Source organism: Daphnia magna, linkage group LG6 (assembly GCF_020631705.1).
Source record: "Daphnia magna isolate NIES linkage group LG6, ASM2063170v1.1, whole genome shotgun sequence".
Classification (NCBI taxonomy): Eukaryota; Metazoa; Arthropoda; class Branchiopoda; order Diplostraca; family Daphniidae; genus Daphnia; species Daphnia magna.
In genome coordinates, this window is record NC_059187.1 from 6,252,562 (window position 1) to 6,531,532 (window position 278,971).

At 39.6% G+C, this 278,971-nt stretch overlaps 18 protein-coding genes, 6 long non-coding RNA genes, 1 other non-coding gene and 5 pseudogenes across 47 annotated transcripts; 16 read left to right on the forward strand and 14 right to left on the reverse strand.

The window, feature by feature from the left end:
• Positions 1-823: 823 nt before the first annotated feature.
• Positions 824-4,180, forward strand: LOC116933737. The gene is made up of 8 exons (XR_006648052.1): positions 824-1,434; positions 1,498-1,631; positions 1,691-1,916; positions 1,975-2,086; positions 2,729-2,736; positions 3,387-3,425; positions 3,489-3,681; positions 3,744-4,180. It is a non-coding gene; the product is annotated as an uncharacterized LOC116933737 (transcript).
• Positions 4,181-11,420: 7,240 nt separating this feature from the next.
• On the reverse strand, positions 11,421-12,104 carry LOC116924557. The gene is made up of 3 exons (XM_045175566.1): positions 11,952-12,104; positions 11,638-11,887; positions 11,421-11,560 (listed from the first exon to the last, which is right to left on the reverse strand). The coding sequence occupies exons 1-3, from the start codon at positions 12,102-12,104 to the stop codon at positions 11,421-11,423; spliced, it is 543 nt and encodes a 180-aa protein (XP_045031501.1).
• Positions 12,105-44,774: 32,670 nt separating this feature from the next.
• LOC116924555 lies at positions 44,775-51,581 on the reverse strand (annotated as a pseudogene).
• LOC123473701 lies at positions 48,435-49,359 on the forward strand (annotated as a pseudogene).
• Positions 51,582-53,463: 1,882 nt separating the features above from the next.
• LOC123473928 lies at positions 53,464-54,893 on the forward strand (annotated as a pseudogene).
• A 4,003-nt stretch (positions 54,894-58,896) lies between these two features.
• On the forward strand, positions 58,897-60,645 carry LOC116924538. The gene is made up of 6 exons (XM_032931065.2): positions 58,897-59,233; positions 59,307-59,354; positions 59,426-59,501; positions 59,574-59,642; positions 59,709-59,981; positions 60,198-60,645. The coding sequence occupies exons 2-6, from the start codon at positions 59,350-59,352 to the stop codon at positions 60,378-60,380; spliced, it is 606 nt and encodes a 201-aa protein (XP_032786956.2). The 5' UTR covers positions 58,897-59,233; positions 59,307-59,349; the 3' UTR covers positions 60,381-60,645.
• A 1,955-nt stretch (positions 60,646-62,600) lies between these two features.
• Positions 62,601-67,391, reverse strand: LOC116925324 (annotated as a pseudogene).
• Positions 67,392-69,038: 1,647 nt separating this feature from the next.
• On the reverse strand, positions 69,039-71,252 carry LOC123466298 (caldesmon-like). The gene is made up of 8 exons (XM_045175567.1): positions 71,068-71,252; positions 70,943-71,001; positions 70,400-70,877; positions 70,073-70,349; positions 69,868-70,018; positions 69,684-69,790; positions 69,370-69,620; positions 69,039-69,284 (listed from the first exon to the last, which is right to left on the reverse strand). Exons 1-8 carry the CDS (start codon positions 71,250-71,252, stop codon positions 69,158-69,160), a joined length of 1,635 nt encoding a protein of 544 aa, XP_045031502.1. The 3' UTR covers positions 69,039-69,157.
• Positions 71,253-80,026: 8,774 nt separating this feature from the next.
• On the forward strand, positions 80,027-81,146 carry LOC116924282. The gene is made up of 3 exons (XM_032930800.2): positions 80,027-80,360; positions 80,429-80,497; positions 80,600-81,146. The coding sequence occupies exons 1-3, from the start codon at positions 80,099-80,101 to the stop codon at positions 81,022-81,024; spliced, it is 756 nt and encodes a 251-aa protein (XP_032786691.2). The 5' UTR covers positions 80,027-80,098; the 3' UTR covers positions 81,025-81,146.
• A 2,681-nt stretch (positions 81,147-83,827) lies between these two features.
• Positions 83,828-87,425, reverse strand: LOC123473929. Its single transcript, XM_045175568.1, is given in 6 exon segments — positions 83,828-83,870; positions 84,839-85,456; positions 85,684-85,766; positions 86,382-86,446; positions 86,919-86,943; positions 86,945-87,425. Coding segments are annotated over 6 exon segments (1,245 nt in total). The 5' UTR covers positions 87,356-87,425.
• A 2,762-nt stretch (positions 87,426-90,187) lies between these two features.
• On the forward strand, positions 90,188-91,930 carry LOC116925097 (mRNA turnover protein 4 homolog). Its single transcript, XM_032931718.2, has 6 exons — positions 90,188-90,368; positions 90,430-90,592; positions 90,650-90,799; positions 90,856-91,007; positions 91,091-91,167; positions 91,566-91,930. Exons 1-6 carry the CDS (start codon positions 90,341-90,343, stop codon positions 91,716-91,718), a joined length of 723 nt encoding a protein of 240 aa, XP_032787609.1. The 5' UTR covers positions 90,188-90,340; the 3' UTR covers positions 91,719-91,930.
• Positions 91,931-92,011: 81 nt separating this feature from the next.
• On the reverse strand, positions 92,012-116,925 carry LOC116925096 (serine-rich adhesin for platelets). Of its 4 annotated transcripts, XM_045175469.1 has the most exons (13): positions 116,553-116,903; positions 108,756-109,130; positions 105,787-106,126; positions 104,164-104,794; positions 100,677-103,841; positions 99,722-100,455; positions 98,643-98,816; positions 97,057-98,594; positions 95,895-96,766; positions 94,831-95,481; positions 94,027-94,305; positions 93,844-93,923; positions 92,012-93,759 (listed from the first exon to the last, which is right to left on the reverse strand). In XM_045175469.1, exons 2-13 carry the CDS (start codon positions 108,788-108,790, stop codon positions 93,688-93,690), a joined length of 8,571 nt encoding a protein of 2,856 aa, XP_045031404.1. In that variant the 5' UTR covers positions 108,791-109,130; positions 116,553-116,903; the 3' UTR covers positions 92,012-93,687. The 4 variants fall into 4 exon arrangements, with proteins under 4 accessions (XP_045031404.1, XP_045031402.1, XP_045031403.1 ...); XM_045175467.1 differs by having other exon boundaries at positions 97,057-98,816; positions 116,553-116,925; XM_045175468.1 differs by lacking the exon at positions 116,553-116,903 and adding an exon at positions 110,505-112,301 and having other exon boundaries at positions 97,057-98,816.
• A 36-nt stretch (positions 116,926-116,961) lies between these two features.
• On the forward strand, positions 116,962-118,039 carry LOC116925098. Its single transcript, XR_004395329.2, has 2 exons — positions 116,962-117,088; positions 117,192-118,039. It is a non-coding gene; the product is annotated as an uncharacterized LOC116925098 (long non-coding RNA).
• A 6,324-nt stretch (positions 118,040-124,363) lies between these two features.
• LOC116925095 (surfeit locus protein 4 homolog) lies at positions 124,364-126,343 on the forward strand. The gene is made up of 6 exons (XM_032931716.2): positions 124,364-124,546; positions 124,680-124,943; positions 124,998-125,228; positions 125,294-125,473; positions 125,540-125,622; positions 126,313-126,343. The coding sequence occupies exons 1-6, from the start codon at positions 124,490-124,492 to the stop codon at positions 126,326-126,328; spliced, it is 831 nt and encodes a 276-aa protein (XP_032787607.1). The 5' UTR covers positions 124,364-124,489; the 3' UTR covers positions 126,329-126,343.
• A 267-nt stretch (positions 126,344-126,610) lies between these two features.
• Positions 126,611-130,042, reverse strand: LOC116925094. Of its 3 annotated transcripts, XM_045175472.1 has the most exons (8): positions 129,866-130,040; positions 129,677-129,748; positions 128,704-128,868; positions 128,128-128,162; positions 127,791-128,060; positions 127,386-127,667; positions 127,116-127,293; positions 126,611-127,042 (listed from the first exon to the last, which is right to left on the reverse strand). In XM_045175472.1, the coding sequence occupies exons 3-8, from the start codon at positions 128,852-128,854 to the stop codon at positions 126,828-126,830; spliced, it is 1,131 nt and encodes a 376-aa protein (XP_045031407.1). In that variant the 5' UTR covers positions 128,855-128,868; positions 129,677-129,748; positions 129,866-130,040; the 3' UTR covers positions 126,611-126,827. The 3 variants fall into 3 exon arrangements, with proteins under 3 accessions (XP_045031407.1, XP_045031406.1, XP_032787606.2); XM_045175471.1 differs by lacking the exon at positions 129,677-129,748 and having other exon boundaries at positions 126,611-127,030; positions 128,704-128,870; positions 129,867-130,042; XM_032931715.2 differs by lacking the exon at positions 129,677-129,748.
• A 2,501-nt stretch (positions 130,043-132,543) lies between these two features.
• Positions 132,544-132,871, reverse strand: LOC116925092. The gene is made up of 2 exons (XR_004395327.2): positions 132,810-132,871; positions 132,544-132,725 (listed from the first exon to the last, which is right to left on the reverse strand). It is a non-coding gene; the product is annotated as an uncharacterized LOC116925092 (long non-coding RNA).
• A 3,440-nt stretch (positions 132,872-136,311) lies between these two features.
• On the forward strand, positions 136,312-138,828 carry LOC116925091. 5 transcript variants are annotated; one of them, XR_006648265.1, is made up of 7 exons: positions 136,315-136,540; positions 136,714-136,832; positions 137,002-137,067; positions 137,225-137,343; positions 137,509-137,632; positions 137,791-137,864; positions 138,029-138,828. It is a non-coding gene; the product is annotated as an uncharacterized LOC116925091 (long non-coding RNA). The 5 variants fall into 5 exon arrangements; XR_006648264.1 differs by having other exon boundaries at positions 136,321-136,540; positions 137,467-137,632; positions 137,809-137,864; XR_004395326.2 differs by having other exon boundaries at positions 136,323-136,540; positions 137,809-137,864.
• A 4,077-nt stretch (positions 138,829-142,905) lies between these two features.
• On the reverse strand, positions 142,906-143,819 carry LOC116924550. Its single transcript, XR_004395013.2, has 4 exons — positions 143,770-143,819; positions 143,521-143,703; positions 143,268-143,450; positions 142,906-143,193 (listed from the first exon to the last, which is right to left on the reverse strand). It is a non-coding gene; the product is annotated as an uncharacterized LOC116924550 (long non-coding RNA).
• A 2,849-nt stretch (positions 143,820-146,668) lies between these two features.
• On the reverse strand, positions 146,669-148,117 carry LOC123473893. Of its 3 annotated transcripts, none has more exons than XR_006648268.1 (4): positions 147,946-148,117; positions 147,703-147,865; positions 147,468-147,645; positions 146,669-147,398 (listed from the first exon to the last, which is right to left on the reverse strand). It is a non-coding gene; the product is annotated as an uncharacterized LOC123473893 (long non-coding RNA). The 3 variants fall into 3 exon arrangements; XR_006648267.1 differs by having other exon boundaries at positions 147,456-147,645; XR_006648266.1 differs by having other exon boundaries at positions 146,669-147,645.
• A 288-nt stretch (positions 148,118-148,405) lies between these two features.
• On the reverse strand, positions 148,406-151,059 carry LOC123473892. The gene is made up of 2 exons (XM_045175473.1): positions 150,210-151,059; positions 148,406-150,137 (listed from the first exon to the last, which is right to left on the reverse strand). Exons 1-2 carry the CDS (start codon positions 150,630-150,632, stop codon positions 148,422-148,424), a joined length of 2,139 nt encoding a protein of 712 aa, XP_045031408.1. The 5' UTR covers positions 150,633-151,059; the 3' UTR covers positions 148,406-148,421.
• Positions 151,060-153,292: 2,233 nt separating this feature from the next.
• Positions 153,293-158,432, forward strand: LOC116935109 (flocculation protein FLO11-like). Of its 3 annotated transcripts, none has more exons than XM_045175476.1 (14): positions 153,293-153,351; positions 153,447-153,584; positions 153,646-153,841; positions 153,915-154,149; positions 154,208-154,485; positions 154,556-154,822; positions 154,879-155,127; positions 155,185-155,448; positions 155,506-155,832; positions 156,468-156,795; positions 156,875-157,009; positions 157,083-157,765; positions 157,826-158,000; positions 158,064-158,432. In XM_045175476.1, exons 4-10 carry the CDS (start codon positions 154,112-154,114, stop codon positions 156,473-156,475), a joined length of 1,431 nt encoding a protein of 476 aa, XP_045031411.1. In that variant the 5' UTR covers positions 153,293-153,351; positions 153,447-153,584; positions 153,646-153,841; positions 153,915-154,111; the 3' UTR covers positions 156,476-156,795; positions 156,875-157,009; positions 157,083-157,765; positions 157,826-158,000; positions 158,064-158,432. The 3 variants fall into 3 exon arrangements, with proteins under 3 accessions (XP_045031411.1, XP_045031410.1, XP_045031409.1); XM_045175475.1 differs by lacking the exon at positions 153,293-153,351 and having other exon boundaries at positions 153,422-153,584; positions 157,083-157,259; positions 157,332-157,765; XM_045175474.1 differs by lacking the exon at positions 153,293-153,351 and having other exon boundaries at positions 153,422-153,584.
• On the reverse strand, positions 158,419-161,791 carry LOC116924549. 9 transcript variants are annotated; one of them, XR_006648263.1, is made up of 9 exons: positions 161,731-161,791; positions 161,487-161,651; positions 160,705-160,736; positions 160,345-160,593; positions 160,013-160,088; positions 159,750-159,945; positions 159,168-159,690; positions 158,857-159,089; positions 158,419-158,795 (listed from the first exon to the last, which is right to left on the reverse strand). XR_006648263.1 is itself a non-coding variant. In XM_045175478.1 (8 exons), exons 6-8 carry the CDS (start codon positions 159,601-159,603, stop codon positions 158,739-158,741), a joined length of 726 nt encoding a protein of 241 aa, XP_045031413.1. In that variant the 5' UTR covers positions 159,604-159,690; positions 159,750-159,945; positions 160,013-160,088; positions 160,345-160,736; positions 161,487-161,651; positions 161,731-161,791; the 3' UTR covers positions 158,419-158,738. The 9 variants fall into 9 exon arrangements, 6 of the variants coding, with proteins under 6 accessions (XP_045031413.1, XP_045031412.1, XP_045031416.1 ...); XR_006648261.1 differs by having other exon boundaries at positions 160,705-160,739; XR_006648262.1 differs by having other exon boundaries at positions 160,345-160,583; positions 160,647-160,739.
• On the forward strand, positions 160,699-161,294 carry LOC116924551. Its single transcript, XR_004395014.2, has 2 exons — positions 160,699-160,833; positions 160,915-161,294. It is a non-coding gene; the product is annotated as an uncharacterized LOC116924551 (long non-coding RNA).
• Positions 161,792-165,857: 4,066 nt separating the features above from the next.
• On the reverse strand, positions 165,858-166,629 carry LOC123473896. The gene is made up of 2 exons (XM_045175503.1): positions 166,131-166,629; positions 165,858-166,012 (listed from the first exon to the last, which is right to left on the reverse strand). Exons 1-2 carry the CDS (start codon positions 166,494-166,496, stop codon positions 165,911-165,913), a joined length of 468 nt encoding a protein of 155 aa, XP_045031438.1. The 5' UTR covers positions 166,497-166,629; the 3' UTR covers positions 165,858-165,910.
• A 2,633-nt stretch (positions 166,630-169,262) lies between these two features.
• On the forward strand, positions 169,263-170,692 carry LOC116935438. Its single transcript, XM_045175569.1, has one exon. It carries the CDS (start codon positions 169,263-169,265, stop codon positions 170,661-170,663), a length of 1,401 nt encoding a protein of 466 aa, XP_045031504.1. The 3' UTR covers positions 170,664-170,692.
• A 10,792-nt stretch (positions 170,693-181,484) lies between these two features.
• Positions 181,485-183,981, forward strand: LOC116935794. Its single transcript, XM_045175041.1, has 5 exons — positions 181,485-181,730; positions 181,785-182,228; positions 182,294-182,347; positions 182,931-183,163; positions 183,577-183,981. Exons 1-5 carry the CDS (start codon positions 181,547-181,549, stop codon positions 183,862-183,864), a joined length of 1,203 nt encoding a protein of 400 aa, XP_045030976.1. The 5' UTR covers positions 181,485-181,546; the 3' UTR covers positions 183,865-183,981.
• A 4,254-nt stretch (positions 183,982-188,235) lies between these two features.
• LOC116924511 lies at positions 188,236-188,960 on the forward strand (annotated as a pseudogene).
• Positions 188,961-213,925: 24,965 nt separating this feature from the next.
• On the forward strand, positions 213,926-215,862 carry LOC116924587. The gene is made up of 2 exons (XM_045175026.1): positions 213,926-214,641; positions 214,703-215,862. Exons 1-2 carry the CDS (start codon positions 214,501-214,503, stop codon positions 215,282-215,284), a joined length of 723 nt encoding a protein of 240 aa, XP_045030961.1. The 5' UTR covers positions 213,926-214,500; the 3' UTR covers positions 215,285-215,862.
• Positions 215,863-271,708: 55,846 nt separating this feature from the next.
• On the forward strand, positions 271,709-274,470 carry LOC116924486 (MFS-type transporter clz9-like). Its single transcript, XM_032931004.2, has 7 exons — positions 271,709-271,744; positions 271,937-271,985; positions 272,053-272,664; positions 272,724-272,777; positions 272,850-273,351; positions 273,416-274,152; positions 274,226-274,470. The coding sequence occupies exons 3-6, from the start codon at positions 272,053-272,055 to the stop codon at positions 273,697-273,699; spliced, it is 1,452 nt and encodes a 483-aa protein (XP_032786895.2). The 5' UTR covers positions 271,709-271,744; positions 271,937-271,985; the 3' UTR covers positions 273,700-274,152; positions 274,226-274,470.
• LOC116924485 lies at positions 274,462-275,358 on the reverse strand. 2 transcript variants are annotated; one of them, XM_032931002.2, is made up of 3 exons: positions 275,176-275,358; positions 274,899-275,101; positions 274,462-274,817 (listed from the first exon to the last, which is right to left on the reverse strand). In XM_032931002.2, exons 1-3 carry the CDS (start codon positions 275,295-275,297, stop codon positions 274,777-274,779), a joined length of 366 nt encoding a protein of 121 aa, XP_032786893.1. In that variant the 5' UTR covers positions 275,298-275,358; the 3' UTR covers positions 274,462-274,776. The 2 variants fall into 2 exon arrangements, with proteins under 2 accessions (XP_032786893.1, XP_032786894.1); XM_032931003.2 differs by having other exon boundaries at positions 274,883-275,101.
• Positions 275,359-278,971: the final 3,613 nt, after the last annotated feature.

A 278,971-nucleotide genomic window follows, 5' to 3' on the forward strand; every position in this document is an offset into this window, starting at 1 on the left:
CATTGCATACTTCATGAAAAATAAATCAGAAGATCCAACCCAATTCCGATCTTTCCAGACTACTATCAAGACGCAGACCGAAAATACAATGAAGACGTCAAGATGAGATAATGGTGGCGAATATCTGAGAACCAAATTCACCAACTGGTTACGTGAACTGGGGCACTAGACACGATACCAGTGAACGGTTTTTATACGCCTACCCAAAATGGCGTCGTAGAGCGTAAAAATCGTTCGGTGGTGGAGGAAGCAAGAAGCATGATCGGTTGCCACCCGTTTCGGCACTTTTTTCGGCACTTTGAATTTTGTTGTTTTCGGCACCAATTTTTTCCGTTTCGGCACTGCGATTGTCTTTTTCGGCACCGCCACCAGAGGTGGTCCTAAGTATTAGATTACAATGTATGTTTTCTTAGCCACTTTTGTCCGTTTCGGCACTATTTTTGTCTGTTTCGGCACCGCCCCCAAAATTCGTAAACAATAAATTCCACTAGGTGTCGTGTTATAATATATTGTGAAATTTTGCTCACTTTGTTCTTAGACGCTTTATTAGCAAGTTTATTAAAGTTTATTTGAATTTTATTAAGTATATCATGGAAAGACCCACTAGATCGAGGAAACAGCCCAGCCGGTTGGCAGATTATGAGGTTAGTGGTGATTCTGAGTGGGTTGTGCGAGGCAGAGGTAGACGTGGTGGACGTGGGCTGGCTGTTCCTAATCAACCGATTCGGCCAAATGCATTGACAATCCAAGGTCAAACAGGTAATAGAATTTTGTTACATTGTTGATTCGTTTTGTTAAAATCAAAATTGGCTTAGGTCAATTAACTTTTAATGAACTGACACCAGAGGAAGCCGCTCAATACCTGGAAGCCGCTCAACGACATTCATCAAGGGGATCTATCCCTGTAATGGTTGAAGAACCTAATATCATACCTACACCGGATGATGAAAGTGAAGATGGAAGTGAAGAAGAGAATGAAAGAAATAGCGTGGAGAGTGAAAGAGAAATCGAAGAAGAGAGTGAGCAAAGTGATATAAGAGGAAGTGAAGAAGAGAATGAAGGAAATAGCGAGAAGAGTGAAAGAGAGAGTGAAGAAGAGAATGAAGGAAATAGCGAGAAGAGTGAAAGAGAGAGTGAAGAAGAGAGTGAGCCAAGTACCCCACCCACACGAAGTCGTCGGCGTTGTCGTCGCGCGATAGGAACGCCTTCTCGAGGACGTCGTTGGGAGGAACGTCGTCGAGCCCATAATCATTCAGCCGAGAGGCAATCTTTGTCAAGGAGTCAAAGCGACGAATCAAACGCAGATATTACCAAGAGTGATCTATCATTAGGCGAAGAAACACTCGCTCCTGTGACTGAGGGGTCTTCTCAGCAACGTAAACGTCAGCGGGCTACACACATGGGCTGGAAACTTGTATTTAAAGCATGAAAGAAGTAAGAAATACTATTCATTGTTCTTTTACGTTTTTTTTTCTAACGTGCTATTTTTAAATCTAGGTTAAGTAATATACTTGTTGACCGCAAACATGGATACAAGTTTGGTGTCTGGAAGGTGCTGAGTAATGGTATTCTTTATCGGTGTAATCATCGACCACAGCAGAATCCTTGCAAATGCACAGTTTTGCAATCAGGTACATACATCGTCTTTTTAAAGATTTCTTGTATTATTTAATGCTTATTCTGATTTCAGGCAATGCAATCATCCAGCGAGTAGTGTGCATTACTTCCTGCCCAAAACAAGAAAATATATATGAGTCGCTAGTCATTTACAGGGACGCTAAGCGTGAAGGATTGAAAAATAAGGGGAAATTTGCTAAGGCCATTACCGACCCCATCATCGCTAAGCACTTTGCATCAAATAGGAGAATGAAACTTGTGAATAGAACACAAGTCTGTAAATCAGTCAACATGGCTAGGTATTTTTACACATTTCTTGCCTAAGTATTTATTTAAAAAATTCCAAACATTGTTTAGAGCGAAGACTCGTCCAAAAAATCCAAAAACACTGGATTTTTCATTTGAGGACGATGGAATTCCGGATGGGCTAAACCTTCATGACGTAGTAACCGCTAAGCGCAGACACAAAGTGTGTTTCACTAACAAACAGGCGCGGCTACAGTGTTGCCACAAGTGGCTTTCTGGAGCCATTTTGGGTTTTTTTTGGTTAAAAATTGGACGATTGGCTTTTCTAGTTTTTTTCTGGCTTTTTGGTTATTTCTGGCTTTTTCCAAAATTTTCCCATGATTTGGCTTCAAAATGGGCTTATTTTAGTTTTAGCGAATAAAATATTTTTAAAAATAAATTTGGCAACGTTAACTGCAGTCGGTATTACGATATAAAGCATATGCGTATCAGCAAATTCAGCTTTCAGCATGACAGCATTGAATTCCGGGGCAGGGCTTCAGCTTTCAGTAAACAGCAGTCAGCAGACCTACTGTCCTACTGGCCTAGTACTAGTAGCTAAGTAGCAGTACTGTAGTAAGGCCAGTACCCGTACCCGGTAGTCCGGTACCGGACTAGCCAAGAAGGTGCAATCGAGCGCTACTATTTCTTGCCCTTAATGTCTTGATGACTAATGGGATTCGTATTTTTAAAATGTTAAATTTTCAATGTCTTGCTGCCTGATGCTCTATCCAGGTTTGATACTCTGTCTGATCTCTGACTTCTCAAATTGAATCCTAGTGGCAAACCTAACCAGGAAAACAAAGAATACACCAAAAATACTGAGCTTACTAGGTTTAATCGTTATTTTTATTTTTAAGAAAGTGGCTTTAAAAGTGGTTTTTTTTTTACAATTCAAATGGCTTCAAAAATGGCTTTTTAAAAATTTCAAGTGGCTTTATTTGCCCGATTTGGCAACTTTTTTGGCTTCAGAGAAAATTATTTCGTGGCAACACTGCTCGGCTATTAAAAAATGCTAAAAGATGGTACATGGATGGAACATTTAGCATCATCAAAAACCATTTATGCAGATGTGGACGATACACGCTTTCATTCGATATGGAAACGAAAAGAAAATGGTTCCATTATGTTTTGTCCTCATGTCTAGTAGGACTCAAAAGGACTACATACGTTTGCTGAAACACATAAAAACTGTCATTCTCGGTAACAGGTATAACTCTACATTTTTTATGACTATGAATGTAGTAATTACGAGACATTATTTATTTGTACAGTTACGCCATGAAAGAATGTGTCGTTGATTTTGAGAAGTCAGTGTGGCTGGCTATTGAAAAAGAGTTTGGTATTGGTGTTAAAATATTTGGATGTGGCTTCCATTGGACCCAGTGTATTTTTCGCCGCATAAAATCATTGGGTAAAATAAGACAGACAAATTAATTAGTAAAATTTTGAAATATATTAATGAATATTATAGGTTTAATAAGAGCATATCGTACAGACATGCTAATTCGTGGGATTTGCAAGTGAGTGTGAATATTTCTATATTTATTGTGGAACTTAACAGATGTATTTACTAACTATTGCAGGAAAATGATGTCTCTCCATCTCCTCCCACATGGAAAAATCCCTACTGCCTTTGCAAATTTAAGATCAGCTGTCTGGGAAATTGAAAACAGGGATAACCGAACTATGATGCGAAAACTGTACAACTACATGACAAATACCTGGATCGACAGCTTGCTTTGGCCTCCTAAAGTTTGGTCGGTCTTCATGCAAAAGGTATTAAAAGAAAATATAATTTAAAACATTCAAATGATTAAATTCACTCTAACATGCTTTAGGTGAGAACCACTAATGACGTTGAAGGCTGGCACACACATCTAGCAAATCACGCTGGACTTAGCATTAGCAGTAAAGGCCTCAACCTGTATATTCTCCTCGAAGTTCTCTACGAGGAGGCTATACAGGTTGATATATACACAAAGATGCTTGAACAGGGTCAACAACTGAGAAGACAGCGAAAAACTTTCAAAGAATTAAATTTAAAACTGTTTGGTTTGTGGAACGACTATTCCAAACAAAAGATAACGACCGCAGAACTTTTAGAACAATGTGCAGATATTTACAAAAGTTCAACGCAATTAAATATGCAAAAACGGAGAACGATGCTCGTCTCTTTCAGTTAGAGACAGAATAGAAATTAAGTGTATGAACAAAATTGTATTGGATGGCTTAAAAAAAAGAAATACAAAGAGAACACTGTGTTCACCAAAAAATATTCAAAAATTTCACCAAACCCAAATCGGTTCGGGTGTTTACCGAAAAAAATGACACATTCCATAGTGAACAGTTCACCGTGCCACCGGTTCGGGTGTTCACCAAAAAAAAATTCAACATTCCAGAGTTGTTCAAACAATAAATACAACAAGTACTCACAAATAAAATCAAGCTCAAAAATGAAATCCAGTTTGAAGAAATATCAGCAAACACCACGCGAATAAAAAAAGGAAAAAAAATCAAGAGCTCCGCTCTGTTACTACGCGACCACGCGACTGACAATTTCACGACAGACAGCATAAGCATAAGTCGAGTGGTGGTGGTGGCGCTGACTTCCAGAACCCATACAGCTAGCGCCACTAGTGGCCTGAACAAAGTGTAAAGTCGACAGGCCTGTAAAGTACCGAAAATTTTCAGGCCACTGGCCTGAATGTCTAGCATCCCTATATGACTTGCAACATAATTTTTTTTTGTGCCGAAACGGACACAGTTGGTGCCAAAAGAGACACAATTGGTGCCGAAACGGAGAATATTAGTGCCGAAACGGAAAGATTTCTTAATAAACGAGGAGATTTTAAATAACGGGGGGGACCAAGCATTTTATATGGGTGCCGAAACCGCCAAAATCGAAAGTGCCGAAAAAAGTGCCGAAACGGGTGGACACCAGCATGATCTGGTGGAGAAAGGTGCCTCTTTGGCTGTGGGCTGAGACAGTGGCATATGTCAAATATATTTTGTACACAGTACAATCAGCAAAATCTGTGATTTCACCATTTGAGATTTTGTTCAAACGAAAACCTAACCTATCTTGCATCAGATTTTGGGATCCAAGATGTACTTTCACATACCGGATGCCAGAAGAGCTAAGTTGTAGCCTAGCTAAATGCCTTGAAGGAATCAAAGTTGGCTGTTGTGAAACCAATAAAGCATAAAGAACCTACATACCGACACAACAAAAGATTGTGATTAGTAAAAATGTAATAATTGACGAATCATCTAGCTATAAAGAAGAGAGGGCCAATCAATTGGCAACAGAAACCTTTAGTTAATCATCATTAGACCCATTCTTGGAACACCAAACTGAACAGACTGTTACTGTCGATGGCGACCATTCTATACCTGAGAATCTAGATGGAACGTTGGTCACACCAGATGAACACGGTGGTTTTATCTGGAAAATGATGATGTCACGGATGATCAACAGCTGGACTGATGGATGTTGAAGATACCCCCACTAAGAAAATGGTAATAATCAATCCCCTCAAGACACAGAAAACAATAACACCGAACAAGCAATGACTGCAGTTCCTTCGGCTAACACAAGCCCACCTAACCAAATTCCGGCTGAGGTAATGTCACCCTCTTCTCCCCACTTTCATGGTTTCGACGTCTTTCGAAGATAAAAATGCATTGCTGCTTAATCCAAAGGAAGGAATCATAGAAAAGGAATAGTGGCCATGAATAATGTACTTTTGAAAAAAATATTTGATTCCATGATACTAGACCAAGAACCCTATAAACCTGCCAGTGCCTTGTTGATTGAGACGTACATCCTTATCAACTACAAGGATGCCATATCTTGCAGTTCATCAATGAAATGAAAAGAAGCAATAGAGGATGAGCTTCAATCTTTTATGAAGAACCAAACATGATCAGTCTCCCCAATTAAACCTGAAAGAAAAGCAAAAAAATGTCACCTTTCTTATTCAGGGTTTAGACTTTAATCCTGGCTACAAAGATGTTTCTCCTCGATACAAGGCCAGACTTGTAGCGTACGGATACACACAGATTTACGGAATTTACTACCTTTATACTTATTTGCTAGTGGTAAGACACTACTCTATCCGGTTGGTATTAGCCATCACAGCGTCCAGAGATCTGAATACGATTCAGCTGGACATAAAAACCACCTTTTTTTCCCGGGAATTGGGAGAATAAATTTTTTTACAGCAACCTGAAGGACACTTACTGCCAGGACAAAAAAAATGGGTATGCCACTTAGACAAATTTTATTAATTCCTAACTAAATTTGGCCTCACTCGGTGTCTTCACGATCCCTGTATATAAACTACCATTCTCAACCATGAGGAGAATACACCATCGTGATTATTTACGTGGATGATGGCCTGGTGTGTAGTAACAAAATGGTCGTGTTGGAACCGAAAAATTTTTTTGTCAACCAACCAGATTTTTTGGCTAAAATCCTAAAAAGGTACAGAATGGATACTGTAACCAAGTCAGTATCCCTGTCGATCTGAATTTCCACCCTAATCAACCAATGTTTCCGCACACTGAAGAGAAACGCCTCAAAATGAGTAAGGTGTCTTTAGAGAATGTATCGTTTCAATTATGTATTTAAAGGAAAAGACTCATGCAAACATTGCATTGAAAACCAACCAACCAAGCAGCAGCATTTTTACTGAATCCTGGTGAAATATATTGGGAAGGTGTAAACGAATACCTAGCCAAAACTTCTCACCATGCAATCTGCTTTGGTTACGAAACAGTTCATTTTCTACGAGGGTTAAGTGATGCCTACTTTGAAGCAGAACAACTCAGCACAAAAATCAACTACAGGCGTACTGTTTTCATTTGACGGTGGAACAATATCTTGACGTAGTCGGCGTCAGCACTCAATGACACTTTCAACCACTAACTTGTAAATTTATGCGGCTTCGGAAGGACCAAGGGAAACCGTATCGCTATAAAGCATCTTGATTGAGCTAGGAAAGTACGTGGGTTAGGTTTCAATACAATGCGACAGGAAATGTGCGACTGCCCTAACTTATAGTCCGAACAACCATCAACGAACAAAGCATATTAACGTAAAATATTTTTTACGTCAGAGAGGAGAAACAATTTTGGAAAATATCCATCTCATATATTTCAACATAAAAACAATCCGCAGATCTATTCACGATCTAAGTCCCTACCAAGAAAGCAATTTGAGAAACTACGGTGGTTTAATGGGATCAAACACGGAGTAGAACAGAGTACATCGGAATGGACTGGTTTATTGATTTCCTAAAAAGCACTAGAACAGACCAGGAGAATCTATCTCTTTCTTTCTTCCCCTCGAATGTTTTTTTCTATTTATCTTTTTCTTAAACTGTACTCGTTGAGACCAGGTGTCAGCAGATTTTTTCCCAGCCGCTTCCAGCAACAGTTGAAGTTGATTGCGCTAATTAACACGAGTGTTGACTATTTCACTTAGAATCTCGTTAAATGATTCATCTTTATTAGATTATTTTTTTCGTATGTTATCTTGAAGTACAGAGGACCTATAAAAACTACACTGACATTCATTTTCCAATTATAGTTGATGAGACCAGGTGTCAACGATGGGTTCCAGCAACAACTTGATTGGCAGTTTCCTAAACCCGTTTTGTCTACCACTTACTTGGATACTGTTTATACCTTTTACCTCTTATTTCTTTAACTCCCTAGCAGTATGGTAATGGTGAGCTAACGCTTAAAAATTATATATTCTATAAAATAACTATGTGTGTTTCTACTATTTAAATACTGTGTTAATAATCATTCCCTTAACAACGCGTTCCATTAGTCATTGGTGCTTGCTTTGCACTGCAAGCTTTTTTATTAGTTTCACATATCCGTCAGCTGTTTCATTGTCAATATTTTGAATTCCTAACATAGCCGATCTAAACACGGAATTTGTGCATGTAAAATGGTTCGTTAGAGCTTCAAATTTGAAACAAGACTTAGATGTACTAGCATCAGTCATCCACACAACGTCTGTTACATCCCGTTGTTAAAGAATCATAATAAGTTTATCTTTATTTTCCTTAGCCAGTTCTGGAAACAGGTACTGATCTAATTTAAATCTTGATAGAATTGTGGATTAAACCAATTAAATTAACCGAAATTATATACTTTCTTCAGTTTAAAATGGCAAGAGATCGTAGCATAGCCACATATAACGTATCGACGGTTCCGCTCAACATCCATTTTGTTCTTCATCACATTTTCCTCTTATTGAACAATCTTTTTTTCCTTTTGGGGACAGTTTAACAATAAGTATCAATCTTATTTGCTAACCACAACTGTTATGCAAAATAAATAACGAATTGGAACTTTACGTTATCGTCTAAACATACGAATTTCGATGAAAATATGTGATACGCCAATCATGTTACTAGTAGAATTTTCAGAGCGATTATTTAATGTTAACGACAGAAGTCGTTAGAGCTAATTTACATTTTGATTCTGTATGTGTATGTCGCCGGAGGGCAGCCAAGTCTGAACCTGTATGACCTTGACTGAACTAATATCCCCTTGTTTTTGCTAATATGTTACCATCTCTTACACTTCCGTCACCATCCTCACCCCTTTTACACCTCTAGGACTAATTTCGCAGTGGCACCCTTATTTTGTTTTATTCTTTTAATGAACGTCCACCCTTAGTCGAAGATGGTGCGAAAAGAAGCAACGAGGTTAGTCTGGATCGTTATCGTGGTGGCGGACAGCCACCACCTGTCGCTCCCTATTTTCGTACTGTAACCTCGTGTTCGGGTATTCAATACAACCAGCGTGGTTTTTGCCACTAAGTAAGTCAAATTTCAAATTCTTCATTTTCTGTGGCTAACATGACAGCAAATTATATACTTCGCTTTTGTTTAATTTTTATGACGTTTCTCGGAACATTTCCAAAGTCTAGCATACGAGAACCTGACCCCTTTAGACATACGAATTTCGACGAAAATACAATACTTCGGTTTTGTTTAATCTTTACGGCTTTTCTCGGAACATTTCCAAATGAGTCTAGCATACGAGAACTTGACCCCTTTATATTATCTGCAACATTTACATACAAAATATCTAACATAAAAAAGAAGAAGCTCTGTCTATGATGTGGGAGTCCAATGGTCAAAACTCATAATATTTATGTCTCTCCTCTGGTATGTTGGTCAAAGAGCGCAAAAAGTCGATTTATTAAATGCTATATTTTATTCAAAACTGATTTCCTAATGATGGAAGCAACAAATATTTCACTTTATAATTTGTCAGTCTAAACATGCCTATAATAGTAATGAATTTTGCATATATGGTTAAGTTTATGGAGGGGTTTCCGGAAGGGGAATAAACATGTATGAGGTAGTTGCATTTTAAAATATTACTAAAATTACATAAATAAAATAAACGGGAAAGAGTCTAAGAGCCTAAAGTTGGAATAATCGCTAGTGTCCCCTTTCTTAAAGATGGGGACTGTTCGCGATATTTTCCAACAGTTAGGAATTCCAATCTTCCAAACCATTCTACAAACTGTTTTCAGAAAATGCAGTCGGGGTCGAGGTCCCTTAGATGTCGATATTCTAGGCCATCGACCCCTGGTGATGTATATGTAGCCCGGCGAAGTGTAGCCTCAAGCTCTTTTTGGCTAGGCGCACGATTGACGAAGTCCATCTGGTCCCTTGATGGATGGGACCAGTCGCAGGTGTCGTAGAGTACCCTCGCACTCTGGCACTGTTGCGAAGGTAGACTCGAGCGGTGGTAAGTCCTCTCGAGGTATTCCTCCGCAGCTTCAACAGTGCCATCGTACGAGGGTGAACGATCTCCGAGCACCTCTCCAACTGCTCTTCTTCGGTAAATATTAAAGAGCCGTTGAATCTTCCTCGCTCTGTACGCCTTGATCTGTCACCGGCCCTTCTGCATCTGCCGGTTTTGGTTTCTTTTTCTACCATTAGGGTTTCCTCGGGGTTTTCCAGGGCTAGGGTCTTCTAAAATCTGTGCTTTGGGGATCCAGTCAGCAGTGCAACGTTCGAGGACGCCTTCGAGATCAAGAAGAGTCTCGCAGCTCAGAAAATCAGGTACCTAGAGACAAGCGAAATCGCCGCCTCTTTGGCTTTGCTCTTCTGAGCTGTCTTGGCTGCATTCTCGAACATTTTGCTGACTGGGGGAAAAGGGTTGGGTCTCGTGAAGGGGATCGGGTGGTGGCCCTTCCGGAGCTACAGGTGGTGGATAAGAAATTTCTTGTGGAGGGAGTTCGTAGAGCCAACTAAAATTTTGTGTATTAAAAGATGCGACGAACTCCCTCTAAAGAATTAAAATTGGGCTATGGGTAAAATTTGCTGGAGATTGGGCATTACCAGGCCCCTCCTCCTCGATCGCCGGCATTCCCATCACGGATAACTCTTGACGGTCATATTCTGTGACAGCGATCTCCTCTTGGAAGGTCGCTACCACAGAAGAATACTGAATAGAGGTATCCGCGTTGAAAAACCATGGTGAAAGGATGGAGGACGATTGATGTGATGCTGAGTGCAATCTCTGGTAATGCCCTTTTAGTGTAGGGCCATCTCCAGCAAATCCACACACTCCGCATTCCCAATATTTCAAAAGTCGGAGTGTGTGGGCTGTCTCTAGGTGTCGATGAATACTACCCATGCCTCTGGTGTTCTGTGCCAGGGTAGTCCATTCACACCTAGGACATTTAGTGGGTCCTCCAAGGTATCTTAAAATAATTTTGTCCCCCTCGATTCTACAAGGGGTAAAAGTTGGGAGAGGCGAGTGAGCGGGATTTGGGGACCCCTGCGAACCACCAATTTCAGAAGAAACGGTGAGTTCGAGGGATTGGTGGAGAATACTGGAAGAAAGGGACTCAGTGCAGGGCCTTGCATGCCTGCCGGCTGAAATAAAGGAATTAAACTCCTATTTGCAGCCAATGCAGACATACTGGGTCGTGAACTGAACCCCTCTCTTCGAGTGTCGAACTTTGATGTGTTTCTCCGCCAACTGTCTCTTGCGTTCCCCTGACCAGGGCCTTTTTACCCCGCTCACCCTGGCAAGCTCGTTCCCCACATCTTAATTTGTTTGGCAGAGCAACTGGGATTTTAATAGCATTCCCATGGATTCTTACTCTAGTAGCGTTTCTACTAGATGCTCCTTCCTCTGCCATTCTAACCCTGGGACCACTTTCGTAAAAGAATAAAGGGAATAAAGGAATACAAAGAAGATAAAAGAAAAGAGCAGAGAAATAATAAAAAAAGGAAAGAAAAGAATAAAAACGTTAAATATATTTGCTATTGTTTTAAAAAGGTTTCAAAAAGGTTTCGCGAAAAATAAGGATAAAATATCGTCTGCTCATGTAAACAAACGATGAAACCGGAAATTCATAAAAACAGGTCTGCTCCAGACGGATTAGGAAAACAGATACACAGAGACACCTTCGATTGAAACTGTTCCTACGTTTAAGGGAAGCTTGAGTGATTTGAGCGGTTGCTTCAGTATAGGCTTCTTTTTTGTAGGTTTTTGGTGCCATTTCCAAATGTGGGCAGGTGACGGCGGCCAAGTTTCGTCCACTTGGATTCGATGGTGAACCAATTGTCACGGAAGTAGGCGGCAAGACTTCCTTGCCCATCGCCTGTCAAAGATCACTCGGTAATTATTTTTCTTGCTTAAATGTAATAGGTTATGTGTACTACCTTGTGTAGTAGATACGTTTTTTCAATTTCAAATCTGCAGCAGTTTCTTCATAGGCGGCATTGCGAAAGCGCTCGCGAATGTCCTCCTTACAAGTCTGCGTTAATGCTTTGTCACCGACTTTTTGGTTTAATCGTGAATCCACCGCTTTGAAAACATGGAAGAGACAGAGGATGTGTTCTGTGCCAGGAAAATATTTTTCGAGAGCAGCAATTTCGTTGCAACCCTTGTCAGTAATTTTAACTTTAGTGACGCTCACATCGTTGTTCTATTTAATTAAAAAACATTTGTACTTTTGCTATTAGAATAACACAAACTTTTGAGATACGTACCTCGCTAAACAAACAGAGAAATTCTGAAATATCTTCCCTTGTTTCAGTCTTCGTAAAGTACTGAGTTGTTGGCTGACTTTCCCTTTTGTTTTCTTCGCATAGTAGATGAAAAAGCGAAAATCCAACAGTTGTTACTCCGTACGTTCCGTCCATCTTGACAATTTTCCCTTTCTTTTAAGCTGAATCTATGGGGTAAAATTGTTAAGCCATTTAAGGTAACACAAATTTTTTAATTAATCATGCCCCACTTAACAATTTAATGCAGTGACTCATCTTAAATCTGTATTACTAGGAAGTGCAGTACTGGGCCGCTAAAGGATGGTATAAGGACGCGCTTAAGCCACGTTCGTTTTTTAAATAAATCATATCTTTCAGAAGACGTCTTATTTTGATCTATTTCTTTAAAGCCAAGTTGCACAATTAGCAGTGTAGCGTTGGGGTTCAACTATGTAAGAATTACGTACACCACATTTTAAAAAATCTAGAATTTCTTTTTTCAATACGTAGTGATTGGTTAAGAAGAACCAGCTCTGTCTATGTATGTGGGAGTCCAATGATCGAAACTCATTAAAATTATGTTTCTCTACTGGTATTTTGGTCAACGAGCGAAAAGTGTCAATTTTTTTAATGCTAAATTTTTTCCAAAAATTCATTTCTTAATGATGGAAGCCAAAATTATTTCTCTGTATAATTTGCCAGTCTAAACATACCAATATCATGATAGAATGTTACGTTTATGGTAGCTCGTTTTTATGGAGGGGTTTCCGGAGGGAGAATAAACATGTATGGGGTGGGTGAATTAAAAAATATTACTAAAATGACAGAAATAAAATAAATAGAAGAGAGTCTACTTATCTATTGGGTAACAAACGAGGACAGTAGGAAGTTTCAACGAGGACAGGAGGAATTTCCTCAGCTTTTGGGTTTGTAGCACCATGATGGAAATGGGCACACATCATCAACATTGATCTTTGGATTACTGCTAATGGGGCCTTGAATCGAAAGGCACCCCAGGATCTTCCATTGATTCCAAGAATCGAGCGGATTTCGTCGTTCCTGGGATACTATGATCCAAAAGACCCAAAAACCAGGGAAAGAATCCTACCATGCAAAGAATATTTATCATACTTTCGCTGGTAGGCATTCTCCATACTCCCTGGTTGGTCATAGCAGACCACGACGTCGACCATCACCCGGAAACCGGATAGTTGAAATTCAACCCCAGGTCTTAAACTTTGCCCGGGAATGGCATTGTTGATCGTGACGTCATGTCCCGGCTTGACTAGCAGCGACTCCAAGAGATCTTAAATGGTGTTGTGCCTCTTGGTGGTGAGCTGGAGACCTTCTTCACAGTGGTTAAGCAGATGAAACCCGGGCTCGTTTTCCTTTTCGTATCGGCGGCAACTCGTATCTTGCTCCTGTGAGCAAAACCACGAGTGCCCCCGAAGAGAAAGAATGTCGAGCCGGGCCCTGTGAAAATATCATTCAATATCGAAGGAGAGGGGCGTACGGCAAGATACTAGACGAGCCATGTCTTTCGACTTGTCTTCCAGGGAGAGGCTAGTGGCAACTACTCCCTGGTGACTCTTGTCGGAAATTAGGTCCCTTGTATAGCGCTGCTGAGTGATTTTTCGAAGTTCACGAAGTTCACTGCCTTGACTGGGCTTACGGATATGTCATCGGCGACAATTCTTAGATTTTCGTCGCTGGATACATCAATCCGCACTCCTAGTCGTTTGTTAGCTTAGCGGGCAAGAGTCCAAAGATTGGACCCTGCCTCCACGTACCTCAGTCTGTAGAGCCCCCCATCCACGGGTCCCAAAATATTTTCTTCAACTGGCAACACTCCTGGATGCTCGTTTCTGAACCCTCGCCGGATTGTGTCATTGAGCTGCTCTCGGCATATGTTCCTCACTGTAGGGTCTCTACAAGTGAGGAGCTGATTAGCCCTGGCGATGGTCCAGATATCGACATCATAAATGAGGCAGCATGTTCCTCGGCCCCAAACCCGCTGGTCCGCGTAGAAAAACTGGGCCGTTGCGTGATTGGGAAGGTTACAAATAAGGCCTAGGAACTTCCTACACTCAGGGTACAGTTGGGTAAGGCCGACCAGAAGCGAGATGATTTCAAGTTTTTGCCATGGTGCGAGGTGGGAGGCGGCAATCTTGTCGACGTTAGGGATAAGGTCAGTTGGTGGTCGGAACCGCAATTTTCCGACGATCGGTGTTCCAAGATATCTTTCTTGGTCGTCTGGAACCAAGCACCGAATTAATTGATCACCGATGCGGCACTGGGCGTCAGACGGCTTGCCTTTGTCGAAGACCAGACAAGCACACTTTCCGGCAATAAATTGCAGCCCCAAGGTGTTTGCGGTGAGGGTAAAAACGTTTAAAATGTTTTAGAGCTTGGAGGGAGGATTTGTAATCACGGCAATGTCGTCTACATAGGCCGTGGTTTTCACAGGCTAACCAAATAATAAAAATCTGGGGTTAATATTGGACTTTCTGGCCCTGTCGAGGGGCTTGGAAGCCAGGTTCAAAATAGGGGAACTAAGAGCGTCACCCTGGCGAACACCTGCTGTCGAGAAAATGGGGATGGATTCTTTCCCAACGGCAAAACCCATCCGATTTACCGAATATATGTCCACCAGGATGAGCCGGAGGTTCTCTGGTATTGGAAGTGATGTGAACAGCTCATTCAGAACGGCGTGAAGCCATGTCCAGCTCTGCTATAGACATGTGCTTTCGTTTGGTTTTTGTCTCCTAGACAACCGTCTGTAAGAGCTGTGTATGTTCCTGAATACCATGAACCACCGGAAAGAAACCCTTTTGATCGGGAGATAACCAGCCAAGGTCTGAAGCGACTTCCGTTATTCTCTGGCTGATCACTTCCGAGAACAGTTTGTAAATGGTAGGAAGAAGGGATATTGGTCTTAAGTTAGAATAGTCGCTAGTGTCTTCTTTCTTGAAAATGGGGACATTTCGCGATGGCCTTCCAACAATTAGGAATCCTTAGCTTCCAAACCATTTTACAAACTGTTTCCAGCAGAATGCAGTTAGGGTCGACATAGCTCTAAGATGACGGCATTCTAGGCCACTAACCCCTGATGATGTTTTGGTAGCCCAGCGAAGCTTAGCTTCAAGCTCTTGTTGGGTTGGCGCACGATTAAGGAAGTTCATCTGGTCCTCAGAAGGTTGGGACCAGTCGCAGGTGTCGTAGAGTTCCCTCGCACAGTGGCACTGCTGCGGATATGGTCTCAATCGGTTGTAAGTCCTCTTGAGATATTCCTCCGCAGCTTGTACAGTATCATCGTAGGAGGGTGAACGGTCTTCAAGCACCTCTCGCACGGCTCTTCTTGGATAAATGTTGAAGAGCCGCTGAATCATCCTCGCCTCGTACGCCTTTTGCTTGATCTTTCGCTGGGCCTTCTGCATCTGCCGGTTTTGGTTTCTTTTTCTTTTGTCAGGGTTTCCTCGGGGTTGTTCAGGGCTAGGGTCTTGTAAAATTTGTGCTTTAGGAAGCCAGTCCGCTGTGCAAGTTCGAGGACGTCGTCTAGGTCATGTAAAGTCTCACAGCTCAAGAAGGCAGGAACCCAGAGACTGACAAAATCGTCGTCTCTTTATCTCTGCTCTTCTGAGCTGTTGTGACTACGTGCTCGATTGCTTTGCTGACTGGGGACAAAGGTTAAGGTCTCGGGGTTTGGTGAAGGGTATTGGTGGCAACCTAGTTTTGTTTTTACTACCTAGTTTTGACAAACAGAAATTGTCGCGGCGTTTCCCTGTGTGTAATCTCCCAGAAATTGCCACTTTTATTTTAAAAGTATAGTCCATTTTGGACAAAGTGTAACAAAAGCGGCTGTAATGGAAATAGTTAACTGAAAGATATCAGCCACAACGATTCGTATTTATCAAAACTAGGTACCTAGTAATACCACCGATAGGGAAGGATTTTAAATCTCTTGTGATCAAATTGTGGAGCTAGTATTCTCTTGTGGGGGGAGTTCATAAAGCCAACTGAAATTTTGTGTATTAAAAAAGGAGACAAACTACCTCCCAAGATCTAAAATCGGGCTGGCGGTAAAAAGTGCTGAAGAAATGGCATTACCAGAGTATTCCTCGATCGCTGGGATTTCCACCACGGATAGCTCACGCTCGTCTTCTGTTGCAGCAACCTCTTCTAGTCGCGGTTGGAGCCGTCCATACTGGATATCCAAGCAAATCGGATGGAGGGTGACGGGCTGTGATTGGAATGTAACCTTTGGTAATGTCCTTTTAGTGTAGGGCCATCTCCAGCAAATCCACACACTCCGCATTCCCAATATTTAACTAGTCGAAGTGTGTGGGCTGTCTCTAGGTGTCTGTGGATACTACTTATGGCTCTGGTGTTTGTTGCTAAGGTATTCCACTCACACCTAGGACACTTCGTGGGTTTCCCAGGGTATTTTAAAATGAGTTTGTCCCCTTCTTTTCTGGAAGGGGAAAACGTGGGGAAAGAATAGTGAGCGGAATTAGGAGACCCATGCGAACCATCCATTGCAGATGCAATGGTTAGTTCGAGGGATTGGTGGAGAATACTGGAGGAAAGGGACTCAGTACAAGTTTTTGCATGTCTGCCGGCTGAAATAAATGAATCAAATTCCTTTTTACAGCCAAGGCAGACATACTGGGTGGTGTACTAAACCCTTCTCCTAGAATGTCTTTCTTTTATGTGTGTCTCCGCCAATTGTCTCTTGCGATCCCCACACCAGGGACCGCTACCCCGCTCACCTTGACAGGTTTTCTCCCCACATTTTAAAATGTTTGGAAGAGGAACTGTGATTTTAATGTTTGTCCCATGGAGTCTTACTCTAGTAGCATTTCTACTAGATGCTCCTTCCTCTGCCATTGCTACTTGGGACCACTTACATATAAGAGTGTAAAATTGAAATTCTTAGGAACTAAACACACAAAAAAAAAGAAACAATATTCAGAAAAATATAGGGGAAAAAATTTGAAGACCAATTAATATGAAGAAAACATTAAAAAAAAGTATTGTTATGGGATTTTGATATAAAATGGGATTTAAAAGTAATGAATATAAAAATGTTTTTAAATCTTCTGGGAGCTAAAACATAACATCCATAAAAAACCGGAGCTCTTTGAAAACACGTCTGCTCTCGACAAATTCCAGCAAACGGTAGACTACTCGACTGCCATGCGGGAAACCCGTGTTCAAATTCGATGGCAGAAGAATGTTTATAGCGTTTTTTTTGCTAGAGCAAAATGCCGTCCTAGTGAACGCCTGAATGAGGTCTTTCTGACCATAAAAATCCGTGTATAAGAGCACTTTTTTCCGGTCATCAACACCTACTAAAATCGTCTTGAAGTCGTCATTGTAGGATTTCAGGACAGAATAAAGAAATCTTAGTAGTGCCGTTAGGATGAAAAAATATCCTTTAAAAGACGTCGGTGTACTGTGTGAGAAGACAGCACTGGAAGAAGATACGGACACATGTGCTCCGGAAGGGGCGTTAATCGCATTGCAGTATAAATGTTGCTGTAAAATTCAGTAAAGATAAGTTGCCTGGTTAAACTGGAACAGATCAGGTTAACAGCTTCAATGCTCTGAAAGAGGCACTTGCATCTGCTCCAATGTTAGCTCATCCTAACTAGGATTTGTGGATGAAAATTCTATCGGTCGCCTGTGGTTACGGCATCGATGAAGGCCTAGCCCAGCACATCGATGGAGTCGAAAAACCAGTAGCATACGGAAGCCGATTACTATCTAAATTAGAAGCAAATTATTCAATCATGGAGAAAGAGTGCCTTGCATTAGTGGAGTACGATAAAACTATCGTATATCGTAGTGGGAAAGCTTACGACAACGCCGACTGCCTCTAACGAAACCCACGAAACCCAGCAGATGGAAGAAATTGAAGATGACCGATGTTTCATCGTGGCAGAAATTGGACCAGATGCATCGGACATCTTTCCCCTGAAGACGAGGACTCAGTGGTCAGCAAGCAAAGAGCTAGTCGTGATTGGGATGAAAATATCTCGATTCAAAGATCTAGGATGGGAAGGAAAGAGTGAAAAACTTCGTGATGTACAACGGAAAACTCAACAAAAAAATTTGAAAAAATGGGAAAAATTACAGAAGACTATGTTTATCTGTGGATTTCCGTGAAATGGTTTTGCAGGCTAATCACGATGAAATTGTTTCCGGTCATTCAGGCATCAAGGGGACTCTCCAGAAAATTTTCAGTCGATTATTTAGGCGGAAATGAACCTTCGCATAACTCGCTACATGCAGAGCTGCCTGAGCTATCAAGGATGGAAAGGAGTCCCAGATAGACCTCCGGGATTCCTGCAGTGCATAAAAGTGAAAAAACCTTTTGAGAAAGAGTGTATTGACCTGATAGGTCGATTCCCTTTATCCCATCAGGGTCACAAAATGATAATCATTGCATTGGATTACCGTACTAAATGGGTTGAGCTGAAAGCTATGCCAACCGGCATAGCAGAAGATTTACGTACAACGTAAACAACGTACAACACAGCCAGGCAGGAATCCACGGGATATTCACCATTTTTCTTCTCTATGGAGGCGAGCCTAAATTACCGATCGATTTAGAGCTTGGTGCCTACCCAAAACCATTATTGACAGACGAAGGAAGGCGCAACACAGACTAAGCAGATCTCCTATTGGCCGAATTATCGGCAGCCAGAGAAATGGTGAAAATTAGAATAGAGGAAGTGAAAAACAATCAGAAAGAAAGGTACGACTCACGTCATTGGGAGTTATTCTTCCAACCAGGAGATTTACTGTTAGTGTACAAGCCATTCAGAAAAGTGGGAAAATCTGAAAAGCTCCTTCATCGTTGGTTAGGACCTTTTAAAGTGTGGAGAAAAACCACGCTCGTGAATTATGAAGTGATTTTGGCAACTGGACGAGGAAAACGGATATTGCGCAACCGTTGTCATCCAGATGAAGCCATTTTTTAAGCCTATGGCCAATGGCAGCTTCGAAAAGAAATAGCTCCAAACTAATCAGGGGAGGACACTGAGAAAGAACAAGAGGAAGGTCAGGAAATGGAATCACAAGATGTACCTCCAGCAACCAATTAACAAGCAGTAGCAGACGACGAAGGAATAGTTACCGAACATTTCCCAATTCGTTTAACAATAACGCGTCTAATAATAAATGTAAAAGTTACAAGAAAAAAAGTAATACTACAAAGAATAAATTACTCTGAAGTGAAGGGGGAGGAGTTGGTAAATTGGTTTTGCTTGGTCAAGCTGGATCTTTAGCAATGCCTGATTTAAAAAAATATTTTGCTAATAATAGTTCTGTATGGTTAAAATAAAAAAATATAGAAAACAACCTTTTCGTACACTTCTTAATAAATGTAGTGTTGACTCTTTAGACGCTAAACTTTTTTTCTTCTGAAGACATTGTGATTTAGAAGTTGTGCACACTTTCATCATTTTCATCAACCTCACTGTCTTGTTCCGTAGACTCCCCAGTCAATTTTTGGCTTTTGGACATGATGGACATGACGGTTAAGCTACTGTTTTCTCCTCTTCCAGAACGTTATCTCAGGCTGGGATAAACCCCCGATAGCTTGGAGGTAAGGTACAGATAATCTTGGTTATCATTTTGGCTTTTGACTCGGGTTGTCTCATATTGCTAGGCTTTTCAGCCAGGTTTAAATTCCCGATATTTGGCTCATGGCATCGTGGCCTGCTTGAAACCTGTAGTGATAGAATCTTTGCATTACCACATACTTGTTTTCAGCTGCGTTCTTCAGGTGCTGGGATGTACGCATAACCAAAATTTCATTTGCAGTCTTACAGTCAAGAAAGGTGTTTTGTAGGTTGGGATCAATAGTTGATAGGAATAACCGACGTTTCAATACATCTTTTTTCTTCCACTCGCTGATCTCAGGACCATTTGTTAAGACAAGTTGGCCAGGTTCAGATTCATCGGAATTCGGTACCAGTCGTAGTATCTTATTGAGAGAAAAAAAGGAACATAGGTAAGCTTAACCTGATAAAGATCATTTCTCTGACGAGATATCTTACACATCTTTTGATTTTGTGAATGGATGTTACCCCGTCTGGGATTCGGGTTGTTCCATGAACTATGGTAAGCATTTCTTGTTCTTCCAGGGATACAAAGAGACCAACTTTACAGAGTGGAAAATTAGTTCTATTAAATTTGATGATGTGACTCACATCTCTTGATCCTGAACAGTTCATTATATTTTTTGTTTAGCGTGGCAGGTTCGAAGGATCTGGGCCCATAACCTGTTGAATATAAAAATGACTGACAGAATGGAATACTGTTGTATTCAACAAGATAGTGTAAGGACTCGTAATTAAAGCTAAAATTTTTTAAATTACATTGTTCGTTTCAAATTTTGTATGCTTTCCCCTTCCCTCACTTGTCCTTCTTTCCCCCGCTAGCACTTTATTGCTATCTTCCGGTTGACCGAGGTGTCAATGACTCTGCTCTGTCACTTGACCTTATTTCTTTATCACACCAGCTCACATTCCCTTTTGAACTAGTTATTTGTGTTTTAATGTTTTTACAACCCACGCTAACTTTAGCGTCCCCAGGTTGAGATGTGGTATAAAACCCACCTCCCTTTTGCCCATCGAATAGTTCCCCCATAGCTAACGTGTGAAGTAGTTGAATGTAGCTTGTGATTTTTTTGTAAAAGTGTACAAATTGATGAGAGAAAATAAACAATGCAGCGCCCCGACACGCTGTTTCATCTTTTCCTCGACCGCCACCATGCAGCTCTTATCCCGATCTACTCCCCTTTCCAGCTACACCGCCGAGGCTACCGCGAAGCTCGAATCGACTTCAGGATGGATAATTGCAAACCAACCATAAGTAAACTCCGTATTATCTCTTCCTCTCTTTCAACAGTCGATCACTTCATATCCGGGCAGCCGACATGACTGGCTGACGGATGATAACAAACTTAACTTCTATTATACAACCAACAACAGGGAACCAGAATATTACTCAAAAATTTACTAAACCATATATGTGCTTCCTATTTTTTTCTTCTGTATAAGCAATTAAACCAGTCGCGTCAGACGTGACTGGCGAACTTACATCAATCACGTGTTTTTTTAAGTTTTGTTTCTTTGAGTTTAACAATTTTTTTTTTATCAGACAGAAAAAACTAAAGTCTTGTAGAGAGTCAAAGATAGAATATCGACGGTGACGTCAAAAACTTTGCGTTAGACACAAAACTAGAGTTCTGATACCCCAATGGGTTTTGGCAACCAAATTACGTTCCGGTTAGATGTATATAAATACCTGTGAATATATAGTAAGTTAAAGTATTGATTGTTTGTATATATTTCACAGTCATTTTCAGCTGCTTTTGTATTTATGGCTTGCCATAGATCTTGTGAAACAAAAGTTCAAAGAAGTCTTTGGTGGAGTACCAGCCCCTACCATCTTTGTTGCTTACTATGAGTTAGCATTATTAGGAGTGGTTGCTGATTGCTTTCCTGGCTGCAAATCAAGCGGTTGCTGGTTTCATTCTCCCCAAGTATTTTTTGTTTCTATTATTATCTCAATACCTGAGCATGCTTTTCATAACATTAAAAAAATGTGATTTTGAAGGTATCGCTTGTGCAACATCAGACTGGATAATTATTTTTAAATTTTGATTTCCTTACTAATATCAAAATATTGTTTCATGTGCTGTAACGTAAAGTGTGTATTTTAGTCTAAATGTAGCATACACATCACATACTTTACATCATCAGTGGAATCATCAGAATGGGAATGAACATGCCTCTTTTAAACCATACTCTCATTCCACAAGGGTGTAATGTGTATAAAGATGGTACAAATACACTTATTGGAATGAACTTGACTTTGTATTTATCTACGGAAATGCACATAGAAACCAGTCATATCTTACACTCCCGTGACAAGACGCTTGCGGGTCCCGTATTTTATAGGTGTTGCAGATGGTCGTGAAAGGCGCAAAAGCATAGCTCCCGGTGGTGTTTTGATCATGTGGTGGTGGCGTGATGCAGGTGGGTAAGTGCTATCGGCTTATCTGGATGAAGGCTTGATGGCTTGACACTTCAGGAATAAAAACCTTTAAAAGGCCTTAGCCTCATTACAAAGGGCTTGAGGTGAGCATTATCTTTTGTTTGGTAATTTTTCTTGGTATTGGGAAGGAATATAACAATGAACAAATTGATGAGGATATGTGTCTGCTGACATTATTCTTTACTACAAAATTATGTCTAGGCTATCGAAAACTATTTAAATAGCATCAGTGATGATATATCTGCTGCCAACCAGGTTTATCTCAACCAATCGTTTTCAAATAAATTATGAAATTTAGTTTTCTTAATACTAAATTTTCTTATGCAATTATTTGTTTTTTATAAGTGCAATGAACATTTTTACTAAAGAATATATATAAGCAAGAACAACTTATTTTGCAGCCATAATTACTTGGGGACATATATACAAATGCACAGCTGCCAAATACTTATGCGCAGTGTTGCCCAGATCTAGCTAAATTTTTGAGCGAAAATAAAATTTCACTGAAATGTTTTATCTGGGCTCAAATCTTTGAAAAATAATTTTTATCTGTTTCCGGATCAACAATTTTTGATCTCCGAACATCGAACGCAGAATTTCTGGAATCGAAAGTGACATCTATGAACGTTTCTGGAATGAGCATGACAGGGTAAAACACATAAAGTTGCCGACATTCTGTTTTTTTTGTCGCCATCGTCACATTTCTTGATTGCTGAATGGAAATTTAATAGGCCGAGAGTTACAATTCTTACCGTTAGCTGGCGAAATGATATTCTGTGATCTTTAAAAAGATTGAACGGAAATCAGATCTTTTTCCATATGAGATGAGCGCAGATCAACTCTTTTAACCTTGATCGAAAAAAACATTGATATGCGAAAAGATGATCGGGGGGGAACTGATTCTATCTAAATTTTATAATTAAAATTTAGTTTTTCTACCTAGGTCCTTATGACACAAAAACGCCAGATGTGAAAATCGGAATTACCAGATTGGGCAACTCAGCATCTGCTACAGGTCTATTCGTTTAGTCTATTAGTTTATTACTATTAGTTTGTTTGCGTATCTATATTTATCTTCATGATACAATGTAGAAACGTAAAGAGACAAGTCAAATAATTCCATTCTTACACCATGGCTAGTAAAAAACCAAGATTCTTCCTCGAGTAACAAACCTCGGGAATTACTTTCAAATAGGGTGTCACCCATAGCAGCCCCAAACAAAATATATTTTTTTATGCAACCAAAATGATCTGTAAACACCATTTTTACAGATACCCACCAAGACACGTAGAAATGAGGTAATGAAATAAAAACGACAAAAAATTAAGGCATCTTTCCACAAATTCAATTTTTATTTTAAAAAAATATTGTGCCTTTAGCCCATACCACAAACGAGTAAAGAAACGTTCGCGAAACCACGAAGTAAATTGCCTCTATACACAAACGAAGAATATTATAAAGATAACATATATTTTGTAACGCCGGTGAAAAATCCAAGGTAATCGGGGAAAAAACAGGGTAACTGGGTGGGAAAACGGGGCTTACCGGGATTGAAACCCGGTAATTGCAACCGATGTACCCACTACCTACCCGGGTTTCACGTGGATAACACAATTTCAAAACCGGTTCCACTACCTGCTTTTAAAACCTGGTTAGCCCCAATTTATTTACTGATTCCCCGGGTTGTTCCCCAAAATCTAGCCACGCGCTCTCAATTTCCGCCACAAGATGGATTCATCAGCCAGAAAACAAACTCTTCTGCCACGCTCCCAATTGTTTTAATTTGAGCCGATTTTGATGGATAAACAGGGTATATCCACCACCATCTTGAAAAATGACCGTTTGGATGGCGCCAGATTTTTTTTTCAAGGGGGGGGTAGCAAAAAAAATGTAATTCCTGATTCCTGAAGGCCATCTTGTGCCAGAAATTGAAAGCACAGGGCTAAATTCCGGTGAAAACCTCGGAAATCGGGTAAAAAAACAGGGTAATCCAGCATCAAAACGGGGCCAATCGGATTTGAAGACCGGGTAATCGAATTGGTTTTGTAATTGTGATACCGCGTAAAACCGCGTAAAACCACGTAAAACCCGGGTAGCTATTGGGCGTAAAGTCTCGTGAACCGTTACCTACCAGATCTTATTATTTTGCCAAGAAGACCTACCCATTAGCCCAAATACCTACCCATTGGACGTGGGGCAGAGCCCTATCGAGTTGCAATTTTTAGCTGTATAAAGAAGTGTGCGTTCTCAAAAATTTGTACCAATAGTTAACGCCCACCTTAGCCATTTTGCCTATAGTTAACTACTCTAGGGAATAGTTAACCTCCGTTAACGCAAATTAACGTATTCTTCCACGGTTAACGCGGAAATGCTCATTAACGAGTTAACCTTGGCTTGATTGTCATTAGTGCATATCATTCAAGTATGGATACGAATCATTTTCGTATACAAGAACGATTTCATTGTGCCTATATTTCTTTCAACACATAGAGACTGACTACGATATCTTGGTTGGGGAACTTACACTTGCTCGATAGCCGAGCAATAGGTAATATGGTTGCTCACCATCTCTTTTCCCTTTTGCTACTCTTAGTACACTCGTAACAATAATAATTTAGATATAAATCGAATATTCAAAAAATTTTAGTTTTTTTTTAATAACGTATAAATATTCGATTTTATGCGTTATTTTATTCGAAATTTTATTCAAAAGTTTTATTCGACAGAACACTGGCATAGAAGAAAAATTCCCCAAAATTTTAACATTTTCTGGACTCTGGTCATGAATCGACCTAGAGCCGCAGGGTAAAAGGGGAAAATTGGCGTGGGGTACGCAGGTATTACCCCGCCAAACGCGTGAGGAACCTACGGTTAAATAATATTTTAAAAGTGGATTTACTACCCCAAGGCATCATTTACATCTCCATAAACTACGTGTGGATAAATTCTTCTAATTAAGACGAATCTTTCTATGTTAATTATAAGTTTCTATCTATATGTTAGGAATATGAGGATACTGCCCGTTATTCGTCACTGGCCACTTAAATATGGTGATGAAAATTAACAGTTGCCCTGCGGCCAACAAGAACAAAATGTGACCCTAGTCAAGTGATTCTCGTTGGCTTATCAGAAGGCAAGGTCACTGTTAAGACCTGGCTGAAGCGGTGCTATCAGTTCAGCACCGGTTCTAGCACAAAAATCCAGGTTAAACCCGAATGCCCGGACGCCATTTGCAAAAATGGCGGAGTAAGGTGGAACATTTAAAAAGTAGCGTGATTGGTCTACCAATACCTGTGTAGTTGTCTTCTAAGTTGAAACCAGAGTAATGGAAACCTGGTTGGTTCACGACATGTGGAAAATCGTCTGTCGTTGTGTCTAATTTCGGAAGTAGCAGTCAGAGCTTCCAGCGGGTGTGTGATGAATGCACCAATCAGGAAACGTGTTTGAAAACTTCAACAGCCAATCACAACAGTGATAAGGGCAGTGTTCTGTCGAATAATGTCGAATCGGACCATATTATGACTTTTGAAGCTAAAATTAAGGAAGGATTCAACGGAGGCCTCAATTCTACGCTATATTCCTATACCTGTGCAACGCATACGACTCCGCTTGGCATGACGCAATACTTTTCAAGATGGCACAACTAGAAATTGAAGGGGAAACTCTGGAGTGGGTAAAAAGCCTTCTCTTGCGAAGGAAAATACAAGTCCGTATAGAGGGAAAGAAATCCGAACCATTCACCCAAAGTGTCGGAGTACCGCAAAGATCCGTACTTTTCCTAATACTAATGTCAGATTTTCCGCGATCATAAAAAAAATGCACCAACCTAGCATTTGCAGACGACATAGTTACCTTTTGCAGAACCAAGAAAAACCTAGCTGCCAAAATCATCATGCAGCCCCACTTGGATAGCATAGTTAAATGGGCGACCAAATGGCACTCTCGACCACTAAATCGGCAGTGTTAGTATTCTCAAGACAAAGACACAAACCACCAAACCCTAGCTTCAAGATGTACACACAGACACTGAAAAAAAATAATTGATTTTTTAATCATAAGAAGAAGGTATTTAATCTGTTTTGATTGTTGCCGTAATGGATAACAACAAATTCACGATCATTCTTTTAGTTGTTGTTATACATTACAGCAACAATCAAAACATTTAAAATTCATTCTTCTTATGATAATACGAATAATCTAGCAGTGTTTAAAGAAGAAAAAAATAGAGCACTTGAAATTGATCCCAGTGCCCCTGGTGGCGCAAGCACAAATCTTAATTTTCTCTGTAAAACATTTGAGTGTAACAACTTTCGGGTATGGGGAAGCATTTTTTAGTTAAAAAAATTCAAAAACATGCACTATATTCTAATAAAGTAAAGAAAAACACGTCGTTCGGCATAAAACAATTAATTTAAGGATGTTTTGAAGTATTTTATTTATATTTTTGGAAACGCCAGTATTAACATGGCGTTTATGGGGAGAAAAGTGGTGTACCTAATCATGTGAACAATACTTCAGCGCCCTGTGTGTAACTCCTACAATTTTTTCATGTTCAGATAACTTTTAGAGCACTTTCTCTTCTGATAGAGGAAAAAAGAAAAAAAAATTTAGTCCTTACCAGTAAAAAGATATTTAAGTTTTCCTGAAACCCGTAGCGACATAAGAATGCACTAAAAAAACGGGTGTGTACCTAATCGTTTGGTGGGTACTGTATAAGAAACAACATCAAGGAACAAACAATAACAGAAGTTACCAGTAGAAAGGATGGCAAGTCCAAACCGAGCCAAAATGCCCGGTGGAAACTAGGTCCATTACCTTCGCACCTCCAATCTTCAATAAATATCTTCAGGAAACTTCACAGAATGCGCAGTGGCCACAGAAGATAAGGGTATGTAATGAGCAAGATTGATGACTCAGTGGAATCTTAATGCCCTAGATGCCAAGTGGCATCTAGGGTCACGTGGCTATGCGCCATTCTTTGTGAGATTTCGTGCATTTGGAGACAAATGCATCCTAAATTTGCATGATTTTCAAGTAGATAAACAGCGTGCTACATGTATAACAATTTTTCTGGTGGGAAAAAATAAGAAAATGACACATAGCCAGCCACGGAAAAATTAATTACCAAAAAGGGATTTAAGTTTAAAACATAACAAGTGGCCGAAATGAGTAGATTACGTATTTTTCTACATAAAAAGCCTAGTTAGCCTTTGATCGTCTTATATTTGGTATATTTTAAAAAGTAATAAAGAAGAAACGTAGTGCCATAAGGAAGCACGGCGAAAAAACCCGCGTTCGGATAATTGTGCCGGCTAGCGGCTACAAGTCATTAAAAATTTTAAAATATTTGTTTAGATACCTTAGTTTATTATTAGGTCACACAATTATTTTCATGGACTTGGGTGGATTTTTACACCTTTTTTTCAATCGCGCTAAGCGCTCCGTCATTTTGAACCCATGCAAAAATGGTCCGAAAACGCGAAGTGGTCGAATACTTTTGGCACCTACTGTAGAACCACCAAGTGAAAAAAAGGACCAACACCACCTGACGGCGCATAAGGAGTCAACCAAGACTCCAACACCGGCTGCTCCACAACATGGTGCCTAAAAATTGAATTGAATTGAAAAAAGAAACACTGACAATGGCCGTTGAATAACTCAGTTTCTCTCGAAAGATGACTCTGATTTGAGTATCCACCACCGTGTCACCCCAAAAACGTCGAAATTTTAGACACAAAGACCAGCAAAACGTGGTATAGGGATTCCTCTCAGCGTGAACCAACCAGGGTTCCATGACTCTGGTTCAAACTTCGAAGTTAGGGCAGGTTTATGGTCGAGGCAATCGGGATGAACTCAGCGAATATCATCATAATATTCGATTTCGACTCGATCGATTATGTTTTAACGTAAATCGATTGAATGCAATAAGGGATCCATCCCCGCACCCCGATTTAACCCTGATTGTAGACTAAGAGACAGCTATCAAGTGATGTCAAACCTAAGGGCAAAAGGTTTGACGATTCTTATCGATAGATGGGGTTCTCACCAATAATTAAACCAATCTCTGTCGGCTGACATCGGCCGCGTTCACCCGTGACGCGTCGTCAAAGTCGGCGTGAATGACGGTTTTTGTCAAACCAAGCGGCAAGGATAAAACTTATACCATTAGATTGGGGAAATTACGCTGATTCTTAGGTTGTACGAACAGACGTTTTTTTGGCCATTTTAGGGACAAACGGACGTTTTGAAATTGGGCCAATTTGACTGTTTTTGTCAAACTTAGCGGCAAATAAACCAAAAACACCATAAAATAGCCCAGTTCCTCCTGATAATTATGGTATAAGAACAGACGTAATTATTGGCCGTTTTATAGGAAACAGCATCAGTCAAACTGCTAGATTTGTCCTGTCAGACGTATTTATTTAACAATGGCAACACCGCATCCCACCCGCCTAATTCAAAAATATATTTTTTTTTACTATTTTTTACAACTGCAACTCATATATCTTTTTACGATATAATTATCTTTTCACGCCATAATTTTTTTTTACTTATATATATTTGTAAAGTTTGGCAGCGTTCCTTGAGCTGTCTGCTATTCCGTTAATTAGTGTGTTACTCTGCGTAAACAATACTAAGAATGTAATATTTACACTGTGTTTACAAGTGTATTTCGTTTTTAAAATGACTCCCTCAAATAAAGAAAAGATATGTGTGATAATCGTTTAAATTACAACTGTTTGTAATTTCTCACCGTGTTTACTTAGGCGTCACGCAAAACTGCCTCGCTACCGTGAGTGGCAGAGGTCCAGGTGGCCCGGGAGGAGAGCCTCCAGTGTTTGATTGCTCCGGTAAAGTTGGGTATTATGCAGACCTTCGTCAAACCTTTTGCCCTTAGGTTTGATATCACTTGATAGCTTTCTCTTAGTCTATTGGGTTCGGGGCGCAAAAAATTTCACCCTATCCCCCTAGCTGTGGGTGGGAATCGCAATTTGGTCTCCGCGAGACGGTCTCGAAGGGTCGAGACCATCACCGCTACATCCCAGAGGGACTATTCTGGCCCCCTGATTGGCTCTCTCCACCCTTACACCCTTCCATGCTTTTCTGCTTTCCGCTCCCACATTTTCCTGATGTACACAGTGTGGTTTTCTGCGGGGCTGCCACTTTGATTTGTTTGTTTCTTTCGTGTATTTTTATTATATACATTTATCCCTGAGAGATTTTCCTTGGGAAAGATTGAAGGCTATCCCGTGGTTATGGGCCCCAAAATGTTTATTGTTTCCCCAGGGGTTCCAGCCGGGTTTTGATTGGTGGTCAATAGGGGGGAATTACCGCGTGTAAACTGGGGAACCTTTCGTTTTTATTTATTTTTTATTCAATTCGCCGTATTAAACTACGTGTCTGGGCAAATTTTCAAGTCTGTTGGGGTTTTTCTTCATTTTATAAATTTATTTTTCGGTCGAAATGCAAATGTTTGTGGTTCCCGCCGGTTTGTGATTGGCTGCAAAATTGGGGGGAATTATCGAGTGTAAACTGGGAAACTTTTCGTTTTCATTTATTTTTTATTCGATTTGCCGTATTAAACTACGTGTCTGGGCAAATTTTCAAGTCTGTTGGTGTTTTTCTTCATTTTATATATTTATTTATTCGGTTGAAGTTCAAATTTTTTTCGTTCCCACCGGTTTGTGATTGGCTGCAAAATTGGGGGGAATTATTGCGTGTAAACTGGGGAACTTTTCGTTTTCATTTATTTTTTATTCGATTCGCCGTATTAAACTACGTGTCTGAGCAGAATTTCAAATCTGTTGGTGTTTATGTTCATTTTATAACTTTTATTTTGTGTTTGACTGTTTGTTTACAAATATCGTAGGCGGCTGTCGTTTGCCATTTGTTCTGGATGCTGTTATGCAGAGAAATGTGACTTATGGATTTCGGATAAACTTTTCTACTAATTTACACTATGATTTTATTTTCCTAGGTAAAATTCTATCATGGACTTCCTTTTGCTGGTTGCCTTTAATTATGTGTTTTCCAATATGAAATTGAACTTTGTATGTCATGTAGGTTTATCTTGACCTAGATTTTTATGTTTATAGTTCTACCATCAACTTATTTCTTCAAATTCTAGATGCATCCTGTCAGTCATTGTAATTTATTGACTAGCGCTCAGTAACTTTCCATGCCCAAGATCCTCATGCTGTAAAAAGCCTAAAACACATGTATGAAGCCCATATTGGTGTACAAATGTGTCGAAACAAGGTATGTTTCCATTACTGTTATCACACCAGAACAGTGAAGCGTTCAAGACCATTACAATTCAGATTATCATATAACCCAATATAACATAGGCAACCTTATTAAAGCATTTCACATTTTTGGTGTTGTAACCTGAAAGCTGCAACAGTGTGTTTGTATTATGGCCATTTCTACTTCTGTTTAGTAGGAAACCCAGCTGAGGGATAGGTAGGGATTTATTTCTCATATGTAAATTTGTAATTAACGTAGAAAAATCATTTGTCCTATTGCTACCTACAGTAATAGTGTCCTGAAGAGTGTGATGTGAGTAATCTGCTTTGTGTATAATGGCCATTTCTACTTCTGTTTAGTAGGAAACCCAGCTGAGGGATAGGTAGGGTTTTATTTCTCATAGGTAAATTTGTAATTAACGTAAAAAAATCATTTGTCCTATTGCTACCCACAGTAATAGTGTCCTGAAGAGTGTGATGTGAGTAATCTGATTTGTGTATTTATATGTATCAGTTCTGCTTGATGAAAGTCAAATGCCTTACTAAATTTATCACCTGGCCGATAAAGTTAAAGGTAAACAATAATCACTAAAAAATCAATATCACTATGCTACTGTAATACTTCATGACACTTTCTTTGGCATCAGGAAATTCATCTCAACATGAGGAGTAATGCTGTTTGTTGGTTTGAATTCCAATTTTACGGTTTTCCATTATGGACATCAGTGTGCTTCTTGGAAAAGGTAAAGAATGTTGATATATTGTTTTTTAATTTTTATATTTTCATAAATTTTATACATTTTTTTGTTTGCAGAGCACGCAAGATCCTGGTTTATGAACTTTTTTTGACTCAAATAATTCACAGTCCCCTTTGCCGGATGTGATTGTTATCCTCCGTGAGGAAGAACCGTTAGATAAATTGTGGACAATGGAACGATACATTTTGGAAGAGTTGAATGTCCGTGCTTTATAGCTAACCACCCACAAGGATATTTTTTTTTTGAATTCGAATATTTCATTTTATTTGTTTACATAATGAATGACATGATAATGTCGCATTGAAGAACAAAGAAATAAAATGTTATTGGAGAAAGGTGAAAATTCAAATAAAAGAGATAAAACGAAGAACGAAATAGTAATTAAAATTCAATTATTGATTCTTTTACGGTTGATGAATGATGACGGTTGGGAGTAGCTGAAAATTCTGATACTACTTCATAGGGAATTTTTCTTCGTTTTTAATGGGATTGATAGTCAACTGCAGGGAATTCTATTACTATTTTCGGTGATAGTGAAGAAGACGCTGCTTGAATAAGTGGTTTTGTTGCAGAATCAAGTATTTTGGAGGATTTTTTTCTTTTGGGTGTTTCGTCCGGTATTCGTGGTTGACGTCTTTTCCGTTCTTTGTTGTCATTAGGTGCTTCATTTCTTTGACTGTTTGTTGTTGAATTGGAAGAAATTGCTGCATTGGATATGCGGTATTGACGATCTCTGGATTCAGAAAGAGAAAGTTTTTTCGTGTCATTTTTCTTAGTTGACTTTAAATTACTTTTCTCTTCAGGATTTTTGTCGTCGTATTCTTTATCCTATTAGGTTCCCACATACCATTTTTTGGATTGTATGCTGCTAGCCATCTGTTGAGTTCTTTAGGCGCTTTTAAAGTCAGCAAGTGATTTAAATTTTTGTCGCTGTGATGAAGGGGAAGTAATCTTAAATCTGACGAGTGACGGACACGTGAAATTGCAACGTAGAAAGTATCAAATGACACTTTAGGTTGGAAGGGTCTTTTGTTTAAATCTACAATTAGTTTATCACACGTTTGACCCTGTATTTTGTGGAATGTAATGGCGAAACCCAGCTCGTAACCATCCATCTAGGGACTTTCGGTGGTACGGAGAGTGTTTTATTTCGAACGTTAAATAAAACACTCTCCGTACACCCCCCGAGACCAGGCTGCTAGAGAAAGGAAAAACGGTGAGCAAAGTGAGGGGTCGCATTTTCATTTTGGCAACACACCAACGGTTCGGCCAACGCAGCCCCACATAAATCTCGAAGGCCGACACCCAGTGGCGTTTTGTTTGTTCTTTATTAAGTTTTACAAATACAATATTTTTACTTACATTAATTCTTTTTTTTTTTCATTTTATATAATTGATTGAATTAAGTACCGGTGTGTTTTCTTAAATTGGTGTAAATTGTCATCCCATGGGCCTTGGGTTAGCGGTGTCCAAAACCCGATCTTGTAATGATCGGGGAAACTAATAGTCCAAAACATAAAAAAGTTATAGGAATGGATATGTCTTGATAAGATCTGTTCATTTCTGCAAAAATATTGCTTAAAAAGTACTTATTGGAAGAATAACCCGATTTCCCATTTTTCTGGTAGGTCTGTGCGGTTTAGCTGGTATCCGGTAATCCCCATTCCCCAATAATACGTAATATTTAAATAATTTTTAGCGGGAAAACTATAAGACCAAAATTAATAAATTTTACAGAAATGTATAGCTCTTGATAAGGGCTATCCATTTCTGTAAAATAATTAAGACAATTTTCATTTTAAAAAATTTTGGACTAGAAGTTTTTTGTAGTTTTGGCGCTCTAGAGATATACTCGATCCTATAGACTTAAGTAACAACTAGTACTTTTGGGCCTGTCCAGGGCCAGGGGATAGATGGCGCTAGCGTATTTTTAACTCTATTTATTCTTTTTTATTTAAGTCTGCCAAACGGCCCACGCCAAATATTTGCCTGTCGACTCTTTGGGCTTTCTGCATTCCCTTTTTTTTGCCAGCCTACCCCCCAAAACATTTACTTTAGTTGCCCATCCCCCCTCTCATAGTCTCTGCACGTCAAACCATTTTTCCCGCCAAAACGCCCACTGTAGCTGCCCGTCGACCAAATCGTTTCCTCTCCCGTTTAAACCTTCACAGTCTCTGTTCGTCAAATCCCTCCCTGTATCTGCCCGTCTAATCCCTCACGGTCTCTATCCATCGGTCTAATCTTTGTCCACTAAAACGCCCGCTGGAATGGACCGTCTTTCCTGTTGTTGCCTCTGTGTGCCCTCCCCATCACAGTCTCTGCCCGTCGACCCACTCATTACCGGCCAAAACTCCCGCCGTAGCCCACTTTTTGCCTCTTTCTGTCTGCCTCCTCACAGTCTCTGCCCGTTAACACCCTTTCTGCCCGACGACCAATCTATGTCCACCAAAATGCCCGATGTTGTGGACAATCGACCCTATCGTTGCTTCTTCCCGCCCCTTTTATCACAGTTTCTGCCCGTCGACCCACTTAACGCCCACAAAAATGCCACTGAACTTGCCCGTTAACCCTATCTTTGCCCCTGCCTATTTTTCCTTTTCACAATCTCAGCCCGTCGACCCACTCCCTGGCCGCCAAATTCCACACTGATGTTGCCCTTTTTACCTCTGCCCGTCAACTCCCTCACTGCCCGCCAAAATGCCTAATTAAGTTTCTCGGGATATTTTTCGTTGGCTTTGCCCGTCCTCCCCTTCATAGTTTCTTCCCGTCGACCCGGTCTTTGCATCTGCCCACCTACCCACTCTTTGCCTTAGCCCGTCGGTCCACTTGCTGCCTTTGCTCGTCATATCACTCACCACCTCTGTCCGTTAACATCCTCTCTGCCCGTCAACTCACTCTCTGCCCGTAAAAACGCCCGCTGTAGTTGCTCGTAGTTGCCTTTGCCAGTCCTCCTCATAGCCTCCTCCCGTCAACTCAATCCCTGTATCTGCCCGTCGACTCACTCACTGACCGCAAAAATTTCCAATGTATTTGTCCGTCGACTCACTCACAGTCTCTGCCCGTCGACTTAAATGCTGCCTATGGCAATTTAATCCCTCACAGTATCCGCCCGTCAACCTCCTATCTGCCCGTCAACCCCCTATACACCTGCTGTCTGACTCACACGTGCGACACCCATCACGCCACTAAACAATAATCCGTGATTGGTCACACATGCGATGAATATCACGCCATTAAATAAACATCCGTTTGATTGGTCGCACGCGCGACGCCAATCAAGCCATTAAACAAACACTTTCTGATTGGCTGCACGCGCGACATAACGACGCGTCAACAGCATCACGACACTTTGACGAGATTCGAGGTTTCATGGTGAACCCAAAATCTAAGAAAGGGCAGACAACTATTGTTGTAGAGTTGTCCAGCATTTCCTGTCCTCGTTAGCCTTCTGCTGTTTTGTCGTATCGTTCCCTAACCCTTGACTTGTAGAATTGTCCAGCATTTCCTGTCTTTGTTAGCCTTCGGCTGTTTTGTCCCATCGTTCCCTAACCCTTGACTGTAGGCGACCCTCTCCCCCTTTGCCCTCTCGAGAGAAGAAGAACGAGAAAAGCAGAGAGTAACATGGGTGCTTGTGGAACGGACGTTGATTTTGGCTCGGGCCTAAATACAGAACCTTAATTCGGCTTTCGGTGTTTTATTTCGACTTTTCCGCAACATTTGGTGGCAGCGGCGAGATGCTAACTAAAGGTAACAATTCCAGTGCCGTACGATTCGTGTTTGGCCGGGGAAAAAAAGGAGAGCCAGTAGATCTCCACGTGTGGGGTTGCCAATCGAATCGCCTTGAATCTACGCCATCGTACATCGAACGTCGTTTATTTTCGCAGAAGTAATCGCGAAATCTATTAGTTCTTCTCGGGAAACTCGTCACGGAATCGTACCGTCTCTTTTGTTAATTCGTCACATACCGTATCATTGTTTCGCGAAATTCGTCGCAACTCCATTCCGTTATTTCGCAAAAATCGTCGCGAAATCGTATCGTCCGTCTCGCGAAAATCGTCACGAAAATTGTATCCCGTGTCTAACTAAAAGTTGTCGTAAGTTGGCTCCGTCCATTCCGTTTTGTTCTTACGTGGTCGGCTCGCGGGGATAGGGACTTTTGGGCTAGTTGCCCAAAGGACTCCAGGTTCCGACACTTTGACTTCTGGCACTCGACACTTGGACGACCGGTTCGCGACAGGAGGACATCTGTCTAGCGACGTTAGGACTACTGGTTCCCGACGTTTGGGCGCGACAATGAAATGTTGCTGAACCCAGCAAGTCCTTTACGAGATTACGACAAGTGAACCCCCGGGCCAGCGACGTTTGGACTCTTTTTCTTTCGGTAAGTATTTTAAATTCGATTGGTCTTCATATGTCATTGTAATTATTGTCTAGCTTATATTTCTCTTATATTTATAGCTTGGATTTATCGGCTAGATTATAGATTCTCTTATTACTGTAATGTAAAAAAATTGAATACAATTACGTGAGTTTAGAGCCATTTGCAATAATTGTGTCATTGTTTTATTTACTTTTTGGACATGTCCTTTAACGAAAACCAAAGTGTTGTTTACGAATTAGTCCAGAATTTTGTTAAATCGCAAGAATGTCTGGCCAGCGAAGGCCTGGAGTTCGTGGACGGCAAGCAGTTGTTTAAGGGGCTTCCTTGCCTGTGTTATTTTTTAAGCCTTGTGTTATTTTTTAAGTTTTTTTTTTTTTATTTTTCCTTATGTCCTGCCGAAGTGTAACCAAGCACTGTTTAAATTTACGTTTGATCGTGATTGCCATATGTGAATCTACCCAGAAAAATTGTCCAACCGTGAACGAAGAATTTTGTATTTATGTTGTTTAATACATTAAAATTTGAACTACAAACTGTTTGTGTATAGTGTGTCTGACTGCCTGTGCTGCTGTGGACCTGCAACTGTGGGTACAAGTGGATTTCGGTTGCAGAAAACTTCTTTCATTTTGGCTTTTTTAGGTCTGCGTAAATGAATTTTAGGATTATACTTAATCTTATTCATAAAAGATAACCTCTTCTCACCTGTGACATTCTGCTTTAGCTTTGCGGTGAACTGTAGCATTACGTGCATATCACCACTCACATTTATAGTACAATTCTGTGTAGAATACAAGGAGGGAAAGAAGTCTGACTGGAACAAACATGGTTACCCATGCTCGTTCCATTTCAGAGTACAATATTTACATAATTGTAATTAAACTTTTCTTCTATAATAAAAATAGATAAGTTATTCAGCCGATAAATGTAAGCACAAATATCTATACAATAATCATAGTCAATTAAAAATGCCTATGTTCTTAACGATCCTTCAGCTACAACAAATAAGCAAATCCATGCGTCACTGGATTGGGAGTCCTTTTGTCGCTGGATGAGGAGTTCCTATGTCGTAAAGAACACTCGAAAAAAAAGAAAACAAAAACAAAAAGATTTCAAACGTTTATTACCCGGGAGTTCGAACGCCGATTGCCTGGGAGTCCACTCGTCGTTTAACTGGAAGTCTTTTCGTCGCTGAGTACTGGTCGAGTATTCTGCTAATTGGGTTCAGCAACATTTTGTTGTTGTGTCCAAATGTCAGGAATCACTAGTCCTGAAGTCGATGGGCAGATGTCCTGGCGTCGTGTGCCAGATGTCCAAGTGTCGGAAACCTGCAACCAAAAGTCGTTTACCCTGGAGTCCTTTTGGTAACTCGCCCAAAAGAGTGCATGCCGGCTCACGTAGGAATTCGACACGCGGTTTTTCCCGCTAAGTTCCGCAGAATAGTCTTGAAAATTTCCACTCGCCACGTGTGGCGCCATCGGAACTAATCGTCTGAAATCAACGTCATCTTAATACGCCGATGGTTTAAAAAAAACCAAAAAAACGTAGTGTGTGATCCACAGAATTCACGGTGGACTTGTCTGATTCCTTCTGCTGTAGCCTTGAAACCTACGTCGTCTTTGCTCAAGATTTGTTAGGGGGCGCGAATGAATCATTTTCATTGTCGTTGCGGTGTGGGTTTGTGCGTTACGTGCGTTTGTGTGAGAGGACATCAGTAGTGTAACGAAAGCTGTTGGTGTTTCCCTGAGCGCTGTTCGAATAGAGAGTCTGACGAGTTCCTTGACGCTGAAGAACCAAGTGTTAAACTGGCAAATATGGACCCGAATGTTCTGAATGCTGCACTAGCGGCGCTAGCTGCACTAGCGGCGCTAGCTGCTAACCAACAACAGCAGCAACAACAGTTCCAGCTCCAACAGCAACAGCAACAACAGTTCCAGCTCCAACAGCAACAGATACAGCAACAACAGGATTTGTTGACGGACTTGGTCAACCGGCTCCTAGCCGCACCAGCAGCAATCCCAGTCGTAGCTCCAGTTCCGGCCCAAGCCGTTGCGATTCGAGCCACCCTCGACACGGACGTGAAGTACTCTGGATCAACGGACGAGTCGATACAGGATTGGCTACAGCTGGTAAACCGAAAGGCCTTGGCAGAAAATTGGGGGGACGTAGATAAACGAAGAGCTGTCATTAGCTCTCTGTTTGGGAAGGCACTTAACTGGCAGGAAGAGATTGGAGCCAATATTCCTCAGTGGGACGATTGGATTGATGGCCTACGTAGGGCCTTCGAAATACAACTGACCGAAGTCCAGTGGCAGATGATGGTGGAAGGAAGGAAACAGCTGCCGAACGAGCCTGGATCCACCTATGCGCTTGACAAAGTGAAGCTCTGTCGTCGGCGAGCCATCCCTCTTGCGGACGCTAAATTGATCCCCTACCTTATTCGAGGGTTGTACCGTCCTGAAATGCGGTCGGTCATGATGGGGAATCCACCCGTTTCGGTCAACGCCGGCATGAGTCTCTTTCGAATTTCGAGGTAATTCAATTGAGACAGCAGACACGGCAGTCTGCTTTCCATGAAAAAAGAAAAGACTTGGGGATTGGGCATACGAAGCGTCAAGGACGTTACCGTGCGTCAGGGTTGACACCCTAGCGGTGTTGTACCAAAGCGCAACAGCCGCTTCGGTCCCAATCCTACTCACCCGATAAAGGAGTGAAAAACATCTATAGGAATTCCTCTTAGCGTAAACTAACCAGGGTTTTATGACTCTGACTAGGGCTCGGCCCCGGTTCTCGAAAACCCGGGTTACCCGCGGATCGTCGCCAAAATTAATCGCCCATGGGCGATCCGGGTAGCCTATTTGCCAAAATGGGTATGCTGGTCGGATTTGACGGATAAACCGGGTATACCCACCGCCATCTTGGAAAATGGCGGCGGAGATATTTCAGCCTGTCGACGCCATAATTGGCTTTAAACAAGTTAATGGGGAACATTCCGGTACAAATTTGGGAGAGTAATTTTACGATATCGTTTCGTCATTTCAACTGAATGAGCAGGTAATAATATTTCATTACTAGTTTTGTCATTGTTTTATGAACACACATTTTATTAACCACTCTACGTATCCCCACCAGATGTTGGCACTAACAACTGATAACGCCAGCTCAAATGGGACGTTTATTGACCACATTATATATTTAAGTCGCAATACCTACCGTCCTTTCAAAAAAGAATGCTGGATTCGTTGCTTCGCACACGTAATTAATCTTTGTGTGAAATCCGCTCTTGATGTGATACGTGTACTTCTGCAAAAGGTGAAAAAAGTACTATGTTAAAAATTTTAAATATCTTAATTAATTTATTTTCTGAAATTTTGAACATCTCCGCGATCTCGTTGTGGGAATAAAATCTTCCCCACAATGGATTGAAAAATTTCAAAGAATCGCCAAATATTATGAAGTAGAAGATGAAGAATTGGACTACGAAGAAGACGAAAAATTCTTTTTAGACGGCGGACTAATACCAACCGATCTACTTCCAATCCTTGATTGCCCAACGAGTTATAGCTCAACGTATTTTTTTCTGAAACGAGCTTTGAAGATTAAAAATGCTCTTAATGAAATAGCAAAGGAACAAGAGCTCCGGATGTACGAACTTCAAGAAGATGAATGAATTGTTCTTAGCCAAGTGTTTGCATTTCTAGAGGACTTTGCGGTTCTGACTACCTATGTAGAGGTTAGTCAATACCCCACATTGTCTCTTGTAGTGCCAATGTATACTCGTCTTTTAGATCAACTTGAAGAAGCATCCCGTGATCACAGCAAGCATCCCTTTCTTGTACAGGGAGCTGCCGCTGGATTTGCAAAATTATCCTCATATTACAATAAGGCATTCCCCTTAGTAATGGCAGCCACCTTCGTCGATCCGAGATGCAAGATGAAGTATTTCATTGACAACGGATGGAGTACTGGCGGTGGGACCTACGATGCTTACATCGGGACGGATGAAAACCTTATTATCAGCAGAGTAAAGCCAGCGTAATCCAATTTTAAATTTAAATGTATTCATCATTTATAATGCATCCATTAACCCCATATCCACATTTGAATCACCCATGTTTACATATTTTCTTGACACTAGAAACGCAAAAAATACTAAACAGCATCCCTAGCCTTTTACTTGAATTAATTTTCATGGATAAACTAGGGATGATTAATTATTTATAAAGACTGGAGAAGACGCAGAATGTCTTAAAGTGTAGTATTCTTGAACATTTCCTGAATTGGAAAAGTATTACTACCTAGCCTTTTACTTGAATTAATTTTCATGGATAAACTAGGGATGATTAATTATTTATAAAGACTGGAGAAGACGCAGAATGTCTTAAAGCGTAGTATTCTAGAACATTTCCTGAATTGGAAAAGTATTACTAGGGTTAATAAATAAAAAACCTCCTTTTTTCCTATCTCCCCCTGCAATCGAAACTACCCTGGATTTTTTAAAATTTTACAACGCAGCATCCGAAACTGGTCTATACTCGTTTTTTTTTCAAATACGATACACTGGTTTAAGTTGTTACATTTTGTTATTGCCCTTGTTCAATTAATGCGTTTCGTGTTTTCACACGGTAATACAATTGTCATACAGAAAGAAATGAACATTACATTTTAATTTTCGGAGTGAACTGATATATTTATGGTTTCCCGTTTTGACTTATTACATGCTTTTAAGACAGGTTGATATAAGAAGAATAGTTACATTTTAGTAAAAAAGTATTCTGAATGAATATTTTTTATTACTAATTCAAGTTTAATTACGTAGTGATGGTGTATTCTTCTAATTTTTATTCGAAGTTATGCCACACATCCAAAATCGTTGTCTTACGTTTCCTAATCGGGGATCGTAATCGGGAATCGTAATCGGGGAATACTTCTTATTGATAATCGGGGAAGGCACCGAGAACCGATATGACTTCCCCGATTAAGATTATCCCCGCACCGGATCGAATAAAAAGGTCCCCGATTGGCGCGGGGCCGAGTGCTAATCCATAAACTGGGGCTCGGCCCCGGTTCTCGAAAACCCGGTTTACCCGCGGTTCGTCGCCAAAAAAAGTCGCCCATGAGCGATCCGGGTAGTCTATTTGCCAAAGTGGGTAGGCTGGGCGGATTTGATTGGCAAACTGGGTATACCCACTGCCATCTTGGAAAATGGTGGCTTGCTAAGCCCCAAGTTAAATTAAAAGGGAGGGTAGCAAAAAAAATTTTTTGTGGCGGGAAATTCAAAGGGCGTCACTTGATTTAAGGGAAAAACTCGGGTAATCGGGTAGAAAATCGGGGATCACCAGATTTTGAACCCAGGTAATGGAAACGGTTTTCGAAATTGTGTTACCCACATGGTACCCGGGTAGGTAGTGGGCACAAAGTCTTAGGAACTATTACCCATCGGATCCAATTTTTTTGCCGAGAAGACCTACCCATTCGCCCAAATACCTACCCATTGGACACGGGGCCGAGCCCTTCCCTATACTAGGGCTCGGCCCCGATTACCTGAACCCCAAAAAACCGCACTGAACTACCCGAAAAATGGCCGATCGGTTGCGACACAGGTAGGTACTTTTCAAGCGGTTCGGGTCGGTGCGATGAACCCGTAGTAATCGGGTACGAACCGCCACCATCTTGCAAAATGAGGCTAAAAGGGTTGGAAATTCTAAAGTTGGAGCCTGATTGGCTGATTCAAGTAGACGCGTTTAGACGCTGAGTGGAGTGAGTGCTGATCGTTGGCGTTAGGCAACAGCATCAAAAGTTTTCCTCTCTCTTTTCTTTTCAAGAAAGTCAAAAGGAAGTAAAGCCACTTGAAATATGACGACGAAAACATCTTTAACGAATTCAGTGGAGCAGAATAGACCGATTTCAGCCACATCGAGTATTTCAGATGAAAGTTTAGTGAGCATTATAATTGATTTGGATGACACTGGTTTGTAAAATAAAGAAATGTGGTTTGTTGCACTCATATTTTTATTGTCAGTTTATTATGAAAATGGATTGTAAATGAAAAAATTAAACATACTTAAAGAGGTTTAGACCCGGAAGCCAACCCAAATGCCCATGGGCAGCAAAAAAGGTACCCTGAAACCCGAAAGAACCGCCCCGAAATCCAAAACGACCCAACCGATCACCTAAAAACCTACCCGATTGACGCGGGGCCGAGCCCTACCCTAGACCAGAGTAATAGAATACTGGTGTAGCCACGGCCATGTTAACTCCTCCTCTCGGATTTTTTCCCAAAAGGTGTTGCCAATTTCGCGTATCGATTGTGAGAAAATGAGGCAAGATATCGATTTAAGTGTCCCATAACCGTAACTGACACCTATGAATTGAGTTTTAAGGGTTCTTATTTTTCTACCCGCATTTTTCTACTCACACCAGCTTTTTCACACTAATTAATTAAGCCACTTTTTGTTTACTTTCTGACAGAGTTGGGGGGAGCGCGCTCTTTTCGAGAGCGCGCTCTGAGCGGAACTCAGAGCGATGAGCGAAGTCGCTCAAACTGAAAAAACGTGAGCGGGAGCGCAAGCGAAGACCTCCTGAGCGGAAGCTCAATGACTGCAACGCCATCTAGCGGTCAATATTGAAAACTAATTGGATGACGGAATATTTCCAAATGCATACTCTCACTCAGACGACGCTTCAATACTGGGCTCAGCAATTCAGCATCAGCAGTCACTAATCATATTCATCATCTCGTTCTGTGCTTGTGCCAATCAAGTAATTCAGAAGCAGCCCAAACAGGCATTTTATTTATCCATGGCCTCCAATCAGAGAAGTAACAAGACAGGTGAAAGAGATTTTAATGAAATTGAAACAGGCTGTAATTCTCAATCGTCTGATCACTCTGGGGCCGTATTCTAGCCTTGACTTAAGCACGGAATTTTTTCTTAACTTACTGTTTTTTGCTTAAAAATCCAATTTATGCATGGATTTACCTAAAACCGTATTCTAGCTTTTCTCAACTCACCTTTTTTTCTTAAGAAATATTTTGAGCTTGTCTTTTTAAACTTAAGATAGCAAATTTTTGTAAGCCAACTATTAGTTGGCTTACAGGGGTTATTTTCTTAAAATTCCGTGCTAAGGCTAATGCTTACAGCTATTGTTGTCCTAGTTTTTAGTATTTTCACGTGTCATTGTTTTGATTATTAAGTAACAACATCTAGTGGTCTAGTGAGAATTGAAGATGAATAACATCGACGAGTTCGAACGTCACCTTGATGTTTTGAACGAAGTTTTAAATAGTGACAATGACAGTGATGCGAATGAGGATGAATTGTATGAAAACGAATAGAAGTGAGAAGGAGAATGGTTCCGTTTTATCGTCAACGTGCTGATATTTTTGATCTATTTGACGATAATCAAATTTACAAAGTATTTAGATTCGATAAAGCTTCTATTTGGTATATCGAAGGTATTCTCTATTTCATATTATAAGGAGTCTTAAGCTACTACAACATTTCCATGTGTATTAACTGTTGCATTGGCTGATTAACCATAGGACTCATTTCAAACAAATTGGGCCGCAAGTTGTTTGGTGTGTGACTGTTGTTAGTGTGACTGTTCTTACGTCATAGAAAATGAGTATTGGACTTCCAGTACACAAGAGCTAGAAACAATATTACCATCAGTTGAATTTGGAGATGTTTGGAACTATCTAGTCTACAGAAAACAGTTTTATACAGCTAACAATATGAATAATTATAAGAGCTGCAAGTCTTATGAGATAATTTTTGGAGATGGGCTGTTTTTTTAGTTCAAGGCATTAAAACTTACAAATGATACTCATTTTCTATGACGTAAGGACAGTCACACTGTACTTCATTAAGCTTAGCAACATATCTTTCTTTAGCATCTTTATCAAATAATTCAATAACTGAATCATGTAAAAGATCTTCTGCATCCTCAGAAGGCATTTACATTCCTAATTATACCAAGAAATTTAAGTTTTATAAGAAAATTACACATTTTTTTAAGTTACCATTTGCTGTTGACTGTTTGTTATTGTTTCAAATGTTGATAGCCCTTCACTGTAACGACGATTTCAAGTACTAGTTGTAGCGAATTCTTGAAAATTTGGCACTTGAAATGTTGGCAATATCCTGACGTACAACGTGCCACAATAATTTTGCTCCTGGTAGCAAAATTAATGGGAGAAATCAGTCCTCAAAGTCGTTAGCCTATGTTAAATCCACCTAAACAAGACTGAGTAAGACTACAAATGGCGGCTTGCAGGGTTGCCGGACTACATGAATACTGCTTTTCGCAACGTGAAAATGGTCTATTGCAACGAAATATTTCGTTGCAATAACGGCCTTTTCCCCTATTGCAACGAAATCTTTCGGTACAATAAGGCATCTTTTCACTATTGCAACGAAAGATTTCATTATATTTATTAGTTAGTTTTACAAAATACTTAATTTGATACACTAAAGGTTATTTTAATTTGTAATAATACATAACATAGCCGGAAGGTTATTATTAAAATTTATCTGGCAATCACACAACGCGACTGGAAACTCGTCTGCCAGTGCCACTGTGCCAGCAATCAGTATAGTCGCGTGGTGTGGCGAAGTAGGTTGTTGTTCCGTAAGCTACTGTTTTTGTGTGCTGGTGAAGGTGATTGGTGTCAAGGTTAGTCAATTCTAATTTAATTACTTGCATGCATTTAGTTGGTTATTTCTTTGTGACCGGCTATTTACCACTATTTTCGAACGACATATTTACTACGGACAAGCGAAATAAGTCGTTGTAATAACTGCCATTATTCGCTATTGCGACGTTTTTTTTTCTGGCTTTCGTTCTTCATGCCTGATGGTTGTGAATCATTTTTTTTGTTTTTCGGTGGACGGGCGAAATATGTCGTTGTAATAACTGCCATTATTCGAAATCACAACGTTTTTTTGGCTTTCATTTTTCATGCCTGATGGCTGGGAACCATTTTTTCGTTTTTGTTTTTCGGCGGGCCATTTTTTGCCCGACTACTGATGCCTGTGAGGCATTATTTACATTTTTCTTTTCGGCAGGCCATTTTTTGCCCGATTACTGATGCCTGTGAGGCATTATTTACGTTTTTCTTTTCGGCGGGCCATTTTTGCCCGACTACTGATGCCTGTGAGGCATTATTTACGTTTTTCTTTTCGGCGGGCCATTTTTTGCCCGACTACTGATGACTGTGAGTAAAAAATTTTTGATTTTCTTTTGGCATATTTTTTTGGGCATGAGATTGTTTAAATTTTTTTCAAGAATGGGACATAGTTTATTAATTGCTCAGACACAATTACATATATAATCCTTTGCTTTCGGGATATCTTTCAAACCATCACATTTTCAGTGAATCCACTCAAGACAGCACGCGCAAATAACAGTTTCAAAATCTCCAATTACCTTGCTACAACCATTACAATAACATTTAGATTTTTTTTTCTCAATGAGGTCCTTCTTCTGAGCCACTGTCAAATGAATGAAATTTGGTGTCAGTAAATTATTAATTTTATTAAGATTTAAGTAATTTACCTAAACTGGTAACGGCTAGCCATGCATCCTCATCGAAATATTTCTTAAATCCCCAAATCTCCAATGTCCTCCTCGAGGATTGTGGTTGACAATTTATTCGGAAATGTCAAAACCATCTCTTCTGTGACGATAGATGATTCTTTTAAAACTTTGTTGGTGGCATCGCCTCCGCCTGCCAGCAACTTGGTCAGCACAACTATAAAAGAAAAAAACAATGAAATAAACATTTTTTTTCAGTAATAATGTGAACAATAGAACTAACATCTCGCTTGGTCGACATTTTTCTTTTTTTGAAATGGCTTTGCTGACCATTTAAAGAAATCGAGGGCCTTAGATTTTGCCTGACGACCAGGCCCTCGCTTTCTTTCTGGCAGCCTAGCTGTTGGCTTTTCGGGAGTATCCGTAGAGGGACCTGCTTGTGGAGAGTGTGGCTCGACAGGTGTGGAGTTATTTGGAGATGCAGGGACATTTGTTTGCTTTTCCGCATCTAATCGTTGATGTGTGTCGAAGTCTTCCTTTGCTTCCTGGGACATAATCTTTTGCTTTGTCGGTGGCTCTTCTGTATTTGTTTCTCTTCTTCTTTTTCTATTTTTCTTGGTTAGGTCATTTTCGTCCACCTGGTTATCACCATCTGTATATAAGTATACATAGTTAGCATTTCATAATATATGTTTAAAAATCAACTAGTTTACCTTCAAATAATTGTATTTTTGCATTTAATTTCCAACGACGTACAAGGTGTTGTTATAGGGCGATAGCGCTATCCATTGCAGGAAGGGGTAGAACTTGGACTACCTCTGCTACTTCTGTTAGTACAGTATGAAGGCTCCTTATCACAGTTGTTTTAGATTTTTGCTTTTGTTGCAACGATGAAGCTGGAAATTTTTCCGGAACTTTTGGTTGCCTGCTTACATCCTCCTGATCTTCGGGGTGATGTGGAAATACATCAGCAGTATCCTAAGATATGTTAAATTTATTACATTTAATTCGGAAGAATGTATTAAGGACAATATTTTACTTGAATGCACCAACGTCCATTTATAGGTATTTCATCCCTTGAACGTGCTCTCGTTGCTACGTGTCCGTCTGCCAGTACAGACGTGTTATTCAGTAGCTCTCGTTTTTTCTTTTGTGTGTCCTTGGTGGTCTATTTCCAGTCGTTTTTGGCTTTACTTTTCACCCTCGAGTTGAATAAGTTTAAGTCTACAGACTGGGTAGTGTCACCATTGTGTTTTTTTTTTTTTTTTTCGGAATTGTGTGTAAGTGTCTCTCGTCTCGGATTACATTTGCCCTACTTCTTTTTTCGTCTCACTCGCCATTTTTCTTTTTCTTTTGTCCCTCTTTGTGTGTTCTTTTCGCGGGCCTTACGAAAATAAAATACAACTCATCTAACCAACTATGAGCGGCCCCATTTCCTCTTTACGTCTCCAGACTCAACCAATATTCAAGTGTCTTCAAATAAACCTCCGGCATTCTAAGCTGGCCACGGCCTCCCTCTCTCAGATTATCCTAGAGAACAGTGTCGATGTCACTTTGATTCAAGAGCCTTATGCGCTCTTCACACCCACACCCACTCTGTCTGATATTCCCCAGGGTTACGTAGCGTTCCACGCTCTTGGCTCCGACCATGCTTATGGGGCGGCCATATTGGTTAAACTTTCTTTGGCTACTTCTTGTCGTGCAGTGTCAAGATGTGTTAGTAATCACATTGCAGTGGTTGACCTGCATTCGTCTAAAGGTTCTGTCCGCTTCATCTCGGTCTATCTCCGTCCATCTATCCCTGATTTCATGGATGCAAACCTGCTTATGCAAAGCAAACCTCGACAGTAACGATCTACATTCTGCTCTAAAAGTATTATCGGGTAAAACTCAGGGCATTAGTCTCCCGAGCGCGCTAGTTGTAAATGGCTCGACGGTGAGCGATGCGAACTTGATTCTAAAGCAGTGTGCCTTGCACTTCTTTCCTAAAGAGCCCTTGTCCCTTCCATCTCACCTACTGGTGGAGTCTTTTGTTGACAATGTAGTTTCGGTCCCCTCCGTAATTGAAGGCCCTCTTGTCACTGTGGAAGAACTGGACGCCGCATTGGATTCAATCAACTACAAAGCGGCCCCCGGATCCGATGGTCTGTCGGCTGCTATTATCAAGGAATGTTTCCCTGTATTAAAAGCTCATTTACTCTTTATTGTAAGAGAATGCGTTCGTCTTCAGTTCTTTCCCCAGGCCTGGAAAACTTCTAAAGTCCTCATAATTGGTAAGCCAAACAAACCATCGTACGATGCTCTAGGCAGTTTTCGCCCCATTAGTCTAGTGAACAATCTTGCTAAGGTGCTCGAAAAGATAATTCTGAATAGGCTTCAATGGCATTCATCGTCAGCCAACTGGCTTAGTCCCAACCAGCATGGTTTTACTTCTGGAAGGTCAACAGAATCGGCAGGTCATGCACTCGTAACGTTTTGTGAAGCAGGTATGCTCAGCAAGCGTACCACTGCTTCCGCCTTTTTAGATATTAAAAGCGCTTTTGACGCTGCCTGGCACCCTGCAATTCTAGCGGCTCTTGCCCGGCGCAAGTGTCCGACTTACCTGGTCAAACTTGTGTCTTCCTTCCTATCAAACAGACTGGCTCTTCTCTCCCATAACGGGTCATCAGCCAGCGTTAATATTAATTTAGGCTGCCCTCAGGGTGGAGTTTTATCTCCCTTTCTGTGGTCCGTCCTTATTGACGACGTCTTGAGACTAAACTTTGATTTTCCGTTCGCCATAGTAGGCTTTGCAGATGACCTCACCTTAGCCACATCGCACAAAGATCCAGCTATAGCGACTCACAACCTCCAACTTATGTGTAATCAAGTCCTCAACTGGTGCGTACAAAACAAAATGTCATTGAGTGCTCCAAAATCGGTGTTCATGTTAATATCTAAAAAATCTTTTGATTGGTCTGATCTTCATCTCTCTATTAACGAAACTCGTATAGGCCCCTCCCTCTCCACGGTTTTCCTTGGTTTGACTCTCGATGCACGTTTAAAGTGGTCGCTACATGTAGCAAGGAAAATTGCGGCCGCAAAAAAGGCTTTTTTCTCATTGAGGTCATACCTCAGGGCAACATGGGGATACGATGACAGGCGTCTCCGATACCTATACCTCTCTGCAGTCGAACCCATTCCTCTGTATGGGTGCTCCCTATGGGCCCCTTTTCTGGCCACAAAAAAAGGAGTGAAATGTGTACGCTCATTCCAAAGAGTGTTTGCAATAGCCAGAACCAAATCTTTTAAAACTACCTCTACTGATGCCCTGTTGGTCCTTGCCAATGTGGACCCAATTGATTTTACTGTGATGAAAACTGCGTACCTCCGTCTTTCGACTAGTAATTATGCGAACTTCTCGTGCTCCACTAAAAAATGGCTGGGAAAATACTTTCCAGACGTCTTGTTACTGCCGACGCCGGGAGGCAATAGTCCTTCTCCTCTCCCTCCTAGATGGCCACCTTGGGTTTGTCTTCCCAAGCCAATTCAGCTCAATCAGGGATGTTCTCTCCTTCCAGCCTCAGCCCAGGTTGCACGCATCTTTGTTACAACAGCCCGATCTGCCGGCATTCCTCGGTTTGCTATTATCTCTGCTAATCACAAGAATGTTGTTGACCTTGACTCTGGTGCTCTCCCTGTCTTCACAAGTGATAATATGACAAACCTATTCGCTATGCATCGGGCCCTTGTGCTCACTGCTCGAGCGCTACAGTCACATGAACATGTGGAAATCATCTCTCCTTCCACTAAACTGCTTAGTTTTCTTATTCTAGACAAACTAGTCTCTAGCCTTCAGCTAAACTGTCTGGATTCCATGGTCCCAATTCGCCACAATACATCGTTTTACGTAGCTCAGGACCTCTCGTCATCGTACGGTCTTTGCCTGACTCGGGTGGTCTGTGAATCCTCAGATATACGTCACCCCGTTATTGAGTTGCATCAGCCGAAAGAGGTAGCTAGTGCGGTAGCGTCCATGCTCATTAAGTCTCTTCATGAACGAGAGTAGGCTTCCGGGTTAAACGCTACGACGACCAGGTCATTCTTTCCTACCGTGCAGTCGGCCTCTATGCTTCTCTCTGCACAGCTGAACTGCCAGCTCTCTCAGATCCTGTCCGGCCACTCCGCACTCAACTCTCACCAATACCGCTTTAAATTTCGTCCCTCTCCCGCCTGCTCCTGTGGTGAGCCCCATGAGTCAATAGAGCACTTTCTATTTTATTGCATTTTATTCAGCCAACCTAGGATCAGCTTCTCTGCAGCGTGTAGTGATTGCGAGCTACCCTGGCCCCCCTCACTCGGCATCATCCCTACGCACCGGGCCGTCTGGACAGCAATGGTGCGATACATCTCTGCGACCAAAAGACTCAGGAAGACTTAACACACCCACAATTATTTGTATTTCTGTTGAATGTATAACCCCTTGATAATACGTCCCTATGTCTTGTACGCCGTGTCGGCAGGAGCTGGGAGTTCGACCGCACCATGTAATGACGGATGAGACTCTTCCCAGCTTCGGCTGTCGTGAGGCCAAAGACCCTTTATTGCTGTTCGAACTTTCCCTTTCTCCTACTCTGCATCTGTTTCCCTGCTACCAGACCAGGTTAGTTTCGACCTCGCCCTGTGCGACGGATGAGATTCCTCCGGTTTCTGTTTATAGTATACTTATTTGCTTATTTATGGTTGGTATCGCCGTGTCAGCAAGGACTGGGTAATCGACCGCACAATGTGTGACGGATGAGATTAGTACCAGTTTTGGCTGTCGTGAGGCCTGTAACATCCTGATGTTTGAGAGTTTTTTTGCTCCTCCGCGTTCATTCGGGCTGGGCGGATCCGTATGTTTTCAAACTAGTTTCGTGCGACAGATGAGAACATTCTGGTTTCTGACACATTCAGTGTGAAGCTATGCCTATTCACCTATGCGTCACGACATGTTGTATCCGCATTCGCGAAAATTGTCGAATTAAGTCACTGCATCTACCACCTGAACTCCTATTCACTCACATTCATCTTCATCTGTAATTTTATTCAAGATCGACCTCGCTTTAAATACAAAATGGCAATACTCCCGGTGGGAGCTACGCCTTTAAAAAAAAAAAAAAAAAAAAATCCCTTCCTGTCTCTTTTGTGATATAAAGTATGTGCCTGCAAGGGAAACGGTGGTTAAGATATGCCGAACAAGAACAATTACTTAAATCTAAAGAAATATTAAAAGTTCCAGATGTAGAGGTAGAAACATGGTTGTGAGATTCCTAACAAAAATAGGTTTTTTTAGTGATATAAATTTTATATAGCAATTGAAAATTATTTGTCTTACCTTTACGTATGTATAAGTAGATGTATTTGCTTGCGTTTGGGCAAAAATGAGTCCCCATGCATAAGTTGTCAGATTCTTCTGCAGGTTTTCCAGTAGGGGACTTCGTTTATGTACGCTAAACTTGATGCCGAATTGTTGCGATTTTTTCTCTTTGCATACCAGTCAAAATCGCACTATGTTGACTAGGCATTCAATTAGTGTTGGTAGTCTTCTTTGGCGTTGGGAAAAGTAGTCTTTAATAGTCTTATGGTAACTAAAGTAAAATCCAATTAATGTTTGGAAAATTTAAAAAAATTTTCAATTGGAGTTACCGCTCTATTTGATTTGTTGTATTGTTCCCAAGTGTCTTAGGGTAGTGCGGTAAACCATTGCCCACATTTCCTTGATATTGAACCAGTTACTGTCAAAGTAACCACTAAGTTCATAATCCTCTGCAAACAAAGGTTTTTTATTTTTTTAAATTTCAAATTATCTGGCATAAAAATATTACCTATTGCGACGAGATAATCCTCTTCCAACTCCAGCTCCTCTTGCGATTTTGCGTAGACAGTTCTGTGAAAGCTGTTATAAATCTCTTTCCTATGATGTAATTCTAAATTCGCTTTTCGGAGACGGATGTCGACAGCCGTGAAAGCATGAAAATGGCAGAGCTTATGCTTCGCGTTTACAAATATTTCTTTGGCAGCTCCAATTTCCGCGCAGTCTTTGTCGGTTATGATAACTTCTGTTTTTCGAACGTCGTTGTCCTAAGTTAAGTAGAATAATATATTAGAAGTGATTGATCTTAACATTTTTGTTAACCTGACTTACCTTTGAAAAATACGTAAGGCCGGCTTTAATCCTTGCAGTTGTTTCTTCCCGGACGAAAAAGAAACTAGCCGGTTGTCCAAGTCCATAGTTGTCTTTTATCATTATAGTGTAAAGAGGCATTCCTAATTTGTTAGTCCGATGAGTGCCGTCGAGTTGAATAGCTTCAGGATATTTTGAGAAAAGTTCAACTTGTTCTTGTAGTTGAATATAAATAAGGTTTATTTCTCCTTCGTCATCGGTGTCGACGTCGATGATGCTCCCTCCAGCACGAAGAAGCTCAAATTTTTCCGATGTTGCTCCCCATTCTGAGGTAGATAATCCTAAGGAGAAAAATTTTTGTTTTTAACTTTTCAAAAATTAGGTAAAGTTCGTATAAATTGCACTTGCTGCCGGCGGTTTTCAATATCCTTGGATGTGACGTACTTGTTGTATTTTAGTTTCAGTGCGCTTGCAATTTTTCCTGGTAACACATCCATCTTTACGGCCGTGTCAACAAACTCAGATTCGTCATCATTGAGATTTCTATGGAGAAAAGGTGAAAACAAGCGGTTATGACTGTTATTATTTACAATTATTTATTTGTTAGTACCTCATTCTGTGGTATAGTTGTATGTGTTCGGCGGAGATTGAATGGTTTCCGTGGGTAATATTGAAACCAGTTTTTTGAATACAAAATTTTTCCTCCACGGGGTTGAAAACTATTTTGAAGTTAAATGGGCAGTCGCAAGCAAATTGGAATTGGTTAGGACGAGTGTGATCCTTCGAGCGGGATGTGGGCTTTCCGCTGTGTTTACATATGACGGTTGCGTGCTTGAACTTCCATTCCATTCGTCCAAAGTAGCTCCTTTTAGCTACAAGAGAGATAAATATTTTATTATAAATTAAACCTTGGTAAAATTAACTCTTTATGCCTACCACTTTATTGTAAGAGGCGATTGTCTTTTTGTCCTTAAAACGAAGAGGGTAGAAATTAACAGTCTCCAATTCCTGCAAAAAAGTCTCAAATTCCTCCCAGGTATCAAAGGTTCTACCTGGTTTGAGGGTTGCAAGAGCCATTATTGTTATACAAAGACAACAAAGACTTATCTAAAAATGAAACGAAATGTGAAAATGCGTGTGTAACGCGTGTCAGATACAAATGAAACGAAAGGTAAGGCAATAAAAACCGAGTATAATAATACTAGGTATAAGTAAAAAAAGTAGAACAAATCTGAGTGGTCAAATATGTGAAATCAAAGAAGAATGAAATATGCGTGTGTCAGTCTGAGAGCCGGAAATCGAATTGTCGGATTTTCACAAATCTGTGGCTTATAAATGTTGCAGCATAACCTCATCCTTTTTTTCAGACACATCCTTTTTTTAATCCTTTAAATCCTTGAAGTGAACAACTTCTCTTTATCATGCCACTTCCGTACCCGATAATCTCAGAGGATTATCTTTAAAGAATAATCCCTTACTACCACACCCTACCGCACAATTTTTTAAAAAATCCCCAAGTATGGAGTTATCGTTCCATAACCGTACCTTTTAATGGTTTTTTAAATGCTGACATAGAACAGAAACACAACATTAAGAAAAATAAGGCAAGACAATTTATATGTATTTAGAAAAGTTTATGCATTCAAAAACTAACTAATAAATATAATGAAATCTTTCGTTGTAATAGGGAAAACGAGGATTTATAGCAACGAAAGATTTCGTTACAATAGGGAATTACGGCACTTATTGCAACGACATATTTCATTGCAATAGTGAAAAAATGCCTTATTGTACCGAAAGATTTCGTTGCAATAGATTCTACCTCCGACAACAATTGGAAATTTCAATGGCGTAACTACACATTAGATATACTTGCCACCACATTTACACAAAAATAATTTCTGTTTATATTCTAATTTTGTGTGCTCTGCATTTGGTGCGTATATTATTGAAGAGGTTTTAATGAAGGAAATTTGTCTGCCTATTTCCAACATCTTGTAGATTGTTATGATAGCCAAAAGCATGGCCAAAAGGTATCAACAAAGTTTAAAGCTACGTAATTTTTAGCACACCTTTATTTGATGTAACTGTTTCCTTTGAATTTAGGTATAAATGAAGCAGCGTCTATCTTTCTACTTCTAGTTCTGAAGAGGAAATCCCTGCGTCAGAAATTCATATACATGCTTGGATGCTTCCCACTATATTCAAGGTTACTTCCATTTACGCTTCCAATTTTTATTTAGAAATACCCAGAACACTAAGTTTATTATTTATATTTCTTACTGGTATTTCAAATTTTGTGCTTCTTCCAAGGGTAGTTTAAGTCTTCTTTAAGTCTAACTTAGTCAACGGTAGTTTAAGTTGACATTGTAATCTAAAATGTCAAAGCGAAAGCAAAAGGATGTAGTGGGACCGAGACAAAGATCTAGAAGAGTTAGAACATTTATTGAAGAACATATGCATTTATTGGAAGAAGAAGTAAGTGATGCGGTTGATGAACCTAATGATGCGGTTGATGAACCTAATGATGCAGTTGATGGCAGAACTCTAAGAGTTGCTGAAGTAGAAAATGTTATCCCACTTGCTGTTTCCATCGACGATGTGTTAGGTAATGATGATTTTCATGAAACAATGGCCGATGGAGTTGAGAATGATGATCATCATTCCATCCATTCATCCATCAATAGCAGTTCAGAATTTGATGTTAACTTTCTTGAAGAAGTCAATGCGGATTCCGAAACTTTTTCGGACTTTGACTTTTATTTTTGTAAAGCTCCGAATTTTGATGAAGACTTAGTTGATGATGTAGATGATTGGGAAGTAGATTCGGACATTGACAACGATTTAAACGCAATCGACAACCAGAATTTATTTAAAAGACGCCTTTGTCATTGGGCAGTGGATTCGAATGTAGCGAGGGAAAGCGTCAATAAGCTCTTACAAGTTTTGAGAACCGACCCTTCTAATTCTTTTCTACCTAAAACGTACAAAACTTTGCTAGGCACTCCTCGAAAAGTTCATCTGATTGCTGTAAGCCCGGGATTTTATTACGGGTTTACTATTTTGGATGGGATTGTATGTTCTTTAAATTCAATTAACGCTACATTTTCTTCGAACAGTCATGAACTCAAGATGTTAGTTGGTTGTGATGGGACGTCATTTGGAAAGAGCACAAATAGTCAGTTGTGGCCTATACTTGGTAAAGTTTGCATGGAAGGAGCGCAATGTTTTGACATTGGTTTTTATCATGGGCACGCAAAGCCAGATGATGTAAATTCTTATCTGAAACATTTTTGTGACGAAATTTCTAAATTAATGAACGAGGGTTTTCAATTCAAGGGGTGTCACATTAAAATTAGAGTAGAATCTTTTTGTTGCGACGCTCCCGCTTGTAGTTTTATTTAAAATGTCAAGCCTTGTGGAGCGTATTATGGGTGCATGAAATGCAAAGTTGAAGGTGTATATGTACGGAACAAATCTGGCAAAAGCGGTAGGGTAACCTATCCCGAAATAGATGCGATATTGAGAACTTACGAATCTTTTCGTGATCGAAATCAAATTTATCATCATAGTGGATTTTCTAATTTGGAAAATTTGTCGATCAATATGGTTGACGACTTTTGCATAGATCCAATGCATCTTGTTTACTTGGGAGTTATGCGTAAATTGTTATACATTTGGGTGCATGGAAGAAAGAGCATGAAAGTAAGGTTGTCTTGGCAACAAATGAATGAAATCTCAAAAATTCTTTTGAGAATTCAATCATTGATTAGTGTGGAATTTTCTCGAAAGACTCGAACGCTAAATGAACTATCTCGGTTTAAAGCTACCGAATTCAGGTTACTTTTGCTTTATATTCTGCCAATAGTCTTAAAAAATCGCCTTCCCGATGAAGTTTACCAACATTTCATTTTGCTTCACGTCGCGATCAGAATTCTGTCTTGCAAACGAAGCGTGGAAGAAGAAGCCAACATTGACTATGCACACAGTCTCTTGACTCTGTTTATTCAGAAGTCTGTCAGCATTTACGGAGATCAATTTCTTAGTTATAATGTTCATAATCTTATTCACTTGGGAAATGAATGCAAAAGACTTGGAGCACTTGAAATGTTTAGCTGCTTTTCTTTTGAAAACCACATTGGTAAACTAAAAAATTTGGTTCGCAAGAGCGCGAAACCCCTTCAACAAATTGTGAATCGTGTAATGGAATTGCGCTCCAATCTTCCGGTTCAAAAGAAATCAACAAATACAAATTTAATCAAAGTTATTTACGAACATAACAATGGGCTAATGATTCATGGCCTACGAGGGCAGCAATTTGAAAGGGTAATTTTTCAAAAATGTTTCAATAATGAGTTTTGATGCAGAAAACTAAATATTAATAAGTGAAATACAGGTAATATAAAATGCTTTAAGTTTTTGTGTTAATATTATAACGTTCGTCTCGTTTTAGGCAGAAGCCATGGATCCTCCCAAAGAAATTGTCCCCATATAGCTGCAAAATGGAAGCTATTTATGCTCAAAATAATCTCCAATTAATTCAGAATAATTTTCAAATCAAATCGCACTGTATATTTTTCTTACATACATAAATACATTTGAAGGAATTCAATTTGATTTCATGCTCACGTTTTATTTCGCTTAACAATAGAATTGGTTGTCACATGTGTTGAATATTAGCATGAAGAAAAAATAGAAGAATATTTCGAAAATTAAAAGATATCTATTATGAGATGTTTTATAGATAGCTACACTCTATCTCGTTTAGATACCTTATTATAGACATCTTTTAGATATCTTAAAGATATCTTTATTTTACGAGACATTAGCAAGATAGGAAGATATCTTAAAGATATCTAGAAGATATCCTGTTCTACTAGGGAATGTGCAAGTGAGATTAATACAAAAACAAAGTTTATTTCAACACGATACAATTACTAACACATTCATTGTACCACCTTTTAGGGGATTTGTGACGCAGAGTGCAATTTTTTAAGTGTTAGTGCCTCAAAGCCAGGCAGTAGTCACCACGACCACGCTTTTTCTTTTATTGCTGGGGCCATTTCAATCTCTTAAGTCTTTCACTAGCACAATAAACACAGTTCAAGATACCAAAACTGTCAATCAAAGAGTCTTATAACTTAAAATACTAACTAGATTCTAGCTCTAGCAGATGCCTTGTAATAATAATAAAGTAAACAGCATCTATTACTGTACGCAATGTAATGAAACGAATATTCTTATTGGTCGCTATAAGGTCCACCCTCTAAGAAAATAAAAAATTCTATGCTTGAAAAATCTGATCTTAGAATTTGAACTTATACTAAGTTCAGAAATAAAAGTAAGAAAATTTAAGCTAGAATACGTGTTTATTGAAATGACGAACTTCTATTTTTTCCTAACTTACGTGAGGAAATTTTATAAGAAATTTTAATAAGTTTGAGACCAGAATTTAAGCCAAGGCTAGAATACGGCCCCTGATGTCTCGCACACGTTGTAAGTAACAAAATAACGTTGGTTTTAATATTGATGTACTGTCAGTTAAAGGACAGCACTTTTGACAAATTAGTTTTTTTGAAAAAAAAACTGGGAATTCCAGTAAGAACCCGTAGGATTCATCTTCTAAATAAATTGTAATGCAGTTGTAATGCCAAAATGAAGACGGAAATATACAGATTTCATATGGCATTTTTTGTACGTGAGCGAAGAGCGCGAGCGCGAGCGATAGCGCGCTCACTTTTTTTTTGCGAGCGAGAGCTGAGCTACGCTCACTTTTCAGCACTGAGCGGAAAGCTCTGAGTGCGCTCTCAAATCCGTGAGCTACTCCCAACTCTGCTTTCTGAAGTACAGACGACGAAAATGAGCGAAAACATAGCGAAAACGTAATACATCACAAGTTCACAACACAGCCGCTGTGGCGCTTTCGTTATGGGACAGAAAGACTTTCAGGCCAAAAAGGCAATGGGAGGGCCATAAGCGTGGCTACACCAGTATTCTATTACTCTGCCTAGACTCTGCCAGAGTCATAGAACCCTGGTTCGTTCACGACAGGGGGGGAAACGTCTGTCTTTGTGTCTAATTTCGGAAATAGCAGTCAGAGCCTCCAGCGGGTGTGTAATGCACTACATCGAATGCACCAATAAGGAAATGTGTTTGAAAACTTAAACAGCCAATTGCAACAGTGATAAGGAAACGAATGAAGCAGACGACACTTGAAAAATTGGAGAATTTGTTGCAGTTCGAAAACAACCAACACCAGACCACTGCACCTAATATATAAACAAACTAAAAAAATAAAAAAAAACTAAAAAAAAAAATAAACAATTCGGTAGGTATTGAATAATAACATACAATTTATTTCCTCTAATTTTTTATCGTATATATTATCTTTTTTTTGTCAACAACTTGCATGAGATAGAATTCCTTAAAGAGTACGAATTCTTAAATAGAGTTGGCTAACGTCCGAAGTTGCCAGTTCGATAAAATTGTGAAAAAAAAATTGGACACGAACTAGTAACAGTTCTTGCATGGTGGCTTACGGAGTTTCGCCCGTTGTAGTTTTAGTTTTAATTTTTTCCATTGAAATTATCTTCCGTTCCATTCATAATTGGATTACGTTTGTAGTTGACACTGAACAGAAGCTGATTGGCTCTGGAATAAGAAGTGGTTTCTATTTATTTCCTTTTGGGAGATGTGACGAACGCAAGCGATGGACCCCACGGTAAGTTTTTGTATGACAACGTACGGTATACTTGTGTATTAATGGAATATCGTGAAATGGACGTGAAAGATGAACATTTGTCTGAATCAAACAAATTCCTCCCGTTAGATAATGGGTCCGTGTAAATGCAAAGTATGGCGTTTTTGGCTTGGTTGAATGACCATGTCCAACCGTCAGGTAATTCCATTCGGGACACCAATGTGAAATACGTGATCAAGTTTGGTTTCAAGTTCCATATACTCTCATCTGAAAAAGAACAAAAAGAGATGATGATTTATGTCAGGAACGACATATCACGATTATTGGATGCACGTACCTCTAGTTGAAGATGATTGAGCAGTACTTGAGGTGTGTGCTAGTTGTGACAGTGTTATTTCTGCATTTTCATTAACGGTTTCTTCAGTTGTAATGTTCAATTCTGACTCATTTGAGGTATTCGGATCCTGAACATCATCCATCGGCGTCAATTTCAGGACTACCCTAAATCGTGTACGCATCACCGTGTATCGCATCACCCTAAAGCGTGTACTCTAACCGTGTATTTGCTAGACTCCGCCCCATAAAGGTGGGGCTTACAACCGTGTCAAATACACGATTTCCCCTAAATTGTGTCAGAAACCCAAAATTACCACCAGAGGCACCACTATACACCCAAGATGTTTCTGCTCGAATTTCTTCCCAATGGCCCTAATTTTTATTAGGGCCACTGGGCTATTATTATTTATTTTGAATTCAAACCAACGTGGTACCATTTCAAAATATTGTGAGTTATGGAGAGAATTCTGCGAACTAGAACCGTTGTTCTGTCAGAGGAAGGACAAAATGTAAGTATTTTATGTACGTTTACTAATTTGTATGTATTTTATTGTGAATGTAACATATACTTTGGTATAAAATAACATTTTTAAAATCATATAACAGGAACGGTCTAAATTGGATGCTGAATCTGCTGAATCTGCTGAATCTGCTGAATTTGTATAAAATAACATTTTTAAAATCATATAACAGGAACGGTCTAAATTGGATGCTGAATCAGAACTTTGTAGAATTTAGAATTCTTGCCTGTTATGATTCAACTTCCAAGCGTTCCATAATCCTCATACATAAACCAATATAATCAATCTATCATTCTGGAACGTTCCAATTTTGGAAAATGAAATCAAGCCCGGTCCAGAATGATAATTTTTTATTATGATAATTGAACAGTTAAAAGTTGATTCCAGAATAGGCCACAGTTATAAATGTTTTTTAGGTTTGGATTCAACATCCAACTTACACCGTTCCTGTATTTCCAGAATGTATAGTCTATGTGTATTTATAAATTTATTTCAACAACAATAGGAACGAATGGTGGACAAGAGACTGACGAAAACCAATCAATCAAAAAAGGGGAAATCTCTTTCTAGGAAAAAAGGACAAAATGAAACCGTAAATCTAGATATTTACATATTTACATTTTATATATATTAACTGATCCACAAAATATTTTCTATACTTCTAGGATGATTTGATGCAGGAAAGTAACCCTTCTCCCACTTCCCTGGATGATGTAATATATATTTTAATAATTACACTATAAATTATTATGATACATCCGAAAAGTTCTCTATTTCTTTACAGGGTAATTTCTGTGGTTTTGTGTCCCTGGATGGCGAGGAGGTTTTCGACGACAGCGTTTTCGACGACGACGACGAAAGTATAAGCATCATTATTCATATAGTTGATATGTTTAAATACGTAGTGCATTACTAAATATAAAATTAAATAGGATAAATTGGTGATCGACGACCCAGTATCGAAGGAGTCTGATCGAAATAGAATAGCGATTCTCGAAAAGGTTCTATATAGGGTATCAAAGTTTTTCTTTACATACATACATAGCAATCATAAATAATTTCTTTAGGAACTTGAAGAATTGAAAAGAGAAAATGCCGCTCTTAAACAACAACTTAAAGAAAATGATCATACTGAACACGAAAGGGACGAGGCTGAATATCCGGAAAGTGCCAACGAAGAGAGTGACACAGATGATGAAAATGCAACTGAAGCTGAAAAAAGCGATGAAGATGAAGAAAGAGATGAAGATGGAGTAGTAGAAAAAGTTACTAAATTGGAAGAACTGAAAAGAAGGATTTCTATTATGAAAACCAACAAACAAGGGTACTATTCAAACAAGGTAAGAAATTATGTATACATTATATATAGAGTATTATTTATATTGTTTATATATTTCATACATTGCTTGCCTGTTGTATACATTATATATATATAATGTATATACCTATATATTATATATTTTATATATGTACATTGATGTAAAAACATTTATGCTTTATTGTCATTAATTCATTGAAAAAATTAGATTGTACATTAACAAACTTTTTATTTCTAGGATGCGTTTCCCATAAAAAAAGGTCTGATAAAGAGGATGAAGGCGCAGTACCCTCAAGATCCAGCGGGCTTTGCTCTCAAGTTGGTTGGAGAATTGTATTCTCGGGAGTTTTTGGAGCTCCATAAAAAAACCAATACGAATGCGAAGGTTGGGTGCGATTCGAAAATCCCAATTAGGGTATAGGAGCTATCCTGCATTCGAAATAAGTTATTTATTCTGTTGGAAATAAAATATAATAATTATGAGTGCTTTTTAGATACCATAACTGAGATGTATGGTGCTCTAGATTCGAAGACGAAATCAGCAGTCGAGATGAAAATCAGCCAAAAATTCAACATTAAATCGAAGGACAGCGTTGCTTGGCTGAAAAAATTCAACGAATTGCAAAAAAAAAATAGATCATGAAGTCGATAAAACCAATTGATTTTTTATTACGAATTTTTTGTCGTTTATGTTTGATCAAGAAATATACTTTCAAAATATGTCAACCTTTTTTTTGTATTATTTACTTTGCTTTCATACAAACTTCATTTGGACTAATTTAATAATATAATACACTTAAACTGTTATTGGAACAGTTATTATTAACAAAAAATATAATAAATAAATTATGTACAGTATCCTGCACAAAAGGGTGAACACCAATTTATTTCTAAAAAGTCATCTGTGGGTAGAAAATATTAATAGTTTACCTTTTTAAGGAGAGGTAGGGTGGTTTTGGCACAAAATCATCATAAGGGGGGTTGGGTAATGTCAGTCTAGACACCTTTTTTTTGCCCTAGGTATTAAATGTCTGGAAAAAAGTGTAGACTGTATCATCGGTAGACTCCCTTACCCCCCGGCTAAGTAGAACTATTTTTGCAATACAAAATAGAGTCTTTCCATTACTCGTTATTGTCATTATCGGGTCGGGTAATCGGGTAGCATATGGAAACACAAAATTTTTTTTATCAGTATGCTAGTTATCTGTTATTAAATTGTTAGTGACTTAATGGATACGTTTCCGTCGGCGACGCGGGAATTCCGCGTTCAAAGCTTGTTTGCGTTAATAGTGTTCAAAGCAAGTCTAACTAATGAATATAATTTAATAAAATTTTGATGCGATATATAATATTTAAAATTTTGAAAAAAGTATTTATATACGATTAATGATTATTAAATTCGTAAACAATTACACTGTTTTCACGAACGCAATAATTTTGTAAACAGTTATCTCATCCAAGTCTAGAACGCGGAACTCCCGCAGCGCCGATGGAAACGTATCCAACAAGCCACTAACAATTTACTAACTAACAGCTAGCATATAAGAAAAATCTATATTATATAGATATTATTATTAATATATAATATACAAATTATACATATTAAATATTGTTTATATATATTATAATTGGTGTATATATTTTCCCTTCATCCTGCTCGCATTTTGTGTGTTCTCGCGCAAATAAAGGAATGTTCTCGAACGCAATGAATCACAAGGTTAATATTTTATGTTTAATCAAAATTTATTTCTGAATTGATTAATTTTACTTTAAACAGTTTTACATTTTGCAAGACTTACAAAACCATGGAATTTTAATTGAATTAATTGCCGTTTGTGGAATTTCTGCACATTCCTGGTGATAGTAGTTTTTGCAGGCTGTGCATTGCGCCATCACTCGATATTTGGGTGGAAGCTGCCGATGATCACCAAAATCAGGCATTCTGCAAATACAATAAACAGCTTTTGACAACTTTTTTTTGGTCTCCAAGTCGACCGAGTCCTGTTTCCGATGGTTGGAAAAGGAACAATTTTTCCCTCGGATAAACAGTCCATAAGATGAGGACGAAGCTTCTTGACCTCAAATCTCAACTCTGACGGATTTAAGGAATACGCCAGCGCTGTTGCAAATGCGATCGCGTAGAGGCAACAGCTTCCCCCCTCTTTTTGTTTTTCACAATCCATTAGGCCAATATTGAGAATTTTCTCAGTAGTCTTTTCGATCTTGGCTACACAATATATGACATGTTGATCAGGATCGTTGATTCCGTTCCAGTTGCTGTCGTACAGTAACACGAGGTTGTTGGATGTGTACCCTTTTGCTGCGACAACGTAGTGATCCCTGGCATTGTGGACAATTTGAATCCATTTGGAGGAGTTGGCTTGATTGTATTCAATTGTTGTCCCCCATTGGCAATTAAATAGGCCTCCAATTGATGGAAACTCCTTGTGGATTAGCTCCATTGCTGCGTTGACAACTTTTGTTGGAAGCCACCAGTTTAGCCGTCCAATTTCTTCGACCTCATCTCGGTCCAATAGTTCCCCATTTCTTTTGTCGACAATCACAGATTGGTCAAATAGTGATTCGGATCTCGCAACTTCAAGTTCTATGTCGCTGTCATATTTTGGACACATTTCAATCGTCAAACTTGCGGTTGAAGCAGAGCGTTCATTAGATCGTGAACGTGAGCCGGAACAAGAGCGAGAATGTGAACGGGAGCAGGATCGTGCACGTGAGTGAGAGGTGGATCGTGAACAAGAGCTCGAAGAACAACGTAAAAAAGTTCGTGAACGTGAACGAAATGGTTCCCGAGAACGTGAAACTGTGTGTCTTGGTGAATTGGAGCATGGGCCTTTAGTGGATGAACTCGGAAAACTACTGGAAACAGGTTCTGTTACAGTGGCACATCGAGATCCTGGGCGTTGTCCGATGACTTTTGTTACCTCTTTAAATAAAGCGGAAAAAATATATAAATGAATGAACAATAACAAAAGTTTTTCATTTACCAATAACGGTCCCCACAGGCATTTCAGGCGACTTAAGTTGAAAGTTGATATCATCATCGGAATAGTAAGTATTGTCAGACACGTTTAGAGCGAAAGGGTGGCTTGGGACCTCAATCTTTAATTTGAAATGTAGTAAAAAATTAACAATTTCATAACAACTGAATACAAAAATTTAACTTTTTCTTTTAAAACGTCAGTTTCTTTGTTTTCTGGTTGATGTAAATCCGGGAAAAAATGTTCAAATCGTAATATTTGATCATAATTCCATTTAGCGCGTGCTGCTTCCCTTTCTTCCTCCCTGCGCACAACTTTTTCAGGTCCAAAGCTTGTATCGGAATCGATATCTGAAAATTTGTACCAGTCTGAGAAATTCTTTTTCTTTTCGTCAGAAGCAAATTTGGCGTCGGAAGCATCGTTCATCTTCTTTTCCAGCAAAAAAGATTTGTGTTTATTTCTTTTTACAGAAAGAGGATCTAACGCACGGTAGTCATCGTTTTCGCTTCCCGACTCTTTTTTTTTATTGTTTTCATGTTTTTCATGCTTCTTTAAATGTTCAGATTCTATCCGATCTATTTCTGCCTCTTCTGCAAAAGGGTTGCATGAAAACATATCATCTTCAATGTGTGTTTTCCCCTAATGAATGTAATTAACAATATGTAGTATTGTTATTTCCAACATTTCATATTCAACATTACTACCTTTTTGTTTTTCCTCTGAAATTGCCTGTAGCCATTGGCCTGCTTATTCTTAGTTTTGCCGGATGCTTGTTTCCCTTTAACTCCAGACCGAGAATACTTCTCATTCTTTCTCATCGTGGTTCCATTTGCTCTTTTGTTTGATGCTCTCGGAACATACCCGATTGACATCGTGGCAGCCATTATATGAGAACAAGTGACGGTGGATGCACAGGTGCAAGTTTTGTGCGGTTCTCCATTTTCACCAGAAAAAAAAGTAACCGCATGTTTCTGTCCACCGTGTGTGGTCAGCGCAAAACATTTTTGTAACGGAGCCAAGGAAATCCGGTTTTCTAGTACAATCAACTTTGCTCTACTAAGGACGGTGGAACTAGGAACGTATTTCTTGGACGGGCCTATGGGAGCGCTAATCACCTAAAGATGACAATAAAGTTAAACATAGTACACTGTATTTTATAAATAATATTCTACTTGCTACCTCGATTAGATCTTTTTTTTTCTCTAACAATTTGGTATCCAGATCAAACAACTCACTATTGTCGTCTTCTAAGGAGTAATGCTTTCTTAAATGCTCACGCAAAAGCCAATTTTCTCCAGCGGAATGTTTCGCCTTTTTGCATCGAAGCAATCGAAGCCGAACAATTTCGGAACAACCTTCTATGACTTCTTCCTCTCCATACCCTCGATGCTTAACAAATCTCCTTTTCAATAGGGAGTTGAAAGATTCTTGTCGGTTGGTCTGAAGGAGATGGTTTACGCCGTAGATTTTTAGTGCCCACACTCCCATATTTTTCATGTCTGGGTGTATATGTATTTCAAAATACAGCGAAAAATCCTAAAAATAGAAGAATGATGTTAACATTTCATTTTGACGGAGTTGACGACATATCTTTTTCCAAACATGGCGTTGCAAAATTTCCAGACTTGCGCAGTATTGTTCGTAATTTTCTTGATGCAAAAGTTCATAAAATTGCTCGCGGTACTTGGCTGTTTCTGGCTTCGCAATGATTCCAATACTTTTCAATTTCTTCTTAATATTTCTCCACGCGTGAATATGACATCGAGCGTGAGGTATATCTGGAAAAACCTATAAGAAAGGAAGAGCATTCCAATGTGAATGCATAACAGCTGGATTGATATAATATATATAATATACAATTAGTATGCATTTTTACCTTCTTAAAAGCGTTAACAATTGCAGTTTCCTCATCCGTGAACATAAGTACATTTTTGGCGTCTTGTAATGTTGGGATTTCTTCTTTTATGACATTGAAGAAGTATTCGTGACATGACTGAATCTTCCTGGTATGTATCAAACACGCCAAACCCATTGTTGTCATAGGGTTGTCGGGTAAATCTTTAAATTCCGTGTGTCTAAATGAGAGCCAACTCACGTAAAAATTCCCCATATCAAATGTGGTGTCATACTCCATGGTGATTGCTGGCAAATCGTTCCGATCAAGTAGAAGTTCGAATTCATGGGCCATTTCTACAAAAAATACCAAATAGGAATTACGCATATAGAATGAATAACAATGTTAATAAATTGTGATGCAGGCTTTACGTTGTATTAACTGTTATTTTTACTTTTTGTTTTTATAAAGGGCGTGGACGAGTATTGCCTGGTGTCTTACAACTGAAACGTATGTATACGTACAGTAATCATCATTCACTTTGAACGCTTGTGCGTTTTACCATAAGCGCCCGTGTTAAAAGCGCACGACTCCGACCCGCTTATTCTGGGCCAACGTATAAGCTATTTATTATACATTTATATCGCTTAATAGCTAAAAATATTTTCTATATATTGGTGAGATTGAAAAAATTTTCTGATTGCTGGTTTTCCCATCAAGGTAAAACCCAGCTATCTTTGAACATGGTGTTTCTTACATGTTAGCTTATGGAGAAAGGGTGTTTTTATTTATTTAATTGTACACAAACAGCTTGAACCATTTGCATGCCGTTTGTTGGCATTGATGCGGATTTCATTCCTCTTTAGATGCTAGAAATCCCCTGGTACTAACTTATGAAATGAATTCCCTGAATTAATTTTTTGTCGACACATGTGTAATTTTAAGCGAATCGGCACGGTGTCCCCCCTCTGGCATACTCCCAGTACCACCCTCTACTTTGTACTTACAAGCGCGCGCTGAACAAAGGTTCAGCGGGTGGTACTGGGAGTATGCCAGAGGGGGACACCGCGCCGATTCGCTTAAAATTACACGTGTGTCGACAAAAAATTAATTCAGGGAATTCATTTCATAAGTTAGAACCAGGGGATTTCTAGCATCTACAGAAGAATGAAATCCGTATCAATGCCAACAAACGGCATGCAAATGGTTCAAGCCGTTTGTGTACAATTAAATAAATAAAAACACCCTTTCTCCATAAGCTAACATGTAAGAAACACCATGTTCAAAGAAAGCTGGGTTTTACTTTGACGGAAAAACCAGCAATCAGAAAAATTTTTCAATCTCACCGCTAAATAGAAAATTGTCTTAGCTATTAAGCGATATAAATGTATAAGAAATAGCTTATATGTTAGACTAGAATAAGCGGGTCGGAGTCATGCGCATTTAACACGGGCGCTTATGGTAAAACGCAAAAGTGTTCAAAGTGAATGACGGTTACTGTATATATACTTATTAACATATATATAACATATAATATATATATAGTATAAATATATATAAAATATATATACTTACTATATGTATATAATATATATACTATATAAAAATATTGTTTAAAAAATCACACATACAAATATACGTTAAATGAACTACTTACCGAAATGCAATGTTCACATCCGGAAACAATTCAAACTTCCGCATGAAATTCGTTTCTATGCCGACCTCGTATGCATTGTATTGCGCGTCATGGCTCATCTTTTTTTATTCTCTCGTGTTTCGTTGTGCATTCTCAATCTGTTTGATGTCTCTTGGGGCCTAAACTGCTTGTTTTTTCATATTATCTCCAACAATTTTTATCATGTCTAAATACACTTCAGCAGGCTGATCACCTTCTCTTTCTTTCGCTGTCTCCAACACTGATTTCGCTGTGCGAAAGAAAAGCTTTTGGGTCTTCTCTTCCCGTTTTGAATTTCCATGGGAATATGTAGGGTTTACGACCGATAAATTACCTTCGTACACTACCAAAACTTGATTTGGATAGTAACTCTGCATGTAGGCTTTTTTGGTGAATTCGGTTGAAAATGATTCCGACTATTCCCCACAGTTGATACGCAATTAAAAAGTTAAACGCGAAAAGTGCACTTGTACCTTTTCTCGATCCGCCTGTTCAAATTCTTGTGAACCCTCCTCGTAAATGTATTTTTTATCCAAGGCGTAGTCCACCTTTCCTCTTTGTTGACGACAATTATATCCGTCCATTCACCAATCTTGTGCATATTTTTCCCCTTCCCATTGTATCATGCATTGGGAACCTGTTTTTAGGATGAAAAATGTACATTACATACTTATCAAACATGCATCTCTGAATTGAAACTGTTTCTATAAAAAAGCTCAGTTCACATATCATATTGAATCAATAACATTCATATTACATATGTATGAATTAAACATATATTAAAAACAAAATGTATACAATTTAGTAATTTACTACATGTTACCTGGTTTGGGGCGAATAGCTAGCGATGGGCAATTTGATATATCTGTTGATCAAAAATTTACGAACACCAGGGTCAGAAAATCTTGAAATGATATTAAGCATGTAGTCCTTTTGTTTTTTAGTGAAGACCATTTTTAGATCAATCAAGTAATTAAATTAGCAAGGGAATTCAGCTTATGGGTTTTAGCCTAATGACTGTAAGTCTGTAACGTTCATAGAAAGGTCAATTCAATAGGCGTCCACGAAGCTCCATTCCCATGCAACGGGTGTGTGGGAAACTAAATAGTTAGCTTAATAAATTCATTAATAATAATATTCATTCCATAATTAAAATATATAAAATATATAAATTTGTTCTAATTTGTTATTCTAGGTTCTAGGTAGTTTCATCATCATCTAGTTTTGGCATAGATAATGTAAACTTAAAAATATATAAAATAATATACGTAAATCAATTACATTTATCGTTTTTATTCGTGAAAAACAAACATTTATAATACACGGTTACGACAATTTAAAAATAATATAATATTCCCAGCAGGAAAACCCTCCCCGAATACAAAATACACGGTATAGTACACGATATGCCCACTACACGTACACGGTGATGCGTACACGGCTATCCGTACACGTTTTAGAAAATTTTCACTGTCGTCTGCTACTCCCTAAATCGTGTACAGCCTGCCCTCAAGCCCCTCCTTTATGGGGCGGAGCCTAGCACATACACGGTTAGAGTACACGCTTTAGGGTGATGCAATACACGGTGATGCGTACACGATTTAGGGTGGCCCTCAATTTCACCATTATCTATTAAAACAAGTATTGGTTTTGATAAATAAATATGAAAAGAAGCTAATTTAACATTGATAACGATGCTTACTGGTAGTGTCGGTATTGTTTCTACGACTACTAATGCAGGTTGTTTAGCCATAGCTGGTAACTGCTTTTCAACTGAAAGGTTCTCATCTGGAACGACTTCCATGGGGGTGGCCAAATCATAAGAAACTATTTATATAACAATGTCTTAATATAACATAACATCATTTTTTAAATTCAAAAATTACTCTTTTTGTTTAGGCTGCTCTTCTTCGCAAAGCTATATCTTTCTTTATTTGGATGCTTCCCGTACGAAAATGCCAGCAAGTATCTTATTCGCAACTTGTCAGCTGGCTACTGCTCTACTTACTGGCACGTATAAAATTGCCAATAGCAGGGGTTTTCTCCAAAACATACTAGTAGAAAACTAGTATGATCCTATTAATCATACGCTTACATGGGCTAACTAGCTATAGGTTTGTAAAACCTAATGGGTTCACAACAAACTGAAACTACTACGATATATACTAATAAGATCTGTTTCGTTGATAATCTGATTTTATCTTCTTAATTTTTATCCTGAATCCTAATTATACATTTTTAACGATAAAATAAAAAATATGAACAATTAGATTTGCACATCATGCTATCATTTGTATTTTGATAACATTTCCTGGATTACACTGAAAAACATGATCGCATGTACACTTTCTATGGTTAAAATGCAGATTAAATGGATTAATACCTACTGCAAAAATTCTAGATTTCTTAAAATGTTGATCAACTGACAAGAGATTATTGTAAAAGAATGACAAGGGGATCAATCGACACTCACAGGGGTTAGAAATACGAATTCGAGTGGATTTGTTATAATTCAAGAACATAAGGACACAACTGAGTTATTGTGATACATTGAGCGACAAATATTAAAGATAAAATCAATGAAATAACTGTTTCTTGTAGGAATTCAAGTAACAGTTATTGCAAATAAAATAATTATGTTGAATCAAAGGACAAAGGCTGTGTATGAATAGAAACCCCACAGCTAACCATCAGTTACTCTCGTTACCTTCCGGTGGCGGTGTGTTCATGGCAGATAACATGGCCCAAGTTTCCATTGACAGCTTCGAACGGATCGCAACGCGTACAGCATTTGGCTTGATAACTTGTTGGTGGAAATTTTTCCAACAGGTTATACAGAATACTAAAGGAAAGGGGAAAACATTAGAATTTGAAAGTGTTGCAATTTATTTGCTTTAACTTACGGGTTAAAGCAACAACGTCTTCTTTTGGCAACGCAGGTTTTACTGGAGCAGGTGGGGTGTTGGCAAGCTTCTTGCCTCGAGGAGGCAATCCTGACAGCGAGTGCTCACTCATGTAGATCCGAGTGTAAATTGATTCCACTATTTTGTTTACCATGGAGTGCAGATTCCCAGGGTTAAGTCTGCCGATCGTCATGGCAAACTTAAGTTCAGATTTTTCGATTTTCAATGGGTGACCTTGCACTAATTGAACCTTTAGAAAAATAAAGTTTTCAAATCCGCATTAATTTATTTTAAAATAATCAATCGTGTATACCATGATCTGATCCATTGACGTAGAAAGTCTTGAGCCGATTTGGTTAGAAGCAACATTCCGTTCGTTAGAGGCCATCCCATTTGCTGCGGAAAGCGCAGCATTAATTCCTGTAGAAGAAAGTTTAAATAGTAAATTGAAATATTTATTTTGTGCAAACTATGAATGTATTTCAATTAAGTCTTACTTTCCACCAGATTGTCAGGGTTATGTTGGCTCTTCAGCTCGAGAATTTCAGTTTTGAGTGATTCGATTTCCGCATCCTTTTCATCGATCTGGTAATGTAAAAAGCCATTTTCTTCTTCCAGATCGTTAATTCGGTCCTTAAGATCAGTCATCTATAAAAAATGTTGTTAAAATAAAATTCGAAATGTATGCCTTGATCACACTACCTGCTGACGCCGAGAGGGGGTTGAGGAGTTCTCCATTAATGACGAATCATTAACATTAGCTACTGTTCTGGTCGCTGTTCTAATTGGAATAGCCGTTGAATTACATTTACCATCACTTTCATCCTTGTTAGAACACCCAAACGAAGATTTATGGAACAAACTCATGTCATCATCTTCTAAATCTTCTTCGTCTTCTAAGTCACGTTCGCCTCTAATGACGTCTGACCCATCATCTGAAGCTTCCTCGTCACCTTCTTCTGAATAAAAATACTTTTTTCTAACTAGTGTTAACAATTAAATTGAAAAAAAATTAAATCACCTGTTTACTCTAAGAACATATCCTTTTGTGAATCAGATTCAGAGGCATCGTCGTCAGTATGCGATGGAGGAGTTGTTACTTCAGGTTCGTCATGGTATATCAATCTCTTTTTCGCAGATCTCTGAAAACCAGATTCTAGTGTCCTTCTCTTTGACGTTACTGCACTTATCTTTGACTCTGCTTCAGCCTTTTTCTTTTGTTCTTTAGTAATCTTTCTTGTCTCTTCTTCTGTCTTTTTCCTTGCCTCTTCTTCAGCCTTTCTAATTGACTCTTCTTCTGCCTTTTTCCTTGCCTCTTCTTCAGCCTTTCTAATTGACTGTTCTTCTGCCTTTCTTATTGACTCTTCTTCAGCCCTTTTCTTTGATTTCTCTTCTGCTTTTTTCTTTTCCTCCTCTTTGGCCTTTTTCCTTGAAACTTCTTCTGTCGATTTCTTGGATTCTTCACCTGTCTTTAATTTCTCCATTTCAACTCTCCCGGTTGGTTTTTCTATATAATTTTAAATAGTAAACAATTATTAATAGTCAGAAATAAGTATCAATACTTATACTAACTTGAATAACCATGAATGGTTGCAACGATGACTTTCTTTTTTCCATCCATAGTCTCTACTCTAAATATAGTTAAAACATCTTATTGGTTTTACATCCAATTTATTAAACGATATAACTTTGTATACCTTATTTTAATCTTGGTCTTCAATTCAAACAATTTCTGAACATTGTCGAGGAGTTGAATGTTGCCATTTTCAGGTAACTTAGGCTGTGAAATAATTCCAGCTGTTCCAATAGTGTATTCCCCAGTGGAATGCACTTTGAATAAGACGTGGATACCGTTGATGTAATTACTTTTCTTTACGGACATTTAAAGTGACCTACGTATAGGTAAATTCCAAAAAAAGTCGACATGTAACACAGGGAAACTTAGCTGAATATTCCGAGCTTATAATTCTCTTCTCTTTGACAATTTAAAATTTTAATCATGCAAAAAATATATATATTTACCGAAAAAACCAAGTTGGTTTACCAGGAGAGCACAAATTGTAGGGTTTTGATAATTATTGAGTGAGATATATCACAGCAAGATTTCAAAACGTGTCTTAAAAAAGCCCTTGTAACTTTTTCACCAGAGGAAGAGGCACAATCAGCTGACGTCTTCCCGCAGATAAGTGAGGCAACAATGTCTGAAATTGAAAAACCCTAAACACATAAATATCAAAAGCCTTAAATGCGAATATGAATCGTCTGTTGCCGTTACGTGAATCTTCGTATTACATAACAAACTTTTCAGTTCATAATTACCAACTGTTACGTAAATATCCCAAGAGAGTTTTGTGCATTAAGTTTAATTTTGAATCGAGTGTTAAGAGTTTTGGAAAATGGCAGAGAAGGAAGAAGATGGAAATTTTTCTAAGAGACGGCGTCTTACTGGAAGTTCTAAATGGACATTAGATAAGATTTCACGTCAGATTACTGAATCTTAAGCCACATAAGACGTTGATAAAATGATAATGATGCAAAGAGTAGAGTCAAGTGAAAATGTTCCAACCAGTACATATCACAGTAGTGAAGCTTCACCAATATTTTTGGTAAGTCTAGTATAATAATTAAATCGACAAAAAAATGTGTTATGACAAATTCTTTTTATCATTAAAGGAATCGGATTTATCTCAAGAATCAAGGAACGTTCAAGTTTCTTTGTTTTGTGATGATGAAGAAGAGCTTGCAGGTTAATTTTAATATCATTCAAGGTTTTCTAAAAATAACAATCACAATTTTAGCGGTCATTGCAAGAGAGAAGGATTCTACGCCGACTGAACAGACTGACTCCATTGGATTTTTTTCCGAAATGGAATCCTTTATGATGGAATCAGAGGAGTGTCCAGAGGCTGTTTTTGATATAGAAACGGATTTGAACGAATTATTTGATATTTTTTCGGACGATGACGAGGAACATCTAGATGACGATGATCTATCGGTAGGAAAATAACTATATCCATTTACTTTTTAAATACTCTTCCATATAAATGTTATGCGTCTATAAGGTTACAGCGGGAAAAGATTTCGATCGTATTCAAGTTACGCGGCTACTTTCCGCTGCATTTTACTTGAAACATGGTTTATCCAAGTCAGGCCTTGGTGATTTCCTCGACATTTTAAATGTTTCTTCTGAGCTATATCAAGATGAAGAGCTAAGAAGTCCATATATGTTTATGAATAAATATGGGATTTTAAATGCCGATCTTAAAAGAATTTATCCTTGTTCTACGTGCTCCAAGACCCTAGAAAACGACGAGAATGGATATCCGAAAGAAACTCAGCCTTGTGGGCACAATTATTGCAAGGTAACATCAGACAAATGCTACACTCTCTTGCTCTCCGTTGAAGAACAAGTGAAATTTTTCCTCCGTCACCATGGAATAAAAAAAAAATTCTGAATTTCCGCCTGATGATCAAGACAGAAAAGGTGACATCTACACGGGCGATCGCTACAAGCAGTACGTAAAAGAAGGGCTAATCAACGAGCGTACAGTAACTCTGCAAGCTAATACTGATGGCGCTCCAAAATTTAAAGCGAGTCAATACGCTTTCTGGCCCTTTATGGGTATTATAAATGAAACGGGTTATAAGACCCGACGCTCAAATATCATTTTGTTTGCTTTGTGGTTTGGGAACAAGAAGCCTCCGAGAAATGTGTTTTTAGATCCTTGCGTCGATGTTTTAAAAAAACTTTGCTCGACTGGGGTTGAGTGTGATAAAGTAACATACATAATCCGACCAGTCATTGTGACTGTGGATACGGTAGCCCGACCAATTCTTAGAAATACTATGCAGTTAAATGGTGCATATGGCTGTGATTTTTGTTTAAATCCGGGTATGTTATTTTAAAAAAGTATGGGTTCAATTATTTATTTAAAAATGTTTCCCATTTTACCAGGTAAATCTGTTAAAATCGGAAAAGGACACACCCTTGTTTACTGTGAACCAACAGATGATTCCCAACCAAAGTATCCGTTGCGTTCCACTTTTCATTATAGGAATGATCTCGAAGTAGGCCCTATTTAAGACGCATTAATTTTTCGCAAGTGCTTCTATTTAGATATAAGAAATAACACAATTAAATATATTTTTTGTAGGAAGCGGTGAAAAGCGGAAAAACATTTCATGGGATAAAAGGGCCTACGTCTCTTGCAAGCATAGAAGGTTTTGATTTCATAGGAGCCTTTATCCCGGAGTATATGCATTGCATTTGCCTGGGTGTAATCCGCTATTTGATCATCTTATGGATTTCCCCAACATACAGCAAAGAACCATGGCACATCAGTAAGGATAAATTAAAAGTTCTAAACAAGCGCCTATCAAACACCAAACCCCCGCATGATATCACAAGAACTCCAAGAACTTTAGAAACCATCAAGTATTGGAAAGCTTCGGAGTTTCGAGCGTTTGCAATGTATTATTTCCCTCTTCTTGAGGGCATTTTGCCAAAGCCCTATTTTTCTCATTTCGCCCATTTGTCGTACGCTCTTTCAGTCCTGTTACAAGAGTCTGTTCCTACTGATTGCGTTAAAGATGTAGGTGTTCTTCTCGAAGACTTTGTTAAGAAAGTCGAACTTTTTTACGGTGAAAAGTACGTAAAATTTAATATTCATCTCCTAACGCACCTGTCGAAAAGTGTTTTGGACTGGGGTTGCTTGTGGGCCACTTCTGCGTTTATACCTGAATGGTTCAACGGCCAGTTACAGGGGCTTGCTAAAGGAACTCAGGCTGTTGTTAAACAAATGAAAACTACTTTCTTAATGAAAAATTCTGTTCGCAACCAGGCTATAGATTTTTTGAAAACTCAAGCTGTTCCTTTGAATATTTCAAAATTAATTCATAAAATGATTTGTTTACCAAACACATTCGAGACCCAATACTATAAATGCCTTAAAATTGAAGGAGATATTTGCCTTAGTCTGCTAGGTAAACCAAACAGAAAAAATCTTTCAATAGAAGAGCAAAGTTTTGTTGAATCTGCTCTGCTTCAAGTAGTCAAAGATAAAATTCAGTCATGGGAAATTCAAAATATAGTAGAGATAATAGAGAATAAAGCTTGCTCCTTTTATCCAAGGTTATTTTTCCGAAATGGGAGTAGCTCTATATTTACTACATCCTTCTATGTCCGTTCCAAGAAGCGTATAAATTACTGCGCTCTCTTAAATGACGGTCGATTTTTTTACATAGAAAATTTCGTTTATATTGAAGGAGCGAAAAAAGATTTTCAGATTTTTATATTTGGTCGTCCCATGGGTCACGAGTTTCAATATATCTATTCTCCATGTTTGCTGGGCAAAGCATTTGTTTGTTTACCTGGTCAGACAGCAAAAGTTACAGGGTTGGGTGACTTGGAAGCAATAATGCCATATCAAATAGAAAGAAAATGTGTAGTTGCGGCTTACAATTCTATACTTCCTTCCTTTATTATAACAGCCCTAACAAACACTTTAGAAACTGATTAAAAAATAATGCAAGTAAATTTGTTGCCGTAAACAGTGAAATAGATATGGTTCAATAAAAACCTTTAAATGTGTATCATTTATTTATCTTCATATATATTATTATTTAGTAGTCAATACTGTTCATCATCTTTCAGTGTGGTAGATCAAGCAATTGCATGAAAATCATACGTATAAAGAATAAGGAACACGCAATCATAATAAAAAATATTATTTTATTCATAAATATATATGTTGATGTTCGAAATACACTTATTAGTTACAATTTGTGAATTAGTGTTTTACTTACTAGAGCCGTATATTTTTAGTTGGAAATTAACTTATGAACAAACAGCTAGCTATACACTTTCGTTTTCATCTGATCAGTCGCTGATGATTAGTAAAGAGCTAACTCTAGCTAGAAATTAACCCCGTGTATGTAAGACAGTACACCGATTGTCAGTTTTCAGTGTGTTACTAGTATAAACCAAACGGCAAGTAAAATACTAACTATCAACGCATATGGTACAACATTGGTACTCCCTTATATGTAAAAAACTAATTAGTCTACTAGTAAGTATGCGCTAAAGCGGTCTAATTTTTCGTACGGGTTCCTGCACTTTTCATCGACAGAAGGGTTTGCTAAATAATTGAAATGTTGCTTAGCATGTGTAAATAAAACTACAGAACTGATTTTTACCTATTGAATTGTTTCTCCTATTCACATTGCAAATGCTTTGTAATGGTTGTCGGGAAGTTTCATCTCAATAAAAATTACTTGGTAACTGGGCAATTCCACTTCATACTGTAAAAGAATTGTATACTTACTGGGTGAAAGGAAATATCTCGGAATGGCTCCTTCCTTCAAAACCCATCGTTTAAACGCATGAAAACACTTTTTATGTCATTCTCATCAAAATGACGCGTGCAATTACGAGAATTGTTCGTCAAAACGATTGACGGTATTTGCTGTTGCCATAATCCTATGGCTGTTTTTGGGACGGAGAACAGAGCAATTCCACTTTTTATTTGCGCACTTTTATAGTATGTTGAATTACAATGTGGAACAGCACACTTGCCAACCATTTTGGCGCCAATCCCGAATTTCTAGAGCTTTTTTACATCTTACAGCTTCTTACATCAATAGGATAAGCCAACTTTGTCTTCGCGAGACGGTCTCGAAGGGTCTTGACCGTCACCGCTACATCCCAGTGGGACTATCCCGGCCCTCTGATTGGCTCTCTCAGCCCTTATACCCTTCCATGTATTTCTGCTTTCCGCTCCCACATTTTCCTGATACACACAGCGTGGTTTTCCGTGGGAGTGGAGTTCGCGCTTTGATTTGTTTGTTTCTTTGTGTATAGAGTTGGCTAACGTCCGAAGTTGCCAGTTCGATGAAATTGTGAAAAAAAAATTGGACACGAACTAGTAACAGTTCTTGAATGGCGGCTTACGGAGTTTCGCCCGTTGTAGTTTTAGTTTTAATTTTTTCCATTGAAATTATCTTCCGTTCCATTCATAATTGGATTACGAAATTCCTTCGTTATCAGGTAATCTTGTAATTTTTATTTGACCTCGATATAGACTGTACTTTATTTATTATTAAATTTTTGTAGACGTGTTGTAGAGGAAACTGGCGGGCTGATAAGGGAGCCCATAATAACAATCTGTGAATTAAGTGACTATGTACAGGGACTTGATGAAAAAGACAAACGACAGTATGTAGAAAAACTAGTTAAATGTGAAATAGATTGCCCATTATAATTAATTAATTAATTAATTATTATAACGAAGGGCACAGTTTTTCGATAACAACGGCTTCTACTACCCACATTTGTTGTGGAATAAAAAAAGGGTCAAATTTGTCGCGCATTGGTGTCAAATGCATTCAGAGTGCTGCTCATTATTGCATCAAATCTGTATAATTGGAGAAATATTCCGAAGAAATAGAGGCTTTAAAGGATAAAAAGTCTTTAAAATTGAGTTCGACGCTGATTACTTTATCACCATTTCTGGATGAAGAAGGGATAGTGCGAGTAGGAGTTCACTTGAATTACGCCCCCCTTTCGTTCGACATCAAGCATCCCAAAATCCTGGCTCACGATCATCCACTCACGCGTTTAATCGTCATGAGAGAGCATGATCTCCTGTTTGATCCATCTACAGAAAGACTTCTTAGCTCAATAAGGTCTCAATATTGGATAATTAAAGGACGAGTGGCTATCAAAAGGTATCTGCAAAAGTGCTTTACTTGCAAACGACATAGGGCTACTCCCTGCATTCCTTTAATGGCCCCGCTTCCGCGTCATCGTCTTATTCCGTTCCAGCGTCCTTTTACTCATGTGGGATTGGACTATTTCGGCCCATGCAACATCACCATTTATCACCGCAAAGTAAAATGATATGTAATGCTGACAACCTCTCTCAATACTAGAACGGTACACTTGGAAGTTGCAGCGTCACTTGACTTATCGTCTTTTTTGATCGCCTTTGCTTCGTTTACCGCCCGAAGAGGTCGCCCGTCAGTCGTGTATAGCGACAATGGAACTCAAATTGTTGCTGGGGACAAGGCAATCCAACAAGGCATCGAGCGTCTCAAAGAGCAGAATGTCGTTGGTCAAATGGTGAAACAAGAAATCGAATGGCATTTCTCATCACAATTAGCGCCGCTTTTCGGAGGAGTTTGGGAAAGTCTTGTAAAATCGGCAAAGGTGGCTCTGGAAGCCATCGTGGAATCGCGTCTGCTCACTGAAGAATTACTGCGTGGTTTTGTGATTCAAGCCGAATCACCATTGAATGGACGTCCACCGACTTACGTCAGCGTGGACCCTCGAGATCCAGAACCTCGCCAAATACAGAAGACGACGTCATCGAGGACGAGAAATTGTATTCTCGAAAACATTGGGAGGCCATGCAAGTCATGACGACCCACTTTTGGCGCTGATGGCTTCAAGAATATCTCCCCACACTCACTGACCGTCGAAAATGGCTTTTCGATAAGAAGAATTTGGCTGTGGACGATACCGTGCTTTTGGTGGCCCCGAATTCTCCTAGAGGACATTGGCCTATTGGTCGAGTGATCCGAATAATTCCCAGTCCAGACGGAATCGTCCGATCGGTGTTCGTCAAGACCTCTACTGGAGAATACCACCGCCCGGTGTCCAAATTATGCTTATTAGAATCTGATGTTTCTGATGTATAATTGTGTCAGTATCTCTGTAATCAGTAACAGGCCCCGCTGTTAACGACGAAAGTCGTTAGGGATAAATGTAAATTTAAATTTTTGTTTTGTCTGTCTGTATGTACGTGTGTGTGTGTGTGTGTTTGTTCGTGTCATTGCCGAGAGGCAGACAAGTCTGAAATTGTCTGACCTTGGCTAAACTGTTGGTTTTGCTAATATTTTACCCTCCCTTACACATCCGCCACCCCATTTACACCTAAAACTAATTGTTCGCGTTAGCGCCCTTTTTTTGTTTTTCCCTTTCTTATTCATTTCCGCCGTAGTCGAAGACGGAGGGAGATGCTGCAACGTGGTCAGTCTCAATCGTATTCGTCGTGGCTGCAGTCGCAACCTGTTGTTCCCGTTTTCTTCGTTTGTAACCTCGTGTTCGTGTTTAATACATCGCAGCGTGGCCCTTTTGGCCCCCGGGGTAGCCACATTTCGTCTCGTTTATTTCGGTGGTTAACAATACTTTAGCACCTTGGGTGTAACTCCTACAATTTTTTTATGTTAAGATAACTTTTAGAGCACTTTCTCTTCTGATAGAGAAAAAAAGAAAAAAAGTAGTCCTTACCAGCATAAAGATATTTAAGTTTTCCTGGGACCCGTAGCGCCATAAGAATGCACTAAAAAAACGGGTGTGTACCTAATCGTTTGGTGGGTACTGTAAGTAAACTCCGTATTATCTCTCCCTCTCTTTCAACAGTCGATCACTTCATATCCGGGCAGCCGACATGACTGGCTGACGGATCATAACACCCTTAACTTCTATTATACCACCCACAACAGGGAACCAGAATATTACTAAAAAATGTACTAAACCATATACGTGCTTCCTGTTTTTTCTTTCTGTACAAGCAATTAAACCAGTCGCGTCAGACGTAACTGGCGAACTTACATCAATCCCGGGTTTTTTTAAGGTTAGTTTTTTTGAGTTTAACCTTTTTTTTTTATCAGACAGAAAAAACTAAAGTCTTCTAGAGAGTCAAAGATAGAATATCGACGGTGACGTCTAGAACTTTCCGTTAGACAGAAAACTAGTGTTCTGATACCCTAATGGGTTTTGGCAACCAAATTCCGTTCTATTTTTTTCCGGTTAGATGGATATAAATACCTGTGAATATGTAAGTAAGTTAAAGTATTGATTGTTTATATATATTTAAGAGTCATTTTCAGCTGCTTTTATATTTATGGCTTGCCATAGATCTTATGAAACAAAACTGCAAAGAACTCTTTGGTAGAGTACCAGCCCCTACCATCTTTGTTGCTTACTATGAGTTAGCATTATTAGGAGTGGTTGCTGATTGCTTTCCTGGCTGCAAATAAAGCTGGTGCTGGTTTCATTCTCCCCAAGTATTTTTTGTTTCTATTATTGTCTCAATATCTGAGCATGCTTTTCATAATATTAAAAAATGTGATTTTGAAGGTATAGAGCAAGTGACTGACGCTTACCCCCATTGATTTACGAACGCACCTTGGTGTTTTAAGATTAGCTTTTGCGGCTGGAAACCATGTTTGTTTCGTGATAAACATGGCCACCAGCCGCAATTTCTCTCTTACAATAGTAAGGTGCGTTCGTAAAACAGTAGGGGGTACGCGTCAGTCACTTGCTCTATAGCTTGTGCAACGTCAGACTGGATAATTATTTTTAAATTTTGATTTCCTTACTAATATCAAAATATTGTTTCATGTGATGTAACGTAAAGTGTGTATTTTAGTCTAAAGGTAGCACACACATCACGAACTTCACATCATCCATGGAAACATCAGAATGGGAATGAACATGCCTCTTTTAAACTATGCTCTCATGCCACAAGGGCATGGTATATGGGATGGTAGACGTGCGCCTGCAACACACCCGGTAAGGCTTTGAGACCATTTTTTAACTAGCGTTATACCCCTTATAACACCCATCTAGTGGTAAGAAATAAAAGTTTCTACATCTAGTTTTTAGAAGCATGCAGCCATTACAATTTACTTGTTAATGGCGTTTCTCTGCATGCACGTCCGATAATGCCTAAATTGAAAATGTGCTTTCTTTGTGGTGTGATTGACCAGGAAAACGACAAATCTTTGTTTGTCGTTCCATCAGGAAAATTGGCGGAATGGCAAAAACAAATTGTCAAACCTGGGTTGACAAAATCATCAAAGTTGTGTGAGGCACATTTTGACAAAAGTGAAATTCACAAAGGACATCAAATAGGCAACGAATATGTTCCAGCAGCCAGAAACCGTTTGCTGACGAAACAAGTGGTACCCACAAAAAATTTGGAAGGTAGTCAATATATATTGTTCAATTGTAATTGGCAGTGTTTAAAATGTAACAAATCTGTGTAACAACAGGTATAGCAACCTTTAAACGTACCAGAAATGCCTTAAAGCCACGTATCCTTAACGATAGCTCAACAGCAGGTATGTGTGATATTTATATGTTTTATTAAAACAATAGTAACTTGATATATTGTGAAACCCAGGAGTACCAAGGTTATACTTATATTATACTTTTCAACATAGGTCTATCATTAATTTCTTCCGATGAATGCCTTGCCGATGCTGTCATCCCTGCTGTTGCAGCTGAACCAAAGGTTGCATCAAACGAAGGAATACTAATACAAACTAGGAACAAACTAAGGAATACTAATTCAAACTGCAAAGGTTGCAAGAAATACCTCTCCATGACTTGTCGCAAGAGGACAGGACATTTTCAATCTAAGATTCATTACTACGTTAGGGACAGCTACCAAATTGTTATGTCAAAGATCTCAAAGTTAAGTTTAATTAATATTACTTGTGAAAAACATCAACATGTTTTACCTCATCTAGTCTTCGAATATCTTCAAATTCGTTTTTACTTTGAAAGTAAACGAGTCCGTAATCGTGAATTGTCTAAGTCAAATTCCAGGGGAAAGGCTTTTGGAAAACACGCTAGGCTTATTTGATACTTATCATTCTTTAACTTTCCCGTTCTATCTTTTTGTTTGTTTATCTTTGTAATAACGATTACTGCCAATATTACATACCATTTGCAATACAGAAAACAAATAAAGATCTACTCACTGTGTATTTTTGTTTTCTAACAGCAGACGAATACTCAATGTGTCAGTAACTTTGTATCAAAATGAAATCGGCGGTGCACGACCCATAGTCAAGTTAAGGCAGAAGCCGCTGGGAGCACTACAGTCTTCAAGGGATTTTTGGTCTCAAAGCCTTACCGGGTGTGTTGCAGGCGCACGTCTACCATCCCATATACCATGACAAGGGTGTAATGAGTATAAAGATGGAACAAATACACTTATTGGAATGAACTTGACTTTGTATTTATCTACGGACAGGCACATAGAAACCAGTCATATGGTATACTTCCGTGACAAGACGCTTGCGGGTCCCGTATTTTATAGGTGTTGCAGATGTTCGTGAATGGCGCAAAAGCATAGCTCCCGGTGGTGTTTTGATCATGTGGTGGTGGCGTGATGCAGGTGGGTAAGTGCTATCACATTGATGACAACGACGACGACGATGACAAATTGATGAGGATATGTGTCTGTTGACATTTTTCTTTACTACAAAATTATGTCTAGGCTATCGAAAACTATTTAAATAGCATCAGTGATGATATATCTGCTGCCAACCAGGTTTATCTCAACCAATCGTTTTTAAATAAATTATAAAATTTATTTTTCTTAATACTAAATTTTCTTATGAAATTGTTTGCCTTTTATAAGTGCAATGAACATTGAGAATATATATAAGCAAGAACAACTTAATTTTCAGCCATAATTACTTGGGGACATATATACAAGTGCACAGCTGCCAAATACTTATGCGCAGTGTTGCCCTGAGCTAGCTAAATTTTTGAGCGAGAATAAAATTTCACTGAAATTTTTGATCTGGGCTCAAATCTTTGAAAAATGATTTTGATCTGTTTCCAGATCAAAAACTTTTTATCTCCGAACACCGAACGCAGAATTTCTCGAATCGAAAGTGACATCTATGAACGTTTCTGGAATTAGCATGACAGGGTAAAACACATAAAGTTGTCGACATCCTGTTTTTTTTGTCACTGTCGTCACAGTTCTTGATTGATGAATGGAAATTGAATAAGCCGAGATTTACAATTCTTACCGTTAGCTGGCGAAAATAATGATCTGTGATCTTTAAGAAGATTGAACGGAAATCAGATCTTTTTCCATGTGACTTAAGCGCAGATCAACTCTTTTAACCTTGATCGAAAAAAACATTGATCTGCGAAAAGATGATCGGAGGGCAACACCGATTCTATCTAAATTTAATAATTAAAATTGAGTTTTTCTACCTAGGTCCTTATGACACAAAAACGCCAGATGTGAAAATCGGAATTACCAGATTGGGCAACTCAGCATCTGCTACAGGTCTATTTGTTTAGTCTATTAGTTTATTACTATTAGTTTGTTTGCGTATCTATATTTATCTTCATGATGCAATGTGGAAACGTAAAGAGAAAAGTCAAATAATTCCATTATTACACCATGGCTAGTAAAAAACAAAGATTCTTCCTCGAGTAACGAACCTCGGGAATTACTTTTTAGAAATTGAAGGGAAAACTCTGGAGTGGGTAAAAAAGCTTTCTCATGCGAAGGAAAATACAAGTCCGGATAGAGGGAGAGAAATCCGAACCATTCACCCAAAGTGTCGGGGTACCGCAAGGATCAGTATTGAGCCCTGTACTTTTCCTCATACTAATCTCAGATTTTCCGAAATCATCAAAAAAATGCACCAACCTAGCATTTGTAGACGACATAGTTACCTTTTGCAGAACCAAGAACAACCTAGCTGCCAAAATCATCATGCAGCCTCACTTGGATAGCATAGTTAAATAGGCGACCAAATGGCACTCTCGACCAATAAATCGGCAGTGTTAGTATTCTCAAGACAAAGACACAAACAACTAAACCCCAGCTTCAAGATATACACGCAGCCACTGAAACTTATGGACACTTGCAAATACTTAAGCGCTACTTTCGATACCAAACTAACGTGGGACGTACACGTACAAAGGCATCCCAAAAAGCCGAAAAATGCAGACTGATCATCAGATCCCTCAGTAACAGGAAAGTAGGCCCTCATATAAACACGCTTGTGTGCCTCTACAAAGCACTAGTAAGAAGTCTCTTGGACTTTGCATCACCGGCCCTACTCTCAGCACCGAAGTACGTCACGAAAAGGATGGATGTGACGCAAAACAAACACCTACGTTTCATTTTACAAGCCTTCAAATCCACCACGATTGAACAACTGCAGCTGGAACTTGGTGTAGAACCTCTGAAATATCACAGGATCTACTTAGCAACTAGCTACATAGCTAAAATCACAATATACAACAACCTAAGACCCATCCAAGTTCTATTAGTAAATTTAGAAAATCATCCAAAGCCATGGAAGGAGAGATACAAACCCAGCCTTGTGATAACTTGAATTTACTAACATAATTGTGGATTACTCGAGGGTCGCGTAGCGACCCGAAGAGTAATCTAGATTATTAGAAATGAAAGAACGAGACCTTAAACGGTGTAGAACTGATTTATTAGCTCCTCCAAAGACAAAAAATAATCTGGCAACGCCCGACCGTATGCACAGTGGGCGTGCCAGATCCCCCACATCCTCAGGACTTTTCAGAGACACAAATAAACACAAACATGATTGACTTCCAAAAATGAGAAATTCTGTGTTGATGAGGAACGCGAACAAAATCTTGCCAAGGATACGTTAATTGCCGTAGCCGTTCTTGGAGTTAACGAAGCGTTTACCTCTGTAAAAGAAAAAAGAACATGATAATTAAACAGGGAGGTGAGGGAGGGAATAACGAGACCGTTAAGGTCTCGTTCTTTCATTTCTAATAATCTAGATTACTCTTCGGGTCGCTACGCGACCCTCGAGTAATCCACAATTATTATCATTCAGCCACTTCGACCTTAACGGTGATTTTAAAGATGATGTCAATCTGTTTGTGTGAGAATTGAACTCGCAACAGACGCGGAAGTCAAAGGGCGATTGTAAAATCGATTGAATGTTGACTCATTAGTCCAACTAGCGGCTTTCAAAATTTGTTCAATGGGAATGCCAATTTTGGCTGCTTTAGATGCACCAGAGCCTCTAGTGGAATGTGCTGAAAATGAATCATCTATTCCAGCGTCTGACAGACACTTCTTTATCCATCTGGCGATAGTGGAAGAGCCCACCGCTCGATAAGGTTTCTTAAGCGAAATAAACAGAGAATCTGATGATGGACACAATGATTTGGAGCGTCCTAGATAATTTTCAAGGCAATCAACTGGACAAATACGACCGGAGAGGCGGGGCAAAGAAATAGATTGTAACGGCCCATCATGTTGGGTTTTGCGCGGGCGAGAAAGAGAAAAGGTTGCTGCAGACGCGGAGCAATGAATTGAGGTTCTCGAAATGGACGCGATTTCGGACACTCGAAGAAGAGATGACAGAGCCGTCAGGGTAACGAGTTTATAAGAGATGACTGAAAGGGAGAGATCAGAATTATCAGGTAACGACGATATGAATTTTAAAACGTCATCTGGATTCCACATGTTGTTATATCGAGGGCGAGGGGGTAATGAATTGTAGCATCCTTTTAAAAGCTGGACCACCAACGGGTGTTCCCCGATATTTATGCCGTTTACGGGCTCCAAGGTCATTGACAACATCGATCGATGTAAATTTATCGTTTGCGACGCAAGACCGGAATCAAACAAGTGAGCGAGATACTGCAAGATAGTATTTAGATCGTTTGACAAGGGATCTTGGTTCCCTGCCATGCACCAACGGTACCAACCGTTCCAGGCTGACTGGTAGGTAGATAACGTAGATCCACGGGAGCTGACCAGCAATAATCTAACAACTGATGGCGGAAGGCCTCGCTTTTCAAGGCGTCCCCTGATAATTTCCATGCGGCTAGGAGGAATTTTTTCGATTGAATGAGTGGGTGTGGCTCGAGGGAGTTCGAATGAAGGAGGATCGGGTGTGAGCTGAACACTCTCGGAATGTCCGTTGCCATTTCCAACAAAAGAGGGTACCACGGCTGAGACGGCCAAAGCGGGCAAACCAAAATGACAACAGCTTTCTCCTTCTTTATCTTTGTCAGACATCTCGGAATCATTGCGAATGGGGGGAACGCGTAACAATTCAGGCGTGACCAATTGAGGGAGAAGGCGTTCACGGCTATCGCGTTCGGCTGGGGTAGCCAGGAAACAAACTTCGGCAATTGTTTGTTCCACGCCGCCGAAAAAAGATCCACCTCCATGGGCCACACATCCTGGAGACGTTTGAATGCCCCTGTGAATAGCATCCAATCGCTTGGGTCTAATGTCGACCGTGATTCCCGGTCTGCAATGGAATTAAACATTCCAGGTAAATGGGAAGCCGACAAAGAGATGTTGCGTGTTTCACACCAGGAAGTCATTTGAGAAGAGATGGCGGAGAGGGAACGGGACTTGGTACCACCGCAATTATTTACGTAAGCTACAGCTGTAGAATTGTCCAAAAGAAGAGAAACAGATATATCGGATGAATTTTGGGTAAAAATTTGCAGGGCGTAAAGGGAGCCTAGTAACTCGAGCTCGTTAATATGACGTGATTGGTCGGCAAGAGGCCAGGGGCCTCTTGCAGTAACGCCATCGCAAACCGATCCCCATCCCTTCAATGAGGCATCAGAATAAATCGATAAGTCGGGACATGGTGGAATTATTGATTTGCCATTTGAAAGTTTAAGATTATGAACCCACCATTGAATATCAATTCGCGCTTCTTGCGTGAGGGTAACGAGTTTGTTCAAATTACTAAAATCTCCGACTGCCTGAATATAAAATCTCTGTAAGGACCGGTAGTGACTTGGGGCGTAAGGAACTGATGTTATCGACCAACAGAAATTTCCGAGTACTGCGGCGAGCTCGCGAAGCTTTACTCGATCTTTTTTCAAAATAGATTGGCAAAGGGAGACAATGTTATCAACTTTACATTTGGGAAGAGAAAATGACAACATGCACGAGTCGATTTCGAGGCCTAGAAATTCGATGGACTGAGACGGAATTACGACCGATTTTTCCCAATTTATAAGGAAACCAAGGGACAAAAGTAAATTCACTACTGAGCGCAAATGTTGTAGAACGCCATTAGGGGAACTGCCCAAGATTAACAGATCATCAAGATAAATTAGCAGACGAATACCAAGTTTACGCAAATGAGCGATTATTGGTTTCATGAGCTTAGTAAATATCCGTGGGGCGCTACTCAAACCGAACGGCAAGCATACGTATTGGTAAACGACGCCATCCCATATGAAACGCAAAAATTTACGATGTTGACTGGTCACAGGGACTACAAAATAAGCATCTTGTAGGTCGAGTTTGACAAGCCAATCGTTTCTGCAAATCAAATATTTTACATTATCTAAACATTCCATTTTGAAGTGCTCATAGCGAATAAATTGGTTAAGCGCTTTGAGATTAAAAATGGGGCGATACTTCCCGGTTGCTTTTTTGGGAACGACAAATTGATTACTGATAAAACTTTCAACGGGAGAGGGGGCCACGACGATGGCTCCTTTCTTTTTAAGGGACTCGACTTCCGAGTTGCAAATAGCGGTTTTCTCCTTGTCCATAATTACTTCTGGCGGAATAAGCTTCTGGACGGGGGATGAGTAAATTCAATAGAAAACCCATAATCAATAATGTTTAAGATCCAAGGATCATCCGTGAAAGCGTGCCAGGCATTAGAGAAAAGAGATAGGCGACCGCCTACAATCGAGCTATCGACAGAACAGACAGGGGGGAGAAAATTTGATACATACTTGTTATTATTAGAAGCGCCGGTAAATTGTTGTCCGCCAGACTTGTTGCGGTTAGACGAGTGTGGTTTGTTGAAGTTCCAGTTACCGTTGGATTTGAAATTGGCGCCAGAACCAGAATTGGATCCGCCTTTGCGGAAATGAGTATTGCCTCCACGGCTGTTGGAAGGACCACCGTAGCGTCCGATCTGATCCATTTTGGCATCAGCAATTGCTTCTTTCTCCAAAGCGTCAATAAATTTGTTGCCAAACAAATTACGGTAATCACGAGATGAGAACAGACGATTATCGATCAACATCGTAGAGAATTTGGGCGCACAGTGGCGCATGGCGTTGGAGCGTCTCATCTTGGTGATGCGAGAAAACACGTGGCCCAGCAGACGTATAGCAGTTTGAACGGGCATCTCAGCATCGGAATTTTCGGGCATGACGCCTAACATGTAGGCAAGAGGCTGAAAGGCATCTTTCACTTCTCTCTGCAATGATAAGAGCTGTTTTTCCCAAAAGTCTTTCAGCTTAGCTCGATCAGACGATTCGCCAAGATTGCGTAGCCATTTGCGAGCCATTGATGGGTCCAATAAAGGAGCCATAAGTTCAAAGTCACCCTCAAATTTGGGAACATAAGCAGACCGGAGGGTGTTTCCCTCGGTTTTGGATTCAATACCTTCTTTCATCCATCGACGTAGGTCACGAACACGTGAGCGAGGCAGCATGGCGACGTTGGATGGTTCGTCGAATCCGCCTGAATCCGTGCCATCCTTGCGGGATTTTTTTACGATCGTGAGATCTAGAAGAAGACGATGATCCTGAGTCTGAATCAGAAGGGGAGCTATCGCGAGAACGACGACGCTTCTTCTTGTTTTTCTTCGTACCATGCGAATCTGTGGAGTTCGGAATACCAGGTGGTAACTCAGGCGTATTAACACTATTTTCACCTAAATCTACAGTAAGCGTGTCACCAGACATGCTACGTAAAGCACGACGACGTTTAGTAGATTCACTTGACGAAGGCGAGGACGGGATATCACCCATGACTAAGTTTGGACGGAGCTGAAAAGGTTCTGAGGATGTGGGGGATCTGGCACGCCCACTGTGCATACGGTCGGGCGTTGCCAGATTATTTTTTGTCTTTGGAGGAGCTAATAAATCAGTTCTACACCGTTAAGGTCGAAGTGGCTGAATGATAATAATGGGAACCCAGCTCACGCTTCCAATACAAGAAAACGTCCCAGAAATCCCTCCGTGGGGAACTGACTTATTTTTAACAAGAAAACCCCCAATCCAGAAAAAAGATGCCATGGAAAACCCAACCTATGCAAGACACCTCCTTGTAGAAGTACTGAGCGACCTACCAGTTGAAACCCCAATATACTTTACCGACGATTCCACGGATATAGGGGAAAAACAACTTGCTTTGGGATTAGGGTGCCCTCAAAAAGAAATTGAAGAAAGCTGGAAGCTGGAAAGAACATGTTCGTCAACGACAGCCGAACTGCATGCCATCGACTTAACACTCAGCCTCCATCTATTATCTAACGACCAGCAAGCAGCAATCGTGAGTGACTCCCTAGCTGGACTACAAATGACTGACATACCCCCAAAAGAGAACCACCTCCTTTCAACAAGAACAATCGTCGTCCAACAAAAAATAAAAGAATCATGCAAAACTTACTGAAAATGTGGGTACTAAGTCACGTCGGCATCGAGGATAACGAAAAGGCGGATGCCCTAGCTAAAGCAGGATGCACATCAGTAAAATCCATCGCAAACCCTAGAACGGGTTTATAACTAAACGTTTAACCCTAGACGGCGCATAAGGAGTCAACCAAGACTCCAAAATTGGCTGCTCCGCAACTGGGTGCCTAAAAATTGAATTAAATTGAAAAAAGAAACACTGACAATGGCCGTTGAATAACTCGCCGTTTCTCTCGATAGATGACTCTAATTCGAGTATCCACCACTGTGCCCCACCCCAAAACCGTCAAAATTTTAGACACAAAGACCAGCAAAACGTGGTATAGGGATTCCTCTCAGCGTGAACCAACCAGGGTTCCATGACTCTGGTTCAAACTTCAAAGTTAGGGCAGGTTTATGGTCGGGGCGAACTCAGCGAATATCATCATAATAATAGATTTCGACTCGATCGATTATGTTTTAACGAAAATCGATTGATTGCAATCAGGGATCCATCCCCGATTACGCACCCCGATTTAACCCCGATTGGGTTCGGGGTGCAAAAAATTTCACCCTATCACCCTAGCTGTGGGTAGGGATCGCAACTTGGTCTCCGCGAGACGGTCTCGAAGGGTCGAGACCGTCACCGCTACATCCCAGAGGGACTATTCCGGCCCCCTGATTGGCTCTCTCCACCCTTACACCCTTCCATGTCTTTCTGCTTTCCGCTCCCACATTTTCCTGATGTACACAGTGTGGTTTTCCGTGGGGCTGGCGGCCGCTGTATTTTTATTATTTACATTTATTGTTTGTTCTTTATTAAGTCTTACAAATACAATATTTTTACTGACATCAATTCTTTTTTTTTTCATTTTATATGATAGATTGAATTAAGTACCGGTGTGTTTTCTTAAATTAGCGTAAATTGTCATCCCATGGGCCTTGGGTTGGCGGTGTCCAAAACCCGATCTTGTAATGATCGGGGAAACTATAAGTCCAAAACTTTAAAAAGTTATAGAAATGGATATATCTTGATAAGATCTGTCCATTTCTGCTAAAATATTGCTTAAAAAATTCCTATTTTGAAGAATAACCCGATTTGCCATATTTCCGGTAGGTCTGTGCGGTTTAGCGGGTATCCGGTAATCCCCACCCCCCAATAATACGTAATATTTAAATAATTTTTAGCGGGAAAACTATAAGACCAAAATTAATAAATTTTACAGAAATGGATTGCTCTTATATAAGGGCTATCCATTTCTGTAAAATAATTAAGACAATTTTCATAAACAAAAAAAAATTTTGGACAAGAAGTTTTTTGTAGTTTTTGCGCTCTAGAGATATACTCGATCCTATAGACTTAAGTAAAAATTTTCATTTTTTTTTTACATTTTAGTGTATGAATATTTTTCCATAAATTATAAAGAAATAGATAGCTCTTATCAAAAGCTATCCATTTATATAAAATTTATTAATTTTGGTCTTATCACCAAGCCTTATGGCCAAAGTCGACGCAATGAACGAACCATCTTTGCTAATTTGCTAATGTTAATTTCGCACACCTCTCGCTGTATATGAGCCGGCAACACCGGCTGGTACAGACGACTGACCATCCAAACTATGATAGCTGTGTGCCTGTGTCTGTGTGTCGTACAAGTGCAGAGTGAAGGAAACACGTGGTTTTTTCCTCCGTGGTTCCATATCGAAGCGGTCTATTTTTCATTCTGAAAGTTAGTCTACACAGCCTTAAAATGCCAAAAACGAAGCGATTTCAAAAGAGTAAGCTTTTGTCAACCATTTTTAGCATACTTTTTCAAACATGCCCGTTTTTTCTTTTCAGTATCATTGACTCAAACGAAGAAAAAAGGGCTCGGTGGAAAGCAGCAGTTAGTGGAAGACATTAGATCATGTGTTGAGAAATATTCACACTTGTACCTTTTTTCAGTTCAAAATATGAGGAGTAACAAACTTAAATCTATTCGAAATGAATGGAAAGACAGCAGGTTAGTACAGCTTTTTGTTCACTTTTGACATTTAGGTTATAACTGGCTTGGTTTCAGGTTTTTTTTGGGGAAAAACAGAGTGATAGCCATTGCCTTGGGACGTTCAAAGGAATCAGAATGCAGAGAAAATCTTCATGAAATCTCCAAAAGGCTTAAGGGACAGTGTGGCATTGTCTTCACTGATAAAACTAAAGAAGAAGTTACCAAGTAATCACACTGTTACTTTTTTTTAATTGCTTTATTAAGTGTTATTGTTTTTCCAGATATTTTGAAAAGCATATTGAATCTGACTATGCAAGGTCTGGTAACAATGCTACTGAAACTGTCATTCTTCAACCTGGTCCTTTAGAGCAATTTCCATTCAACATGGAACCCTACCTTAGACAGCTTGGTCTACCAACATCCCTTCAAAGAGGTAATAATCTTGTTCAGTTAAAGGTCTCATGTGTCAACGTTTTACAAATTTTTACCCAAAACCTGGGCCTATGTTAATTTCAGGTGTTGTCACATTATTGAAGGAACACACAGTCTGCAAAGAGGGAAATGTCCTGACTCCAGAAGAAGCCAGGCTTTTGGTAATGATCACTGTTTTCCCTTTAATTTTCAATATTATAAATAAAGGTCATTTAAATGTACCTTAATGCTTATTTGGTTCAGATCCATTTTATTTTTAACAGTCTTGCTTTATTATTCTAGTACAGAAAGGTATGAATTAAGTAGATAATTAAATTAAGTGCCATGTTCATAAAAGTGTGGAATATGCAAAGTGTTTTGTTTAATAAGCCTCACGTGCGCTTTCATATTCAATGCGGGATAGTTTCTTGAAGCCCATTATCTTTTATCCATTATCGCTAACTGAAATTCACTAATCAAGTCCTAGTTAATGAATCTGGCTGATGTAATGAAAAGCTGTTCTTTCATTTGATGTTCATTATTTATTAACTTTATTTTTCCTTCTTCTACAAACCTTCAGAAATTGCTGTGCATACATATGGCTGAATTCAAGGTGACCGTTGAAGCTGTTTGGCAAAAAGATGGAACGTTCGAAGAAATTGGACATGGAGGCTTGTTGGTGGCACAAGACGATGCAAATGAAACGGAGTCGGAAAACGAAGATATGGAGTAAGGTTTCCCGTATTTTTTTTTTTTTTTTCTGAATGATAAACTGTATTGGTGTATCAACGAGGGACATAGTCGTTATACAAGTGACTAATGTTTACCTATGGTCATCCTTATGTACATCATCTTGTTTTACAAAAAAAAAAAAAATGAAGAACAAGACGCTCTACATTTCAAGCGAATGAAATGTACAAAACAAAATTACACGTTTCATTTCAACCACTTGTCACTGTTAAGAAACGAAGCTAACGATATTAATTCATATAAATGTGTGTTGTGTGTTTATGTAAAAATTGGGCATTGTTGAATAACGGGCAATCGTATTTTCACAAATAATTGAAACATATAAATATTTACAATTCGATACTCGATTCGAAGGATTAAGAAAACAGGTAAACAGTTGAGGGACACAAATTACAGAATTTGCAGTGAGTCGTAGGTGTCTCCAATTGAGGGAGCCATTATCCGGGCGCGGCCGACCCAGATTTCTCACAAACATTTTCATTTCCTCGTTTTATCACGTTCCCTCCTCCACCAAAGTAAACAAATATACAAATGAAAAAGCAGTGCTAAACCAGTCCCATAGTTCCTCACCATCTTAGCGGCTATAGCTACAAATACAAGATCACGCGAGAAAAATTACAGAGTAAAATTACGTGACAAACTCTTCTTATGATAGTTATGTGGGGTTGCAACAACGACATTATAATGTATAAACTTTGGTATGAAAAAGGTGACAATCCCTCAAATAAAGAGAAAAAAGGGCTTGTAGGGACCTCAGGAAACAAATAATGTAACACAGAAAGAAAGGAAAAGACCTGGCATAATGCTCAACCCTCGCAGTGTTCACAAGCAGCGACGCAGATGCAGAAAATAGCAACTGCTCTTGTTGCCACTGTCGCCGTTGATGCTTTAGCTGATACTTTTCTGGATACTCTTGCTTTCACTCGTTGCTGTGTGACTCATGATGTTAGGGTTGATGTTGTTGTTGCTCTTTCTTTTCTTTCTCTGCTGGTAATTACTATCTCACCCTCAACTTCTTTTTTTCACAACCATTCAGCTCAACTTCTCCCTCTTTCCTTTATTATTATTTTCTTTTTTTTTTTCGTTTTTTGTTTTGTTTTTTTGTTTTTTTGTTTCTTTGTTTGTTTTAGGACCGAGAAATTAACATGGGACAAGGAAAGAGTCGATAAAACCCACTTGTGGCTAGTCGAAAGAAATGGAAAAGGGAAAGAAGGAAAATTGGAAGGAGCCCAAACGAAAGATTTCGGCATAGGCTATTGCAACCAACCCAGACATTCGGTTTTCAAGTCGCTATCGGGTGGCGATTGTACTACAAACAGCTTCGCCTAGTGATAAGAAGAGTATTGTTCTCGAAACGAAGAGCACAACGGAAAAAAAAATAATAATAAAAAAAAAATATATATATATATACGTAAATAATAATAACAGAACAACGGCTGACGACCCAAAGAAGAAATTTGGCTGGGGCGACAAAAAAAAGAATTTGAGTTGAAACTACGCTATTTCTAGTCCCAGAAGACAAGAAATGAATTTATAAAAGCCAAGAGCTAGGCACCCATTTGTTTCGACCCATGGTTGGAAATTTTAATTTTTCTTTCGTAAAATCTGCGGACGGATAAGGTTATGGTTCGCAAAATCTAAATAAATCGGCTATATCACGTGTACCGTCTTCTCATTTCCTTGTCTTTCTCCAACTCGTTTGCCATACCAGAGCAAAGCACAAGATATCCTTTTCTTGTGTCAACATTTCGCTGTTGCTTGGTAATACGAATCCCATACCCTGAGGGGCGAAACACCGAGACGGAGGACTCCATATTTGAATAATTAAGGCCACACGGTCCGTGAACGAAATGTGGATTGCGGGGGAGACAGGGAAGAGGGAGGACTTTTTGGGCAAGAGTGACACGTTGGCTTCCAGGTTGGCAAGGAAACACACGAGCGAACTTGTCAAATCACTCCGAGAGCAACTGCTTGAGAAGAGACATTTGAGGATCGGCTGGCCGTGGAGCTTCTTCCATCGTGTTCTAAACAACCAGACGAGAAAAGAAATACCCGATAAAACATTTGTTTTTAGTCAATGGCACAAAACTGACTGATCAAAATATTACTCTGACAGACGGCATCGTCTGCGAGGGCGACTCTCCCATGTTGGGGCTATCCCAAATTCTTCCATGTAATCCATCATTTCCTAGAACAAAACAACCAATTGAATACAACGAAGATGATGAAATACGACAACTAGCTGACGGAAAGAAAAAAGAAAAAAAAAAAAAAGAAAACAACGACAATACCTTGCGGCAATTCGTAACTAAGACCGAGGGCTTCAAGATCTGCTTGATTGAGTGGCTTACCACCAGGCACCATCATGGGTGGTGAGCTGTGGTTCATCGGACCCGACCCGAGATTTTGATTTAAGTTTCCAATCGGGCCAGACAAACCTCTTTGGATTGTTCGTGCTCCAACCACTGCCTTCAGTTCTTTGCGAACGTATTCCGATGCCATTGCGGGTCCTCCGCCACTGTTGCCGCCATCGTTTCGCCCAACAACTTGAACCGGGCCACCACCAGCACCTACGCAATTGAGAGGAAGAAGAAGACCAAATCATTAAAACGATTAGAATGATCATAACCTGGCGTACATGGCGTACTGAATGATTGATGCGCTCTAATTTCAATTCAAAGGTTAGTTAAATTCTCAGTTTTAAAAATCTGATGACGGACAACGCAAGCCCTGAACAGATGGGATGCACGTTATGTGCGGATGTGGTGGACTAATTGTCTAAGACAAGTACGACGACGACGATGACACAAACTACGAACAAGATGCTGGGTAAAATAGGACAATACAGAACACAAACAGGGAAAAGGGTTGACGTAGAACGGAAGAGACGACATGACGGGAAGAAAAAAAACAAAAAAAAAAAGGAAAAAACAAAAAAACAGAAAAAACAACGGAAAAGTACGGAAAGGATGACGGATGGAAAGGCTATTTTTTGGGACCAACCAGAGAGGGCGGGGTTTTAAAACAAAAAACAAAAAAAAAAAAAAAAAAAAAAAAAACACATTGGACACTGGGGTTGATAAGATGATGCTTACCGGCCAGCTGCAGCTCAGAAGGATGCAAAGGGCCTTGCGGAGGGAAGGGCAGGTGATGTGAATGTTGACAGGTTTGGTGGGAAGAAATAGAATCGAAATGGAAGAAAGACTCGACTGCATCATCGGCGGATGACGGCCGACTCGACTGACTGCCGGACGGATGGCCCAGTGACGTCGGAGGTGCTAATCTATTCGAGCCTTGCTGGAAAGCCAATACTTTGGCACTGTAGACGGAAGCCGCAGCGGCCGACGAAGCGCTACCGCGGCTGCCACTACCGCCACTGCCGCCATTCCCACCACCACCAACGCCCTGGTGCTGGTACAACTGACCTGCGTTGCCCATTCCTAAATGGTAGCCGGGAGAGGAGGGATGAGGTGACTGTTGGGAAGAAGGATAGGGTGAAGATGAAGAAGAATTGGAAGGAGGAGCAGGAGGAGCAGGAGGAGCAGGAGGAGCAGGAGGAGGAGGAGGAGGTGGTGGTGGTGGTTGGTTAGGTTGGGGCGGATGGTGGTGGATGAGGGCAGACGGAGCGCTTGGATGGAGGGAGGTGGTGGACACATCCTCCCTGCAATGCTGTCGGAAGGAGCCCACCGACGCGTTGGTAACGCAGCTGCTCGCATTGTGACTCAATCCACCGCCAATAGACAAGGCTAAAACACAATTAGAAGAGACATATTGATGCACCGGACAAACAGAAACGAAAGAAAAATAAAATCAGATAAAATAAAAAAATATTGAAAAAAAATATGAGGGTGGTCCAGGGGCAGGGGGTCACAACATTTGCTCAGGTGGATTTCAACAACAACATTAACAAAATGGACGAGTGAAAACAATTCAAACAGAAATACACAAAAAAAAAAAATGAGGAAAAAAACAAACAAGAGAGGAATCACGGGAACAAACAGCAGATGGCCACTTGCAATAACAAAATAAGTCTACATAAAAAGGTTAAAGAGAAAGAAATAAAACAAAAAAACGAACTGGGATTTTCTACTTTTTCCTCCACATGCCTATCCAAGTCATGCAATTATGCTCTGCTCTTTCTACACAAACTCTCACTCACCTGGAATAACCCCACTAGGTGCGCTCACAGTTCGCTGCAATCTCAACTGCTGCTGCTGCTGCTGCTGCTGCTGCTGCTGCTGTTGTTGTTGTTGCTGTTGACGCACAAATATGCCGTTCGAAGGATTTGGACCGGCTGGATTGTCTGATATGCCATTGTTATTGTAGCTCTGTCTGTTGCTGTTGCCACTACTAGGACCTGGTGGACCAACACAATTGGGCGGACCTGAATTGGCCAACGATCTGATGGCAGGTCGAGGAGCGTAGCCGCTGCGAATGCCTTGACCGTAGCCCAGCAAATGTTGCTGTTGAGGTTGAGGTTGAGGCGGTTGCTGCTGTTGTTGTTGTTGTTGTTGTTTTTGCTGCTGCTGAGGCTGTTGCTGTTGCTGTTGCTGTTGCTGTCTCTGAGGCTGAAGATTAGGCCGATTGGGCACGTTGTTGTTCCACGGGCCGACCGCCACACCGGGACTGGGTTGACCTTGCAAGCTGATGCCGGGACTGGATCTGGCTCCGACTCCTGGCTGTGGAGATAATTGGGCTCCATGCTGTTGTTGTTGCTGTTGTTGCTGTTGTTGCTGTTGAAAGCCTTGAGAAGGGGCCCCTATACGGGGTGAGACTTGAGCTGAACTAAATGGCGACAAGCGAGACGAAGGCCCTCCAGGCGCATAGTTGTTGCTGCTGCTGTTATTGGCCATTTGTGCCTGAGGGTTTTGATTGTAGTTGCCACCATTGGCCGCACTCATCGGACCGTGGGGCGAAAAAGGTGGCTGCATTGGGCGCTGACCGGGCGAGATTTGCGATGACAGTGGCCCACTACCGAGCGGACTGCTCAACATCACCGAACCATAGTTGGGCGAGACTTGCGAATCCGACCTATCCGAGGCCAAAAACAAAACCACATTTGATTCAATTTGCTACTAGAAAGCCACACAGCAATGTGCAAAATATGACATCCAAACATGAAATAAACAGATAAACAGATAAATAAATAGATAAATAGATAAATAAATAAATAAATAAATAAATAAATAAATAAATAAATAAATAAAAGAGGGTGGAACTGCAAAGTGGATATTTGTCCAGCGTGTCGGATAGCGGTGGGATGATCAGGTGGGCAGGTGGTTTGGCGGAAGCCATACACGGTAGCACAACGTTTTGATTACCTGGATATCGTCATGTTGGGTGGGATCGCGTTAAGTAGGTCATCCATAATTTGCAAGGCTCCGGGTGAGAGCTGTGCCCCTTGGGTGTGTTGTACAGACGATTCATTCAGCAAGACGCCTAGTAGCTGCTGCTGAGGAGCTGGTTGTTGTTGTTGTTGTTGTTGTTCTTGCGACGATGACTGCTGCTGCTGCTGTTGCTGTTGCTGTTGCTGCTGCTGTTGCTGCTGCTGCTGTTGCTGCTGCTGCTGTTGCTGTTGTCTATTAGCCAGTCGTCTTTGCTGAACGGGTAATTTCTGTTTTCTAGCTCCCGGCATCGTCAAGTTGGTTTGCAGTTGTTGATTCGCCATGGGCAATGAACTGGCCGGTGCTGAATTCATGCCGTAAGTTGGAGTGGACATTCTCGTCGGTGCTCCTTGACCCTGTTGTGCGTAGCCGGGCAGATTGTAGGCCGGAGGACTTTGAGCTACGGTGGGAATCTTCTCGTAGGACATGAGCGACTTTTGAATGGCCGTGATGGCCAGTTTCTCTTTCGACATGTCCATTTGAAGGTGCGGGCCTAGTGGGCCGACAATGGCAGTCGCTTGAGCCACCGAAGCGATCGCTTGCGACGACTGAACGGACAGGACGGGCTGGATGGCGACTGGCGGTGGCGTGACCGATGTCAATTCGCCGAAAATCATCGAATCGCTCTCGTAGCGCTCATCCATGTCGATGACCTGCTCAATGATGTCGGAAAGCTCCGGATCCATGGAAGGCGTGTCACCCCAGCCGGCCACAGAAGCCATTTGGACGTCCAGCGGAGTCATAAAGTCGGCGTGAACGCTGTAGCTGCCATCGCTGCTTTCCAAACTGGCGGCTGCCATCATGGAATTGGCATGCGACGTCTGCTGTTGCGGCTGGATCGACATGCCGGATCGTTGGCCCGGTCCTCCGCCAGCTTGCAAAAGGCCACGATCGGCCAGCATAGAACCAGAGAGTTGATGCTGCAGTTGATGATGCTGTTGTTGTTGTTGTTGTTGTTGTTGTTGTTGTTGCTGCTGCTGCTGCTGCTGCTGCTGATGGTGTTGTTGTTGTTGCTGCTGCTGCTGTTGAAGGTGGTGATGATGCTGCTGCTGCTGCTGCTGGTGTTGTTGAGGATGAAGAGAAATGTTGAAACCACCAGACGAGTTCATAGCCGCCGAAAGCTGTTGTTGGTTGTTGAGCGACAATTTCTGTACCGTCTGATTGGGTCGATGCTGAAGTTGGACAGGCGGAGGCTGTTGAGCAGCTAAATATAGTTGTTGTTGTTGTTGTTGCTGCTGCTGCTGCTGCTGATTGGCCTGTTGTTGAGACTCTCCGATAATATTGGGACCCGAGGCGGAATCTATGGGCCGGTTCAGGAGAGAATTCAAGAATCCACCGGTTTGAGGAGTTGGTTGCTGCTGTTGCTTCTGACCGAGGTTCAAATGCTGATGTTGTTGTGGAAGATGCTGAGATCGAGGGTGTAACTGATGCTGCTGTGATTGTTGCATGGCCGGATGTCGTTGCTGTTGCTGCTGTTGCTGTTGCTGTTGCTGTTGCTGTTGCTGCTGCTGCTGCTGCTGTTGCTGCTGCTGTTGTTGCTGGTTTAAAACGTGTTGTTGCTGTTGCTGAGGTTGTTGGATCGCCGGATGCGGGGGCAATTGCATAGTCGTCGGGGGCTGGGTTTGCACCGAGCCTCCAGCCCAATGGGCGCCCGGAGCCGACGTTCCACTGACTGGCGGCGTCTGAAGGATTTTCTCCTACAACATTTCAATACATTTTATTTGATTTTTTAGATTTTAGATTTTAGATTTTTCATGTTAGATTTTGGATTTTGGATTTTGGATTTTGGATTTTGGATTTTGGATTAGCATAAGCATTGAATCAAAACGAAAAGGACAGAAGACAGAAATGCAGACCCCGTTATGTGCGCCTTGACCGTAACACGCACAATTCAATCCAAATAAAAAGGGCTCGAATTCAACGTGTCGTTCAACGTCAAATCACTTCCAATTCTCGTTGGCTTTCCTCTCCGTGTGTTCTGCAAAGGGGATTTTTAGATTGGACGCCAACGAATGGCAAATCGAGATAGAAAAGAGGCCACCATTTTGTAGGTGTACGTGAAGTTCGCAGTACAAGCACCAAAGACAGAGTGAGCGAGAGAGAACGTTACACCGCGAACGGCCAAGACACGTCAAGTACTAGACGACGAATGTCGAAAAAGAAACGGCAAAGTCCGTTGGCTCGGTATTGGGCGGATGGTTAGTGGGTGGTGGATGGGAGGAAATGAACAGGGAGGGACATTCCAGAACCAGGTCGTCACATTAACGGTTTTTCTTTTTTCTTTTTTCTTTTTCTTTTTCTTCCTTTTTCTTTTTCCTTTTCTTTTTTTTTTTTTTTTTTTTTTATTTATATATATATATTTCAGCGTGAATGGCGGCGTTGGTAGTAGTGGTGGTAGTGGTGGTGGCGAACGGGAGAGCGAAATGTTAAAAGTGGGGGAAGGAAGGAAAAGAAGTGGAAAGCAGAGAGGGGAAAAAAGACCGCCGAAAGCGGTTGCACGAAAGAAAAAAAGGAAAAAAAACACAGGAAAAAAAAAACACAAAAAACCCCCAAAACCTCCTAAAAAAAAAACAAAAAAAAACTGGCGACGCCATTGACTCACCTTCAAATCCTTAGGCAATTTCTCCTGAGGCAACGCTGACGGTTTGGGCGAGGCAATATTGGTCGACGACGGCGACGGCATCACGGGCGTCTTGGCCAATAACGAAGCCAACATCTTATTTTTTTCGCACAATTTACTGCTGGCCGGCAGATTGGCAGCAGCAGCAGCGGCGGCGGCGGCGGCGGCGGCGGCGGCAGCAGCAACGGCAGCGGCGGCTGACTGGGCACTAGGCGCTGCTTGCAATTGAGAAGCCATCGCGTTGGCCGTAGCTGCGGCCGCAGCCACGGCCGACGTGGCGGCCGCGACGGCAGCTGCTGTCGATGGCGACGAAAGAGGTTGATGTTGCAACGCGGCTATCGCAAGAGTCGTGGCTGCAACACTGTGCGCATTCGATGGCGCCAACGACGAAGACAACGCAGCCGAAGAAGAGCAGGCAGACGAGGAAGATGCGGAAGAAGAGGATGACGTCGACGCCGTCGACAGTGGCGGAGGACCCAACAGCTGGTGCAAGACCCCGCCTCCGCCTGCGGACATCATCAGGTGGTCGGCGCTCAGCATGGGCTCTTTGCTGGCTTTCACCTCGTCACGAGCTTCTTCGCTGTGCCTTTTCGTGCCCCGCATCCCACTAGCTCCACCAACGGCAGCATTGCCACCAAACACCATGCCACTGGCGGTCGTACTGCTACAAACAACTCCGCCAAACTCCAACAATCCGTCGCAATGGCTCGACATGCCTTTTTTTGTTGTTGTTTTTTGTAAAAACAACAAATCATAAGACAAAAAATGAAAAAATAATAAATAAATAAAAAATATAAGATCAAGTTATTCCGTTATTATCAAATCAAAGAGCTCCAATCCCCCCTTCTCCTTCTCTCTCTTTTTTTTTTTTTTTTTTTTTTTTGTTTTGTTTTCTGTTTTTTTAAGAACTTGTTCATTTTCCCAGAGTCACACTTACCTGGCGGTTGAGGAGATCTGAGATGAGTCATTTGACTGGTAGCCAACATGTTGGCCAAAGATCCCGTTGCAACCGTTGCTGCCGTAGACGAACCTGACGAGGCTGTCGGTGATGGGAAACCAAACGATTTCAGTAATTGCTCTTCCTGGAACGACACCTGATCTGAATGATGATGTTGATTCTGTTGCTGTTGCTGCTGACTTTGTTGGTGTTGCTGGTGTTGCTGGTGTTGCTGGTGTTGCTGTTGTTGCTGCTGCTGCTGTTGACGTTGGTGGTGAAATTGTTGGAGCTGGTTGGCCGTGCCACCGCTTCCGGTGCCGCCACAGGCACTGCTGCTGCCGTTTCCACTTGCCTGTTGGTGATCCTCTTCGGGGTCCTTGAGAAGTTTCTTGAGCAATTCGTTGGGCTTGCGCAGACCCATCCGCTGCTCGGCATCGTCGTCGCTCCGCACATTCAACAATTTGTGCAGCATGTTGTTGTTGTTGTTGGTGTTATTGTTGTTGGTGTTGGTGGTGTTGTTGTTGTTGTTGCCCGCGCTACTACTGGTCTTGACTCCGTCTCCAGAAAGGTTGCCTCTGGCCGTCAACAAGAAGCGATGATTGCTCGTATCGTCCGCTTGATCAGCTTCATCGCCATCGTCCTGGTTCAGCAACCCTTTGAGAATGCGGTTGCCGTGACTGCCTTTGGTGACGCTCAACGAGCCACAAGAGGGCGCACCGCTATTTTCATCTTTTTCGCGTTTGACGGCCTCAGCGTCGCCCAAAGCCGCCAACAGATGGCTCCCGTTGACACTACTGCTGTTGTTGTTGCCGCTAGCGTTGTTGTTGTTGTTGTTATTGTTGTTGCTACTATTAGTATTTGTATTTGTATTTGTACTTGTACTTGTACTTGTACTTGTACTTGTACTTGTACTACTACTACTACTACTACTACCACTGCTAGAATGACCTGGCTGCTGATGGGCTGAGGGTGGCGGAGCGTTGCCCGGTCTTTGCATGAGCAAAATGCGTAACCGGCCAGATTCGGCCAACGAGGAAGAAGATGAAGAAGACGAAGAGGACGACGAAGACGACGACGATGATGTGGCAGCGTCGTTACAGTTCAATAAACTACTGAGAGCGCTCATTTGTTTGTCGGTCGCGTGTTGTTGCTGTTGTTGTTGCTGTTGTTGTTGTTGATGATGATGATGATGCTGCTGCTGGTGGTGAGATCCACCAGACAGGTAGTTGTGACCGTGGCTAACACTACCACCAGGGCCGGACGAGATGATTCCGTCCTTGGTGTCACGGACTTCGTCCAGGAAAGGGGTGGCCGGATTATGGGTCTGCGGAGCCGTTGCCGGATGCTGAGGAATGGGATCTTGGAGTGGACTGAACGGGAAATTGTTGCTAAAGGGTGTCGTCATACTGGCCGGACTGGGTTGTTGCTGGCCAGCCGATGACGACGACGTGGAGCCAGTGACCAAACCGCTGGTGCAAGACATTGCGGCTGAATGGATGCTGGTGGCGCCGACTGGACTGAGCACGGGTGACGGATGAACGACGCCCAGGACGGAATTGGGAGCCGGACTGAAGGCTGAAGACACGCTGGGCGGTCGCGGTGTCGACGAGGCGCTTTGTCTCGAGCTGGGCCTCGACGAGCCCATGACGGTCGCCATTTGTCCGCACGGTGTCGAGCCGGCTCGTTGTCCTACTCCCCCGGCACCGGCCGACGGCGGAGGGCTGCCCCAGTTGATCATTCCGCCAACAGAATGATGGGGTAGGTGGCCGGCCAAGAGAGGACCGCCCGACGGGATGAGGGAGAGAGGCGACGGAACCGAGAGCTGCAGGCTGGACGTGGCCGTGACGGCCTGCAAGTGGTGACTGTTGGTGATTTGAGCAGCGGCGGCAACAGCGGCCGAAGCGGCAGCCGAGGCGGCGGCCAGCGCGACGCCGCTGCCGCCGTCGTCCAGGCTCGACTCGCTGTTATTGAAATCCCAGGGCGGTGAAGCCATGAACAAGTCGGGCACGACAAAGTCATTGAGAAGATCGCCGCTCGTTCCCAGACTGAGTCCGGCGAAGGTACTGGAGTAGGAGGAGGAGGAGGTGGAGGAAGTGGTTGCCGTCGTGGCGCCACCACTGCAGCCGCTGTTGCCGAAACTGGTGGCTGATATCACATCGTGGCGGACGACGCTGGTGAGCACCGGGTTGCTCTGCTGCTGCTGCTGCTGCTGCTGCTGCTGTTGCTGCTGTTGCTGCGGCTGACTGATGATACTGCCCGTCGATTCCGATAGACGGTGATGGTCGTTGAGCGTGTCGCTCGCGGCCGCCAACAACATCATTCGGCTGGTGTTGGTGTTGGTGTTGCTGCTGCTGCTGTTGCCAGTGTCGACATCTTCACCGTCGTCATCGACGATGATGGAATGCGTGGCCATGATAAAGTCCGTCTCGTGCGTGTCACCGTGAATGAAACGTTTCGACTTGGTTTGAACGACGAGAAAGCCTCCGCTGCCTCCGCCGGCGCCACCACGGTGACCCATCGGGGTGGAGGCGCCGGTCAATCTGAGCCGATATCTGGAGCTGATGCCGCAGCCGGAATGCAGCGTTTCCTGTAGATGCGCCTGGAAAACGGGCAAATCGTCGGGGTAGCAGAGCTCCTGGATCGTACACGAGACGAGCGCCTCTTTGCTCAAGTAGGAACTGTAGGGCGAAGAAACGCCCGTCACATCGACGGCTACTATCTTGCCACTCGGGTCCAATTTGGTGGTGAACTGTTCCACGATTGGACCTCCAACCGTCGGGTTGGCGGCAGCCATTTTCTCCGTCGACGGAATGCGCCTGGCTACGCACACGAGGCAGTGCTGCGGATCACCTGCGAGCGAGCCGCTAGCCACAGACGTCAGCGCCAGTTCCAAATCGGACGTCTCCAAGCCGACGGCGGCTGCGGCTGCGGCCGCAGCTGCCGCTGCCCCGCTGATTTTCTTTGTTGGCTGCTGCTGCTGCTGGCCACCGTCCGCTGGATACGGCTGGAGAACGGCAGATATTTGCATGTTCTCATAGTGTTCGACTCGCTGCTGCTTCTCCTCCATCGTTTCGTCTTGCTCGCCAAGCGGCTGGATCAGTAATCGGCAATTGAAACAGCGACCTATCCTGTTCTGAGACGTTGGTGCCATTTCACTCGGCCACGCTATCGTTTTCATGGTCATTCAAGTCATAGCAAGGTGGACAAAATAAATAAGGGGAAAAAAAAAAAAAACAAACAAATCAATAATGAATAATCAGGTTTTGGCTTTAGATTTTCGATTGATTGGCTAAATCCATATAACGGTTTCAATTAAATTAAAAGATACCAAAAAAGAAAGGCCAACTGGATTATTGTTTGCGTGCTAGTGCACAGTTTAGTTATGAACCATCAAAGGAGGTGGACATGCGTGGACAAGTTGGCCCCAGTGCGAATGCTCAAGTATTAGACGGTAAACGAATGTCGAGCGAAATGAAATGAAATTTACCGATGGCCGTGGGTAAGAGCGACGACGAAAAACGGGCGTGATCTCCGTGGTGGATAAAATTGTAGATGGATTTGCCGACGAGATCTTGCGGTTGGTAGTGTAGAAAATGGGCGACATTTTCAGAGACATACTCCGTTTTCCCTTCCGTGTTGACGACAAACAGGAAGCCGTCAAGGGCTTCGAGCAGGAACGTACCCAAAAGTTGCGTGTCTAGCAGGGCCGGTTTCGATGATGAAACGTCGCCCTGTTGGAGCAGCGGCCCGACGCCGCCATCAGTCACTCCGCCGGGCGACGTCGTGTTGTTGCCCTGTCCACCTCCTCCTACGGCTCCTACGGCTCCTACGGCTCCTCCTGCTCCTCCTGCTCCTACAGCTCCTACGGCTCCTCCTGTTCCGCTATTGGCTGAACTCGTGCCAGAACTGTTGGTGCTACTACCATTCGAACTGGTGCTGCTGCTGCTGCTACTACTGCTACTCGAACTTCGTCCGTCTTCTTCCTGTTCACGGATCTTTCGGATCTGATTGACCGTCTCTTGTAAAATGGCGCACTTGTCCGGTTTCACAGACAGCGAGTTCACGTCGGCAATGCTCACCGAAATCAATTCAGCCAACTCTTCAATGTAGACGTTTTCCTACATTTTTATTTTGTTATTTTTTTTTTAAATAAGAAATAAGAAATAAGAAATCAATCAAATTGATGAAACGTAATGAAAAAAATTTAAAAAAACGAGAATTATAAACAACAGCTGCTTGATCTAGTGATATATTCATCGGTGACGGATAAAGTGGCTCCCCTATCCTCTCACGACACGCTCGACTTAATCCGTGCAAACCCATATTTATTTTGTTTTCCTCCCTTGTTTCTGAGCTAATCCCCAAGTTTAGCGACAAAGTTGACACGTCATCAGTCAAAAGTATAGAAGAAGGAGAAGAAAAAAGAAAAAAGAAAAAAGAAAAAAGAAAACCAAAATGTGTTTTGATGAAATACACACAGTGTCGGAGATTGACTGGATGACACGAGTTTCCCCATTACAAAAACGAACACAGAAAAACAACAAACTTTCATTTCTTTCTCGTCAATTAAGTCACGTGCGTTACGAAGACGCCGTTGGGCCGACCGGGAGAGAGAGGCAGAATTTAAAAAAAATCAATACGTGAATCAATACCAAGTACGCGGGGTCGCTGTGAGAGAGCGAGAACGAGAACGAGGGATTTGAGTGGCTTACATCGTCGGAAATGCCATATTTGACGATGCGTAGCAACCAGATGGTTGTGATTTAAAAAGGACACGGGGGTGGGGCACGTGGGACGCCTCTATTATTGAAAGAAAACAAAAATTAAAGGAAAAAAAAAAAAAAAAAAAAGGCCAGCCAAAGACGGAGAAAGTGGCCTTCAATAGACGGTTGATGCACCCCCTCCTGCCCTTACATTTTACTCTCGAAATATTAATTTCGTTTTCTTGCTGTTTCGCTTCGCCTTTTTTGGGGGTTTTTTTGTTTGTTTTTTTTTTTATTATTTTTTTGGTTTTGTTTGCTCTTGTTCTGCTTCTCGGGGTCATTTCATTGATTTCTTATTGATGCAACGATAATTTTTGGGGGTTCGGTTGGTTTGTTTTCGCGTTTACCTGTTCGCGACGTCTTTTTTCGTTGAGACACTTGTTGATTTGCGACAGCGGCTTCGTGTCGGATTTGCGTCGCTTTTTGATGGCGGCCGCCGAGGTGCCGGTGAGGCCGTTGCTGCCGCCAGCGCCACCGCCGCTGCTGTTGCTGTTGCCGGTCGTCGTCGTCGTCGTCGGTGAGGCCGACGACGTCGTATGATTGTTGTTGTTGCTGCCGAGACCTGGGCTGTTGCTATTGCTGCTACCACCGCTGCCGCCACCACCTCCGCCGCCGCTGCTGAGCGTATTCATGTTGGCCCAGCACGGCTCGGACGATAGTGACTCGCATGGAATTGCACCCAAACTCCTGTGACACAAACGACGACAACGACAACACCAATTTTAGTTCAAACAATCAAGTCTAGATTTATTTTTACATTCAATTTGATGATTTTTAAAAGAACTACGGTACCGTACTAAACGACAACATTCTCTCGGTATTAGGACAAATCACCGGAAATGACAATTTTAAAAAAGAAAAAAGGAAAAAGAAAAAAGAAAATAAGCAAATCGACCAAAGTGACAAATCTCGTGGGTGTGGTCCCTCGCTGGGTCTCTTTCAGATCAATAAACTAGATCGTCCGGCATGGTACCACCAATGTACGCACGCATATCCATGGTCCGGTAACAACCAGCAAAGATCCGAAAGAAGAAGATACGAAAGAGACGAAAAAGAAAATGAAGAAGACACGAAAAAGAAGAAGACGGCGATGATGAAAACAGAAAAAGAAGAGAAAAGAAAGAAAAAAAAGAAAGAGGGGACACTGGATGCCTTGGTCGAAATAAATTTTCGTAGCCATGGCGGGAAACGGGAGCTGCTGCGGTGACCAACCAATAAAAGGTGATCAAATATGGCCGACCGTTTCGTCTTTCGCTTCATCTGGAATAAATGCGGCCGTGTTTCACACACAAAGTCGTCGTCGTCTCTCGGCATGCAAAATGAATGGATAGGACTCGACTTTGTCCACCTACTCGGATCGATCAAAAAGAAGGAGGCAGAGAACGTTTTCATCTTGTCTCTCTCGCTCCTTCTCTCTCTCTCTCTATGTGTGTGTGTGTACGTATCTGATATGGCAGCTCTCTGCTACGTACACACACATACATATAGACAGACATAGACATATACACACACATACAGGATATCAACAAGGGCTGATTGGTCGAGACAAACATAGAGATACAACATCGTTTCAGATTACTACTACCCTGCTTGCCAGTAACCCAAGAACGATTCAATCATATACTACATCAAATCAAAAAGATCCCAAATATCTACACACAACAAGACCACCACATTTGCCTTTCTTTATTTCTTTTTGTCTTTCGCTTTTGAATCCCCTTTTTTTTGTGTGTGTGTGTGTGTGATAAGGCGTACACACAGAAGCAAAAACAGCGTGGCCTGCCCTTCACAATGGGTCGTTAAAAAACTAAAAATCAAGAAACTGTTGTTTCAATCTATTAAAAAAAAAGATATTTAACCGAGAGCTGAAAGCATTCTAAAAATATATTTTTCCCCCTTTTTCTTAAATGTTGTTGTTCCCCTTCTCCTTCCCCTTCCCAACCTCCCGTACGTGAGAATTGGTGAGAGCCATGTGTGCGTGCGGTCGGCGGATGTGAACCGAAAAGGTTGGAGCCGACATTTCGGAAATCCTGAATTCATGCCTTTTTTTTCTATATTTTGTTGTTGTTGTTTTTTTTTTGCTGCTTCGTCTTTGCAGTCGGCCAGATGACGTTTTGCTCGGTTGCCAGGTGGGCCTTTTCTCAGTTGTAGCTTGTAGGGGAAGGTAAGTGCCAAGCTGGTTGTGACAAACGAAAAAGACCAGGACCCGCATGAAATCAACCAGTACATCATCCAGCATGGTTTCTTTTTGTTTTGTTTTGTTATTATTTTTCATGGAATCCAATTTTAAGGATATCGAGATATGGGAAATCGAAAACCGGGCATGATGGTGGCCTCAGCGGGGGTTTCATTCTGTTTTGTTTTTCACCGTTGCCAAGTCGATCTCCTTGGCTTCGGTATTTTTAGACAAAAATAATGAACGCAAGAAGAGCTGGCAAGGAAACTTGCGAGAATCGGTTTTAACGGTAGCCCTTTTCGCCGCCGCCATTCCACTGCTGACGTCACAATCCTCTAGCAACGTCCATCCAGACAACGTGCATCCAACATCCAAAATCATATGCCACCTGTTTCTTGTTTCGTCATTCTACCTCGTCTTCATCTTTCGCTTCTTTTTTTTTCCCTTTTTTTTATTTATTTTTTTTTATTTTGCTTCAAAATGGCCGCCGCATTTCACTAAATTTTTTTTTTTCAAATGGAAAAATGCATTACGAAAGGTAAAATAAAAAGGAGAAAAGAAATCATAAAAAGAAAAAAGGTTGAAAATACAATCAGACGGTTTTGACTCGTGATCTCGGCATTAAGAATGCTATCCAAGAAAATGGCCGCCTGAACAATCACCGAAAAAAAAAAAAGAAAAGAGTCGGATGAGGCGCGCAGTAATGAAGCCAAGTTCGTGAGTCACGTGACAGCCGCTAACGTTGCTTTTGATCCACCCCCTCCCTTGCCTCCTTCTCTCTTCCTCTCCTGACTTTGAAACGACAAAAGACAAACGACTGGCTGAGCAGTTTACATCATCTACCGACGAAACTGCGTGCATCTTTGTTTTGTTTTGTTTGTTTGTTTTTTTTTGTTTTTTTTTTTCAAAATTATTAGCTCATCAATTTCTCTCCTTCATGCATACAGTAATAATAATAATATGCGTCGCTAGAGGTCGAGCCAAGTAGGTCGACGGAAGCTGCGGCTGGACACCTGCTCAAATCTCAAGGACAATAACTGTTTCATCGCAAACAAATCGAAACCCACTTATGTTATCAACGAAACACACACACACACACACACAAAACTCAATGGAAAACAAAAATGAATGAAAACTTACTGTGCATCATCCAGGAATGCGGTATCCGTCAGCATAACCAAGCACTGCACATCACAGCGACGACTTTGAAGAGGTAAAAAAAAAAAAAGTGAGATGAAACGCACGCACACACACACACACTCAGAGACACACGCGGCTTTTGCGATGTCTAGTTGTTCGCACCGGAGGCTTTTTTTTTTTCAAAATTTTTGTTTCTTCTTCTTCTTCTTTTGCGCTGGGCCGTATGTCGTCAAACGTGTTGCTGTTGTTTCGTTTCGCCAGAAAAGCGCACACACACCCACAAACACACTTGAAGAACTGTGTTTTAAAACACGATCAAGTCGTCATACCGGTCGGTAGCTGCTGCTGGACGGCAACAACAACGGCAACATTCTCCTGGAAATCCAAAAAGAAAACAAAAAAAAAAAAAAAAATTCCATGAATTTTTTGATCGCGTCTGTACCGACAAGTTAAGAGGACCAAAAGACAAAACATCGCCGACAGCAAACAAGAAAGAAAAATCGTCATAATTAGGAGGCATAAAGGCACAGTCGTTTTCTAGGCTGGGTGCGAGTTGCAGGTTCCATTCGGCAAAGAGCCTCTAGCATTTTTTATTTTTTACTTTTTTTCGAGTGGCACAGTCGGCCATCTTTTCACGAACGAAAAAAAGGCACAGATGTTTCGCTAGCCTGTGGGAAACGATCAAAAACAGACGAAAAAAAACCAAACAAAACAACAACACTGGAGCAATGTTTGGAAGATCAACACCTTGTGTCACATCACGAGAGACGCTGTAATGCCATCCCGAGGTGGATCGGCTCGTCAGCCGGATGAAAAAAAAAAAAAAAATATGCGTGTACGTACAAATAAATAAATTCGCGTCGCTCAGCACAGGAAGAATAACGAAAACTGCATTTTTGACCATTTTTGGTTTCTAGTCACAGCCACATGGCGTTTTCCCCTTTTTCATGGCCGACTTTGACCACTTTCCCTTGTTTGCCTTGCTACCACCCTATCTCGAGCTGGATTACAAGAAAAACCAAAGGAATTAATCTATATGAATACGTACGTGTAAAGAAATAGTAATTGGTTTCAGCTGAGAGCTATTCTCTTCTCTTTTTTTTCTGTAACGAAGAAATAGTGGGTGACAAAGGTTCTTCCTGTTTAGCCGAACCCGGGCGTAATTATGCAATGACAAGAACAAAAGCCTGACAACATTTCATTCCTTAAAAATCGGATTCACAATGCGAGAATTTTCGCATTGGTTTGTGGGCAACATCATTTGGAACCAAACAAATTCACTTGCAGTTTTTTCCAGAACGTGCAGCGGTGGCGCCACAATGAAACTGTGTTATTATTGTTATTATTATCGGACTTATCTATCAACCCCCCCCCCCCTCCAACCTTTCATTTTGTATGAAAGAATGTGGAGACCCGACGTCACAACACACATGTTAATGCTAATGTATACGTATACTACATTTGTAAGAATTTGAACGATTGCGAACTGTTTCGATCTCGGGCTTTGCCTAAGCAAAAGCAAGAATGAATAGATGTGTCGGTGTTTGAAACGAGTCGAGTCTTCTTTCTCTCATTTAGGATGCAAAGAATTTCGCACTGTCGACGACGCTAGGACTTATGGCGGTGCCCTTCTCGATCCACACATACACACAGGCAGAGACAGACACACACACACACACACACACACATACTCACAAAACCGACGTACACAAGGCAATTTTGTTGGAACAACTAAGTGTAGTCCCTTACCGTCTTTGGAAAATGGCGATTAGACAGGGTCACACAGAGGCAGAGAGTGGCAAAAGACAATGTTTTTAAAGATGAACGACACAATAGAGGCACTTTTTAGTCGGTCACAGACGACGTCGTCGTGATATTGTTGGAGACGAGCAAAAACATTCAAGCTGCCGAAGATCCACGTCGTATCGAAGGGACCCAACATAGCCACTGCTGCTCTAACGCAAAGGCTGGCTCGCCTGTGCAACTCGCGTCCTCCATTTTCTATCTATCTTCCTTCTTTCTCTCACTTTTCCTTCCACCTCTCTTTCTTACCTCCTTTCCAGCCTTCCCTCCCTAGTCTTGACTATATATATATATATACATACATATATATATCTGTCTATCTATTTATCTATCTTCTTTCTGTTTCTTTTTCTCTTTCTTTCTTTCTTTCTCTCTCTCTTTCGTTCTCTCTCTCTCTCTCTCTCTCTCTCTCTCCTTCTTCCTGTCCCTACACAGAGTCTCTCGCGCTTGCCTGGAGACAACGCACACACAGACACGACTTTTTACAACATGGAAGAGGCGGTGGGAGGTGACGTTAGAACTAGAACGGGTGGTGTAAAAGTGGGCAGTAACACGGCGCAACGTTGCCACATAGATCTGAAATGTTGTCGAATGCGGAGCGCAAGCAAAAGTATCGAAGAATTTGTGGTTCTCTTTTTCTTGTTTTTTTTGGTTTTTTTGTTCTTTTGTCTTTTTTTGGGGTTTTTCGGTTCCGAGACGACGACGACGACGCCACCACCGTACGGAAACGAGAGATTGTGCCGGACGGGCGGGAACGACGAGACGAAGCATTTCCGATGCAATGCGGTCGGATTTCTCACGACTTGCGTGGTTTTCATTGGTGGTCGTTTGATTATCACGAAATTATCGGCCAAGAAAACTGAATCGATCTATAAGACCGATACCCCCCCATTTAAAAAAAATAAAACACAATAAATACAAAAAATACAGATAAAAAAAAAAACAGAAAACGATAAACGATAAACGAAAATTATAAAATTATTAGATAAAATCAATCAAGACTCAAGAGAGGATGAATGAAAAATTCCGCGGGACAACTGGAACCCAAGAAACTGGGGCAAATCATCTGAGATACAACTGGGATGATATCAAATTCGTCAACGTCGTAATTATTATTACATTTTTTTTTTGTGGCCAATCGACGCTCGTCTATCATCTCATCTCGTCTTACGCCAACCAATGACGACGACATTCCGCTCTCGTTTTTTTTTTTTTTTTTTTTTCTCGCTGCAAAATAGATGAAATTGTTCTCGGCCGGGACGTGAGACGACTCGAAACGATCGACAAGATGAACGGCAGCACTTTGGTCGTTTCAAGAAATAAGAAAACTCGAGGAAAATGTGTTCGTCAACGTTCCCAATGGCTCTCTTATCATTTGCCTTTTTTATACATCACCATGGTAACCAAATGATCGCTCGACGCATCGATCCTCTACTTGTTTTACGGCCTCCCGATATGCACCTCGCAGCGAATCGCCCATTAGCAATAGTTTGAAAAGAGACGTGCAAATGAACTTTGACGATGATTCGCATCCGCATTCAAAGTTGATGAAAGTGGCACGTTTCGATCATTCGCACAGCTGATAGAATCCAATCAAGTGGCAACAGAGCGGGACCACTGCCAACGCACCGATTGTCTTACAGACAGCTGATTATTCCGTATTTCCATCAACACCATCAGCGCATCGATTCGTTCCTCTACGAGAGCAGGTTTCATCACACCCGCCAGCTTTCGAGGCAAACCATTTACAAAAGTTCATTATTTCGAGTTTTTCCCTCGCCGATTTTGAAAACGAGAAAATAAGATTAAAAAAAAAAAAAAAAAAATTAAGTGTACGAAAAGAAACCGGTTGTGCTTGTAACCTATAATTCGGCATGACGTCACACGCACGGATGGTGGACACCGCTACGAACGACAGTAACCCGTACTATTTACCATCACGGTGAATCTCATTATAACGAAATAGGGGAACCCAGGTGAAATATGCGGTCGGGGGCTGGGGCTGGGGCTGGGGCAGGTGCAGTTTCAGCTACAGTCTGATTGAATCCGGTCGATTCGTTTGCTCACTTTCCTACTGCTTTTTATCGATCTCATTAGAATCCATTAATGCAACTTGTAAAATAAATAAAATAAAATAAACGAAAGAAACAGAAAAGAGCAGTTACGTCGTTCCGAAACAGCACATAAAAAGAGAAGAAAGAAGCGCACAGTCGTTACCACCCAACTACCTGTAAAACTTAATTGACCACCCAAAATGCCAAAAGAATTAAAATTTATCGGTTTCTGCAAACTGGGAACCCCAAAAAAAGACAAAAAAATATGGAGGAAAAGAAAACCTTATTGGAAACGTCATAAAATTTTTTTTTTTGTTTTTATCGTAAAAAAATAAAAAAAAAAAACGAAAATGCTAAAATGATCACTTCCGTTTGTGGTTTTGTTATGTTCCAAAGAGAGGTGGAGCCAACCCCCCCCCCCCTCTCCCAACGAAATTCCTTCGCCGGAAGGCTAGTACATTTGAAAAAACATAAATAAAACAACGTTAGTTTTTGTTGTTGTTGTTGTTGTTATCTCAGCCCCTGCACTGAAAATTTATCAACATATTGTGTGTATAGTCGAACGAGTAAATGATATGGAAAATCGTGTTAATCGTTGCACCCACCGACTTGTTCACCAAAGAAAAAAAAAAAACAAGAGAAAAAAAAAGAAAATAGCCGTGACTTGAGACGGTTGTGGGCGTAACTTGGCTAAATGAGTCGGAAACACGTACAGCTCAAGACAAAATTTCCGCCGGCCCTTTTTCTTTTTTTTTTTAATTTAAAAAAAAAGGGGGGGGAGGGCAAAATGAGAGAGATAAACACGTACGAAATGGTAAGAATCCATCAAAGTAATAACACGCTGTGTAACCCAATTGGAATCGATAGGTGCGCTGGTCGATGTTGTTTAGAAACAGTTTGTGTTTCCTTAGCGGCCAATGGACTTTGATCATGACACTCTGTGGTCATTACAACACGCCTGCGGATGACTGGACGATCGACTACTCACCATCGACGCCCTTTTGTTTCAGTGACGTCAACTATGCCCCAAACGATTGGCTTTGTCACCGTGACCAAGTCATCTCTCTCGAGAGGTTAAATCACGCCGAATGAGCAGTTGCGTCAGGTGAAAGAAAAATCGTGAGGTGAAGGCGGTGGCAAGCCAGTGCAGGATTCTTCCATCACCTGGCCAACAGCTCCAAACAACCGACGAAGACGAGCCAGTTCAAGTGGTTTAAAAAATAATAATAATGAATCCCAATTTTTTGTTTCGTCATCCGCAACCACCCTCAAAAAAAAAAAAAAAAAAAAAACGTTTAGCCAATCAAAACAAGGTTCACGCTCGCCTACACTTGCAGCAAAGCGGTTCGACTGGCGTTTTTTTTTATTATTATTATTATTATGTAGTGGAAAGCATCAAACTGTAAAGTGAACATTCTATTGCAGCTGAGTTGATGACGACGCGTATCGTTGCGGTGGAGCTTCCAAAATGAAACAAGTAACCCTTTATCGTTTTAAACTGCGCCTGCCGGAGGGATAAGAAACCCATCGCTGTCATCAACGGACGACGCCTCCTATCGCTTTTTTCGCTGTCGTTTCTTTTCTGTGTTTTTGTATTTTCGCTTTTTTACGTTTCTCGATCTGAATATCAGTTGGTTTCTCGTTTCCAGACGACGAAACGAAAAGCAAAAGAAAAACAAACATAACTTTTCTAACATTTTGTCACCAAGGCTGATTAGCCTATTGGTCGTTTCCATTTGCCTAGTGCCATCTGTCGGCATGGATTTTTTTTTTTTTTTTCATTTTCGAGTCGCTTCCATTTTTATCCTGTGGCAAGCGAAACGGCTTCGGCTCCCACGGCGCCTTTCTTGTCTTTTTTTTTTACTTTTTTTTTTCCTTTTTCTTTTTCTTTTATTATCACGATGATGATGATGACTATTATTCCTTGTTTTACTCTTCAGAGCTGCGTGAAGAATGGCGAGAGAAGAAGGAGAGCTCAACCAGAGAATGCTCTTTTCTCCCTCTCTTTTCTCCCTCTCTGTCTCCGTCTCTCTCTCTCTCCCCTTTATCTCTTTCTCTTTGCTTCTCCGGCTTTGCTTGAACGCAGCCGGCCTCCGCCAAGGCCAGTTCGCGCCGCTAGCGCCACACCAAACTCGCCCGCTCATTCGTTCCCTTTGCCTCTTCGCCTCCCTCCTTTTTTCCTTTTTTTGTTTTTTCCTTCTTCTTCTTCTTCTTCTTCTTCTTCTTCTTCTTCTTTCATTCTCCTCCACCCACTCCTGTTCTGACTGACACCACCATCCCAACTTGCACACGAAAAGCAATTCACCAACTTTTCCATGTTGTTGTTGTTGTTGTCGAGTAGCATTTCGAGCGGACGGTGGTCAAGCGAGAACCCGCAAGGCCCAAATGGCTCCGCTCGAGAAGAGGATCCCATCGGCCAATTCGAACCTATCGTATACAATTCCCAGCTAGAGCCTGGTGACTTCAACGCTGTCACTGCCACGCAGCAGACGCTAATAGACGCAGGTGTTGCCAAAGAGTGAAATAACAGTCGATGGATCGTTAGGGCGGTGCTGATGAGAACCGTGTGACGGCCGACCCTTGCACAGCCAAGGCGCACAGTCAAAAACGTAGACAAGAGACAAGTCGCAACAAAATCCAGACCAAGGAAAGTGAAATAGAAATAATAATAATAATAATAATAATAACAGAATGAATACAAGTAAACAAGGGAAAATGAAAGAACAGCAGCTCCAGTGACCAACAGGTCCGACCGAGCCAGCGGCCATCTCACCAACCGCAACCGACAACCTTCGTAGCCGGTATAAAAAAACAGAAACCAATCGCCTTTAAAAGCCTCAGATCAGCATTGGTTTCATCTAGTCTAGCCGTGTTACTATATTCAACTTCAATCACAATTCCTAATCGCGTGCTCAATCAACGATTGAAAAGGGAAAAAAAAAAGATGGCGATACAACCGCTGGTTAAAAGAAAAAAGAACCACAATGCAGCATCTATTTTAAAATAAAAATACATGCACTAGCGCTAAAAGAAGAAGAAACCTTCGTTCATACCCCCCACTCCTCCATAAAAATGGAATTATTATTACTTTTTTTTTCTTTATTTTCGGGTTGCGGTCAGACATCGGGAACCAATTTGGCAATGGCCGTGAACACGCACGCGGGAGGAGGCGATGGAGCTTTCGGTGGTGAGGGAGGAATAGTGGTGGGGGGCGGAGAGTGGGGGGCGGAGAGTGGGGGGTTGGGGGGGGGACGATGCCGCACCCGGGCGGCTGAGAGAAGCGAAAGTTGTTCTCTTCAAGTCCAAGAGCAACTTTCCAAACCGCGGATTTTAACTTCAATGGTTTTTTTTTTGGTTTTTTTGGTTTTTTTTTAAATATCCCAAGCTTCTATGTGAATAGCACCCAGTCTCGCAAAAGCGCACGCACAGATGCACATACACACAGATATGGAGGGGATGCGACAAACATTTGTTTTATTCCATAGTAGTACATGTGCATATAATACGTACAGGTCTACACTATAAAAATTGTTTTAAAAAATGTGGGGGGGGGGGTGGAAGGAAATATAAAGCAAAGAAAAGAAGAAGAAAAAAAAAACCTTCTTCTTTCGACCGACCTCATCCACAATCGGCTCTTGGGCGCCATCTGTGGCGTGCCTCAAATTCATTCCACCAGCCGACCCACCTCTTATCCTTGCCCTCCTCCCTCTATATTCGACTATATTTTTATATCTCCAATATTGTTTTATTATTATTTTTTGGGATAAACGCGTTTTATTCTTTTGAAAAATGCACAACTTGCACCGTTTTGAGCGTTGAGAGAAAAGGGATCGACACCTAACAACTGTGTTTTTACCTATTTTCGCCAATATTTTTCAGTTTTTAACTCGGAAAAGTTTAAGATCTGAAACGGCCGCAGGCCATCGAGAATGGGTCTCACCTGTTTGCGAGCTGATGTCAAATGGTGTCCACAGCCGAAGCGAAGAGAATCCAATACGATTTTTTCGTTGGCTAGTGAGCACTGAAATCCACCACTTTGTCCACTTTTGTCGTGACGTGATACACACGAAAAAAAAAAAGTCAATTCTTGTCAGCAAAAAGAAAAACGACTACCAAAATAAATAAGGTATTTTTCAGCTGCTAGTCGTGCATTGTGCACAACTAAAACGCACAAAGCACTGCACACACAGACACGAACGAAGGGACGACGTTATCTCGACAATTATTCCGGATAGAATGTAATTTTCTTCCCTTTTTTTTCTTTTTAGTGAGCTAACCAAGTCACACGTCCGCCGGCACAGGACTATCAGTTGCAACTGGCAACGTTATCCATCGGCGCCAGGCACCGCCACTGTTTCCTACTGATGCGTCAACAAAAAACTAGATCGGTAAGAGCTGCTACCCATTACGCCACCTGGTTACTGGCACCAAAAACACAACTTCCACGAAAATAAAGCCGCAAAAAGAACGAATCAAGTAAGCAGTCGCGGTGTGATTTTTTGTTTAGCCAACACGGATTAAATTATTAGCTAACACTATGTTTAACATTTAATGTCACGGTGTCTTGTAAAATTTCCAGATGCTCGGGAGCCGTGGTTGAACATTCGGCTTTCAGACACTGTTGAGCGCCACGTACGGCCCGTACAAATGTCGTATCCATATTGAATCTCTATCTTTCATCCATCCTCCGTGCCCCCTTTCTTTTCTTTTCTCGTCTTCGTTCACCGAAGGCTTTGGAAGGGCAGAAGAAGGAATATGGGGAAACCAGGAGACGAGAAATAACATTACAAACCATAAGAATCGACTACCAGTATCGATACAGTTGACGATGGAGACGAAAACTAATAATCGATAGAATTCCACCTGTTGTGCCAGTTAAGCACCTGTTACAGAACCCGCCTTGAGCGACATTGCAACATTATTACATCTTTCTTTTTATCGAGAATGAGAAAATAATTCCTCCAAAACCATCAATTTTATTTTCGATGCAACTTCTCCTCTCTTAAGTCTTAAGAAATCTCTTAACGACTCAGACTACATCAATTTGTTCCGTCTCCTACTGCGTCGAATGGCTTCTGCTACCCCTCAAGCTTTTCAAACGATCGACTGCACAATGGAGACGAAAGGAAATATGCCAAACTTCTCGTAAATGTCATCCTTTTTACTAACTCATCGCCTCCATGATTTCTTCGGGGCAACTTTTCAAGATTCGATCCTATTTACCCATCTCATTTGGTATCCGTTGAATGTGAGATGAGCTTGTCATAGGCGAAAAAAAAAGAATTTGGGACGAAAAGAGAACAGACAAAAACTGAGACACTTTTCGTAGAAGCTGTTCAAATAATGTATCAGCCAGCGTTCTGAAACGCTTTCGTCAATAAACTAGTTTGGCCTGAAAGATTGTGACTCATGACGATTGGGCCTAAACGACGTCGACTGTTGAATTCTAGGCCGTTTATTTTAAGCACTTTGACTTGACATCTTTTGAGAGTCCGTGTTTGTATAATCGTTTGGCAGTAATTTGAAACATAGTTCACCATTACCGTAATATTCTTGAAAAAAGGAAAAACCTAAAAGCAAGTTCAGCTTAGCTCTCGCATGCATAGACGCATATACTTTAAACTCGTTTGTCTTTTTTGCGTCTGTCAGTTTGTCAAAAAAATGTCCGTTTTGTCCCTTGATGGGGATTGTAGGTGACATCTAGCGGCATGAAAATTGACGGAGTGCCCATAGATTATATAACGTCCAATGACGTCAGCCGAAAGCTAGACGCCCCCACAGGCACCCGAGAGGAATCCCATGGCTGATACTAAAATGAAGGCAAATGGAAAATACATTGGCTGCGCCTAGCACGATTGTCAATATTTGAACAGTTGAAATTGTTGGACAAGGCTCACTGCCTGCTTCGCTGTTGTGATTATTAAAGTGTCGAGATAATGAGCAAAAAAAAATTGTTTCGGGCTCAACACCGTTGCCCAGATTCTGCTACCAAATGGAACACAGCCATTGGGGGAGGAGGGGGGAAGGGGGTTTTGAATATCCCAATTATACGACGACATGCCCCCCGCATAGGTGAACAACATGTTGGCGTCGAGCTATCCATTTTGTCCGAAGCTATACCGATACAAAGATGTCCTTTGCCTCTTCTATGTCTATTTTAATCGATTTGAATAAACAAAGATGAAAATTCATATCATCTTAGCTCCGGACTGTGGAGGACTCTTTCCTTCTATAAAAAGACCGTCATCTCCATGCGGCTATGATTTTGTCGGATTTTGTATAGAGAAATATGAAGACATCTTGAAATATTGTGAAAATAGGGAGTCTTGTCCTAGAAACCGTGTATCAGCTATTTCTCTTATGTCAAGAAGGGCAGGAACATACGTACTACGCTCCTTCTACGTAGAGAAGGCGTAGCAGCAATATTTCTATACCGAAAGCTACCGGATACGCCCTGTGCAATTGCTGTTATTTTTCTATTTATTTTTGTTTTCTCTTATGTTTTTTTTTGTTTTTTTTTTTTGTGCATTAATTAAGTTTGCATCCCCTGGATACCCCACATGCACTCTGATGGGGTGTATGGCGCAAAAGATTCTGCCGGCTGCAGGCTGTAAGGATGTGCATTGTTGAAACAGTTACACTTGTAAAACTAGTCACATGAAAACCAAATACGTTTCAAACATGTCGAATCCTATAGATACAGAACCTACTACCATGCTTTACAAAAGCCCTAAATAAAAAGGAGATATGGTGTGGCTCGATACTGTTTAACGAGTTTCGTATAGTTGACATTACACTCCTGTTTGAATTAAAGTATGGATTTTCAAATCTTGCAACTCACTGCGCTTTTATGGTTTATTTCTAAATGAAAAATGACCGTCACGGATGATATGTTTTTGCTTAATTGCCTTCGGGTATTTATTTTGGCTCGGATAAATTATGATCATTGAATTTTATTGTTTTGGCTTGAAAAATAATAATAACTAAACATTTACTAATTTTGTTGATAATGTTAGTAAATTTATTGCTAGGTACATTTTCATTTCTCGCTACCGTCTAAAAACGTTTGTGGTATCTGGAACTACTCTGATTTTTCTGCTAGCAAAACGACCTGTTTCAATGAGTTTCTGACTGCAAAAAATGTTCTGTAGGGCTAGCAAATTTTAGGTTTGGATTACCAACGCATTGCTTTTTATGTTCGTTCAACTTGCTCGTCAAACGCGTCGAGTAAATGTGTCCATACTCGTCTTAAACTGATAAGCCTTAACGTTAAGATGTATGTTAACACTCATATAAGTAGGTTTTTTAAAACTCCCAATAGGATACTTTCAGCCGTGTAACACCAAAATCTACCAATTCAGAGTCATAGACCCAGAGTTCCTCCACTATGGCTATTTTCCCTCTTAGAAAAGAGGTACCCTCTTGCGAGGGGATTACTATACAAAAAAACGAGGGTTTTGGATCGGGGCATGGTCGGGCGTATGAGCGATTTTCCGCCCGGTGGGACTGCCATCTATCGACAAATGAGTTTCTGCGTGGAGTAAAACAACACACCCGCTAGAGGCGCTCCCACCGGGCGGAAAATCTCTCATTGCGAATTTTTCCCAAATTTATGGATTTTAGACCAAAATTCGTGCCAAAAAACGTGAATTTTCAAGCTAAAGGTAACCCAAAGTTTTGTAATGAACAGCAAATTTCGTTCAACGTCCCACCCCCCTTTAAAGTTAAATGTCGTAAACATTTTTCGGTTACTTGACGAGTTAGTTTTAATTATATTTATATAAAACAAAAACATGTTTGTGATAGGATTTGTTAGCGTAATTGTTGTAGCACCGGCCTTACAACGCAGAGATAGTAGATTTCGACTTTCAAAAGCGACAAAATTTCCCCCCCCCCCCTCATTTAATCACCGCTTAGTTAATACTCTTATCGGGATCCAAAAAGCTGCTCTATACCCCTTTTAATGATTTGCACGTAATTGCGAAGCATTTTTTCCAAATTTACGCCAAACTTTTGCGGGAATGTAAAACTCGAAAGAATCTTGTACACTTGTCAAAGAATCACATTATTTATTGATTTTTCACAATTTGGAGTAAGAAATCTGGGGGTTGTAAACTCGAAAAAATATTCGAACACCTCAATATTTTTAAGTAAAAAATATGAAAAATACAAAAAATATAAAAATATATTTAAAAAATTAAAAATCCGCAATAGTGATACTTAATTTATTGAAATTCTCATACGTGCGCAGTTATGATCCTAACGGAAATAGTTAAAATAGAAGAACCCTATCGTAAAACCAGAATTACGCCGAAAAATTTAGGTTTTTGACAAAATTTCGGATGGATGGACATATGCCTTCCAACTGTAAAAGGTAATAGATGGCGCAGGTCAACAATCACATTACATCAAAGCCTATGGCTTCCATCGTTTCACGCTGTAACTCTATTTCTAATACAGTTACAGTTCGAATACGATTAGACTATTCGTATTCGAGAATCGAATTTCGAATATATTTTCGGATCGGGTGGGTCGGGTCAGTTTTTCGGGTTAACAACGGCGCCCCGCAATCATTTTTTATTGAGGATACTTCAATGTTTATTTGTGAAACGACTAACATTTTCTGTTATCCCACTGGCCACTGTTACTTTTTTCGAAAGTGGTAGCTATAGTACTAAGGCTGTAAGGCAATAAGAACATAGGGTAGAGAATCTAGGGTTCTGAAGTTTAAGTGCCGGCGCTGATTTGGTTTTATTTTACAGAGAATTAAAATTTTGGGCTTCATTTGCTGAAGGAAATGTACATTTTTAATTATTTAAGGGTTAATAGAGTTTTTTTGCAAAAAAGCATGAAAAACGTGTAAAAAAAGATCTAGAAAAGCTTCGCAAAATTTAGCAAATCTGGAAAATAGGAAAAAATAGAAAAAATAGGAAAAAATAGAAAAAATATGAAAAAATACAAAATTTATTAAAAATATATTTTTTATTTAAAAATTCGTACACCCAAATGACGAGTCGACAACCCCCCGAAGAAATCTCATATATCTCGCCAAAGAGTTTTACATCCCCCTAATTTCTGAATCATCCACCATCTTGAATCTGAAGCCAAAAAGCTTGGATTGTAAGCAGAAAATTAACTTCTCGTACACTTAAGTTTGGAGTTGCCAACCCATCGGAAATGAACTATAGCCTATATACATCTGGCGACAGGGTATCATTTTAACGTCGCGCACTACACGTCAGTAGGATTCAAACTATAACAATGGAACTGGATAGCAAAATTATTCAGCAAAGAAAGATATAAAAATATACATTTTTACCTTTAAAATCATTCATAATGAATCAACAGGTGATACAAGTAATTAGACTCCTAGAAACGGTTCAAATTGCTCAGTTCAAAAACTCGCAAATATTTCGCCGTTTTAGTTTTAAAAAAAACGCTAATATCATCAGCACTTTGGTGTCTCAAAATGTTTCTTTGTCTACAGGACAGAAGCCTACATCACAAAACTACGTAGTATACCTGCGACTATATCAACTTATTTTATTTTGCTACGATAGTTTTTTTTAGATATTTAAAGGGAAAAACGGCCAATGTGAGTATTAGTTGCTCTCCCCTAATTTAGCATTTCATCCCCTGAAAAATACTCTATACTCTTCCAAACCAGATATCCGCATTAACATTTAAATGCAAAAGGGTTAATTCCGCTTGTATAGGGTGATTTCCGTGGATTCTAAATCTACGTCGCTAATTATGTAGCAATTGAAATGCTGCTATCTGAACACTGTTCATCGAATAAAATTTTTAAATCTAAACAATAGGCTGTTATTCGAATAAAATTTAGACGAAAAACACAGTATTCTTCGATTTTATGTCTTCATATAATATGAAATCCCTATGAAATCTGGATTCTGTTCTTCCCTCTTGTCATATAACTTTTTTAGGCTGAGGTAGTCAGCTGGTCACAATGTAATAAAGAGTCAGATGACTCATTGTGTTCCTGTTAATCCCGTAAGGTCAACTGCGGACTAGCGGCTGGCCATTTCTATTCCTTGGAAAACCTTGAATCTAAACTAATCCTTATTTTTACATAGAACCTTCGATTCACAAGATTAATTAGACCTCATCTAGTCATCTTCCTACCCTTTACACTCTACTACTACTACTATTACTACTACACGAGGTTATCTTATAACCTAAGAGTTGTTTAGACTTATTGGTGGAGATAGGTGAATAATGTGCTTATCTTATATTCATTCCCGTATTTGTGTGTTAACTCCAACAGTGATAGGGCAGTGGGTTGTCCAAACTTGATCCCGAACAGCAGTTGAATATACTGTCATTTTTTTTATGACCGTCCATCGGTCTATAAGCATTGCCTGATTTAACAAATTGTTCATGATAATATTAGTAATTCTAGACAAAATGTCGAATAAAGGGCATAATTGTCATTTATTCTCTTCGTTTGTCTTGCCTTCACCGTGATTATTACCTTTTTCTTTGTTTTTCTTTTCTGCGTTTACTTAACGGTATGTTTATTTTGTCGCTAAAGACAGTTTCTAATCTTTACCCAAGCATTCTGAGTTAAGGCAGTGCTATTTCCATGGGTTCAAAAATTGGTGCAGTATCAAACGATCTCGTTGAAGGACTTTTCTACGCTGTTTGATTGTACTGATTACATTCAAGAATAGAGAAGTCGCATGTATCGATGCTAAACAAGTTGTAATTAAATTCACTTCTTTTCTGAGTTCTGCCCTCAAGCTACAGATTTAGGCGGGAAACCAAGTGGAATGGACAAATTTAAGCCTTCCATTAATTTCAATATTTTTGTGGGCGTATTAGAGTTATTTATTGTTGACGAAAACCAACTTATCAAATAAAAAAGGTCTACAACTAAAATGGGCTTCAAAAATATTAAAACGTTGTCCTTAAGCGACTTCGAAAACGACCTATCCGTTAATCTCGTTCAAAAAGTGACGGGATGTGTAATTAAGATGTTAGGTGGCGCCCAAAACATTAAGCCTTTATTTTTCGAGTTCTTCCGCTACAATGATACAACGATGATATAATAACTTTTTTTAAATGTTTGAAGGGTGGACGTGGTTTTTGTACAAATCGAACGGAACTGCTTATCTAGAAATTCAGAAGCTATAGTAAAGAAAATTTGAAATTTAATCACAAAATAAAATGAGTTTTAAATGATTACATTTTAAATTATAATCTCTTTGAAATTGTAGGAGAAATGGGATTTATTTTAACAATCATTTTTATTCGAATATTGTCTCAAATTATTCTTGTTTTCATTTTATGTCAGGATTTGAGTTCTGTGTTTGACCTTATTTAAATAAGTTTCTTTGAACGTCACCCTTGAAAACATAAAAAATTTCTCTTACTACATGATGAGCGAAACTCTCTGGCAAAACTTCAGAAATCTTAAATGTGAATCACGAGCAGCCTGGCTGGCTTCCTTATTTACAACAGAATTGGTCAACAGATGGCATACACAAAAACTCTAATGCCACCTTTGCAGAGATTTTTATTTGACTAAATTCAAAAAAATACTTTACGCAGTTATTACAAAAAATTGTGGGATGTCGTTCAAAAACTATTAGAATGTATCATAAAATTATTAAGATATTTTATGATTTTTTAAAAAATAAAAAAAAATTCATTGGAAAATGTTTGCACTAGATTCTAACCGAGCCTACTGGTCTTCCGGAGTCTTCTGAGTATAAAAGCCACGTCTGCAGACATTATTTTATGTAGAATCGTCTGTTTTATCTGTATAGAGCACGTAGTATTTCCGGCTGTTTGTGTTCTATTTTTATATTTATTCATTTTAAATCTTTTCGACGTGTTTAAAATTTTATCAGAGAAATGTCAGGTCTAAGCCAACATCCTCTTGTTTCTAAAGCTGAAGAAGTAGCCGATGAGGTAAATATCTGTAGTTGACCTGCCAACCCATGAACCGTGACGTGTACAACTAGGTTTCAGAAGTAATAGTTCGCCCTGTTTTTTTCCCCATTCTCTCCCTATCTTATGAAACATGTGACCGGATCGTCAACAGGTGCTTCGACGAACCAAAACAATTTTGCCAACTCTTGCAAGGCTCTGTCTCATTTCCACATTCCTTGAAGATGGCATCCGTATGTACTTCCAGTGGAATGAGCAAAGAGAATATATGGACATTTCTTGGGGATGTGGTAAATTCTTAGCCACAATGTTCGTCATAATCAACCTCTTTGGCCAACTTGGTGGTTGTTTCATGGTCCTCCTTCGTTGGAAGGTTGATATTGCCTGTGCCCTACTTTTTGGCATTGTCTGCATGCAGGTATTTTGAATTTAAAGTGACTGTGGAATTTGTTCTCATACATTTTATTTGCAGACGGTAGCTTACAGCATATTATGGGATCTTCAGTTTCTGTTCCGCAATTTGGCTCTGATTGGAGCTCTCCTACTTGTTCTTGCTGAAAGTAGGCAAGAGGGCAAGTCTCTTTTTGCTGGTGTTCCTACTCTGGGTGACAACAAACCAAAGAGCTATCTCCAGCTAACAGGCAGAATCCTGTTGGTCTTCATGTTTGCAACACTGCTCCGTGTAGAATTTTCATTCATGCAGGTAATGCTTCTTTGATATGAAATTTTAAGTAAAGTTCATGTCTAACTGCAACTTTTCTTCTGCAGATTCTCCAAAATGTTGTGGGCTCTGTTCTTATGTTGCTTGTCACAGTTGGCTACAAAACCAAGTTGTCAGCATTAATTTTGGTTGTTTGGCTTACTACCTTGAATTTCTATTTGAACTGCTGGTGGACCATCCCTGGTTATAAGGCGATGCGCGATTTCTTGAAATATGATTTCTTCCAGGTAAGCTATTTTTATAGGGTTATCCATTTCGTATTATAGGTCGCTTTATTCGTGTTTCTTCTCTAGACTCTTTCCGTCATTGGCGGTTTGATGATGGTTGTTTCGCTAGGACCTGGTGGAGTCTCTATGGACGAACACAAGAAGAAATGGTAGGCAAATTCGCTATCGCTCATTCTGGATACTAAAGGAAACAGCCATACATCAAGCAATCACACGGCAGGGGAGTCGTTTTTATTCGGAAGACTAATTTTCTACATCTAGCAAAACGATATTAAGGTGTTACAGCTTCATTAGCTTGGTGAATGCACAAAACATGGTTCTGGCCCCCATCCTTGTTCAGGAACTTGTATTGAAAATGTTCCCCTTGCCCATGCTCTATTGCAGATTTTTATCCCTTTTGATTAGATGTTAAATTTTATTTTAGAGTTTTTCTTTTTTACATCTAAGATCCCTTGCTATTTCAGTTCACGTGTGCAGAATTTACATTCCCTTACTTCTCTGCTCTCATAATGCTCCGATTTATTTAAGTCTTGCTTAATCCTGATGCCGGTGGTAGAGTTTTTCTTACGAACTTGGTGTTCAGTGAGCGGGGGAATTGTGATTCTTGTGTCTTGAAGTGAACGTGAAATCATGTGTCCTCCAGCTTTAGGGATCTTACAACGTGCATGTCAGCCCAATGTGAAATTTTATCCTTTTGAAATATCTTGTACAACGTGAAATAAATTGGAAGAGTGTCAATTATTCTCTGGACTTTATCCTAGAGTTTTCTAGCGTCATCAGTGTTCGTTAAATCCGTTACGGGTCCTCTCCTGATACTGATTCTGATTCGTTTATCTTAGGATCATCAACTGTTAAAGATGTCTAGTACCACGGGTAATGAATAGGTTGTAAAATTCATGAACGTACAAAGAATCTTGTAAACTGTAATGAAATTCTTCGTTTGATGCGAAAGTTAACTGGAAGTTCGTGCTATTAACTGTTGCGTTTTTTAACGTTTATTTTAATTGGTATTTTGCAGCAACAGTTACTATAGCCATCAATGAGCTGGATCACTGTTTCTGCGCCAAAGATTCTTGTACACCCTGGAATTTAACGAGAAATTGTTTTTGTACCCGATTTACCACACTAAGAATTCACTGGGAGAATGGTCATTTTGTATTCAATTTTGTCCCCATTACACAGGACTTGACACTAAAGACGTTGAAGCGAAAAAAAAGGGATAAATAATATGGAGTTGCCCGGTATATTATAAGCAAGTGCAACTCTTTAATTTAAATTTTATATGTGTACAATATAGTATATATATAGAGAATGTAATAAATCGTAAATAGCTAGGGTATTTTCTGATTTCTGCTTAGTGATTATCAGTAGCTGATGGGCGCTCTGTTGGAGACGATTTTACTGCTGGCAAAACTGGAATATGTTGATCAGCCATAGAGTCGAAGAGAGACATCAGCAAAACCTCCAAAACCTTTTTTTGCAGCTCCGGAGACATTTTTCCTTCTTTGGACTCCTTCTCAAGAAAATCGGCAAATTTTCTGAGAGCTTCTTCTGCTTCTGGATGACCAGCTTTGTTCATCACCAATTGATAAGGTGTGCTTTATAATTTCATAACACTAGCTTTAAACATGCATCTAGATACCTTGACTAAGGCTCTGCGAAAACAGAATTCGCGCTAGTTGATAAAGAATCTCTTCCAACGTATACTGGTTACTAAGGAGATCGACAATATGCGCTTCGTTCAAATGTTCTTCCTTTGTGTTGCTTGACGATGTCCCTCGCGTTTTGATTTCATCCTCTAGGCGGCCAGTCTCCTCTTTCTAGACATATGTCGCCAAAACAAAATGGTATTAGAAGCGAGCCACATTTGATTGTTTTTGGAACAGCTATGATTTTTGCCTAGATGACCCACCGGTTCATTTGAGGATTTAGGTACGGGACCGTAGCTAGTCACCACAATTTCGCCTTTATGAGATTTCTGACCTTCTGCGGATAAAGCCTTATTCGACGGTGCCAGCAGTTCGGTTAATTGTTGGCTCTCATTATCTTCCTCGTTCTCGTTGGGAATGTTTTTAGTGTTTTCAGGTGGCACCGTTGGCGCTGTCTTGTCAGCGTTAGTGCCATAACGAAGCCGAATTTGGTGCAAGTCATGTTGCACCTGTTCCATAAATTCTTTGCCTTCTTCGACAGTTATCTAGTCACATCATTGAAAATCGAATTACCCATTAAAATTCTTTTTCAAATTACGAAACCTTAATTTGCTAAAGCCACCACAATCAATCAATTTAATGCCCTAAAAATAGGTATATTTGCTCACCAGTCCTTGATTGACAAAATCTTTGATGGCGTTAATCACGCTGTTCTCGTCTCCTGTCCAAAATATGTATTCGGCCATATCGTGAGGAGTATCGTTGCTGAAAGTAAAATCACTCAAGACGAAATCACTCTTGTCATTATTCAAAGAGCGCTTCGCGTCGTCAGCCGTCGGTGGAGACGCATCATGATTGGCAACATCTGAGATGTTTGCCACGGTTTTTTGGAGATTTTTATTATTTAAACTGTGCAAATCCTGGACATCGACGTCAGTCTGCAACCAGGAATCACGTAAGAATTAGTCTAAATATGGAACGTTTTTGAAGCAGAACACAACTTACCTCCTGCGACGATGCTTCTGGTGGATACGGGACTTCTAAAAAATAGTGCAAGAAGAAGATAAGTTAACACAGTTTTTATCCTGCGATTTCTTGTTGTTGTTAACTTAAAGGTTTGTCAATTTTTGTTTGGTTTTTACAGTTTGTTCAGCGCTACAATCAATGGAGAATTAACATAATTGCCGGATCTGTTGTAACTTAACACCGGGGGTAGGTCTACCAAAAAGACGCTTTCTCAAATTGATCATTTACTTCCGTACGTTTCAAAATATCTGCGTTGTCCGTACAGACCAAATCTTGCAGAGTTAAGAAATGTTCTATCAGCATGGTTCTCAACGCCATATGTTTCATACTAATAACGTTACAGCATTCAGTGCGTATACTACAGATCCTACCGATCACGTTTAAAGTCGATTGGTGACATCATGGCGCATCAGGGCATAATCAACTGAATGCAGTAGGCAGTTTATGAGAATTTACGCATTTAACATCAGTTTATGACTTTGTTTAAGAAAAAGCTAGCCTACTCAATGCAAACTTTTTGGGAATAACAGAATGCAAAATACTTTGGATTACAACCTTTATTAATCAGTCGGAAACCATTTTCGACAGGGGCGCCAGAAACAGCCTGGGCCAATAAGAGGATCGTTGCCAATAAGACGATGCGTGCCGCCAGTTCCCGACCTTTCATAGCAGACTCGACTCTCTGCCGGGATGAAAATAGCCCCATAAATTCGGCTACGGCTAGAAAACACAGCGAATGTTTTTTGGCACATAAACAAAATAAATAAATAAATAATAATTTTAAAAACCATAAATAAAAAACAATAGTACTTTTACTACTACCACCAATACAAATTAGCAGTTGTCAACCACATAAAGTTACAGGGTTACAGCTGTAGAACAAAACACGGCAATAGCAACAGTGGGTATATTGATTGTTTTCTTGGCGCATGATTCATGCCACATATTTCTCATCCCTTTTAAGAGAACCTTACAGGTCATACTACAATTTCAAGACGCGTCTGTGCAAAAAAAAAACAAACAAAACAAACAATCTTATTCTTTTGACCAAATTATTTATCGAATCAAACGGTGTTGCAGACCAGAGTAAACTTCCCCAACCCCATAGAATTTCAATATAGTGTCATATTGACCTAGGTCGAGAGTGTAAAGCAGTCTCTGAATTACGTAGGGTGTAGGCTTATATTACCAATTACACCACAGAGAAGAAATCGATCGCAGAACCTTAACACAAAAGATCTACATGGATCCAATTAGACGAGAGAAAACACAAACAATACAGTTAATCCAATAAGCTACGTGTAACGAGATTGCCAAACTACATAGGTACGTATGTTAGCGTAAGAAGCCCCTACTAGTTTTGAACTATAATATTTAGATATTCAAGTTGTTATATACTATTTTCTAAAGCAAAGCAGCAATGTTGTGAACGTGTTGAAAAATGCAAATCGAAGTCTACATTTTTTTGGCAAAGTATTTCAAGATAAAAGGGGTTCTGAATAAAAATATGTTCAATACAGAAAGATACCTGTTTCAATACAAATTGTCCACAATTCTAGGAAAATAGCAAAATAGCTGCTTCACTCGAAAGATAACTGTGCTAATCTCCCACGCCATTCAACAAGATCAAGAGTGGATGAATAATAATACTTAATTATAGAACGCAGTGCATCTGACATAATTTTTAATCGATTTGTTGGCTACCATGTTGGCTTACCTTTTTTTTGTGGAATGTACGGCAAAAGTAGAATGTTTGTTTTGTTTTTTTTACTTTGTCTGAAGATACGAATGATAAAATGAAAATGTTGTCTTGTTTCAAATGCTTGTCAAACCTGCGTAGGTTAGTGATTGGGGGAATAAAGGCGAGTAACTGACTAACGCTATGGCAGTTCTGCTCTATTTTGTGCTGGTTGACCCACGGAAAGGGAAAGATGGTAACCACCGATAAAAGCTTGACTTGCGCAGTAGTCATAGGGCCTATCAAATGCCGCACTATTTTGCAAAAAAAAATCGCTTTACGATTTGAAAATGAAACTCGTCAATTTAAAATGCAATAAAACACCGACTTTTCTTACAGAATCGTCATTTACGTTTGAGTATCTGTTGCTGGGCTTAAGCATTACAGCAGAAACAGATGCCTATTTAAGAGATAGGACTTTAACAATATACCGTTCTATATTGCACAACTTCGATTGGAAAGTTGTTCATTTTTCAGTGCCTCTTTTCTGGGTAGCGTATCCTACACAATTCTTCTGCCTAAATCAGTTTGTGACTTTTCCTTCACAATTTGTAGGGTATACGCGTTGAACATTCCGTCAACTAGAAACAAGGTGCTCTGCCGCACATCAAAAGCTTTAGGCGGTTCACAGTCATTGCCCCTTCCGCCTTTTCTATAATGCAGTTTTCGTTCGCACACTAGTACAGATGTCACGTATCAGTTTTCGTGTCTTTCCCCAAATTTCTTTACCGGATGGCAAAGAGCCTATACTTGTAAAAAGGTAGAGCCAACTTCAATTTTTTCCTATTTTTATATCTACCTGTTAATTTTTCTCATTTTTTGCTGCTTTCATTTTTCTACAAATTCATGTATTCATGTTTACGAAAGCACTCGGAATACATGTATTTGATGATAGCGAACCTACTTACTTGATGTCGGATAACGGACGTACGAAGAAACTTGAGTGATTTAAACATTTTTCAAATATTTAGAAGGATTTACATATACAGTATAGTAGCTAGCTACAAAATTACATTACTGGACCTCTGAAGTAAGTAATCTTTTTATTGAACGGGCCATTCGTATTTGTTTCTCACAAATAGGCTAGCCTACATTCTTCAACCATCTTGTCAGTGTTAGCCTACCTGAAAATCTGTGGAAATTACAATACGCAAAGAGTTTAAAATTTAAACTAAGCGCATTGTCAAGATGATCACTGGCTCTTTGCTGAGGGCGAGTTGACGTTTTTTGGTGGAAAATGAGAATCATTTAAACGGATTGTTCAAATGAAAATTCCATACGTGCTGTTGAACCAGGTTAAACATTGACTATTCGCGCTAGATTCTGTAAAAATCATACTCATTTGAAGAAGGAAAAGTGCTGATCAGTCTACCGTGTTGTGGCATCCATACGAATCCATAATACGGAGGACGACCTTAGGTCGTCTCGTCTTGGTCCGCATTCATCAATCAAGAAGGTTATCATTTTGATTTTAGTCTATTTTGCATATTAGTTTTTTTTTTCTATGTAGACCTTTAAACCACACACTACGAAGTAAAAGACCACGATCCCTATATTGGGTTCGGTGGACATGCTTGGTCCTGCCGATGGTGGCGCTTGCAAAGTTTTTGGAACTTTTCGGGTGTTTTTCCCATTTTCCCTTTTTCCCTACTGAACCAATGTTTCACACACCGGCTTTTTCAGGTGAAATTTTTATTGTAAGATATTACCTATATTTATTTACAGTATATGAATATTTTTGTCCCATTTCTAGTTCCTGTGAATTATTTAAATTTTTTCCATCTGGTCCTCCCCGGTCCTCCCTAACAAATTAACAGAATGAATCGTGAAGCACAGCATAGTCTACGTCTCTGTACTTGTAAACTTAATCTCGGTCGTCGGGGCGAACCCTACCGTCTTTCACGGGTACACAGAAAGGTGGTATCTCGGTATCTTTCCTCCTCTAAACAAAACCACCGAGCCGTAATTTTTTTGTTTTGTATTTGATATTATTTATGTTTATTGTTTATTTTTCTTTCGTTTTCATTTCCGAAATACAATACCTTTTAACTTTATAATTTTGTTTTCATTTATTAGAATATTACTTAATTAAGCAACGGTACAATTTCATTAAAATTATTAGTGTTACAATTGTGAATTTCCACTCATGGGCATTAGGGTAGTGGAACCGGTTTCAAAACCCGATGACATTACTGTGTACCCTATTTGACCTGCTTTGTGCAATACATTATAGTTTTATTTATTTTCATTCACTTGCCCACCCATTTTAAAATTAAGACTGGGCCATATCGTTAAAATTGGGTATTTTGAACGAAATAAAACCGCTTGAAAAGCACCTACCCGAGTAATGATCGATCAGCTATTTTTCAGGTAGCTAGGTCGGTGCGGTTTAACGTGTCTCGGGTAATCCTTCTGTTCCCTCTGTTCCAGTACACGAAACTAAAATAGCGATGTAAATAATTTCTCCTAGTGTCGTCGGAGCAAACCCTTCCACCTTTCTGTGTACCCATGAAAGACGGTAGGGTACGCCACGACGACCGAGATTAAGTTGGTACTTGTGTACGTACAAGAGTTCACTGGTTAATTAGTAAGATGTGCAAAATTAGAAGAGCCAGAATACCACTAAACGGGCAATTTAGAGCTAAGATGCACTCAGCTGGGAAGCAAAAACCATTTAATTGTCGTCGAATTCATACAAATATTTTGTCGGTTCTCATCGTTTTTAACCTGGCGCTTTTGACGACCTCATGAGCACCATGGAGTATTTCAGTATAGACCAAGATCGGATGTTGAGTTGCCAAGGCTGAATTCCGACCTGGGGTATTTTTCCTCTCGGGCCCTATAGGAGGGAAATGAAAAATAATATATTTAATTAAGTTGTAGTTAGTTTTAATACAAAATCTTTTGGAATCGTGTACTATACCTCTGTGCTGATATAATACAAAAAATTTTATCTCCAAAAAAGCTGTTATTTTTCCAGGAAACTTTTTGAAAGGTACTTGTTTACCTTTCCACAACACCCCCTCCCCGTATTACAACTGTAGAACAAGAAGCAGACGTTTTTCTAAGTAAATTTCTTTTTCCTTATGAATAAATCCTTTAGCATAATCAGATAACTTAAAAAGACTAATTGTGTCAAATAACTCATTACTGACATCACAAACTACACTACTCATGACATAAAAAACGAAAACAGTTTGACACTACAGTCACTAGTCACAGTCAATCACTTTACGTCTGCTACGGTACATTGTAAACAAGTACCTTTCAAAAAGTTTCCTGGAAAAATAACAGCTTTTTTGGAGATAAAATTTTTTGTATTATATCAGCACAGAGGTATAGTACACGATTCCAAAAGATTTTGTAATAAAACTAACTACAACTTAATTAAATATATTATTTTTCATTTCCCTCCTATAGGGCCCGAGAGGAAAAATACCCCAGGTCAGAATTCAGCCTTGGCAACTCAGCATCCGATCTTGGTCTATTACAAGTTTTAGCGTTTTCTGTATTTTCTTACCAACGGTGTGTTGTTCAGCGGCCAATTAATAGAAGCTATGGTAGCGGACAAAAGCGCAGGGTTTGAAATGCCTAATAAAAACCGAGCCCATTGGTTCCGTGCCATATACTTTTATTTTGACCAGACTTATTGTTCCGATCAATTTTTTTATCGCAGGAACACATTTCTAAGTTTCTCTAGAGTCATAGACCCCTGGTTCCTCCACTAGGGCTATTTCCCCTCTTAGAAAAGGGTTACCCTCTTGCGGAGAATACTATACAAAAAAAAACTAGGGTTTTGGGTCGGGCATGGTCGGGGCATACGAGTGATTTTCCTCCTGGTGCGAGTGCCATCTGCCTACAAATGAGTCTCGGCGTAGAGTGAACCAACACCCCGCAAGAGGCGCTCTCACGGGTGGAAAATCACGCCCTGACTGCCCCAACGTGAAACTCTCGTTTCTTTGTATAGGATTCCCCGCAAGAGGGTGCACCTTTTCTGAGAGCGAAAATAGCCACAATGGAAGAATCAGGCTCTGAACCAGGGGTCCAGTGCAGGGGTCTATGACTAGGGCTCGGCCCCACGACGATCAAGCACGATTTTGGCCAAACAACGCGGTTTCTTAAAAAAAAAAAGGCCAAACCGGTACGGTTCGGTTTATAAATTTTTGGGAACGGATTGCACCACGGTTTGACGGTTTGTACCCGCGGTTTAAACCGCGGTTTCTTACGGGTCACACCGCGGTTTTAGACAGTTTACACTACAGTATAAGTCGGAAATTATGTAAAAAACCAGTTTTATTTTTGTCCACATCATTACAACAATTTTCTGAATCATCATTCGTCAATGTTTTCAATATCTATTTCAATCAGATGATTGTGGGAACCTGAGTCAATTTTCGTTGATCAAACCGGCTCTAAACCACGAGTGCAAGCAGACAGGAGTAGACTTTCGTGAACTTGATTCTTCATCATCAGTTACACTAATGTCGAACAAGGTTTCACCACTGATGTTCGATAAAGCCGAACTTGTTCGTTTTTTCGCTCCTGAAGCTGAAGACTCCAAACTTTTGCTGGATTTTGATCCTCGTATAGAGCAGTAAAACATCCTGCGTTGCGCGTTTTCCACAAATGCGAAAATCTCATTTGTGTCCAAGTTGGTCCGCTGCGGCTGCAGCGTCTTATGGAGAAACCATCTTCTTCGCGTTAAAAATTAAGTTTTCATAACTGTAATTTAGGTTTCCCCCTTTTCTTCCTAGCAGTGGGTACCCTATTCATCTTTTCATTTCCCAATTTTTTTTCTAGCCCCAGTTCTATCTACTTTATTTTTAATTTATTTTTGTTTGTAAGTTGCTCGTCTCTTTTAGCCGAAGAATTTCGTTTGCTGCCAGAAATTCGTCTGCTACAAGGGGATGAACAACAAACCATTCACAAACAATAGCAAAATAAAAATAAACCAGATAGAACTAGGGCTAGAAAAAAAATTGGGAAAAAAATGAATAGGGTACCCACTGCTAGGAAGAAAAGGGGGAAAATCTTAATTATATTTATGAAAACTTATTTTTTAACATGAAGAAGTTGGTTTCTTCATAAGACGCTGCAGCCGCAGCAGACCAACTTCGACACAAATGAGATTTTCGGATTTGTGGAGAACGTGCAGCGTAGGATGTTTTACTGCTCTATATTTGCCATTGTACGTGAGAAATCGTCTCACGTCAGTCACGTGTCTATTCAATTCAAGTCTCAGTCAAACAGCTTGTGCGCTTGTGACTATACAGCAATGAGAAGCTATATGCAGATGCAGCAATGTGACTATAAGGCAATGCCTGACAGCCTGACCTGAGTGCCAACTGGCAACCATTGGCGCCACTTTACGCTCAACAATTAGCGATTTGATTGGTTGATTTGAATTTTCCGCCAAATTTTCTAAAATATTTTGAAAATGGTGGTTCAAACCGGTGTAACCGTTCCAAACCGAGAACCGAACCGAGGTAAAAAATGGCTAACCGACGGTTTGGTGATTATTCCCCGACAAAAAACGGTTTGCCCCGATTAAAGACGATCGGGGCCGAGCCCTTACTATGACTCTGGTTTCTGCTGTTAAAGCTAGGGCTCGGCCCCGTGTCCAATGGGTAGGTTTTTGGGCGAATGGGTAGGTCTTCTCGGCAAAAAAATTGGATCCGGTGGGTATCGGTTCTTGAGACTTTGTGCCCACTACCTACCCGGTTTTCATGTGGGTAAAACAATATCAAAAATCGTTTCCATTACCCGGGTAGCCCCTATTTCTTAACCGATTACCCGGGTTTTCCCTGAAATCAAGTCACGCGCTTTGAATTTCCGCCACAAAAACTTTTTTTTTGCTAATCTCCCTTTTAATTTAACTTGGCGCTATGTAAGTCGCCATTTTCCAAGATGGCGGTGGATATACCCGGTTTTCCCATCAAATCCGCCCAGTCTACCCATTTTGGCAAATAGGCTACCCGGATCGCCCATGGGCGACTATTTTGGCGACGATCCGCGGGTAACCCGGGTTTTCGAGAACCGGGGCCGAGCCCTAGTCAGAGTCATAGAACCCTGGTTGGTTCAGGCTGAGAGGAGTCCCTATACCGCGTTTCGTTGGTCTGAATGTTTAAAATTTCGACAGTTTTGGGGCGGAGCAAAGTGAAACTAGAATCAGAGTCATCTATCGAGAGAAACTGAATTATTCAACAGCCATTTCAGTGTTTCTATTCGAGCTTCAATTTTTCTGGTATCGTCTGCTCTGTTCGTTTCCTTTATCACTGTTGTGATTGGCTGTTGAAGTTTTCAAACGTATTTCCTGATTGGTGCACTTATCACACACCCGCTGGAGGCTCTGACACTATTTCCGAAATTAGGCACAACGACAGACGTTCCCCCCATGTCGTGAACCAACCACGGTTCTATGAACTATGACTCTGCCCTAGTTAAAGCACGTTTATTATGTGTTTAGGGATTTAACAAATGAAGTTCATTTGAATTGGCCATTCTCAGTACAAATAGGGGCTATGGCCGCTATGCTATATAATACTCAAGTTTAAGACCACGTTAGTGCGTTTCGAAGCATGAACAGCATTCGTGAACATCCCTTTGTAGCCGTCTCATCTATAAAGCGTAGACTTTTCTCTGTGAGAAACAAAGGTATCGTTTATTCATATCTCAGTATGTGAAGTAATCTAGTGTGATGTTTAATTATACGCTATACTGAAATTTATATTTCCCTGTTGACTTCTTATACACTGAGCGCATTTCAGTTTGATATTCGTTGTTTCTAGCTTTACAGGACATAACCGTTCTCTCTTTTTCCAATCAAGGTGATGCGTTTTCTGACCTGATTAGTTTCACACTGTGCAGACTGCAAAATTCTTTCTTATGTGAATGCAATGGTCGGGTGTTGAAATCCACAACGGACTAAACTTTATGTGGAGTTCATGTAAGTAGAATATAGATTTCCATTGTTAGTTTATAATTCAATGATGTAGTACAGTATTGAATTTCTTCACCTGAGTTTCTGTGAAGACACCCTTGACAATCCTGAGATCTCTAAAACCTAAATATTCCATCCAGCTTTTATTGTAAATAACTTATGCCATGGTTTTTAGGAATGAGGATTGTTGAAAAGCCTTACGTACTGTCAGCAAGATGGTGAGTTTCCTCGCCATGTTAAGGTAATTTTCTTTATGGTGTTTCCTAGATGTCTTAAAATGGTAAAACTTGCTGTAGATTACAATGTTGACTTCCATCTTGAGCTTTTTCATACTGGAGGCAATTGCTCTTACTTCTCATTCCAGTTGTTAACTGTCACATATATGTTTTGTTGTTTAGGTATTGCTGTATCTGGTGATATTCTCATAATCCAGAAATGGTGAGTAAAGAATGAAATGATGGCAGTGTTTGCCTTGATGCCCAGAATCCTACAGGATAAGAAGCATTTGGGGTATAAGGTAGGGTTTTTCCAGAAGTTCCAAATAATGTTGGAGCTATGATGTTTAATTATACGCTATACAGAAAACATTTCCTGTTGAAATTTTACCCACTGAACTCATAAACTGGTTCCTTGTTTGTAGGTTTTCTCTGCCTTGTTTACATACTGTACTTCTGAAATTTAGATGGCGTCTGCTCTAACCTGCGTCTTTCGATAATGTGCAGAGTGTGCAAAACGAGCGGAAGTTGGTTAAGGGCATGGTTGGACTCAAAAAATAAAATTACAATGCTAGTGCCACATAGATTGGGGTAAGTAAATTGCCGGTTTCATTTATCAATATTAAATTCAATGATGTATTAGAAAATTGAATTTCTTCACCTGAGTTTCTGTGAAGACACCTTTGACAACCCTGAGATTTTTTAAAGGCATTGGTGTTTCCTAGAGTTTAGCATTATAAATAACTTAGTTTCCTCTATTTCCACAGAGGAAGGGGTGGGCCGTGTGTTTGGTCGGTAGGATGGAAACCCTATTTCGGAACAGGTATTTGTTTTCTCTGTTTTTGTAGTATGTTTGTTATCTGATGATCATATTTGCTGCAGAATATTGTGTTGACTTTCATAACGAGCTTTTTAATACTGAATGAATTTACTGTCGAATCTCATTTGTCTTGTCAGACATGTTTAACTTATGACTTTTTAACATAGATATCCTGCTGTACCTGACATCTACCACTCTCCTGGAGACGTCCAGTGTTTTATCCGGGGAAAACATCTTAAGAAATTTCGTTATCCAAATTTGTAGGAATTTCTATTACATGCAAGTTAACAGGAGTGTTCCGTGGGAATAAAATTATGGAAAGGAATTTAGCAAATAGATTTTTATTTTTTTTTATTACTTAGCAAATAGAATTTCTATCCTCATAATTTTGATGGGTAAAAACAACATATTCCGTTCTTACTGCTCCTGTTCCATTTAAACTATCTAAGTTTTCATTACCCAATCCGCTAGTTAATGCAAATATAAATGTACTTAAATTTCTTTAAACTTATAAAGAACATAGATCACATTTCCTTTTTTTTTCTTTTGTTGGTAGTGTTACTAGATCTGAACAGAATTAATGAGTCGTACGGCCATTAGGAGATTCATATGATTTTCTTTAAATTTCATAGTTAATATGTGTGGCCTAGATATTTTAAGTGTGAAAATAAAACTTAGTATTATGGCAGCTGATTAAACATCGGCCCGACTCAATCAGTTTTTTTTTGCCAATCACGCAGTGCTGATAGGAGCTAGTGGTGAGCTTGAGCTGAAGTAGAAAAACAGTGAGCATTGAGCTGGAGCGAAGACCTCAAATGATCTCTGCGTACGTACAGAACGTATGCGTTTTTCTTGTAAACATCTGTAAAGCTGCCGCCTTCATTTATTTTTGTGTGTGTGATTATTTACGTTTATTGTTTATATTACGTTTTTATTTACTTATGCAATACATTACTTTTTACCTTTATCACTTTTTAGAATATTATTTAACTAAGAAACAATATGCTTTCATTGAAATTATAGTGTTAATTGTGAATTGTTACTTATGGGCATTTGGTAGTGTAACCGGTTCCGAATCCCGATTACATTACTTTGTACCCTGTTTGCCCCGTTTCGTGTAGTACATTGTATTTTTTAAAATTTTCCTTCACTTACCTACTCTTTTTCAAACTTGGGCAAGGCCTTATCGTTTACACTGGTATTAGTATAGTCAGTTTAGCTCTTATACCTAGGACAATTAGTAATTTATAATTTTTTTTTAGCACTATTTAGAATCACTTTTTAAGTAAGTGTAAAAAACCCGTACAAAATCGTACTGTGGGATCACATTTAAATTTGCAATTGAAAATTTGAAAATCGGAAATGGGGGTCTAATTGTAAATATTTTATTGTTTTGATTACATGTAATCAAACTTTATATGTTAATAAACGTGTGTTTCAAATTTCAATGTTTTTTATGTAGATTTACTTTTTTTTTTTAAATTTAGGAGTACTCAAATCGGTTTCCGCGTCGAAATTTTTTCGCCGTGTTTGACACGGCGCTTATGGAGGTACGCGTCATCTTAAAATTAATGCTGCATATAAACGAAATAACATTAAAATCCCCAAATACTCTCATATTTACATTAGAAAAAACTACCCTTTTTCAAAATTCCCAAATGTCTTACAACACACCCGCCGGTGTGTTGTGGCGAAAGGGGTTGTTGAAAAAGGGTAGTTTTTTCTAATGTAAATTACTTTTCTGCTGTGTTATTCTCATAAAATCTAATAAATACAAAGTAAACTAGGTTATATGGGCTAAAAAACTAGAGTATTTGGGGATTTTATTGTTATTTCGTTTATATGCAGCATTAATTTTAAGATGACGCGTACCGCCATAAGCGCCGTGTTAAACACGGCGAAAAAATTTTCGACGCGGAAACCGATTTGAGTAACTCCTAAATTTAAAAAAATAGTAAATCTACATAAAAAACATTGAAATTTGAAACACACGTTTATTAACATATAAAGTTTGATTACATGTAATCAAAACAATAAAATATTTACAATTAGACCCCCATTTCCGATTTTCAAATTTTCAATTGCAAATTTAAATGTGATCCCACAGTACGATTTTGTACGGGTTTTTTACACTTACTTAAAAAGTAATTCTAAATAGTGCTAACAAAAAATTTCAAATTACTAATTGTCCGAGGTATACCCCCCTTTTTCAGCTAAAATGACTGTACTATATTTAGAACTGAATGGAACCCCTTGAAAAGTACCTACCCGAGTATTAACCGATCGGTCATTTTTCAGGTAGGTAGGTCGGTGCGGTTTAACGTGTTTCGGGTATTATCCTAGTCCCCAGTAGTACACGAACTTATAATAGCTTCTATCGGTAAAAATATTAGTCTGAAAATAAACAAATTTTACAGAAATGGATGTCCCATGATGAGTAGGGCTCGGCCCCGATCACATTCTAATCGGGGACACCGCTAAGCTTCCCCGATAAAAATTAATCGGGGAAGTTCAGTGCAGGGATTTCTTTTTTCGGTGCGGAACGGTATTACAATCGGTGCTGCACCGATAGCACCGCTTCAGCCATAGGGGTCAGTCTTACCAGTGACCTTGCGTTCTGATAAGCCAATGAGAATCACGTGACTAGGATCACATTTTGTTCTTATTGGCCGCAGGGCAATTGCCAATTTAGATCACTAATTCACTATTAGGGATCGGCCCCGATTAGCCATAATCGGGTTAACCGCCCCGCCCCGGGAAAAAGCCATCGGGGCTGAATCGGGGTTCCATTTCGTCAGCCGGGCGGGGCATAAATCGAGGTTAACCCGCTTGCCCCGACGCCATTTGCAAAAAATGGCACCTGAATTTTAACTATGAATTTGGGTCGGGTTTTTATCGGGGCAACCGGGGCGAACTCCCCGATTTTCATCATAATAATCGATTTTGACTCGATCGATTATGTTTTTACGTCGATCGATTGATTGCAATCGGGGTTACAGCCCCGATTAGGCACCCCAATACAACCCCGATTGAGATCGGGGTCCAAAAATTTTCATCCCGAGCCCAGAACGCCCCGCCCTGAGCCCCAAATTTCGAAACCCGATTGGCAAAATGCACCCCGATTAGGGTCGGGGCCGATCCCTAATCACTAATTCACTATAGAGCAAGTGACTGAAGCATACCCCCTACTTTTTACAAACGCACCTTACTATTTTAAAAGAGAAATTGCGGCTGGCGGCCATGTTTATCTCGAAACAAACATGGCTTCCAGCCGCAAAAGCTAATCTTTAAACACCAAGTTGCGTTCGTAAAACAATGGGGGTACGCGTCAGTCACTTGCTCTATTCATTGATAATCGGGCACCGATCACCGATATCACCGCACCGATCACCGATATCACCGCACCGAGTACCGAAATCACTGCACCGATAAAGATCATCCCCGCACCCAATCGACTACAAAGTTCCCCGATTGGCGCGGGGCCGTGCGCTGATGAGATGATTAATGATGAGGGCTATTAATTTCCAGTGTTGTTTCGAATAAGGAAAATCTTGATTCGTTTTGTAAACGAATACGAATAGGCAGTACAAACGAATACGAATAGCGAATAACGAATACAAATGACGTTTTATTCGCGAATACGAATAATATTCGAATAACGAATAACGAATAAATTTTCAATTAAAATACCCAGAGTCATAGACCCCTGGTTGCTCCACTATGGCTATTTTCCCTCTAAGAAAAGGGGTACCCTCTTGCGGGAACACTATACGAAAAAACGAGGATTTTAGGGCGGAGCGTTAAGAGTAATTTTCCGCCTGGTGCGAGCGCCACCTGGCTATAAATGAGCCTGTGCGTGGAGGGAACACCAACACACCCGCAAGAGGCGCTCTCGTCTGGTGGAAAACGTCTAGTGTTCCCCGCAAAAGGGTACCTCTTTTTCCGTTCAATTACTCAGATCGAGATCGAGATCGAAAGGTCGTTGATCAATTTTGATCACTAACAGAACGCCATCTATGATTCGTGAAAGCAATTTCAAACTGTCTTTGCAGACATACATGCCAAAATGAGATAAATCAGCGGTAGATTTTAGTTTGATAGAGGTCTCTTTATTTCCCATTTGGTTTACCAACAGGATTTAGACACCCTTTACTTCCGAACCTTCTTTTTCGTTTTTTTTATTGCAATTTGTGTCTAAAATATTTCACATAAACTTACGCTGTAATCTGGGAAAGGTGTGCGTTCAAATTGCTAAAGGGTGAAAACATTATTGTCATTTTAAAAATCCCTAAATAACGTTCACGGGAGTAGTTTATGTGGGAAAGGGGTGGAGCTAGACGAGTCGTTTTTGGGTATAAGTAAGTAATCAGCTTTTAAATTATACGTGTAATGCCGGGAAAATTAAAATTCTACAAATTCTTTGATCGAAAAATGATCGATTGAGCGAGCGATCGATCAATTTGAAAAAGTGATCAATTGAGCGAGCGATTAATCAGTTTTCTTGAATGATCAATGAACGAGCGATCGATCACTTTTTGATGATCAAACAGCATGTCTGAGAATAACGAATACGAATAAGTAAAATTTTTATTCGACGAACAACGAGTAAATATTCGAATTTTTGCGTTATTCTATTCGAAATTTTGTACGAATGTTTTATTCGACAGAACACTGTTAATTTCTGTAACATTATCGCTTGAACAATACTGTCACACGAGTTGTATTTGAACAAGAACAAACCCTACTAGCACACTTACGTCCATTTGACGTCTCAATTGCGTCCATTCCTTCTTACCTGGACGTCCGAGGTTGACGTTATTCTAATGATTATAGTACGTCCTGATGTCCTCTCCGTAGAACGTCCATACCGGACTTCCATTTGACGTCCTAAAACGAACGTCCAATTGACATCCGAAAACGAACATCCATTTGATCTGAAAACGAACGTCCATAGGATGTTTAATAATGCATTTATTTGGTCCACCACTGGACGTAAATCTAACCATAGCGTTTACAAATAAATTAGAATAAATTCTTTCAGAAATCAGTTTTAAATTATCATTTATTTGACAAAAACATACACTACAAATACGCATACATGATACGCAAATGTTACACATCAAAACGCTAGCCACCGGATAACAGGTGTATCAGTAAAGAATTTCCTTGGATGATTCTTGTGGTGTTGGCTGCACTGTAATCGACGGTGTTGGCTGCACTGCAATCGACGGTGTTGGCTGCACTGTAATCGACGTTGTTGGCTGCACTGAAATAGACGGTGTGGGCTCTTAAACAGACCATCAAACAGTGACTGGCAAAACCATTTGAAAGTCTGGTTTACCCCCACCCAAAAAAATATAAAAGTTAGATGGTGACAATCTTACAAAAATGTTAAAACCTACGTACCGAAACTGATCCTGTCCTCGATGTGGAATAGCTTTAGTTTCATTCAAGTTGCATTTTAATTTTTCTTGATTTTGGAAATTTCAATTTCTAAGAACTCCAGGTTGAATTTTTGTTTTAAGAAGACATCCATATGGATAAATTTCAATTAGGAAAAGAGAGCCGATTCTCTCTCATTTCCGTATCCTGTAGAAATAACATGGGATTAGAAAGATACTAACATTTCTGACGAAGAGGAATAACATTTTAAACTTACCAGTGATAAACTACTGAATTCCCGCTGGTGGACCATTTCTTGGTCCGTTGTCGACATCCATTCGATCTTGATTTTCTGCTAAACATTTGATTCGGTATTTTTCTGGCATTCCCTTCATTATTTTCCTTGTATCATTTTCCATCTCAAATTTGTTTGGCTTACGGGAACCGGTTTGAATACCCTCTAGAAAAGAAAAACGTTATTGTTTACAATTACAATTTCGAACTAAACCAAATTTGGAATGCATACCAAACACGGCTGTAGTAATTATTGAATGCTGAAGTCCATGTTTTTGTATTGTAAAGCATCCTCCCTCTCGGGTGGATGACTTTACGGATTAAGACAAATATATTACCACAGAACTCGGAGGCGTTTTACCCACAATGATGACAGTGTATTACTAGACTAGGGCCATAAGAATTACACGGGAAAGGACATACAATATGACAAGGAAGGTGATAACGAGCCAAACCATAATGACCAATAGAATAAGGGCAATTTGGAAGCTTACCGATGTAGCGCGAGCGTTACGGGAGCGCACGTTGGTAAAACGATACGAAGTGGCTCGGGGTAGCTAGAGCGGGACACGGTGGAAAACAGACACGAGATGGAAACGATTGGAAATACAATTCAGATAGGCACTTACGGAAACAGGTAGTCGGAGAAACACTTGTAAGAGAAAACACTAAGGCAATTTAGGTGTCGAACTAGTGTTGTTGAAGGCAACTGAACATTTAGCGAGCTGCTAGTTGTCTGATCTTTCTTAGATTTTGGGTTCACCATGAAACCTCGCATCTCGTCAAAGTGGCGTGATGCTGTTGACGTGTCGCTATGTCGCGCGTGCAGCCAATCAGAAGGTGTTTGTTTAATGGCTTGATTGGCGTCGCGCGTGCGACCAATCAAACGGATGTTTATTTAATGGCGTGATATGCATCGCACGTGTGACCAATCACGGAAGTTTGTTTAGTGGCGTGATAATGCGTCGCACGTGTGAGTCAGACAGCAGGTGTTCAATTAGGTCAACGCTAAGATGTCTATGACAAATGGTTACTATGCGGATTACAATATTCGAATAATATGCAAAAGAAGAGTAAATGCAAGAGAGTAAAATGTAGACATAATTATATACCAAGGGAGAGTAAACATAATATTATAAGAATGCGGGTGTCATAAGATGTATTTGTGGCCTTCGTTACAGTATCGATCCCTTTTTTGGTTTTCCTTCCCAGTTTACATGGACCATAACTTTAATCGAAAAAACTGATTTCCAAGCACGTTATAAACAGTCACTAACAGACACCCCTCCTACCCGTGAAGAATTTTAGCGCCCAAGATCCAAATCCATTCAAGTGAACGCATTTGCAATGCGATTTAAAATCATACAACGGACACATTTTCAAATTTAAAAGGAAGGGGGAGGAAAAAACAAAGCAGCCACGGCGCTAAAATTTTTCGCGGCCCAAGAACTATTTTCCGTTCGAAAGCTGATGTAAAATTGCATTATTTATGGTTTCAATTAACACATTGTAAATAGCATGCATTCTGGGGGGCAATTTGGCAATTCAAATTACGTTCCAAATAAACAATATGCAAAAACTTTCATCAGCCACCGCTAGATGGCCTGGGTAAACTTGATACAAATCAACAACATTCAGTAAATAACAGATTTAAGCGTTGAGTAACATAACATGTAAAGATTGGCACTTCCCTAGCAAGACAAGTTTTCTCTAATCCAATAACGATTAATACAGGGTTGTAGATCTTTTTACGCTGATCATTTTTAATATAGGTTTTAGGGTGTGCAAATGAGCGGGAGTGTCCGTAAAACGCGTAAAAAGTTTTGAGTTTTACGGAACTGACGCGCTGCCCGAGCCAGCCAGAAGGGGGGTCGGGCTGGGGGGATTGCGCGTACCCATGGGAGAGGGGACAGTGAAAGGGGGTTTACCTGAGCCACACCATACGGCCCCATGTTTTCCCTTTGCCTCACAAATTAACGGTGTTGTAATGGTTAGCCGGTTAGCCGGTGACGCGAAAGGTCCGAGGTTCGAATCTCGATCAAGTCGGTTAGGAAATCTTAGTTTTTTGAAAAATTTAAATTGTTAAAAATATTCCGTAGTTGATGGAAGTTGAAGATCGGTGGTAAATCTTCACGACCGCGACAAGATCGTGATGACTGTGGAGAGGACAAGGGGAGATAGAGATAGAAACGACCCAGAGCTTCCAAATGAGTATAATGTCACATTTTTAAAATGTACCTAACAGAAAGAAAGCTTTCGGATTTACTCGGCATCCCAAAAGGAGATCATCGTTCCATCTTTTCAGCTTATGATTTGCTCGTCGAAAAACAGAAGAATGATTATAGTTGGACTTAGACTCTGTAAGTCCAGTCATAATCCGCGTAATCCATGATGTCATCAAGTTATAATCTTAATGTATTTAACATAACACCCCTTTCACACTCCCCTCTCCCCCGGGAGCTTTTGGCACGAGCTTTTTTCACGATCCTGCTCACGTTCGTGAACCATTAGTATTTACCACTGATCCTCAACTTCCATCGAGACCAGACACTTTTTAAGACTTGCTAACATGTCGACAAAAATATTTACTGATATATAGTATATATATAGATAGATAGATATGTATATATATTTACTGATATATAGATATGTAGTATTTTCAAATTTTCAATCCATTTTTCTGAATTATCCATCTAGTCTTCACCGAGATTCGAACCTCGGATCTTTCGCATCACCGGCTAACCGGCTAACCATTACACCACCGTTGACACGTGAGGCAAAGGGAAAACATGGGGCCGTATGGTGTGGCTCAGGTAAACCCCCCTTCACTGTCCCCATGGGTACGCGCAATCCCCCCCTTCCGACCCTTCTTCTGGCCGTCTTGGGCAGCGCGTCAGTTCCGTAAAACTTGAAACTTTGTACGCGTTTTACGGACACTCCCGCTCATTGGGGGATTCTCCCGCTAAAGATTTATTCAGAGGTTATCTTGTGTAAAATTCATTTTCGTAGGTTTTTGACGTAAAATACATGTGTTTACTTCGTTGACAGTTTGTAAGTCTTTACTTAATGACGTGTTCCGCTGATACAACATTTGATAAACGTTTAATGAGAGATATATTTATTTTTCTTTCTATATGTTAATGACGCCTGTAAGATGGGAAAGTCAACAAAATATGTCACAGAAAAAGATGAAATAATACCAATTGTGACGCAAATCATGACAAGGCATTTTTTCAAACGTCAAACACCGATTCTTTGTTATCTTATTTTCATGCATATACACCTGTCAAATCTATGCCACGGAATAGAAAATGAAAAAATCATTCAATTCAGTTACTGTGAAAAACTTTAAACTGACATCAATCACGATTCCACTGCATTGCAAGAAGTTAGTCAGTCATTCTTATATAAAAAAATATGAAAAAGCCCACAAGTCCACAACAAGGTCACATAGAAAGCTAAATGGGAGTTGAACTTGGCAAGTCAGACAAATTCACTGTATTGAAAATGAAGAAACTTATTTGCATTTTTACATATAACCTCAAAAGTGAGCTGTGTTTTTAACTTGCGGTGTTTCTAAAAAGCATTTATTACAAAATTAGAACAAAAAATTCGAAAATGAAGGAAATATTGGTCACATACTTAAAACAGCAAATTGCACTTATAGATTAACGTTCCTAGAACAAGTTGTTTGGTGTTTCAACTTCAGGAATGTCCGTCTTGCGTTTCAAAACTCCTTTCCTTGCAAACTTTTTGTTTCTCAATAAATCGCGCGTTATTAGCTTACGGCTCGGACACTTCTCGCTCTTCGATTTTGTCTTCATCTTCGATAGAAGACACAGTGGCAGAAGAGAATTTACCCTGAACAAATAATCATAATCATATCAATCAATCAACTAATAAGTTAACTTAACCTACTATCTTAAATACCATATCCTTGTTCTGTTTTGTTACGAGTGTCTTCTGTGGTTGTTTTTTAGCACCTTACAGCTACACATGATGCATTCAACACGTTTCTTAACTTCCTTCACCTGACTCTCTGAAGCAGCAATTATAATAAGTTATATTGCTGTTTGGGTTTTGCTTGTGGTATAGTTGACGGCCACACCTAAGTTAAACTGAGATGACATTGATACTCGATTTAACAGTTTAACAATTAACTTACTTGCTAAAAAATCATTTATGCTATTTTCAATGACTTCTTCACATCTAATGTAAACCATCTCATCAGGACCACAGTTTGTTTTGTTCACCTGTTTGGAAATTGGAACCAATAATGACACAAGAGCCATTCCTTTTTCTCAGTGGCAATTTATCTAACAGGGAATCTAAACAAAAAATTGATTTTTAATGAATACTAGAAAGATGCTAGCTCCATGGAAACTACGTAAAATTAATGTAAACTAACCAAACAAACAGTAATAGGATTGGAGAGGTTTTCCTTCTTGATCTTTTGTGTCTGAAACAACAATACTTCTTGAGACCACTTTTGGCATTTGGCATTTTCAACTGTAAATTGGATTCAAACGAAAAACTAGAGAATATTTTATTTATGTGCTCCGTACTTCGCAGTTTCACTTTCACATTTCCTTTGTGATGAACCAGAGATAAGGAGATGGCTCACCCTGTAGAAGTTCAGCCGTGATAGTCAGCGCTCCAAGCGGATACACCAAAATTGTCCACAGAAATAGCAGACGAAAAGCCTAGCAGACGACAAACCTGGCAGACGACAAGCCTGGCAGACGACAGGTCATAGACCATCAGTTAATAGAAAATGCAAAGAGTTTACAATATCGGCTTTTAAAAAACAAATTCACAATTCTTGTTTTATGAAATTGGAAAGCAAAATTCTATTTCTTGGCATTCACAAAAATGAAATTCACATTACTTTTTTAATGAATGCAAAAGGGGGATTAAGTACCACTCAAGTTCTTCATTATCAAACGATATTGGGGGAAAGGGATTCATAGGAAGGGCCATCATTTTGGCAAAGATTTGAGATGGACACAATTCAAAATTTTCGTCACTTAACTTCCCCCCCAGAAATGTATGAAATTTAGAAGAGACATACGGTGTTATGAATGCATTCCAAAGGGTAACAAATTTTTTGGCTTTGATACATACATCGCCTTGATTAACAACAATATCAATGCAGACGTAGACCATTTCATCGTTTGCAAGAATCACATTATTAGGGAAAAGATTAGTCAGGACGAAATCAGCAAATACAAGTCTTTTAGGCCATCGCTCTCTTTTTCGTAAAAAAGCAAGGGGAAATCTGGAATTTACATTAAATTTTTTATTTGCAATGGCGAGTTGCATTTGATTGGTTAGTATTGTTCCACATTCCGTAGTAGGGAGTTGGTATTTGTTTTTTTCAATACACCTATTTCGAATTTGTTCGGCCTGGCGATTACCACTACGCAAACAGTTGCGAAAAAATCGTTGAAAACTTTCAAACGGGAAAGCGCTGATGGTCTCAATTCCGCATTTATATTTTTTAACGTCCTCCCACACGTGAGTCACTTGATGGCTTACAAACCGACAAGGTATGCCAAGTTCCGTAAGCCCAACAGAGTATTGTTCAAAAACTTTTTTAGCTTCCAACAAATTTGACTGAGATACTGGATTTTTATCGAAAGGACTCAAAAGTAACATTCCATATTGTAAAAGCATTATATGCTGAAGATCGTGATCTTCAAGAATCCCCTTAAACAGTGGATACAACAGATAATAGAGTATGTTGCGCTTCACGTGGACTTTATAACTTTTGCAAGTTGAAAGCTTTCCAATATATCTGTCAAATTCTTCTGGGCGACACGCGTGAAAGAACTTAATTCTTTTATCGGCTTCAGCAATTTTAGCGGTGCTAAGTTTACCCTCCCCCGACACAAACACAAAACCCTCGAGTCGACGCCCAAAAGCTCCCTCAATTACAGTGTGCATCGGATCAATAATAAAGCAAGTTACCATACGACAATTAATTTCTTTAAAGGGACTAACATCAGTAGGATCTTTTAAGTGATCGTCTTCAGAAAATTGATTTACGTAATATGTCCAAAAGTCATCATCAGTTCTACTTTTCGCGTTAACATTTCGAAACAAAATGGTGTGGTTTATCATTTCCCCTCTTTGAATGCAGCGATCACATGCCCAGTAACCAGAATGACCCTTAGTTCTTTTTAAATAAGACTGCATAGGACTGTCTGCAATCACACAGCGAAGCGACACAGTAAAATCTAGACTATGAATGCAGTTTAGAGTCGGTGACAAGAGAATTAATTCACTAATGAGATTGCTAAGAAAACTGTTGATGTCGGCCGGTTTCCCAACGCCCACATAAAACCCAATCACAAAAACGGAGGTGTCTAACAGGATTTTGGTACCTTCATCGCTTGAAGCTGAGGATTTGATAGAAACTAGCTTCCCTAGTATAGGAGTAATAGTAGCAGCTTGTTTGTCCTCATTCAGCTTCGCTTCATCAATATTGATATCCATTTCGTAATGAGGCACATTGATTTCAGCTTCGCGTGTAGTATATTCACCTCGTAGGACCAGTTTTACCTTCTCAATTTGAAATGTTGTGTCAAGGGTTTCAATCTAATTAGACAAATTATAGTTTTACCATTTAGGCTAGGCTGAAACATCAAAGATTGCAGTAAATTTTCTTACTCTTGCACGCATGCTTTTTGATAACAGATTTGAATTTTTCTGATAGACGTCGAAGAACTTCACAAGATCTGTGGCTCGATTAATCAGTCCCACAGAGATACCATTTATGGCATTCTCTACACCAAAGTGGACATATTTCCCACTATCAATTGGAATGGCTGGAGGCAGTTTGTTTTTTAATTGCTTATTTCTCGAAGTAGGCCAGTCGTTGCCGTCAATCTTCATCAATTCCTTTCCCGTGCTAGGTAGTAATGCGTAGGTCGGGTTAGGCTCGTACAACTTTAGCAAAGTTAATAGGTACGTCATGTCGCTTTGTTTTTTACTAGTAAAAGCAGCCCAATGCCGTAGTAACTTTATAAAAGAAATTGAATGACGCAAGTCTTCATTTTCTGCAAAAGAAGATGTTTCATTTGTAAACTTCATTTTATAACACCCAATCCGTGACTCAGAGATTAATTACTTAGTTATATTGAATGATACAACAACCCAAAGACAACACTTTGCCCTTTAACAACATGCTGTGTTTTTTCTCCGCTAGGTGGCCGGGAGAATGAAGGCCCATCACAACAAACTATACTAGCTAGAAATCGTAGTTTGTTTCATTGAATTTTCCGAAAGATTAAAAAAAAAATGGTGAAATTTTTAAAGAATACGATGCTTAGTTGCGATTTCCCAAAAAATGAGACCCCCTAAAACCCCAAAATTTGGCCTCATTGAGTCACGGATTGGGTTTTAAAGCAATTTTTTTACCCTTTAAATTAAAGTTATAAGATGTTTGTGTATCACAGGCAATATCGTGGAAGTCATTTTGGTGCAAATTATTGGCTTCCTCATCATCTATCTGTAAACATTTACGGATTAGCCCTTGAATTTGTTCACGTTATTTAGAAAGTATCTATACCAGTTCATGATCGAGCACTTCGGATTCAATGGCTGGATGGTTCAGTGGCAGTTGCTTTAAACTAAATTTTGATATTAAATCTGTTGAATTCTGTAGGTATCCCCAAATGTCATTGCTGGGTACCCCATCCTGGCACCAACCCTCAAGTATTTTTGCAGCTTTATAGCGTAGCCGAGAAGCGTATTGAGGTTGAAGTTGATCAAGTGTCCGTTTTCTATTCCTGAGACACTTGTAATAGCCACTTGATGTTAGAACACTTTCTGCTTCGCTATTTGTCATTATTTGTTGCAAGGAAACAGGTGCACTTTTGGGAGGCATAGCTATTGAACACAGCCGTAATCTGTGTAACACCAGTGTTCTGCCGAATAAGGAAAAAATTTATTTGAATATGAATACAAATAAAATGAAAATTGAATCGAATAAAGAATAAGAATAAAGAATAAAAATAAAAAATGAAGAATAAAGAATAAAGAATAAAAATAAAATTTATTTTTATTCGTATTTCGAATAAATTTTCGAATAAATTTTCGAATAAAATAAATTCTAATGATTTTCTTAATTTAAGGATGATGTTTCGATTTTTGAATCATAAAATTAAAAACAATTAATAGTAAATAATTAAGCAAGTGATTTCTTTATTTTGGTGACACAGCCAGTCCAATCAAATCAAACAAAAAAACTTCAATATCAACGGAATCCAGATTCATGGAACAATAGAAAAGTTTATTTGATAATTTTATTACCGAAATGCCTAATTCCAGTTCCAAGATTTGATACACTTTAATACGTAAACGTAACAGCTTAGTTTTATACTTTAAGTTCTTCCAGAAGTAGTATCACTAATTCAAGAGTGTGCTAGTAGCAGACAATTATTGGCCTCATGACATTTTCAATGGCTAAACGGAAAAAATAACTCCAAACAAAAGAGCAACGGCTAGCGGAAACAAAGATTTTTAAACTTAGAGGAACTTTATTTTTTATTCGATTTTTCCATTTAAATTTTGGATAATCGAATAAAAAATAAAAATAAAATACAGGTAAAAAATTTCGAGAATAAAGAATAAGAATAAATCGAATAAAAATTTATTCGAAATAAATAATAAGATTTTATTCGTATTCTTATTCAGAATACGTTTTTTATTCGAAAGAGCTTTATTCGGCAGAACACTGTGTAACACAAAGAAACAACACAGAGTTGACTTGGCTAGCCACACCGTAGGGGAGACCGGGGCTATTTGGGACATTTTTTTTTTTTACGCTGCCATTTTTTTTTTTTACAAGAAAAACGAAAAAAAGTATAGTAGTGATTCCCTTGCATTGTTTTACATTCCGTAATTTTTTTTTATTTTTTTCGTCCAACTATTTCATAGTTATTTAATAAAATGACAAGAGGAAAAAATGAAAAAAAAAAAAAAGTTAGGGTTAAACGGAACAGAGCCAGGGGAAAAATGGAACAACATTTTTCTCTACAACGGCTGAATTATTTTGATTAAAAGACGCACTAATGAAAAGGAAATTCATTTTGCTTTCAGAAGTGCTGCCTTCTTTTAAATTCTGTTACGTATAAGTGGAGATACTATAAAAAAAAGTTTAGATGCCTTTATTTTTTAACTTTTCCCCTTGTTTTTGTCGGTGGGTGGTCGTTTATCTGGCTATAGCTCCACCCTTGTGAACACGTGACTTTTTTACTTCTGTTTAGTAACAACCCTGGCCCTAGTAAAATAGTAAAAAAGCCAACGTAGATATTGAGATTGAGAAACAGGAGGTATTGAGATGCCCTGTTTTACCCCGTTTTCTATGTTCCATTTTACCCGAATCCAAACAACTTCAAATAAACTAAATTATTGAATACTTAAAACACATTTTAAAAAACTAGATACACCACCTTAAACTAGAAGAAAAACCCTATGAAACAGGTATCTCACTTTTATAAAAATATTTATATAAGTATTTCTAAAAGAAAAAACTAAACGTCCTAAATATTTTTGACGAATCCCTTTTTTTTAATATCCCATAAAAATCTACAAGCTAATCGGAATTTCAAGACAAAAAGTTAATAGGATAAATTACACATTATTTAGGATACGCTATATTTATTTCTACATTTTAAAACAAATTGTACATATTTTAATCCCCTTGTACATTTTAGCCCCATGTCCCGCATAGCCCCGGTCTCCCCTACTGGTCGAACCACACCGTTGTGGTTTATCCTGTCCCACTTTTTCGGCCGCTGCACTGCAGGTACTGCCGTAACACGTAACTCCATCTGCCGTACTCTATTTTAACTTATTTTGAATTTTTTTTTTGTTTTGGTCCTAAAAATGTCTGGACATGAGGCGTACTTAGAGGTTTTAAATAGTCAGACACCTTTAACTCTGAGCTACGGGAATTTAGGAAATCAAAGACGACGTAATTCGCGGACAGCTACTTCTCCTTCGGGAATAAACAACGTGCTAGCTGACGCCAGAACGAAGGTATTCAGTGTTTTCCCTTACAACAAAAGACAAATAAACTTATATTCTTTTGTTTTCCCAGCTCTTCAGCTCATGGAGGGACGGAAGTACCCAGGGTTTTCTGTTTTACACTAAGCCCACACAGAAAAGGCAACCAAACAATTTTTGGTTTATTGGGCCAGATGCAGAAAACTTCAGGGACAGCACTGGTTGGGATGATGGAAATGGTGGAGGCTTAAGGAGTATCATCGAGAAACTATTTTGTGGCTGGAAAGCAAGTAAGTATTTAATTTTGTTTTGTATACAAAGTACGATACATTTTCATTTAAATTTTTTAAATTTGTATTGTAGGATCCCCCGATGCACTTCATGTGCCAAAAACAAAAGTAGTTCCTAATCAAGAACCTACATTGGACATCACAGGAGAAACAGTTGATATTCTCGACCACATTTCAATCACCAATGCAGCAAGCATTGCTGTTGAACGAGCAGAATCCGTAGCTGCCAAAAACTTATTGTCAAAGCAAAAACAGCCAGGATGGAGCACTATGTCTGCAACTGAAAGGGTTGCTGCAGTAAGTAAAAGGTAAGAATAGTTTGATTTAATTCTTTTAGTCTTAATCACATGAGTTTCATTACATTAGGTATCTTAAGAAGAAAACCCGTCTTGCTCAAATGGATACTTCCATTAGGGAACATCATTCCCCAGACCCGGGTCTTTCACATTTCCAAGATTTGCCCTCAACATCTGGAAGTTTTAGTGTCTATCCCTCCCCCTCAAAGTCTTTCACGCCAGATGCCATTTCACCTCAACTAACCCGATCTTCATCATCTGTAAATTATGCTCGAACTACTAGCAAATCACCTTTTAAAGTGACCCAGTTGGCAGGTGTTGGAGAGAACCAACTTGAAGATATGGGAGGTAAGGTTTCATCAGAAATTTTTTAACGTTTAGGAGTGACATTATGGTTTGACTGTTTTTTTTCTTCTAGCGACTAAACGAAGGCTATTTATGCCTTGCCAAAGCGATCGACCATCTGTTCTTACTTACTCCGATCATCGAATCGAGCGCAGCTCTATTCGTGTCCAGCTCAGCCCAAAGTCTAAGGAAACGGCGACTGGGTCTTCAGTTTTGCCAGCTTCGTCAGCCGCTCTAGTTATATCGCGTCAAAGTTCTTTTTCTTCCAAACTTTCAAAGACAAGTTCGCGTTTAGTGCCTTTGAAAGGTGTCGCCAAAATGACGCCCATGAATACCGCAGGTAACATGCTCCTTAAGTTTTAACTGTTTTGGTTAATCGACTTTCATTTTCTCTAGAGTCTAGTCAACGGCTTTTTTCTCCCTCAAAGATCAACGATGATTGTAATAGTGTCCAGCTCAGCCGTAAGTCTAATGGGACGGCAGCTATGCCATCCGTTTTGCCAGCTCCATCAGCAGTTTTGCCAGCTCCATCAGCAGTTTTAGTAACATCGCGTCAGAGTTCTTTGTCTTCCGAACTTTCAAAGACAAATTGTCGTTTGATGCCTTTGAAAGGTGTCGCCAAAATGACGCCCAAGAATATCACAGGTAACACGCCCCTTAAGTTTTAACTGTTTTGGTTGATCGACTATCATTTTCTCATAGAGGCTAGTCAACGGCTTCCCTCAAAGGTCAACGATGACTGTAATAGTGCCCAGCTCAGCCGTAAGTCTAATGGGACGGCAGCTGTGCCATCCGTTTTGCCAGCTCCATCAGCAGTTTTGCCAGCTCCATCTGCAGTTTTGCCAGCTCCATCAGCAGTTTTAGTAACATCGCGTCAGAGTTCTTTGTCTTCCGAACTTTCAAAGACAAATTGTCGTTTGATGCCTTTGAAAGGTGTCGCCAAAATGACGCCCAAGAATACCACAGGTAACATGCCCCTTAAGTTTTAACTGTTTTGGTTAATCGACTATCATTTTCTCATAGAGTCTAGTCAACGGCTTCCCTCAAAGGTCAACGATGACTGTAATAGTGTCCAGCTGAACCGTAAGTCTAATGGGACTGCAGCTATGTCATCCGTTTTGCCAGCTCCATCAGCAGTTCTGCCAGCTCGATCTGCAGTTTTGCCAGCTCCATCTGCAGTTTTGCCAGCTCCATCAGCAGTTTTGCCAGCTCCATCAGCAGTTTTGCCAGCTCCATCAGCAGTTTTAGTAACATCGCGTCAGAGTTCTCTGTCTTCCGAACTTTCAAAGACAAATTCGCATGTGGTGCCTTTGAAAGGTGTCGCTAAAATGACATCCAAGAATACCGCAGGTAACATGCTCCTTAAGTTTGTACTGTTTTGGTTAATCGACTGATCATTTTCTTTCAGAGTCTAGTCAACGGCTTTTTTCTCCCTCGAATATCAGCGATTGTAGTACAAACGAAAAATTACTAAGTTCAGAAGTTTTAAGTCAGATAATTTTAGCTTAACAAGAAGTGTTAAATAGTAGTCAGTTTAACACAAAGAGAAAATGGTTCATTTAAAGAAGTTATGTTGAATGTATATTATGTATGAGCATGTAGCGAAGCGAGGGATGGGATTAATCCCATCCCATCCATTATACATTCCTTGATCGATATATTTCGCGGGAATAGACCTGTATAATGATTGGCGCTTTCATTGTTACGCTTTATAATCGATTGTTGAAGCGAGGTATAAGTCTTATTGCAATTAAGAGCACATGATTGAAGCCATTTGCTTTGGTGAACTGAACAGACAAACATGCCTATGCCGAGAATTCTGCATAGGGTAAGTTTTACTTGTTACATCAGTTAGTGCTGCAACTAGTTTTTAAGCTTAAGTGTACCTAGCCCTGTTAGTGTTTCTTGCCTATATTCAAACAATTTTAAGCTATTATGTGTCTGACCTTGTCTCTTCGTTTCTTACATTTTGCTTTGTTTCTTAGTACGGTAGCTCTTTCAACAAAGGGGAATTCCAAGGGTTTTATCCTTCCTTGGCTTTGGAACCTGGTCCTATCAATTATCCCCTCCTGTTTCAAGTGGTCTCAAGTCAGCAGCCTGACTATCTTGGCAATCCAACTGAGCTGCTTTACATGATCCCGGAGAACTGGATGGACAATCGTTGCCAATTCTTCTTGTACCCGCCACCTGATTTCCCCGTTCTGGGACTGCCACCATGGAGTTGGGGTCTGATCAATTACAAATGACGGCGCTATCCAGAACAACAATTTGTGGAATACGATATTATGGACATCATCACTGAAAACGGTCCCGGTAAGAGTTTTTGTTTGTGTCATTGGTTCTTAAATTCGAGCTTAAATTGTGTTTTCTTTCTGAAAACTTTATCTTTTAGTGTCTTTTGAGGAAGCCCAGCAACAGCTCAATGAAATAAATTTAAGTCTAGCTTCATCAGGAACATCAGAGGTGTTGCCTAGTTCGGAATCTCAAATCAATTTTAAAACTCAAGATCTGTTTCGTGAGGACCCTGGTAATTTTGCTAATTGTTAATTAAAAATTTTAACACTAATTAAAATGCTTATTGACTTAATAATTCTTTTTAGATCAGGCCAATTCATATCATAGCATCCTGGATATATCACAGTCACGTTCCTCAGCCTCATTTGTGACTAGTTCCCCCCACATCTCTAAAAAGTCAAGCTCGAGAAAACAAACATCTGGTAGCACTCGATTTCCGACGGTTGCAAAGAGACCCATTACGTCAACAGCCGCGACTCGGAGTAACAAACGAAATACAAGCAGCTCATCACCATCACAGGGTCTCAATAATGAAACCATGGTGTCTATTACAGCAATTACCAGGACCCCCACTGAAGGAAGAAGCTCACCAGCCCAAGTGCAGCCTGGTTCCAGTAGCAGATCTAACACACGTCACAGTCCACCTTTACAAGGGGCAAGGGTCAGTAAAGAGAAAGCAACGACCGTTTTGTCTGTTAGAACCGAGTCTCCCGTTGCCAACCAAATCCCACTGGCCGTAGTAGTAGAAAAAGATGTTTGCACTGACAAAGTTGAATGGAGAAAAGAAATGTTGCGACAGAATATGGTAACACACGCTCTCCTTAGAGATTTGATCCCCCAAAAGCGACTTATTTCAAAAGTGCTGCAAACATTCTTGACACGGTTCACTCAAAAAGTAGAAAAGGAAGTTAAGTTGCCCCTTAATCAATTTGAGGAAATTGAAGCGTTAAATACTGCTCTATTGGATATGGAACTCAGCGTAAGCCTCGTAAGTTTTTGTCGGTCTTCCTTTCCATATCCTTTTTAATATTTTTTAATTTTTCGTTAGTGTGGAATCCAAATTGATAAGTTACGTTTGTTGAAAACGGAACTTCTGATTTGAAAATCATTTTTTGTCTCTCTTCTTTCTGCCCAACTGCCCCACAAAATCCAATGGAAAAAAAGAGGACAAGACCGACGTCCTGGATTTGGACATTTAACCAATTTCGTCGCCGTATTTGGAGGTAGTAGATAAATAACTTATTTTAGATATATTCAATTAATAATCTAAAACCTTTTTTTTGCAGTTGTGGTCATGGCCATTTTGGAAACTCATAAGAAGCAAACAAACATCAGCAAGATTATTACAGCAGTGCAAACTGCGCGTAGGTTCCACGCAGCTCAATACCAGAAATACCTGAATACCGACGACGAAGCAAATGACGAAGATGTCGGTGGCGAAGGTGAACGCCCAAGGGTTGATGTGCAGACTATATCAGAAATTGAATCACGAGTGAATCAGATTCTAAAATCTCTGGAAGTGTATTCTGACACACAAGCCTAATTTAAAATTGCAATTTGCCTGAATGTTGAATTAATGTTTTTCGTTAAAGCAGTGACATCGTGTTTAGTTTTCATTCCTTAACAAATAAATTCAGCAAATGGTTTTCTGTTTATATTTGTTTATCTCAATTCTTATTCAATAGAAAACAGCTTTCTCTATTCATTTAAATATATAAGGTTGGGTAAGGAAATGGTAAATTGAAAATCTGGCCAGATGACTTCCATTTAAAATACAGTCGCAGATTAAATGCATTTTAAATTCATTTTTGAACGCATATATCCTTTTGAAAAAAATGCACCAATATCTAACTCATAAACGGCCATTTGGCGTAAAGATAGCGTTTTTGGCGCACATTAATCGCTTTTATGAACAATTAAGAAACGCATTCATCCAAAAAAAATTGCAATTTGAATGGTTTTCAACTGCATTGTTGGTCGCAAAAATTCTTCACGGGTAGTGAACGGATCATCCTGACCTATAAAGACGAGAAAATGAAGTGTATCTTAAAAAATCGTATTCACTTTAATTTTAAGTACCAATTGATAATAATTGTCTTTTTCCAGTAATTGTTGTTCCAACTCTTTGATTTCTTCTACTTCCTTCAAGGGTGCCATTAAAAAAGTGGGATTTTCTGCTGCTGGTAAAACCGCAGGTAGGGTGAGATTATTCAACTTTCCATCCATTATGACCAGTTTTTCCATAAGATTTGTTAATGTTTTGTTTTGTTTCAATGTTTCCCTCACCAACTTTTTTACAATTTTCTCAAAACCTGCAATTAAAATAAAGCATTTAATAATGAAATAAGAGCATATTAGAGGAAATTACTAATAGGATATCTCGAGTATACCTTCCGTGTTAGTTGGCTGGGCAACAACAACTTGATCACGCTCACCCATTTCTCTTCTAACTACAGACGATGAACCAGCAGTTGACGATGGAGAGTTAACATTAAACAATGAAGTCGATTGATGGCTTTCAAGAGCATTAGCATTGGAACGTTCTACTGCAAATCGTGTGTTGTCAGAAATTGACGGTACAGACACGAGAGAATCGAAACAATACGACTGACTGTATTCTGCGTTATGCTGAAAGAACTGCGTGGGTACATTAACAACTTGTCTGGTTGTTCGAACAGCATTTGCAGACAATTCCGGAGGAATAGAAGGAGTGTCGAATTGAGTGGGCCCGTACATTCCGTCAGTACTTGCATCACTGCTGGAATCGTGTGATTCATCAACGGTAAATCGTTTTCTTGGCCTCTTATTCCTATGGCCTTTACCCATTTGTTGTTGTGTTTGGCTTTCCGATGCAGAGTTGATATCAGATTAAAGCAGCTATATTCTCTTTGGCACGAGAGGCCTCATACGAATCTGGAAAATAAATATGTTGTGAATATGAACTGTAATATAACAATAACAAAAAAACATACCAAATGTTCCCCGGATCTTACACTAATAAAGAAACCAATCTGGTTGTGGAGTTTTACGCTTCACTGAAGCCCTCTCCCCAAGTGTCCTGGGATACCAGCACTGTGTCCCATCGTTAACCCAAAAATCAGGGACAGTTGCAACATAAGGGTCCGTTGCAGTAGTTAAATCAACCAGAAAATATTTGCCAGATTGAACCTGCCAACAGAGATGAATTTTAGTATCTGATAATGACGACGTGCAACAATGTTCAAATAAAACTTACAACTGAAGACGCCATTGAGATGCTGGTATGTAAATGAATACTTCTTTCTTGTTGTAAAAAAAATCAGAATCTATGCCTGCAAAGTAAGGTAACCATAAGTTAGTTGTCAGGTAAATCAATGTTAATTTTTTATCATCGCGTGGACAACAACTGAATTTCAAACATGAAGAAACAAGGAATGGAACAAATTACCCATACAATTATTGAAATATTTCAACACTAAAGCGTGAATTGCAAAACAAATATATTAACTTAATTAATAACAAATATATGCTTAACAAATATATTAACTTAATTAACAAATATATTAACGCAAAGAAATATTAACTTACTATTTTAGCTAAAAGCGCAAGAAAACCACGGTAATATAAATATTTAACGATCAGCAGGCCAAATGTTCATCAGCAATAAACTTCATGGAATAATTTCACAGGGTTTTAGTCTGCTGAATTCTCGTCAAACTATTTAACACGCTAAAAGGAAGAAGTATACGCTGTTGCAAATAATTTTGTAATTGTTCCATTTCGATATCCATGAATGATGATCCGAGCAATACATTGGTGATTTACGTCTATAATATTCTAAATAAAATTAAAATTTGAATCAATTTTTATATTACTGATGCTTCATTTACATAACTTATGTTTTTTTGTTTGGGCAACGATCTTTCATAAAATAATCCGGCAACGTACTTCATGTGAAGTTGTCTAGAAAGCTTGTTAGTCTGCTAAAAATTAAAATCACATATTAAAAGGATATGTTCAATTTTGTTTTTTGAGAACAGTAAATTATTAGGCGGTTATAACTGAATATTACTTACGGTATTGTAAATAAAAGTAGCGGTCCTTAATGATTTATATCTAACGAACCTAACTATATCTTTGTCATATTTTTCTAATAAGATTATGTCCCAAAATCAGCAAAAAGAGGCTTATTCATCTTCATCAGGCATTAATAATGGACGTAAAAGTAAAAATAACGTTGGCCCTCGTCAAACGCGCCGAAGACTTAAAATGGCATTTGATGAATTTATGAAGGAAACAGAATTGAAAGAATCTTGGTGTGTAATGTAAGTATGCTGTAATCGTATCATTCAAGTTATGAGCTATGTTAGACGAACTATTGGTATCAAAATTGTCTGCTCATCTCGAATCTGTTCCCCTAACTTCTGTAATGTGTAAAGCATTTTGCATTCCAATTACGATACCTAAAAACGGATCATTCTTTACATGCCCACTTGTAAATCACTGTCTTTTTCAATAAAAACCGATTGGTCTGACAACTTGAAATTTTCTTACTTTTAATTTTGCATAATCAATAAAAGAAATAATAAAAAGAAATAGCTTATTTATCGTAAATATACATATCACAAATTAGGATATCCATAAGAGATCCATGAGACGTTTGGGAATTAAAGATAGGTATGTCCGTTTTCGGTCAGCTGCGGATATCCTATGAACCGTCTATTTGATACCTTTTTCTGTGATCCGAAGATGGACAGCCGATGGATGTAATCACTTGGACCGGCAGTAAAACGGATCTATACAGACGGTCTATTGAATGTCCGCAAATGACCGAAAACGGACGAACCTAGTTTGGATGGCCGGACGTTCCATGGACGTCATATGGATGCGGTGTGCTAGTAGGGAACGAATACAACAAGTGATGACTTAAATTCTAAACAATGGTTTAACTCAAACAAAAGGGATAACCATTACCAAAAGTTGGAGAAGCGTCTGAAGACCTCTTGGGAAACCAGGGAACTCCTCCTACGGAGCCCAGCTCCGGGAGCTCACCCGATGGAGACTCATCTAACGCAGGTTCGGGGAAGCGTTTTATACCGTCACGCGAATTACTCCCCTTCCGGACTGCGTATCTGCGTATCTTTCTTAGAGCGGACTTCTCCTGATAATTTCTTCACCACGATCGCAGCGTTGTCCAAGGAGCGGATGACTCATCTCTGCGAAGAGATAACCAATCTCCCTTTTCACCCGCGACAATACCTATTCGAGCAGGGTTGGACTATCGCGATACGCAGAAGTATCGCGGTAGTATCGCAGTATCGCGATACTTTTTTGGAAAAATGAAGTATCAGTATCGCGATACCGATACTTTTTAAAAGTAACGCTTCCAACCCTGTATTCGAGAAGTAAACTGATTGGCTATTTTTCGTGAGATCGGTGTGGTTTGACGAGTCTTCGTCTCTTTTCCTATCCCAGTCATAAGTGAAATTAAATTAATCAGAATCGGTAAACTATGAGTTATAAATTCAAATAAATAACAGAAGTGGATAGCTCTTCATAAAATCTTTCATTTCTGTAAAATTATCGTAGCGTGCTCAAATTTTAAGCCAACTCAAACTCAAACTAAACATTTTGAGCGGCACTCAACTCAACTCTCCGCTCATTTCATACTGCCACCTAGCGGTCGTTTTAGTACATATGTGTTAAAACGACAGTTACAGTTTTTTTTTTCACTCAAAAATGGGGTTTGTAGGGTGGATCCGAAGCGGCTGTTGCGCTTTAGTACTATGCTACTATGCTAGGGTGGCATCCATGACGCACGAGAGTGATATTGATTCCAAGTATACTTAGCACATGGGGCCAATTGTTAAGTATACTTGGGATAAAAAAACGGGTCTTGTTTAAATCCCATAGATCTTCTTTATGTCCTTGCAGTTTCGTGTTAAGTCTAATAGTTTATTCAAGATCCAACCAGACCTTTAAAAATGGCCAAAAATCTCTGGAACTTTCCGGCAATGGATCTACTGTAGCCTTATCTATTCCGCTGATCAACTCCTGCAGTGCGTCCGTGAATGCGTGATACTTTTCCGTCCATGAAGGTAACACTGAGTCTTGAACTCAGTAAGCAGTTCAGGACTAAATTCACCGTTTAATACTTCGATGATCTCGCTTGAAAAGTTGTCTACTCCACAAATGAATCGTATTCCGCTAATCGTTGAGAACCAAGCCCACAGATGAAGGGAATGCTTGTTTTTTTTTTACCTTTTGTCTGGAATTATAAAAAATATGTATCCGCGTATTGTCACAACAAGAACTAAAAGGTAACAGAAACATAAAAAATTTTATGTTACATCAAAGTAAGTCATCAAATGATATAGCAGATGAAGATAGCAGATGTTCTCTTACGTGAGAGAGAACTAAAATAATTCAAAACCTCATCTGGAATCGAGCACCGATCTCCAGCATCACATTCAGAAAGGCTACACCTACGTCATTGACAATGACGTAAACATTCACAGACAGCTGAAACATAAACTAAATTGTTTCAGTAGGCAACATTACCAAGCACAAGCCCTAAATTTCCAACTGGCGTTTAAAAAAAAACACACCACCCTGGTGGTTGCAAAAATGTCCCGACCTGTTACTTGCCTTAAAGCAATACCTTAAGACATAAAAAAAAGTCTAGACTTACCCAACCCTGCCCTGTCGTGTCCATCACCCCGTCTACCCTTCCCCTTAAAGAAAAACAAACAAACAACCCGCTACTCCACCAATAGGTGGCTTTAAAAAATCGGTGTTCTGATTTTTGGGCAGAATACTGTACTTGACGATGGGCGAATCATTCCAGTGCTTAAGATCTTGGCCACTTTGTCAACGATTGTTTCTCTTTCATACCTTGACACTCGGTATGGCGCTGATCGGACTGCCCGCGCGTCGCCTGTGTCAATCACATGTTCGGCCTGATCCATTTGTCCAATCTGCTGGGAAAAAATCTCTAACGTCACTTGATAACTACCAAAAGACTGATTTTTTCTCCTTCCAAAAATCCTTTACCAAACCTCAGCTTTGCCATCCATGACGGACCAGGTTTTTGCCCCGATTCGTCTTCTATTGATGCTCAGCTCACGGGGGGAAATTCCTTCCTTCGTTTCCATCATCACTTCCGCTTCGAGGCCAATGTCAATAGATGAAATCAGGTCCCGTCTTTTTAATGGAGAGGACTGGACTGCAAGTTGACAATCGAGACTTCAGTTTGTCTTTCTTTATCGTCATCACGGCTAACTGCACCATCCATTCTCTTCCTGGGTGAGCACAGTGATTTCTTTTCACTACCCCATTTCCAGTAAATTATCTGAATACTTTCACTGAGAGGAGCATCATTGAATCCCCTGGAGTACACACTGAATCAATTAATTTAACAGTGTCCACCACGACTACGTTTTGGTGAAAACTCTTCCACGTGTATATTAATCAGTTGAACTGAAACACTAAGACTTCCTGCAGCAATTTCCTCGGCTTCGTCCGAGAAACGCACTTTTTATAATCAACTATCCTCTTACTTTTCTATTCCTTATTAATATCCATCCCCTTCCCTTCAAGAACAAGTCTCCCTCCCTAACCAATAATTTCGTATAGAGCAGTAAAACATCCTACGTTGCACGTTCTCCACAAATGCGAAAATCTCATTTGTGTCCAAGTTGGTGTGCTGCGGCTGCAGCGTCTTATGGAGAAACAAACTTCTTCATGTTAAAAAATAAGTTTTCATAAATATAATTAAGATTTTCCCCCTTTTCTTCCTAGCAGAGGGTACCCTATTCATTTTTTCATTTCCCAATTTTTTTTCTAGCCCTAGTTCTATCTGGTTTATTTTTATTTAGCTATTGTTTGTGAATGGTTTGTTGTTCATCCCCTTGTAGCAGACGAATTTCTGGCAGCAAACGAAATTCTTCGGCTAAAAGAAACGAGCAACTTACGATCGTTGGCGATTATCTAATTTGGTTAGATACAAATTATCAACGCCCACTTTTAGATAATCACCATCTACTGGACAAAAATTATACTGCGTACAGGATTGTATCGATGTAATAAACACGGTTAACATGATTTTTCTAAAATGATATTCAAAAGGGATTGTGAGTTGTGGTAACCATACTACTAACAAGCCTCAAACAATAAAGCAAAAAAGAAAAAAAAATTGTTCGTCTAATTTGCATTGATAGTCGTCAACAAGAAATTTATGCCGGCGAGGATTTGAATGAATGTAGTTGGCCGTAGCGCTAAGGTTCCCAGCTGGCACAGGTCACTGCTAGAAAGTGACCTTGAAACAACCTCTTTTGGCTTGGTAACAACCCGAAGTAAAAACCAGGTCATGTCCGATTTACTGTCTATTGCACACGCCTGGTCACGACCAATTGAAATTATTAGGTAATGACCCAGTGTGTGTAATAAACTGTGAAGTGGTGCCAACCTGGTTTAACTCGGGTAGTGACCAAGCAAAAAGAGGTAGTTTAATGATCACTTCCCAGCAATGACCTGTGCCAGCTGCGGATCAAGAGAAAAACGGTTTACAACTTGATTTACTTCCACAGTTCTTTGTATTTTTGCTTCTGGAACCGGATACAAATAAAAACAATTATTAAAATAAATGAAAATAATACAATTTGAGAAAATTTCTTTTAGGAAAAATGAAATATTGAAAAGTGAGATCTTCTTAGTCTTCTTATTTTGTTTCTTCTTAGTTTGTTTCTTCTTAGTTTACTTCTTCCCTTTGCCTTTATTGGAGACGGACCAACTGGCCGAGTTTTAAATGTTGGATACTGCGGATCTGTTGGATCCACTGGTTCCGGCAACCGGGGAATCCGACAGACTTGGAACACACGACTCAACGACGTTTGCAGTGTCTTCAGCGCGCTGGACTTTGACTTTGACTTTGACTTGAAAATCCAATCTTGGGAAGCCTTTTCAATGTCAGGATCGTTGACATCTGCATTCTTTTTGTTTGCCTTTACCGTTCCTGCAAATTAGAAAAGGAATGGAATTTGTAGTTTAAATTAATTAATTGAAAAGTAATGTGACTTAATGGCAGTCACTTACTAACAACGAGAGAGAAGCAATTTGATCCTTTTACGGCAATTTTCTTCTTATCTCTTCCTATTCACGACAACTCGCAGCCAAATTTGTCCGTTACAAGGGCTGCCCATATACGGCGGACGAAGTCACCAAGGTCACTGCCACCCAATGTCGAATATTTTGAAACCTAAACAACGAGGAACAAAAGGAAATTAACAGCCAATCTTTAAATAAAAAATTGGATTTACATAATTTTCGCAAACACAGGGAAGGGAACTGGACTAAAAAAACCCATTGAAACCTACCAGTTTGATGCAATTGCGTTTGTCCATCAAAAGATCCTCCAGCATCTGCCAGCTGTCACAGTCGTCAACAGGCAACTTCATAACTTCGTCGAAGAGGTCTTCAATGTGTTGGTTGTCCTGGAAGGCCAACAGTCGATAAATTTTCTGTTCCACTCGATTAACACATTCGAGGATCTCGCATGATTTCTTCAACGTCAGCCGAGAAACATTCTTGTCCAAGGAGGATTCTTGAGCAATCGCGGGTTTCTTGAGGGAAGATGAAGTATTCTTATCGACAAAAAGACGCCTCTTGGAGCCAGGAGAAGCTGCGACATGCTGATGACTGGAAACTGAAGACGACATTGGAGCCGGAAGCTGGTGGTTCATGTCACGGAGGGGAGAGAGGGGCTTAATACCAAGTGGCTGCTTGAAACGACTGATGGTTTCGACACCATCCTTCTGCGTGTTGAAGATCTTGGAGAAAACCGTTTTCGCGAGATTGTTCAAATGACGGGATTTGTTTGCACTGGCTTTAGCATTGACAGGCTTTTTAGCAACCGTGTTGACAGCGTTTGTCTTGGTAGCGTTTACCTTGGCAGCGTTTGTCTTTAAAAGGTTGGACTTGGCAGCGTTTGCCTTTGCAATGTTGATCTCGTTGGTTTTTTCTCGGCTGCTGACTTGCCTTGACTTTGGACAGGACTCTCTCGTAAAGTGGTAACTTCATTCTCCGATTCTAGATCTGAAACATAAATCACATGAACATTGACATAAATCAGACTTAACACACACCGACATAAATACACACCTTCATCCAAAGCTGGTAAGGTGTCTTCAATCGTTTCGTCGGGAGACGAGTCGCTATCCTCCTCTGAACTGATAGCGCACTTTTGGGTTGATGTTGAAGGGCCGTTTGTGATTGATCTCTTTTCCATTGTAGGGCTGAACCGACGAGGAGGTAAAGATCTTCTTTTCTTCGGCTTTTCCACATCCGAAGTAAGCAAATCAGAATCAGGGTTCAACGCTCTTTTTTCCCACCCTCTTGCAACTTTACAGTCATCTGTCGAAATAAATAAAATAACATAATGTATAATTAATCGTTAAATTAAGATGTATACGAGCTACGATTATTCCTACGGAAAACTTACCATAAATTTTAAGCAACATGTAAGGGTAACTGGGCCAATTTTATTCGGGAGTTTGGTGACTTCTTACAGCCTTTTCCAATTTCGGTCCCTTGAAGTTTGGATAAAACATGACATCTTGGTCCACTCTCCAATTTTCGGAAACCATTGCTACCTCTTCCGCCGATGAAGTGTAGAGGATCACCACCAAAAACTTGTGTGCTTCTGGCAGCAAAATTGACATTTCCATTCTACGACAAAAAATATAAATAAAATAGTAAAGACTAAGTTAAGGCTAACAATTAGACGCAGAAACAAACAGTGAACACAAAAGCACAAAATGATAAAATTAATTTTGCAAAGCAAAATTTAGCAAAGCAAAATTTGCACAAAGCCTAACCAGCAAAACTAAAAACGTGCATAGCTAGCAATTTTGTCGAATGTAAACAAATCTGGGGCATCTCAGATTACAACAATGTACAAATTCACAAATAAGATTTATTCAAAAGTGACAAACTTACCAAAATGAATTTTATAGGTGAATTTGTGGAAATCACAACAAATAACTCGATAAATGATGGAGGAAAAAAATCACAACCGCCATTAGACACAGCGAAAAATTTTGTGAGTGGCTCTGAATGACGCAACGTTGCCGTTCCATTGACTTTGAAATAGAGCAATTTAGTTTCAACGTTTTGTCTTAAATATTTATTTAAAACGTGACCGTGAATTTTTAAATCAATTTGGTGGCATAATTACTATTTTATACAATATTTGTTATTCGAAATTGTGGGGTTGGTTATTGGTGCAACGATGTGTGATTCTTACTAATTGATTTATAAATGGCATCGTCATGCTTCAGTCTTCAGTGTTTTTCCGGAGTGAATTTTTATCTAAAGAACGAATAAAACTAGTGAAATAGTGACAACTGAAGTGATTCCCGGAATAAATACTTGAATTTCAATTGTCACAAAGCAAACAAATTTGGACTTTGTGTCGTGCAACAAAATCTTTTCTTCTCATCCCGATTGTTTCTTCTTATTTAATTTCAACATTGAAATTTTTGACGGATTGATGCTTAACGTTTATTTTTTTAGGCTACAATGGAGGAACCATCCAAAAGAAGAAAGTTAGTAGTTAAGAGGAGACAGTTGATTAACAGATTCAACCAAGAGTTAGCTTTGCTCGGTGGACAGCTGGACGGCGAACTGCTTGTCAGCCCACGCCAAAACGTTCTGCTGGTTGGGGAAGATGTTGTGAATAGCGCAGACGAAGATGCCGATGATGAAAGAGATGACAACGAGGACGCGCCGCTTTCCTTGAACAATGACGAGATGTCTGAGACTTCGGGCCATTCAAGCTCAAGAGATGTAAACCAATGGTCTCCAACATCAATCAATTTCAACGACTTACCCCAAAGTCAAAATGACGATGAAAATCATGCTCATAATGATCGTTCAGAATCCTTGTTGGAGTCCGATTCTGATGCAACACCTCAATCTACTACAGATGAAAGCGAACAATCCGGTGACGAAGGCATAGACTTGGAGGATTGGGACGACATCGATGCCATTCTAAATGCAGAAGCGGAGCCAATTGATCAAGATGTGGAGCTGAAAGAGTTTTTGGCCGATTGGTTAACGAAAGAAGACGTCTCGGGCGCAGCCGCCGACAGGTTTATCAAAAGTTTGAAAGACCTTCGTCATCAAGGCCCCACATTCACTTTCTTGCCAAACTGTTCAAGAACCCTACTGAAGACTCCACGCAAAGTATCTGTTATTCCGCTATCGGGCGGAGGTGTTTAAAATCACTTTGGGTTAGAAAAAAGAATTCAACATCAACTTGGGCGACGTCTACTCAACAAGATCCCTTCCGTCGTGAGAGGGCGCGCGAACACGGATGGATTGCCACTGAGTAAAAGCAGCTTAAGTCATTTATATCCCATTCTGTTTCTGTTAGAAGGAGAGCTCCTTTCCTTGTCGGAATTTACCATGGACATCAGAAGCCTGCAAGTGCAAACGAATTATTGAGAATGTTCGTGGAAGAAGCCTCCAGTTTGCAGAGTAATGGCATTACTCATCGTGGTCTTGTACTTGGGTCTCAAATCTTAAACTTCAATCTTGATGCTGTAGACCGCTCATTTATCTGCGGGATCGTGGGTAATTCCGGCTACTACTCGTGTCCGAAGTGTGTCACAGAAGGTTTTTATTATGTTACACCGGGAAAACATAAAGGCAGAGTAACGTATCCTGATATAGAAGCAGCACTACGAACTCATCAGACATTTGTAGACCGCGAACAACCAGACCATCACGTTAGATTGTCCGTATTGGAAGACCTTTCCATTGATATGGTTCTTGATTTCCCAATTGACTACCAACACCTAGTCTGTCTGGGAGTAATGCGGAAGCTTCTCAAAACCTGGGTGAAACGATCGACATCTGTCCATCTAATCAGCAAAGAAAATGTGGAAGAAATTTCGCGCAGGTTAATAGCGATACGCAAATCAGTCCCAAGCGAATTCGTTAGGCAACCGCGCTCTCTTGTCGACCTTCCAAGGTGGAAAGCCACCGAGTTTAGACAGTTCTTACTTTACTGGGGCCCTGTTGTTTTGAAAGATCTCCTTCCCGCTCCATTATATAACCATTTTCTTTGCCTCCATCTAGCAATGAAAATTTTGGTATCCGTAAAATTATGTTTTCATTACAACAATTACAGTAAGCAATTGCTTCGCAACTTTGTATCTGAAAGCCGTAAATTGTATGGTCCTGAATTTGTTGTTTATAATGTTCATGGACTCATCCACCTTCCTGATGATGTACTCCGTTTCGGCCCTGTCGATAACTTCAGCTGTTTTCCGTTCGAAAACTTTCTACAGCAGATTAAGAAAAAAATTCGTCGCAGTCAAAACCCTTTGGCACAGGTAGTTAAAAGGCTGGCAGAAGCGGCAAGTTGTAAAAAGCTATCCACCCCTGTCAACGTCCCTTCATTACTGTTGTCTAATCCCCATTGTCGTGGCCCTTTACCTGATGGTAACGATGTTCTTTTCGAAGCAAAGCAGTATAGAACTGCTGTACTTGATCCCTGGCGATTAACTACTAGAGCCCCTAACAACTGTGTCTTCATCAACGATGGAACAATTGTATGTATTCAAAATGTTATGCAGGTTGGTGATGATGTAGAAATTGTTGGTTTCCGTTTTCTCGAGCCCGAACCGCTTTTGGAATCTCCTTTTGATGCAAATGGTGTCCTTCAAACGTACCGTGTGAATACTAATTTAATCAGTCCCCTAATAAGCTACCCAATTGAAAATGTAAAATGCAAAGCATATGCGATTCCTATGTCCTGGCAATTATATGATTTTGACGAGGAGGCGGAAGAAACCAGCCATTTTGCTATTTTTCCTTTACTGATGGAAGACAAGTACCGATAGAAGTTAAATAAACAAATTTTCATTGAAAATTTTATTTTGAATTTATTTTTCTTCTAATATAGAGTCGAAATAGAGTTTACTAGCAAACAGTTCGAAAAAACAATTAATTTGTTATGGTAACTTGTTGGGAAATTAAGATAGTGAAAAGGTAGTGACCAGGTAAAATCAGCAGCCAACTGCTTTAAACCTTTTATGGTACCTTCTTGGGAATTTGAGGCAGTGAAAACGTAGTGACCAGGTATTGACAATCAGCAGCATAAAGGATGATAGCGACAAGTTGGCCAAATAGCGTTATGGTCACGACCCAGCCAACGATGTGCCAGCTGGGTTAACGATTTGCTCTGTGACATCAAAGTTCGGAAATCAAATCCAGATGCTGCTGTATATTCATTTCTTGATGACTGGCTCTTGAAAATAAATTTTTAAAGCATTTGAAAGCTAGCAGACGACAGAAAAATTAGATGTTTGTTTACAATTTGGATCGTTACTACCCAACAACAATAAATGTTTGTTATGCTGATTATAATCTATAAAGTAGTGGTGCAGTGGTTTAATACAAAGCTAGTGATAATGAGGCATCAGGTTCATACCTGTTCGAATTATATGTTTCAACGGTTTCATTGTTGGAAAAACCTTGCTTAAATGTTTTTTACGGGATTTTAGAAACGGTTGCACAACATACCTATATTTTTTGAATTCTAAAGTTTCTTATTGTAAATTGAATTGGTAATTTATTTAATTAAAAAAGAATTAGTAATTGCGGAGGCAACCCTGATATCAATAGTAAACAAATTTGCTATCTAGCCAAATCGCAGACGACGATAATTTTAGATTTTCGTCTGCAATTTGTATCGATACTAACCAACAATAGGGAATTCTTTTCAACTTATGTAATAATTAACAATTTGAATGGCATTGAGATATAAGACGATGCTCATGACAATAAGGATTCGTGTTCGATCCAGATAACCAACATAATTTTTTTGGTCTGCAAATTAGTCTAGGAAAATGGTGATTTGACAGTCGTAATTGTTGACAATTTCAAGGTTTTACACTTACTACTTACTACTTTTTATTTCCTATCGAAATTTAAAACACATATGGTAGAACTTGAAGGCAACAGTGGTATTTTCTTCAATACACAACATATAAACAAATGAACAATAATAATGAACATATAAAATTAATGAGACACCATACATTTCTGATAACATAATAAAACTATAAAACGTAAAAATAAATACATAAGGATATACATAAAACTAGCTTTGCAAAATACTATTTAGCCCAGAGGTGTGCGTTTCTCTTCCGTGGTTAACTGGTTAACCGGTAAATTTTCCAAAATCGTAAATGGTTAACCACGGTTAATGACTGGTTTAACCGGTTAACCACTTACCAAACGGTTAATTTCGGTTAACCAGGAACTAAACTGTTAACCGGAGAATAAACGGTTATCCGGAAAAAATATTGAAATTAAAAAAAAATTTTAAATTAAAGTTTGTTGTTTTATATCCATATTTTATTTGTTTAAGTCAGTGTTTTCTCAATGAACTAGAAAATCCAAATCATTGATACGTTCATCAACTTTTCAAATTCAATTTAAATGAAACGTAAAGATAAGATGAACAATTACTGCTAAGTTAAACATAACATAAAGTTCAAGTTCAGAATAAGAAAAAAAAATAACGTGAAATTTGAGAAAAGGATTTAAGATTTTTCATACAAGAAAATAATCATATCAACCAATTCAGGACTAATGTTGCTCCGCTTTGCAGTTATTATATTCCCAGCAACACTGAATACCCTTTTAGCTGAAGCAGATGTTGTTACAATGGTAAACAACTTCATCGCAATTTCAGCAAGTTTCGGAAAAGCTGACTTGTGATCGTCCCACCACTTCAGGGGGCTACAAGTTTCAGTCTGTGACTCACAATGATCACCTAATGCTAGATAACTGCTTACCTCAAATCCAATTTCGCTTGCACCCTCAATAACTTTCTTTCTTTTGGCGAAGCGTTCACCAAATAGTTGTTCAAATTTGGTTATTTTGATTTTGGTTTTTGCTTGGACTTCAGTTCTAGTTTCATCCGTTGGATTTGAATTATTAATCGAGGCTTCTTGGTCAGCTGCATCAGCTGGAAATTTTTCATTGAATAAAATAATTGCTTCTAAAATGTCTTCTTTATTGGAGAACGAGGTTTCATCTCCTTTAAAACGGAAATCCATCGTGGTGGCGAGGCGGAATATTGGATCAGTTTTAAAATGAGCTACCAAGGAGTATCTTATGTTTGATTTCAGCTGAGTCATAACTTTTTTGAACTTCTTTCTGGACGGAGTTGGCTGTAAAGTTGCCGGCGTGTTTAACGGTGGACCCGAGTATCCAACACCATACTCCTCGAAAATATTGTCGCGGGTGAAAAGGGAGATTGGTTATCTCTTCGCAGAGATGAGTCATCCGCTCCTTGTACAACGCTGCGATCGTGGTGAAGAAATTATCGGGAGAAGTTCGCTCTAAGAAAGATACGCAGATACGCAGTCCGGAAGGGGAGTAATTCACGCGACGGTATAAAACGCTGCCCCGAATCCGAGTTAGATGAGTCTCCATCGGGTGAGCTCCCGGAGCTGGGCTCCGTAAGAGGAGTTCCCTGGTTTCTCAAGAGGTCTTCAGACGCTTCTCCAACTTTTGGTAATGGTTATCCCTTTTGTTTGAGTTAAACCATTGTTTAGAATTTAAGTCATCACTTGTTGTATTCGTTTGTTCTTGTCCAAATACAACTCGTGTGGCAATTGGTGGAGACGCAGCTCGTTACCCGTAAGTGACGAATTAGTGCTGCAGAGTTTTAATTTTTGAGACGCAGCTCGTTACCAGTAAGTAACGAATTTGTGCTGCGGTGTGGCAATTGTTGAAGACGCAGCTCGTTGCCTGAGAGTAAACGAAGTCGTGCTGCAGACATTGTTAGCCGATGCCGAAGAGGACCAACCCACGGCTACCTAGTTGCCCAAGAGACCCCAGCCGACGATTACATCCGCTTCGAGAACTGTCAAGCGTTCCGGTAGAAACTTCACCTACCCCAGCCTCATCGTTGGAGAGTGAAACTTCCTTTGTTGGTGAAGCCCTAAATTTTGAAGGTCCTATTTTAAAGGACCATTTGACCGAAGAAGCTGACAGTCGGGGTGAATCAGTCGAGACTGCAAGAGGCTTAGACTCGGATCCAGAAACCGAGGTCGATTTGAGAGCGGCGACGAGTTCAGTTGTTCCGGTCGTGGGACAACAATTTGTAGTGCCATCAAGGCATATTGAGCAGCCGCAAAGACAAGCTATGGAAGCTGTCAGAAAATTTATTAGCTCACTGATATTCCGAAAAAGTTCGGAAGAAGTTGCGCCCCAATTGATGGAGCGCTTTGAAGAATATCTACCCACAACAGATGGGGTGATATTGGAAAAAAAAATAATTTTGAAAAGTATTTTGATGACGCCGCCAGGAGCTGGTTCAAGTGTACAAGGCTCCCGAACGAGTGGATGGTAAATCTCAAACGGCCGGAAGATATGCGATTGCAGCGCCTCTTCCGTGGCCGAAGGCAGGCGGTTTAAATAAGAAAAAAAAAAAAAGAAAAAGAAAAAAAAAAAAAGGGAAAATCATTAAGACTATCCGGGAAATCCAAGAAACATTTAAACCAGTAAGCGCAACCGGAAAGAAGAAAAACGAAGGAGTAAAAGTCCCTTATTTGCCAAGAGGACGCAAGCTGATTTTTAGTCTCATCAACCTTCGTGGATCGCAGAAGATTAGTACAGTCGGGTCGCCTGTCTTGAAGAAGGGGGACCTGTCGTGGGTGAAAAGGGAGATTGGTTATCTCTTCGCAGAGATGAGTCATCCGCTCCTTGGACAACGCTGCGATCGTGGTGAAGAAATTATCGGGAGAAGTTCGCTCTAAGAAAGATACGCAGATACGCAGTCCGGAAGGGGAGTAATTCACGCGACGGTATAAAACGCTGCCCCGAATCTGCGTTAGATGAGTCTCCATCGGGTGAGCTCCCGGAGCTGGGCTCCGTGAGAGGAGTTCCCTGGTTTCCCAAGAGGTCTTCAGACGCTTCTCCAACTTTTGGTAATGGTTATCCCTTTTGTTTGAGTTAAACGATTGTTTAGAATTTAAGTCATCACTTGTTGTATTCGTTTGTTCTTGTCCAAATACAACTCGTGTGACAATATCATAGTCATTTGGGACATTCCAAGCGTGTTCAGATTCATCTTCCGATATAATCTCATCTTCAGACTCTTCACTATCGATGCAGAGGCCGACTAGAATATCAATAGTAGGAATCATCCATGACAGGGTGGGGTATTTCTCTCCCTGCAGCATATCTGTTGCCGTTTTAAAAGGCTCAAGAAAGTCTAGGAGAGCTACGATATTTTTTTTTCCTCGACAGAGAAGAGAAGATCCTGCTTGTCCGTTCCCACAAGAAGTGACTCAATAACAGCAAAATTTTAAGAAATTGACTTGAGCATTATGCAAGTAGCGTTCCATCTTGTGGGAACATTCTTCTTCAATGACGTTGTCGCAATCTAGTCATCTCTATCCATAAGTTCGGAATAATTATGGTCGTCAAGCAGAATTCCGACGTCGGCTACGTCTTCTTCAATCAATCCGTCTTCTTCGATGTAACTGGTATTGTCGTTTGCTGTGGTATCTTCAGTCGCATTTTCTGTTTCCTTTCTCTGTTTTTTTTTCTAGCTGCAATGATTCTTTCTCTAAAAGGTTTTCTCGCTCTGCTTCTTTTTTCTTTCTTGTTTCTTCTATTAGTTCCTTTTGTTTTTTTGCAAAAGCGTATTTCTTAAATCTAAAAATATTTCACGACACCTTTGCCTTTTTCAATCAATGCTTCTATTTCAGGATTTTTTTTTAACCCGTCTGTGGCTACAGTTAAATTCAAGTCGTGTGCGAAACAAGAGAAATGCACTACTCCGAGCAGGCGTATGGCTAACAAAATGTTAGAACCGTTATCTGATATGAAAACAGTTTTCTTTAATGGAATTCCGTATTCATTCAAAACACTTTTTATTGCATCTGCAATGTTTTTCCCTGTATGACGCAAAGGGAAATGGCGGGTTGAGAGGACATAGCTTTTGGGTTTCGCGTCCTTCACAAAATGGACGTCATGTATGCAAAGTGTTTATGATCATCTACCCACATGTCTGTTGTCAAACAAAAAAAACTACAGACTTGAATTCATTGATAACAACCACTTTCAGGTCAGCATAACCCACATAGCAACGGGTAATCTTTAAGACATCCAAAGGATATCCGGTAGTCCAAAAGACATCCCGGACTAAAAAAAGATGTCCTTAGGATGTCTTGTTAGGGATATTTTGGTACAAGGACATGCCTGACAAAAAAAAGATGTCTTTAAGATGTCCCATCAGGCCTACTTTTGGGACAAGACAAAAGAAGACTAAAAAAGGATGTCTTGAAGACGTCCTGCCGGGGATACTTTAGGACAAGGGCATGCCAGACCAAAAAAAGATGTCTTTTGGATGTCTTGTCGGGGATACTTTGGGACAGGGACATGACTGACAAAAAAAGATGTCTTTAAGATGTCCCGTCAGGCCTACTATTGCGACAAGACAAAAAAAGACTAGAAAAAAAAGTCTTTAAGATGTCCTGCCTGGGATACTTTAGGACATGGGCCTGCCTGACCAAAAAAAGATGTCTTTAAGAAGTCCTGTCAAGAATACTTTTGGACAAGGCCTTTTCGGACTACAAACAGATGTCTTAAAGATGTCCTGTCGATGATTCTTTTGGACAAGGCAGTTTCGGGCTATGGAAAGATGTCTTTAAGATGCCCTGTCAGGGATACTTTTAGATAAGGCCATTTCAGACTAAAAAAAGATTTCTTTAAGACTAGAAAAGGATGTCTCAAAGACGTCCTTTCGGGGTTACTTTATGACAAGGACATACCAGACCAGTAAAAGAGGTCTTGTCTGGAATACTTTTGGACATAGCATTCCTGGACGATAAAAAGATGTTTTTTAGAAGTCTGGTTGAGAATACTTTTGTTCATTGGCATTTCTGGACTATAAAAAGATGTCTTTAAGAGGTCCGGTCGAGGGTACTATTGTGCATAGCATTCCTGGATTAAAGAAAGATGTCTTTAAGAGGTCCACGAATAAACCAATCTTGAGAATTGGCTATGATACCGGCTAAAGATACCTTAAGACATCTAGACAGGATAAATTTGTAACAATTTTACTAGTACATTTAGAGACTACTTTAAGTTGTCTTGTGGATTTCTTTATTTTCTTTTTAATGGGAAAACTACAAATGAATCCAACGTCGGAGAGGTAGGCAATCTTACTGCCTTATACAAAATATCATTTATGTTCCAACATAGAAAGCCAGAGGGGGATGACACTAGAAACTCTCCAATTACGGATGACTGACAAGGATAAGAATAGACATCGCGTTGGCATTCATATTTCTTACCAACTGCTACCACGAAATTTGTGCATTTTACAAAATCCGCTATGACAACAACAGACATGTCTTTAAGAAACACACAATTATCGGCGTCATGATCACATTTTAACAGCCCCACTCCTGAAAGTTTAATGGATTTAAATTGAGATCCAATACAATTTGCCACGATTGGTTCACTGCTGTGACTACCAAAGAATTCGATTTGGTTTGTTGCTCCTAAGGTTTGGGTTAAAACGGTATGATTTTGCATTTCTTCTAATAGCCGATTGACAAGCTGTTGGAGGGGTTGGCCATTTTTTTAAGGTATCTTTTCATTTGGCCGTAATAATTTTCAAAACGATAGGCGCTGAAATCATCCAGCGGTCCAAACCTTAACACGTCGGAAGCCAAATGAAAGAGCGCATGAATGTTGTAAGACATAAACAAATCCGAATAAAGAGCTGTGGCTTGGACAATGAAACGGGACAGTAACGCGTCAGCAAACGCGTTGTCAGTGATTGACCAAGGTTCATACGACAACAACTTTACAGCAACATGGAGCAAAAGAAAATGACTGTAAAATGGAGGAGAAAGAAACTGCTTGAAAACTACTACTCCAAGATAATGCAGAAAAGTTCTAAATTCAGATGATTTCCAACGAGAAAGTTCTTTAGTTGAACGAGGCTGTCGAGCAAATTCTGTTCTGGAAATAAACTTCCTTAATTGTTGAATTATATAGGAATCGATGAGATCAACAGTTTGATGGTGTAACGTAACGTTTGGAATGTTTCTTTTCTTTCGATCTGTTCCAAAAATGAAAACCATGATTTTTTTCATGACCCCAAGATCAAGGAGGTGCATTGGATCTAATGGGACATCTTTAACCATATCTAAATAATGGAGATTTTCAAGAATTGATTGGCAATGGTGATGAGGAACACACTGCTTCTCCCTAAAAGAATGATTTGTGCGCAAATCCCCAACGAAAGAACCAAATCCTGTGCACCTGGCACAACCATAACGTTCGGAAGAATGCCCTTTGATGCACAAAATCATTGCCCTTGCAGGCGCATCGCAAATGAATGAATTAATTTTAACGGAATGGCGTTTTTCGCCCAAAAAAAAAAACAATTTCGTATAGGGTCTCTGCTTCCGTAATGAAATCCAATAAGAAATCATTTGAATTTGTTGGTTTGGAAAAACCGTGAAACACACCAATGGGGAAAGGAGGTGAATCTTTAAGAAATGGCAAATAGCCAACGATTGGCCAAAACTGACTACCGGAACTATTGGCGAGATGGACACCATCAACTCCGACATTTAAAAGTACGGGATCAACAGGTAATTTGCGTACATTCAGTAACGAAAGGGTATTTGATATTCCTTTTTCGATACCAAAGTGGTAATATTTACCAGGTAGAATTGGTTTTAGCATCACCGCCTTCCTCTGAGTTTTCACAAGAGTCCGAGTCGACAGTGGAAGTTCAGGGTGGTATCGATTCAAAATTTTCAACAGTTGATCACACACGGAGAATTCTACGTGGTTTTCAATTTTCCATGCAGCTAGCTGTGACCAAAGTGAATGTTTGCCAGATAAATCACTTTGTGACAGTTCGTTATTTGATTCTTGGGTTGTTGATGGAGGAATTTCAACATCTGTCTCACTTTCTTGTGTTTCGCTAGAATGGCCATCAAAGAACTGCAACCCCGTGATAGGTACTGGAGGTTCCTTTACCAAATTAATACCGAATAAATTTCCCTTCATTTGATTTACATTATAATTGCTGCCTGAAAATGTTGGAATTGTTAAATTGGATGAAATAGGCCCAAAGTCAACTAAAAAATGATTCAATTCCGTTTTGGGACAACAGTTTTGTAAAGTTGTATAGGTTGTGTCTATCAAAATATTTTCAAAATCCCCCAAATTTCCCTATTTCAGTTTGAAAAAAAAAATCACATTTACAGCTGGGTCAATCCATGCGCAATCGACCAAAGCGTGTGGCGACCAAGTCGCCGATTTTGTTCAAACTTTTACCAGTTATAGGTCTATATGTGAAGTTTAATATGTGTAAAGGATTTTTTTTTCATGAAATACAACAAAAGTTATGGAATGTTTAATTTTTAATGTTTTTATTTTTCCGCGTTTTGCGCGTTTTCTGTTTTTCAGTTAAATTTCTCCAATTATCGTTATATATTCTTAAAAATTAGTTGAAAGTGAAATTGTAGTGTAAGAAACAAAGTTCACTTTTTAAAACTAAAAATTTAATTACAATTAAGTTTTTTTTTAAGATTTAAGTGTAAAATGGGCCCTTAAGTGTCATTCAGATTGCTAGAAACCTCCCTGGAATTAAAGAGATCCGATTATGCGGTATAAAAGTTGATATCGTCAACTATATTACTTGAAAGAATCGCCGAGGTTTTTTTTAAATTGATAATGCTGTGTCCATTCAAAGATTAGCCATTTTTAGGATTGTTTCGTCTTTTCTCGGCCATTTTTCCTCACCCCTTCTATCACTTTCCCCCTTTTATGCCCTTGGCGGTATTTGACGACCCGTCACTCTAGCATAAAAGGGGGAAAGTGATAGAAGGGGTGAGGAAAAATGGCCGAGAAAAGACGAAACAATCCTAAAAATGGCTAATCTTTGAATGGACACAGCATTATCAATTTAAAAAAAACCTCGGCGATTCTTTCAAGTAATATAGTTGACGATATCAACTTTCATACCGCATAATCGGATCTCTTTAATTCCAGGGAGGTTTCTAACAATCTGAATGACACTTAAGGGCCCATTTTACACTTAAATCTTAAAAAAAAACTTAATTGTAATTAAATTTTTAGTTTAAAAAAGTGAACTTTGTTTCTTACACTACAATTTCACTTTCAACTAATTTTTAAGAATATATAACGATAATTGAAGAAATTTAACTGAAAACCAGAAAACGCGCAAAACGCGGAAAAATAAAAACATTAAAAATTAAATATTCCATCACTTTTGTTGCATTTCATGAAAACAAAAAATCCTTTACACATATTAAACTTCACATATAGACCTATAACTGGTAAAAGTTTGAAAAAAATCGGTGACTTGGTCGCCACACGCTTTGGTCGATTTCGCATGGATTGACCCAGCTACCCGATCAGCTGCGTTTATTATTCGTCGTCTGTAACTAGTTGCAGTAGTTGAACACTGGAATGTAAACAACCAACCCGATCAGCTGTTGCGATCTGTAGTTTGTTTACAGTTCAAACTACAATAGGGTTTCAAACTAAAATAGAGAAATTGGGGGATTTGATTATATTTTAATACAAACAATCTAGAAAACTTTAAAAAAAAGTTGTTCCAAAACAAAATTCAATAACTTTTTACTTGATCATGGCCCTATATCATCCCATTTTACAATTACACCATTTTCAGGCAGCAATTATATAAGTTATGCAATTAGGTGCAAATGGTATGCTTGGGCTAATATGTATATATATACCTGTAATGATTGGGAACTAGGGATTTGAGTTACAGCTAAGATACCGGATTCATCAACTGAATGGTTGGAAATCACGTCTATTTCGTTAACTGAATCTGACGATTCGTCCGTGGTTTCAATACCATACATGAAATTTAAGTATGACGAACGGTTCTGATATTCTCTTCTATGTCTTCTGTCCGTCATTACCGGTACCCAAAATTTGAAACCAAAATGATCAAACTGGAAAAAAAGGAATTTTTGACTAACGGGCTATTAACACTAATAGGAATAATAAAGCAGTCACCGATAAACAACAAAGCAGACGACTGCAAACGACATTGTCACAGTAATGTTTAAAATGATTGCCGCTTAAAGGCAAATTAAAGGACTAATTTTGGAAAAAAAATTGGGTAGCATTTGCCTACTTTATGTAAAAATTATATTATTGGTACAATCATCTGATAAAGTTAGAATAAAAAGTACCAAAACCATGTGTCACTGCTTAAATATAGGCTTTCACATCGATAAATTGATACTAGAGTGGCACAGCGGGTAAATATTAGTCCACGATAACAAAGATCTATGGTTCGATTCCATCAAACAGTTGAATTGTTGCTTTTTAGGGAGTTTTTAAGGAAAGCAGAAAAAAAGAAAATTCAAGGGAAAATTGCTTTATAACATTTTATAACATTTATAACATTTTGTAATCGTAATCACCGAATTGGTAGATTGGAAAATACGTAAATATTTCTTCCTACTTTTGGTGGACTTTTTTAGTAAAAAAAAGTACGAAAAAAAAAAGACGAATCGCAAACAATATGGCAATACCGAACCACGCTGGTTGAAAAAAAAAGCCCTTCGCTCTCAGCTGTTCCACTGTCCGTTGACTTCTCTTGGAATAAGGTGAAATTTAAGTTCGGTGAACCAACATCTTAGTTTTTGTGAATCTTATACATCAAGTGATAATGACTACGTATTTAGTTGTGAAATTCCGCGACTCCACTAGAGCAAATGAAGTAGTTCCAGGCTCATGGTTTCGTAACGGAGAGTGTGCTTTGCCTCTAAAAAATATTCGCCGTGCCGCTGAAGAGTGCACAGTTCTCAAAACGGCATGGAGGCGCCATGCTTGTACTATTGTATCAACTCACGGTAATTGTGTTTCTACTTAATATAAGGCTCAACTAATTAGTCATTTTACAATAGATTCTTATCAAAAAGCCTTAAAAAGAAAAGAAGAAATGGATACCTCAGAATCCGCTGAAGCATTTATTAGCAGTTGTGGGAAAAATCTAAGATCGGAAGGATCCAAAAGGATTCAGCGTCAAAAGGATGCTATTGCTCAACGACCAAGTATACAGTCATCGCTGCCGGCTTTGCACTTTGTTTCTCCAGATGAAGATGATATTGAACAGGACGTGGTCGAAACTGTCGAGCTAAGTTGTCCTGTATTATCCAAGGGTTTGATAGCAAATGTTTCGTTTGCTGGTGAATCTGATGACAGTATGCTGGAGGACATTGCAATTACCAAAACATTCAACGACGGTCCCGTTACACGTTCAAAAGTCGCTCATTCCCCCTGTCAAGCAATAACTTTCCCTCGTACGTCACAAGAGATTTACCAGCCTAGGACCAGAACACCGCCAAGGGGTAGCAAATAAAAAAATATAAGAAAAATAATAATTCGTTTTGCATTGCTAACATTTTTTTTTTAGTTTCGCCTGAGCGACGTACGTCTTTCGAAAAATATGTCATCAGAATGCTAAAAAGTAAGACTCAACATAATAAGTAATAGTGAAATTGGGCCGGACTATATTGGCAAGCTTTTTTAAGTATTAGAAGTTGTCCTATGTAGCATTGGACTTGTATTTTCTGGTTATTTGTAGTTGTCAAACATTCAAAATAAAAGAGCATATTTCCATATTTTCTGCTTCAACAGAGAAGGCATTGTGGTGTTCATGAAGAGATCCGTCGCCTATGTGTTATAGTCTTGCCGTAGCTGAAACCATGCGTAATTAAATTTCTGAAGACTTTGCCATCTAATGATTTATACGAAAATTAGCTGATTTTTTAAATGTCAACCTATTCGGTATAGTATGAACTTTCCAGTTCAGACTACAGAGAATAGGTGGAAATCTTTTTCAACAAATCAGGTAATTTACGTGTAAATTATTAAAGGGCAAAGTCTTCACAAACGTCTTCATGGTTTCAGTACGACAAACTATAACACAAAAAGTAACGGATCTGTCATACAAAAATGCCTTTTCTAGCGAAAGATAAATAACAGTTTACTACTAGTTTACCTACCTTTATCAAAAAAAGAATTATCTTAATGAACTTAATATCTTCTAGATCAGAACCGATACTTACGTGTTATGGCTAGAGAAGTTGCCGAAGTAAAAAGTGAGCAAAAAGAACTGCGGAAGCTTTTGCTTCGTCGGAAGTCTATGGCCGAAGTTAATAACAACACCGAAGACATTGGACTACCGGCCTTTCAGAAACATGTCGCACTTCCTCTACAATCTGTAGAAGATTTTAAATATTTTGAAGAAGAACTATTAAAGGAGGACGTCAGAAAAAACCTAGTAAGAGAAATTTTTCCCTGCAGAGAGTATGGTAATACACCCAGGGGTCATAGACCCCTGGTTCCTTCAATATGGCTATTTTTCCTCTCGGAAAAGAGATACCCTCTTACGGGGTTTACTATGCAAAAAAACGTGGGTTTTAGGTCGGGGTGATCGGGTCAAAAATCCTTTATCGCTAGAGGGCAGTCCCACCGGGTGGAAAATCTCTCTTTTGCCCCGACTTTGCCCCGACCCACAACACTAATTTTTTCCATAGTAAACCCCACAAGAGGGTATCCCTTTTCCGAGATTGAAAAATAGCCATAGTGAAGGAACCAGGGGTCTATGACCACGCAGAGAAGCATACGGCGATCGTGTGTACCTTACTACATGTCATATCGTGGCTAATAATCAACAATTTTTTTTGCTCATAGGTGTACATGCTAAGAAGCTTTTTCGAAAGAAACTTGGATGACACAGTGAGACGAATATGGAGAGAAGTCATGTCTGATGACTTAATGAAGCTTTACACCTGGAGCGGAACGCCGAAACCCAACAGCGGGAAAGAAAAAGGACTGGCCGTAAAAGGCTCAAGATTATTACTAGCGGTAATTGAAGCTGTGAAACACGGCGAGTTCGAAAGAACAACTATTCCAAAAATAGAAAATATTACCCAAATTTTCATAAGGAAAGCTGTCGACCGACTAAAAACTAAGCGATAATAGCTAACTCATGATCAAAGACCCATGGTTCCCTCATTATGACTATTTTTCCTCTCGGGAAAGGGATACCCTCTTGACCATGACCATGACTAACTTTAATATTTGTATTTTTGGTCTCGCTGGTTTAATAAACATGCCAAAATTAATACTTTTTATTGTCTTTTATGTGTCAAAAAAAAAGCTTGGCTGGGTCGTATAAAAGTCTCGTGGGGAATCTGTAAGACTTCTTCAAGGCGTCCATAAGCATTCTTTCGGAGGTTCGACAGGACGTTATAAGACTGGATTAAAGTATTCCGAAGGATATCTTGGGGATATCTTTTGAAAGTCTTTTTGATGTCATGAAGATGTATTAAAAGAATCATACAGTTCATGTTAGGACAGCTTAAAATCTTTGGAAGGGATATCACGGGGATATCTTTAAGAAGGCTTTCAGATGACATACGGATATTTTTATGAAATCACGTTGATGTCGCAAATAAATACTAAAGATATCATGGGGATATCTGAAGAAAATCTTTCAGACGCAAAAAGTATATCTTTAAGAAATCCGCAACATGATATTGGGATATCTGTAACAAGCCGGAAAGATACATTATATGGATATCGCAATGAATTCATTCAGATACAAAAAGGATATGTTTAAGCAATCCGAAAGATATCAAAGGATATCTTAAGGATATGTTAGAGATGTCTAAATGATATAGCTTTAGACATCTCAAAAGGATAGCTTTAGGAAGTCAAAAAGGATTTTTAAAATATCAGAAAAATATCCTTTGAAATTTCCTTTGCATATCATAAAAGATGTACCTGAGATATCCTTTTGGATATCTTCAGGATGTCTCTAAGCTGAGCCAAAAGATGTCTTTAAGACCTCTTAGTCCCGGTCAATTAGGACACAACTAAGAAGTCTTAAAGATTGCTTAAAGACATCTTCTGGACGTCCCCATAAAGGACTACTTGACATCCTTTGGATGTCTTTAAGACAGCCCGGTGCTATGTGGGAAGCCCATATAGCACATTTCTGCCGTCGGATGTCCGAATCACAGACTACGAAGTAAAGACGGAAATCCCCTATACCCTTCGCTAGGCGGTGCTTGAGCTTGCCGCTAGGGCGCAGGTCATGTGCAATGGAGAATTTTTCAGCTTTTTTCCCATTTCAGTACTGATTACGTGCTTCACACACACGAGATTTGCGGGTTTTCTACCGGGTGACGTATTCTAAATTTTATTTCATAATAATGTAAGACCTTTGCCGATAGCCCATGAATTATTTTATAATATTCGAAGAAACCAGCGGTTAGTTTTAATAATGTTATATTCAATCCCATTCCTCTCGATTCCATGACTCTTATGAAGCTATCGTGCAACACTGCATGGATCTTTAAGACGCGAAAGTTAAAGACGCACCGAATTGTTTGTTTGTTTGGCTGACATTACATTGTGTTTTCCTGGTCTGGCTTCTCACTTTAAGTTTTTCCGTGCTTGTCTGCAGTGTTTGTGTTTATTTTACAGTGGAATAGAAAGGTATTAACAAATTGGGTTTAATATATTAATCAATGTTCATAGTCAAATTCTTTACCTTTATTGTGCAGGATATGCCAGTACACTGTTTTGTAATTGGATGCAGAAATGGGCCAAATGGATCAAGAAATAATATGGAGCAGCATGCAGGTGTGGGTGGTGGTGCTAAAATCACTGAAAAGAGAGAAGGTTTTTTCCAGTGTTGTCAAAATCTATTGCGATTTAAATCACAAATGATTTAAATCGCGATTTAAATCATTTTTTCATGATTTTGATTTTGATTTAAATCATTTTTAAATTTTGCGATTTTTGATTTGATTTATGCGAAAATAAATCGTTTTTTTAAATCAAAATCAGCGTTTTTTGGAAAAATATAAATTTTAATACAGATTACAGAATCTTCATCATTCTTTCTAAAATATAACGATCATTGTGGGAATTGCGCCTGATACTTTTAGTTTTGTACTGATTTTGTAGAGAGCATGGGGCCAATTGAAACGCGGAGTTAATTGAAACAAAAATCTAGCTCTTGACGTCTGACAAAAATTTTGAAAAATTGTTAAAGAATAGATAATTTTCTACAAAATTATACACTTTTTTGTTGAATTAAATCAGTACTTTAGTCAGAGGGACAAAAAATACACGAAGTGTTTCATTCTACCCTACACTAATTTCCCCCTTGCTATCAATCAATTGCAAAAAAAAAAAAATACAAAAAATAATTACGAGTTTGTGAATGAAAATTACGAAAAGATTTCCCATTGCTTTGCTAACAAACATATGGTTATATTCAAGCAAAAAATGTTGAAGTGATTTTGATTTTGATTTTGAAATCGATTTAAATCGCGATTTAAATCATTTTTTTCATGATTTTGATTTATGATTTAAATAGCGATTTAAATCAATTCTAGAAAATGATTTGATTTGATTTAAGATTTAGATTTTAGCAATTTTGGCGAAATGATTTGATTTTGATTTAAATCATTTTTTCATTTGATTTTGACAACACTGGTTTTTTCCAACACCAAAAGATGAAGTGCTACTAAAGCTGTGAGCCCAGAAAATACCAACGAAGCCACATGCTAAGTTAACTGCACCATTCAGGCTTTATGAAAACCATTTTGGAGAAAAAGATATGATCAAGAATGATGAAATCATAATAGGAGGGCAAGTCATTCAACTTCCGAGAAAAAACTGGAAATTAAAAACTGGTGCTCTTCCCAATATATTTGAAGGTAAATGAACATTAACCTGAAACATACATGAAAATATGCTTAATAACTTAATATTTACTTAGACTCTACAAGTAATCTCCTGCCTGCTGAAACGCCAAAGAGAAAGGCACCACTTGAGCGCAAGCCATTGGGAAATATTTCCAATTACAAAAGGCATTGCCCAAGTCATTTGATTCCTAAGAAAAAGAAACAAGCTCTGGATAGGAAGACTGAACTTGATTGACCAATACCACAACAAGAACTCTTCCTTGATGGAAGACACAGCTCTTGTCCCCTCTGACATGGAAAATCAACCGATTCCACTTGAACATACTTCCATTACAACAAACGAAGAACAAGATGAAATCCTTCAAAGTGACATCGACACGATAAAACTCCCTGAATCGTCATGGCGCGGAGAACAACTACCTGATGATAGTGCCTGTGTAAATTGCTTTCCAGTGGTTGTCAAGAAATGTAGTGTTGCCATCCAGAAAATAGCAACAGTTGATTTTCATAACAGAACGATTCAGCAAACAATAATTTCACGTGAACTTTCTGAACTACAAGAAAATATTCGATCGTTTACAACATTACTGGAAGTAGAAGAAATGTTGAGAAAACTGCATGAAGCCAAAATCTGCCCAGGAATTATCAATAATCCTGAAAAACATCGACAGGACCAAAACACTTTTGTTAGCAATGGAAAATTAGTGGATGGCATTTGGCGTTCTAATAAGTATGAATCTATGAATCGTTAATAGCATTAAAATATCCCGACTTTAATCATTTATTCCAATTTCTTATTTTGACTCGCATATGTAGTCTCTTTATCGAATCCGGTGGTGAATTGAAGCTTTGTAAATTCTGCAAATTGGTTGACAAAGCATTGAAACTACAGTTTAAACGCCACAAGACTATTCAAATGTATACCAAATTGAACCAAAAGTATTTGAGCATGCAACAACGGTCGCAAAAAGTTGCTGCAAAGGTGAAAAAGGTTTCGAAACTAAACATTCAAGTGGAGAAGAAAAACGCAGCTCTAAAGGTAAATATTCCAAGTAAGCCATCATACGAATAGTGATATGTTTTTCGTACATTTCAGGAACTAAAAGCTGAGATTCATGGATTGAGAATGAACATGGCGAGTTTGATGAAAGATCGACTTGATTTCTGTTGAACGATCTAGATGATAAAGTATAACTATGTAACCATTCCATTTCAACAAACGTGATGACTTTCCCATTTTTTAATATTCTTTAAAAAGCACTTAGTTTTCAATAAATGGCTTCGCATATATGTATATTACCTAATCAATCATTTATTCATATGGGCAAAACTAGTTGTTAAAACTATTGTTGCCAAGTCAAGATGTGAGGCAAAACACCACAAGGATATGCGGTATGAAGTGGAGTGGTTGTTAGAATGTCTTCTGATAAGAATTAAGAGCCCTGCTGTATATGAACACCTAAGAGTTAACAACATACTTCCCCTGCCATGCCAGGAAACATTAAGGAAGTTATCAAGCTGCCTTTCCACTGAGTTTGGTTTGAATGAATTTGCCTTAGAGTGCATAAAGAAACAGTTTAGTAGAAAGTCTCTTAGTGAAAGGTATGGCTCCCTAATATGGGATGAAATGTCAATAACTCAGGACATAAAGTTCGACAAAAACTGATTTCAGTTTAAGGGATTCACCTACTTATTTGAGAGCCCTAGTGCTTGTGCGGAAGACCAAGCAAACTTCTCTGCCCTTAACGAAGAATGGACGGAGTATGATGTTTGTACAGAAGACTCCTCGGCCTCCACTACTGACATTCCTGATTTAGCTGATCACGCCCTGGTTTTAATCTTCAGACCATATAAGACATCCTGGATTCAACCCATAGCCGTCTTTGCCTCAAAGAATGCCGCATCGGGTGCCCAGCTGCAAAAGATTGTCCTTAAAGCCATGATATTGTTGGAGGAAGCTAACGCAAGAGTCCTTTCCACTGTGTGCTCTCAGCCCAACAACTCAATGTGGAACATGTTTGGGATTTCAGGATGCAATACTGATACAATTTCAATGAAGAACTCCATCATTCATCCGACAGCTGGATGGGATGTTTTTTTCTAAGAGATGTACCTCATCTATTTAAATGCATCAGAAATCATATATTCAACCACAAAGATGTTCAAGTATATATTCATTTATAACTGCTCTAACATTGTACGTAATTCATATCACTATTTTGTACCTAGGCTGCGGGTAAAACAATCCAATATTCGCATCTCTTGAAACTGTTTCAACACGATGAAGGTAGAGGAAACACAGGACTTAGTGTGGTTCCAAAATTGAAACCAGTACATTTGAATCCGAATAGCTTCCAACGAATGAGCGTTAAGCTAGCGGTACAAGTAAGAATATATTCCTTCGGATCTCAGCACTATAGCTATTTCATGTCAGTTATTCTGTAGATCCTTTCAAACTCCGTTGCTGACGGTCTCCATCGCTATAGAATGTCATCAGATGAAAAACTCGCTGGTCAATTTAAGGATTGTGAAGCACTGGAAGATCTAATAAGGCTACTGAACAACTCATTCGACGTCATGAACGCTCGACGACCCGCCTATGGAATCACTGAGACAAATTGGAATGGTGCAGGTGGTCGTCACGAAGTGTGTATATTCGGTTACAGTACTAGTGATATATATAGTAATTATTGCCTTACATTCTAGGTTTTGAGTAATTTATATCAGTGTCTAGGAGAGACAGAAACAGCTGACTGTGGTATTTCACCAAGTAACGAGTTGGAAGACGAAGTTCTTTTGTGTGGAGATTCCCACGACGATTTTCCAATGTGGTTCTTGGGCTGCTACAGTATATGATGCCGATTCTTCGTCTCAGACTGAATCAGAACATGTTACTAAAGTGGTGTATGAGCCATTTCTCTCCAATATTACTCTAAATGGTTTGAGAGTGACAATAATAAGTACTATAGACGTGGTCGAGCTTCTTCTTCGTGAGAACTACAGATACGTTCTAACAGGAAAACTGAACCAAGACTGCATCGAGGTAACTATATTTTTTAGTTCTATGAATCATAATTTATTTTCTAATATTAAATTATCTCCGTAGTGCTTTTTTGGGATTATCCGAGTGAGCGGTCGCTGTGGTGACAAACCAACTGCGGCATCATTCCTCGAATTATTTCGGCTGCTGACACTATATTACACAACCAAGCAGGTGTTGCGTGGGGCCAACTGCGACGGCGAGGAAAGAAGTGTTGTCTTGACATCATACAGCTCATGCATTAAGAAACGATTCAGCAATAATAAGAAGCTGATGAAAGAAAAACGAGACTATTTCCGTGATATCCTATTACAGGATATCATGCGTGAAATGGATCTCGTAGACAGTGCGGGAAATGAAGACCTCTCTACCGAAAATGATGACGCCTCTACTACCACACAGACTCCTGCTTCCTCGAAAATAGATGTTCTTGATTGCAACATCATCTACCATATTTGTGGGTATATGGTACACTCATTCAGGCAGAAGGGTAGACGGGCGAACTCTTCCTTTTGTCAAAGTTGTCTCGGAACCGTAAACATCAGTCCAGAAGAACTACCAATGAATTTCACAGCTTCTTAACTGACCGAGTTAAAAAAAAGCGCGGTAGTCTGATTTTCTCCTCATACAAAATTTTCCAGCTTATTTGCGTTGTAGACGAGATATTTCTTAAATTAGCTAAGCATGATCGTATTTTTATGAAAGACTCATATGAAGCAATACTACTGTTAATATGTGGGGACAAACTGCCATTGATTGGATGCGTGATGCATCGAAAGAGTCTAATGTCGGACGTCATTTTTCAATATCTCACTTAAAGATTTCGATGCTTTGGCAAGAAAAGATTTGTTGATACTGTCGAAAATAAACGCAGCGAAGCACACGCAAGGATGAAGATGAAAAACAGAAAATTTGCTGGAAAATCAATTACAGTTTCTTTATACTGTAACCATGTGATATTTACCATACTGCAATCATGTGATTGATATTGTGATGTGTGATGTGATAATATTGTGATAGAATTCCAATTGAATTCAAATTAAATATTGCCAAAATACAGATATTTTAACCAGATTAATTTTATTTTTATATACTTCTAGTCTATACATCATAAGAATATTGCATAATGACAAAAAACTAATATTATAATGTCTAAATATCAATATTAGTCGGCTACACAAATTCAATCTCAACTAGATCCTCTGTGTGCTATACATTTTATACGCGGCGCCTTCCGTTTTGTGTTTTGACAACAGTGTTTTACGATTGATTCTAAAGATCCAAGAAATGAGTAGAAATGGGACATTTTTAAAACTAACCGTAGAGTTCTTCGAAAATTATGAAATAATTAATGGGTCATCAGAAAGGGCAAAGGAAAATTACGGTGCTAGATTCAAGAAATTACACCAAGTAGATAACCCGCAAATCCCGTGTGTGTGAAGCACGTAATCAGTACTGAAATGGGAAAATTGCTGAAAAATTCTCCATCGCATATGAGCTGCGCCCTAGCGACAAGCTCAAGCATCGCCCCAACGGTTCCTCCAAGGCTTATGGGACCGATTTCAGTCTTTACTTCGTAGTCTGTGTCCGAATCATGGCCGAACATCCGTTAGATATTCATGTACTCAATGGGTAGTTCCAAGGATGTCCATCGGCTAGTCACCTTGGAAGTGCAATGGATGTGCAAAAATTATATTCTACGGACCTCCTTCCAACAGCCAAGACAATTTTCAATTGTTTCATTTAAGAATCGGCCTCGAGCCAATCGGGGCGCTTTTTTTCCAATCGGGTTTCTCATTTCGGGCAATCGAGGCGTGGCTCAGGGTGGAAAATTCTTCTCCCCGAATTCAATTGGGGTTTAATCGAGGTACTTAATCAGGGAAGCTAACCCGATTGCAATCGATTTATCGATGCAGAAAAACATAATCGATTGACTGTTTCACCCGATCGATCTGATAACAACCCGATAATAACTCGTTCTACCCGCCTGCCCCGATTTAAACTCTGAAACCGTAAGAACGGCATTAAAAAAAAATTGCGTCGGGGCAACGGGTTAACCTCAAAATTTTCCCCGCACCGCCCCGGTTGAAAAATTGGCACCTCAATTCAGCCCCGAATGCACTTTATCGGTGCGGGGTGGTTAACTCGATTAGAGCTAATTGGGGTCGATCGCTAAGTTTTATTATTAATTGTCAAAATTAATTTCTTTTCAAAAGGGGAGAACTTAACCGTGTTCAAATTTTTCCCTTGAACATATTTTTATTTTAAGTCCAGCATTCAATACGAAAAATAAAAAAAATCAATGAGTAGTTATCTATTTGTCGGATGGTTTATTTTTAGATTTATAAAAATAAATGAATAAAATATAAGTAAGTCGTGAGTTTGTTTGCACAGGCTTGGCGTTTAGCTTACGGGAACCAAGCCATTGGAAATTAACTTACAGAAAATTTATATTATTCAGCATTTAATAATATTCGAAGCAAGTATAATGATGATAGGATTTTAATTTCAGATAATAAAAAACTACTTTAAACTTAATAAATCATGCTTAAGTTTAAAATTGAAAAAATATTTAGCATAAATTGGTTAATTGCAATGTATACACTTGTGGTTTAACCTAAGTTCGACATCATCTTGACTTCTTAGAAATCTCTCATCGAAATTCTCTCATAGAAAATTTCAAATTTCATAAAAAATTTCATAAAAAATTTCATAGAAAATTTCAGGAAATATGGGCTGTATATAAAATCTAAAAACTTTAAAACTAATTCCCCCTCCCAAAAATCTTTTACTGGGTTTGTAGAAGAGAATTAGCTCTTTAATATGAGACAAAAACGGAAGAGGAGGGGATTAGATAACTAGCGGCAGCGATTTTCGCTAAAGCCGTTTCCCCGTAAGCTATGTGTTAAACACGGAAGCGGTTTTTGGGTAGTAAAAAGGGAGACGGAACTCATTTTTCGTGTGGTGTTTCATCATTTTACAAGTTAGGGAAATAAAATTTGGCATGCATGTAGACCAATTAGTATTAAACAAAGTTCATTTTTTTTAATTTAAATTTTTTTGTATTTCATTAGACTAAATTACAATACAAAAATACACATATTTTATAATTGAAATTAATCATACTAAATATTAAAATTTCGAGGGAGGGTTTTAGGAGAACATAAAGAAGATTAATATTAAAAAAACTGATGTAGAAAACAAAACTTTGCAATTTGTTTTAGGTTAGATAGGCATTTTGGGCTATTCCGACTGGACTATGTTGATTGTGACGTCGTGTCCCTGCTTGACTAGCAGCGACTCCAAGATATCTAGGATGGTGTTGTGCCTCTTGGTTGCGAGCTGGAGACCTTCTTCACAGTGGTTAAGCACATGAAACCCGGTCTCGTTTTCCTTTCCCCATCGGCGGCAACTCGTATCTTGCTCCTGTGAGCAAAACCACGAGTGCCCCCGAAGAGGAAGGATGTCGAGCCGGGCCCTGTGAAGATATCTCCAGTTTCGGAAGGGGAGAGGCGTACGACAGGATACCAGGCGAGCCATGTCTTTCGACTTGTCTTCCAGGGAGAGGCCAGTGGCAACTACTTCCTGGTGGCTCTTGTCGGAAATTAGGTCCCTGGTATAGCGCTGCCAAGCTACTTTACGAAGTCCGCGGACTGCCTTGACTGGGCTTACGGAGACGTCATCGGTGACAATTCTTAGATTTTCGTCGCCGGATACATCAATCCGCACTCCCAGTCGTTTTGCAGCTTGGCGGGCAAGAGTCCAAAGATTGGACCCTGCCTCCGCGTACCTCAGTCTGTAGAGCCCCCCATCAACGGATCCCGAAAGAAATTCCCCAACTGGCAACACTCCTGGATGCTCGTTTCTGAACCCTCGCCGGATGGTGTCATGGAGCTGCTCTCGGCATATGTTCCTCACTGTAGGGTCTCTACAAGTGAGGAGCTGCCCGGCCCTGGCGATGGTCCAGATATTGGCATCATCAGTGAGGCGGCATATTCCTAGGCCCCCAACCCACCGGTCCGCGTAGAAAAACGGGACCGTTGCGTGACTGGGAAGGTTGCAAATAAGGCCTAGGAACTTCCTACACTCAGTGTCCAGTTGGGTGAGGCAGTCTTTCAGGACCCGACCCGAAGCGGGGTCATGGGAAAGGGAGGGTGGAAGGTGGCTACTGAAGATCTAAAGTTTTTGCCATGGTGCGAGGTGGGAGGCGGCAATCTTGTTGAGGTTAGGGATAAGGTCAGTGGGAGGACGGAACCGCAATTTCCCGCCGATCGTTGTACCAAGATATGTTTCTTGGTCGTCTAGTCCCAAGCACCGAATGGGTTGAGTACCGATTCGGCACAGAGCCTCAGACGGCTTGCCTTTGTCAATGACCAAGCAAGCACACTTCCCGGCGTTAAATTGCAGCCCTAAGGTGTCAGCGGTGAGGGATAAAATGTCTGAAATATTTTGGAGCTCGTCAGGAGAATTTGTAACCACGGCAATGTCGTCAGCATATGCCGTGGTCTTGACGAGCGAGCCAAATAATAAAAATCTGGGGTTGATATTGGACTTTCCGGCCCTGACGAGGGGCTCGGAAGCCAGGTTAAAAATAGGGGCGCTAATAGCGTCAACCTGACGAACACCTGCTGTTGGGGAAATACTGTCACGTGGTCAATGACCACGTTATGTGATCCGGTATGGAATGGTACCGGACGTGTGACGTCAGTGTTTCCCCCCCATATATAGTCCCCCGTGGTCGTGTATCAGTGGGCAGTCTTAGTCTTGTGAACCGTCAATACAACATACTGTTACAATACGAACAGATTCTTTCTGTGCGGCAAAATCCATCCGATTCCCCGAGTAAATGTCCGCCAAAATGCGCCGGAGGTAGTCTGGTATCGGAAGAGAAGCAAACAGCTCTCCAAGAACGGCGTGATGCACAGAACCAAACGCATTGCACATGTCTAGCCATGCTATAGACACATGCCTACATTTGGTCCTTGTCTCCTCGACAACGGTCTTCAAGAGCTGTGTGTGCTCCTGAATACCATGGACCCCCGGGATGAAACCCTTTTGCTCGGGAGATAACCAGCCAAGATCTGAGGCGACTTCTGTGAGTCTCTGGCTGATTACTCACGAGAACAGTTTGTAGATGGTCGGAAGAAGGGAAATTGGCCTAAAGTTGGAATAATCGCTAGTGTCCCCTTTCTTAAAGATGGGGACAGTTCGCCATATTTTCCAACAGTTAGGAATTGCAATATTCCAAACTATTCTACAAACGGTTTCCAGCAAAATGCAGTCGGGGTCGAGGGCCATTAGATGTCGATATTCTAGGCCATTGACCCCTGGAGATGTATTTGTAGCCCGGCGAAGTTTAGCCTCAAGCTCTTTTTGGCTAGGCGCACATTTGAGGAAATCCATCTGGTCCCTTGATGGATGGGACCAGTCGCAGGTGTCGTAGAGTACCCTCGCACTCTGGCACTGCTGCGTAGGTAGACTCAAGTGGTGGTAAGTCCTCTCGAGGTATTCCTCCGCAGCTTCAACAGTGCAATTATACGAGGGTGAACGATCTCCGAGCACCTCTCGAATGGCTCTTCTTGGGTAGATGTTGAAGAGCCGTTGAATCTTCCTCGCTTCGTACGCCTTGAGCTTGATCTGTCGCCGGGCCTTCTGCATCTGCCTGTTATGATTTCTTTTTCTACCATTAGGGTTTCCTCGGGGTTTTTCAGGGCTAGGGTCTTCTAAAATCTGTGCTTTGTGGAGCCAGTCAGCAGTGCAACGTTCGAGGACGCCTTCGAGATCAAGAATAGTCTCGCAGCTCAGAAAAGCAGGTACCCAGAGACGAACGAAATCGCCGCCTCTTTGGCTTTGCTCTTCTGAGCTGTCTTGGCTGCATCCTCGAACATTTTTCTGACTGGGGGAAAAGGGTTGGGTCTCGTGAAGGGTATCGGGTGGTGGCACTTCCGGAGCTACAGTTGGTGGATAAGAAATTTCTTGTAAAGGGAGTTCGTAGAGCCAACTAAAATTTTGTGTATTAAAAGATGCGGCGAACTCCCTCTCAAGAATTAAAATGGGGCTTTGGGTAAAATTTGCTAAAGATAGGGCCTTACCAGGCCCCTCCTCCTCGATCGGCGGCATTCCCATCACGGATAACATCTCTGGTAATGCCCTTTTAGTGTAGGGCCATCTCCAGCAAATCCACACACTCCGGATTCCCAGTATTTTAAAAGTCGGAGTGTGTGGGCTGTCTCTAGGTGCCGATGAATACTACCCATGGCTCTGGTGTTCTGTGCCAGGGTAGTCCATTCGCACCTTGGACATTTATTGGATCCTCCAGGGTATTTTAAAATAATTTTGTCCCCCTCGATTCTACAAGGGGGAAAAGTTGGGAGAAGCGAGTGAGCAGGACTCGCAGACCCCTGCGAATCACCGATTTCAGAAGAAATGGTGAGTTCGAGGGACTGGAGGAGAATACTAGAAGAAAAGGGCCTGGCAGGCCTTCCGGCTGAAATTAAGGAATGAAACTCCTTTTTGCAGCCAATTCAGACATATTGGGTCGTGAACTGAATCCCTCTCTTCGAGTGTTGATCTTTCATGTGTTTCTCCGCCAACTGTCTCTTGCGTTCCCCTGACCAGGGCCCATTACCCCGCTCACCCTGACAAGCTCGTTCCCCACAACTTAATATGTTTGGCAGAGGAACTGGGATTTTTATGGAATTCCCATGGAGTCTTACTCTAGTTGCGTTTATACTAGATGCTCCTTCCTCTGCCATTCTATCCCTGGGACCACTTTCATAAAAGATTAAAAGAAGACAATAATTTAAAAAAGATAAAAAAAAAGAAGTAAAGAAAGAGGAAAAAAGGAAAGGAAAGAATGAAACGATAAATATATATGCTGTTGTTTAAAAAGCTTTCCCGAAAAATAATTATTCATCAAAATAAAACAAAAGAGAAGAGAAGAGAAAGAATAAAAAAGGAATAAATTAAAGAATAAAAACGTTAAATATATATAGTATAGACCAGTTTCGGATGCTGCGTTGCAAAATTTAAAAAAATCCAGGGGGGTTTCGATTGCAGGGGGAGATAGGAAAAAAGGGGGTTTTTGATTTATTTACCCTAGTAATACTTTTCCAATTCAGGAAATGTTCTAGAATACTACACTTTAAGACATTCTGCGTCTTCTCCAGTCTTTATAAATAATTAATCATCCCTAGTTGACGTATTCGGATTTCATCCTCTTCTTTCAGCTGACGTGTAGATTTCCCAACTATATCGACCATTGTTCTGGCTGCCTTGTTTTTTCCAAGGGCCGAGGCGATCAAAGCCTGTAGTGACGTCGACGCCGATTTTTTGGGCTTGTCTATCGATCATGTTGGGAGTGTCCAGTTGATACCCTTCAGTTGGGATGGCGGGGAATCCTCCCAGGAAGTGGATGACTCCCTCTGATAGCTTGCCTGAAGGATCCAGTCATCTGTCTGACCCGAACACCCTTTTGGAATTTCAACAATTTCGACGGTCGTTAACTCTCGTTTATACGGTTTCCGACTTCCAGCTCGCGACGGGCACGTGATTACCAACGTTTGGGTTCTCCCTATTGACAACGCCCACTGACGCTGTCCAAGATACAAAGCTTCAGGTCCTTTCTATTTCACAAACACTTGTTCACACTCAAGTTTTTGCTTTTCTGTATCTTGTAAAAACAACGCCATGGAACACGTTTTCTTTGAATTTGTTCGCTCGATGGCCCTTGCGAGGAGGCATACCGAACCCGAGTTATCTTTGCAGGTTCTTACTTCTTCCTCGGTTAATTCGATGAACGTTTGTTGATCTCCTGCTACTGCCAAAATTTGGGGTAAAGAAGAATGACGAAGTCCTACTCCACCTTCTGCGTCATACACGGGTAACACAACAATTTGATATAACTCAAAAGTCTTTTCAAATTCTACTATAGGGAAATGAATGAATAACTTGAGACCATTCTCTGTGGATGCTGTCACAACATTCGCTTCCTGATAAGCCCGCCAAAGATCTCCTCTTTGAAGTGCGGGAATTAGGGCCCACCCTAAAGCTAGAGAAGAACTAATTTCTGACAGAACCGTTCTTAATTGTGCGGGAGGAAACATTTCTGGAGGCAATCGGCCAGACGCCAGTAGAGCTAACCCAATGCTTATGTCGTCTACTGTCATCTTGGTCCATTCCAATAACCGGTGTGCCGCTCGGAAAGCCTCATCCACTCTTGCCGTGACTATTGATTGTCGTTCCAGTACATTCATTGCGTTTACGAAATTTATTTTGGCTCTATTTAATTCCTTTTCCAGCGTCTGATGGGCTCGCTCCAATTGACCCAAGACTACAGTGTGCTCATGTAGTTCCCACTAGCTTTCATTGACAAGGGTCGCTTGCTCAGCCAGAGTGCTCACAATACAGGATGTCTCTTTTGACAGAGAGTCGAGATGTTTACTAAGCTCCTCCAGTTCTCGATCCGTCGCTACGCCGAAAAGCCATTTCAGGACACTCTTACCGGCATCAATTAATCCTCTCTTGGCCCTCTGCTGTTTCCCGGATATTGCTTCCTTCAGGTGATTGAATCTACTCTTGACTACCCCTAGTTCCTCTAGGCAGCCTGTCGCTCGTTCCGTTAATTGTTCTTTGATTCGATTACCGATCTTAAAATCGTCGTTCAGCGGCCCACCTTCGTACTGTGTTAGTTTCTCCGCCAGTCATTGTCCAAGATGGCCCAGGGTAGCCTCAACTTGTCGAAAAGACACCTCAGTCACGACTACCCATTCCGAATCGCTGAAGTTGACTTCCCCAAGATTTTGAAAAACTACCCCACTCATTACGAATCTCTCCCGAAGAGATGCCCCACATGGCATTGCCCCACATAGTAGCGTCAAGAGTAGCATAAAGGGGCTGAAGGTTATTAGGTTGCCATAGCGCTTGGGTTGTTTTCGACTTCTCTCCGATCTCCTCTCCCCTCCCTTACTTTGCTCAGTTTCTTGTGGTTCCGGGCGGGATATTTCGGGATCGACACCCTCCTCCTCCTCTGGCTCCTCCTGGATTGCTTCTAGCCGTGCAGTTCTTTCCCCTTTCTCCCCTCTCTGCTGACGCAGCTCGCCGATTGGGTCTTTTCCACGTCAGGATTCAGTTTTTACTGGCCGTTGACTCCCCTCCAGTGGCGGCGTTACTGGTAAAGTATCCCCTAGGAAGTTTTCTTCGTTAGGCCTACCCGTCACCTCTGGCGAACCTCTAGCAAATTTTTTCATGCTTACCACGTGAACAATTTCTGATTTCCGCGCCGTGGCAACTCGTAATTTAACGACGACGTTTCACGGACAACCACGTAAAATCCTCGCCATCGATGTAGTAACTTTTCAGACCGCCCTATTTTGCGAAAAGGTTCATACACCAGGACTTCATCCCCAACCTTGAAATCTGTTGCAACTCTTCGCCGTGCATCATAAGCGTCCTTTTGTTTTTCTTGCACTCTATGTAACCATTGGGCCACCACTTGCTGAGCTTCCCCCAGTTTTTTCACCACCTCTTCAGCTAAGGTGCTCTCTTCTAGCGTCCCCAGGACCATGTTTCTCGGTACCCACTGGTTTCGATCTGAGAAATTGGTTACCAGCACTTGATTAAACGTCTCGCAATCCGCTACCAACAGTTGCCCCGTTGAAACGCCCTACCACTCCAGTACGCTAGTCGAGGGCTCTATCATTGCCCCGTTCTTCCCCGGGATTCCTGGTGTCAACTCTATTTCGACCACCACCGATGAACGTGCGGGTATCATGCGTCCTACCCGGTACACCAGCTCGGGTGTTTCAATCTCTTTTTTTCTGCCATCATCCCCATTGGAATGTCTCCAATGATGAATTCAGGCAGAGCCCCTATTTTCATTCTCGTTCCAAATCTCTCCATGAAGTCTTTACCGAGCAAGAGGTCAATTCCCCCCATTTCTAACACCAGAACTCCGCCGACTACTTTTGACTCGCCATCCGATATTTCCAACTCTACTGCTCCTCCGGGACGTATTTCCTGGCCGTTAATTGACACGAGCCTGTTCGCTAGCCAGGGTTTTATCTCAAGGCGTAATAACGTGGCTACCCCGGGTGAACAAACGGACACTGCTGCCCCCGTGTTAATGACAGCGGGTATCTTTCTCCCATTACACATAATTACACATAACATCCTGGACGACAAGTTTCGTTACGTCACTGCGAAGTAATGGAAAACTTAATCCGCTCTCTTCCCTTAGGAGGCCGAGGAACGTGGGGTTAGTCTTTTGAGTATCTCCCGTAGCCCGGTGGTTCCCCCCATTCCCGTTTCCTTGTCGATTTTCCATGGGAATCTGGCAATTTTGTTTTAGGTGCCCCGGCTGCCTACACCTGAAACAAATGGGCTTACCATCGGGTGTCCAATTTGGCGTGGCCTTTGGATCTCTCCCTCTATTATGTTTCTCCCTTGGTTGAAATTATCTCCTTTCTGCATTGATTCTTCAAACATCTTCTCGATTTTCTCCAACCTTGTAGCTACGGACGCATCTTGCTGCCCCGCTGGGCTATGCTGGGTTCTTTCCTCCCTTCCCATGACTCCCATCGCCCACTCGTCTTGCTTCCCTCGATCGGTCATCTCCTGGAAGCGCTTTACTTCTTGGAGAAACTCATTGCAGTTGGTGGGCTTTAATCTCCATAGTTTTTCTAGGACACTAGGACGCAAACCCTGCCAGAGGTGTGCTAGCTTCGTGGCCTCAGCCATATGCGGATCTACCCTACGGCATAGATCGAGCATGTCGTAGTAGTATTCTAGGGTCGATTCTTGAATTCCCTGCTTCCTCCCGCGCAGTTTAACCTCGTTATGTTGCACATAGTTTTCGGGCGTAGACTGTGTCAACAGCGCTGATTTTACTCCTGCGACCATCGGGGGCCCTTGTGCGTCTGACCACGCAGCGGGAAGGTTGCCTGATGCCTCCATGCATGCATACCATTTACCCGCAGCCCCTTCTAACGACATCTCGATGTGGTCCCTGAGCTCATTTTCGCCCAACCGTTTGTATCTCCCCACCTTCTCGTAGCGATGGATCCAACTTACTACGTCTTCCCCATCCCGCCCGGTGAATGTGAGGGGAGTCTGAAATTTAATCTGGGTCACCATTCCTACGGGATTAAGGGGTGCGACTACCCCGGCTACAACAGAATTTCTCGCGGCCCTGCTGCGTAGCAATCGAGCGCTTACCACCGAGGATCTGCGCCCAAAAGCCTCAAAATCCCACTCTAACCCCCCTTCAATGCTTTCCGAATCGGAGCTGTCCTCGCCGTCAGCCCACGCTACAGTTTCTTCTTCACTAATACTAGCCTGGTGTTGTCCCAAATTACTTTCCCTTTTTATAACCCCTGAACGGTCTTCTCTCTCGGATAATCCTCCCGGCTCCCATACAACGTCGTCCAAACGACTGAGGGTTCCGCTGGCACTGCCTACGATTGCCTGATCACTCCTTGGCGTAAATCGCCCAAATTCGTCTTGAGGGCGCTGTATTCCCCTGCCTCTTCCAGCACCCCCACTCATCTACCGCCTTCTGCATGAAACTCCTACTCCCCCACCAACGACCGACCATCGATGCCTGACGGATGACACTCCGTCTACCCACGATCCCTAGATCGTCACCCACGACCACCGCCCGCTTCCCGACGAACCCCTCTTCGTCCCAACTCCCGATTTTTCAATCGTTACCGGCGGTGATCTTCCTCCTTGCAGCGCACCACTGTCCACCTCTACGCCCCCTTAATCACTACTAGGTCCCACCTACCTCCTCAAAAATTCCTATAGCCTTCCCCGCGCTATCGCACCCTAATCGCCCGTCACACGGCCGGTGCTTTGGCTTCGTACCCCAACAGTTTAAGGCGCGTAGGCCAGTTGGGTTGACGACTCTCGGAAGCCCCTAACAGCCTCCGCCTCCGCACAACTAGAGCACAATACAATGAAACAGCGCAAAGACTTACCACAAGTTCTGCATCTCCACCATGTAGCACGGAGGAATAATGCTGAGACTCAAGTAGCGCTTAAGATTGTATTCACTGTCGATGCGCTCACACACACACAGTACTAACAAACAGTTACAACTAGACTGGGGGCTCAGCAAGGGACACACACAAGTATTTATGCACTAACGTAGACAGCAGCTACCGGGAGAAATATCTGCTGACAAGACTGCCGGACATCTCGGGTAGAGTTGCGGTCAATAGCCAATACAGGAGCGCCGGACGTGACAACTAGTCCATGGGGCCTCAATAACCGTGACAATATTCTCACGAATTAATTTAAAATTTAACTCTCAACAAATTAAGACACAATTCTGTCTCGGGATCAGACGTGATATCCATATCTCCCTGACACATTAGATGGCTATCACAATGGCTGATTGAAAGGAGGTTTCTGCAACGAATGCATTTAAAAATTCATTAACTTCCCAAACTAGCAGCAAATCATCACTTGCAACAATTTCCGGGTCATCATGTTTTTCCCATTCTTACGTGCAAGAGATCTCTGGTGTTCAGCAAGAGACATCAGAAAATTTTTTGACGTAATTCATTTTTGTTCAAAAAAGTCCAACCCTTTTTTCATAGTGAAGGTCAATGACGATAAAACAACAATAGACCTAGAAAAACGATTTAAATAATCCAAGTGGTGGTACATTTAGCGGCAGCAGAGTTTGAACTAGGGCAAACTAACGCCAGAAAGTGGTGCAAGCAAAAGAAAAGTCGTAGAACTGGATTGGTCGTATGAGCAGGCGGTCTTATGAGTGGTCCGGCACTGTAAGGCTATCTGATGAGCGATGTGTAGGAGACCCCTTTAGTGGCCAAAAATCGAATCTAAGTTAAGTTACCATGATATAAGTTCTATGAGTTTAGAAAATCAAATTGGGCTCCTACAACGCAAACATAAAATTCATACGTTTGAGTTTCGAAATGATTAATTTTGCTTTTCCGTACATGGTATGCAAAGTATTACGGTGTTTACTTTGTAATCCCTTTCACCAAATTACGGTTGTTTTCCCAAAATTTCCTTGCTATTGGAATACCATTGAGTATTTTTAGCTGGGCAGGGCTCCCTGGCTTTAAGCCAGGGCGTGTAGCATGTATCAGGGCAAGTGGCATGTGTCGTTATGCCTCCCACCGGGTTGTCATAAAATGAAGTTTTCTCTTGAACATTTGTTCACCGGATGAAGTAGCAGACGAAAGAACAAACAACCATCCCTAAACAATTACAATCTTACATCAGTTGTTGTGTGAGAGTTCGTCCTCATATTCTGATATTTCAATTATCCCAGACATTCCTTGGACTAGGGAACCTTCGGATAGTAATCTAGAGGATGTGCTATACTTTACTCAAGAACGAATTCCCAGACCTAAAGTTTACAATGATTTGGCAGTCGTTGACCAATACACTGATGAAGAGGTATTTTGTTGGGTTATCTGATAAATATCGTTATTGGTGTTGTTATTTGTGTATGTTTTATTATTTTAATCCAATCTCAGTTCCAACGGAATTTCCGAATGGCACTCCCTACATGTAATTCTCTCATACAAATTTTCACAGATTCAAGTTATTACCCCAAAAACAATGACCATGGTGGTATACCTCCTTGATCTGCACAGGAACACATTCTCTCATGCTTGTGTTATTAAGATCATGTAAAAAATGTTTGAGTAAATAATAAAACTAGCACAATAATCTACAGGTATGCAGGGGGGGAATGTGATACGTTTAGTGTGTAGCAGATTCTGTATGGCTGAATCAACTTTCCATGACATAGTGCAGCGTGTTCACTAACTGTCATCAAGTTTTCATCACACCAGATGAAATTATTACAAATAATGACCAATGGGAATAGGTATGTAGGCTATACTATTTGATGGCCACATGTTTTCCATTGTTGAATGTTGAGGCTTGGGATGAATGTATTTTGTGTAGATATCAGGATTCCCTGGAATTAAGGACTTAATTTGGTATACGCACTCCAGCAGGAAGACTCCTATCAGTAAACATAAATCGAAAGCTGCACACATTGATCCCATTGCAAGCCATTTGCAACTACGGCAAAGCATTCACGGATGTTCTCACTGGTGAATAACTAAAGTGGTATTTTAGATCAACACTCATTATAAATGATACCGTTAACTATTTCCGAATCTTTAGACGTTTCCAATTGAATTGAATGTATATAGAAAATCATTCGTATTCCCAAAACTGCCAGAACTTTGCGTAAGAAATGAATATTTTTTCGGTGACGGCCATTCCAATTTCTAAATGTATAATCATTCCATACAGACAAGTTAGTGTCTTGGTGTTCCCTGCAGCACAAACAAATTTCAATGAGACATTGAGCAAGTCTCGGGTATTCATCAAACGCATTCGGATTATTGAAGCTAAGTTTCCGACAACTAGTTAGGGGTGATTTTCATTGTGTTGATACCATGAGATTGATTTAAAAAACTTTCTTCTTCTGACATATTTAATCACCGCACTTTCTAAATTTCACAGTAAAATTCAGACAGTACTAGAACAATACAATGTGATTAGAACGATAGCGGTGTTTAGTTTGAAAATGTAAATGAAATCATTCATTTAATATTTTTACTACTTGATGGCAAGTGAAAATGATTGGTGCCGTTCGCCATTTTTACCAGGGGAGTGATTTTATTTTAGCAATACCGAACCGCAGGAAATACTCCCTCTTCAATAAAGGACATCACAAGGGGTTTATCTACAATTACGTCTACAAATCAACGCATTGATTTGGATAATTAATCGAATTAATATCAACTACAAGGAATTTCGGGGTTGGGTGAAAGCAAAAAAATTGCCAGTCATCTATCGTTAAATAAACTTAAAATTACCAGCTCTTTAGTCAAATACTAAAGATAACAGCATACTTAGTGAAATGCGATTCGTGAAATGCGAAACTTTCTCATTAAGGAAAGGTATTCCAATCCACCACCATTGACATCACCACTAATCGTGATTGAATTAGGCCCTAAGTCGTATGTTGGGATGACTTGTCATTGGCTACACCCTACAACGTCCGAAAGGAATAGTATATGTCTTGCTATTAAAAGAGTTGTTGGCAGACACACGTACAATGTTATTGCATCTAGTCTAGACGCAATCAATGTAGAATTTGGTGTAGAAAACAAGACTGTCATCACAATTACCAATTCAGGATCAAACATGTTGAAGGCGTTTAAATTGTTTGGAGCAGAGCCAGCTATAAATGAGCCGGATTCTGCTGAAGAAAATGATTGCTTTAATGGCGAAGATAATGTGCATACAGATTCGGACTTTGCATTGTTAAATATTGATTCCGAAGATAAACTTTATAGACTACCGATGCACTCTCCTTGTGCTGCGCACCTATTAAGTCTTTTAGCGAAAGCAGATGCAGACAGTGCCTTATCAAACGCTCAGTTCAAGAAAAAGTCAAGATCAGCTATTGGGAAATTGCAAGCCATCTTTAATAAACAACAAGTATCCTCTTTAAGTAAAGACAAAATAAAGGAACTTTTGGGTATGAACTTTAAGAGTTAAGGGCTTATTTTTCAGTTAGGTTTATTTATTTTTTTACGTTTTTAGGAACGCTGTTTGTGATTCCCAATGACAATCGTTGGGTTGCGTGGTTTGACGCAATCAAGCATGTACATAACTTGGTCTCAGATGTAGTCACTGTTAAGAAAGTGAAAAGGAATCTGAAAGCAGTTTGTGAATTTTCGAAAATACCAGTTTTCACTTCTAAAGACTACTTGTTCATTTCTGAGTACGTATCAGTGATGACCCAAGTTTCTTATGCTTTGGATGTTTTACAAGGGGAACAACACACTCAAGTTTCATCTGGATATTTGCTGCCAACTATAGTTGTGATTCGCAGACGTCTTGCCAAACTTGAATTTTGGAACCACCACTTGTAATTTGAAATCCCCTTGTGGAAGCTTTTCAAGAAGGCCTGTCAAAACGTTTTGACCGCTTTTTAAACTGGGGTATTTTCAATTGGCAGCTGTCCTACATCCCAAGTTTAAGCTTAACTGGTTGGATTACCAAGATGAAAAAGACTTGAAACTTAAAAACAAAATTATTACAAGAATTGAATCTAAACTAAAGGCTATCGACGAAGAAAATAGTTCAAGTTCAAATAAATCTGTTTCACCAGAAGACGAAAAAGTTTTTTTACCCCTCTCTCAAAAGAAGGAAAACCAGAAAATTTTTCCAATAGTTTCTGGAAAATGGAGTGGAGTCGCTACCTTGAATCCAAGAACACCGCAGAGTTTTCATGCCTTAATCAATTTCCGTTGATAAAACAACTGTTCCACTACTATAATGTTGGTCTCCCAGCAAGTGCTTCTTGTGAGCGGCCATTTTCTCTCGGTGGTCGCATTCTCACCCCTATGCGTATGCTTTTACATTAATTTTGAAATGCTTGTTTTCCAGCGTAGTAATAAGAAAGTCCTTGATAGTCTCGCCTTCAGTCAATAATGTATTTTGGTATTCATAACCATATTTTCCATATTCATATTCCTGCTTCAGTATCAATAAATTTTTGGAGCAGATGATCTTGATTGTACATATTTTTTTTTTATTCAAAATTTAAAAAAATTATCATAAAATCATCGTTCATCGCGATACCGATACTTTTTTATTGTACTATCACCCGATAATCTAAAATAGAAAAAAGAAGGGTATCGCTATCGTAATCGAAAAAGGTTTTTGATTACGATAGTAGTAAGTATAGGTTCCCAAGCCTGAATTAGGGGTCTAACATGAAATGAACAAATAAATCTGCCATTCGTTTCACGTTTGAAGCTAGAGTTGTCATAAAAAACCGCTTACATGAGCTGCATTTTGAGAAAATGAATTCCGACATGAAGAGAGAAAAATGTGGCACAAACAATCTACCAGTTCTATGCAGTATGAAGGGATAAACGCTTCCGCCCAAATAAAATATCATCGGTTTTAACAACTCGTGGTAGTGGGATTTAGGAAAATTTTCCATTTCTAGCAATTCTGTACCTTATTCGATAATTTCTTCTGCAAGACTCTGTAAAAAATTTTTATCTTCAGCATCAAACAGGACGAGACCCTTATGTTCAAATTCATTTAGTGTATCATGAGTTATTTAATTATATCTACAATCTATCGTACATCGGTTTCACAATTCAAACTTGAAAACTCAGTTCGGAAATGTTGTTGTATCACAGACTAAGGCTATAACTTGCTTTTCCACATTCCAGTACTCGAACTATAGCGCCGTGTTGACTAGAACCAGTCGAGTTTTCTAAAACAGGAACACAAAGTTATTTAAGGCTTTGAAGTGACCGAAAACCACTCATCCAAATTACGATAAGATCACTTGTTTTGCCATTGTGTTTCCCAATCCTAAATTGTCAACCTGTCAACAAGTTATTCATTATAAAAAAATTCCAAGCAATTTTCTATATGCAAACAATAACTTGAAAAGCTTTCATCCCAGTGAATAGAAAAATGTCCCGGCCTGACAAAATCTTTTCATTTTTTATCGACAATGTCTTTTTTTTTATTCGTCTGTGTCGTGGACCGAAGAGTTACTTGATTGAGAGTTTCCCCACCAGCTTGTATTGTTGATGCTAAAATAGCTACATTTCCCCTTACACTTAGGTCTCCTGCATCTGCAGCTTTGGGAAGTAACTTTCATATCAAGTAATATTCGTTTTATATAAACAGGTATCGGTATGGTATCGGTCCGGTATCGATCTATGCTCGATAGCGATACTTCGTCTGCAAACGAAGTCTGTATTGTACTTTCATGTATACCGTACTTTGAAACGTAGGCCTATTTGTTTGTGAACCTTTTTAAACCTTCGAAAATCTCACGAAACATTCATTGAGTTGGGATAAACTTTCTTGTTTCTAAGCGTTCGTGTTTCAAAAACCGAGAAAACGAGCATTCACGATACATTTGGTTGCCAACCGATTGGGTTCAGACAGATCAGTTAAAATATTATCACCAATTAGGCAATGCTGTGGCTTGTGAATCTGGCTTCTTTGAGAGACAAAATCAGTGGCCCTGGTTGGAAAGAATTCTAAAATAAAACTGGGGGAATAATAAACATGATAAACCAAAGACATGACTGTTTACATAATTCACAACGTTGGCCGCATCACGCACGGGTGCTGAAACAAGTTGAAGGTTGCCAAACCAACACGTAAACGGTTCAGACGCTCTCAGCGTATGTTAAATTTTGTCAAATTATTATGAAAATTGATGTGTATGTTAACAACATGCTAATAAATGTATGCGTAAACGTTGGAATAAGATAATTAGTAGACGAAAGGTTATTTGTTAAATAATGTCAGAAAATGTGATTTTTAGAGAAAATCAAACGGTGCGTGTATCAAATTTTATTTCTTTTAGTTATAATTTTGGGAATAATGTTATACCACGGTCTATCAGGAGAGGTAGGAAAACGCCATGCTAGCAGAACAATGAAGGGATCGTGAAGCTTCACTAAAATTTCACTTGGATCATGGATGTAGCTTGGCCCTCAAACTTAACGTAGTGCTTGGCGGGTATACAAACTACGATAAATGTGCTTTGAACATTTGGTTTCGTTTGAAATACAGTACCTACCAGAAGTCTTTGGAAGCCTGAGAGAACCTTATGCAAAAACGCCGTTTTTGCGGTTCTCTCAGTGCTACAATTTTCACCCCAATGGTACTATTTTTTGTGTGTATTTTCTCATAAATAGTGAAAACGCCCCTAATTTTTCCCAGAATTTTATTTTAATGGGAAGGGTGGGTGAAAATTCGATGAAAAAGTCTTTAGAAAGTCGAGAGGACCTTATGCAAATGACGTCACTTTGGCTTTTGTTTTTGAGCAAACAGCTAGAGCTACGAAGACGCAAAAGGGCTTTAAAAAAAGAGCTAATATTAATAAGAGTAATTTTTTGAGTTATGTGTGGTTTTATTAAATTTTGTTGAATAAGTTTTATTATTTAATTACTTTTTAATATCATGTATTGTGTGTTCCTTACCAACGATTTCTTCTAAATGTTTTGGTTCCATTACTTCTCGTTGTACTGTTCCTCTCTTTCCTCCTTTCGATGATTTTTTATGTGCATTGAATTGTTATTATTAATTTTTTATGCATATATATTAAATTGTTATACATACTTACTTTTCAAATATTCTTCAGTGAAGATGGATGACATCAGTTCACGTACAAATTTGTACATGTTAAATTTGGAACTTTGTAATGTCTCTATGTTAGTAATATTAGATTTAGTTATTTCATCTATTTTATTTTGTAAATTAGTCTTGACTATATCAGGAATGTGAAATGGTTGTTTTGTAGGAAATTTCTGTAACATAATAAATGTTATACTGTAATATTTATCTAAATGGTATGTTTTTGTTTGTTTTACTTTCTTTTTACCTCTAGATCATAATTTTCAACTGTTGCCTCAGATGATGTATCATTCATCTCAATGTCTGTATTTAATTTTGGATTTACTTCTTGAATGTCAACGTTGTTGTTTGTATCTATATTTATTTGTAATAGGTTTGACTCCATTGTTTTTATTTCTGTGTAATAAATTAAATATAAACTTAAGTAATGTATTACTAGAATATATTATTTGTAAATAATGAATACCTGATTCCCTTTGTTCAAGTTGTATTTTAAGTTCTTCGTTTTCCTTTTTTAGTTCTTTGATTTCTTTCTATTATTCAATTTCAATGATAAGGTTTATTTTCTTTAGTTATTTTGTGTAGTAAAATTATATACCATTTTTATTTCGGATTTTTCAAATAATTTTTTATATATTTCATGCTTTCTTCCTGAAAGTGAGTGAAATATTGTCAAAAATAGGTGTACGTAAACTTTTCGTGTAGAATACCTTGTACAGTTCTTTTTCTTTAGTTACTGTATTCTGTAGGTCTATTACCTTATTTACCAAATTTTTTTTTAACTCTAACATTAATTTTTGTTTTTCGAGTTGACTCATTTTATTGTACTTTTGTGGTTATTGAGATTTGTATTTACTATACTGTCAGTTTACTATACTTTTAACTTTTTACTATATTGGCTACGATATCTTGTTATATTGATCGTTGTAATGTTTAAATGTAGTGATTGTATTTATATATATATTTTGTTATACTTATTTTATTTTTTTATTGACATTGTAAATAAAATAATTAATAATTCAATAAATAATTATTATTAGTTTGACCATACAACAGTGTGGTATTTCAATTAGCAGACTGTTTTTCAAGACCATTTTAGTTTTTTCCTCATAGCTTTGATGTTGTTATTTCTGTGCTGTGAAATTATACAGCAAATAAAAATTATTTGTAATTTCTCTATTTGGATAACTTATTCTTGTAAGGTAAATATTGTTTTAATTGCAATGTTTTAATGCTATTGGTGTTTATTAATTTTAATTTTACTATAATTTAGTCTATACTTTACTTAAGTTATATTTAGAATACTTTATCTATTACTGGCAGGTTTTAAATTACTATACTTAAAATGTAACAGTTTAGTTTAGTTAAGTTAAATTCTAGTACTGTTCGGTTTTAAATTACTATACTTAAAAAATAAGAGTTAAGTTTAGTTAAGTTAAATTTACTAAGTATAATTAAGTAAATCTAGTCGGGTAAAATAGACTTTTACCTATAATCCAAGCGTCCTCCAAAAATTTACAAAAAAGTCAAAAAGGAAACTAAAGGTTTATTCTTCGTTCAATTTTTAATTAAATATGATTCCGAGAAACTTGTAGTTTTTTTATTCGATGATGTGATTGTTGTTTATGTTGAGATTTTGATCGTTTTTTCTTTGTCTTTAAAATGTCAAGGCTGCGCATTTGGTGGTTGTTACTTCTAGTTTCCATTATTTAGTCCTGGCATCTATTTTGTTGAGGTATGGTTGCAGGATGGCCTCATCATGCAATTTTTCTTTTGTGAGGACATGGATTTATATGTAATCTGCTAAAATGGTTGTCGTAGTCACAATGATATTAAAATGAAAAAGCATCGAACTCAGGACGCGTTCTTAGGGGACGCATTTTTTTAGTTTTCTTTTACTTTTATTTTTCTTTTAACTGTTAAATTCTGTCCTTTAGGAAAATTTGTAGCCATTTAAGGATTTTCCCTCTGATGTTTACTTTGGATCATTTAAAATTAGTTTATGTTATCATATGCCTTGTTCTAGGTTGCCTGGATCTAGGAATACTGCTGTGGTGAATTTACTTTTGTTCCCGTACGGAACGGTAAGCTTGGGTTTTGGCGATGTCCAAATATAAGCTTCATCAAGCTTTCCCGTTGCTAGCTTGCAGATATTAAGCTAGGACTAAGTATGGGTTAGCTTGAATTATTTGGGTTACCTTCAGCGGCTTAAAATTAAACTTGCGCAAGCTATGAAATCGTTGGCTTGCCGTTTAGTTTACGAGAACCAAGCTATTGATATTTACTTAAGCTAAGAAAATAATGCGGTAAATAAAATATGTGTTATTCACCATTTTAAAATATTCAAAACAAGTATAGTCATGGTTTTAATTCCAAATATTTAGAAGTTCTTGGCATATTTATAAATCATGCTTAAGTTTATATATATAAAAAAACTATAAGCTTAACTTGTTCAGTTTCAATTAGACTTCTAGTTAAACCGTAAACTAGATTTCATCTTTCTTTAAAATAATCCTGTTTTTGATTTGTTGTTGAAAAAACTAAAATATTTTAGAACGATTCTATTAGGATGTTCAAAAATGTTTATAATATCATCTGTTGAATGGTTCAGTGGAAAATCATATGACTTTGGTGTGAGAAACCCGAGTTCGATTCCAGCCAAAGTCCTCTATTTTTTCCTTTCCAAACGCAAGCTGGCGACGCATTGGTCTAGGTTAGCTTGAATTTCCAAGCTTAAATTGTAATAAGTTTAAACTTGGAATAGTTAGGTTCGGCGGTTTGGAGCGTCCATGCTAACCCAAGGCTTAGGTAAGCTTGACGTTTCGTGTGGGTTGATTCCTCTTGTCTGGTTATTGCAGTCTCTAGGCGCATCATGTTGTCCATTGTTGTGATGTAATAAGAATTAGTTTAAACTTAAATTATTAATAGTTTCATTTTTATCCGATTGTTATTTCTTCAGTTATAAAAAAAAATGAAAATTGGGATAAAAATTTTGAAATTTTTTCTCCGTTGAATATCGTAGTATGGAATCGTAGTGTCCAAGATATGAAGGTAAAATAAAAAGCAATGACCCCGGTATGTAGATAATTCATTTGTCTAACCTGGGAAGATATTTGGATTTTTGGTTCACTTTGTACAATTTTTGGGGTAAAGTTGGACAAGAAAGGGGCGTAGAGGGGGATGAGCCTATAACTTGTTACACCCTGAATACCAACTATATGATCATTAATTTTCTTTTTATTGCAAAAAATTAAGGAAAAAGGTGATAAACATGAAATATAATTATCGATTTATTTCGTTCTGCCCCTTCTTTATTTTCCTTATCTTGAATTCAATTTATTTTCCGTATAAGATAATTTCTTTTTTAAAGTTAAATTTAACAAATTTTGGGTTTTCAATTATTACCCTAATTTTCATCTCTGTAAATTTTTAGAAAGATTTTGGTCCAAAATATTCTCCCGTAAATACCCCGTCTAACCTGAATCATGCGTCTGTCCAAGTTAACCCCGGGTAGGACAAGATAGACCAAAAAATTCAAATCTTCATAACTTTTGTGTTTTTCACTAAAAAGCAGTAAATAAATTTGAGGAGGTGGGGAATACAACAAAGAATGCTTTAAAAAGGGTTTTTTGTAGGGGAATAGGAGATACAAGGGAAAAACCGGAAGTCTCCAACATGGGTCCGGTCTCCCCTATAATATGTGGGTTGGTGATTCTAATATTGTGTATGAACTCTCGCAATTACGATTTCTATCGGCTTGTTGCGTGCCATTGGATAATCTTTGGGGGAATGTCATTTTCTGTTCTGGTCTGTTGTTTAGTGGTCTGTTTTGTTTTTTGGTTTTGGTGGAGAAAGCCTATTTTTGTTTATTGAATCCTTTTTGGATAAGGATCCTGAGCGTCGCTAAATGGTTATTTGTAGCTTAGAAACAAGAATCCATATTCTTCAGTACATTTTTATCTTTTTATGAAAGGTTCACAAGTAGGGGTTGGCTCTTAATGTTTTCCGCCGTGGGTTCTAGGGCTACTGTTCTCACGCTTTCAAAGAGAAAGGGGTTTTCTTTTTCACACCTTTATTGCATCAAACTGATTAACAGCACCCACAAGAGAGACAGAGAAAATGGGAGGGAAATAACACAGTTTAGCATGGAATGGCAGCGTTACAACCTTATATGTTCTAATAACCTGCTTAGCAGGACCCACAAGAGAGACAGAGAATGCCTCTCGTCACGTCGGCAATAGGCAAACTGATAATATAATATAATAATATAATAAGTCTTGATTACTAAGACAACGTCTCTCTTCTCAAAGTTACGGGACTTACTCTTTTTTTTGCGGACGACCAACGAAGGCAGATATAACTTTTCCCATAAATTCCAGAAAAGATTCATAATCTAGCAAGTATCTATCTCTTTAGCACGTAGCAACAATTTTCTTTAGGATCGCGTCCGAAAAATCACCAGCTGGTGGGTAAACTAAAGGTGGTCGATTCATTAAGTCGTTAGGTGTCAAAAGTCAAAAGTTGTCGGGATCCGTACTGACATATGATAGCGGTCGGCTATTTAGGAGGCTAGATATTTCGAAAAATCGGTACGAAGGACGCTATGCGTTGGTTGGCGGAATTTCCTCTTTTTGAATTCAAGTGCCCGATAGAGCACCTTCTCTGTGGTTTTAACAAGACTCTCGTAGGCTCCACCAAAGCAAGGAGCTTGAGGTGGATGAAAGCTCCATGGAGATCTCTATTCTTGAAGAATTCATGCAGCTCGCCCGAGTTTTGAAGGTTGGCTCGTAGCTTACTTACCTCCCTTTCGGTACAGACAAAATTGGTTCCATAATCGGAGTGCAAAGACTTGGGTTGGTTGTATAGACCCAGAGTTGCCGCGATCGATTTAATGATCGAGATCGATTGATCGATCGATCGAGAATTTTGCGATCGATCGATTGATCAAACCGATTTATCAGGATCGAGATCGAGATCGAAAGGGGTTGAACGAAATCGATCTCGACTGTGGCGACACCTAGTGGCGGACACAAAAAGTTTTTTAAAACATTCATTAATCAGACGACATAAAACTTTTTAAAGAGATCAGATAGTAGACGAACTTCACGTGTTTGATTGATATATTTCCTACAGACTACAATTCCAAAGTTGAAACTTCAAAGCTTACAAGATGACTTGCACGAGTTCTACATCAAAAGATAATATCGTTGACTTGTAAGTATTTAATTTTTAAATGTTGAATCCTTTATTGAAATATTCCAACGGCCATTTTATTTGTTTTAATACTAATCCTACGAATAGAACCGAATGCATTCAGTCACCAGACTCACCAACCAAAAAAAAGAAGACGAATTATGCTGTCTACGTCCCACTTCAATTCTTTACGAAGATGAGCAGTACAGAAAAATCCTCAGTCTATAAGTGCTTGATGGGTTGTACAAATAAGACTATAACAGTGAACAACCAAAGTCTGTGCAATGCTCGAAGACATGTTGAGGTGGGTTTTTCTTTGCAGTATATACTGAATTACTGATGTATAATGATGAATGATGCTTGTATTAAGTTTATATTGCCTGGTTTACTTAACTATGTTAACTTTATTTGCAGTCGTTCCACAAAGCCAAATTAGCAGAGTTCAATGCTGCATTTCAAGAACGAAGAATGAAGAGTAAGGCTCATGTTCAAGGGAATGATTTGGCTGATCAGGGAAAACAGGGAGCCATTGAAAAACACTTGGTAAACTCAAAAGATCCACATAAAACACCAATTGTTACTCAGAGTGACTTGGATGACCGAATAATGGTAATTATGGTTTATAAATTAGCCACTCCCAGTTGTAAAGTTAATAATTTTTTTTTCTTAGCAATTTATTGTTCAAGACATGAATTTTTTACGAACAGTTGAGAAAGGCGGTTTCAACTGGCTCATGGATGGTCTTATCGGAAATCTGAAAGTAAAAAAGAGGACTTTCTTCACAGAGAAACTTAAGAAAGACTATTCTAATACGAAAACTGCACTCTGTATGGCTCTTGAAAAGGCTACAGATATTTGTACCACCGCTGACATGTGGACATCTCGTAGACGAAGCTATCTTGGCATGACAGCTCACTGGAAAGGAGAAGATTTGAAGCGGCGAAGTGCTTGTTTGGGAATCCGACGTGTTAAAGGAAACCCCACTTTTGACGTCATTGCAACTGAAACCAACAAAATCCACAAGGAGTTTAAGATTAGTAGCAAAGTTAATGTCATGATAACGGACAGCGGGTCCAATTTCCTAAAAGCCTTCAGAATATTCGGTCCCAATGAAGTGACTGAAAACGAAGAAATTTCTGAAAATGAAGAAGACGATAACTACGAACCCAACGATGATGAAGACTGTGTGTATATTGACTTAGATCAAATATTTCAAGATCATAATGCACAAGTATTGGAACAACAAACATAAGAAAATGAAGATGCGGATGAGTCGAACACTGAACGACAAGAACAAATGAAGCTACCATACCATGTGAAATGTCCATGCCATCTTTTGAATTTAATTGCAACAGCTGATGTTCAAAAAATTACAAATCCAACCTTCAAGAAGCTAAAAAAAAGGTTGATCAAAAATTGCAAAAAATTTGAAACAAACAAGCTCGAAGCTTGCTTGCCTCTGACTTCATAGAAAAAAAATTAGGCTCACTTTTCGTTTTATACAATCAAACAAGATGGAATGCATTCTTCGACGCATTGAATTGTGTGCACAAATGTATCAATACGAAAACAACTGAATTGGAAGAAATTTTTCTACATGTTAAAGTCCTCCCTTTAACGGAAACGGAAAAAGAATTCATATCGAAATACGTCCGCGTAATGGAACCCTTTACCCAAGCACTGGATCTTTTACAGGATGAGGAAACGATGAGCATTGGCTGCGTTATCCCAACTATAAAGCTGCTGATTGAGAAAATAGAAGATTTTTCAAAGGATCCTACTATTATTCATTGCATACCCCTTGTTTCGGCCGTTCTGGATGGATTAAAAGCAAGATTTCATCGCTTGATGCATGAAAACCATTTGATTATTGCATCCATTTCTGACCCAATGTTCAAACTGATATGGGTGGACGTGGATGATGCTAAGAAAGTTGAGTATACTACGTTACTCAAAGGAGCAGTCCGGCGTGTGAAGGTGAATCGTACCGAGTAAGTTTATGCAGTGATTTTTTTCATCAAATTTAAAGTGCCTGCAATTCTTCCGTTGTTTTACATACACATCTATAATGATAATTCCTTTATTTTATTTGTAGAGCCACTTCTGCAATCAGCATCCCAGATTATGAAACGCCAAAAAAAAACGTTTTCTTGATGGCTATAATCGACGGCCATCTACTGAAATCGATGAAGTTGAAAAGTACTTTACAGAGGAAACGATATCACATTACAGTGAAATCAATGTTTTGGATCGCTTTCCCAACATCAGGATGATTTATAAGTGAGGCAAAATTATAAATAACCATAAAATTGATAAATAACATTTAATATATCCGAAGTTCTTGTTCATTTATACATTATTAATTTATATTTATATTTCCATTAGGAAGTGTAATAGTGGTCTACCTTCTTCAGCAGCTTTCGAGAGATTATTCAGTACGGCAGGCTTAATTTTCACTTCACTAAGAGATGCAAGCTATCTGATTTGAATTTCAATATGTTGCTGTTTTTGAAGCTAAATGGGTCCTGCTGTCGTAAGTGGGGAAAAAGCCCCTCAAAAACGTCTTGTAACCCCACTAAATAAACCTGTTTATTGCTGTGTAATTGCTGGAAAGATTCAAACAGAAATAAAATGATACAAATTTAACGCGATCGATTGGATTGATTTCGATCATCGATCGATCATTTCATTTTTGATCAATCGAAACGATCGAAACCATCAAAAATTTTTTTGATCAAGATCGAGATCAATCGATCGCGAACTAGTGATCGAACGGCAACTCTGTATAGACCAATAAATCGACGAAGAACCAACAGAAACTGGTCGGAGATCAAATCATCGGCTAAGGGGCCGCTCACACATGGCATGACGGAATTTTTGACGATTTTACAACCCCTTCCCCTTTCATCACAATCCGTCCCATGGCGTACATCTCCTCCTCCAATATAACGTCAAAAATTCACCTACCCCCTCCTTTTTTTAAATATTTTTTTATCCATTATACATTCTGCATTTTTATGTATTTTTTTACAGCAAATACAAGACAAATTTGCCTTAGCCAACTGCGAAAATTAACTTTGTAAACAGATAACGCATCTTCTTCCCACTGAAAAAATTTCAAATGTTCTTCGACACTAAAAATGGGAAAACCGTGGAAAACCAGTTGGTGAATGGGGGGCAAAGAAATTTTTTAATCTAGATCCAGCTCTTGTTCTTCAAACCAATCAACGTTTTCTTCGTTTTCTTGGTTAGTTAAAATTACCATCATCTCCCGCTGACGACGAGCAACTACTTGTGTGGGTTTAATCCGCTTCGAGGCCTGCACGGCTTCCTTTTTATGATGAATTGCATGTCTATTAAGCATTGCGATAGAGGCAAAATAAAGGTGGCATGTATTTCTAATTCTAATCTTCGTTTAACGAAGATTGTATTGAAGGGCAAAACAAGTCATAAGGAATCAGCTTATGAGCCATGGCAGAACAAGGAATAAGGTTGTCTAATTTAAAATTTTCGGAGACAAATAGCGACGGGAAGAAAATTATCCAGTTTTTGATCGTTCTGGAATCTTAACACCATCACTAGTTTGAGAAATCGTCATTGATGGTGGAATTAATCTTCCTGTGACTACCGAGAAATGGGAGCTCCTACGTTTTCAACAACAACTGTCATTTTGACACTTAATTATTTGGGTAAAGTACTGGCTGGTTCTAGCATAATCGTCGAACCACTTCTAATCTTGCTGCTCTAGATCTGACAGACGAATTTCCGAATTGCATAGGTCCACGTACTCGGCGACGCAGGGGAATTTGTCACCGACTAAATTAGACCAAATTTCGGCGAGCACTTTACCAGCGTGTTCATTTTTTTTCTAAATCAACGTCAATGGTGCGACCACTGCTGTACAAATGAATGCCGAAATGGTCATGAGGTAAGAAAAATCTATTTACGTTCAACGCGGTTGAAAGCGCATCTTCCTGGGGCATATGTAGCCACCGAAAGACCATCAAGTCTATGAGTGACAAAATGATGGATTGCTTTTTGGATCATACTTTGTATATCGATGGTTTTCGTCAAGCCCTCCGTCGACAGTAAAAATAAGAATAGGTTTCACTAGCTGATCGACACCACATCTGACAAATTCAGAAAATTGTTAGAGACTTAAAAGCTTTTCGAAATCAAATGCGTGACTGAATGCTGTGGATGGTGATTGCTTTCCTGATCGAACAGCAATGTAAATTGGGCCGGAAAAGCTTACGCATTCTCGACTTCCGAATACTACTAAAAGTTTTAACTAATTTTTAGCTCCTCATAAGTTTTTACTTCTTTAAAGTTTAACGAACCATTTGGATGAGTTGTTATGCCAGCGTAAACTGATGGAATCAACTTGTGTTTTACGGCCACAATCCAATCGTGATCACGCAGACTAATACGGTATTCAACATGCATCAGTAGAGGGCTTTGTTTGTTCGCCGCAGCTAAATCAATCGGTAACCGATATTTGTCATATTGACTGATGAAACATAATTCTTGGGGACCAAGAAATGAAGCCAATTCTTCTGGATGTCTTATAGTGGCTAGAAAAAAATGGGCCATCTATATGTTTTGCATTATGGTCGTTTTCAGGGTTGCGCCCATACTTTTTTAAAGTAACGTGGTATTGGTAGCATTACTTGTTTGGTGTCACGTTTCCGGAGGTAATAATCCCGTGGACCTCTGTAGTCCTTACGGTTACATAGACCCAAAGAACGTCAATGAATTGATGAAATTTCACGAAGGCCTATCGTTCATGAGCTTCGATCCGTCGGAATGTGATACTTGGGAAGAAATCACATAGCCAGAAGAAAGTGACGTGAACGTGATTCGAGTCTTGCCAGTTAAAACCGAAGATGAAAATCACACGGTAGGTTAATGCATAAGCACATATTCCTGGCTTTTAAAGATCCAGAGAGTTCTAGCTTGGTGAAAGAGATTCGCGATGAATGCCAGAGCCAAGATGGGCGTTTGCAAGCCAACCGTTAGAGAGTTAACAACCGTAGAAATGTCAACGGCGTTGACCCTCTGAATCAAACGCGCTCAAGAATTGGTCTTTGTGGAAGAAAACTATGGCTTAAACAAGAACCTGGAACTTCCTATGATCTGTGCTCTGCGCACCTTCCGGCACTTTCTGGACGAGATAGGACAGCTACGTGTAGGTGGACGCATATGGCATGCTCCCGTTGATTACGCAACAAAACATCCCATTCTTCTACCAGCCGATCAACTCGTGACGCAGCGGATGGTATGGGAGCATGTTACTGGATAATTTCTGGACGTAAAGTTATCAAACCAGTCGTCAACAAGTGCTGGCAGTGCTAGCGTAAGTCATCAAAGCCCATCCCTCCGTTCATGGCGTCGTTACCAGTCCATCGGCTTATGCCATATCTTCCAGCATTCACGTACACGGGAGTCGACCACTTCGGCCCTCTAACAGTTCGAGTGGGTGAAAATATGAAAAACGTTGGGTGTGTCTGTTCACATGTCTAACAACCATAGCCGTTCACTTGGAAGTAGCTAATGGACTTATTATAAAACATGGACTAAATTATACAACTTTGAAGCTCATTGCTTTACAAATAAATAAATAGAAATTGGATTTTTTTTGTATTCAAAATTCTTTTTTTTTCACAGCAGAATGTTTATGCGTTGGACTACTCACTACTTTCTGCAATGTTCATGCTTTTTACCAGTAAGCTCAAACCAGGGCAATTTGTTGAAGAGTCGTCATTTAAACCCATAACTTCCTGCTGTGAAAATAGTAAAGATTTTAGAACTTTCTTGCTTACTTTACTGTAAGCAATTGAAAATACATAGAAAGAACAGAAAACGTTGAGCAATGCTTCTGAACTACTAGTACATACCATGAAAACTTGATTGTCCACAACTACGTGGAAGGATTACCCTACTTGAAAAATGAATGGCGGGCGGTTGATTGTCTTCTTTAGCACAGATTGCAAGGTAATGAAATCATAGGAAATAATTAACTTAATTACATTTTAAATTCGGAATTGACAAATTGTAAACAAAAAATACCTCTTGAGGATAATGAATAAATTGTGAAGCCACTGTTCCCTTTTTCGTCCTTACAAGAATAAGGTTTGGTAAAATTTCCAATACTGAACAGGAAACATAATCTTATAAAGTAAATAGAAAATTTAATATTAAAGTTAAAAAAGTACAAAAATATCCATTCACCGAATGATTCTTGAAGGTCTTTGTTTCTGTAGTTGCGGAATCCATTGTTGATTTAGAGTGTTTCCTAGATCTGGCATATTTCAAAATTAGGGCTGATGTTTTTGTCCAATTACGCAAGAACGTTTGACACATTCCTTTGCCTTTTAGGAGTTCAAAGTCTTCTCTAGCTGCAGTAAAAAAAATGGTTAGGTAGAGCTAGCATTATACTCACATGCGAATCCTGATGAAGTACTGGGCAGGCAATCTGTAGAATATCATGAACGTTTTCATATTTGTTTGCCACAGTTTCTTTTCTTCTTCCTTGAAAAGTCAACATGAACAGTGTTCATATAGTCTGCGACGAATCCAGAATATGAAAAACTTGTAATAGTTTTGTTTTGTTTTCTGCGTATGACAGCATATCAACATCTATATAAAAGCAATTTCGTTAGTAAAAATTAGAGCTTATATGAGCAAGACATGATACCTTTGCTAGTCTGCATAATTTCTTTAATTTCACTCCGTGAAAATGTCATTTCTGGGCAATGGTTTTCAGCAATTGTCTTGCTTTTGACACGACCCCGTTTTGTTGAGAATTGTTGGGATGCTTTTCGCATTCTATATTCCATGATCCTCTTCAGCTTAAGGTAAAATATAGCCTGTAAGTGTATGAGAGATTAGTGACAATAAATCTTCATGCAAAGACCATAACCGACGTTAGTGTCGACAGAGTCGTTTTTGTCAATGTCAAGACTACGGTACTTTGACAACGCGGAATCTACCACAAATCTTACGGACTCTGGATGAGAATGAACGGTAAACACTTCAATGGAGTCGGCTAATATTCGATAAATAGCCTTGTACTCATTTGGCGATAAGACTATCTTTTCTTTTTTCATTTTCTTTGATAAAGTTGTACCAAAGAAAGATGGTTCTTTGTATTGTGAAGTGTTTAAAAATGAACATATCCTCTATCATTACGTTGTTCTGATACAGGAAAAATTTTACGATGAACTTCATCCCCAGAATCTAAATAAGGAAAGAAATAATAGATACATACACAAATATTTGATCGTGAAATACTTACCACTTCCTGTGTTATCAGAGATATCTAGTATAGTATTTTGGAGCTGAAGCATAGTGTTTGGTGGAGTGGCTAAGACAGTTAACAAAACATATGTAAGAAATATTTTGTAAGTCTATTGTGTAATCATGTACCTGTATGCAGTGTTGGAACTACCGCGGTGACTTAAATACTGTAACAGTACGTTGTATTGACGGTTCACAAGACTAAGACTGCTCACTGATACACGACCACGGGGGACTATATATGGGGGGGAAACACTGACGTCACACGTCCGGTAGCATTCCATACCGGATCACATAACGTGGTCATTGACCACGTGACATCCCCCCCTCTAGCTGCATTCGTCCCCGAATGCATTACTAAAAAAAAACAAACATTACAAAAAAAGATATACCGAAAGAAAACCGGGAACATTGGTACATGATATAGGCCACATGACACCCCCCCCCCCAAAAAAAAAACATCATCCTTTTTTTTTTTTTCGGCGGTACTCCACCGCCGCGCACGTCGCTTCTTAGCTTCTTCTTCTTCGAACTCCTCCACTATCCGTAGGCGTTCCCGAAGGTCGGCCCTATTAACGTCTCCTTTTCTCCCGCGGCACCACTGGATGCTGAACACAGCCACACTGGCCATGAACAACGCTGCTCCCACACCCCATAGCTCGAATGGGTATGTATGATGTTCCGCCGCTCGTTTTTCCCTCTCCGAGTCGTCTACTGAGTCGTCTACCGACCGCAGTTGAGTAGGTGGGAAAAGTTCCCCCATCCGCGGTCCTAGTAGTCCTAGCAGAAGGAGAAAAGCCCCCACTGCCACCTGCGGCATTTGTCCGTATCGTATCGGTGGCATCCGGACTCGTGTCGATCGACGCACCTGATCGTCCACCCTTTCATTTCGAGCTTCTTGCACCTCCTCGTCCAGGGGTATAGTCTCTCTAGTTTCAGCCTCTCGGTCACGGATGTCCTTTCCCCTGGCCTCTATTGTCTGCCCTGCTGCCGTACACAGTCCTAGTTGGTCTCCGGGCCACGAAAAATAGTCGCCATATTCCACTAACACTTCTCGGATCTTTTCTCTGTCTGTCGGCATTAATCCTTCTCCAATCCTGCTGTCAAATTTGTGCTCTCGGCGCGCTTTCTTCTCTGCCTCTGCTGTCGCGACGGCTACTGGCGTGTCTCCCTCCTTGATTTCGGTCACTGGCTCGATTATTCCTAACACCCTCCCCTCTTCGATCCATTGTCTGTGGTCCGATAAGTGGGTTATCGCCATCTGTCCGATTGTTCCCACTCCGCTAACTAGGACCTTACCCGTCGACACCCTTTTCGTCCTCTGCAATGCTTGGGATGGTTCCACCAGTGCACCTTCGCCAAACCCATTCAAATCTAGTGGTTGAGTTGCGACCACTTTCCTCGATCGGGGTGGGACCCAGCATCCATTCTGGACTACTAGTTTCGGTGCTTCCTCCGTCATCTCTTCCACCGGTGCTCCCATGGTAGTGTCTCCAATGAAGATCTCCGGTAGCGCCCCAATCTTCATCCGCGTTCCAAGTTTTTCCAACATGTCCTTCCCCAGAAGTAAGTCGATGTCGCCGTCCAGAACCAAAGCCTCCCCCTCAACGGTCATCCTCCCATCTGATACTGACAGCATTGCGGCTCCTCCCGGTTGAATCTCCTTGCCGTCAACTGATACTAGACGATTTGCGCGCCATGGTGTCACTGTTATCCCTAGTTCTCTTACTAATTTGGGCGAACACACGGACACTCCCGCCCCTGTATCTATCACGGCAGCCACCCGTTTTCCCCAGCACCACACATCCAGTACTACCATCCTCTGGATGTCGATTTTCAGAATTGGCCATGCTACTACCTCCGGGTCTACATGCTGTGTCCCTACTAGACCAATTACTTGCCTACCCTCTCCAGCGAATCGCACCTGCTGATGCTGTTGTGGTGCCCCTCCTTCTCGCTGGGAGCTCGGGCAGTCGCGACGTATGTGTCCTATCCCTTCACACCCGTAGCATACGACCTGTCCGTCCGGCGTCCGACCCCTCAGGCCTCCCTGACCGTTTGTTCTTGTTGGACACTCTCTCCCGATGTGTCCCTCCGTCTTACATCTGCTGCAGATAGGTTCCCCATCCGAAGTCCATTTCAGTATCGATCGGTTATCCGACCGATACTGTTACCTCTCCGCTCTTTCTCCTTGCTGTGCGGCTGCCCCTGATGCGTTCTTCAATGCAACGGCTCCCATCAGTCCCTCTAGCATTTTTTCTAATCGATCCATTCTCTCACTTCCCGCCGTTGGTGTTTGTTTTCCGACCACGCCCATCGCCCATTCCTCGTGTCTTGCTCGGGAAGTCATTTCCTGATACCGCTTAATTTCTTGAAGGAATTCGTCACATGAGTTGGGTTTCAAACTCCAGAGTTTCTCTAGTAAACTTGGCTTGAGTCCTCTCCATAGGTGCGCCAATTTCGTAGCTTCGGACATATTCGGGTCTACTCTGCGGCATAAATCCAGGATGTCGTAAAAATACTCGATCGTGGATTCTTCGATTCCTTGTTTGCGTTCTCTCAGTTTCCCTTCATTGAATCGATTCTGATTGACTGGCTTGAATTGCTCCAACAGCTGTGTTTTAACTCCTGGTACAATTGGCGGTCCTGCAACATCCTCCCATTCGGCTGCTAGTTGTCCCGCGGCCTCTTTGTATGAGTACCACTTCTGCGCTGCCCCGGACAGCGACAGCTCCACGTGGTCGCGAAGTTCTTCATCTCCCCATCGATTATATCTCCCGATTCTTTCGTATCGATGCATCCACTGCACGACGTCTTCCCCGTCCTTCCCCCGAAGGTGGGTGGGGATTGGAATTTTATCTGTGCGGCCATCGCGTGCCTTGCGCCCACTTGCTGTTGAGCTGCTCTGAATCCCCGGATGTAGCTACTGATATTCGATGATCTTCTTCTCAAATCCGTGAAATCCCACTCTGGCTGCTCTTCTCCGTGTTCTCCCGATCCTTCTTCCTCTTCGGCGTCCTCCCACCGCTCAGTTTCCTCCTCACTGAATGTGAGATGATACTCCTGCCGAACGGATGCCGGTCGCTGCTCCTGTTGGGGTTCGTTAGCCCCGTCCTCTATTTCTCCTCGCTCTTCCGTTCCGCTTTCCCTCAACGGTCGACTGCGCGTCCTCGCCCGCCCCTGGGATGCACTCCCGATCTCGGGTATACCCCAACTACCCCGTGCCACGAACCGTCCCCGAGCGTCTCGGATTCTCTCCCCGCTCCTTACGTCCTCCTCTCCTATCATCTACTTCCCGCAATCCTCGCACCGCCTGTTTCTTGCCGAACTCTTCGGCTCCCGGTTCACTTCTCCGCTTCTTGCCAACAACTTTGGCTCACGGTTCACTTCTCCGCTTCTTGCCGAAAACTTCGGCTCACGGTTCACTGCCCCGATTCTTGCCGAACACTTCGGCTCACGGTCACTTCTCCGCTTCTTGCCGAACTCTTCGGCTCACGGTTCACTGCCCCGATTCTTGCCGAACACTTCGGCTCACGGTCACTTCTCCGCTTCTTGCCGTACTCTTCGGCTCACGGTTCACTGCCCCGATTCTTGCCGAACACTTCGGCTCACGGTCACTTCTCCGCTTCTTGCCGAACTCTTCGGCTCACGGTTCACTGCCCCGATTCTTGCCGAACACTTCGGCTCACGGTCACTTCTCCGCTTCTTGCCGTACTCTTCGGCTCACGGTTCACTGCCCCGATTCTTGCCGAACACTTCGGCTCACGGTCACTTCTCCGCTTCTTGCCGAACTCTTCGGCTCACGGTTCACTGCCCCGATTCTTGCCGACCACTTCGGCTCACGGTTTCCGCTTTCCACTTTCCCTCAATGTACCCGTCTGCCCCGCCTTAAACCTTTTCACCTTTTTCCCCCCGGCGTCTCTCCTTCGTTATGCTTCCCCCGATTGCCCTACGGTCGGAGCCGTGACCCCGTACCCCAACAATTTAAGGTGCTAAAACCAGTTGGGTCGTCGACTCTCAGGGGTCCCTGACAGCCACCGCCTCCGTAGCACAGAATCGAACAGAAACACAACCACAAAAGAGACTTACCGGAGGTTCTGCATCTCCACCATGTAACAGTACGTTGTATTGACGGTTCACAAGACTAAGACTGCTCACTGATACACGACCACGGGGGACTATATATGGGGGGGGAAACACTGACGTCACACGTCCGGTAGCATTCCATACCGGATCACATAACGTGGTCATTGACCACGTGACAATACCGTGGTATTACCGCGGTACTGCTGTACTACCGCCGGGTTCTACCGCGGTCTTACTTTTTTTTTAGTACCGCACCGCAGTAACGCGGCAGAAACTTTCGGTTTGCGGTAGTGGTACTTTTTTCTTAAAGATCGCCATCTAGCGGCCAAGTTTCGAGGCTTTTAAGTGGCGTTTTTTACAGACGATACAATTTTCTTCGTCACTCTTGTCACTGACAGGCTGTCAGTTAGACTGATTTTTCATGTTAGCTTTGTCGTGTCAATCGTGTTTCTACTTCACTTGGAAAATGGGAAGGTATATGGCAAGCCAAATGTACCGACCAAAACGACTAATGCGTCAGTGACGATATTTTTCAACTCGATGATGAAAAGCGTTGCAAACGTGATGAACGCAACGCACAGATGGTTGCAGATAAGAGTCCACCCTGCGAACGTGGGACACTCGCACCACAAGCGGCCGTTACCGGCACTTCAAGGACGGATTGTCAACAGAAGTTATTGAACCCTTTCCTCGTTTAAACCTTGTTATCACCGAGGTCACCACCCGGAATTCCACCCACCCCGCAAGAATACCATCCTGTAGACCAAGGGTGTGAAGCCCAAAAAAGTTATCAAAATCCACCCACAATCGAAGGTCAATCAAATGAAATGTCTCAACAGATGAGCAGAGCCCAGTTCACTTGAGATCCCCACACGCATCGGTCCATTAGCGTGTTCATCCGTATATTTAATATGGCAAGTCCCGCAGAGAACGAGACAGACCAAGTGGTAGAACGCATTTTCAAGTATCTTTGGCAATGCGATTCTTGTGTGTTTTATTTGAAGAGTTATTTAGCTTCATCAGCCGGTAGAGCAGAACTTGAGCATTACGAAGGCAGGAATTGGTCTCTACTGAAAATTACTGGAACAGTTGGATTTTTTGAAAACCATAAAAAGGTAAGCTTCTTCATTTATGTGCTGTATCATTATTTTTGAATAACGTGTTTCTGTAGCTTTACTATGACATGTGCGACTTTTTAAATGAGCGGCTGTATGATATTTGGCCAGCTGATAACTTGAAGGACCGCTCGTTCATTGCCAAATTAAACCTCATATATTGGATTCTTTTGCTTGAGGTGACTTACGTGCTATCTCAAAAATGTTCTTAAATTTTAGCATTTGTTTACATAGGCATTAAGATATTGATTACAACAAGAATTGGATGTGACTGAATCTGAGGCAAAGAAAATAGTGATTTACGGGTATGAGTACCATCTAGCAGGGCGAACGAACGGCAAAACTCTACTTACAAACACTCCACCACTGAAATGCAATGAAGAACAGTCACAGATTTCTAATTCCGTCAACTTGTCTAACTTGGATGCTAATGTTACGCCGTCGTCTTCACTGTTGTCAGAGGAAAATGTTATAGTGCCCGTAAAAAGCTTTCCAGCTATGGATTCGAACAATACGTACTATTTGCATCTCCTACAAAATTTTGAACCTATCTATATTGACGGTGGCGACAACGTTGATGCATCAATCTCAGGTGGTGAAAGGTCACCTTTGCCATCACCCGTTTCTGTTACTGAACAATTTGGAAAGAAACGTTGCTCTTACTCTGCAGCAGTCCGGATTTGTCCGCTATCAACACCGAGCGAGGCGTCAATGCAGTCACCACTTGTCCACCCAGAAAAACTGTATAAATATTCTAATGACGGAGAGTATTTATCAAATCTTGCTGTGGTACGTAGCAAAAACAACACGGATCCTCAGCCTACGCGAACAGGCACTAAAAAACGACTGCTCAGTACGGTGGAGTGGCATAAACAGCTACGCAACAAAATAAGAGGTTTTATTTATTTACTTTGTTTTTTTTTATATTTTTATAATGAGCATTGCTTTTTCTTGCCCATGTCATTTTAGCAATTACTACAGGACCTCTCCGTAGGCAGTGGGTTGATCAACAACACCCTGTTGACATAGTGTGTTTGGAGAAGGGAGAAGACGACAATGTGGTGGAAGACAGTGATGCTTTGCTACGTCTTGGCAGGGGTGGAGTCGGTAAAGTTCGATTTATGCTTACGAAAGCGCTTACGGCTGAAGAAACAAATGAAATATTTATGAGGTATTTTTTATAATTAGAAAGTTTCTTAAATATTTACTAACTTTAAATTCAATTTAGAGAGTTTGTTCCATTAAGGAAAATGGCTGGTAATAGGGCTATTAGCTACTATTTTGCGACCAGAATAGGAAATACTCGTCACACGCAACGAAAATTGGATGGAGCCGCCCCTGGTTTGGAGCTAATAGTATTAAAAGAAAATTAATTTCATAATAATTTCCCTGGATAGCACATGCCATTTTATTAACAGGCGCTTTCAAAGAGAAACAAAGTTTTTTTCCTCGTACCTATGTACGATTTGGAATTAATGGCCTATTCTGAAGAAGCTAGAGCGCTTGAACAGCATGAAGAATGTGGGATATGCCACGAACAGATACCTATATCAGAAATAATTTCTTATGTAGCAACTCACAGAAAGTAACAATTACTTAATTAAAGTATTCAATTATATTCATTTCTTTCTTTTTGAATACATCAGTACATCATCACAAGTAAAAACAATATACGGCAGCAACAATGAAAGTGATGAAGAATAGGACCTCACCTAAACGAAAAGGTACGGAAGAAAGCCATCAAGGGAAACCAAAACTGCCTTGCCTTTTAATATAGACAACCATTAATCGATGTGCACAAACAAAGAAATGTCTTCATCTCGCATGATGGATTATACATATTTATTTCCAGTTCTTGTCACGTTTGCTGAGCAACATGTTCTGTTATCATAAACTAAGATTTTTTTACGATATCCCCTGCAATAAAAAATAACTGAAAAATGAAAAAAATAAGTCTGAAAAAGTCTCACTGAATGCACCAATGCAAATTACAATTCTAAGTTAGTATTTCTGAGCTTCTTGTAGAATTAACATGAATGTAAATGACAAAGGACATGAATGCCGGTAACTGATTTACTGAAAATGAAATAATTTGTGTAGACTCAACATTTTTGCATGGAATTCTAATCAATTATTCTAAACAAGAAAGTACAAATTGTTTCACACCGGTGTAATTTTTTACCATGTTTGGTAACTCCACCAGCTGTGGATTGCAGATGGTTTCAACGAGTTCCTTCATTTGATCTGCATTCAGTGGATTGAAGACGCATGGAACCTGTTGCAACTCCGATAGCCCACGTCGAATTTCTTCCATTTCGACACCAGGGCGGATAACGCCCAGGGTGTGAGGCCAATCTTCATGGTCGTCAAAATTATACATGCCATTGGGTATCATTCTCAATTTAAACATTTGGCGTACAAAACTATCGATACCTGATGAAGTTTAGGGTAGTCTACTGTGTCCACTTCTTTTCCCTCATCTTTAAGTTTCTGCAGAGCAAGAAGTCCTGCTTCAAAAAAATGAGGGGGTGCAACATTGCAACATAAATTTGGGGAGGGAAATAATATTTCCGACAGAAAACGATGAAAATTTTGAAAGCCCTTGTTGTATAGTACTGAATGTTTCAATAGCGAAAATTTTGCAGCTTTCCGTGGTTTAGACAGTCATCTACGAACATTCCACCCTAGTTTTTTTACTGTGCAGACAAAGGAACAATCAGAAAGTGAAACGATGACATCCGTTAATGTTACACAAAAATCTAAAGTTTATATTGGTATTGAAGGTATATTGGTACAGCTATTCTATATTACCTTTATTTTAAGGGTTTGCTTTACTGGTGTTAGATTGTGATATGGATTCCACGATAAATGTTGCATTAAGATCAATCAGCTGACATCTCTACATCTGATATTGGTATTTTATTTCATACAACTATTCTACGAAGTAGTTTTATTAGATGTTTGTTACCTTTTTTACATTGTGTTTTGGCTTTGATACCAGAAGTTGCAGCACAAGCTGTTGATTTAAGAAAAATGAGTGCAGATTTTGTTCTTAAAATATTAACAGAACAAAAGCTTAGCTAAGTGAATGTTCAGTATATCCTGAAAATTGCAACAACATTGATCAATGAAGCTGTTAAACAGCAAATACTCCAAGCAATTTCCACCCTGTCATCAAACAAAAATGATCCAGCTGCCCTATATTCAATTCTGGCTTCAAAGGAAGATCCCTTTGTCCTTGTTCGCAACCAGCGTATTCAAATTAAATGTTTTGCAACACACTTTGGTAATACTCATTATAGTTTACAATATTCATTATGTCTCACCTTATATAAATTATTAGGTATGATTGAACCAGTGAACATAAATCTTCCAGTTGGTCCAGCAGATTTCGGTCGCCACAGGACAGGGAAGGATCCCTTTAGTATCCCTTTAGTAAAGAACTATGTATATGTTCCCCTGTTAAGACAGCTGGAAAGGATCCTTAATTTTCCATATGCAGGAAAGGAAGTATTTACTAGAAAAATAAAAACAATTGGTATTTTAAACAATATGAAAGTGGATTGGCTTTTAAAGAAAACCCACTTTTTCTGCTAGATTTCACATCATCCAAATCGTAATGTATTTAGAGGAAGCACCCATCACGGCCGATAAGGGCAACCGATCAAAAAAGAATAAGTTAATGTTCGTTTATTTTGCTATGGGTAGCCTTAACCCAAAACACCGGTCTACTTTTAAAGCAATTAACCTTCTTTCGATTGTTCGCTCTGAATCCGTGAAACGTTTCGGGCTTAATGTGTTGCTTCGTCCGATTGTCGATGATGTTGAAGAGAGCTTGAGGAAGGTGTTACCATGGCAATTTGGGAGAAACAGTGTATTGTTCGCGATACTCTAACTGCCCTGGATGCTGACATTCTTGGGAACCACCAAGTCGGTGGGTTTAAGATAAGGTTTAGCAAGGGTTTTAGAAAGTGTAGATTCTGCATGGCTACTAATGAACCAATTCATAGTAGATTTATAGATTATCTTTTCAAACCAAGAACTAAAGAACAGCACGATGAATATTATATACATCTGTTGGATGCTGATTTTAAGAAACATTTTGAACGCGTTTATGGCATAACAGGTACAGTATCCTGCACAAAAAGGTGAACACCGATTGGTTTTGAAAAAGCCATCTGTGGGTAGAAAATATTGATAGTTTACCTTTTTAAGGAGAGGTAGGGTGGTTTTGGCGCAAAATCATTATGAGGGGGGTTGGGTAATGTCAGTCCAGACAACTTTTTTTTTGCCCTAGGTATTAAATGTCTGGAAAAGTGTAGACTCGGTAGTCCTACCCCCCAGCAAAGTAGAAACATTTTTGCAATACAAAATAGTCTTTCCATTACTCGTTAATGTCATTATCTGGTCGGGTAATCGGGTAGCATATGGAAACACAAAATTATTTTATCAGTATGCTAGCTGTTAGTTAGTAAATTGTTAGTGGCTTGTTGGATACGTTTCCGTCGGCGACGCGGGAGAGCCTTACATAAATTGGGCGAGATGGAAATAATTCAAAAGCATTTTCAGTAAGCAATGACTGGCTTATGCATTTTTATTCAAAAACAATAACAAATAAATATGTTTGTGGGACAATGCACTTCTTTTCTTCCGCACGAGATCCCCAGCTTTTGAAAATACCTGTTCGGACGGTACCGATGTGGCAGGAATACAAGCAAATTGTTTTACAACTGGGATCATGGGAATCAAAACACCTTCATCCTTTTTGGAACGCCAAAAATCAAGTTGGTCTTTTACCCAAGGAAAAAGCGGCAGTTTTAAATATTCACTGATAACGACTAGGTAATTAGCCGCAGAAATTTCTCCTTGTCCACCTCTATCTGCGTTTAGCTTTGAAATCCGGCTATCATGGAGGCAACGGATGTCATCAGTATTGTTCTCCGATTGATTTCTTGTTGAAAGGTCAGAATCATGTTGTTGATGACTGCGGTTAGCAGCTCGTCGAATTTCGCTAATAACACGTTTCTCTGCCGATTCCGCTCAAAGAGATGGTGTGCGATTTGTTTTATCGTTAGTATTATCAGACGGATCAAGATACTTCTTTTTGAAACTATAAACAATTGATTAACAATAATAAAGTTTAGGTTATTATGGTTAATGTTATAAATATTACCATAGATCTATATAGGTTGCTAGTGTGTGCGCAGTATTATTATAAAATTCATTGAAACGATATTTCAGATTTAAGTTGAGAGCACTGTTCATCACAATGAAAACGTCATTGAATTCGATCCCTTCAATTTCTTTGAGATGGTCTTGAATTTGAACTATTGAAGGAAGTACTTTTGATAGAGATGGGTAATACTGGGAACTTAAATCTTGAGTAAGGATATCAAATGGTTTTAGGAGAATAGCCGCGCCAGCAAGAGTTTCCCATTCCCAGTCCGATAGCAACAAATCCTGGCGATCCATAACTTTGAGTGTTTCAGTTACTGCTTCCTTTAATTCTAATAAGTTATGGAATGAAGTTATCAAAATGAGTTTATGAATATTTAACTACCCAGAAGACTCCTAATCATTATTAGGGTTGAATTCCAGCGCGTTGGTACTTCTTGTTGAAGTTTACATTTTTTCCCAGGGCTGTTATGCGCTAATTTGATAGTAGCGGGAGTGCTGTGATGAAAAAAAGTTACAATATTCCAGCACTTGGTCAGAATTTCTGTACAAAAGATATTAGCATTATTACTGTTATTATTATTATTAGTAGTAATAAAGTATCTGAAAATTCAAAATTTTCATGAATCGCATCTTTAACAACGAGACTCAATGTATGTGCAAAACATTGCACATGGCGCCGTTTGCAAATTGTAACAATTGCTTTTCGGACATTGGCCGCATTATCGCTAACAATTCCAGAAATTTTTTCATGGGGAATTCTCCACTCCGCAGTGACGGATTTTAAATAAGCTGCCAGATTTTCGGCTGTGTGGCTCACTTCAACTGCCAATGTGCATAGAACTCGCGAAACCATTTTGAGCTTCTCATTAAGAAAATGCGAAGTTACAGTCATGTAACTGGAATTTGTTAATGAGGTCTAACAGTCCGTAGTTAGAGCAACATATTCTGCTTGAGAAAGCTCAGTCTGGAGTTTCACCTTCGCCTCCGCATACAATTCGGGAAGAATTGTATGCGACAAACTTTTCCGGCTTGGTAATTCGATTCGCGGATCAATCACCTTGATGAATTCCCTAAAGTGTTTGTCCTCTACATTGCTGAGAGGATGCATGCCCCTGACAAGAAAAATAGCAAGCGCCCCTCCCATTTCATTAGGTTGTGAACCTGTTTCAGTCCTAGAATCTACAGATTTATATTGTTATTTAATAACACTTTTTATCGGTATACTATTACTTCTGGATGAAGAGGTGGAGGTATTTGCATCCACGTCGTCATCATTGTTGTCTCTGTCATTGCCGTCGAGAAGTCTATTAGGGCCAGATTCCGCTCTTTACCGTTTAGTAGCCGGTTGTTTGAGCGATAATATCGCGGCAAATTCATCTTTATGTAGTTGGTCTCCACGTTCAAGATGAAACCAAAGATTAGTTGTGTTACCCTTATATGGAACTGTTGTTTTGCATAAACAAAAAACAGCAATTTCCTTTTCGTCAACACTCAGTAAATCAAAGAATTTCCATATTGCACTGGTTTTTTTTATTTCCCATAACTACTTAAACTAAAACTCTCTACTAATCGAAAAAACAGCAAAAAGACAAGAATGGCACTGACAAACTTAGTGTCTGCGTTATATAACATATAAACAGGTAGACCTAGTTAACAAATAATAATTAATCAGAAAATCATAAGTATTGTTTGAATTACTATGGATAGATGGCGTTGTTTAGATACACCGATGTATCGTATTTTACATGTATCTGTATCGATATTTGGAATTTTAAGATACATCGCTGTATTGGTATCAGTATCCCCAGGACTAACAGTTACCCCATTGAACTTTGGAGTGAACACACGTGAAAGTAGACTCGTCTACGTCAACGTGCACCATGGCCGAGCATCCGCCTCCATCCACTGCATCAGTAATGGAAAAAATCAACAAATCCCGCCCAATTTAATACTTAAACCAACCATAAAGTGAGGAAGTGTGCACTGCAAGCGTCAACGTCAATGGGATCTCCTGGATACTACAAAGGAGGCCATAGACGTGGTGTACACCCACCAACATATCGTGGTGCACCTCAACGAGGAGCTAGAAGGCGTCTCCAAAGACTTAAGAAACGTCCACTTACACTTCCACTCTGAGGGGGGACCCTGACGAGAAACTATATCGGGTCTTTCGGTCCTCTCCTCCGAAAGGATCGTGAAAAGGCCACAGAAAGACCAGTTATTCAGCCAGACACCGCACGGTTCGTAGTGCCCCAATATACCCCTTCCATCCTCTTCTTCCTGAGGACGAACACCGGCAAGCCAGGAATGTTGGCGTGCGGAAAGAAAATATCAAAGTGCAAAACTTCATGCTGAGGACAAACCGGGAGCGCCTGGAGCTACTCTTTGCCCAACATTGATTCTTCGGGTGCTTTCTACCCTTGTCCGTGGCCGGGCATCTGAAGCTCTTCGATTTCCCTCATCTGCGCCACTGTTCTATGTGCAACGCAACGAACCATTACCAAATCTTGTGTGCACCCAGACGGGTCTACAAGGGGATCCTTCCGGAATAAGCGTGGATGACACCATCTGAAGATCTGCAGCGTCGGAAGTTTTTCGTTCGGTTTTGTTTGTTTCTCGTTTCCATAGGCCCGAAGTAATCCACGGCAGTGTGGGTGAAAGGTGTGGCGAACGCATTTAGCCTTTCCAGTGGTAGTTCTGCCATTTTCTAAATTCCATGTTTTTTCATTTCCTTTACGCATTCGGTAAACTTCCACTTCACACGCTTTACGGCTTCCCATCCATCGATGACCCAAAAGTGTTGGCAAATATGTGCCAATACAAAATCTTCGCCTAGGGGTTGCAGATTGCGATAAAACGCCTGAATAATCTGCCCTATCAGATGACCGTTTGGTGGAAACATTATCGGATGTAAGTTGTCATACGATAACTGCACCTTTTTGATCAGGCCTTCAAGACGAATCACTCCATCTTGGCCCAAGAATGGAGAGAAAAATAGTAATTTTGAATTGTTTCCTAAGGGTTGATTCCTTCTCAATCTCTGCATTTCTTCTTCAAACGATTCATTTTGGCACCCCTTCAGCAAAGGTACATACTTCTCCGCCAGTTGAATCAGCTCCGGGATCTCGTTGGTGTTATTCTTATACTTACGCCCAGGTGTCTCCGTCCGTTAGAGTGACGTTACATCAAATTTTTTTGCTCGATCGATATTCTTCTGTCACCTTCATCCACGGGAGGTCCTTTGGCCAATCCTTTGAAGCTCCCCGTTACGGTATTCCACGAAAGGCCTGTAATAGGCCACGGTTGCCGTATCTAATTTCGAACACGTGATGAATCCGTCCGAAACTTACGGCCCTTTATAGGTTCTCTTAAGGACTTGCTTACAAAATCCGTGAGCCGGGATCCTAGTCGAGCTGCGTGAAGTTTTAGTTTCGGAATAGAGATGGTCTTCTTTGTGACCAATTTTGTTTTTGCCATAGCCAGGATTGAAACTGTTCGGTCTACAAATTGATTCAGGATATACAGCGCTGCTGCAAACGCCTCTTAGGACGCACCCGCAAAGGTGTGTAGATTAGAATGAACAATCTTATCTCGTTCCGGGAAAAGGTACCGGGGCACCTCCAATTCGTTTACTGTGGTCAACGACAAATGGTCAACCATCTGCTCCACCAATCTTCATCTTCCTTCTCGACCACATCATTCCAATCCAAAACTCGGGTTCCGAACATCACGAGTCTGATTTTAACCATGAAAATCAACGGTGCTGCTATTCCCAATTATTACCTTGCTACAATAGAGACACAAAAAAATATGCATTCTCGGGTATGGTGATGGGAATGCGAATTGCTTTACATATAATATCCCGAACGGGAAAGCACTCTAACATAGATGACAAGTTGGATATCAACATTTCATTTAAAATTTTTGATGAAAGAAGATAGTCGTACATATCTTCTACTTGCAAATATTTTCGGCCCAATATGTACACTTGTCCATCAAATTTTATAACATTTTCTATGACAGCAACACAATTTCCCTTTTCATTAATGAAAACACAGTTATCCGGATTTTTCCTGGTTAAAATAGATTTATTAAAACGCAGTTTCTCGTACTGTTCGGCGCCGATATTGTTGGTTGGTAATGGGCCGAATAGTGCAATTTTTTTGGCTGAAAAAAGTTGTTTTCATCATCATAGGTTTTTTTTATATTGGAACTATTTATTTCTTGTAAACGCCTTATTATTTGTTGAAGTGGTCGCCCACTTTTTCGCACTAAATTTTAAGCAACGAGTCCGCATAGCTTGCAAATTCCCTACACCTGTCCTTATTTACTAGAATTTTAATTGCAACATGAAGTAGTATCAAGTGTTGAAATCTTTTGCGCGACAAGAACGGCCTGTACCTGGCAGGGCATATATACAGAAGATCAAGTCTTAATTCTGTTGCTTTCCATCTAGGAAGTTCCTCAAGGGGCCTAGTTTTCCTAACAAAATAAATTGGAATCTACATACATGCCGGTGCGATAGTTTGAAATTCCTGTGATATTATTTCGTGAAAATTTGATTTTGTCGAATTTCCCGAAAGCGCATCGATTCAATAGCTTCTTGTACACTCCAATACATACGACATGCATTTAATCTAAACAAACGTCTCTCACTATGTCAGGAATAATATCTTGTATAATGGAACGGCACTTATCTTTATTATGGTGTTCAGGGTGCAATCGCTAGCAAAGTAATGAGCTCGTTCGAAGCGGCGCATCAAGTTCCGGGTAAGGGACTCTGCCTGCAGTTCTTCCTAGAGCGTTGCATTTTATAACATTACCAACCCACAACCCCTTTGTGGTGCATTTGCGGCACGCAAAGTTCGAGTTGTGAGTTTTTATGTTAAGCGCAAACGGTGTGGCAGGGGTGTCACTGCAGAAACTGAACACTGACACTCTAATGGGTTTTCCGCGGAAATTTAAACCTTTCATTCTAATTTTTTAACGTCATCCCGGAAAGCTTGTAAATACATAATTACGTCAGCGAATTTCTTCGGTCTGTGGTATGTGCCAGCGACAAATACCTTATCGCATTCTGTGAATAAAAAAAGAAATGGAAACTGAAATGAATGCTGATGAAGGAAAAATTACAGAACTTGCCTCTCGATATGCCCGAAAATTCTCTGTCACCACTACAGCTTGCTCGACATAGACTAGATTACTCGACGATTCTTACGTTGGTATCTTCAGCCTCAATCAGCAACTGTTGAACGTGGTCTATCAAACCCTGGATGGCTCCACCAGGGTTTGATGGGGGTAGAGGGGTTGGCTCGCCTTTTTTTGGCGAGAAGAACAAGAAGTAAGCTTCAATGCCCTGAAAAACTGTTTGATTGATGCGGCACAACTAGCATACCCCGATTATGGGAAGACGTTTGACATTCATCCAGATGCATGTGAATACGGAATAGGGGAGGCGCTCGTACAAAAAACAGGAGAGGGGGAGATACCCGTACCCTTTGCAAGTCGTCTGTTATCGGCTACAGAACGAAATTACTCGATCACCGAGAAGGAGTGCCTTGCGCTTGTTTGGGCAATGAAAAAATTTGTTGGGAGATTGGCCCGTTGGGCCCTGTTGGTACAGGGTTACGAACCTCAAGTGTTGTACAAGAATGGGAAATTGCACGAGGATGCGGATACCCTATCGTGGTAGCCAATAGGTCCAGCAGAAGATGAAGAGGAGAACGAGTCGCTGCTACCTGTGTTGCTAGTCACACTCAATGGAGACCTGGAAGGAATTCGTGTGGGGCAAGAATCCGTTCCGCAATGGAACAAGGCATTAATGGCACTGGAACAATGGCATAAAACCCCATTCAAAAACTTTGTGTTCCAAAAGGTATTGCTTTATTTGTTCACGTTGGTGCAGCAGGGGAGCAGACCTCTGCTATGTGTCCCACCGAGCTACAGACAGTGCGTATTGAGTGCATGCCCCGACGAGGTTACGGCTGGGCTCCTCGGGGTGCGGTGGACAACAGACCGGATCTAAGCTCGCTACCACTGGCCAAAGTTAGAGAAATACGTATTGGGTGACGTGTAGACCTGTGTGCCGTGTCAGGCATGAAAGTCACCTTCTATGAAACCGCAGGGCTACATGGAAATTATAAGAGTAGATAGACCCTTGGAAAAGGTGGGGATTGATGTACTTGGGCTTTTTCCCGTGACGAGTGGAAGTAATCGGAACATCGTCGTGGTTTTAGACTATTTCTCCTAATGGGCCGATACACGGGCCCTAGCCACCGCGACGGGTAAGGATGCAGCAGAATTTTTTGTTAAGGACGTAGTCATCCGCCATAAGGCACCGAAAAGCATTGTGACCGACTGTGGAAATAGGACTGGTGATTAGTAATCGGAAAGTAATCAGATTAGATGACTTTTATTGGTAATAAGTAACCAGTGATTACTTTTTTTTTAACCGATTACTAAATGACTACTTTTTGAACTTTTAGGTTTTATTTTTTAGTACTACTGACACTGCAGTTTTCCCTCCTCTTGGTCATTACTCAAGAGTCCGTTTTTCATTCAGATTCAGAACCAAAGTCCATTGCAAATTTCACGAATAACGGAATAAATAAGCTAGGCTTCTTTTACTATCAGTATTCAAAATTTTATCAGTGCACGTTCTACATTTTAAGCTAACGAGAAGGTAAAATATAGATGTTTTTCAAAGTGTTCAATTTTAGTATAATTAATTACATGATTTGTTGTGTGTGTAATTTTGATTGATGGTTTTGTTGAAAAGAGGTAAAGCCTGGCTTCCATGCCTGCTTCACAATCAGAAAACGACAATCATTCTTCAAGGGGTTTCACATTTGGATAACGAACCCGATAAAGAATTGATTTATGTTGATGAATTTGACGAGCTAGCTGAATTCGAGGTAATTTTTGTCGTAATTTAGCTTTTCATGTTGTTCATTAGTCTGACTGGAACTGTTAAATTTGGATTTCTGTTTTTAGATTGAAGGGACTGAAACTTCACATGGATCAACTAACAGTCCAGTATGGGAACATTTCATAAAGAATAGCAAAGATAAAGCTTTGTAAAACTTTGTAAGAAGGAATTCAGTACTAAGAGTGCATCACTTACTCAAAACCTGCGCCAACATCTTGCCCAAGTACATTACCTCACATTTCCAATAGCTGTTCCCACAAAGCATTCTCAAAAAGCAACAAATCCTGAATGGAAGGAAGCTAAACTGTCAAATTTTTTCAGTCGTGCCAAGATAACTAAAAAAGAGCTCACCCATCTAATTTGCGAAGAGTTTTTGCCCTTCGACCTTATCAACCGTAAGACGTTCCGAGAATTTGTTTTGTCATTAAATTCCGGCTATCAAGTGACAGATCGGCATCACGTTTCATCAGTATTAGTCGCAAACAAAGTTGAGAAAAGGAAGTCAGTCATCGCTTAAATTTTTCACGAAGTCATTTATTTACGCATCCCTTTCCTTTGACGGTTGGACGTCTAGAGCAGATCACCACTACATTGTTGTTACGACTCACTTCATCAGCAATCAGTGGTCGCTGATTTCTTTTACTCTTTATTCGAGTGAGCTGAAACATGCCCCTGATGCTTGAACTGCTGAAATACTGAACACATCAATGAAGTTTTAGAAGCCTATCCTGGTCTGAAAAGTAAAATTTTTGCAATGTTTGCTGACAATACCAGCGTAAATCCTCTAACGGCTAAGTACTTAAACCTTCCTTTTTATGGGTGTTTTCCTCGCGGAATCCAATAGTTGTTTTGAGAGGCATGGATTGCGACGAATTATTCCGATTCTGGTTTAAATTTGTGCTGCCAAGCATTTACTTAAGACTTCTTACAAAGCCCGTCAAGAAGTAAAAATTGCACAAACTGCTCTTAATCTACCATGCCACAAACTTTTTCGAGACATGCCTGTTCGTTGGAATACTTCTTATTTCATGATTGACCGGTTTTTAGAGGAAAAATCTGCCGGCCGTGTAAGTATTTTGAATTCATTTTTTTCAAATCTTAGAAAAATATACTTATTATTTTCATATTTTTTAGGTGGCCGTTGAAAATTTAGCAAGTGATTTGGATTTCCCAACCAACAAAGAATTAAGAGAGGTAGCAATCATTCGGGACGTGTTAAAAGTTTTCTTTCAGATCAGTACTAAGCTATGTGCCCAGAAAACTGTCGTTGATTCAGAGGTAGCAGAGGTTTTTAAATTTAACTCTATTCAAAAATATTGTAATCAACTGCAGTTACAAATATTCCAAGTCATTTATCACACAGCGAAATAATTAAAGGCGACCGAGATCCCAGCGGACGACATATCCTCTGACTCCTACTGGAATCTTCATCGAATTTCTAGCACTGCTAGAATGGTCATGGTACATGATATGGAGGAACGTCTGTTTCATCGCTTTCAAGAAAACGAAACGTTGGCTCTAGTTGCAATGGTTGATCCTCGCATGAAGTGCTTTGCATTTGCTGATCCTTCCTCCGCTGAAAAAGCTGTTAATTTGTTAAAAAGGGAGGCTCGGAAGATCATATTTTGTTCCGACGATTCACAATCACCCTCGACAGAACTTGTGATAGAGGAGGATGGAATTTATACCACACTTGCTAAAAGAGCAGCAGAGTACAAACTTATGTCATCGGCCATCGATAAGGTTGATGCGGAGGTATCTCTATATCTTAAGGAAGCAACTTTAAATCACAAAGAAGATCCTCTGAAATCGTGCTTTGCAATTAAATGCCTTAATTTAAATATTTTGTCTAATTCTATACTTCTTTCTTAATTATCAGGTGGTCAGTGAATTATTACAAGTATCCCCACATTGCACAACTAGCAAAAAGAGAACTCTGTATTTTAATGAATTCCGTTCCTTTCGACTGGTTGTAACAGAACTCAGAGGCAGTCTCAAGCCGAGTAAGGTTGCGATGGTCACATTCGTTGCGTGCAACTCTCAGCACAATACCAATCAAAGTGAAGTCTCAAAAACTGTCAATACCCCCAAAAAGGAAGAGCCTGGCAATATTTTTGTTCCAGTTCCAGTACTTAGTATTCCTGAGAACAAGAGTGACCCTGCATCTTTTTCTTTACCACAATGCCTCAAATGCAACGTGGATTTTAGCTGACTAAAGCTCGCCGTGTTCGCGATGGTGTACGCAATGGAAATAAATCCAATCAGCCTTAACGTGCAGCAACAGAAACAGAGGCTTAAAAATAAAGAAGATTGATGTTTAAAAAAAAAATGAGTTCTTCGTCTTGCAAAAAAAACTAAGAAATGTATGGTTGATTGATGATAAAATGATTTAGATAGAAATACATGAATCACTTACTCAGTTAACCTAAAAAAGCTTCTGTAAACAAAAATTTTAATTTTGTTGAAAAGTAATCATTAAGTAATCGATAATCGATTACTTTTAAGACAGAACAATAATCATTAGTAATCGATTAACGAAAAAATAAGGTTATCACCAGCCTATATGGAAACCGTTTTTTTGCGGAATTTACTCAGTCAGTAATTGCCGTTCTGAAGGTAAACCACCGTGCTACTACTCCGTACCATCCATTGTCTAATGCGTTAGTGGAGAGTTAAAGCCATACTTTGGCAGACATGCTATCAATGTCTGTGAATAATGTACATACGGACTACGACACGATCCTACCCTATATAACTTTTGCCCGTAACTCTAGCCGCCAAAAATCGACTCGCAAAATGCCTTTTTTTCTTTTGTAGGGGAGGGTGGCAACCTACCCATAGATGTCTTGATGAATGGGAACCTGAATCCGGTGAAGCATGACGGGAAAGACGAAGTTATGAAGAAACTTAGGGAGACTCAGCAAGAGGTAGCCCAATGGTTACATATAGGGTGCAAGATAAACAAAAGAACGCTTACGCTACCAGATGAAGAGTTGCAGCCCATTTCAAGGTGGGGGATGAGGATTTGGTAAACAAACCTTCTCGCAAAGTAGGGCGGTCTGAAGAATTACTGCATAGATGGCGAGGTCCCTATGTAGTTGTCCGTAAAAACGTTGTCGTCGAATTACGAGGTAAAATTGCCACGGGCGCGGATATCAGAAATCATACACGTGGTCAGCATGGAAAAATTTGCAAGAGGGTCGCCAACGGTGGAGGGTGAGTCCAGCTAAGATCAGAACGGAGCCGAAAACAACCAAAGAGTTATGGAAACCCCATAACCTTCAGTCCCTTCGTGCTATTCTTGACGCTGCTATGCGGGGCCATACCCTGCGTAGCGTCTCCTCGAAAAGGTTTGTATTGGATGGAGTAGTCCTCCAACATCTTGGGAAAGTAAACTTTAGGTATTCGGAATGGGTAGTAATGACTGAGGTGTAATTTCGACAAGTTGAGGCTACCCTGGACCATGTAATACAAAGCTAATAGACAAATTAACACAGCTTGAAGATGAGTTTCTACCTGAGGACCTTAAAATTAATAATCGAATCAAAGAACGATTAACGGTTCGACCGACAGGCAGCCTGGAAGAGCTAGAAGTAGTTAAAAGTAGATACAATCACCTGAAGGAAGCAATATCCGGAAAACAGCAGAGGACCAAGAGAGGATTAATCGATGACGGAGGGAGTGCTCTGAAATGGCTTTTTGGCGTAGCAGCGGATAAAGAACTGGAGGGGCTTAACAAACACCTCGATTCAGTGTCAAAAGAGACATCCGGCATTGTAATCACTCTGGCGGAGCAGGCGACCCTTGTAAATGAAAGCTTTAGGGAACTGCATGAGCACACTGTAGTCTTAGAACAATTGTAGTGAGCCCACCAGATGCTAGAAAAAGAATTAAACAGGGCGAAATTAAATTTCGTTGATGCAATGAATGCATTGGAAAGACAAGCATTAGTCACGGCAAGAGTGGATGAGGCTTTCCGAGTGGCACACCGATTATTAGAATGGACCAATATGACAGTCGATGGCATAAGCATTGGATTAGCTCCACTAGCGTCTGGCCGATTACCCCCCAAAAAATTTTCCAATGGCACAATTAAGGACGGTTCTGTCAGAAGTTATCTCTAGCCTAAGGGCGGGCCCTAACTTCCGCACTTCAAAGAGGGGATCTTTGGCGGGCTTACCAGGAAGCTAACGTTGTGACAGCATCCACAGGAAATGGTCTCAAATTATTCATTCATTTTCCTATAGTGGAATTTGAGACGACATTTGAGTTTAATGAAATTCTTGTTTTACCGGTCTATGATGCAAAAGATGGGGTGGGTCTTCGTCATTCCTCTTTACCACAATTTCTTTTGGTAGCAGGAGATAAAAAAAACGTTTATCGAATTATCAGAGGAAAAAGTAAGAGCCTGCAAAGATAGCTCGGGTTTGGTATGCCCTCTGGCGAGGACCATTAAGGGAAAAAAATGCAAAGAAAACGTTTGCCATGGCATTGTTTTTACAGGACACTGAAAAGCAAAAAAAAATTAGTGTAAATAAGTGTTTTTGAAATGGAAAGGACCTGAAGCGTTCTAACTTGGGCAGCGTCAGTTGGCCTTGTCAATAGGGAAGACTCAAACGTTTGTAATCAAATGCCCTGCGCGAGCCGGGGGCCGGAAACAGTATAAACGCGAGTGGACGACCGTTAAAATTGTAGAAATTTCAAAAGGATGTTCGGGTCCGACAGATGACTGGTTACTACAAACAAGTTATCAGAGGGAGTCATCCACTTCCTGGGAGGACCCCCCGTTATTTCAACTTAAGGGTATACATTGGACGTTGCCATCATTATCGGTAGACAAGTTTCAAAAACCGGCGTCGACGTCACTACAATCTATAATCGCCTCAACCCTTGGAGGGAACGAGGCCACCCGAACAGTGGCCAAGTTAGTCGTAAAATCGAAGAGTTAGTCAGCTAAAAGAAGAAGATGAAATCTGAATCCGTCTACAGTCAACCCCGTCGTCTTACCCATACGAACTGTTGGGTGGGTATGATTCTCACGGCTATGGCAAATCTCACTTTCTGTTTTCTATATTACAGGGAGTAGTAGCACCACGGCAGAGAAAGAATCGAGGTGAGAATGCGGCACCAGGTGTTGGAGAAACTGAGCAGCGGGGAAGCAGCAGGTGACAGAGAACAGGCTGCAGACCGGAGCGCGCAACTGGATAAATTGGAGGTTCGAATAATGGAACATTAGCAACACTGTATCGAGATGCTTCGGGTCTGGAGCAGTTAACTAAATAGAAGTTGCAAATCCCCCAACTCATTTGCTTATTTTATTATTTACATTTAGTTATTTCATGTTCCGATGACTGTTTTTATTTTTCTTGATGCTTCGCATAGTGACCTTGTAGCGCGTAGACCAGATCAAATGCCTGTCATAGTGTGTAGAGTTTTAGTCAAACAAAAAAAGAGGGAGGGGGGCTATAGTGCCTTTACATTATCTATATAAAAATAAGGAAAACTTTGAAACATAGATCTTGGCGGAAAACAATAGCGTTGAGAGCTGTAGTGTTTTAGACTAAAGAAAAATCTTGACAATTTTGGTATGTTTTTGGTGTTAACGATAAATTATAGCGGTCGGGACGCCTCGCTATCTAAGGAGGGAGATGTCACGGTTATTGAGACTATAGACTATGTTGTCGTGTCCGGCGATCTTTTATCTGAGATTTCCCGCAATCGTACACGACATGTTTGGCAGTCTTGTCGGTAGAGAATTCCCAAGAGGATCAACGTGTCTTAATCACTACCCGAGTCTTCAGGTTAATTCCCCGCGTTGCAATATTAACTGTAGATAGTGTAATTTGCGACTGATTGCCCTTCACCCCTTACAAAGCAACGGCCGATAGGCCTAGGGTGTGACTTACATAGAATACAGCATTTAAAGTGATAGCCCCCTATCAAGGGCCACCCAAATCATAAAGGGAAAACAGTTGGGCAGCTTCATTCGTTCCTCAGTCCGGGTCGTCTGTTGTTGGAGATAAAACGTACTCCCAATACACTCCCCACCAGATCCCGTGATCCACGGCTCTCCCTGCTCGACCGGATTGGCGGGGGACACGGAAGTAGCTGCATCTTTTTCCGGCTTCAACTCTGGCGTAGGTAGAATTTCGACATCTTGCTGTTGGTAATTTCAGGGGATGTAGCGATTGGATTGCGTGGTTGATCAGGTTTCCATTCCTCGTTTTTACCATCACTGAACGAAATTATCCATCTCTGTTGGTGATTAGCTCCTTTACCACTCCTACCGTTCACATGAGGCGTTTGGTGTGAATGATGACAACTTCTTCTAACCGTATCTTGCAAACGGGTCCTCCCTTGCAGTGGAATTTGTCGATCTGGAGTAAGTAGTTGGTTACGAAGCCCTTGCAGATGTCACTGACATACTCCCTGCGTAGCCGATCGTTTTCTATTAGGCACGCGTTTGTTGCGTCAAGAGACATGAGAATTACTGGTGGCTACGGTGGAACACAATTTGAACGCCTGTTATTGAAAAAATTATTTGAAGTGATGGGATGTGGATCGTCACTCCCTTCTTCAACGTAAGTGAGTAGCCTGGCGTTTACCACACTCTCGTTCTCAATAAGACTGATTCCGTCTTTGTCAATTCCTCTACGGCTAGATGGTCTACCATTATTTCTTTTCCGTCTCCCGTCTTGGAGTTTTTACTTGTGTTGCATTGGTGGGACGGTCTTTGGAAATGAATCTTAGTATTCAGGCGGTTCTTCGGAGTAAGCGATCTACGAAGGACTTCGATCCAGCTGCCATTCATGGATGTTATTTCGCTGTGCCATTTTACAGTTATTTTAATTATTATTTTGGAGCAATCAAATCGAATTATTGCAGAACACTTTAGTTTTTCCGATAACTAATCATCGGCGGGATTTAAAAAAATTAAGATAAAGTTGAACTTATGGTTAAACCAGAAGTTTATAAATTGAAATTGACTAAATTAGAGTTCCACCAAAACATGACTACACTTTTAATTTTTTTGCCTCTTTTAACACGGCGTCTTATGACGCTACGTGTAACAGTTTTTTTTTTTTACGGTCGAACCATAAGAATGAGGGAAAAATAAAATATCAGCCAACTCACCAATGAGTTGGCTGTTATGCGAAATATATTGAATATTTTAGTTTTATTTCCCGGAACGGTATAAGCTGGTTCAGGTGTAAATTATTTTCAGGGTTTTCCGGTTCGTACCGTCGGCGCTTTCAAAAGGGTATTCCCTAAAAGTATCCTCATTTTATTTTGTTCGTAGTTTTTTATACGTAAACATTCCACACTTTCAGTTTTTTCACATAGATTCAGAATAAGTCATTCTATAAACTATTATAGCAATTTTTTTAAATATATAGATTATCATTTATCTTTACTGTTATAAGACAGCCCATTTTTTTGTAAACCAAGTGAAAAAATATGGTAGGTGTGCTTTAGTTTCGTTTCTACCGGCCAAAGGCGCCTTTTAGGCCTTCCCCACAGGGATCATCTAGCAGATGGTTTTTGATATTTTTATTTTTTACTTGTTTTACACAGGAATAAACACATACAGGAATAAATTAGTCCCCAACTAGAGTTCCTCTCACAAATTCACTTTTCTCGTAATGCACCTTGTATAGATACGAACTTTTGACCAATCCAGGTTTAGGAATCCCTCTTTGCCAATCAGCCAATTTCTCAGTTTGCACCCGGAACAAAGAAATGTCGAACTTTTTATCAATTGAGCCACAACTTCAGCAATATTCTCTTTTAGTAGACACCATTACGACCAAGGCGGCACAGGTATATCCGTCTCATATCCCTAGAATATAAAAAACAAATTATTTTTATGCAAAGGATATCCCTGGAATACGCATATGTCCCCACCAGGGATATTCAAACGAGAATGTTCAGGAGACATTCTCGTTTATTGTCCAAAGGATATTCTATGGACATCCAGGAAGAAAGCGGTACATATCAAAGTCAACAACCGGCCATTTTGTACTGTTTGGGGTGCTCCAACATTTGGAAAACAGATGGCACCTTTGTACTTTTTTCTAATTCAAAATAAAAAAAACTAGATGTCACTATTTCTTACGTAGAAATTAAAACATCGTTGTTTTTTCGCTTTAATTTATCAACTACAGTACCTACCAGAAGTCTTTGGAAGCCTGAGAGAACCTTATGCAAAAACGCCGTTTTTGCGGTTCTCTCAGTGCTAGAATTTTCACCCAAATGGTTCAATTTTTTTTGTGTACGTTCTCATAAATAGTGAGAACGTCCCTAATTTTTTCCAGAATTTTATTTTAATGGGAAGGGTGGGTAAAAATTCGATGAAAAAGTTTTTAGAAAGCCGAGAGGACCTTATGCAAATGACGTCACTTTGGTTTTTTTTTTGCAAACAGCTAGGGCTACGAAGACGCAAAAGACCTTTAAAAAAAGAGCTACGTTAGCTCTACCTGCAGTCTAATTTAAAAATTTTTTTCCCTTCTATCCACGATAACTTCTTAAGTGACTCTACTCTGCGTAGCACGTGTTAGTACTGGTGAGTTGGGCTCAACAACTATCCTGGAACGCCGTGCAGGTTGAGGTGGGCTGAAAACTTCCTTTTGTTTCCTGATTCGACTGCTACATCCACCTCCCAATATTGAAGTGCACTTGAAGTGCCCTTTGGGTTGCCATTATAATACCCTTAAACAATTCAAAATTTATATATCTAATTTGTATAATTAGATTCCCCAATCGAAAAAAAAACCTTTTACTTTAATTTTGAGATTTACTTAATTAATTTTTCGAAGTTTTATTATAAGTAGCCGAAACGTAGGTGAACGGCAACTATGAGACTCAATTTAGACCTTACTCATTCGATTCTGTTCGTTTCTGTGAAAAGGAAGTCTGCTGTGGTATATTTTCAACGTGGCCCCGACAATTCTTTGTGCAAATTGAAATGTTTTAACGGATTACTTATTTTGAACTCTGTGTTTTTCCATGGATAATAACTAATACAACAAGACACAAAGCAGCAACTTTTCAATAGAGGCAAATAAGGTAATATATTATCTTGTTCATCATTTTATCTATGAGCACTCTTATGTTATCGGCTAATATATTTTATTTTTCATTTTTTTTAAGGTTTGCGCTCTCGTTTACTTTGCATACCCTTTCATTTCAAAAAATTTGAAAAAAAATGCTTAAAGCGACCTTAATTTTTTAAAGAGCCGTACCTTATTCCACATATATTGTAATATATGATACTGAAACAAAGGGCAACTCAAGATTTTGTTGGTGAGAGGCAACAACGTAGACAATTTCGTCCACTGCCTCGTACTGCGAATGCAATGGTAATATTACTAGATGGTTTGTTATTAGGTTTTACGTAATAAAAATGCATTTTGTTTATAGGATACCCATGGAAATCAAAACGCAGCTGCTTGTATGGTGCCACCGCATTTTGATGCAGCGAATCATCAGCATGCAATTCTTTTAAGTTGTACCGCAGCTAAGTTGGCTTGTGTGAGAATTCTAGTGAATGCGTAACACTTGATTTAAGTCTTTATCAATAAGCTTAAATGCAAATACGCGTGTTAAGTATACCAATATTAATGACATATTTATTTATATATTTATTTATTTATTTTTTACTTCAGGAAGATGCAGTTGACCGAATTGAAGAAGCCCATCAACTCCATGGAGCAGAAAACAATTTAAACGGCCATCACATGAATAATGGCGCTGATTCTAGTGACGTAGACCTTCAATCAACGGTCGATGCTGATGACAGCGATAACATTTCAGTTCAAGAGGCAGTAAGTGACAGTAATTCGTATGATGTGCCTAGTGCTAGCGATGAAGACGCATCTAATTTTGGAGGTGTTCATGACCAGTCTGATTATGATTGGCTTGAGGAGGAAGTTGACAACAATGAAGAAAAGAAAAAAAATTGATTCGTGATTTGACAAAATGGGTCATAGAATGTGGAATCTCACGAACACACATCAACAACTTGCTCGTTATATTGAAAACCTGCAATGAATTGGCTTTTTTACCCAACGATTATCGAGCCCTTTTAACAACTGTCCGCAATGTAACTACAAAGGAAACTCCATCCAGGCAGTTATTTTCACTTCGGCTTAAGAGTAGGCATTTTACGATCTCTTTATCGTTTAAATATTGAAATTGTTAATATATATAATATATTAATATTATATATAATATAATATGGATAACATAACATTAAACTGTTCGTCAACATTGATGGTATTCAGCTTGCCAAAAGTAGTAACAGCCAATTTTAGCCAATTTTAGTCGCCATTCGGGGATTCAGAGCTTCAAGCCCTTTTGTAGTTGGGATCTATCACGGAAGTACCAAGCCGAAATTTGTAAATGATTATTTGCGAGATTTCATTACTGAAGCCATCCTATTGGAATCTGATGGAGTTGTCTTCCGAGAGTCAAAAATAAAAGTGTCAGTTGCAGCCTTCATCTGCGATTTGCCAGCTCGATCGTTTATTACGAAAGTCAAGTCCCACAATGCCTATTTTGGATGTCCAAAGTGTGAAACAAAAGGTTCATTCTATAATCCTATGGTAAATAATGCAAGATCAGGACGTGTAACATATCCGCAACTTGACGCGCTTCCGAGAACTGATCAATCCTTTAGGAACAAGTCACAACCAGAACATCACCACGAAGAAAATTCTTTACTTGAAGAACTTAATCTTGATCTAGGGTCTCATGTTCCCGTAGATCCGATGCATTTAACAGATCTCGGGGTAAATAGAAAGCTATTTGTTTCTTGGACCCATGGAAAATATCATAATGTAAAATTGTCTCGGGTGCAAAGAGGTCGTTTGGCTGAAAGAATTGAATGTATTCGCTCTTTCATACCCAATGATTTTCCTCGAAAGCATGGAGCATTACAACTTTTGGACAAATGGAAAAGCACTTGCTTTAGGATTATCAAACTGAGATTAAGACCAGTCTTGTTACGTCATATTTTACTGGACAATTTGTATGACCATTTTTTACTTTTTCATGTTGCGATGGTATTGCTTTCAAATGAGCAAGAATGCGTTAAGCCAGAAGTAACTGATTATTGTTCCCAACTCTTGAAAAGTTTGTTGCGCAATCTGTTACATTATATGGCCAGCAATTTGTATCAGCTAATGTACATAACCTGATACATTTACCTGCAGATGTCGCAAATTTTGGTCATATGGATTCGTTTAGCGCATATCCGTTTGAAAATTATTTACAAATTATCAAGAATCTTGTTTGAAAAAGTGCAAAACCATTGCAGCAGATTGTAAAACATTTAATTGAGCTGGAAATGGCTAGTCTTGTTGAGCCATACATGGAAAACCAAAATTTAATGGTTCTTGAAGATGAAGACTTTTCTGGGCCCATCATTCCTAATATGCGGACATAAAAGCAGTTCAAAAGAGCAAAGTTAAACACTTGGATATTGAGTTGTAAAAAGCCTGACAATTCTGTGTATCTTCACGACAAGTCAATCGTGCTTATAGAAAATTTCATTAAGCGTCATGATCAACTTATAATTATTGGAAGGAAATTTGAGCATACGACGATTTGTATCTTCTCCTTGTGAAATCCAGGGAGCTTGGAATTCATGTTGTGAAGCAGCTGGGAAGTCTTAATGTTTGGCCAATATCTGCGATTCGTCTCAAGGGTTTTGTTATCTGATGATGGCCAATACAATTCATTTGTTGTTTCCCCTTTATTAGCACAAACATACGGATTGTCATAAATTCATGTATACAGCTGTGAAATAAAAAACATGCTAATTTCAGTATAAGAAGTCTAATCTATTAATTTAGTCAATGTAGAAAAGAAAAACATGTAAAACAGAAACAGATATTCAAACAGTAATTTCTAGTTTCCTAGCTCAATGTACCAGAAATATACCACGAATATCCCACTAAGACTCATTTGCGACCTAATTAGCATAGACCAGGTATATTTCAGGGATATTCAAATAAGTATATCCTTGCGAAGACCTATTATTTATATCCCTGGTACATCGAAGGGATATTCCACGGGATACGGATTGTGTCCGGATGAGTGGATATCCCTGGTATATCACAGTAAAAAACCGTGCCGCTGGGGAAAAGGACGTCTTTCTTGGCAGTAATTTACAACGGCTATTTTCCTTTTTTGCACTAGGCTTCGAAATATTTTCTTCTGTTCCACTCCTGATGTCTCTACGGTTTGCAAGTATGCAAACGGTTACACATCCTAAGCTAATAAGTGGTTCAAAAGCCTTAGAATAGCAATTAAATCGTGGTAAATTAACTAAGATTCTATTTTTGGCCACTAGAGAGGTCTGCTACATCGCTTATCAGATAGCCTTATTCTCTCCAATTTTTTTTTTGCCTGAATCTCAAGCCAGTTCACCATGACATAATTGCTATGAATTTAGAAAATCCAATTGGGCTCCTACAACGCATTATTTTAGAGGGAAAATATGATGTTAAAATTTTTAAAGTTATACAAATAAAAACCACAACTTATTCTTAATACGAAGGAAAAAACTAAAACTTCGTTCGGTTCTCCATAAAAAATATTTACGTGAAATGAAAAGGGTCACTATTTTAAGTTAATCCCTACTAAAGAAATGGCGGCGCAAAACGGGGAATAGTGGGAAATCGTATACACCGGAACGCACAAATGTCGTTCAGGGTATAACACTTACATGGATGTGCCACACATCACACGAAAGCAAACTCATCGATTATAATGCCCATTTTTTTTAATTTTCATAATTCTTGCGGAAAGTCCGTAAAATAAAACTGAAGAGACGTTGCGCCATAGGACGCCATGTTAAAACGGCCGAAAAACGGCGAAGTTCATATTATTTTGGGAATGTACTCCATGTCAAAGGGTGCAATGGTTCATATGCCAAATAATTTATGATATTTAAAAAAATTCTATTGTCTCTGTAATCGAGAAATATAATTATCGTTTAAATTACACGGTTAATTTTGATTCACTGCATTGATGCTAGGCCGGTGCTTATAATAATGTCAACCACATTTGAATTTTCTATAAAAATTCCTTCTTTATTAGAGAATTGTTGTCGAATTAACATGCAATTCTGTACTTAATACAATAGATGCCGGTCTTGCAGCAGGTCTCTCTTGGTGTTTTTATAATGTCGAAAACATTACGTTGTCGTTACTTACGTCGCATTACTATCCATCATTGAGAAACAAAGAAAACCGACTGCTCCAACAAATCTAAACCACTAAAATCCGTGAAAAGCGGTTTTATCACCAGCGCTCGACATCCACTAAACGTAAAGGAATTTTTTATTTAAATAGTTTGTATCAACAAGTTTTACAAACCCTTCTTATTACAGTTAAGAAAAAAGTAAAAATTTGCACGAAACCCGCAGATAATTACTTTTAGGCCGAAACCAACACAAAAAGATCTCTCTCTCTTAGAAGCCAAGAAGAAATAAGTACGTACAGTATTTTTTGAAAAAAGTTGTTATCTCGGAATATTCTAAAAACATCTTCCCATCATAATAAAATTATATTTACTTTGAAGTGCAATCCTGCACGTAATAAGCACATAAAACTTTACCTTTGAGTAAATTCATCATAATCTCTTAATCTTCTATACTGACACTTTTTCTTAATTTGAAATTTGTCTTCGATTTCACATGCATGTTTGTACGTAATAAGAACATAATTTTGTTGAGGAAATTCATCGTCATATACGAATATTCTATAGACATCTTCCTTATCATTACAAAATTGTCCTCACTTTGAAGAGCAATTTTGTTTGTAACGGCACCCCATAGGGCGAAGCGGTGTTCGAATATTGGATGACTAGCATGCTAGTCACCAAATATTGTAGGTAAAAAATTTAAAAAAATTGTATTGGATAGCTTATTGTTTATTTAACGCTAGAAAATGTTTTGTTGCTTTATTTTAATTTTTACTACCCCATTTCCCTATCCGCGCTACACACCATTCGCCATAAGACGCTGGGTTAAATGGTTCCAGCGTTCGAATACTAAGGGCGGGTATTGTATGGAATTCTTTAAAGATTCCGGTAAGATAAGATAAGATTATATGAAAAAACCACCCTAATTGGAATCTGCCGTCATAGAGATATTCCAGCTACAACCTTTTGAACCAAGCAGGATATCCAATCCGACGTCTAATGAAGGTCACCGGGACATCCTAAATACCGTCTTTTTGGACGTCCATTGGATATGCTTCATTAGACATGCAAAGAAAAAACAAAAAAAAAGAAAAGCCTACCCCTGGGATTGAAAACCCCTAGTTCTCTCTGATTTTTTTTGGGAACCAGCTGCTTTAGTAACTCAGCTATTCTGATATAGCTTAAAATATACAATTAGCTTACTGTTGCACCTAATTCTTTAAAACTGAATATTGACATATTCAATTCTATCACAAAATATATATTGGATAATGATAAAACTAGATGCAACATATTACTGTGAATATGATCAATACAATATGAAAATCTACTCATCATTGCTGTAATCAGAATTAGATGGGCTAGTTGATGTGTCAAGATGTAGATCTTTTGTACCGGGGGCTGATTGTGGGTTTGCATTATTTCACAGCACCCTAAACCATGCTATGGCTTGTTTTGTATATCTTGGTAGATATGCTTACCCCAATATATGACAATATAATATCAAATTCTGGTCATACAGTCTGTTCATATATGTCTAGTAAAAACATTTTCAAGCCATTTTTTAAAAACGCAGCATCTAACTGTGCCTTTATTCTATTTTTTAGCGGTCGCAGTTTCACATTCACCTTTCACTGTGATTTCTTTCCTATTAAAGGTAATAAATTTGACACACATTTTCTTTACATATTCTTTCTGGTTTGGCCAAAAGATATTGTTGTATCAATCAAACAATTTTCTTATTAAAAATGATAATTCGCAGAATTTTTTTACTTATTGTCTAGCAGACTAAACTTCGATTAGGCGAGAAAACTTGTCAAAGCAGTGTGACACAATAAAAAAACGACAAAAAAGCATCAAGTAAAAAAATATAGGCCTAGACTGCTCAGGTCAGTTTCCTAATATCCATAACTTCTAGCTAGAATTACCTAATATCCAAGACTTCTAATTAACATAGGCGTCCTAATTAGACGAATTTACCCATACCTAGTTCGTCAGGGAGCAAATGGTGTCTTGGGTTAATAAATCCACTTTGAAATTATTAATTAATGGTATAATTTCTTTAAAAATCTTAATAATTTCTTTTCCCAGTTGTTTATGGTCCGCTGTTCTTGTCGAGGGACTGCTTTGACTATGGAAGCGATGGGATTCAGGCGATTGCTGTTAAAAATATTATGTATATAAAATAATATGCTCACTCTTAACCAAACTAACTATAAAATTTTTATAGGTTCCTTTGAACTCTCAAATACTTCATTTTAATGCTCCAAATGCCTTTAGGCTAAATATCCAAAGCTTGTGTTTTAACTTAATCTTTAGTCTGGATTTTGGCCTGGTTGTACAACGTCCTTAATCTATATTGTAACGGACGATCGACGTCAGAGCCGTTTATTTGGAAATCAAAGAGAATTGACTACAGAGTAAACTAAGAATAAGGGAAACAAGGTTTAAACAAGTTTGACACATAAGAATAACTAAGACGGAAGGAACCCAGATCCAGCTGAGTGGTCTTCTTTTATACCATCGCTGGGCGTTTTCTCCTGTTCTAGGGATTTAAGTAATTGGGTGATAACCTTCCTGTGACATTTAATAATCATCAGTTTATCTAACTCTCGGGAGTTAACCATGAGATAAATTCTATAGGTTGCATAACCCTACGTCAGCTGTGCGTTACAATATGTACTATGCAAATTTACTGGAACACTTGACCCACCTTAAGCATCAGCTGACGTGGTATTCAGAACAAAATATCTAAAAATTCTAGAGGAGTTATCGAAAACAAGAGGCAGAGTAAGTTGCGAACTCAACTGAAAAAATATATTTTTAAAAGAAATATATGTATTATTTTTTCACTACGATGTTATCAGCCGTGTTCATTTTTTTGAACTTCGAGAGAATACGAAAATATGCAGCGTTGAACTAACATGGTCATTTTGGAGCTGGCAGGATAACGATGAACCACCTCTAAATCCCATTTATATTTTTTATTTATGGTATTATTTATCATATTGTTTGAATCATAATATCTGCTTATTGATGACAGTTTCTAGTTTAGCTGGTTTTCATCTCATCGAAAAGATGCTTCCAAGATTTAAGAATACTTAAAGAGAAAGTATAACAAAAGTTCCAATCGAAATGTTTTAAAATTTAAATTAGCTAGTATCTCCCAAAAAATCACCAGAATAGAATTTGTCATTGATTTCTAGAACACCTCTAGATCGTGGGAAACGTTTTCTTGTACGCAATGTAATAAAAACCTAAACTAAGTTAGCTTCCACGTCTAGCTGTTTTGGTTTTGCAGTCCACTATAGAGTAGGTCTACTACGTTTACAGTTTTAGGTCTTGCACCCGTTCCGTAGGGCAAAAGCCGAACAGCTGATCAGCTGTTCTGTCAGTTTGTGACTTTAAGTATATTTCATTAATTAACCAGAGAGAATTTCGACTAGAAAAAAACTTTTAAAAAAGCGTTATATAAACTTTAAGATTCAGCAAAAGTTTATAAGCAAATTAAGGCAGTTTATAAGCAATAATTTATAAGTAAATTATTTCATTCATTTTTTCGTTCCACCCTATCACTTCCATGTAAATTTTTCTCCCTGTTTTTGGGAGACAGACTTTTAAATTGAACAATAAAAGAGTTTTAAATTCTACAACTTAGTATTCGGTACAACTATTTAGGTCGAGTATTTCTAATAGAGCGAGAAAATAATAAAAAAAATTTGTTTCAATACTTTTTGTATACCAAAATTTTTCTATTTTAAACTTATAGTTTTCCCGGTGATAATTATTTTAATTTTGGGTAGAGGAGGGAAAAGGAAACAAAATATTCGAAACTTTGTTGAGTTCTTTGTTCGGACATTGTTTTATAGTTCAAAATAATAAAAGATAATAATCAAATTCCTTTTAAGATAAGGAATATCACAGAGAAATTTAAAGATATAAATATTATTAATTACAATTTAATTTAAAGTTTAGAAGCATCAGGGTTGTTAACGATTCTTTTAAAAGTTATCGCCGATTTCGCTACCGATACTTCAGGGGAGATTGGTCACACATAGGGAAAAAAGCGTCCTCATTTTTTCGTTTTTTAAAATGTATCTAGCGCTATCTGCCGGTTGGTGATGGAATGTCTTTTTGCATACATGATCCCTTAGGCTATAAAAAAGGCCAAGAAACTTTTTTTCTTTGCCTTCAGTCGATTTTCATACGTGGTCTGTACTAATACTGCGTAGGTTAGTGTCACTAAGTCAGTCATGGTGATATAATTTCGGTAAAAAAAAACTAAGTGAAAATTGTGTTAAAGTGAGTAGAGATGAATTGTTGGTATTTATTTCTTGTTTATTAATATTTTTCTTTCATTGAATTTAAATTTTTGCTTACAAACCGTCCCACTCGGTCAATTTTTTTCTTCTGTTTCTATGAAAAGCTTTATTTCGAAATTGTTCAGTTGCAGTTTTGCAGTATGAAAGACATCGGACTTTGAAATAGCGAGATAAAAGAACTCTGACTAGACAGGTATGTGGGAGCTCCATTGCACCAGGATTTCCACAATTGGTAACATATGATTGTGTAAGGAACGGCCAGCCGCGAACCTTTTTACCACCGCCGATTTCACACCTCCGGTGCGCGACCTTGGTTCCCACGGAGAACCTTTACCCGAAAACCCTCACCCGGTACCTTTTTACACTTTAGTGTTAAATTTACACTAAAATATTCTCTACCTTTCCCCGTATGTTGAATTAAACTGACCTTGTTCTCCCGTATAAAATGTCCCTCCAAAACCCTGACGAATTCAGTCTTTTTCTAGTGCTCAACTCGACAAGTTCTTTTAATTTTGTAAGTGTAAGTGTTTGTGTTGAATAAACTGTTTGGTGCCCCGACCCGCCGCGTTCTACTCTACCGCCGCTAGTTGTCACTATGCGCACACTGTAAGTCAACCTAAATTCACTCTCTATCTCGTCTTATTCTAGAAGCCTACTCTCACCCGGAGAGCCAAGCTTCACATTGGTGACAGTGAAAGGATATACCCCGAACCCCCGTTAGAGACTTACATTTTCCTATATCTTTCCGGTACGAGAAGCTGCGAGAAATTTTTGGACTATTGGAGAGAGCTAACTTAAAACGCAAGTTATCTAAATGCAAATTCTTGCAAGACAAGGTAAATTATCTTGACCACATCATATCAGCCGAAGGAGTAGCCCCCGACCCAACAAAAATTGAAGCAATAACCAATTACAAACGCCCATGCACCGTGAGAGAACATCAATCATTCCTAGGACTAGCCTCATACTACCGTCAGTTCATCGAGAAATTTTCAACCATAGCACACCCCCTGCTAGTACAGTCAAAAGGGCAACCAAAAATGAAATCAAATGGGGATTGGAGGAGGAAAAAGCCTTTGAAGCCCTCAGGAAGAGCCTGATAACAGAACCAGTGCTGTCGTACCCGGATTTTGGAAAAGAGTTCATAATCTTCATGGACGCAAGCGATCACGGACTCGGTGCCGTCCTATCTCAAGAAATCGACGGGTAAGACAAGCCAATTGCGTATGCCAGCAGACATCTTAACGACAGTGAAAGAAAATACTCAACGGTAGAAAAACTTGCAGCAGCCCTGATATTCGGGATAAAACCTTTCAAATATTACCTACAAGACAAGCCCTTCGTGATAGTAAGCGATCACCGGCCACTGCCATGGCTTCAGACCTTCAAGGATGAAACAGGGAGACTAGGCAGATGGTCGATAATGCTCGGTAACCTAAAATACACGGTACGATATCGGCCAGGACGGGTAAACGAAAAACGCCGACTTCCTATCACGGATACCAGTGGCAGCCGTGCAAGTGCAGTCCAAAGAAGCCGATAGTATAACACAAACACAAAGGAACGACCCCTTATTTCAAGACATCCAGGCGTACCTAGAAAATGGGCTTTTATGGGAAGAAGATCGACGACAAATTCCAACCTGGGCAAGAGAAATCAAACTATTTACCGTCGAGGATGGCATATTATGCAGGTTTTACACGCCTCACTCTGAAAAGAGGCGACAATTTGTGCAGAAACAAGTGGTGGTACCAGCATCCATACGACAGGCGCTAGTGGAAGAATATCACGACTCACCGCTTTCCGGCCACCTCGCTTACCGAAGAACCTGCCAGAGGTTACGTGATAAGTATTATTGGCCAAGCATGCTCGAAGACGTTAAAGAATACTGCCAGAAATGTGAAACGTGCGCTCGACAACCACGATCAGACAACAGAGCGCTTCTACATTCGCTCCAACCCGCCCAAGCCCCATTCGAAACATTAGGACTAGATTTCTTGGGTCCTATTAACCCTACATCCTTCGAAGGAAATAACCACATACTTGTGATAACAGATTACTTTACCAAATGGGTGGAGGTCGTGGCGCTTCCAGACCAAACCGCAGTTACAACATGTAAGGCCCTAGTGGACAAAGTCATAAACTACCATGGCCCTCCTCGGGTAATCATCTCAGATCGTGGCACGAATTTTACATCAGAGCTATTCAACGAACTTTGCAAGGCTCTCCGCATCAAACACTGCACCACCACCGCGTATCATCCACAAACCAATGGATTAACCGAACATTTCAATAAAACCGTCATAGAAATGCTAAGAAAGTACATCTCTGAAGGATACGAAGACTGGGAAGACATGTTGGGACACGTAGCATTCGCTTATCGTCATTCGATCAACTCTTCGACGCACGAAACACCGTATTTCCTGAATCATGGGCGGGACGCAGTCATGCCTATCGACCGATGGTTACAGCCAACCTCCTCCTATCCTATTACACCGCAAGACTACAAGAGCCAAACCATGAAACGGCTCTTCAAGGCTTTTGACCTCGTAAAGGAAAATCTAGATATAGCAAGAGCAATAGCACAGCAAAAGGAACAATACAACAAACGAGTTAAAATTTTCGAATACAAAATAGGGGATAAGGTACTCCTCGACGTACGAACCGTTAAACCCGGGACCAGCCGTAAACTAAATCCCAGATACCAAGGCCCGTTCCGAGTGACCAAAATTAACCCAAACCACACAGTAAAGATACAGGCAACACCAGGTACGGCCCCGCAGCTAGTTCACACAAACCGAATCAAATCATTGCTACAAGCTATGATCTGGAGGGACGACCCCTGTCCCGACTTTGAAGACCTCCGGCTAAATACCGCAAGGCAAGTAATCGAAGAAGAAGAGGAAGAAGAACTCACACCGGTAGAAGACGACACATCCGAGTCCTTTTACCCTCTGGAGGCGTTTTCCCTAGACCTTCCGACAGATGAAAATGAAATGAACATCTCAAACCCATATTTTGGATTCATGCCGCCAGACCATGGCGACGAAGAGTTGGCACAGCCAGCCAGACCGGAAAGACACCCAGGGCTACGGCCATGGTCGTCAATACGCCCGCCAAGAAGATAGTAAAAAAAGTTTTTGTCGTGTATACATGTGTCGCATGCTGAAGAAGGAACTGATAACTATCATCAATATATCCGATTCTCCGAGCGAAACTTCGGGGTACCACTCGTTCGACAGCGAAACCACTCTTCCCCTAAACCCTGCAACATGATTGCGGGACGCAATCTTTCACGGCCGTAAGGTATGTAAGGAACGGCCAGCCGCAAACCTTTTTACCACCGCCGATTTCACACCTCCGGTGCGCGACCTTGGTTCCCACGGAGAACCCTAACCCGAAAACCCTCACCCGGTACCTTTTTACACTTTAGTGTTAAATTTACACTAAAATATTCTCTTCCTTTCCCCGTATGTTGAATTAAACTGACCTTGTTCTCCCGTATAAAATGTCCCTCCAAAACCCTGACGAATTCAGTCTTTTTCTAGTGCTCAACTTGTGTTGAATAAACTGTTTGGTGCCCCGACCCGCCGCATTCTACTCTACCGCCGCTAGTTGTCACTATGCACACACTGTAAGTCAACCTAAATTCCCTTCTCTATCTCGTCTTATTCTAGAAGCCTACTCTCACCCGGAGAGCCAAGTTTCACAATTGCAATGTAGGGAATAGTTTTTTTACGTCTATTAAGTTTATCACTTTGTTCGACAGGTATGCAATTAGATTGTTTGAGGTTGGAGGTGGAGATTGGTTCACCACAGTTAGCTAGAAGATATGTTCAGCTTTCAAGACCATTTCAAACGAGCTCCTAGAGGGAATTTTGAGATTTCCATTAAAAACCAGGTTTGTTGCCATTCTGTCTTTGGATGATTGACGTCTTTTGGGTATATTGAATTGAGTTGTTGCATTGCTACTTCTAGTATTGGTTTGTTCCTTTGCCCGTTGATTTTTCAATTCAATCAATTTTGCTTGCTTGTTATCAAGCTTGTCCTCATTTGAATCTAAGAGTGCTAAGACACGGTTGTAACACGGTTGACACGGTTGCACGGTCTGTAATGTAGGGGATTTCCTCGTTTATAACTTAGCCCGTGATGTAAGCTAAAATTATTTTCTTGAAATTTCATAAGACATCATTGCAGTGGAGTAACTGGCAATCGGACGTAGTATTTTGACATAGTGCAATAATTGCTTGCAATAATAGATGCGATAATAGATGACTTACAGTGTGTGTGTTGCCATGTCGACGTCTCGTTGGCACTGGTAGAAGCCGCGGCGTTGGATCTTGGGGCACGGGTTGGACTGGTAGTGAAGGGCGACGGTGGGGTAAAAAAAGAAACGTGACGTACGCAACGAGTCTCAGCAGTGAAACGTTTATTCTTCTTCACACTAAATATTGAGTTTCTACACAACAGCAGGAGACACAAAATAAACAGCTACGCACGATTCCTAAAAGGGGACTAACTCGGGGGCGAGAGAGATGTGGGTTTTATACTGCATCTCGGTTAGGGACGCTAAGGATGGCGTGGGACATAAAAGAGAAAACATCGGCCACCAGTTCACGAAGGAATGTGGACTGGTGTGAAACAAGGTCAAAAGATAAAGTGAAGGCATTGACACCTCGGTCAAACGGAAGAAGGTAATAAAACAATAAAATCGATAGCGGGGGAGGAAAACGAGGTCAAGGGAATAGAATTCAAGCACACAGAATTAAGAAAAACAACTTCAAGTTAAAAATGTTTATTTTTTAATTCCAGAGTCCTTACAATAGGCTGTTTAAATCCTCTAGAATTTCATCTGGGATAGCTTAATCAATCTTTGCGTTTGGAATATTGAAACAATTGGGGTGATGATGTTTATTTAAATTTGACACCAATTACATTTCAAAACACAGCGGCAAAAACAAAACGGAAAAGATAACAGACGGAGGGAGGAAGACTGACTCACTGACTCCTCGCTGGTCGACTGGTGACTCTCCCCCTGCTGGTGAAGTTTATCCGTCTTTTATACGGCAACGCAGAGAGTCGAATTTAAAGTCAAACGAGGTCAGGCGTGTTCAAAAATATAAGGTCGGCGGAAGAAGGCTGACTTTACCGTTAGAGTAATAAAAGTAGAAAGTCGGTCATTCGTGGCAACAAATTTGGGGTCAAAACAGGGCAATAAAAAGCAACGCGTTAAATTTTACCGTTTAAATTTTGATTTGGTCGGTGGATCCTTACAATATCCTGCGTCAGTTCGCTGCAATTCATGTAGAGTGATGGTGTTAGTCCACCACACTTAAGAAAGATTAGCTTTCTGATGATAAACATGCACTGCTCTGGTGTGGGGTTGTTATTTCCTCTTCAATGTAGCCTCATTAGACTAAACAAGTGTTTAATGTACTCTTGGAGTAGGAAGTGTGTCAACAACTTGTCAACTGGCTCGTCGTCCGTATCAAAAAAGTTTTTAGCGAGTGCGAAAATGGAAAGAAGAGTTGTATGAAATCCTAGAATACAAGTTTTCCGACGACTATTTTTAAATAATACTTTCTTCGAATAGTAAATGTTCTCTCTCTCTTCATTTAATTTGAATCTCTTTTCGTTAATCGACATCCCCTAAAGGAAAGTAGATATTTTCATCATATCTTCTTTTTTCTCTTCGTAGCTGTGGCGAGTAAGACCTTCTCTTTGGCCAGTAGCCAACGGTGATCATTAGTTGCAAAAATCGAACAGCTTAACGATAGTTCGACCAAGAAAAGCAGTCGATTCACTATTTTCGAATCCAGGCCGACCCTCGATTCTTCCATCATCGATTACTTCTGCCACCGATCTGCTGAGAAGTTGTGCTGCATACGAAACTTTCATTTCATGCTTATAAAAATCTATATGATTTAAAGACAATTTATTTGTTGCTTGTAGTCCCACTGCAACCTGGTCGTTGTGTAGTTGAACTATGTGGCTCCATTTTGCTGGCTGTGCGAATCCGTTTAAGAAAATCTCTTCAAAGTCTCCAAAGACATTTAGGGCTAGTTTTAGCATATGGCAGGCATCCAGGAAGATATAGATTACATATGAAGTAGTTGATGGGTGAGAAATCCAGTGTCTTGGGTTATCAAATCCAATATTAGCTCCCATCGCGTTGACCATTGCTATGTTAGCTGGAAGACCATCGAATACTATTCCACGGACTTCGATTCCGTATTCGTGTGTGAGTGTTAGGCATTCAGTTACACGCTTACTGACAGTAGATCCTGCTTCACTGTCGGTGAACCAATAGCTCACGATGTATCTAGTTCCACTTCCATCCAGACAAACGATGAGAAACACCAGACATTTCTGTGCATATTTTTCTTTGTCGCCTTCTCCTCCAACTAAAAAGCATAAGCCCATGTAGGATTTCATTTTACGGTCCATACCGAGAGCACGACGCACTACCATTTCACCAAGAACTAAAGAAAAACGTGTTCCAGGCTTCTTTGCTGCAATATTTTCTTTAATTATTTTTAAAACTTGGAATTTGTTGAACTGGTCTACATTCAATTTGGGACAGGTATTTTCTAATTGATCTTGAAACAGTCCATCTTCGCCAGGATTCTTTGATAACAGAAAGTTGTAAGCTGAATTTCTGTAGTAGCTCAATCTGAAGGATAAGTTTTTGATATCTCCTGTGTAACTTCGGGTTTTAGGGTTTCTTCTACCATTAATCATTTCGTTTTCAAATAGCATTTTGGCCATAGGATTTAGCTCTTCCATCCCCCGAACAATATTTTGGGCCGCAATTTTCACTGACTCGACTGCTTTTAATTTATCTTTCAACTTCTTTTTGACCATTTTGGCGCGATGTAATTTTTTCTTTTGTTTCATGATATCACGATTCAGTTTTTTGTTCTCAATCATCAGGTTATGAGCTAACAACCTCAACTTACTGTTTTTCTTCTTTGAACGTATTTCACCTTTGATATCTTCTATTTTTTGTTTTCTCTTTGCTTCTGGTTTCTCAGGTAGATTTTCAGTAGCTGAATCTGAATTTGAACTTTTTTTTACCTTTGCTACCTTCTAATTTCAGTTTTCTCTTTGCTTTTGGTTTTTTTGGGAGATTTTCAGTACCTGAATCGTTCATAGGCTCATCTTCAGACGTCGTCTCAGATATAGATCTCATGTCATCAACCGTTGATGAGTAACTTTGTTTATCGTGTTCATTATCATCTGAACCTGGAAATAAATTATATTTCTTAAACTGTATAACATCCTATTTGTTCTCTGATACCTTCGTGGTTCATATCAAGTTGTAACTCTGATGAGCAGTCAAGATATTTTGAAAATTCATCATGAAAGAAGTCTTCAGCAGCAGCAGCGTGCGTAGGGAAATCAACTTCAACTGTTAACAAACTTTTTGGTTTCTTACAACTGCATTACATCTATTCTCTATTCTGTTACCTCCTTTCTGTGTTGAGTTTGATGGATTGTTTGAAGAACACTCATCAACGCGGTTCTCAGCTATTAAATTTCCTGCATGCCTATGATCTTGAACTATAAATAATTTGGGTTTGTGAAACTCTATGAAATGTTTCCTAAGATGTTTAGTTACCTCTTCGATGAACATCAACTTCTATTAACTCTGTTGAATAGAGAGGCCGGTTTGAAGAAAACTCACGATGGTTACAATTTCCCTAGAACTATGACACATTCTTCTAACTTACCATCCTGCTGAATACAATTTGGTTTCGCATTTTTAACCAACTTTTTGCCTCTCTTCTTTGAAGTGGGAAAAATACTATTAATATAAAAATGTTTGGCATAAAGCCTAGAACTGTCCTTCACTGCATAACCTACAGGGCAAAGTTCCAGCCAATGTTTTAATATTTCTGGGTTTGATGGAAACCTGTGGTGAATTATTCCACTATTATTAATTTTGGAATCACAATTTATAGCTGCACAGTTCGACATTTTATATTTTTCAAACATAAATAATAACAACGTTGTCAGATGGATAAAAACAAAACCATGTGTTTTTAATTGCAATGGCAAAGCTGGAAATATTGCAAATATTTCTAAGTTTCAAATTTCCCACACTTAGCCCTGTGAACTTACATCACCAACCGCTAGTGGCACTGCTTATCAAGATGCCCATTTTTTTTTTTCAAATTTACCATATCTCCCGTTTTCTCTGCGATACCCAGACATTTTTTTATCGACGATGCCGATTCCGATTTTTAAATTTTTGGGTCAGTATCGGTATCACCGACGTTATTTCAAACAAAAATTAACCCTTTCTTTTTGGTAAAAAACACCAAAAGGACCTGCCACCACACTAGCACCTCGTGGTTTTTAGGTGATCTTTATATAAAGTAAAGTATTATTCCTACTTACTTTAATAATAATCTATACTTTACTAGCTAAAGTGATGTATAGTATATACGTAAAGTAAAGTGTATAAGTATACTTTACTGTAACTATAACTATGTTTTATTTATAGGTAAAGAAGGAGTTTAAATTGAGGTAAATTTTGTTACGCAATACCAGTAGTGATTCCATTATACCAAAAAATGGATGTATATTTCTTAGCTCGTCAAGTGAAATAATCAAAAGTAATACTGATAAACTTTGAAAAGTCTTTTATAAATGCAAAAAAAAATAGTAAAATCTAGTTCAAAAGTTAAAATTCCATTTGAGGATCTAATTTGGACATCGTTTACCAGAACAACTATTTGTTCTGTCCTTATGCCAATGGATTTATGTAACTACTTGGTTGAAATTCGAAATATTGTAAATTGTGTATCTTCCTTAATAATCGTATTGTCTTCATTACTCCGGTCAACTTACATTTTCACCTATACATAAGTAGTTATTAATTGTAAGTAATTGAAAAGTTATTCTCTATCAATAGAATCCTTTCACCCAGTTCAAATGTAACAATAGATTTGGAGTTGATTGATGGATATATTGATATATCGATTAAAGTTATATTTAAAAAATTTGCCGGAAAAAATACACCATTAGAAGAAATTCATGGTTTCATAAATCACATTTTACAATTCACGAAATCTTGACTTTAACGTATTATTGGTGGTCATAATCACAAAATCACATCACAATCATAAAAGATTAGATATATAGCTATGAATGTAGAAATTGACGAATCGAAATTTGGTAAGTATGGAAGTATGGAAGTTAAAGTTAATTAAAATATAATTGTTGTAAAAGAGGAACAACTCCATCTCTATGAAGCATTTATTCTTCACTATCATCTTTCAACAATAAAAAATCTAAATTTTGAACATTGCGTAGAACACCTCCTCTTTTTTAAGTTTAACACTGTCTGGCCCTGCCGCACAAGCAATTTCAAGTCAAACACTGTCACCACAATGTTAACTGAATAAAAATCAATTGTGAATGGAAAGCAATTCTTATCGTACTTACGGCTGAACTTTGCTCACAACTGCTTAATTCAAATTTCTCCGTATGCACTAAATATAGTTTTTAAAAAATTTACCCACTCAATTTAGGGATGGTCAGAAGGTATTGACAGCAATTAGCAATGAAAACATCGACGCAACTCGGTATGTTTCAAGTTGTCATCCATCTGTTTAGAGAAGTGCCCGTTGCTGATGTTGTTACATGACGCCAATGTACACAAAAGGAAATTGGGGAAAGAATTAGAATTGTTGTACGATGAGCTGTTATAAATAAAGTTTAGCGATTGATGTGATGAATGTTGAACTATAAAGAAATCTAACAATCAATATTAAATTTTTTAGGTAAAAAACACAGGAAACAACCATGCTCACAAACAAACGCCATGCTAGCAAATAATGAAGCGCTTTTATGCTTCCCTAAAATTCCACTTGGAGCATAGGTGTTGCTTGGCCCTCTCCGTAGCATTGTGTGTGACGGCTGTGGTTTTTGCGTGGTTATGTATAGCTCACCCTTAGTCTGTTTGGAATTTTTACGTTATTTTACTAATTAAATTCACATTTATCTTGCAATTCAAAATTGTGAAGTGCTTTGTGGCATGTTCCTCTGTGAGATATGCCTCAAATAATGAAAAAGTTTCAAAATTTTGTGTTCCAAGAGACAAAAAAAGATAGTGGAAAAAAGGAATGCCAAGAAGTGACCGAAGGACTAAAAAGGACTATTTGTGTGCAATCCACTTTAGTGATCAATATTTAACAAATGCATTGATGACGCCGTGAATGATCTAGCTAGTTACGTGTTCTATTCCAGTCGCAATCTTATTTAATCTTTCAATGAATGTTGGAAATCTGTAACAACTAAGGAAAATCTGCCTTAAAATTCCTCGTTTCCCAACAGGCTTGTTCTTTAGCGGAATAAAGGTGGTCTAAAAAACACAAAATATTTTTTTTGTGATTTCGTCAATCGAAACAATGCTGAAAAAGCATTTTACTGAGAATGGTAGCTATATCAGAGATTCCTTTGATAAGGTTATTGAGAAAGCATCAAAATCCGCCAAGCCAAGCTTTTGAGTTTGAAGACCAAGCTACACCCGCGATCCAATCGGAATTTTAGGGAAACAAATAAAATTCGCTTCATTATTCTGGTTGACGACAGAGATAGGCCGTTTGTCTACCTCCCCTGATAGACCATGATTAATACGACACAAGAAATGCAACAGTGTCTACTAAATAACCATCTTTGCCTTGAACTGCCGGCAGATCCAAGCCACTTTTGTAAACCAGCACACCAACAATTTTGAGAGAAATTTACTAAAAATACTGCATCACCTTGGGCAAAAACATCGAGAAATCAATTTACCTTGATATTTCGTAGATAAGAGTGAAGAAAAATTTGAGAAACTAGACAAAAATCTGGAGCCTTGAAACATGCAACTGAAAGCAAAGTGAAATAGTGCATATGGCGTCGAAATTTAAGGTACAAGATCGTAACGATGAAACTCGCCGGGGATGATGACAACCGAGAAACAAGAGATCGGGCTCCCCCCACCCAAGGTTGCCAGTTAATAAAAATTGTATTTTATTCTAAACTTCGACTTACATATGGCAAAAATTTTGTTTAATAATATTTAATTTTAATTTAAATTAAGATTAACGTAATTTAAATTGCAGAGAAGTTTCAAACATTTGCGGCATTGTGGCATTTTTAAGAAAATGAAATTTTCAATCAGCTGGACGATCACCAATAAAGCTCCTACGGCCATCCACAGATTTCTTACTAGCACTGGATACAATATGAAGCGTTTCAGGATTTGCTGTGTTGAGTGGACTGGGTGCTTTTTCTATTCAGATGGTTAGTTGAGATAACTTTCCTGGATTATCAATAAATCCTTTTTTCATTTCTAGATTATTCTTCTCTACTGAGACTGGTATGTTCCCACATAACAATTTCCTTCAAGAACTCATCCTAAATCTATCTTACTAGGACGTGCAGTACTGGACCGCCAAAGGACGCGGTCCTTTAAAAAAAATCACGTCCCTCTGAAGACGTCTTATTTTGATCCATTTCTTTAAAAGCCATGTTTCACAGTGTAGCGTTGGGGTTCAATTTTGTAAGAATTACGTACACCACATCAAATAATAATCCAGAATTTCTTTTTCAATACTTAGTGATTGGTTAACAAGAAGAAGCTCAGTCTATGATGAGTCCAATGATCGAAACTCATAATAGTTATGTTTCTCTTCTGGTATTTTGGTCAAAGAGCGTAAGGTGTAGATTTATCAAATGCTAATTTTTATTCGAAAATTTATTTCTTAATGATGGAAGCCAAAACTATTTCACTGTAAAATGGGTCAGTCTAAAAATATCTAAACATAAATGAATGTTGCGTATATGGTAGATTACTCGACTGTCATGCGGGAGACACGTATTCGAATCCGATGGTAGAAAACTACTTTTTGATTTTTGTTTATAGAGCAAAAAGTCGTCCCAGTGAACACCAAAATGAGAGCTTTGGTGACCATAAAAATACACAACACCTGCTAAAATCGTCCTTAAGTCGTCATTGTAGGATTTCAGGACAGAATAAAGAAATCCTAGTAGTGCCGTTAGGATGAATAAATATCCTTTAAAAGACGTCCGTGTGCTGTTTGGGTTATGAGCGATTCAATCTGTTCTTTGACCTTCTCTATTTTTATTTCGATTGTGAATTTTTTTAAGATGTAGGGGAGAGCGGGGTCATACTGGACAAAAACTTTGTTTTGTCTGTAATTCAGTGTGTAACAATGTTATGCTGAAATAAATTAGATTAATGTAAAGAACGTTGTTTATATAACATAAGGAAATTTTTTCATTGCCATACGTTGTATAGTTTACGAGTTATTGAATTTCGAAAAATAGGGGTAAAATTGTTGTTGAGAAAAAATGTGGGGGTAAAAACTGGACAGAGGGTGTCCCATGCTGGACACGGTTAATTACACTAAAAGTTTCTAGTTATTAATGTTTAAAAAAATTTTCCTAAATACTTCATCAATAGAACATCTATTTTAGCGTAGATTAAATTTTAAAAAAATAAATTAACATGAAGAAAATTTACGAATGAAGTTGGGGGGGAGGGAGGACTGGACAATTTCGATACCAGATGGAGAAGTGGGAGGGGCATCTTAGATATTGCGTGAGCTATTCTTGATCGATTGTTAGTGAAACAAATTTTTCGAAGCAGACAACACTTTTGGACCATGACTGGACCAACTTAGGCTCCACCCATAAAAAATCGATTTCGTCCGATTGTACCCCCAAAACTGTGTCCAGTATCACCCCCAATGAGGGTCTATTTTTAATTCATTAACAACTCTTAAACCGTAATCCGTAAAAAAAATTTTATACCGGCTCTGTATAAGTAAATGAATTAACTAGCTTCTTTAACTATTATATTAATTTTTGACGAGTCATTGCGTGGGCAATACCAAAATATGAGCTGTAAATAAAAATGAAAAGACAGCGCTCTTTTTTTGTTTCCTCTATAACTCGAGTATTTTTAAGAATTTCACGATGATTTTTTTGTCACATATAGAAATTGACATTGACAACATCCCAGTATTTCTTTCCCCCCAGTTCATCATCACCAAGACCCGTAGCTGCTACTGTCCTGTTTGGTACGTGTCCTGTATGACCCGACATATTTGATTCTATTTGAGAATCAATAGATTCTCTATTTGAAGTTTCAGGTTATTTACTTCATGGTGGAGGGCTAGTATTTCGGGGTTCTAAGTTTCTGTAGTTAGGAGGTGTATTGATTTTGTTTTGGTGACTCCTCGGTTCACTAGTTTCCCAGTCTCACTAAGAGAGATGTAACTTTCGTATGCAAATCTAATGACATTCTGTTCGGCATGGTCAATTTTGGGGTGATATTACATGTCTCTTCTTGGTGTTGGAGATGCCAGCATTGGGACATTGGGATGATCGTGGGATGTATTTATAAACCGAATATTTCTTAAGCAATTATGATCTGTTGGGGGCGTGTTACTGTATTAAATGTCAAGGCTACTGTTGTCATGGGTGTTTTTACTCTTCTTGGGCCTGTCTGGAACCGTTTGATATTGGTGGCGCCTTGGGTTGTTAATAGTTCTATGAGATCACTGTCAGTGTTGATGATCGGTACATTATATACTACACTTTTCAGGCTTTAACTTGACTAAGTTGCACGAAATTTTGAATTCTTTTGCCGCTTGTAGTTCCAGCAGTTGTTTCTTTCATCGATCCGTACTATGGTATATGTAGAGCTGATCACGGTGTGTCCACTTTGATCCATCTTCCACAGGCCCGATGGTGTCAATTAATCCATTTATGAAGTTTTTTTTCTCATCAAACTCAGTCGGTCAAATGATTACGGTTCGCTAGTGAGACTATAATTGGATAACCACTTTCAAGTGGTCAGTCCAGTGGGTGTGATGCGGATGGGGTTTGTGGTTGTGGTTTAGTCTTCTTTTAGCATTTAGTTCTTCAATACCTTTCATAGATTGTTCGATGGATTTTAATATAGATCCTGGGTTTATCCTGTGTTCAGCCATTACTTCACTATAGTAAGGGTGAGGTTGTGGTTTTGGAGCGTGATAGAGGATGGGAATTTGAGAGAAATTGAATATGTTGCACTGATTTTTACGTACATTCTTCCTTCAATCTAAAACACAGCTGCGGATTTCTTGGTAGTTTGAATCCATGGAATTTTTAAGATAATGGGTATTGTATTGGAAGTCCGCAAATACGAGTCCGGATTTTACACTGTCCGATCCACCCTTTTATACAGTACACGTACGAAACGGTCTTCATTTTACCACTAAGTTTTCAAAAAATCGAACAAATTTCTTCGGCCAGTCCGCAGATAAAAGTCCGCATTTTTTTCCAGTTTGCAGTCCATGGTCTTCGTCCACACTTTACTCTGGTCTGATCAGAACCTAGTCCGTTAACAGTTGAAACATGATGTAACAGAGAGAGGTGGCCGCACTCAAGAAAGCCGCCCTCATTTTTGGCACTCAGTTTAAGCAGTTTAAGTTGGTAAGCCTGGAATAGAATTTGTATAAGAAAAATATAAGTATAAAAATATAATGAGAAACTGCTCGCATTACAGTACATCTAATTTTATCTAGCGGTTCAATAACGTATAAATTCAACTTGCTTAGCTCTTCTGCTAACATTTGATTGACTAGAAAACACCCAACGACGATACGAAACTACGAGTCCATTTATGGCTGAAACTAGTAATTTTTTTTAAATTTTGAGTGCATTTAGGTTGAACAATGCCGGTCATGTTGGCATGACCTATTAATTTGTTGACATTTTCCATGTAAGACTCGTCTGGTTTAATTTCAACCTTTTAAAACGCAAAGTTCACATTTATCCTGCGGCAATCTCCAAGTTCTTCAAATTAAGCAGGCAACACTTCCTTGGCGACATCAGTGAACCCCACATCCAAGGTTGATGTTCCAAGGTATATCCAAATCTTTTTGCCAATGGCAAGTTTACCATTCCTGATTTTCTCAGAAAATTTTTGGCTCGGTGACTTCTGGTATGTAGTGTTTCTAAATCATGGCCTTAACGACAAGGCAAAAGAAACGGTACCTGATACATGCCATGTAGGGTAGACCGGGGCATTTTGGTACAAAATTGTAGTTTGCCCAATTTTATTCAAATTACTTTGTGTAATATATGAATTCTTATTTTTACAATACAATGATTTAAAAGCCCTTTTTCCCATATGTTTGAATCTTTTTTCGGAACTAAATTTGGTTTTCAACTTCTTTTAATATTATTCTTAAAGTAAAATGTCTTTTTTCTCTGTCACCAAAAAGATGGCGGTGCATTTTGGGACAGTACAATTATATTGATTTTATGGTATCTAAATAGGTAATTTGTAATATACAGTTGGTACCGTTCGAACAAGAAATGAATTCTCGATCGAATTGGTGTTATTAAAAATTTGAGACGATGTTTAAAAGTTGAGAAAAAAATATTTAAATTGAAGAAGACCATTTTATTCTTATTTTTCTAAGAGGCGGGGTTTAAAGTGGACGTGGGTGTGGAAGTGGGCGTGACAGTTGCAGAACAGAAACGAACAGTGACAGTAGTAGTAGGTATGAAAAATCTTAAATTCTTACAGTTGATTGTGTTTATTTGACAACAAAAATAACACCACATTTAATTAATTTATATTTCAAACTAAAAAGAGGTGTAGTGAAAACAAAATATTTCATATACAATATAATGCTTATCCTTATTGCAGGCACATGTTAACATTTTTACATTGATGTATTTCTGTTCTACAGATTAGGTTGTAGTAATTCGGAACAATATAAGTTTGAAATCAGTTTCAAGGTATGTCTAACTGTAAATGTAATCTATTTAATGTACATTAAGTTGAAAATTCATATATGTCTTTCAGATGGTACGTAAGCACAAAAGGAAGAAAGAAACACAACTTTGTACAGAAAGCCAATTCAAGGATGCCATCTCCCAACTGCAAGGAAAGTCATTAAGAAAAGTGAGCAAGGAAACTGGTAATTCTAAAACAACATTACATAACTATCATAAGATATCAAAAGCATCACGAGACATCCCACTGAAACCAATGTGCCATGGCAATCAAATACTGTCAAGAGCCCAAGAAAATGAACTTGCTGAATACTTAGTTGAAACTCAAAAAGAGGGATATGCTCTTACTCCCAAATTGTTGAAGGAGTTGACATTTTCGTACGCCCGATATAATGGCATTGTCATTCCTTCCAACTGGTCGAAAAACGGTTGTGCTGGAGCCGATTGGTTTACAAATTTCATGAAACGCCATCCTCGGTTAACACTTAGAAAGCCGGAAGGAACTAGCATAGCGAGAGCCGGTGCCCTGAACAATCCAGTAATGGAGAACTTCTACGACCAACTTGAGGTGTTGTACAAGAAATACGATTTCACAGATGATGAAATTTTCAACATAGATGAAACTAACGATCCTACAGTTTTAGATTCCGAGAAAGTTATTGCTGAAACAGGAACACATCAGGTAATTGATTTTATTTATTTTTAATTATTTGTAATTTGACTTAGTATATTTATTTTTAGGTTTATTCCAATATAGGTTCAGAAAGAGGAATAAATGTGACAATGTGCCCAATGGTTAGTGCTTCTGGAAAATTTTATCCAGGTGTTTTTATATTCCCAAGAGTGAAAGTGTCTCAATAAATGAAGGACGTAGTTCCGCACGGATGGCTTCCGTTGGCAAATCAATTCGGGTGGATGGATGAAAGTGATTTTCTTCTTCTTTTTTTGAAGCACCTCAGGAGTCAGATTACTTGTTCGCCTACAAAGCCAGTCTTGGTGTTCGTTGACGGCCACAGCTCTTATGTTGGTTATTCTGTTGTGATGTATTGCAAAGAACAAGGAATAGTACTTCAAACATTACCACCCCACACATCTCATGGTTCTCAACCATTAGACAGAACTTGCTATGGCCCGTTCAAACGATATCTTAATCAGGGTCATGATGAATTTATGCGAAAGAATCCAGGCAAGGCTATTATAATTTATGACGTCCCAATCATCTCAAAATTAGCCATCGAGAAAGCTTTTACCGAACACAACATCAAGAAAGGACTTTATGCCACTGGAATTTTCCCACATAATCGTACAGCGATACCAGAAAAAATGTATTCATTATCAAAGACAAGTTTACCTGGTACAAATTTACCAGGTGAGACCATGAAGAAACTATTTTTTTTTTCGTAGACTTCAATTATTTAATGTGTGATTTCTAGTAAGTGAACCCACACATTCCCTTCTGCAGACTTCAAGTTATGTGAGGGATGATGTTGCAACATTACTGCCTGTGTTGCAACAAGCAGCAACGCAATATTCTTTAGCAGTTACAGTACATGGACGAATATTGTTGACTCCAGTAGCTACTAGAAGAATGGCTCAGCCGCTACGCCTTCAGCAGCTATCACCGTCCTCTTCTTCGTCGTCAGTTCCTTCTACTCTTATTACTTCGCAAGCAGATTATGCCGTGCCACATACTCACTCCAATCCAGTTCAGTGTTAGGAGTACCAAGATAGATTGATTGTTTCTGCTGGATCGTGTACCCCTACACCTACCGTTCCTTTTCCACAAGAAAACGACGAGAGTTCTTCTAGTGTGACAGTAGCTTCGTCCACTCCAGTCCAGTATTATGAACAGCAGGATCATATACCTTTGCATTCTGTATCGTGTACTCCCTCTCCGACTATATCTGTTCCAGAACAAAACGTCGACGGTTCATCTTCAGTGGTTCGTCATTTCGCACCCTGCGACCTACAACCTATAACCAAGGTGCCACAAAGTGGGCCACGCATGTTGAAATCGAATAAAAGATTAGGCTCAGCACGCAATCTAACAAGCGACCATGAGCTACAGCAGAGTAAAGAGGCTTACGAACAAAAATTGCGGAAGGAAACGAAGAAACAAGAGGCTGCTCTCAAGAAAGCAAACAATCAGGCGAAGAACAAGGAACCCATTGTTAGAGTTTGTTTCTACTTCAAAGTTGATATTTTTTCTTCTTTTTTAATAACTTAAACTTATTCATTAACAGAAAACGAAGCCCAAGAAGAAAGCTGATAAAGAGAACATTGACCCACAGGACAATGAAGAGATCTTTTGTTTGAGGAACGACAACGAGTATCTACCCCCACAGCCGACAACACCCCAGCAAAAACGCAAGAGGATTAGCAGAGTTGCTATAAGTAAACTGATTTCTCAATAAATTAAGTATTATCGTTGTGTCCATATCACTCTTTGTACAATAGAAATAGAAATAAAATGAAGGTCTCACAATCAGTTTAAGTTTATTGATCTTGATAATTCGATACAATCCTGCTGTTAAACAACGTAACTGATACCACCACACTGTTCAACATTTCTCAGTTAAGAAGGAATGTCTTGAATTAGTTGAATGACAAAGTCATCGTTGCACAATTTGTGCCACAAAAGGGAAATTGCTCTCCAAAGACTTTCTTCGTCAGCAGCCTTTATGTTGCCCTTGGAGAACTCTTCACCCATTTCCATCCAATCCCTTTCAAGTGGCACTACATCACAAAAACGACTTGGGCCAGTCACGCACGACAATGTCATTCAGGTTTTTCGCTATAAAGTCCATGGCATTTCTGCTCCTATGGACAGGAAACCTAAAAGTAAATTTCAACATTCAACGTAAAAACAACTGAATGTTGTAAGATGATGTATTAATTACTAGTCATGAACCAAACCAGTTGTTTTTGATGGGTCCTTCTTGGCCAACGGTATGATGTGTTGTTGTAGAATGTTGGTGTATGTCGATGAATCAAATCTGCCAGTTCCTCGGCACAAAGAAGCCTTTGGGTGTGAAGATATACCACCCCAAACAACTACAGTGTTTGGTGTTATTTTCTCATGGCCAAAGTTGAGAGATATCTTTCCTTCCTCGTCGTAACTGAAATTATTACAATAATAATGTAGAACAACAATGATAACATGTATTATAAAGAAAGTTTGGGGACTTTTTACCTGAAACGTCGAGTATCGCTGTAAGCCACTGATAGAACATACTTGACTATACTTCTCAAACCATTTTTAGCACCATTTTTCCATAATGTTTTCATTTCTGGGGTATTTTCAGGTCGAAACATGATGTTTTCCACAAGAAACAGTTCAACTATCAAATTCAGTGTGCTACTCGACTCACTCGACTACTGTGACGTTAAAATCGTCTGCTTAAGCCACGCCCACAGGGTGTTTCTAGAATGTTCAAAAACACCCCGTTTTTCATGTACCACAATTGCCCCCAAAAAGTTTTTTTAAAATTTCATTTAATTGCTACTAAATAAAGTAACGTAGGGACAAAAAAAAAACTTTCAGCGCAGAATTGAATGGGTTGATTTACTATAATTTTTATTCTTTCATTTTCATAAACAACAGTAGGGATATTTCAATAATAAGATGCCACGGGGAGAAAACATTCCGTCCGAAAAAACGGGAAAATGACAATTTTTATTGTAGCTCCCGATATTTATATTACTTTGTAATGAAAATTCTCGTGGAGGCGAGCATCTTGTGATGATACTCATTGGGCTTGAAATTGAATCAAATCTAAGAACTACAACTAGTCGATAAGTCAACTGTTCACAAATGCCCCTGTGCACAAATGCCCCAGTCTACCCTACTAGGGCCCTCATCCCACCCCCCGTCGCGCAAGCTCACCATAAATTACCATTGACCCGTCTGACTGTCAACCTGACGTTTTCTGATGAGCGCTTTACTTTTTTTAATTTATCTTTCATATTAATTAACTAGTTTAGGTGTAGCCTTTTCACAGGGCTACGCAGCTACCTGTTTCCCATAAATCTTCTAATAAATCGGTTAATTACCGAACTTTTACCCCGACTTCAATACAACTAGACCAACTTCAAATCTAAGATAAGCTACCCCGAGTCGAGTTGACAGTCCTCTCAACTTACACTTGCACGGGACAACATCTTGCCGTGCTAACGCTGAAAGTAAGTCACTGTCTAGACCGTTTTGCATGATTGGCGGTGAAATAGAACCAAAACCAAATAGGACTAGAGAAATGGGACTGGAAATTTTCAGTCCTATTTCTCCTGTAGAAATAGGACTGGGAGAAATGGGATTGCTATTTAAACACATTTTGAACAGTCCTATTTCTCCTTTGAACAGTCCTAGTTCTCCTTTGACCAATCCTATTTCTCCTTAGATTTTCGCTTGCCTTTATCTTAAATCTTTAAGGACAATGAGCCTCCTAACCTGTAGGCAAAATGGGGGAGAAATTATGTTACAAGAGCGTTGGCTTTATATGCCTACGCCCTTAAAAATGACCGTTGACAAAATTTTTAACGTTTACTTCGCTTGCATGTTAAGAATTCTTTATCCTAACTTTTTATTGCAGAATATTAACCGTCATTTTTGACTGAATACAGTTCATTTAACAAATAATTAAATTTAATAAATCTAAATGTTGTTTAACTGTTTCTATTGTAAATTCTTCGTACAGTATCCTGCACAAAAATCCGAACACCGATTTAAATGTTGAAAGCCATCTATTCGCGGAGATACGGTTTTTTAAAAATAGGTTTTATAGCTAAATTTTTTTAGTAAGGAATGTTTCAAAGCCATAGCTCAACATTTCCAAATGTCGCTTTAAAAAAGACACAACCCCTGAGGGTTTCAAAAATGACCTGACCTGTTACTTGCCCTGAAGGGAAAAAAAGCAAGGTGTAGACTTTCCCAACCCTGCCCTGTCATGTCCTCACCACGTCTACCCTACCTATAAAACAAAAATCAGTGTTCGGATTTTTGTGCAGGATACTGTACATCCTGCAACACAGAGGGGGTTGCGGGGGATCATTTTATATCTTTGAATCACAGCCCCTTTGGTGAACCATCCCCCTTCCTAGAAGGGTGAGGACCAGACCCATCGTAGCCCCTCTATGATGCAAGTCGTAAGAAGAATAAATAATAACCAAAGTAAAATCGCACTCACATTTATGAAATGACTAATTTTTTGATAAATGAATTATGTATTGTAAAAACTTTCGATTAAAATACTGAAAAAAAAATTATTACAAGGAGTTCTTAAGCTGCAAATGATTTAAGCGCTGAAATTTTGTCAATGGTAGTTTTCAAGGACTGAAGGATGTAAGCAAACCCGCTCATTTCAATCACTTCCCTCCCATCTTGCCTACCGGTTTGGAGGCTCATGGTCCAGAAATATGTAAGAGTAAGAATAAGAAAATAGGCCTAACTCGAAGGAAAAATAGGACTGGCAAAAGGAGAAATAGACTCCTTTAAAGATAAAAAAAAACAGTTCTAATTCTCCCAGTCCTATTTCTACAGGAGAAATAGGACTGGAAATTTTCAGTCCTATTTCGTTTCGGTCCTATTTCACCGGCTACCTTTTTCATTAAAGGCCGTGACTTTCTTGCAAGTGCAATTCTTTTAAGTTCCTAATTGAAACCCTGACCTCTCTTGGAGCCTTCGACCGTCTCGTCGTGCCCAGTCTACAACTATAGTCGGTATGTCTTTTTTGTTTCTTCCTATTTACTTGTACATGTGTAATATCTTGTACCGATCAATACATGACATTTTTTAGACCCTTTTTACCCGTTTTTATTTGCTTCATCAGATTGATCTCGGGTCTGGTTATTTTTAATCCCCTAATTTTGTTTTCCAATTTTTCTTTGCCTTATCTGATCAGAAGGTTTTTTGTTGTAATCGTGGTTGTAATGTGTTTTAGTTTTTCATTTTCTTTTTTTGTAGGATTACGTGATAGGAAACGTCAATAGTCGCTGTCAATGTCGAAGACTTCCGAATTGCCTGCATTACTGATATCCAAGTAGCTTTCGGTCGGTCGGAATCTGAATCACTATATTTCGATGCACTTACATCATAGTTTAAATCGCAACATGCTTCGATAGGATCTTCACTCGTCGAATGAATTCCATTGGTCTTGAGACCGTCGTCGGAACTGTTTAAAGCAATTTCGGGAGCGCTAAGACTCGCCTCACTAGCATCTTTCACAAGGTCATGGTCAGTGAAGGTTTCATCTTCCGGAAAATTGGGTAATTGATTTGTTGCACGATCATCCAGTTTAATTTTATGGCGATGTCCTAAGCTCAAGCTACACTGCGGTCAGAAATCGTCGGTCGAAAGTTGAAACTGAGCTGAGTTCAAAACTTTGGGGCCCAATGGTTCACTAGAGTTTACGAAGTGACAGTATTTAAATTAAAAAATTATGAAATTAAAATTAGATGAGATTTTACGAATTTGTAAGATGTTAAAGTTGAACTTTGACACTTTTGTGACGGAAACAAACATGACGAAATGTCAAAAGGAAAAACTAAACGAAACTCACAAATACAGTACCCGCAAAAAGTGTCAGAACACCTTTTTATAAACAAAATATTCTCTTATGTTAGGCATTTGTTTTACAGACAACGGCTTACAAGACTTGGTGCTGATTTGAGGGTTCAGGTAAATGAATAGGACTACCTTTACTAATATATTTTGAAGCCTTGATCTGTTGGACCGCAGACTTGTTTGCATTTCTTAGCACAGGAAATTCGCTGTTCTTTTCTTTGTGGTTCTGCGGACAAATATGCTCAAGTTGAAGAAAAAACAGGTATCGTAGGTTTTTGTACGGAAGCAAAAAAATAAATAAAATAAACGCGTTCTTTCATTACAATTCTTAATTTATTAGAGTCCTCTATTATTGTCATCCACAATTGCCTTCGTTTCCCATCGATAGGAAATAGGTGAAAAGTAGTTTTTTTTTAACATTTCCTTTTCA

Excerpts from the sequence above, each read along its gene's own strand:
- LOC116924549 (XM_045175481.1), bottom strand. The coding sequence starts at position 159,603 with ATGGGTAAAGGCCATAGGAATAAGAGGCCAAGAAAACGATTTACCGTT. Across the intron at positions 159,090-159,167 it reads CCAGCCAACTAACACGGAAG|GTTTTGAGAAAATTGTAAAA; the intron begins GTATACTCGAGA and ends TTTTAATTGCAG. Across the intron at positions 158,796-158,856 it reads AAGACAATTATTATCAATTG|GTCAGGATGATCCGTTCACT; the intron begins GTACTTAAAATT and ends TCGTCTTTATAG.
- LOC116924587 (XM_045175026.1), top strand. The coding sequence starts at position 214,501 with ATGAAGAGTAAGGCTCATGTTCAAGGGAATGATTTGGCTGATCAGGGA. Across the intron at positions 214,642-214,702 it reads ACTTGGATGACCGAATAATG|CAATTTATTGTTCAAGACAT; the intron begins GTAATTATGGTT and ends TTTTTTTCTTAG.
- LOC116925096 (XM_045175467.1), bottom strand. The coding sequence starts at position 108,790 with ATGCTGACGGATACCGCATTCCTGGATGATGCACA. Across the intron at positions 106,127-108,755 it reads GCATTCCTGGATGATGCACA|GAGTTTGGGTGCAATTCCAT; the intron begins GTAAGTTTTCAT and ends TTTGTGTCACAG. Across the intron at positions 98,817-99,721 it reads AATTGCCTAAGGATTTGAAG|GAGAAAATCCTTCAGACGCC; the intron begins GTGAGTCAATGG and ends GAAATGTTGTAG.
- LOC116935438 (XM_045175569.1), top strand. The coding sequence starts at position 169,263 with ATGTTCGTGGAAGAAGCCTCCAGTTTGCAGAGTAATGGCATTACTCAT.
- LOC116924282 (XM_032930800.2), top strand. The coding sequence starts at position 80,099 with ATGCCTAAATTGAAAATGTGCTTTCTTTGTGGTGTGATTGACCAGGAA. Across the intron at positions 80,361-80,428 it reads ACCCACAAAAAATTTGGAAG|GTATAGCAACCTTTAAACGT; the intron begins GTAGTCAATATA and ends GTGTAACAACAG. Across the intron at positions 80,498-80,599 it reads TAACGATAGCTCAACAGCAG|GTCTATCATTAATTTCTTCC; the intron begins GTATGTGTGATA and ends TTTTCAACATAG.
- LOC116925094 (XM_032931715.2), bottom strand. The coding sequence starts at position 128,854 with ATGGGGCTATTTTCATCCCGGCAGAGAGTCGAGTCTGCTATGAAAGGT. Across the intron at positions 127,294-127,385 it reads CTAAATCCTCAAATGAACCG|AAAGAGGAGACTGGCCGCCT; the intron begins GTGGGTCATCTA and ends ACATATGTCTAG. Across the intron at positions 127,043-127,115 it reads TTCGCAGAGCCTTAGTCAAG|CTGGTCATCCAGAAGCAGAA; the intron begins GTATCTAGATGC and ends TGATGAACAAAG.
- LOC116925097 (XM_032931718.2), top strand. The coding sequence starts at position 90,341 with ATGCCAAAAACGAAGCGATTTCAAAAGA. Across the intron at positions 91,008-91,090 it reads ACCAACATCCCTTCAAAGAG|GTGTTGTCACATTATTGAAG; the intron begins GTAATAATCTTG and ends TGTTAATTTCAG. Across the intron at positions 91,168-91,565 it reads CAGAAGAAGCCAGGCTTTTG|AAATTGCTGTGCATACATAT; the intron begins GTAATGATCACT and ends ACAAACCTTCAG.
- LOC116924486 (XM_032931004.2), top strand. The coding sequence starts at position 272,053 with ATGGTACGTAAGCACAAAAGGAAGAAAGAAACACAACTTTGTACAGAA. Across the intron at positions 272,665-272,723 it reads CTGAAACAGGAACACATCAG|GTTTATTCCAATATAGGTTC; the intron begins GTAATTGATTTT and ends ATTTATTTTTAG. Across the intron at positions 273,352-273,415 it reads ACCTGGTACAAATTTACCAG|TAAGTGAACCCACACATTCC; the intron begins GTGAGACCATGA and ends TGTGATTTCTAG.
- LOC116924557 (XM_045175566.1), bottom strand. The coding sequence starts at position 12,104 with ATGGACGGAACGTACGGAGTAACAACTGTTGGATTTTCGCTTTTTCAT. Across the intron at positions 11,888-11,951 it reads TTCTCTGTTTGTTTAGCGAG|AACAACGATGTGAGCGTCAC; the intron begins GTACGTATCTCA and ends TTAATTAAATAG. Across the intron at positions 11,561-11,637 it reads AGATTTGAAATTGAAAAAAC|GCGATGGGCAAGGAAGTCTT; the intron begins GTATCTACTACA and ends GATCTTTGACAG.
- LOC123473896 (XM_045175503.1), bottom strand. The coding sequence starts at position 166,496 with ATGAACCACCAGCTTCCGGCTCCAATGTCGTCTTCAGTTTCCAGTCAT. Across the intron at positions 166,013-166,130 it reads AACGCAATTGCATCAAACTG|GTTTCAAAATATTCGACATT; the intron begins GTAGGTTTCAAT and ends CTCGTTGTTTAG.
- LOC123466298 (XM_045175567.1), bottom strand. The coding sequence starts at position 71,252 with ATGTCCGTAAAGAAAAGTAATTACATCAACGGTATCCACGTCTTATTC. Across the intron at positions 71,002-71,067 it reads AAGACCAAGATTAAAATAAG|AGTAGAGACTATGGATGGAA; the intron begins GTATACAAAGTT and ends AACTATATTTAG. Across the intron at positions 69,791-69,867 it reads CCCTGACAATCTGGTGGAAA|GAATTAATGCTGCGCTTTCC; the intron begins GTAAGACTTAAT and ends TTTCTTCTACAG.
- LOC116935794 (XM_045175041.1), top strand. The coding sequence starts at position 181,547 with ATGACTACGTATTTAGTTGTGAAATTCCGCGACTCCACTAGAGCAAAT. Across the intron at positions 182,348-182,930 it reads TGTCATCAGAATGCTAAAAA|ATCAGAACCGATACTTACGT; the intron begins GTAAGACTCAAC and ends AATATCTTCTAG. Across the intron at positions 183,164-183,576 it reads AGGACGTCAGAAAAAACCTA|GTGTACATGCTAAGAAGCTT; the intron begins GTAAGAGAAATT and ends TTTTGCTCATAG.
- LOC116925095 (XM_032931716.2), top strand. The coding sequence starts at position 124,490 with ATGTCAGGTCTAAGCCAACATCCTCTTGTTTCTAAAGCTGAAGAAGTA. Across the intron at positions 124,944-124,997 it reads TTGGCATTGTCTGCATGCAG|ACGGTAGCTTACAGCATATT; the intron begins GTATTTTGAATT and ends TTTTATTTGCAG. Across the intron at positions 125,474-125,539 it reads TGAAATATGATTTCTTCCAG|ACTCTTTCCGTCATTGGCGG; the intron begins GTAAGCTATTTT and ends TTTCTTCTCTAG.
- LOC116935109 (XM_045175474.1), top strand. The coding sequence starts at position 153,432 with ATGTCTGGACATGAGGCGTACTTAGAGGTTTTAAATAGTCAGACACCT. Across the intron at positions 154,150-154,207 it reads GTTGCTGCAGTAAGTAAAAG|GTATCTTAAGAAGAAAACCC; the intron begins GTAAGAATAGTT and ends TCATTACATTAG. Across the intron at positions 154,486-154,555 it reads CCAACTTGAAGATATGGGAG|CGACTAAACGAAGGCTATTT; the intron begins GTAAGGTTTCAT and ends TTTTTCTTCTAG.
- LOC116924485 (XM_032931002.2), bottom strand. The coding sequence starts at position 275,297 with ATGTTTCGACCTGAAAATACCCCAGAAATGAAAACATTATGGAAAAAT. Across the intron at positions 275,102-275,175 it reads AGCGATACTCGACGTTTCAG|TTACGACGAGGAAGGAAAGA; the intron begins GTAAAAAGTCCC and ends TAATAATTTCAG. Across the intron at positions 274,818-274,898 it reads GGACCCATCAAAAACAACTG|GTTTCCTGTCCATAGGAGCA; the intron begins GTTTGGTTCATG and ends ATTTACTTTTAG.
- LOC123473892 (XM_045175473.1), bottom strand. The coding sequence starts at position 150,632 with ATGAAGTTTACAAATGAAACATCTTCTTTTGCAGAAAATGAAGACTTG. Across the intron at positions 150,138-150,209 it reads CAAAAAGCATGCGTGCAAGA|ATTGAAACCCTTGACACAAC; the intron begins GTAAGAAAATTT and ends TTGTCTAATTAG.
- LOC116924538 (XM_032931065.2), top strand. Across the intron at positions 59,502-59,573 it reads TTTCGACGACGACGACGAAA|GATAAATTGGTGATCGACGA; the intron begins GTATAAGCATCA and ends AAAATTAAATAG. Across the intron at positions 59,982-60,197 it reads AAGGGTACTATTCAAACAAG|GATGCGTTTCCCATAAAAAA; the intron begins GTAAGAAATTAT and ends TTTTATTTCTAG.